The sequence below is a fragment of the Pinus tabuliformis genome, chromosome 5_2 (assembly GCF_031772625.1).
Source record: "Pinus tabuliformis cultivar Carrire ecotype Pingquan chromosome 5_2, CPIR1, whole genome shotgun sequence".
In the NCBI taxonomy this organism is placed as follows: Eukaryota; Viridiplantae; Streptophyta; class Pinopsida; order Pinales; family Pinaceae; genus Pinus; species Pinus tabuliformis.
Genome location: NC_142306.1, coordinates 60041839 through 60330196, shown reverse-complemented (window position 1 = coordinate 60330196; position 288358 = coordinate 60041839). Strand labels below are relative to the sequence as shown.

The window sequence follows — 288358 nt, the reverse complement described above, 5'->3', positions numbered from 1 at the left end:
AGCGAATCGCCAATTGTTGTGCTCTACAACAACCCCTCGTTTCATATCATCTTTATTAATAAAGATGATGTATGAAATGGGTCCCTTCAAAATTTAATTGGTATCAATACTTTTATTGTTCAAAAGAGGTCCGATAATTAAATGAATTCATTTCATAAAACCCTTTTTGAAAAAAAACCCTTTAAAGAAATAAGGCAAATCTTTGTCATTGCGATATCGCAATCCGCGATCGGCAACACTTCATACACATCTTAAAAAACGCACATAACATAAGCTCCGACGCGACGCGGTATCGGCGATCGGCTATCGGCGATACTCTGTATGTGGTCAAAGCATCTTAAGTCATTTACTCCGATCCGATGCAATTGCGCAATCGGCAGTTGACAACATTCCATGCACATTAATAAGGCGCCCAGGTCTTACCCCGATGCGATGCGATATCGGCGATCGGGGAATCGGCAATTCACTCTAAATGCACCTTGTTATATTCCTTCGCGCTAATCCGATGCAACGTCGCAATCGGCGTTCGGGAGGATCCTATGCTTATGATTATATAATACCTATTCTCCTAAAGCGATGCGATATCGCTATCGGCGATCGGAATTTCAAAAGGCATAGCTTGAAGATCTAAAGTATTATTGATATCCGATCGATAGAGCGCGGATTTTGAAAAAGCCGTTAAATGGAGGGATAAGGTGATGTATTCATATTTAAAGTTTTTCCCCTTCGATTAACGATCACCTGCGCTCAACCGCCAAAATATCCATTGCACGCTTAAGGGAGTCATTCAACCGGATAATGGTGTAATAAGCATTTAAGTAGTAGCATGCCTTAAACGGCCATTTAATATATCTGTAATATCTTCTCATTGATTGGATCCGCAGCCATTTTTGAGAGTTAATCTCTCAGCACGCTTCGATTGATATATCTCTCCCACCATAAATCCTCATTATTATATTTCTATGTTACGGTTTTTCTTACCTTTGTGCAGAATTCATCTTCTAACAGAAGCCTGAGCATGATGGGAAAGAAATCTAAGAAGACCGCGGGTTCCGCTGCTACATCAGTTGCAGGACAAGCTGCCACAGATAAAAAGAAGGGCTTAATATCAGATACTACATGCACGGGTCTTACCAGAGCTACATGGCAAATCACGTATAATTTGATTGAAGCCGAACAACCAGAAAAGGCAGTGACGGAAGCTACTGCGGATCCTACTCGCAATTCTGATTGCACTCTCAAAGATTTAGCCGATTCTTTCCTTCACAGGATAGTGGCCAGAGAACAGATTCTCCCCTACACAGACGTCGTGCGATGGGCAATTGAGGAAATTCCAATCCTCGACAGAACTTTTAGCACCAGAGATGGGAGGATTTTTGGATCGTTCAAGCCAGAGCATCTAAGGCAAATGTATCATTTGCCTGAGCCATAGAAAGTGTATAACAAGATGTTCCTAGAGAAATTTGCAAGTGATAATGAAGTGGAATCCGAACCCATCCGGGATTGGAGGCAGAATCCAGCCAAACACAAGCACGAGTCTTCCGGTAAGTACTCAGTCGATTCTTTGGCTTCCACCTATTGTTATGCGGGGATAATGATGTGTAGGCTATGGGGATTACATGACTCTGCTAATTTTACCATAGAGATGGTTTCTCTAATGGAAGCAGCAGTAAACAGCATAATTATGGATTGGGCTACTATTCTCTCTGATAAGCTAGCCGTAGCTGTTCGTGATTTTAGAAAAAATTCTGTTGTTACTGAAAGGAAAATTCCCCCGTTTTATTACAGTGCATATATTTTAGATACCTTATGTTTCAATTCTGAGTTTCCCGTCCTCGGTTGGAGGTGGACTACCCAAGACCCCTCACCCATTCATATATACCATCAGAAATTGTGGAAATCTTCTTACAAGCACCATTTGTATCAAATCTGCAATGGCTTTATGGTTCCCATTCATTATTCTATTTTTGATAAGCCCATTCCCAGAATCTCCTCTCTAGCTTCCTTTGATTTAGCGGCGGTAGCGAGTTGGTTTGGAGAAGAGAGATTTACCTATATTAGGGTTTTCGGCAGCCAAGCCAATCCACATGTTCTCCCTCTGTATATTCCAGATAAACTGCTAGCAAGAGAAATCTCCTATCAAATTATGGCAGAGAGTACTACACAGACTCTCAAGAAAGAAAAGAAGAGGGGCTGGCCCTCTTTTCCCTTGAGAATTGGTGTTTATACTCTGCATGATCTCAAACATGCAAAAAAGGAAACCACAAAGATTCAGTCCTTAACCCTGGCCACTATCCCAAATAGGCTATATGATCCAAACAAAAATGCCTATACTGCATTAGAACAGGCCAAATTAACAAAATTTGCCCATCAAGAAGATTGGTTTGACGACCTATTCGTTTCAATTGAAACAATAGGTCAAGCTAAAGAACTTGATCGATTGAAATATAATGATGAAGGGGTAACTGAGTTCAATAAACTTAAGGAGCAGAGGTTGCAAACTCTGCCTCTAGATTTACTGGAAACAACCCCAGCGACGTCTTCAAGCAAGCCTGGTCGGCAACAGTCAAGCCAGCCTCCTGTTATAATGGAAAATCAGAAGAAGCAACAGGAGGAAAATCAGAAGAAGCAACAGGCAGAAAGGAAGAGAAAAGAACAAGTGGAAAGGCAAAGGAAAGAACAAGCAGAAAAACAACAGAGAGCACAAATGGAACAAGAAGAGAAAAAGAAGAAAGAGGTAGAGGAACAGCAGAAGAGGGAACAAGAAGAAAAACAGAGGATAGAGCAAGAGGAACAGCAGAGGAAAGAACAGGAAAAAGAGCAGAGCGAGTCCCAAGCTGAAAAGGAGAAACAGACCACCACCGATGTCAATATGGACACTAACATAGACCCCAAATTATTACAGGAATGGCAGCAATTTCATTCCATCATCAGTGGATTGGAATGTTCAAAAGATGGGGACACTTCCAAGACAAATGATATGCAGGACATCACTTCTCCTCAGGTTCTAAGTGGAACCAGCGGCCCACCCATTTCCCAGGATGTTGAGGTAATTCCTAAAGACCCTTCCGATCAAATCGTTCTCCAAGTGGAAGATATTCCTCCCTTGGATGTTTTCTACAGCCCAAGGCATAGAGCAGTTGTGAAGCGATCAAGGAAAAGACGAAGGACTGATCAACATTCTATCTTTCCAGAGCAAACAGTCACGGGTAATGTAGTATGGAAGGAGGAATTGGACCCCTCCGATGACCTAACAAAGCTGTCACAGTATGCAGGTGCCTATTCTGCAGCGACTATCGACAAGGCATTGGAGGTAAGTCTTCTATTGAAGACTAAGGACCAAGAAATGTTTGCACTACAGGCAGAATTGACCGAGACAAAGTAGAAGGCAGCGCAAGCAGAGGAGCAGTTGCTGGTACAACAGCAAATGAATGATCAATTAACTCAGCAATTGCAGGAAGAAAGGCAAAGGATCGACCAAAGTGCGATCCAGAAACAAAAAGAATTATCGGAGGCATTGGCACAGTTGAGGACAGCAAATGAGCTGATGATGAAAACAAAGGACGAGCAAATAGCTCAATTATCATCACGGCTCGAAGTCATAAAGGGCACCCAAAAAGTGGAGGATTTCAGAGCAGAGGCATCGCAAATAAACAGTGCGTTAATATCACATATTAGACTCCTATGTAATCAACTCACTGAGGCAGAACCATTGTGCGAGCTAACTACATCAGTGTGTCAGCAGGTAGAGAAGGCCAGGAATGAGTTAGACCAAGCTGAAGAAAACATAATCGGATATCTTGATTGGCAAGATTTTGATGTGGGAAAAGCAGTGAATTTGCCTAGAATCCAAGAAACATACAAGGACATACTCTTTACAGAATGGCACACTCAAGTGATGAAAGCAGAAAGGGCGGCTTCAAGATGTAAATTAACTGCCAACAATATGATTGATCTAATCAACAACACCCTCTACCTGGAAAACATGATCTCCCAGTGTACACCTGGAAGAATAACAACAGCAAATGTGATTGAGCAAACAAGTTATCCTGACTTAGAGGAGAAGGGGAGATTAATCGCTGGGGTTAGCACTTTGACTTTCGATGCATATTGGATCTTTCTGATCAAGCCACACACACAAAGGTCTGCCCTCAAGTGTTTGACTGATGCACTCGGGTGTATAATTCCCGATATTCAAGATGCCACATACGCTGCTCAGCTCAGTTCGCGCCTCAACAAACCGCCTGAAGTAGAGCCGATGCTAGTGATAATTCAGCTCAGGTTTAAAGGCAAAGAGCCTACCTGATGAATCATTGCCGCCGATTGCCAGATCGCTCCAGGAAATAGGATCAATATTTATTGATACCAATTATGTAGGATTTCTGTTTATTAGATATTTAGATTAGCTTAGTATTTATAGACCCTTTCATTGTTTTGGAAAGGGTCGTAAAATTTTGTAATAGACTTAAAGACTAAAGTTTGCACTACTGTGCTTCAGCCTATATTCTTTTATGAAACTCGGCCAATCGTTCTTAATTTGAAAAGAAAGTTTCTTTATGCAATTGCGCACTACTGTCTTTTGTTGGGGATGTTTTCTGAGTCGAAGGAAGAACTGCGACATAGCGATTGATATATGGGAGTGTTAAGAAACTTATATGGTATTTTTATCTGTATCTGTATTCATTCCGTTTATATGAATTGTTGTGTAATTATTCTTGCTATTGTTGAATACATGTATGTGTTGTAACAGCAAATCTCTATCTCATTCCACTATTGGATGTTTTACGATATGCCTTTTCCTTTAATCATGCATGTAACAATGATATAAATGATAAAGTGTGGTAATTTCGCTGTTATCGCTTTGCGTATCTATTTATGCACAGCAGTCTTGAATTATTTAATATCTATGTTTTAGAGATGGAGTCATCTATATGCCTGTCTTAAAGCACAGATCATCAAACGCTACACTTTAGAGCTCAATAAGTTCCCGGGATAGATCATAGTTATTATATTCTTGCTGATAGTTTTAGTTATTCGCTCGTCACTAGCGTAGTTTATAATCACCCATCCATCCCATTTACCCACTTCTGGGAAACTGGTCCCATTATCCCCAGTCAGAGCCACTATTCCAAACGGAAAAGGAGTTGTACTAAGGTCTGGAACGGGTGGTTTCCCCAATGTTGTTGCAGCGATTTTCGAGGCTTCAACACATTCCTAACAATTTAAAGAACTGTCAAGTATTTGAGAATGATCAGCAAATTAACAATTTTTTAACTTTAGAAAATGAATTTGTAAATACCAACATAGATAGATTAGATTTTGATTGCTCTAATGAAGTAGAAATTAACAAACTAGAAGATGGTCATATAGATAGATTTCACCCTACAAAGTTTACTAAAGTAGATATTCGAAACCTAAGACAGATGGAAATTGATGAAAGCATTGATGAAGAAACTGAAGTCATAAACCTTAAAGACAATTTTCTACCCAAAGGATTAACTCCTTTGGAGGATTTATTCGATTCAAACGATATTCCCAAAAAGTCTAAAATGGAACCCTTGAAATCAGACATTGAGGAATGTAATGTAGGATCTGAGGAGAATCCCAAACTAATAATGTTGTCAAAATCATTACCTCCCAATGAAAAACTGAAATATATGGAACTGATGAAATAATTTCAGGATGTTTTTGTCTGGAGTTATGAGGACCTAAAATCCTATGATACTAGCATAATACAACATACTATTCCATTAAAAGGAGATCAAAAGCCCTTTAGACATAATCTTAGAAGAATCAACCCAGTTATATTGCCTTCTATTGAAAAGGAGATTAAGAGAATGTATGAAGCAGGAATCATAACACCTATTAGGTTCTCTGACTAGGTTTCCAATCAATACCCACTAGAAAGAAAATAGGTGAAATTAGGTTGTGTGTTGATCTTAGAAATCTGAATAAAGTTTCACTTAAGGATAACTATCCTCTTCCAAAAATGGATCACATCTTACAGAAGGTAGTGGGTTCCTCTAGAATATCACTACTAGATGGGTTCTCTAGTTATAACCAAATCTTGGTCCACCCAGATGATCAGGCAAAGACTTCATTCACAACTCCATGGGGCAATTTTATGTATGTGAAAATTCCATTTCGGTTAAGAAATGCAGGGGCCACCTTTCAAAGAGCAATGGACATAGCCTTTGGCAAAGAAATACATTACTTCCTGGTAATTTACCTTGATGATCTCATAGTATTCTCTAAAACAGATCAACAACACCTGGATCACCTTAGGTAGGTCTTTATTAAATGCAAGAAATATGGAATTTCTCTGAATCCTAAAAAATATTTATTTGGGTTGGAAGAAGGAAAATTATTAGGCCACATTATCTCCAAAGATGCAATCAGGATTAACCCAACAAGAATTGAAGCTATTTTGTAGATACCATATCCAAGAATATCAAATAACTTCAAGCATTTCTAGGAAAGATAAACCTTTTGAGGAGATTTAACTCTAATTTAACTGAGTTAATTATATTACTAAACAACATGTTAAAGAAAGATTCGACTGTTAAATGAACTCTAGAGGCTAAAAATTCATTTGAAGATATAAAGTTAGCCTTAACACATACACCAATCCTCATCAGTCCAAAGTTTGATAGGGAATTTATCATATTTTCTTTTGCTTCAGAACACACCATTGTTGCAGTCATTTTGCAGAAAAATGATCAAGGTTTTGAACAACTAATAGCCTTCTTCAGTAAAGATTTGGGAGATGCACCTTTAAAGTATAACGTAATGGAGAAACAAGCTTTTTCTCTGGTTAAAGCCATAAAAGACTCAAATTTTATATTTTGTACTCCCATATAGTAGCTTATGTTCCCAATGTTGTGGTTAAAGACATTTTAACTCAGAATGGACCTGATGGAAAAAGAGGAAAGTGGATAGCTACAATATTAGAGTACGATTTATAAATTAAACCTACCATATTGATCAAAGGCCAAGATTTGGCTAAGCTAATGGCTGAAACAAACTGCCAAGTCCTAGATATAAACTTCATTGCAGAACTGGATAACGAAGAGTAGATGACGACTCCACAGATCAACCAAGCCTTCACAGATTCACCATGGTATGCTGACATAATATATGTTCTACAAAACCTTCAAACTCCTCCAGATATATCCAGAACTAAAATTAGGTTTTTAAAAATTAAGTCTTTAAAGTTTTGGATAATAGATAATGCCTTATTTTGGAAAAATCATGAAGGCATATTATTGAATTGTTTATTAAAAGAGGAATCTGTTAAAATTTTGTAAGAGTTTCATGCAGGTGACTGTGGAGGACATCTGTATTGGAAGACAATAGCCGATAAAATCTTGAGGGCTAGTTTTTATTGGCCCACTCTATTTGCTGATGTGAAAAAAATTGTAACCTCCTGTCACAAGTGTCAATTTTTTTAAGGAAAAATAAAATTACTTCCATTACCCTTGAAACCTATATCAACTAAAACACCATTTCAACAGTGGGGTCTTGACTTCATTGGTGAAATTCATCCCTCTTCCTCTGCCCAACATAGATGGATCTTAATTGCCACAAATTATTTTACAAAATGGATAGAAACCATACCCTCAAGACAAGCCACCGAGACTGTCATAATAGGTTTTCTTGAGGCCAACATTCTATCTAGATTTGGTTTTCCCACTAAAATCATCACAGAAAATGCTACAGCCTTCAAATAAAAAAAAATGATTGATTTTTGCCACAAGTATCACATAACCCTTGGCCATTCCACAACCTACTATCCCCAAGGAAATGGACTTGCAGAATCATCCAATAAAAGCCTAATGAATATTATCAAAAAATTATTGGAAGGCAATAAGAAGACCTGGAATAAGAAACTAGTGAATGTCTTATGGGCAGATAGGCTGACCACAAAGAAATCTATTGGCACTAGTCCTCATTAGCTAGTATATGGAATGGAGGGTGTCTTCCCATCTTCTTTGGGAACTCCTGTAATGAAATTACTCCAAGAAGCATAGGTTGAGCCCAATGATATTCAGAGAAGGGTCAACTAGACTATTCATTTGCAACAAACCAGAGAACAAGACTACATTAGATCCCAGGTGGTGCAGGAGAAAGTTAAGAAAGTATTTGACAAAAGAACCAAGGCAGAACATTTCTATCTGGGAGATAAAGTCTTGAAATGTGACTCAAGAAGGGAAGACAAAGGGAAACATGGGAAGTTTGACTTCCTATGGAAAGGTCCATACATTATTTATGCTTTCAGAGACAATAATGCTTATTTCCTTAAAGAATTGGATGGTGGAGAAATAGAAGGAGGACCAGTCAATGGTTGAATGCTTAAGCACTATATAGATCCTAGTTACTAATTCCACTAATTACTTGTACATACTATATCCTTCATAAAGATCAGTGTGGATTGGATAGTAAACTTTGGAGTTGAAGCCCGAAGAGAAGGCCCTAAGATTTAAAGTTTTATTGTGAATAAATATCAAGAAAGTAGAAAAGTAAAAAGGAAAGTTGTAGAGTAAAACCACTAAAATTCAAAAGGCCATTGTTCTACTAGTTCTTGAAATTTCACCAGGAAATGCCATCCCCAAGTGGAGCCACTGTTATGTTCCTATACCAATAGGTGTCATAATTTTTGAATGGATGAGGTCAAATCTGTGATATGTACATACCTTTGCTTGCTGCAAATGTTTCCCATATTAAAAAAAAATAAAAAATGGAAAGAGGGTATGTCCTAAAAGAAAAATCAAATGGCAAAAAGAATGAAAAAAAGGCCAAAAATGATGAAAAATGAACCCCAAAGAAAAAGAAAAACAAAAATACCATGAAAGTGTGCAAGTCCAAATGCCACTGCTTTTTTAATTTTTCTACAATAATGATTGTGTGCAACTTGTTACTTATGCCACAATCCATGGTAACCAAACAGTTTAATCTTGGTTATTCCATGATTTGAATTTCATGTTTAGAGATAGAGAATAAAATCTGACCAAACTGTTTAATCTTGACATATAAGTAGATAGGTAGAGGAAATAAAAGGAGCTCAACAGTTTAATCTGAGCCTTTCAATATAATAAGGATAGACTTAGATATATTTCTATTGTAAAGAAAATAAAAGTTTGATAAGGGTTTGCCAAATTAAGTGCACCATAATAAAGAATAGAAAAATGGTAGAATATGTAGATGGGTAAGTAGGTGAATGGTTGCAAAATTATGGTGATTTATTAGATAAAATCAAGTCATTTACTCTCATCATCAAATTGCTTAAAGTGTGGATGACAATGGGACAGTTACAAAGTCATGTGATTAATTTCCCCCATTCATTTTATTTTTTCAGTAATTTCCGACAAGCAAAAATCAAAGTGCCTAAAACTTTAAGTTAAAGGGGCTCATATCATTTCTCTGACTTTTGGAGGGACCGGACCCTCGGCCCAATAACTTATAAGGTTTTAGTACTACTACCCCTTTACAAACATTCACTCCCTCCATAAACTTTCACCTCATCTAAAAATCCCTTTCCTAAGGTAAAATTACCATTTACTTAGGGAAAGTAATAAACCTTATGAAAAACCCCCTTTGTTTACATAAAAACCCACGAAAGAATTAAGCCCAAGTTATCATGTGTAATATGAATGTATAAATAAATATCAAAGACATTATACTTAGCGCAATTTTTTTCCATTTCCATTTCGTATTAACATTAGTTTTTATTATACTTAACTCCCGAAAAAACACCCCTTTCTCATATATTTAATAGAAATCCCATATGTTAAATACCCCACCCCAATGGTTTGAAATATAAACCATATTAAGTAAATAAATTAGATGGATTAATTAGTCGATTTGAGACTAATCAAGAGCCATGAACCTCTGCCATACAAAAAGGGATTAATTGATAAAACCGTTATTAATTAATAACCTTCCTCCAATTGCATCGCCCCCAATGTCATTAAGCTGACCTAACCCACAATTAAAATCCTGTCAGGCCCCTCCATTAACTCCCCGATCAAATCGCACTCCCGACCACCATATGATCTGACCCCTTGAGATCTAATAGTTGTTTCACATATCGGGCGGCCTCTGATGCCAACCTTTACCTACCTGATGTGAGCGGTTTTACTATTCACCCCACTGCTATGTGTTGCCCGATAAATAGCATTGGGCGGACCTCTCCCAATACCACCAAGTCCTTGAAAGTGGTGTGATATATCCTGCTTACCATCTCTGCTTACCACCTTTACTACCTGACAAAACGTCCCATCTGTCAATTGGCGCAAACTGTCATTTTCCATTATACAAGCCAAAATCATTGACTTTGCATAATAAAACAAAAAATACTCATTATTTTTGTTTTTTACGAAGAAAAGAAACTTTTGTTCTCCATGAAAGCACAAAGTACGTTTGAGTTGTCAACCTGCTACCAACCATCAACCTTCCACAGCTGCTGAACTCCAGGCCACTGTACATACTTGTGTGCTCCCTGCAAATAGTGCACCAGTACCATTAATCCATTCAGACAACCAAAACTAGGTATTTACGCTATTTTTGACTGAGAAACTCTGTTTTCGTGCCAAACCTGAGCTAAATTGCTTTAAAAGTTAAGTAATCCAGTAAGCTAAGCTGTCTGATAGTCCTAAAACACTCTGAAATAATCCAATTTTTCCATATTTCCCTAAAATTCTTTGCCCTCGTCCTTGAATCCACAAGAACCAAGGATGGAAGCCCTAGTTGCACTAAATTTTATGCCCATTACTACTCCCCATAGATATTTAGACCACCTTCCACTTTCTGACAAATATTTCCAAATAAAGGACACATCAGTCTCAAAATCGCACCTGAAACTCTTCTGCAAGTATAGATACCACTACCTAAACCGTGCTGACTCCATTGGACTTTGGGAATCAGGGTTGCCTAAATACCAGTTCCCCAGGGTGTATGTGTTCCCAAAAATTCTACATTACTGCCACGTGAACTATGACCCTATCCGAAGGGCAGTAAGAGCTCCTGACCAGTCCATTATGTTTACTATCACTGCTGAATCCATTAACCAGATGTTTCATTTGTAGTGAAGCCAAAACCGAACCCCTCTCTCCATTGGGGACATGCTGAATAGATATCCTACACTCACTTCAAACAAACTAGTCTAGTTACTCCAGATTTTCATAAGAGAAGAACAGTATATCCCAAAGGACCCTCCTCCTTATATATGGACTATTTTCTCCAACCTTGGTCGAGATATTATAGATATGATATCCAGTATACTAGGATGCACCACTAGTGAGTTCATCGATGAGATCATAATATCCATCCTGTCAATCTATTCTCTTGGCCAACCACCAACCATCATATTTGACTATGAAAAGTTTATTACTGATAGAATGCATGATCAGTTTATGAGGTTGGACAATGAGAGGGTGTTCAAATATTCCTTAGTTTTGTACCATTTATTCTTCTACTATCCAGCTGATAGGTTTCCAATTGCCCTCCAAAAACTCGATACTAAAGGAAACCCCAATCAGTGATCTTTTGAACTTCTCTAATTCATCAGTTTGATTCTCAATGCCCCTACACAAAATTTATAGAACTCTTTGTTTATCCTATGATAACCATGCTGCAAGGAAGCCCTCCACCCAGGATCAGTGCAAACATCAAGAGGGTCTTGCAATTGTCAAAAAAATACAAAGTAGAGGATTGGTACTTGTACCAAAACCATATAGAAATCACAATCTATGGATGTGAATTGCCACCTTAAAAAATGCCAAAGTATCTCCCCATGAGACTATTTGCTCTAGAGTACTACAGGCAAATAATCAATTCTGCTGAGGTGCATTTTGTTAAGACCAAGAAGAAGGCCCAACTAAGAGTAAAAGATCATATTGGTCCATTCATTTGTAATAGTAGAGAAGTGGGAAAGGAGGCAGATGAAATCCTCCAAAGGTTGAAATTAAAATAGAGTTTCATGTGGACCTATGATCCCCACATCTTTATTTGTAATAAGAGACAGAAAAGGAAGCTATCTCCTTACATCCACCATAGGATCCCAGAAATTGAACAGTATGCGAATCAAAATGAATGGGTGGAAAACACATTAGTATATCAAGATAGTACAGAGGTTGTTGTTGACAATGTATTGATGGATTTATATAGGAGGCTTGATAAATATTTATTTGTACAGGTGCCTGGAGAAACTTATCAAAGGCAGTCACAGGAACACAGTGGACAAACTTCGGAGTAAGCAGGGCCATCAGGCCAAGCAGTGCCATCAGGCCCACTAGGATCATCAGAGTAGGTAGAAGATTAAGAGCTACCTGAGATTTTATAGGAGCTCAATCAAACAGAACATAATATTAGCAATCCCCCCATTTTGTAGACTACTCTAAATGAGGAGAGAAATCCAAAAAGAGATAGAGAGGAGGGTATTCATTGCACCATACCTATTAATCAAACCTATGCTAAGACGCAAAGGTTAAATCCATTTTCTAAATAGGAATATTCCGAGGAACCAGCAGGCAACACAGTGGCAGAAATAACTGATAGTGTGCATACTACCCTTTCAAGAGGCACACCATCTACCTCACAGTTCTAGGTATTAGAAAGGAAACAGAGCACAGAGGTATCTTCCTTCACGGCTCCTTCTGGTCAAAGCCAGGATATCAAAGAAAAGTACAAAGAAATCAAAGCAAGGAATGAGAAACTAAAGGTTCAAACCTATGCTCATTATCTCAAAATGGCTCCAACCAATGAGACAAGGCCGATGTCAGCCTTTGATATAAAGGAAGGAAAAATGCAAATGAGCTTTCTTAAGCCGACTGTGCAACAACCAAGGTCAATGGCTGATTATTTAGAAACTAGTTTCGAAGTTTTGGCTTTGTGTAATCTAGGCTATATTTTGACTTGTATGATAATACAGAGATGGGGTTTTAGGTAGGTGCTTTCCCCGGGTAAATTCTTCTGTGTTATGTGTGATTGATTCATTCTTATCAGTTACATGTGTTCTTATTGATGTTTCTCATGGTTGATTAAGATTCGGCTAAATTGTTTGTAGAAGTAGATCAAGTGTTTTGCTTTAGTACATTGCATTACTAGGTTGATCTATAGGTGGGAAATTTCTACATGGTATTAGAGTTGACTAATTTGTAGAAAAAATCTACAAAATTCTACATGGTATCGGAGCACAGGTGATTAAGGAGAGAACAATATACTGAGAAGAGATTTCAAAGTTTTGAATTTTTGGTTGAGAGTTTACATAGTAGATCTGAAAAATTTTATACAAAATTTTCAAAAATAAATAGCAGATTTGGATTCACTATGGAAAAATACCCAAAAAAAAAAAAAAAAAAAAAATTGGTTGAATTGGAGTTCGGATGAGGGAGATATCACTGATTTAAAATCAGCTCTTTTTCTATAAAATTTCATGATGGCGCGAAATTGGAAATAGGTTGGTGTGCTAGCCAAGAACCTATATGCACTTGAGGTACAAGATGCATGCAAAGCCTTGAGGAGCAAGGAAAAGGTTGGATACTTGGTCATTAAGAGGGAGAGTAAACTACCTCTCAACATGCAGAGCCAGAAGAAATATCAGACAATTGTGGAGGAGCCACGATTGGTGCAACAACTTCAGGAGGTTGTGGAGCAGCTACAATAGGGGAAGCTGAGAGGAGATCAAGTAGAGACATCTACTCATGTAGAGACCTCCAGTAAGGGGAAACTTCGAACGAGGTGGGTAGAGGGATCACATGTAGCCATACCTCCAGGTAAGAGGTGGGGTGATGTAGAGTGGTTGTCCCAAGGAGGAGGGGCATAATCCTTGAGGTACCCAACCTCTTGGATGAGACCTTGCTATAGGAGCCCTGATGTGGAGTAGCAAGAACTGACTGATTCGGTAAAGATAGATGCAGATGGAGCGGCAGGGAGAGCTACAATGTAGGGAATCCCAAGACAGCGCAGACCATGCAGGCTGCAGCAATGCGAGAGGCACAAGTGTGTTGCACAATGCAGGGTAGCATAGAGAAGGGTGCAACGATGTGAGATGCATGGAGATGTTTTTGTAGCACAGAGATCAGAGAGGGAGCACTTGTGAGCAGTAGGTAGAGCTTCAACATCAAAATATGTTTCTAGCCCAATAGAGAGGTCAGTTGGCAGTTTTTTTTTCTGAGAGTTGTTGGAGCAACCACACTTGGTAGAAGTGTTGCATGCAGAACATTCCGAAGGTACAAGATTGGTTTTGAGAGGAAGCCTTTCTTATCGAGATGGAGTGTTGAAAATTGGCAACAATAAATTGCTAAAAATAGAAGTGCTAAAAATAGCACTGTTAAAATTAGCTGTTTTGGCACCAATGCTGGATTAGGCAACACAGAATGAAAAATGGAAGTGCTAAAATAGAAATTCTATTTTTAGCAGTTCAGTGTTGATTCCCATTTTAGTCAGTCCCTGGACTCGAAATAGGAAGTAAAATTCAAATTTGATATTAACAGTAGTTTGTAAATTAATTAATTAATTCAGTTTGAGTTAATTAGTTAAGGAATTATGAACTTGAAGTCTATGTGAGGACATGCAACAGTTTCTCCTTTGATTGCATGATTTAACCATCAGTTAAAGGATAAGGATGAGTTGTAATTAGTTGGCTCAGTTAACTGAATCAAGTCTAGTTAAATTAATTTAACAAGTTGTTAAATTGATAAGATTTAGTTTGTTAATGCTTGCATGCATGTAACAACTGGTATTTTCAGATAACTGAATATTATAGCTTAAATAACTCATGCATGTCAGTTCAGACAGAGACCCAGTTGAGATCAGAGAAGGGATAATGTACTATTAGTTGGATGAATATTTTTCTTATAAATGAAGCTCATCCATGATGAGGAATTATCTCCTTCAAGTTTGTGCAGTTAGATCAGAGGTTAGTGAGTGTGTGAAGAGGGCAATTCACACAGGTGGTAGCACTGGACCCCAAGGAAACTGCACAAGGAAATAGGAGGCTTGAAGGGCAGAGGAGAAGGTTTGTGAGAAGCCTTTGACTATCTATAAGCAGTAGAAGGATTGTACTAAGAGCTAGATAGCTTCCGAGCTAAGGCTTTGTGTAATCCGGACTATATTTCCACTTGTATTATAATACAGAGATGGGGTTTTAGGCAAGTGCTTTCCCCGGGTAAATTCTTCTGTGTTATGTGTGATTGATTCCTTATTATCAGTTATATGTGTTCTTATTGATGTTGCTCATGGTTGATTAAGCTTCTGCTAAATTGTTTGTAGAAGTAGATCAAGTGTTTTTCTTTAGTACATTGCATTACTGAGTTGATGTAAAAGTGGGAAATTTCTACATGGTATCAGAGTTCACTGATTTGTAGAAAAATTCTACAAAATTCTACACTATTGAAAAAATAGAGTTTCATAAATGAACATGTGAAATGATCTACTCTACATTTACCAACAATGCAATCATAGCTCATCAACTGAAAAACTGACTGAATAATGCATCAGCACAACTTCAATTGGAAACGGCCTCTTCCCAGGCCAAAGAGACTAGAATAAAGTCCTTGGAGGACTTGATCATAGAGCTGGGACATGATCCCATGGATGTAAAAGTAGAAGAGCAACTGATAAAGAAGAAAAATGATGACATAGATGCACTGAAGAAGCAGCTCAAGATCCCTCCTCTTCACCATCCTCAAACTGCTAAAGTTATAGAAAAAGGTTGGGTTGTGTTATATTTTTTCCACGACTAGCCCACATAGTTAACCGGGGGGTTAGAGGGGGGGTGGAACCCCCCACTATGTTGTGTCGATTGTGTAGTGGGGGGGGTCACAGGGGGTTTGAGGGGTACCCGTAACCCCACTTTATGCAATCTGGGGTAGCGCCCTAGAAAATTTTGGTTTTGGACCCTATGTTAGGTTGGGCAGACCCACCTATGGTTTTGTGCATGATTTTCACACATGTTTTTGGACGCGATGGTTTTCGGTCCATGGTATCAGATGCTTCGACATGTATAAATATGTATTGTAACATTGAAAGGAACATAATGAAAAATCAAGCTGGTAGTCTCAGTTTTGGGATCCAGAGGAAAATCTATGTGTATATGTGTTTTATGTGTTATGCTCTTACATTGTTTATTTTCTATGTTTTAGAATTCGTATGCAGGTAATTTCTGTACAGAGTTAAAACCTACATTTGGTATCAAAGATGTTTTGGCTTCAAGGGGATGCCTTTGATGCTGAGGAGTTTCACTCGGACCTGTGGTAGACCCTGTTCAGTGGGAGATCTGCGAGATGGATTCTGGTGGTGAAATAATATGGCGAGAAGTGGAAGGATAGAGATTGAGAAATTTAATGGTCAGAGTTTTGAGTTGTGGAAACTGAAGATGGAGGATATGTTGGTGGATAAAGATCAGTGGATCGCGGTAGATTTAGGTACTAAATCAATGGGAGTGTTTGATGAATAATGTAAGAAGTTGGATCAAAAGACAAAGAGCACAATACGATTGTGTGTCTCAGATTCAATATTGCTGAATGTATCCGTGAAAGCTATGATGAAGGCTTTGTGGGACAAGTTAGGGACTTTGTACCAATCTAAGCCTTTGGTGAATAAACTATTTCTGAGGAAAAAGTTGTATAACCTAAGGATGAAAGATGGAGACTCGATGACAGAGCATATGAACTCATTTAATACTGTGGTAAGTCAATTAGCATCTATTGATATTAAAATTTCAGATGAATATAAGTGCATCAGTTTGTTGTATTCTCTACCAGATTCGTGGGATAGTCTAGTTATTGCAATAGGTAGCAATGCAACTACCTTGCAGTTTGATGAAATAGTCTCATCCTTGCTAATGGAGGAGATGAGATTGAAAAATATGGAAAGCCAAAATGGTGATGCCTTGTCTGTATGAGGACGGTCCTAGAATAGAAAAAAAAATCATCGAGTGGGAGATCTAAATCTAGAGTGAGATTTAAGTCTCTTGGAAAATTTGTAAAGGTGGTGTGCTAGAAATGTGGAAAGGAAGGGCACTACAAAAGGGACTGTAAATCTAAAGCTCCTGATAAAGGAAAGGGATCTGATGATGCTCCTTTTGCAGAGGAAAAAACCACCTCAAATGAAGGTGCGGATGTGTACTTGACTTCTTCAAGTATACATGTAGATCATGAGGCATAATTTCTTGACTCAGGTCCATCCTTTCACTTCACTCCCATAGAGACCGGTTCTGCGAGTATGAGAAATATGATGGTGGTGATGTCTTCTTAGGGGATGATAGGAAGGCTAGAATGGTTGGTCATGGAAAAGTAAAGTTGAAGTTGCAAGGTGGAAGGTTTATAACACTTATGGGTGTTCTGCATAGTCCTACATTAGTCAGAAATCTGATTTTTGTAAGCAAGTTGGATGGTGCAGGTGTAAAAATAGTGTTCAAGAAGGATACCTGCAAGATAGTTTGAGGAGCACTGGTATTGATGCAGGGAGTTTGCATTAGAACTTTGTACAAGCTGCAAGGTAGCATAGTTTTTGATGGGTGCAACAGTTCTCTGGTTCCTAAAAGTGGAGCAAAAAATCTAGTGGTCTCTGGAGAGACGACCATGTTGTGGCAGCAAAGGCTTCGACATATTGGAGAGAAGGGCCTTTGAATACTTCATGGTAAAGGTATGCTAGAAGGTATGAGCATTAACTCTCTGGATTCTGATTTCTGTGAAAATTGTGTATATGGGAAGCAGAATCAGGTGAGTTTCCCCTCTGGTGGTAAGAGAGAGAAACAAATATTAGAGATTGTGCATAGTGATGTGTTTGGACCTGTGAAGGTTCCATCACTTGGTAAGTCTATGTATTATATATTATTTATATATGACTTCTCAAGGAATACATGGATATATTTCCTTAAGAAGAAATCAAAGGTATTTGACAAGTTTAAAGAATTAAGGCTCTGGTGGAAAACCAGACATAGAATAAGATAAAGGTGCTGAGGATAGATAACGGTGGAGAGCTTTGCAGTAAGGAATTTGAAGAATTCTGTAAGAAGTGTGGTATAGCATGACAAAATACTACTCCATATACACCTTAGAAAAATGGAGTTGTAGAAAGAATGAACAAGACGTTGATGGAAAGGGCAAGAAGCATGCTCAATGGTGTAGGGTTAGGACAAGAATTCTGGGCAGAGGCAGTGGAGACAGCATGTTACCTAGTCAATAGATTACCTTCATCAGTGTTGGAGGATAAGACTCCACAAGAGGTATGGACTAGTAAGAAACCCTCTCTTTCACATCTGAGGGTATTTGGATGTGATTCATATGTACATGTTCCAAAGGAGAAGCGAATCAAGTTGGATAGTAAATCTAAAAAGTGCATCTTTATTGGGTATAAGGATGGTTTAAAGGGTTATAAGCTTTGGAACCTAGTAATAAGGAAGGTTGTGTACATTTGAGATGTGGTGTTCAGAGAGGTGAAAGAAGTTATTAAACATGAAATCTAACCAAAGGAACCTGAGAAGATAGAGTTTAAGCTTAAGGAGGAAGAATCAGACTCTACAGCAGAGGAGGAATCAGAAGATGAAGAGCCACAAACTCCAGGTGTGAGAAGATCAGTTCGAGAAAGAAGGCAGCCAGAAAGGTATAGTGCATATGCTTTCTATTCAATTTTTTCTTTATCTATTACTGACGATGATCCTGGAACTGTGAAGGAAGAAGTAGATTCAGAGGATGGAAAACGCTGGAAAGAGGCCATGGTTGATGAAATGGCATCTTTACACAAAAATGAGGATTGGGATTTGGTGGCGTTGTTGGCTGGAAGGAAACCCATTGGTAGCAAATGGGTGTTCAAGAAGAAGACAAATGTAGAAGGAAAGGTGGAAAAATACAAAGCTCGGTTGGTAGAAAAAGGTTATTCCCAGGTGTTGGGAATTGATTTTGGTGATATTTTTCTCCTGTTGCCAAGGTAGCTTCTATTAGATTACTTTTATCTATTTCTATTGCTTTTGATTTTGAGCTAGAACAGATGGATGTGAAGACAACATTTTTTCATGGGGATCTACAAGAAGAAATCTACATGAAGCAACCTGAAGGTTTTGCGGTGAAGGGTGAGAAAGAACTGGTATGCAAGTTAAAGAAGTCTTTGTATGGGCTAAAATAGTCACCAAAGATGTGGTATCAAAAATTTGATACATTTATATGGGGACTTGGCCTCACTAGAAGTAAAGGAGATCACTATGTGTATTTTAAATTAATTGGTGACCGTGTTATTTATCTGGTCTTTTATGTGGATGATATGTTTCTAGTTGGAAATGACAAAGAAATTATCAAGGATTTGAAGACCCAATTGTCCTCCTAATCCGACATGAAAGATATTGGTGCTACAAACTATATTTTGGGCATTGAAATTAAAAGATATCGGTCAAAGAGGAAGCTCTAGTTAAACCAGAGGAAGTATGTCGAGACAATACTGCAGAGGTTTAATATGCAGGATAGTAAACTGGTGAAGGTTCCTATTCCTGTAGGTGTGAGATTGTCTCCTGAACAGTGTCCCAAGACACAAGAAGAGGAAGATGACATGTCCCGTGTTCCATATGCAAGTGTAGTCAGTAGCTTGATGTATGTAATGGTATGTATTAGGCCAGACATTGCACATGCAGTGGGAGCATTGAGCAGGTTTGTTGTGGGGAAAAATGCCTATGCAGGACGATCCTATCCACCTAAGGTGTGACAGTGCCTTAGCAACAAACAGACACAGCTATTCTAGTATTCTTCCTTTATGAATTAAGAATGAAGAGAGATGGATGGACTAACCGGTGTCTTCCGTTTTTCCCTCGATCCGGTTTCTCTTCTCTTTGAGAGTTCCCAGCTACTTGCCTTCTCGCTCACCCAGCTTCAACAGGTTCCTGCAAGATCACAAGAAGGGAACACTACACAAAGACATAGATTCATATTCATAACTAGTTCAGGATTAGAAATAAACCAAATACACTAATGCAATCATACATCAAAGACACATCAGCATATAGGAGAAACCAAGATAGCTTTATTGATGAATAACAAGGTTCAGGAGGAGATACAACCAAGAGAGTTCCAATCCAGCATCTCCTTCCCAGCAAATGAAATTCCTATCTTCACCTCCCTTCAAAGCATTAAGCACCCAATGATTCCAATCTCAAACCAACAGCAATTCTTTGCAATAACAAAATTCCAGCCTCCTGGATCTCATGGAGGAGAGATCCATATATAGATGTTTGGAGAGAGGATGAGTCAGCTTGAGATCTGACTAGTGTCCTCTCCCTCTGTCAGTTCTTGCTTCCACTTGGAGACTAAGAGCCTCTTACTCATCACTAGTCGAATTCATTGAGGCAAGTGTCATTGGAGAAGATTCTGGAAGCTTCCAGGGTCTTTCCACCTCGTTGAATGAACTTTCCATTTGTCACTTCCCGCTCAGCACACCCTGGTAGTGCTTCTACCTGCGTTGCAGTGCACCTAGCCAGTGTAATCTCTGCATTTCAGCGCAGACAGCTAGTGGAGCCTCTGAATTGATCCTGAATTGACTTGTTTTTGAGAAGTTTCTGGTGGAGAACTTCTGTGAATTGCTGTGGTTTGTTAGCCTTGTTCCTCTAGGGGTAGGAACAACATGTTTAGGGACTTTGGATCCCTTGGATTATGGACATTTCATGCTTATAGCTGTAAGGAACAAAAATGTCTATAACAGTTGCCCCCTAAAGTATGAGGCCGTTTACTGGGTGACATGCTTTATTAGGAGGATCCGAAGTTCTTTCAATGCTGGGAAGAGACCTATAATAAGATACAATACAATACATTATTTTTCATACTGCTTTCATGATCTAGCAGAGGCGGGCATTCCCATGCTCAGCTTTATAAATTCATTTTTCTGTACATAGAACAGACAATCGTCTGATGGTAGACTGATAATTTTGATGAAATTATCATCCGTTGTGTAGGATGATTATCTGCTGCAATGATGTACATGTCAATGTCTTTATCTTTCCTGAATATATATCGTAGCCCGGATGGATGAAACTAGATCTGGGGTCTTCAATCTCGTCCAATCTTCACTCTAAGTACAAGTCGATCCATGTGAGAATTGTTCTGAAGTTGAACATGGAAAGACATCGCTTGATTACCGGTCAATGAGGTAAACCGTTAACAAGCGTGAGAGGAATCACCGATAATGATAATGACCCTCAAGATACTGCAGTACAATTCACGTGGTGTGAATAAAAGACTTGGCGTCGAACACCATGCAAAATCTTTCGGTCGAAGGTCATTGATTTATACCTGTCGCCGGAAGTGAGAAACTTGCCATTGAGGTATGCAAGCTTCAAAGTACTGAAGGGGTTGTTCCTAGATCAACTTCTTGGATAATGAGCTAATGTCGACAAGAAGCGATCCGTCAAAGGAGGGCCTTAATGCATCCCACATCAGTGACATGAAACAGAGCAAATGATTTTGATGGAGGTGAAAACGATCTGATGACATATGATTCAGGGTGGCGGTCATGAAAGGATGAAGGATAATGTATGGCAGTGGATGGGACACGGTTGACTTCTCTGAATGACTTCTCTTGAACATATGGCGACACTTATGTGATGGATCGGTAGCATTACCCTAGATATGGATGGTATGGCGAGACCATGGTGATGTGACCGGTGAATGAAACAACCCAACCCGACTGTGGTACGGAGGAAAAGTGTCATGTTCAAGAGCGACTTGCTACCATCAAAGTTTTCTTGAGTTTCTCCCAATTTTTCCCCAGTCATTGCTGACCAGTACGTCTTTACTTTTGTAAAGCTTGAGGAGGATAACATATGCTTGTTCTATAACTTGCCCTTCGGGCAAGCCCATCGCTATGTTTTAACGAGCCTAGCGATAGTGAAACTCGTTCTCGTCTAAAGACAAGTTTGTCGCTATTTAATGCATTTAACGAGTCTAACGACAAGGATAACTCGGTCCTTTTCATTTTTAGAGAGTCTAAAAAGGTACATAAAGTTAACTCCAAAAGTCCTTTTTCATCATCTAATCCCATAAGTCCAAAAAAGTATAAAACAATACAGAAGGGATGAGTTTTCGATAGTTTTAACGAGCCGAATAAAACAAGCTCTCAATCTTTTTGTGCAATAATCCCTCAGGTCCAAAAAGATTAAAATCTAGAGGAGGGATAGCTCTTCCGGTCACTTTATCGAGCTAGAAGGCCAAAACTCGGCAATATTTTCATATTTTACGAGTCAGATGAAAAGAGCTTTGTTGTGGGGAAAAATGCCTATGCAGGACGATCCTATCCACCTAAGGTGTGACAGCGCCTTAGCAACAAACGAATACAGCTATTATGATTTCTTCCTTTATGAAATGTGAAAGAGGGGAGATTGGCAGACTTACCGTTGTCTTCCGGTTGTCCCTCGATCTAGATCCTCTTCCCTTTGTGTGTCTACATCTACTCGTCTCCTCGCTTGCTCAAGAGAACAGCTACTTGAATCCCACGAGGTCACAAGAGAACAACTACCTGTGACAAGAGAACAGCTACTTGCGACAAGATAAGAACACAATACAAAGGCACATATACATATTCATAAATGATTCAGGATTAGAAGTAAATCAAATATACTAATGCAATCATACAAAATACACCAGCATATAGGAAAGAATCAAGATAGCTTTATTGATAAGTAACAGGGTTTAGGAAGAGATACAATCCATAGGGCTCCAATCCAGCATCTCTTTCCCAGCAGAATGGAATTCCCTCTTCAGCCCCCTTCAAAGCATCAAGCACCCAATGTTTCCAGCCACAAACCAACAGCAATTCTTTGCAATCACAAAATTCCAGCCTCCCTGACCTCTTGTAGGAGAGATCTATATATAGGGATATTGGAGAGAGGATGAGTCAGCTTGAGACTGGTATGAAACTGACTAGTGTCCTCTCCCTCTCATAGTTCTTGAGTCCACTTGGAGGTTCTTGCTTCCACTTGGAGATTTGGAACCTCTTACTCATCACCAGTCGAATTCCCTGATCCAAGTGTCATTTTGGAAGCTTCCTGGGCATTGACACCTTGAGAAATGACTCTGCCACTTGTCCAAACTCGCTCAGCGCAGGTAGCCTTTGTTGTAGTTGACATTCAACGCAGGTAGACAGTGGAGCAGTTGACATTCAGCGCAGATGCTCAGTGGAGCAGTTGACATGATCCAGAATTGGCTTGTTTTTGAGTGTTTTCAGGTGGAGAACTTCAGTGAATTGCTGTGGTTAGTTGGCCTTGTTCCTCTAGGGGTAGGAACAACATGTTTAGGGACTTTGGATCCCTTAGATTATGGACATTTCATGCTCAATGCTGTCAGGCACAAAAATGTCTATAACAAGCTTAAAGAAGACTTTTCTTTTGAGGAACGAGTGATAAAACGGGTTAGCAGCTGATTCCAGGTACGGGTTGGAATTTTCCAATCACGGCAGTGTCACAAGGATGGCTAGTGAAATCACTCTTCGCCGTTGTTCCTCAAAATGGGTAAACAATCATATGGAGGTGAACGAACGGCCAATGGAAAAGTGGAGGTGACGGTGCAAACACGACTAAGGATTTAATGGCTGATAATGTTACATTCACGGTGGTTATTTACCGGAATAGTTCATTTTTTAACGAGCTTAAACGCGGGAAAAACACTGCTCAATATTATGTTTATTTTTTAACGAGCATGAACTATGTGCTAAAACTGCTCGGATCTTGCGTTTATTTTTTAACGAGCATGAACTGTGTGCTAAAACTGCTCGATTAATCCAGTCATATGATAAGAATGTCTCATTAAGATTCTATTTTTTATGGAGCTTCATCTTACAAAGCTTTGCTCCGGATCCTTTCTTTATGCAAGTTTGGAAACGACTAATCCTACGAGTTTAAAGGGTTAGACCTACAGGTTTAAAGGGAGGACCTAAAAATTTAAAAAAATAAATAGCCACCCCTTGCTTGCACTCCAAAAGGTTTTCATGCCCCCAGGTATAAAACAGAGTTTCAAGGTTACCTCTACTTCACTTCCGCCAAAACAATTGTTTTACCGAGAGAGGCCTACCTCTTTCAGGTTACCCAAAGATTGTCCTGTTAATCTTTCAAACAAAACACTTCTTCGGCGATGTCTACCGAGATAAACAAAGGTGAGCGACGATGCCCGCCAACTCACATAACTTTAACAAAAGAATCTTATTCTAGAACAACCCCTGTCTCAATCACGAACGGGGTACGGACTAGTCATATTCTCCCGCGGAAACCTACTCTATACCCAAAGTTTTCCTGCCGAAGCAGACCAGGACGCATGCCCCCTGGCTTCCAGTCATATCCCTCTGAATTACTCGCGCTCATCGGGAGGACAGACCGTGGGTTGAGACATTTCTTGCGTGAAGAGACCATTTAGGGATGGTATATGACTATTTGCGATGCGTGATCCGGGAAATGAAAGCTGGTCCACGAGCTTGACCACTCTTCCTTTGTGAGGAAAACACATTACTCTAAAGAGTGAGGAGACGATGGCTCCCATGCAATATATATAGTCTCATCCAAGGAGTAGGTTATAATCCAAGGGTCCTTGAATGACCATCACGTTCATTTGAACAGTCTTCCCTTTCAATGTGATAGGCACATTGGGGAGGATCCCTAAAGGTCGACTGGTTCCTTTATCAAAGCCTATCAGATTTCTCATTTCAGGCAAAAGCGTTGGCGAACCAAGCGCTTTCCAAGCAATAGAGGAAAGTATACTCACAGATGCCCCCTCATCAATGATGGTGCCAGCCATTACCATTATGTATATTTGAACGATAATTCTAAACGGTATGCTTGCTGGCAACCGGGGTCTGCCTAGTTGGTTCCAGTCGAAGGAAACAACTAGGTTGCTTGGTGGTGGGACCGAATATACGGCCGGGTATGACTCTGACGAAGTTCCTTACTGTGATAAAGGAATGGGCAAATTGCCCCCTTGTTCGTCAGAATCTGTGTTGATGAAGAGAATTTGGACAGTGTCGTCTTTATTATCTTTTGTGATGGTATCATTCGAAGATAGAACCTCTGAAGGCAAGACCGGGTCAACTGCCACCTCGACCTTTTGACTTTCGTCAGGTATGGATTCGGACGGTTCATCCTCAATGATAGGTGCTTTGACTGACCACCTGAGCGGGCCAGCCGGGTTCTCAACTGGTGAAGGACTTGGTAGGAGTTTTTGATATCCAGGAGGAAGTCGCGTTGGTAAAACCGGGCGATCTTCCAGAACTCTTTTAGCCTCGTCTATGAAGGGACAACGGTGGATGGCATGGTCGCCTTCACACAGTTTGCAGGGAAATCTAGCTTTCCCTCTCTGTCCTGTGGCTTCACTTTCACTAGTTGATGGTGTGCTGTCAACATGGCTATCAGAGGTTGACGCCACCGAATTGTGCAAACGGGGAGACCAGTCCCTTAGTATCCGAGGGATGTAGGGACAATCTCTGTGGAAGTGGTCTCCCTTGCATATGACACATGGCGATTTAGGCCTAGTCAGTGCTGTGTGTGGATTTTTGTCAGACGACACTTGTTTGCCCCCAGTCGCTTTTGGCTCCTTCTTCTTCTTCTCTTTCTTCTTCTTTTCCTTCTTCTCCTTAGGAACTTGGTTTTTTGTTTTACCAGTTCTGTCAAGCGAAGAGGAAGGGGGAGAGGAAGAATTAGATGAAGTGGAAGGCTAGTGGGTAACTCTGGTCTGGTCTAACTGTTGATTTGACTGTTCAGGAATAGTGGTTTTCTGAACGACATTGGTTGAGAAGAGCCAGATCGGCAAGCTAATTGTCAGTCCTGGAAGCGACAATGTGGCCATATGGGGCGCACCAACATCTCCCCAAGAGGAGAAGGGACTAGGATTTCCACCAAGGGGAATTCCTTGGTTGGTGTGCTCCATTTTCTCAACCTAAAGATCAACGTAGGAAGAAGGGGTGATTGTTCTGTTTAAAATAAATTTTAACGACGCTTTAGACACAACTTGCTTTTTCAATTTTAAAGAGTCGAGAAAAAGCTAAAGATGACTCTAGTCTCCTTCGATGTTTTAACGAGCCCGAAGTGACAAATGCTCGGATGGACTTTTTCCATTATAGAGTCTGAAAAAGGCCAAAAGGAACTGCTCTGGAGTTCTAGGTAGAGGGTGTGCCAAACTTTTCGCAAAACCGCAGAATACTTTTTAAGGTACGGGTGGTCAATCTTCCTGAATGTTGTGTTCAGTGCATTGCGATCAGTAGGGTGGCCGACACGGTTTCCTAAGGATAATGGTTTTATGCCTATAGGGGTCTCCCAATATATACTCGACGGTACGTGGGAGCACAATCCGTACTGGCACTATCTTCCCTCAGGAGGAATCACCCACCATCAGCGAGATCGACAGTCACCAGGCTTTACGACGCCGGAACACGTCTCTAGCCTAGACCTCTATGTTGTGCGTTAAGTTACAAAGCGTTGTTAAGTTAATTCAATTTATTTTAGGTTGATCTTTCTTAGAAGTTTGCCTTTCTGGATCACCACGAGATGTAGATACAACTCCTAAATGCAATCTAAAAGATGATAAGCAAATTTTATCTCTTTTTCAACAATGAAAATCCTAGCTACAAAGGGAAAAGAAAGACAACATCTTTTCTCAAAGAGCAATCAGCACACTCTAAATGCACTTTTCCTAAATCAAACATGCAAACTATCAAGATGCAAATGCACAATGCAGGTGTTTGTTTTCCGCTCTCTTAATATTGATGCCTAAAAAGAAAGCTTTTTGTACAACTTTGAATTTGCTTTTAAATGACAAATACAAACAAGTCTACTTTTTCGAAATCAGAAAGGGTAGAAGAGAATACAACACTTTACGACTTTCAAAATGAACACTTGTTTTGACACTTAAAAGAGACAAACTCAAACCAAAAGCAAAAGTAAATGTATAATCAACAGTAAATAGCCAATGAACTCTCTCCTAAGATCACAATCAACAGATCTGAATCAAGGGCTATAGGATGACTATTCCACTCTTGCAAAGGAAAACTGTAAATGATGCCACAAACACATAAAAACATTCACAGTCTTTTTGTACAAAAGGAGGCGGAATTTGAGTAGAGAAAAGGTGTTATCAGACAAGTACCTATGCCGGTTACAGGCTGTAGAAATCAGAGATCAAAACAAGGCAAAATAGAGCAAAGAACCCCAGCTGCACAAGGCCTAAGCTAGATCAAGGCACCCCCAACACAGAGGTTTTGACATTCAGCACAGGTAGCCTTCACGGGACCTGCGGTGAAATGTAGAACCTCTTCACAGAGTCTGCGTTGAAGCAGAAACGAGAGTTCTTATCTGGGTTCTAGGTCACAGTTTGCTGATTAATCTACAGTTTCAGGCCAAATAAAAGCAACAAGCAAGGTACAATCAAAGGGATGCTTTGAAGGAGGACTAAGATCCATCACAAAGGATCATCAAATCATTTGTGAGTCTATTGTTCAGATCATAGACAAATCCAGTGATTGGATCAAAGCAGCAGCTGTCTACTTTGCATCTGAGAATAGCAGATGCAGTTCGATTGTTGATGTTGAGTCTATGAAACAAACAATGATAGAGACACAAATAAAATGACTAAACAGATCTCCCCAGCAGAGTCGCCAATTTGTTGTGGGGAAAAATGCCTATGCAGGACGATCCTATCCACCTAAGGTGTGACAGTGCCTTAGCAACAAACAGACACAGCTATTCTAGTATTCTTCCTTTATGAATTAAGAATGAAGAGAGATGGATGGACTAACCGGTGTCTTCCGTTTGTCCCTCGATCCGGTTTCTATTCTCTTTGAGAGTTCCCAGCTACTTGCCTTCTCGCTCGCCCAGCTTCAACAGGTTCCTGCAAGATCACAAGAAGGGAACACTACACAAAGACATAGATTCATATTCATAACTAGTTCAGGATTAGAAATAAACCAAATACACTAATGCAATCATACATCAAAGACACATCAGCATATAGGAGAAACCAAGATAGCTTTATTGATGAATAACAAGGTTCAGGAGGAGATACAACCAAGAGAGTTCCAATCCAGCATCTCCTTCCCAGCAAATGAAATTCTTATCTTCACCTCCCTTCAAAGCATTAAGCACCCAATGATTCCAATCTCAAACCAACAACAATTCTTTGCAATAACAAAATTCCAGCCTCCTGGATCTCATGGAGGAGAGATCCATATATAGATGTTTGGAGAGAGGATGAGTCAGCTTGAGATCTGACTAGTGTCCTCTCCCTCTGTCAGTTCTTACTTCCACTTGGAGACTAAGAGCCTCTTACTCATCACTAGTCGAATTCATTGAGGCAAGTGTCATTGGAGAAGATTCTGGAATCTTCCAGGGTCTTTCCACCTCGTTGAATGAACTTGCCATTTGTCACTTCCCGCTCAGCGCACCCTGGTAGTGCTTCTACCTACATTGAAGTGCACCTAGCCAGTGTAATCTTTGCATTTCAGCGCAGACAACTAGTGGAGCCTCTGAATTGATCCTGAATTGACTTGCTTTTGAGCAGTTTCTGGTGGAGAACTTCTGTGAATTGCTGTGGTTTGTTAGCCTTGTTCCTCTAGGGGTAGGAACAACATGTTTAGGGACTTTGGATCCCTTGGATTATGGACATTTCATGCTTATAGCTGTAAGGAACAAAAATGTCTATAACAAGGTTCATGTCAAAACCAAGGAAGGAGCACTGGACAGCAGTGAAGTGGGTTTTCAGGTATTTGTGTGGCACTAGTGATTATGGTTTTTGCTACCAAGGAAGACCAAGATTGGACAAAATGTTAGATATTCGTGGCTTTGTTGATGCAAATTGGGTTGGAGATCTGGATCAGAGAAGATCTACAAGTGGGTATGTGTTTATCCTATTTGGAGGTGTAGTCAGTTGGATGAGTAAGAAACAATCTGTAGTGGCACTATCAACTACAGAGGCAGAATACATGGTAGCCACTCATGCATGCAAGGAAGTAGTTTGGTTGCAAATATTGTGTTAAAGTATGGGGTTAGTACAGGGAGCTATAAGGATAGACTATGATAGCCAAAGTGCAATTTTCTTAGCAAAGGACCCCGCATATCATTCAAAGACAAAGCACATTGATGTTCAGTATCACTTTGTGAGGGATATGAAACAAGACAAAAAGGTGTTGCTGGTAAAGGTGGAAACTTTGAAGAATACTGAAGATGCGTTGACAAAATCTGTGAGCTTTGAGAAGTTCTCTTGGTGTAGAGATACAATGGGCATTTCAGGGCTGGAAAAATGAGTAGGCTCTCTTGTGGCCCCTTGTGGAAAGAATGCAACAAGTGGGAGCATGTTGGGTTGTGTTATATTCTTTCCACGACTAGCCCACATAGTTAACCGGGGGGGGGGGGGGCAGAACCCCACCTTTCATTGCACCGATTTTGTGGGGGGGGGGGGGGTCACAGCGCATTTGAGGGGTACCCGTAACCCCACTTTATGAGTCACAAGGCATTTGAGGGGTACCCATAACCCGAAAATTTTGGTTTTGGACCCTATCTTAGGTTGGGCAGACCCACCTATGGTTTTATGTATGATTTTCGCACATGTTTTTTGGGCACGATGGTTTTTGGTCCATCGTCTTGGACGCGATGGTTTTCAATCCATGGCATTTGATGCCTCGACATGTATAAATATGTAGTGTAACATTGAAAGGAACATAATGATAAAACAAGTTGGTAGTCCTTGTTTTGGGATCCAGGGGAAAATCTCTGTGTATATGTGTTTTATCTATTATGCTCTCACATTGTTTATTTTCTGTGTTTTAGAATTTGTATGCAGGTAATTTATGTACAGGGTTAAAACGTACAAAAAGAAAAGGAGGAAGAACTTATGGACCTAGTGCTTAAGTTGAATGATCAATTAAAAGAAACTGAGAAATAATTAGCGAAAGTGATGCCGTCTAAGCAGAGTGAGCTGGCCACTACTCCTCAGACTGTAATACCTATAGTTTCCATAGTAGTACCCTCCACCTTGGCAGCTTCCTTGGCACCAATGATTCCAACAGTAACAACATTTCTAGTAGCAGGTACTACTTTAGCCACAGGTACATCAACCAGTACAGGAACAACAACAGAAAGAATAGATGAATTGGTTAAGGCTATGGAACAGATGAGTATCCAGGCCACAGAACTGAAGAAGCTCAGAGACCAAGTGACAAGTTTGGAAACAAGTTGTGAGCTTGAACATATTCAGAATAAAGAAGAAGCACGGAAAAACCAAAGAATGGTAGAAAGAATAAGAATCCATGAAAAATAATTGACATTAGAAAAACCATTAGGAGATATCAAGGATATACTATGGACCAATATCATTGATTCCATCAATGATATTTGGCCTTCGATTCATGTTGTTTTTTAGCAAACTGAATTAGTCAAAATAGCCATGGAAGCCATAAAAAAGTCAAAGGAAGAACTGGGAGACAAGCTTGAGGAAGCAAATCAGTTGATAGATTTTTTGAACAGTAGAAACAGGTACCAGCTGGATGAATTAGAAATTCAGGACAGAACAACAACTGTTATTGAGATAATGAAGGTTCTTACTAAAAGGAACCTGATGCTTAATTTGGAGAAAAGATGTCAAAGAATTCAAGCAGACATCAACAGTTTCATGTTAAAATATGGTATTTTGAGAGAAGTGACTTCCTAGTCCTCTGGTCATACATGACAAATTAATGACACGGGAAGATTACATTGAAAGACTACACAAACAGCCCAGTAGCCAAGCTAGTTCTTCAGGAAAAGCATTACCTACAGGAAAGGTGCTTTATGATGGCCTAGAGAATCTGTTCTACATAGAACATGAAATAAAGCACTTGTTCACCAGCAAACCCAATTTTTCCAAATATACAGAAGCCAATGAAGTCTGCATGAAAATGATCATAATAAAATTACCAAATAGTGAATGGTGGACCAATTTTACAGATTAACTATAGAAGTTACTGTAGTAAATCTAGAGGGTAAAGATAACTGCCAGGTGAAAACATGGTAATATAGGATTAATCAGCACATGTAAAGAGTATCAATAGGTTAAAGATAAGAGTAAATCCAACACATAACTACAAAGGCAACTGCAAGAGCCAAATCCGAATTCCAGCAACCAGCACATTCTCAATTATAGGGACAACAAACAAACAGATTTCCATCTGTCATTATCTTCATGTTGAAGATATTTTTTGTTTCCTAGATTAATTTTCATATAGTTATGAGATATTCGATATCAAATTTTGTATAAATACTTCACAAGTTGAAGTAATTAGGGTGGATTAAAATACATTTTTGTAGACATATTATTTTTGAGCCAAGGAGCTTTGTACTCAAGATTGGACTGGTTTTGCTGGAAATGAAATAAAGCTGAGGACATTTCACTAAATTCTTGTGCGTAGTTGAAACAAATAAGTATCATTTTCTCATGTTTAAAATATCATATTCTCTTTATGTCATAAAAATTCATATGTGTTTCTTATAAATCTTAAAAGGAAACAAGGAATGATATCATCAGAATTAGCTTAAGTTCTCTTTATTTTAATTGTTTGCTTTATTTATTTTTTCTTCTAAACTGCCTTGGTCTAGAGATTCTTAATTGCCTCCTTAATTCCATAGTTTATCCCCCTTTTGGCCCATAGTATAGGATTCTTCATTGCCCTTTGCTACTGGCCATCCTTCCCTTCCTCATCTTAATCTCTCTTAAGGATTCTTCATTTCCCTTAGCCCTGGTTAGGACTTTCATCCATTTAAACCTGCATATTTGCTTTTGCTATGTTAGCATGCCCTGTGGACTCTTACCTCAGTGATAAATCAAATCCAGTTAATCTTTTCTTGATTGACTCCATAACCCAATGGCTTAAATATTTTCTTTGCCCATCTGTTTTCTTAATTCCACCACCCAATCAAAACAAAACAACATTTAACACTAAGAACTAGCCTGAAATATTATTCAAACAAAGTTAAATCATAAAGAGAGAGTCCTCTCTATACTTAGGTTGGCTAGAACCTATGTCTAAAAGATTGGTTTATGGTTACCTCAGGCCATTCCTTCTTTAATAACTTCTAAGGAAAAAACCTGAGTGATAACAGTACAGACCCTAATTGCTCAATTACTTCTAGGCAATTTACCTATCTAAGAGTCCAACTCATAGGAAGATGGAGAAAGACTTAGGTGTCAAATTTAAATTCAAAATGGGAAAAAAATACTAATTCTGGATGATATTTGTTTCCAAGTTATTGTCGATACTGAGCAGAACGCATACACTTTGTCCTTGCATAGTTTCTTGTTGATTGAGGTTTTTTAATGCTAGGAAGAGCACCACTAGAGAAGGGAGATGTACAATGCAATTTTTGCAAAAAATATATTAGTGGGGGTATAAACTATCCAAAATACCATTTGGCTCAAATATATGAACAAATGTAAGAGAATGCCCAGGTGTGCCTATAGATGCCTATAGTTTATATGCTATTGAAGTTTCAAAAGAAAAAAACGGAAGAAAATAAAAAGATACAAAAAAAGGGGATAAAATTGGTGGTGCTTATGTTTTCCTTTTCTTCATCTGGTTCTTAAACAAGAAAATGCAAATGACATTTCTAATTCTCCTGCATTCCTTTATGTTCCCTAGCAGCAGACACTCCTAGTCCTTCTCCTAACGTTATTGGTTGTTATTATTTTAGATGTTTTTTGATAACTCATGGGTTTTGTACAAAAAGTGCAAGAGATGGACTATGTGAATCTCATTAAGAAGCATATATTTCACTCATGAAACTCATGAAATGGTGCATTGAGGGCCTACACCCATTGTATGCTAAGGCAGTTTGGGTAAAACAATGAGACTTTGTAATAATTAAAAATAAAATTTCCAATCCTCAAAGTAGTAGGCTTGTGTGGGTGACATGCTTGAGTGTTTAAAGCCATTGGGAATGTCATTTTTCATTTGATATTCATTCATGCAACTTCATTTGGTATAAAGTGTAATTGGTCATTCATGAGGTGGGTGCATTCTCATGGGAATTCACTGACAATGATGGATAAATATTAGAAGATGATTTTTGTTGCCTCACATGCAGGGCTTGAGCTTAGATACTTTGTTAATGAATAAGAGAAGGATGCATAGATTTTTGCCAATGGTGAGGATGATGTCCTCAATAGGGTTTTCTTCGATTTGGAAATGTAACATTTTAAACATAAGAGTTTAGGATTAGATTCTTTGTAATATTCTCTTTTCCTTTGTTATCTTTTCTAGGGATTTGGTTCTAGGGGAGGAAGAAAAGAACAGGGAGGAGAAACCCTATGGATATTAGTTTCTCAAGATCTACTATTGATCTTTTACATGAGTTTTTTTGTTAATACTCACACATCCTTTTCATAATTGTTTTTGTTCATTAAGGCAGTGCAACTCAAGACTCTGGTTTTATACATTTAGGGTTGTTATATAACTTCTACCTTTTCTATTAGATCAGCACACTCATTAATTTCTTACTTGTAAGGGAATTTATGAATAGAAGTAGAGTTGTTCTTGTGATATGAACATTTTTGTGTACAACTACAATTTTCCAATGCATGGGATTGTCTAATAAACCATAACATTCTCTTCATAAATAGAATAAATTGAAGCACCACAAAATTTATGGTTGGTTAGGATCCCTTTGACACCAGACATGAGGTAAGGCTTTCTTTTCCAATGTAGAGGAATGGAATAATATAAAGATTTCTTCATGGTTTAAATTCTAATAACATTCAAGTTGTTGATTTTGGGTTCAAGTTTTGCAATTACTTTTTTTTCCAATTTGTGTTATGCCAAATCATTTTATAGTCATTTAGGCATTTATAGTTTCATTTTTAATCCAACCACAATTGCACTTATTTGGAAGTATGCGAGTCCAATCCTTGAGTATGAAGAAACTTGTAATGTTTCTTATTTGCTTTAATTCTTTTTCTCTATGTTTTGCATTTACCTGAAAGACATTTTGATGAAAGTTTCATGGATTGAGATATAAAATATTCTTTTGTTTTTCATTTAGTCATTGTATAATGTGAATTTAGATGAAATTCAAATTTCATACAAATCCACTCCAAACCAAGGAGGCTTCAGTTTTTTCTTTTAGTGGCTATGTTTGGTCATTATTTGAGCCTAATTACTGTGCAATGTTTGTACAAATATGCATAACTTAACTCTTGGAGGTAGCAATTTTTACAGGTTTTTTCCCTCCAATAATAGCTAAAAATGCGCTACACTAAGATATGAATACCATCTCACATTAGAATTTAGACCAGTCATCATGAACACTAGTGACATGGTGTTGGGAGCGGGATCCCCCAAGGACAGTTTTGGGGCTAAAAGCCCATATTTTGGTCAAATTGTGTAATAAACTTGTAAAGAATCTACATTTTGTGGTCCCAGAGCGCGAAGGTATGAAAAGTCATAAAGGGTTGTCCACCCTTAGTTTTGTAAATTAAAGTCAACTGTAAAAGATCTACCCATGGTCCACGGATCATGAGATTGTATAAAAATAGTTAGGTTCTAAGTAGTTTTACAGACATTAGAGTCATATCATGTAAGAGAGTTGTATCTCTGAAGTAAGAAGTCTAAATTTTGAGTCGTAGCATAGGTAGAGGCTCTGCAACTGAGTGCGCAGATGCCTAGTGTGGAAGTCGACAGCTGAGTGTGCGGACCCCAACAGTTGTGTGCACAGGGTGGATAGAGTCTGTAATTTCTTAAAGATATCAATAAAGAGATGTATTATGCAATTTATTGGTCTTTATTTCGATTAATGCATCTTGTCAATTTATGTATGAATTTCCTTTATAATTCTTATATGATGCACGAATGAATGCAATTACATTGGAAAACTGAACACAATTAAGGATATCTGCTTATGTGGTGCTAACTATAATTGTTTAATAAGATGCATAAGACACTTAGACTAGTTTTGGAATCTATATGGTATGTTGCCATAGCAGCGCAAAAGTACCTGAGCCATAGGTTAGGGTTACATGAAGGTTAATCATACCTTTTTGCGTAGGTACTGAACAGGGAAAATTTTAAGAACCCCCCCTAAATTTATAAATATAATAAATGGGCGAATCTCCATGGTATATAGGAAAAATGGAAGGCGATTTTATCAATAATATAATATGTATATATAATTTTTTGGCGAATCTCTCACCAGGCATGGTGAATATTTTTCTCAATTATAAAATCTTGTAAGATCTTGGCGAGTCTTTCACTAAATAATAAAACTTTGTAAAGTCCTAGTGAATCTTAGCATAGGCTACATGTTGGTTTAATTCTCCCATTTAAATAGACTACATTCCAGGTGAATACCATGGGTCAATACCATGTGCCATTTTGGTGAATACCATGGGTCAATACCATGTGCCATTTTTATTTTTATTAATTCTAATATTAGGGTTAATAATGGTTTTATGCATGGTATTAATAACAATCTAGTCCATGGTATTTGTCCCATAGTATTTTGGCCATAGGTTTCACGTAAATATAACCCATTTTTTGAGTGTTCGTAAATATAAGGTGACTTATGGAGTAAATATAAAAACATGTTTTATTTGTTTACCATACCTCTCGTTTATTTATATTTTTATCAATTTACCATACCTCTTTTACAAATATGGTATTTGGCCCATAGGATTCACTTAAATAAAACCTCTTTCTTGAGCCTTCATAAATAGAACGAGGGTTATGGACTAAATATAAAAAGAGGTTTTATTTATTTACGATACGTCTAGTTTATTTATATTTATATTTATTTACCATACCTTTTGAGTAAGTATAAAAAGACGTTTTATTTATTTACCATACCTCCACTTTACTTATATTTTTATTTTTTTACACCCTTACATGTATATAAGGTGACTTATGGAGTAAATATAAAAAATGTTTTATTTATTTACCGTACCTCTCATTTATTTATATTTTTATTAATTTACGATACCTCTTTTATAAATATGGTATTTGGCCCATAGGATTCACTTAAATAAAACCTATTCTTGAAAATGGGCGAATGGATTCACTTAAATAAAACCTATTCTTGAAAATGGGTGAATGGAAGGTTGTAAGTCCTCATTTCAAGGGCTAAATTTACCTTTTTTTACCCTCTCCCTTAAAATAAGGTGGGCTATTTGAGGTGATTTGTAAAAATGTACTATGATACAAAATATTCGCCCACTAAAAATTTAAAACCCCTTAATTTCGCCAAAGGGCGAACATTCGCCCCTAAAATTATCCTTGGTACTGAAGGGTGGAATAAAGGGCTCATCTAGCAAAGCTTTAGAGCGAAGTGATGTGCGTGCAGGTAGGAATAAAAGGAATAAATTGAGATCGCGACCATATTAGGGTGCAGAAACTTGGTTCGAGCATCCCCCCATACTGGTTTGGGTGAGACTTTAGTCCATGCTCCACGGGTTGATGTCGAAAGGGCCATTAGTGTACGGATTTGTTTGGATATTTAATGTTTAACCTGGGTCAGGCCCCATCAAGCCAACAAATGGTTCTGTTGTCGGGATTGAAATCTACATAAGAGATGTGTGATGTCGTATCACTGGAATCCAACGAAGAAAGAGATCAGAGACTGGTTAGATAGGAAGATCCACGAATTTGTGGCATAGGAGAACATAAACCTACAACTGAAAAAAGAACAGTGGCTGGATAGGTACCTATATACAAAGATCCACGAAATCTTTTTCTGCTCCTTTCTGGTTGAGCTATACGAGTGGATTGCAAAGCTGGAAGATAGCCAAGGAAGGTGGAAACTTGAAGGTCCTATTGTGTGGACCCCGGAGTGTTTTGGAGAATTTAGTATCTACGAATAAACACTAATTCACTAGACAAGTATTTGTTCCTAGAACAATAGTTTAAAGTGTTTTAGACTATTCTGATAAGCAATAGATAACAAGAGAGGATAGAAGGCCTACCTGTAGTTTTGCTTTCCTCTCGTCTCCCTTGTATCAATTCTGTCACTCGTTCCCATAATTAATCCACTTGAGAAGTACCCCATAAACACAACAGAAGACAAAAACTGATCAAAGCATATGATCCATTGAAAATAAATGAAAGGAATCAGAAGAAATTCATACATATAAGCATTATCAAAGAACACAACATATGGAAAAAGGTTCAAATACTTTATTAGATAGAAGAAGGAATTACAACCATCAGTGTCTGATTCAAAGTCATCCCTTCAACTTGGATCCCATCCATATCACATCAAAAACAAGACAAGCTTGTGGCATCACATCATTTGCTCCAAATTCAAGTCTCATAGCAACATTATCTCCTTACAATTTAACATAATCTAACCCCTGATCACTTAGATGAATGGTAAATTTATAAGAAGATGAAGGAGGTTTTGTCATTAATGGTGACATTGAATGACCTTCTATACTTAGAATTAGTTCCATGGAGGAAGGGATGAGAGGATAGGATGATCCTTAACTCATTCCTCATCCATTTTCGAGCTCATAGGAGTTGATAAGACAGGGAAACTTCTAGATGACTCCAAAAGATAAGAATATTCCCCAAACCCTATGTGAACTTCGCTCATTATCTCCTAGTGCAGATGAAAGGAAGCCTAAGTGCTCTGCAGAGCGCCTTGGAAGTGGACTCAATTGCTCTACAGTGCACCTTCATAATGGCTTACCTGCGCTAGTCCCTCTAAAGGTAATTTCTGGATGTCTTCAAGTCATGAAACTATTTGGGAAGGAGGCATTCAAAGAATTGACTTGTTTAGGTTATGAAACAATTGAAATTAGTGTTTGATGAGCCCTAAAACATTGATCTGAATGTTTGGATTTGATGTGCCCAAATGGATCTGTAACAGTTGCCCCCTAAAGCATGAAATTGGAAAAATGCCAATGTCGAATGAAATGGTTTACGATGTGATGAGGAGGTATCAAAGTGGAAAGTGACATGCGTCAATTACAATACATATATCATGATATTTTATTTTACATGAATTACTGAGGGAAGGCATACCCATGCTCAGCTTATAAACTTTCATTACATGTACATAAAAAATCATCTACAGATATAGACACATGATCAAAATGACTATCAATGTAAAGCCATTGTACATATTATTTAGTACTCTTGATATCATAGCCTGGATGGATGAAACTATACTGGTTCTCTTCAATCTCGTTCATCCGTTCACTCGTACAAGTCTAACCATGTGAATATGTGATCTAAATTCGAACATGGTGTTATCACAAAATCAGTACTAAGGGCTGCAGCCAAGCAAGATTTCATGTAACTCTTTCAACCAGACTTTAGACCAAAGATTAGCCTCTTTGGTCAGAGAGGGCTCTCTCACAGACTTTTGATAAAAATCAATCACAACAACAGATGGCTAACTCTTCACACATTCATGAAAACAAAGCTGGTTGGACACATATCAAATTAGTCTTCATTGGGCTATGGAGTCTCACACCTTTAGTAAACAAAAGCACAGTCATTTCATGGAAGTCAAGGCTCTTTGCATTAAATGTTCAAACATACTTCACAAAAACCACAGCTTGCCAAACACACAGGAAGTCAGAGCATAAGATATGAATTCTGAGTGATTGTGCTATAACAAGGCTGTAAAAGAACATTAAGAAAATAAAACACTATCTCATTTGAACAATATAATCCATTGAGAATCTTGAGAAGAAACAACCACTGTTTTACTATTACTGTAATAAGTCTTTACATTGGCCCAAATAAACTCTGTTTTTGTATAAAATCTCCAACCTTTTTTACATCAGAGTCATTTCTATATATAGGAAAACCAAAAATACAACTACTTGAGACTCCTCAACAAGCATGAAGGGAGCTCGAAATCCTATCATTAATTGCCTTATCCATATCTAAACAAACTAATTAATTACAAAAGTATTGCGCTGTGAAAACATAGAGTCCCATTCCCATTGAAACTCTAAGTCTATCTCCTCGTGTGCATTGATGCTTTCTTGAAATTTGACACCTGTATCACTTCAGTAATAGCCAAGACATGCTGGAGGAACATTCACTGAATGAGCAGCTTCGGATACTTGATATGTGGATGACTCATCAACTGATAAGGATCTGTGCCCTATTTTCACGGTCTCTGCCTCCCATTAGTCTTCATGCATTAAAAGACTATGCTCCAAGCCATTTAATTCTTCTAATAACCACGCATAATTCAATATGCCTTATGATCTAGACACTTTGTGAACTGAACAGGTGTACCACTCAAAATTTCGGTAACCCTACCAGAACCCTAATAATTCGGCTATAAAGTAACTTTAGGAAGACTTTAACAAAAGACAAAAATTTCACTTTTTCCTTAAATACTCACACCTGTCACCTTTTGAATATCTGAATAGCTTTGTATAATCTCCATGCTGGCCTCGAGTCATCCCTTTTAAGATTTGCTGACCTCAGCATCAATTTCATTTTTTCACATAAACAGTCATCTACAGCAGTTTCGTAGCGCGCTACGAAACTGCTGTAGGTAATCAAAACAAAGCATATGAATCTTAAAGCACTGATGACTTAACTCCGTGATTTCTACAGCTATTTTGTACAGGTGTAAGGGCTCCAAAAAGTTTCGAAATGATGACAGCCAAAATTTATCAAAACTTGAAAAGCAAATTTCCCCTTGGATTAATCAGCTAGTTTGCCTAGCTTCCTCTTTAAACTGCTAACTTCTTCCTTTAAAGCCTTGTTTTCTGCTCTTAAGCTTGTGTTCATTTGTTTAATGATTTTTTCCTGCTTCAGAGCTGGCACCGTCCACAAATATGCATCAGACACTGAGTCAGTTTGGCTCATTAGACTTGTTCTGCCTTTTATTACAGCCTTTTTATAATTTGCATATCTTACTGCCCTTTCCTTAGAAACATTTTTAATCTGAGGTATTTCTTCTTGTGTTGTTCCTGCTTGTTGCTTGATAGCAATGACATTTCCACCTTGACTGATGATAACCCTATTACCCTTGTTTTTACTTTTGGCTGCTTGAACTGTTCTGGTCAAAACCTCAAGTACATATGTACTAGGCACTTCTAAAGGTGCCTTCTCTTTCTGCGCTTTCTCCACTTCTTTCATTTGTCTTCTTGTGACTGGTCTACGTGGCTTGAAAGCATATTCTTTACTAGGCTCTTCAAATTTCAATCTTTTTGAAGCTCTTGGTTTTTTAGTACTTTCTGGTGAAGATTGAGTGAGGTCAATATGCATTGGCTGCACTGGGTGATCTTGCTCAAACTCTATTGGTTCAATCTGTATTAGCTGATCTTGCTCAAGTTCAATGGCTTCAAGTAAGTCATTTAAACTGCCTTTTGAAATAGGGCTTTCTTCCACAGTAATTGACTTACCCTTCTCCTTGTTTAGCTGACCTCTAGTTTTCACCCTTGATATCTTTTCAACTTCACTTGGTTTAGCTTCATCCTTCTTTTTCTGGATCTTCTGCTTTGATGACTGAGGTGTCTCCTTAGATGATGACTTAGGATTTTCCTTTACTGATGTTTTAGGTGTCTCTTTTGCTGCCACAGACTTCTCTGATTTCCTTAATTTGGTTTTAGGCTTCTTTTGGTCTGTCACTTCTTTTCTGAGCTCAGCCAGAGTGGGTTCTTCACTCCTTTCTTCCCTTTCCCTCACAGGCAATGGAGTGAGGCCTGTTTTGCTTGGAAAGCCGGCCATAAACACAAATGAATCCCAATCTCTGCCAATCTTTTGTAAACCATCCAACACCAGCAACTTTACTAAACCATGATGAAACAAGGATGTTTCACAACCATCTTTCTTTAACTGGATTTTATCACACATTTTACTAATGCTTCTGAACAAATAGAAAGGTATATCTATTGAAGCCTTACCTGTGAAATGCAACAAAAGTTTGAAGTGGTAGGAGTAAACTTTATTGTACCTTCCCTCGCATGTTAGGTATTTCTAGATGCATGTGAGGAGCATAGCATAATGTTCTTTTATGTAACTCCTTGGCACCACTTTGGTGAGGTCCTCATTTTCATAAGGTTCCTTCAAAAATTCTTTACAGGGACTCCTGTCGAATTTAAAGTTTTTGAACCATTCTTGACCTCCCCTCGGAATTTCAGTGACAGTGGAAATAGCTTCAGGAGACACAGGAAACTCTAACATTGACACCTTTGAATTCAGTCCAGTAAAATTCAATGCGAAAGCCTTCGTTACCTATGCATGTCCTCCCTTCAACTTCTCGCAGAACCTCCAGCAACCAGCATTTCGAAAGGCTCTTGCGACACCTTCATCCCTGAGTGTAACATCAAGCCCCTCTGGCTCTGTCCTCAAGCACTTACCGGATCGATGTTCCCTCTTTTCCATCTTGCTTCGAATATTTTCACACAGGGAACTAATGGCAGCTACAGCGCGAAAACAATCTCGACTTTGGAGTGCAAGCTCGCTTGCAATGATCCCTTTAAATAAGAACTTGGGCTTCTCATACAGCAAACATGTTTACACATTATGAAAACACATTATGACATAACCATACCTCGTAAAATCCCTTAAGCTGACATTCATATGCATGACTCTGGACCTTATGGCGGAATGATGATTTATCATGACCTGGAGATGACATCAACTGACAAACATGAACGGACCTATGACTCACCCCTCCCGGATTTGACATTCCAAGAACAAGCGCTACAAAAACCCTGAAACCCCGATTTCGTAGCGCGGACAGTTCAAATTTAACAAGACGCGCTACGAAATGGCTGATAAACAGTACGCTGCGAAAAGACGGAAACATCATTGCGCAGCTAAATTGACCAAACAAACATGCACTGCGAAACTGCGCAAAGTACTAATGACATGACATGTCTTAACTGACAATGATGGAGGGTATCTAACGATTTTTTTCTTACACGAACTTACATCAATACCTTTTGAAATTCAAATTTCAAAGTGACGCACACATATAAACCTATTCACAAAACTAAAAACCTTTATATGAAACTTGTGGACAACATTACATACATGAACTATGGTTCTAAGTGATAACACATGGGAAGACACCATCTGATTACTAGCTGATGATGCGAGAGAAATCATCGATAATGATAATGATCCTCAAGGTACTACAGTACATTCTACATGGTGTGAATGGATGATTTGATGTCAAACACCATACAAAGTCTTTTGGTCGAAGGCCATTGATGTATGTCTATCGCTGAAAGTGAGAAAATTGCCATTGATGCATGCAAGCCTCAAGGTACTGAATGGGTGTTTCAAAGTCAACTTCTTGGATAATGAGTTGATGTCGACAAGAAGCAACTTATCACAGGAGGGCCTTGATGTATGTCAGAACAGGTAGTAACTCCTCTTCAAATCAATTTATTTATTCATTCAGGTTGATATTTATTATATACATGAGGGAGAGAGTGTTCACTTCATCTCCCGGCAGGGAAAATTTTAAGAACCCCCCCTAAATTTATATGTATAACAAATGGGCGAATATCCATGGTATATAGGAAAAATGGAAGGCGATTTTATCAATAATATAATATGTATATATAATTTTTTGGTGAATCTCTCCCCAGGTATGGCGAATATTTTACTCAATTATAAAATCTTGTAAGAACTTGGTGAGTCTTTCACTAAATAATAAAACTTTGTAAGGTCCTAGTGAATCTTAGCATTGTGAACTCTTAGAGAATTTTTTGAAAAAGTATAAAACCATATATGGCAAGAGCCACATGGTGGTAATATCACTGTTTTTTTCACATTTCCACGAAATGGAACTTGTTTATAAAATTATAAAAAAGCCAACCAAGTCCCTTATAATACGCAGGTAAGCTTATAACAGAGTCTGATACATCTGCTATGCTTGTCTTCATTCAAGTGTCATAGCTGCTATACTTAACACTGTGAATCACAACTCTCTCAGAACTCAACTCTATAGTGTAATTAAAACCTTTGGAAATTAAAACTGACAAATCTATAAAAAGGATTAGTGAAATATAAGCTTTTGTGAATGATCCCACTAATTATCACTGCTAAACAATCAATCCAGACTATGAAGTCTTCCATCTTGATCACAATCGTGCTCACGATCAAGGGAGTGCGACCACCTAGCCTGACATAATGGCCATCATAGCTTCCAATTATCAACAACCACCTTGCAAGGACATCCTAGCTCATGTCTCATGAATTTTATTCATCAACCTTAACTAATATAAGTCTTATAAAGATAATATTAGAATCCTCTCTGGATTCACTGTTAATACAAGGGTAAAGGAAATTTTCTAGCTCAAGGCACTAGCCAATGCCAACTTTGGTATTTGTGACCCCTTTGTGGGGATGCACCTACCCTGCACCGTTGGGTTTCTGCCTTGTAACATAGTTCAAGGATCACAAGACTTTCCAATCTTCCTACTCCATTAGACACACTTTATATGCTATACATAGTGAATGGAAAAGAAGCATTATAGAACACACAATTTCACAGAAGGAAGAAAAATCTTAGCTAGTTCAATATCAAAATCTTAACCACTGATTAATAAAGAATAACAAGTAGTGTAATGAATTGTTCCGAGTTATTTATTTACAAGCTGTAAAGAATGTAGTGGAATGGAAAATATTACTTAGGGAACCCTTCAATATTTTCTACTAATATGTCTGTGCATGTACATATGAAATTAAGAGCATTGTTGAATGCAAAGTTTCCTTTTCTCTTGTCTCCATTTTGACAAATCAGTGTGAAATCAGTGTCACTTTCAATCTCCTTTCCTGTGTGGATGTTTTGACAAATCAATGTGAAATCAAAGTCACTTTTAATTTCCTTTCCTGCGAGGGATCACATCAATAGTTGATTAGTAAAATATAATCTACTAAAAACTGATTGCAATCTACAGTGGAAACTGATTGCAATCTACAGTGGAAACAAGACCTCAATTATTATTCTGAATTTTAATATCTCGGGACAACATAAGAGATAAAAATGCATATGGCCTTAGTAGCTAGAAAACAATCACTCCATCATTACAAGACCACCTAGATTTCGACACTTAATCTAAATAATGGCACTAGTTGTAGTGCTTATTTGCATTAACACCATGGAAAAGCAACAACAATGTTTCAAAGTACACTTACTAGAAAAGTTGTAACGTTCTGAGAATATTTAATGATAGTATCTGAACCTCATAGCTATGGTGGGGAAACTAGGGAACCCAAATATTGGAAGATATCTCATACCAAATCTGAGAAAAAAATAAAAAAGGGAAAAATCAAAATCTATAAATCAAGCAATGAATTGTTTACAAATCAAATACAATTCCTTTAACTAACAGTGAAATTGTGGTGATATATTTAAATATTTAGTAAGAGGGTAACTTCAAACCATGGAATATTACCTTTGTCATTACTGTCATCCCCCCGTGATCGAGATTACAAATCAATACTTATGGAAAGATTGTAAGAAATTCTGTGAAATAGTAAAGCGTAACCTCTATTTTCAAGCAACAAAATCAAGACATTGTTACATCAAGAGCCATAATTGATACATAATCAATGAATCAAGTCCTTGTATGACACAAGCTTGTTTCACAACCTCTATTTTCTCAATAACAAAATCAAGACATTGTATGTGGTTATTGCCAAAAGGAAACGGCGTTCTAATTTGGAAGAGGATCTTATCAAAAGACATGGATTTATTCAAAGCTACAAAGCCTAATGTGTTACTGAAAAATAAGTTGGAATATGGGATCATGATACTTAAATTGAAAAAATATGTTTTCCTTTTAGAAACATTACAGTTATACAATTTTTTTTGAAAGCATTAGAATTTGAAATTTGGCCTTTCTATCAAGACAAATTTTCATTAACAGAATGTACTTTCCTACCTGAAACGTTGTAGATATCCAAGAAAAACTTGAAAAGCATAAGAGGACTTAGCATAATGTACTTTCTTTCCTTCCTTAACATTCTTAAAGAGTTGAGGTTCCCCAAGTCATCAAGTAACTTTCGAAGGAAATGATAGTTAGTAATAGTCCAATTCACAACTGAAGATGTGTCACAAATACGAGGGGGCATCTCCTCCAAATCAAAAAAGTGCTCCAGGTTAAAGTCTAGCATTATTGGAAGCTTAATGCTCGACTGGGTGTTATTGAACCCAGACATTTTTCCTTTCTTCAGTAAAAGCTTAAAGATAGCTTCTTTAAGTTCTACATGACTTTACTATGCTCTTGAAGTGGGAGGCTCTCCAAGTGAATAGTCAATATAACGCTGATAGATCATTCAATGTGGATCTCTTTAACCCATAATTGAATACTATGTCTCTCTTGAACCTGTTATCACAAAATCAGTACTAAGGGCTGCAACCAAGTAAGATTTTATGTAACTCTTTCAACCAGACTTTAGACTAGGAATTAGCCTTCCTAGTCAGAGAGGGCTCTCTCACAGAATTTTGATAGAAATCAATTACAACAACAGATGGCTAACTCTTCACACATTCATGAAAACAAAGCTGGTTGAACACATATCAAATTGGTCTTCATTGGGCTATGGAGTCTTACACATTTAATAAACAAAAGCACAGTCATTTCATGGAAGTCAAGGCTCTTTGCATTAGATGTTCAAACATATCTCACACAAACCACAGCTTGCCAAACATACAGGAAGTCAGAGCATTAGAAATGAATTCTGAGTGATTATGTTATAACAAGGCTGTAAAAGAACATATAAGAGAAAACACCACCATCATATTTGAACAAAATAATCCATTGAGAATCTTGAGAAGAAACAACCACTGTTTTACTATTACTGTAACAAGTCTTTACATTGGCCCAAATAACTCTGTTTTTGTATAAAATGTCCAACCTCTATTACATTCAGCTTTCAGCTCTATATAGAATGCTTCCTCTACCTGATTCGAGCTCCCTCCTCCCCCGTGAGGAGAGCTCAATAATTTCCCTATGATGACACCTACTAACTTTTTAAAACCAACTAATAAATACAGCAGGCTACTAATCTACAGCACTGGAATTCTAAAGCAAATAAAATCCTAATTCTACATCATGCTGGACATAGCATTTATTACAATTAAGATTCCTCCTTGCAGCTTTGACACCTAGCTTTGACACCTGGCTTTCTCTTCGTTCAGCTGAGATAGCATGAGATGGCATAAGATGGGCAATTAATGTCCCATGCTGGCTTTGAATACCAAAGGCTTTGATCTATTTTGTATTGACTGAAAATATCCCTAAACTTTCGGTTCTGGTCCCCCATCACCGAGTATGCAGCAGTGGATACTTTAATTCTTTAATAACCCAAGAGAATAGGGTAACACCATGCTCCTGACATGCTGGAGGCTTCCTTGGTAAACAAGTGTAACACAAGAATGGATACAGAGTTTACCATTAAAACCTTCAATTCTCCAGTAAGTGGACACTCCCCCGCGCAAACATTATGGCAATCATTTTTGAGACACTGAATGTGGTCTTCCCATCTGCAAACACTCGAGCCAATGTTCCAGCTCCTGTGGACAGCAAACCACCTTGTAGGCCCTTCGTGCTAACCTTGAGGACATGACTTTTGATAATAAGAAAAGGTTCACACCTTCAATAACTTCTGGTAGTATGCTGTGACAACACTCGACTCAGAAAACAATATGACCATTGCATACTTGAGCATAAAATATATCAAAACTTGCACCTTTACATGCTTCGTGACTAATTTATATGCCTCAACAATTGAGCTTGCAGGTTTTCGACTGTCTTTTGAAATACATAATAGACTCACAACCTGTGGATGGTGTAAAGACCTTGGAGGATCCCTGAGAAAAACTGTTGGCATGAAGCAACCAGCAATTCTGCATTCTCCTCGAAACTATACTCAATCCAAAGCAGCAGAAAACCTCTGTTTATCCTCTGTAGTCAAAGATACTCTAACCATATTCCTTTGGCTTAAATGGGCATTTTCATCCGAGCATTAGCTGAGAAATCTTCAAGATTTAGCCGATAAGTAAGACTATCAAGAGTACCACCTGCAGTTTGCATCACTTTGTTCGGTGATTGCTCATGTGTGTTTGTAAAGATGTTCCTTGTTGCGCTGACTACCTTTGTTCCAGGGGTCACAAGCAATCTTGGGTCAAGACCATCTGCAACAGGCTGGGAGAAATAGCCCACTAAAGGAGCCATATGTATCCTGCCTATAGTGGGAAACATTTTTCCAGTAGGACCAAGGAACTTGTCCCTCACAATCACATATGTTTCTAGCATTCTTTCATTGAGTAATAATATTCCCTTGGGCTCTGATATTAGAATATCTGCTTTCTCTGGCAAAATCAACCTCTTCAATTTTTCCCCTTGATCACTGGTATATGCTGACCCAAAGATAATATACACGCACCAATATGCAGATCAATCTGACACTATGCACTTAATAACCAGGAATTCCACTGTAAATGTTTGCATATCCTTTTTCTGACAATCACACTCGACCAGCACGAACCAAAGCTTGCAATCTGACAATTGCTTGCGCACAACGCAGAGTTCTTGCAGCCTGCTTTCGTTCACGAACATGGGCTTGTAAACTTACAATACATTTAAGGCGATCAAATTCTCGGCAGGCCAAATAGGCCCCGACAACTGCTTGTATATCGATCACTGCAGAAACTTCTGAGATTCTATCTGCAATTCCAGTTCTCTTCTTCCATCTTATCTGGAAAGAAATTTCCCTCACAGTATGGCCAACGAGCAGCTGTGGTGTTGCTCTTTCCCCAAAACTGGCTATAAATGTTTGTCAACTTCAGAACGATTCACCATGTTCCTGTACCTCTTTCGGAATTGGCTTTGAATCTAAATCGATGGCCATTTATGAGGTGTAGAAAGAACCCTATTGATTATGATGGGCTGGATGCTGAATCCGTCGATATCACCGTCATCCTCCATTTACAGTGCCATGTGTTCATTACCATGCTCTGATGCATGCCATGTGTGCACATTGCTGTCGTTCAATCATCAGTGCAGAAACTCGACTCTCCACCCTCTTGTTTTTATGTAGGTGGTATTAAATGTGCATAGAAAGCTAGAGGCAAAGATCGGAATCTTGACCTCAGTATCCCCAATGTTCGTATCTCACCAAGTCGGCGAAAGGCACCATAGATACCTCCAAAGATAGTGGAGTAAATGGTATACCAAATCTGTATGTCCATGAAATAAACAAGTACTATTGGAGCCCAGAGGGCAATCACCACGCCAATGTTGTTTTTTGCGTTTGGAGAAATTCATGCCATTGGAATGCACTAATATGCATTGTCACGATAGCCTTTGTAGGCCCAATCAATGGATGAATCTCATCGTAGTAGCTGAATGCCAGTTTGGTTACAAGAAGTAGGATCCAGAACATTGTGTACTTGAAGAGAGAAAACTGACTTTCGTGCATTGCCCAACCAACATAAAGTCAAGGCTGTGCCCACCACATCAGGATACTCACAATGCGCCATTTTGAGCTTTCAATAAATCGCTTTATCATGGGCAATAAAAACAATATTGCCCCAAGTACATTAGGAACCAGATTAGAACACGATTGCAGAAATGTATAATGAAGGGCTTTCCCACTTGTCACCAAACCGGTTCTTGAAAATTTTACCAAGACCAATTGGGTTATCCATGCGTGAGCATAACAGACTGGGAGGATGATTACCCATGCAGCAGCAACGACAACTTTCAAAACATATCTTAGAATTTCTGATGACTTCATGGCTTTCCTTGCTTTCCAGCTAAGAATTATATCTAGAATAGCTTGAACAAGCTTTAATATTGCGGTGGTGATAACAATACTCAAGATCTTTTCTAAAAACAACTTCATTAAAGATTCCAGTTGGCTGGCTCGATCCATTCCAGAAAAGAATTATCATTCCCTGTAAAGACAAAATATGGAAGGTCCACATTCGATCAAAGCTTCTAAGAATGTGCCAGAAGGAACGGATTTCAACAAAGTTCATCTTGCCCAGCCATCTGTTTCTATCAGTTAAAGGCTTTTCTTTAGAGTTACAACCATCTCCTGGTAGCATATAAAAACAAAATCTGCATCTGCACGCATTGGCCATCCTAGCCGAAAACAATCCACTGACCAGAAATATTCATTCAGATCATCATAATTCCTCCATTGAGAATGTTTTGCAGTGCCATCCTTGCTTCTCTTGGCTTCCATTGCAATGAGTTCATAGATGAGGGTCACAACTTTTCTGAGAAAGGACTCCTCATCACCTCCATATGCTGGCTTTACATTTTCCCCTGTTGTAGGACTCACCTTGCCAGCTAACATCCCATACAGCTCAAATGCCATATGATGGTAGATATAACAGAGGCACTCTGGCATAAACCGTAGGTTTGCAGCCTCCCCCCAAATAAGAAGGTATAATCCCATATAAAGAATTTTCCGCTGCTGCAGATCCTGTTGGATGTTGGGTAACCAAAGGCTGGATTTACGTCCTAAATACTTGTGCCATTTCCTGTGAGATTCCCACTTGATGCAGATTTCTGAAAGAAAGCAGAACTCTGTACAATAGGCATGCTAGGATATTGACCTCCACTAGATACCAGAACTTTGACCAATATAGTGGGATTATAGAGAAAACCTTGAAGATGAAAAATACAGCAGTATTATTTGTATATTGATGATAATAACCTGCACTGTGACATGTCGAGCCAGACATTCCCACAGAACCCATAGGAGACAAAAGTGATATGGGTGAGTTATGGTTTCGGACAAATCCCCAGTTTTGTAGCGCGCTACGAAACCACCTAAACCTGTAGCGCTGCGAAACTGCTAAACAGGATTGATGCGCTGCGGAAACACTTTGCCCTGAAACTAATCTAAGCAAATTTGGCAACAGAATTTTCAGTGATAACAGAACCCATAATTGAATACTATTAGGACTTTCAAATTTTTCATGAAACTCAAAAATGTTGGAAGAAAGTATTTTCTTCCAAAAAGAGTAAAACTAAAGCCTCTGCTTGAGGACAATTGATGTCACACCACTAACACTTCTCCATGGAATCTATATAGGTAAACCACAAATGCAGAATTCCATTAGAATATTGTGTTTATTGAATACACAAATGAAATCATTGCATTTCTTTAAAATATCTTTTGAAATCAAAATTACTAAAATTACATATCGATAACCTAGTGGGTGTAGGATAAAATTCACCCGTTCATTCACAAAAAGCATGAGGAAAAGCCTAATACTATATATAAAACCAAGAAAAATTCAAATTCATCACTTCTAGGGACCTCGTAACCACCCTGCCAATACACAAGTATGTTCCTGTTTGCAGTTAGAAAAATTACCCAAATTACAATCTGTTTACTTCAGCATATATTGGAAAGTTATAGAAGGATGACTAGTGCAATCAATCCATTCCTTTTAGCCCTGGATTTGTTTCAGTTTAAAACAAAAGTATACAAATATACTTGTCCAATGTCTATGCTTTAACAATTCACCTTAAGATGTTTTTACAATATAATTTCCTAAGTCTATTTAATATCTTCATTATCATAAAAACCAACCTATATCCATCTTAACTCCACATCTACCACTCTTAGGGGGATGAAATCTATTTATCCCTCTAAGCACTTGGTAGACCCAGAATTAAGATGGATCTAAGATGATAGAATTTCCCCTTTAAATAGTCTATGCTCACATGAATACCATGGTATTACCATGGGTCAATACCATGGGTTATCATAAACCTGGAGCTTAAAAATTACTATTAGTAATTTATAAAAATTAATAAAATTAATAGTTGAATTTTATTTTATTTTTTATTTTAACCAAGCTAATGTTTAACATACATTAAATTACAATTTTTACTCTTGATCCACCTAAATATATTGCATGTTTTGAGTGTTCGTAAATATAAGGTGACTTATGGAGTAAAAATAAAAAAATGTTTTATTTGTTTACCATACCTCTCGTTTATTTATATTTTTATTAATTTACCATACCTCTTTTACAAATATGGTATTTGGCCCATAGGATTCACTTAAATAAAACCTCTTTCTTGAGCCTTCATAAATAGAACGAGGGTTATGGACTAAATATAAAAAGAGGTTTTATTTATTTACCATACGTCTATTTTATTTATATTTATATTTATTTACCATACCTTTCGAGTAAGTATAAAAATACGTTTTATTTATTTACCATACCTCCACTTTACTTATATTTTTATTTGTTTACACCCTTGCATGTATATAAGGTGACTTATGGAGTAAATATAAAAAATTGTTTTATTTATTTACCATACCTCTCATTTATTTATATTTTTATTAATTTACCATACCTCTTTTATAAATATGGTATTTGGCCCATAGGATTCACTTAAATAAAACCTATTCTTGAAAATGGGCAAATGGATTCACTTAAATAAAACCTATTCTTGAAAATGGGAATGGAAGGTTGTAACTCCTAGTTTCAAGGGCTAAATTTACCTTTTTTACCCTCTCCCTTAAAATAAGGTGGGCTATTTAAGGTGATTTGTAAAAATGTGCTATGATACAAAATATCTGCCCACTAAAAATTTAAAACCCCTTAATTTCGCCAAAGGGCGAACATTCGCCCCTAAAATTTTCTATGTCTCCCGGTGTCTATTCATATTTCTTATTATTTATTTACATCAGTTACTTATTCACCCAATCTTGATGATTAGGTGTCAACATTCCTCCCCTTAATCTGAAGGGATGTTGGTAAGTCAAAGCATCGTTCTGAATCATTCAAGCTTTTCTCTTCCAAGCACTTTGGTGAAGATGTCTGCAATTTTTTCATTAATGGAATAATGACAGAGATGGATTGTTTTGGCCTCAACATGATGTCAAATCAAATGGTATTTAGTATTGATGTGCTTCGTTCGATCATGGAACTTTAGGTTCTTGGCCAACTTTATTGCCAAGGTATTGTCAATCATGAGTGGAGTCGATTGTTCTTGTTTTAGCTGCAAATCTTTAAAAATTTTCCTGAGCCACACAATTTCTTTTGTTGCCTCAGCTGTTGCCACATATTCTGCTTCTGTTGTGGAATTTGTTGGAACTGATTGTTTGCATGATCTTTAGGAGACAGCTTCTAATCCAAGACTCATAGCATAACCTGAAGTAGATACCCTAGCTTCTTTGTCTCCATCGAAGTCTAAATTAGAGTATCCAATCAAGCTGAAGTCGTCCACCTATGTATACTTGATTCTAAAGTCTTGAGTTCCCTTCAAGTACCTTAGAACTCTTTTTGTAGCAAACCAATTTCCCTCACAAGGATTTTACATAAACCTGGAGAGGATTCCAACAGCAAACGAAATGTCTAGTCTGGTAGTAGTTAGGTAGTTGAGACTTCCTACGAGCTGTCTATACTTTGTTGCATCCTCAAATTCTTTTCCTTAAATGGATGTGAGCTTTAAGTTTTGTTCCATTGGAGTAGTAATAGGATTGCATTCTGTCATGCCAAAATTGTTCAATAGATCTCCAATGTACTTCTTTTGGGAAAGGAATATGGACTTCAAATGTTGAGTTACTTCAATACCAAGATAGTAATGAACATAGCCCAAATCAGTCATTTCAAAACCTTTCTTCAATTCCTTCTTTATGGACGCAATGTAGCTTTCATTGTTCTCTGTCATCAAAAGATCATCTACATATACCATAAGATATAAAACTATTTTTCCAACTTTCTTGACAAATAAAGTTGCATCATCAAGATCATAATGTTTGAAATTGAGTTTCATAAGATGCTCAGTTAGTTTTTCATACCAGGCACGCGGTGGTTGTTTGAGGCAATACAAGGATTTCACAAGTTTTCATACTTTACGTTCATGTCCTTTCATAGGAAATCCTTCAGGCTGGGACATAAAAACATTCTCTTTTAGAAATCCGTTCACGAAAGAAGTTTTTACATCCATTTGATGGACTTTCCAACCATTCTGAGTTGCTAGGGAAAAGAGTGTCCGAATGGTAGCCCATTTTGCTGTGGGGGAAAAATTTTCCTCATAATCGACCCCTTCCTTCTGTGCAAAACCTTTTGCCACAAGCCTGTCTTTGTGCTTGTCAAGTGATCCATCTGCTTTATGCTTGTTCTTGTAGACCCACTTGCAGCCAATTGGTTTGGTTCCTAATGGAGGATCAACCACCTTCCAAGTGCCATCCTTTATCAGGGCATCATACTCCTTTTGCATCGCTTCTTTCCATTCATCATGAGAAGCATCTTCTTTGAAGGAAGTTGGTTTGAAATAGATAGACAAATTCAATTCACAATCATAAGAAACATCCATATCAACAGGTGAATCAGAGTCATCTACATCACCTCCATTTTTCTGGTTTGAATTTCTAGTTCCTGTCTTTCCAACCTCATCAGGATGAACACTTTCAAGTGTCTTTGTCAGCCACTTTGGGGACCTTTTGTAGATGGTCAAGGTTGCTCCATTTATTGAGTTGGGACTGAATCAAGATTGAGTCTCCAAATTATATCAATCACATCACTTAAAGCATCATACGTTGTTGGAGTTTTATGCGGGGGAGAGAGTTCTTCAGAAAAATATTCCACATGTTGATCTAGTATAGGAATCCCACCTTCAATATGTGGAATCTGACTATCAAATTCTTGAAATGATTTTGCATTTGTGAATCTATCCAAGAAATCAAGTTGCCGCTCAACAACATTGTCAGTTTTGGATGATTAAAGAAAGATTACATCTCTAGATACAACAAAATTTTTATTGACTTCATCATAGAGACGGTATGCTTTGGAGGTGTTTGAATACCCCAGGAAGATACACTTACGACTTCTTGCACCAAGTTTATTTCTATATACCTTTGGTATCAAGGCATAACAAGTGGAACGAAAGACCCTGAGATGCTTTACCAAAGGAACATGCCCATACCACATTTCATATGGAGTCTTGTTTCTAATAGCATTATATGGACATATATTCTTTATATATACAACGCATAGAACTGCATCAACCCAAAACATCAACTTTACATTTTTGAAAAACATCATGGAGCGCGCAATATTTAAGATTATTCTATTCATTCTTTTAGCTACACTGTTCTATTGGGGATTATAAGGCACAATTATTTGATGTTTGATCCCATGTTGGCAAAGATAGTTTTCAAATTCATTTGAAGTTTATTCTTTTCCATTATCATTGTGAATAGAGCCAATATGAGATTGTGCATCATTTTCAATCCATGTATGAAAGTTCTTGAATGTTTGAAAAGCATCAGATTTGTTGTTTAATTAATAAACCCAACACATTCTGGTGTAGTCATCAATCATCATATATTTATTTCCATTTGTAGAAGGAATAGGCATTGGACCACATAAATTTGAAGGAATGAGTTCAATTTTTCTATGTGCTCTTGAATGTGAATCATGAAAAGACTGTTTTCTATGCTTTCCTATCATGCAAGCATCACATTGCTTAAGTTTCCTAGGAATTGTAGGCAGACCAGCAACACCATTTTTCTTCAACAAGCGGAGGCTTTCATAGTTCAAATGCCAAATATAGCATTCCATAATAAACTTGATGGAAGTGTACCTTCTTCATAATGAGAATTATATGAGAAACGTCGTGCACGAGCAGAGGTACCTTGCAACTTGAGAAGCCTTTCTTCTTCTACTCCTCTCATGACAAGTGAGTGGTCAGATTCTTTTCTCACCTCAAGCTTGCCATCGAACATATCAATGGAGTGACCTTGCTGGCAGATGTGGACCAAGGACAACAAGTTTCTCTTTTGTTGTGGGAGATATAGAACATGATACAGAAGAAAGTTTGGAAGACCAGAAAATTTAAGCCTAATTGTGCCAAGCCTAATTTAAGCCTAATTGTCAGTAAATTCTTCAAAAAAATATTTCTATGAGTCATGTGGCAAGTTGCTCCTGAATCAAGCAACCAATCATTTTTCCAAGAAGCAAGTGAAGCATTAAATAAGTCTTCATTTACTCCAATATTACATTGTGCCACAACATAAAGAGTGGATTCAGGTGCTTTACCTTTGTCTGTGTCATTAGTTTTACCTTTATGTTGGTTTCTTTGCTGCTCAATTTTGTCCCAAGGTAACTTGCATGTAGAGGCATCATGTGATCCATTTCTTTTGCAACGTATGCAGTACAAATTTGACTTTTATCCTTGAGAGTGTCTACCCCCTACCTCTGAAATATCTTCCTCTTCCTCTTCGACCACCTCTTCCTCTGAAAGAATCTTGGGCAAGATTCTTTTCTTTATGAGAAAGGCACACAACCTCTTCAGAAGATTCAGGGGTTGTCTTCTTTCCAAAAGCTTTCTCTCTTTTAGCATTTTTTTTCATAAGAGAGTCAAAGGTAATATCTTTGAGATTTCCATTTGTTTGCAATGACTCAATATAATTGGAGTAAGTAGGATAAAGTGCCTTGAGAAAAGTGATAAGAGGAATATCCAAATCAACCTTAGTGGCTTTGATATCATGCATTATAGATTTTACTTCGGATACAAGAGCAAGTGGATCATTATTTTGTAATTTAGGAGTGAAGAGTTTAATCATGAGTTGAACAACTTCAAGTGTAGAATGTGAGTCATAGAGTTCTTTCAGCTTTTGTAAGGCTTTGAAAGAAGCTGAAAATGGCGTAATATGGCAACTCACCTCTTCACTTATAGATGTTGCAATTAATGCATAGTCTTTTTTGTTATTATTTTCCCAGATGGCGAACTCTTTGTCTGAGGTAGGTTGTTCTGGCTCTTTGTCTCCATCTCTAATACACACTCCTTTTCACAACTCATTGAAAATGAGGGTGTGTTTTATCATCCAAGACCATTCAGGATAGTTCTCCTTGCCAGTAAGAACTATTCCCACAATAGATATGATTGAATGCATACTGTAAAAAAAACTTCTGCTGGCAAAAAAAACTCTGTGTACTGTAAAAATACTTCTATTGGGAAAATGTGCTTAAAAAATAATGCATCCTTATTCTTTCTTCTTGATTTAATATACAAAGATCAAAATTTTATTCTATCCATATAAAATATCACCTTTCAGAATATCGCCATTCATATCATAATATATGACATACCATCACATACTATTGTATTTTCAACCTACCTTCATATGACAAAAAAGAACCGCTCACCACACCATTATCAATATCATGCAATATATATTGTATTCCAAAACAATACTCATCGCACACATGGTCTTAGTCTCATACACAGTCTTCAAAACAGGAGCACATGGTCTTGGTGGAGGGAGTATTGTATTAACAACAGTGTATATTAAAACAACAATCTTAAATATGAACAATGTGGTATTACTATTATGGAGGTATCAACGGATTACCAGTATGGAGGTATCAGCGGTATTTTAGTGTGGATAATTTATATGTTAAATCAACGCAATATTCAGTGGATCCCTGCAATGGAACCAACCCCAAAACGATGCTATACGATATCTAAACCAATATTCCTCCACTGTATTCCTCCACCGTCTTCAACACCAGGCTGCTCGGAATGAAGCAGTGAACAACCACAGTTCGAACGGCTTTAAGAACGAACAAAGGGATGGCAGATGAAATGGGATTTGAGGGAAGCAACCACGTTGACCGATGAAGTAGGAGTGGGTTGGATCTATGAGGAAACCCATTCAATGCAATGTAAAGGGTAAAATATAGTGTGCAGAGACTGGTGGTATTCAACCGTAGTGGACTGGTGTTATTCAACCACAATGGGTAACTCAAACAATGACTATCAAGCAGCATTCAAACAATGACTGTGTAAGAACGAAAATGCAGTGGGATGGAGACCGAAGGTAATATGATATGTGTGGAATATGGGCCAAAAATGCATATGACAGTGTAGGCTTGTGGGTGCAGGCCTCAGGAGCATGGAAAAGGTGTGAGTTCTGCAAAATAGGCAGGAAACTGACACCAAGAGTTACACAAAGGCTAATTTTGGAGTTGGCTCTGATAGCATGTCAGACTAGGTAGTAACTCCTCTTCAAATCAATTCATTTATTCACTCAGGTTGATATTTTTTATATACATGAGGGAGAGACTGTTTACTTCATCTCCCAGTGTCTATTCATATTTCTTATTATTTATTTACATCAGTTAATTATTCGTCAAATCTTGATGATTAGGTGTCAACAATGTATTCCACATCAATGACACAGAATGAGTGTAGTGTTTTCAGAGATGGAATTTGACTGATGACACAAATTTCAGGAATGGCGGTCATGAAAATGAAGGTTTATGGTATTACAAAATATGGATTTTGACTGAATGACTTCTCTTGAACATGTTGGCGACACTAAAGTGAATTGGTAGCAATTACCCAAAACAAAGCAATGGATGGTATGATAGACCAATGGTGCGATAACCATCAAACTAATAACCCAACTCAGATAATCACGGTGATGGAGTGAAAGTGTCATGTTCAAGAGAAACCTGCTACCATAAAATGTTTTTCCCCTTTTTCCACTTTCCCCAGTCATTGTTGACCAGTACCTCTTTATTTTTATCAAGCTTGAGGAGGATAACATATGCTTGTTGTATAGTTTCACCCTTCAGGCGAATCCATCGCTATTTGATGTTTTAATGAGTCTAGTAAAGGTCAAACTCGGTCTTGTTTAGATGGACAAGTTTGTCGCTATTTGACATTTTTAACAAGTTTAACGACAAAGATAACTCGGTCCTTTTCATGTTTAGAGATTTTCAAAAGTAAAAAAATAAAACTCCATAAGTTATTTTTCGTAAATTAATCTCTCAAGTCTAAAAAAGCGTAAAATAGTACAAGAGAGATATCTTTTCCAATCCGTTAATGAGCTGGAAAGGACAAGCGCTCGACAATCTTTTCATATTTAGAGAGTTTGAAAAGAGCTTAAAGAGGACTCCATTTTGAGGAATGAGTGGTGTCTAGGGTAGCAACTAGTTCTAGTGATGTTAGAACTTCTCAAAACACATTTATTTATGTGAAGAGGCTGGCTAATAAGACCATTCATTGCAATTGTTCCTCAAAAAAGGCATGAAACAACCAAGTGAAAGCATATCATCAACCAAAGAGATGGTGGTGATGGAATGAAACAACCAAGGCTCATCTGATATAATGTCAATCGTGAGGGTTAAAAATGGAAATGGGTTCATTTCTACACAAACTTGAACCATAGGGAACTATGCTTGGATTCAGTTTCATGTTTACACAAGCATGAAATGAAAAACTATGCTTGGATTCTGTTTCATTTTTATACAATCTTAAAAGAAAAAACTATGCTTGGATTTAGTTTCATTTTTACACAAGCTTAAAACAAAAAACTATGCTTTGAGTCAGTTTCATGTTTACACAATATTGAAACAAAAAACTACGCTTGGATTCAGTTTACATGCCCCCAGCATGATGAAAGGGAGAGTCTCCTATAACTAGATGGAAGTCGCTGTAGTGAAGCAGGACGGTTATCCAACACCTTTTTGGCTTCGTCCAGATAGGGACAAAGGTTAATGGGGTGATTCCCTTCACATAACCTACAAGGAAACTTAAATTTACCACTAGGTGCATGCCCCCCAAGCTTCATTACATTCACCTAAGTAGACTATTTGTGGTTATCAGGTGGATGGAATGAAGGTTCTTTTACAAGAACAAGTAAAATAATTGACTGGGATTTTAAGAGATCTAATAAAATACTTGACTTTTAACTTGGGACCTTGTTTCAAATTTTAATGAGCTTGACATAAGACAAGGAACTTTGCTCTGATTCCTTGTTTCAATTTTTAACGAGCTTGACACAAGACAAGGAACTATGCTCATACTCTTTGTTTCATTTTTTAACAAGCTTGACATAAGATAAGGAACTATGCTCATACCCTTTGTTTCATTTTTTAATGAGGTTGACACAAGACAAGGAACTATCCTCATGGACGTTTTCATCACAACTCATAAGAGGTCATGAAGGAGAGATCTGGTTCCAATGCCCCCAGTACATGATGTACAACATCATTGAATTGATCGTCAGTTGATGTAGGTATGGAACGGGTTGCCACATAATTGACCTATGGTGGGGATGATACAATTGGTACAAAAGGACCATTTAGGGAAGATGGTCGACTAGAAGCCATACTTGGACCGGGAAACGAAAGCTGGTCCACTGTGACAATTCTGCCTTCATGCAGGTAATAAATCACTCGAAAGAGTGTTGAAACAATAGCTCCCATGTCATAAACATAGTTGTGCCCTAGAAGTAAATTGTAATCTAAAGGGCTGGGGACTACCATCACATTCATATAAACAATTTTTCCTCCCAAAGTAATAGGTAACTAAGGGAGGATCCTTAATGGTTGACTGGTTCCTCTATTAAAATCCAACAGATTCTGGGTAACAGGCACAAGTGACGGCGAACTGAGCTCTTGCGAAGCAGTTGAGGAAATGATACTCATATATGCACCTTCATTTATAATAGTTCCCAATACAATCATATTAAAAACTTGTAATATGATCTGGAAAGGAACATAAGAAGGATGATGGAGTCCTACCAGTCGATTTCAATCAAAGGAAGTGACCAGACTACTTGGAAGGGGTACCATAGAAATAGGAGAATTAACCCCTTGCGTTACGAGAGCAGGAGGATTTTCCTCTTGTCTTGATGGAACGGGAGGAATGCCCTCAAGCCCATTAGAATCTGAAGAAACAAAAAGAACTTGAGTGGTATCATATTCACTCTCTTTGGGAAAGGTACAATTTATTGAAGGTGAAATTGGGTCAACTGTTACCTCGACTTGTTGATTTGGGTCGGGTATAGACTCATAGGATTCACTTTCAGAGAGAGTGGGTTTGACCGATGCTTGATTTTGGTCAGTCAGCTCATCAACTAGTGGACTTAGGGAGAGTTTCCTGTAACTAGATGGAAGTCATTGTAGTGAAGTAGGACGTTTATCCAACACTTTTTTGGCTTCATCTAGATAGGGACAAAGGTGAATGGGGTGATTCCCTTCACACAACCTACAAGGAAATTTAATTCTACCCTTGGTTCCATGAAATTTTCTACCACTAGTTGATGGTGTGTCACCATCATGATATCTGGAGGTTGATGACACATGATGATGTGAACGCGAAGAAAATTCTTCTAAGATCTGAGGAATATTAGGACAATTTTGAAGAAGATGGTCTCCTTCACAAAGTTTGAATGGACATTGAACTTTGTGAGTCTTGACGGACAGTTTCTCATCAAATGTTGCATCTAAGGCAATGGTTCCTTAGTTGCCCCTCTACTAGATTTGCTTCTTCTTCTTCCTCCCTTTCTTCTTCTTCTTAGACACTTGGTTACTAGTACCAATACTTTCACCATGCGAAGAGGAAGAAGGGGAGGAAGAAACGACCGAGGAAGAAGGAAAAGGGTCAAATTTAGGATCAACTAAAGGTTGATTTTGTCCAATTGGAGGTGTACTTGATTTTGGAGAAACCATGACATTTTGAACCAAGGAGGTCGAAAACAACCATATTGGCAAGCCAATGGTAAGTCCCGGTAGGGATAATGTAGCCATATAAGGAGCACCAATATTTTTAAAGGGAGGAAAAGGACTAAGATTCCCATCAAAAGGAATTCCTTGATCGGTGAACTCCAAATTTGTCACCATATTTTTCAACCTAATATCAACTAAGGAGCGAGCGTGGAAGATGTTATCCACAGTCAATTAATTTTATTTTAATAAAAGTACCATAACAAAACAAAAATGGGCTAATCTAGGCAAAAGGTTTACTAAGCAACTGTGAACCGCAGAATACCTCATGATGAACCAAGAAGTATGGGCAGGCAATCTCCCCAAATGTTGCATTCGGTGTATCATAATGTACAAGGCAGTCGACGTAGTTACCTAAGGACGGATAGCAACCTAGTGTTGTCCTCCCATATATACCCGAAGGTACATGGAGGACCAATCCGTATAAGCACTGTCTAATGAAAAACCGCACAGTGAGAGAATTCCCATATACTTTACATACTGTAACACCGCCCTACATACCCAAACGTAGGTGGACGAGCTATGATATACTCACGTATGTAGAATTAGGTATCACACTCGGGATGTATTGCAGACAAATTAACGACAGTTGTTTTTTTTTATGACGTCAGAACACATCTTAGGTGACAATGGTCCATTAGGTAAATTCATATAAATTTTAAGTTGATCTTCCTTAGAATTTTCCTTTCAAGGTTCACCACATGATGTATGTTTGCAATTCCTAAAATGAAACTAATATGATAAGAATTATTTCCATTCAATTTAACAATGACAACCCTTAACTAGTAGGAATAAAGCAATCAGATCTTTAATAAAGAGCAAAGAGCACAACTAATGCAATTTCCCCAGCTATTCCTTTCAAGAATTCACAAACTACAATATGAACAATGAAATTTTTCTTTACAAATCCCTTAATGTTATGATGAAAAAAAAAGAAATATGCACATATAGTCAATCAATCTTTAATAAGAATGAATACTTTGACGACAATTCTGTCTCGAAGGAAAAGAAGACTTTACGACTCTTTATTTCAAAAAAAGATTAATCAAGTATATCCTAACTTTGATTATACAATGATAATGAAAAATAAAACATTAAAGAAACCTTAATCAATCAAATAAAAGTAGGGCTGGCAAAGGAGATAAAAACTTGTTCTCTAAGACATGACGTTCATTGATCAATCAGATAGAAAACAAGTAGAGAAAAGTTGGCAAAAAAACTTTCCAAAGGTGGGAAATTGACCTAAGTTTGATTAGCATGGGTCAAAGAGGGCCTGACTACACTGCAGAGCACTCTCTCTCAGTCAAGGTTGCTCTACAGAGCACTGTCCCGTGAACAAGCCTACTTTGATTTCTTAGAGGCCACTCAAGAGTCATCTAACCTCAATTTTTGACCAAAATTGAATGCAAACAACTAAATTACAATCTATGAACACAAATATAGTCTACAAGGATGTTTTAGGAGGCGAAAAAGCTACTAGGAAAGGTGATAGTTTCCCTAGTATGGTCGCCAATTTATTTTTGAGAATTTAGTATCTAGGGATACACTAATTCACTATACAATTAGTCATTCCTAGAATACAAATTTAAAGTGTTTTAGACTTTTCCTATAAGAAATAGATAATAAGAGAGGATAGAAGGCCTACCTGTAGTTCTGCTTTCCTCTCGTATCCCTTGTATCAATTCCATCGCTCCTTCCCATACTTAATCCGCTTGGGAAGTTCCCTGTAAACACAACAGAAGACAAAAACCAATTAAAGCATATGATCCATTGAATATAAATTAAAGGAATCGGAAGCAATTCATACATATAAGGATTATCAAAGAACACAACATATGGAAAAAGGTTCAAACACTTTATTAGATAGAAGAAGGAATTACAACCATCAGTGTCTGATTCAAAGTCATTACTTTAGTTTGGATCCCATCCACATCACATAAAAAACAAGACAAGTTTGTGGCATCACATCATTTTCTCCAAAGTCAAGTCTCATAGCAGCATTATCTCCTTACAATTCAACATAATCTAGCCCCTGATCACTTAGATGACTGGTCAATTTATAGGAAGATGAAGGAGGTTTTGTCATTAATGGTGACATTGAATGGCCTTCCATACTTAGAATTAGTTCCTTGGAGGAAGGTATGAGAGTATAGGGTGATCCTTAACTCATTCCTCATCTATTTTCAAGCTCATAGGAGTTGATCAGAGAAGGAAACTTCTAGATGACTCCAAAAGATAAGAATATTCCCCAAACTCTATGTGAATTGTGCTCATTCTCACCCAACGCAAGTGAAAGGAAACCCAAGTGCTCTACAGAGCACCCTGGCAGTGGATTCAACTACTCTACATCACACCTTCATAAGGGCTTACCTGCGATGGTTCCTTTAGAGGCAATTTTGGATGTCTTCAAGTCATGAAACTGTTTAGGAAGGATGCATTCAAAGGGTTGACTTGTTTAGGGGATGAAACAACTAAAATTAGGATTTGATGAGCCCTAAAACATTGATCTTAATGTTGGTATTTGATATGCCCAAATGGATTTGTAACACGGAGCTAGTACGAAGGTTAGAAGCATCTAAGGATAAGATCACCTACGCTATCGATCATTGGCTCGATTGCATCATAGGAGGATTTGTAACTGAATTCACGGTCGATACCTCAATCAGCTATAGTGAGGCGGAGCAAATGTTTTTGAAAGGATGGTGAGGTAGGTACGTGAAATCTTGAATACTTGGATTAAAATGTTATTGTGCAACCTTGATGTTTGGGGCTACGCAAAGAGCAAAAACTTACAGGAAGGAAAAAAGGGTCTTGAATATAGTCCGTTGATTTCACCTTTGCGAGGTGTCGAAGAGGGAATAATGGAGGCTTCTCCATGAAGTTCTATTGAGTTAATATGACAAGGATTCCCACGACTGCTACCTTGACCCACACCACCTCCAACTTCACCTCCATTCCCTACGACTTCACCCGTACCACCTCCACCTCCACCACAGTTGAATATGGAAAACTCAGTAAAGCTTCCTTTGTTCAAAGCTTGGGAAATGAGGACCCAAACCAATTATGGTTCGTTGTAAAAGATATATGCAAATCTCAGGGTGTTACAAATGATAACATGAAGAAGGAAACCCTAGTTAGTGCTCTGCAGGATCACGCGCTAACCTGGTACATCAAGTACTCTAATGATAACCCAAATGTTGGAGTGGAAGACATCTAGAATGCGCCGAACAAAGAATTCAGTAGGCCTAAATATGAAGCACAGTCTATTGTGGGGTTCAAGGAAATCATGATGCAAACATGCGAGACACCTTGGGAATTATATCAGAGATTGGAATGTAAAATCTGTGAAGCTAATATGAACTTGACAGACAGGTAGCATCGTGATTGGTTTGTGGCTTCACTACTACCACACTTAAGGGTTACGTTATCACAACAGAAGATAACAACTCAGGTGAACGCCTTGGAGATTTCAATGAGACTGCATGAAACCCCGATGCAAGATCCAAATCTAGGGGTTCAATAGATCCATGCGCAGTTGAAAAATCTTTGCCTTAAGATGAAAAGTTTGAAGAAGGATAGAACAGTCCTACCAGAGGTGCATGAAGAGGTATGTTGTCTCAAATGCAAGCTTCAGGGGCATAAAAAAGACCATTGTATGGTCTTTACGAACTATATTGCAGGAGGAGGATGAATGCCTTTAAGCCCGAAAGCTGAAGCAAGACTGAGCGTGGGGCCTACATTACAGTGCGCTATCTGCTTGGTTGGAGGAAAACATGCCACAGATAACTGTCATTTGTTGTAGAAGCTTGTACAGACACCGCAACAACTATTATGAAACTTCTGTAGGTCAGTAGGACATGATTATCATAACTGTAGAAGATACGAATTGATGATGGATAGAACGCCTACCTATATGGTCCAGGCAGAAATGTGGCCCTTGACTAGGGTGCAGGGATGGCGCGGAAAGGATTTCAGGGGCACAGACGAGGCCAAGGTGGAGGACAACCTGGCAAAGGTCGGGGACAATTTATCTACTACAATTGCAGAGGACAAGGACACTATGCCCACGATTGCACTAACCTAACTCGTTCTTCATGCAAGTACTATGATTTGTTTAATCATGAAATGGAAGACTGCCCTACGCTGATAGCAAGGATATGTGACAAAGGGATGCTACCACCTCTTCCAACTCAGAACCTACAGATGATGAGGTATGAGCCATGCGAAGAAGATCCAAACATAAATATAGTGCTCTGAAATGGAATTGCAATAGGAATTGACAAGGGGAAACATCCAGAAGATAGTACATGGGTTCACAAACCTCCGGTGAAGGAGGCTGAGCTTGATTTGGAGTGTGCACATGAAACCTTCATGGAAGCGAAGAAGAACTTCAATGAGGTCTCCACCTCAGGGAGCAAGGATAAGCCTGATCAAGAGATGGACCCTTCTATGCTTACAACTTTCTTGGAGACCTTTATGAAGTTAATGCGTGATAGTAAGGTTGTGAAGAGGTTACAAGAGCTCATAAAAGAATGTGTTATAAACACTCTGGGTGAGTCGTGCGTAGTACAAAAGATTGGCAAGCATAAAACAAGAACGGGATGGGAGATGAGACTGACCACGCTAATGTTGAGGGACTGAGTCCCTTAGGGCTTTGGGTCAACACCCTAGCAGAGCGAGGGGTTATCCACAGTAAAAGACAAGCAATCCACATAGAAATGATACTTAAATAAGAAAACTATGCAAAGAGATGTGTACTTGGGGGTCCTTCATTCGAGTAGATCCAATTGGGGTCCAAACCCTCTTGGAGTTCCTCTCGATCCTTGAACCTACAAAATAGCCAATTCAAAGAAGGATAGCAATATATGGACAAAATATCATATAGAAATCAACTTCACAACATATTGAAAGATGGTTAATTATACATTGAAACAATTATTCATATGTAAACCATAACAATAACATCATATTCATAAAGAAGATTGATTTTGGGAACAAGACAAATCTTTCTCTATTGCAGATAACTAAAACAAAGCAAGGAAGGATATCACCTGAATCTTCCTCTTGCTAGCTCCAAGCGGAATTGTCCTCCATGCCCGTCCAATCCCAAGTATTCAAAATGCTCCTTCCATGACTTACACAAGGATATCCCAACTAGTGAAATGACATCAAAACTCAAGGAAACAAGGGTTTCTTGTAGTGGGGTAAGTGTTAGAAGCACAGGGATCTTTAGACTTGATGAGGCATAATCTCAGTAGAGTAATTCTCTCTCTCCTCTCCTCCTTAAGGCTTTCCCATTGAAGCCTTTTTATACTTCTCTCAAAGTAGTTTTTTAGTTGGGAATTTTTTGGGAATAGTTGGGGCCACAAGCACTAATAGGTAATCAACAGGTAAAACCTATGATCTTCACCTGAAAATAAAGAGATTTAATTTTTTTAAGTGTTTTAAGACATATACGTGGGTTGGGTATACACTAACCCACGTACACATGCGTTTAGCTCAGGGCAATGTCATGTACAGGGAATAAAACAATGTTTTCTAAGTATTTGGACCAAGTCTGGAAGGAGGGGTTGTCCTAGGCCATAAATGCAGCATCACAAATATCAAGGGTGATATTTGGAGCTATAACAGATGCCCTCTAATATATGAGGTCAGAAGGGGTACATGACGGCCGAAATGTATTAAGTACATGGAAAGGAAATCTGTCAAAAAAAGAGAAGAACTTCACCAGATTTCAGCCTGCCAAGCCAGAAAAGGAGATCAGGAAGAAACACTATCTGAGGTGGGCATACCCATGCTTAGAGAAAGTAAAGCATGTCCACATATCAAGTACAAGTGGATCCACTAAGTATACAAGTATAGAAGATTGGAAATACATAATGGATCATCTGATCACGATCAAACAAGTACATGTCCGAATATCACATATAAGAAGATCAATGAAGCTGAAAGACGAAGTTGATCACTGATGTCAAAAATCTATCCTAATAGTACCAAATGAACATGATTGAATAAGATGGAACTACATCACAAACTTGGGTGCCAGCATATAAATTGTCGCCATGAATGACTGCAACATATAATGTGGAATGGTGTCAACTAGCAGCAATAGGAGCAATTGTCAAGTGAACCAATGAATGCTGATGCAACCCGAGGTCTTCACTGACCGTCGTGGTACATTTCTACACAATGGGAATGAATGAGCTAAAGTCGACCATGCGAGAAATTTTTTGATTACTGGTCATTGATGTATACCATTAACAAACGCGAGACTACTCACCAATAATGATAATGAGAGTCAAGGTACCCCAGTACAATCGAACAAGTGTGAATAAATGATCTGAAGTCAAACACCTGGAAGAATCTATCGATCAGGAGACAATGATGGTTTCACACTATCGATAGCGAAGGATCTACCACTAATGACTGCAAAAACCAAGGTACTACCACATGGAGTCTAGATCTTTGCCCCAGAGCAATGAGTTGTAGTTGATGGAGAGAGATCTACTAGAAGGAAGGCATTAAGGAATCCTCCATTAATCTAGTACAAGTGGAACCCACAAGCCAATAATGGGGAAGGAATCATACGAAAAGATGTAGTAACCTAACCGAAGCACGTTTCCAGCATACACAAGATGTAGCTGGCGCATGACAGAAACCCTCTGAACCAACCAATAATGAAAGATGACACAGAGGTGAGGTATCCACCAATAGGGTCAAATGGAAACCAAGGTACTGCATGAATCCAAATGTGTGATAATGTAAGTTGACATTGAACACAAGGGAAACCACTCAGTCAAAGACCCATGATACTGATCGATGTTGAGCACAAGGTGACCTATCAATAATGAAAATAGGGCCAGGGTGCTGCTCTAGGCCTGTCCTTAGAGCAAGGTGTCGTCGTTGATAAGGACAAGACCCACCAACAAGAAGTCAATGGGGACCTTCTCAAATTGGCATGAGTAAAGGACCAATATAATTTATGTGATACAAAATAATGTACTGACAACCAGGGATGGACGACTGAAAAATGAGTCAAGAGACACCGCAAAGAGGCCAACTCAGGCTTACTTCCCTTGAACAAAAGCACGACTCAAATGATGACTTTGTGGCAACATATGACAACTTTGTATAAGCTCGTCATGCATGATGCATGAACGAACTCTCCATATGATTGGAAGAGATAACAAATTGGAGGAGGAATGACTCAATAACAAGGTTAAGGCATACCTAAGCCAAGCTAAATCCCACCCAAATGGAGGAGACACTTTGTTTGAGTGCTTTGTTCAAGGGCGACACAACTCTAGCTACCAACCATAAATGGAAATATCATCCCGTTCCCGCTCTTTTTGGAATATATAATTTTTTGGTCTTTTTCATTAAGCTTGAAAAGGAATAAAGGAATGCTATAATACAGTGGAAAGAATGAGTTTTGGTGAAGTAGATGATCTAGTTCCTGTGATTGGAACAATCCTATTCTCAATGTAGGGAGGCGTAAACTGGTCAAAGACACTCAAAGGTATGTTCCTTCCATGGGTCATAGTATGTCAAGTTGTAGAAGTTAAGGGATTACAAGTTTGATTTTGCAGATGACTTGGTCAAAATTTGGCTTAAACACGAGTCCAAGTGAAGTCGACTAAAGGCCAAAAGGTGCAAATAGTCAATATGCAATGCAATAGTACAACTCGACACGAAGGAGCCTTTAGGGTATAAGGCTAGAGCGAAGCAAAGTAAAGAGGAATGAGTCTTCAGTGCATAAGTCATGGCAAGACTAAAGATGACTCCCGAGCCTACTCAAATGAAGCAGCATGGGAAACAAATTTTAGTGAGGTGCTAACTATGATGCCCATGAAAAGGATGGCTCTACCATCGTGTTAAGGTTTAAAAAGTCAGTGAGTGAAGTTGGTTTACTAACGATGACACAATGGGATCGACCCTATGGCAAGTATATCCGTAGATGGAGGCTAGTTATGCAAAATGCAATGGAAGAATGGTTTCCATAACCCATACGCTAGTAAGTAAATGATAACTGCCATGACAGGGCAACAGTCATGGAATCGACTTGAAATCTTCGAAGAAGCGTCCAAAAAGTCCTGAAAAAACAACATATTCTCGATAATTCAAGCTCCCAAGTTAAAAGATACATGAGATGAAAAAAATCAAATTTTGAAAAATTTTGACATTTTCAAAGTCTATAAAATCACTTTTTGACTCACCATTGTTACCGTTTGAGTTGAGAGCACAAGGAGTGGAGAAAAAGAAGCAAGCTTGCCCCTTGCTGAATCCGACTGTTCAAATCTTCTCAAAATCATCAGGTAACCCCCAAACTTGGCTTGCATCAATTTGTGATTGTTTTTAAGAATTTTAATTAAGGTTTCACCATTGAATTTATGTCAAAAAAAAATTCACGGCATATATGCGAGTTGGCTATATGCAACCTATGTATACGCAGGCCCTAGACACGACTGAGTATAAAACAGACCCACGTATACGCTGTTTTGATTTCAAAACAAAAAACTAACAGTACAAACTTGGTTTTTTCTCAAGATGACAATCACCTGGATGGAAAGGGAGCATACCACTATTGATGATGAGGTTATGAATGATAAACAGGCCTTAGATGCACTGAGGGGATGTAGTTTATTAAAAATTTTCAAAATTCCAAATATGAAGGCAAATACCCGCTTGCTCGAAATGCTCATTCACTTCTGGAGTGTCGAGGATGATTCGTTCATGATCGATCAGATGCCATTGAGGATAGAGATTGAGGATATCTAATTTATCACAGGTATTTCTCAGAGGGGAGAGGTAGTACATTCTACAGGCCATTCACGAGGTAGCCCTTCTATAGAGGACTATGTGCATATATACTACCCGGGCCATCCAAAAAAAATTGGAAGCCAGATTCCAATCAGGAACATAGAGAGTTTGTCATTAAGGATCACCTTGTTCACTATAGCCAGAGTGAATGGATCAGCCTCCTTACACTAGGTTTAACGACATGCCATGAGCTTGGCTGTAGACTGTCTCGCCACAATATTTTATCAATGTACACCTCTCCTCACCAACTTGAAGAGCCAGCTATCATCTATAAAAAATGGCCAAACCAAAAAAATTGGGTATGGGACTATTCTGTGCTCCTTCTTTTTCGATAAGGTCCTAGCGCTACGCCTTAGAGTACCAGTTCCTATCAGCAGCCTGTGAGATCTACAGATGGACAGGTGGGTCGATCTGATGAAACATCTATGAGGTGGGGACGTACCACAGACAACTTTTGATGATGATTTCTTCTCCTGGTGGGTGAATCAAATCATCACAGTGGATGATTACGCCTACGCCAGCTAGGACTTCCAGGGAGATCCTAATCTGGCATTACCTTCAGGCATGGCATAGGGAGACATAGGTAACAAATAGTTGATTTATTTTATGATTTTTAAGATTTTTATGATTTTTCAAATATGAAAATGAACATAAAAATATTTTTGATGGGATTCAAATGACTAATTTAATGATCATATTCCAGATATTGGGCCAGTACGACCAAATGGATTCCCATGGCATGGGCGTCACAGCTGAGGTGTCGAAGAGGCAGCTGCCGATACAAAGTGGGTCCTATATGCAGTTTAGTGGAACTTGGTGAGATTGACTCACCGAGTACCGATGGTGGCCATAGAGGATCTCGCTAAGTACATGTAGTGTCGCATGGTTGGAATGCCATGGGACTTGGTTCGGACACTTAGGTGTGTGGCTAATGCTGTAGTCACATACTTGGCTGCTCATCCTGAGCCGAGTCATAGATAGTCTGGATATGATTATGGGAATTTTAGTCCTAATTTTTGTATATTATTTTGGACACACTTATGTACATTCGGGATGTTATATATCTATATATATATATATATATATATATATATATATATATATATATATATATATATATATATATATATATATATATACAGTTTGAATTTTTGATGTTTTTTATCTTTATGTTGATGAATAAATGATATGCCAATCTAAAGCTTGATTAGAAGTAGAATCTGCTAACCAATTATGATATCTTGGATTGTGCAAATAAGTAATATAAACAAATGATCTTTGCAACAACCTCACTCTTAAATATTGGTGATATAAACATGGATCCCTAACCCAATAAATGTTATTTAATTCATACACTATCAACTGTGAATCAAGATACACTACTAACGAGTCAATTCCATAAGAAATAGATTCGGATAGTAGATTAATAAAAACAGTATACTCAACCATATTATTTGATGCAAGACCAATGCATACTCCCCTTGACACCATCAACTGACTAGTTGGATAGTAGATCACCCAAGCTGTGGAAGCGAGATTCCGAGTGTGCCGACTAGCATCATCGACGAATCCAAAATAGACCAAATCATCCATCAACACCTACCACAATAGATGAAAAAGTGTTGGTATCAAAAACTCTCAATGAGAAATGTACAAAAATACAAAATATACAAAGAATCCATTTCCTAACTGCTACATAAGAAAAGAACTTCTTACGGTAGAGCTTGCTTCGGGGCTCTGCCAACTTGTTCCCTTCGAAATCGACTAATTCATAAGTCCCTTTTTCTAAAACTCTTTTAACTATAAAGGGACCATATCACATAGGCTTGAACTTTCCTGCCCTGAAGGCATCTTTATATTGGTCATAGACCAAGGCAAGGTCTCCTTCATAAAAGACTCGAGGACTCACAACTTTATCGTAATGAGTTTTAACCCTTTTCTTATGAGCCTCATTAATTATGGTGGCATCTCGACGTTGCTCATCAAGATGTTCCAAATGAAGGAGGTGCTCTTTGAGACTCGAAGTCTCAAGGAGGAGCTCGACAACTAGTTTAAGGGATGGAATTTCGCATTCAATGGGAAATATAGATTCCAATCCGTAAACTAACTGAAAGGGTGTAAAACCTATGGCAGTATTTACCAAGGTTCGGTATGCCCAAAGAGCCGAATACAACATGAGATTCCAATTGGACCGGTTTTTGTCGATTGTCCTTTGTAGGATCATCTTAAGGGTTTTCTTCACAGCCTCGACCTATCCATTGGCTTAAGGATAATACGGAGATGAATGCTCCTGCCGGAAACCCAATTTAAGAGCCAATTCAAACATTAGTTGGTTCTGGAAATAACTGCCATGGTCAGTGACAATCTATCTCGGGATACTGAGCCTTGAGATACTCTGATTGAAGAGGAGCAATGTCATTGTTTCACTATCATTTTTATAAGTGGGCATGGCCTCAGCCCACTTCATGAAGTAGTCTACGGCCACTATAATGTATTTGTGATTTGCTGTTGAAGGTGGATTACAAGTAATAAAATCAATACCCCACTTAGTAAAAGGACCGAAAGTGACAACAGGGAAAAGAGGAGCTAGATGCACGTGCATCTTCCGAATATAGACTTGACAATGATGGCAATGTTTGACTGCTTCAACAAAATATTTAAAGAGTGAAGGCCAAAAGTAGTCGACACGCAGGATGCACTGGGTTGTAGCAAGCTCTGAAAGATGACCACCACAAGCTCCACTGTGGAAATCATTGAGCATAAAATCTTCTTCCTCTAAGGTTAAACAATGCCTAAGGATCGAATCAACCCCTCGGCGATATAGCGTATCACCAATCATGGCATAGTTCTTAGCTAGGTGATGTAATTTTCGACATTCATCCTTAGAGAAAGTAGAGGGAAACTTCGAAGTCTGGAGATAGACAATGATATCTCCATACCAGGGGTCTTGTGAAGAGATGAGGAATAGATGTTCGTTGGGAAAACTTTCCTCATAAACAGTATCCTCTCCACAAGGCAGCTTGGAAATTAACTCCGCAAAAACCAATGATTTCTTAGACTTGGCGGTCAAGAACTCGAGATCGAATTCCTGTAAAATAAAAAACCATCGACTATATTTTCCCCCAATCACTTGCCTACTGAGGACAAATTGGAATGGATTGACTTCCACTAAGACAAAAGTTTTTCATAGCAAGATATAATGGCAGAGCCGTTGGACAACATGGACAGCTGCCAAGGCCAACTTCTCAACTGGAGAATAGAGAAGTTCAGGACCTATGAGGCCTCGACTCAAGTAATAAATCACATGCTTTATGAGAGCATCATCTTCCTAAATGAGAACCATACCTATGGTTCATTCTGCAGCTACGAGATATAAAAGGAAATCCCTACCATAATCCAGTGGAATCAAAAGTAGGCAGAGACTAATGCCTTCTTCAAGGCATCAAATGATCGTTGCGCAAATTCATCCCATACAAATGGAACTCCTTTCTGCAGAAAACACATAAACCCTTTAGTGATCTCAGCATAATTTGCTATAAGCCTTCTGTTGAGGGCCCCGAGGTCAGGTCAACAACAAGGGGGATACCCACCCGGTCCGGAACCTGGTTGGCGGCTCCTTGCTCGTTTGGAGTAGCGGGTCCGACTGGGGGTAATGGGACCAGTTTCCCAATGTGATGGGTGTGTGTGTGTGCGTAGAGTCTGATGGTATTAATCTAAGGAAGAGGGGAAGGATTCTTCTAATCTAGTTTTAATTCTAACTGCTAAATTAACTCTATGCTAATGTAATCTAATGAAGAAAAATACATCTAATCTACGCTAACCCGGGGTGTTTTTCTTTTGTTATGTGATCTAGAAAGATTTCTAACAGCAGCCGGTAATAAAGATCATTCAACTGATATCAGAATATAAATCAATAAAGATAAACCATTCTGCATAAGAAGTTAGGCAGAGTAGTTGTGAACAACATATCGCATAATCAGTTTTCTATATGTTAAACATAAATAAATGACCCCACCGTACAGAAGTGCCAAATTGTAATACAGACATTCATGCAATAACATACAAAGAACTCAGCCACATATCACTTTAGGAATACTAGCAGAATCTAGCCAAGAGATAAAAGTACCATTTATGACTAAGTTCACTAATAAACTTCAAGTAACAATGATTTATTTCTACTTGTTCTAACATCTGCTAAGAGTACAGAAGTGCAACATCAGTAACAAATATTAAAATGCAAACATAAATAAATCTCGATCCATCCATTCATCAAAAACCTCCTCTGAGGGTGCAGAAGTGCATGTTCTGAGGATAAGTTTTTTGACAGATTTCCGGACCCTTCTCCAAAAACCATGAGAAGGGTTAAATACTACTAACTAATCAATATTAATTACATGAAATTAGGGAATCGGCCTCAAATGACCGCCCTTTTACTAAAAGCAACTTTATTTCTAAACTTAAAATCTAATTCCTGACCGTTTCTGTATATTCTCTTTAGTGCTGTCAACAGTGTAATGCTTTCCTGGGAAGAGTCGGCTAGCCGCCTTCTTGTTTCACTCGGGAGATAAAAGTGGAAATAGCGGGAGCTGGAACTTCCTTCCGGCAGACCAGAAGATATTTTCGAAAACCTTTCTCTAGCTGGGTGTATTCGCCGTGTGTATACTTAGCGTGTCCCAGTTTCTTCTCGAACTGATTTTGCTGTTGCCGTTTTCGGTTTCCGGTCATGCGAATGACTGAGTGGGTTAAGAGTCGTGCTGCATGGGCAACTCCCTGTGTCAAGAATTTCTTCCGTTCTTTGTTCCAGGTTTCCCTGGAGCGTTCTCCTTCTCATGCGCTTCTTTCTCTGCTTCACTAAGTCTTAGCTTCAGGATCTTTTCTGAATACGCTGCTTTTGTGCGCCTTTGACTCTGAGTCCTGGATAGTCTAATTTCATCAGTGCCGGTTGGCTGATAGCCTGGAATCCGCGGTTCTGCTGCATGTGGCATCCATTTTGCGAAAGCATTCTCTCTTTACTGATTGGCGCTTTCCTCTTTCCTTCAGATGTTTCCTGCATATAAACTTATATCAGTTGCGTGTCTTGCAGTCTACGCAAAGGAGGAGTGAAATGAAAAGACTTGACGTGAAAGCATTAATCTCTAATGAATGCATAATTCTGACATCCATCATCACTTGACTCTTCGATAAATGTAACGCAATCATTCCTAGATACTTAAGCATGCGGTCATTAAATTCTTTCAAGGCACGCGCTTAATGCATGGGTCTATCGTGTGGTAAGTCTTTTCAGATCGCAGGTCGCAGATCGCAGATCACCGCCATCGCAGATCGCAAATCGCAAATCGCAAATATCGCAAGTTCTCGTTTAATGGTCACGTCGTATAGCGTAATGCTTGCGATTTGCGATATCGCATATCGGCGATCGCATTGCTCAAAGGTTTTTCTTTTAAGGGGCGCGTGTGAGGTATGCGATGCGATGAACTTCGCATCACAATTTCGCAGTATTTGTTTTTTTTGCGCTCGAGTTATGCTTCGGCCTTTCTTTGCGATGCAATTTGCGCTTTAGGGAGAGAAATACAAAAACTTTAGAAAAAGTATTTTTTCGGGATTTTTGTTCAGGGTCCCCTCTTCGCTTGACCTTATTGCTAATGTCAAATGAAGAAAGGGGGGTTGTTGGTAACCACAACAATGGCGATTCACTGTGAAGAACCAGTTATCTCTGCTTGTTCTATTGCATTTTCACTTCCAAAACAGAAAAGTTTTCTTATGCCTAAATTTTGTTATGGACAGATAGAGTATTACCTTTTATCCTGTTAATGATGCTTCGTCACAACTTCTTATTTGATTCTAATTGTTTGTTTCCCCTGGGTTATTTTTTGTATTCATACCTAGTCATTACTCAGTCTCCTCAAAGACAAAATAAGGTCTTCTCTGCGCACTAGCTTTGTAAAGTATGCTCATTTGTCGCAGGTAGAGCCTCTGCTGCCCGCAAGCGTCCATAGCCTCGACAGGGTTACCATGTTATCCAGCAATGATCCTTTTTCTTGCTTGAGGTTATTTACAACATTCCAGAGAAAAATCCTTTTGACACTTTTTCTTTCTTTTTTGATTTTTTATTCTCTAAAGAACAATGTCTTGGTTTGGTGGCCAAATTATGACACAGTCATTCACTTGATTTATACTTCTTGCTGAACAAGCTGGCTTGTGATGAGACCCCTTGTCTTTCGATTGCACAATCTTGAGTCGTTGCCCTGTTTTGGGAGACAGTAGTGGCAAAGTCAGCAAGTTATAATATCTGTGATCATGATAAGCCGGCTCGTGATGAGACCTCTTATTCTTTGAGATATAGTGTTTTCTTGGATTGTCTCTCTGGATGCTGCGATTTTCCTTAGCAGAGAGGAAGTCATTGTTTTTCCTTAAGAAAGCTCTGGATGACAATAATAGAGTTTTAAGAATAGCAGTTTTGCAGAGAATACCTATTTTTCTATCAATGATACCTTTCATAGCATTGGCATAAAACAATTTTTTGCCAAAAGTTACTCTCATCCCAGGTTTCTTTGTGAAGTTTGAAACTAACATCATATTTAGGTTAAAGTCAACTCTATTTGTCAATAATAAAAATCAGATTTTTCGAAAAGTTTTGCTATTTATACAAGTGAAATCAAAATTTGATACAGAAATGGTATGTTTCTTCATGAATACTATTTATGATCATTCACAACCAGCCCTATCTATAAAAAAAAATGAAAACTAACATGAAAATTTAAAACTATCCTACAAAAACAGAAGGATGACCTTCTATGGGAAATACATTTTGAGGATTTGTCCGTTTACAGGCAGAGAATCTCTCCTGCCTGTCAAGTCCTGCAACACAAAAGTCGACGGGCCTATGACTTCTACGATTTGAAAAGGACCAAGCCATAGCTTCTGGAATTTCGTATGTTTGCCCTTCTCTTCGTGAGCCTTATCCCACTTCAAAACTAGATCACCCATCTGGAAGTTTTTTCTGGTCTTTATGTTCGAGTCAAAAGAGGATTTTATCAGCGCTTGGTGGTGAGCATGGGTTTTCTTGGCCTGTTCTCATCGTTCTTCTAACTTGATTACCTCCATTTGCCTTAGTTGTAAGGGAGAAGTAGGTACTTCATCAATGTATTGTACTAAGGACAAAGAGGGGATGAGTAAGTGAGTAGGAAGAACTGCTTCTCTCCCGTAAACCAAATTAAAGGGAGAAGTCCCGATAGAGGATTTCTTGGTAATTCTGTCTGCCCATAAGGCGTTTACCAGCGCTTTGTGCCAATTCTTTTGGTTTTGGTCAACTGTCTTTTTGATAATCCTGATTAGGTTCTTGTTCGTTGATTCAACCAACCCATTACCTTGCGGGTAGTAGTTGGCAGAATACTTCAGTTTGAACCCTCTTTTGAGCGCGAACCCAGTCATGGTATTTCCAGAAAAATATGAAGCATTATCAAATATTAAGGCCGTCGGCAATCCAAACCTAGTAATGATAAACTGATCTATGAATTCAACAATGTTTTCAGAATTAGCTATCTTGAGCGGAACTGCCTCTACCCATTTAGTAAAATAGTCGGTTGCAGTGAGGATATACCTATGCTGTTTAGAGGAGTGAGGAACGATCTCACCTATTATGTCCAGGCCCCATTGGCTGAACGGCTGTTCGATGTTAACCGGCTGCAGTGGCATGGATGACTTCTTTTGTTTTCCTGTAGCAGTTTGGCAGACTTGGCATTTTCTCACGTGATTGTACGAGTCTTTGAACAGCGTGGGCCAGTAGTATCCTGCACGTAAGATCTTGTGTGCGGTGGCTTCTCCAGCATAGTGTCCACCTGCTGGTCCATCGTGGAGTTCCTGCAAAACCTTTTCGGCTTCAGTTTTCTCAAGACATCTAAGAAGCACAGAATCATAGTTTCTTTTAAATAAGACATCATTTACGAGCTGGTATTGTTTAGCTTTTAACCTCAGGGCTCTCTTTTTTATGTGATCCAGGTGAAATGGAGCATATCCGTTCTTTAGGAAATAAATGATGTCGGCATAAAATGATTCTGCGTCGTTTAGGCTTACCTCATGCGCGTGTACCTCTTCAGGTGACTCTTCGGGGATTTGCGATGCTCCAGCTAACATCTTGCAGAAGCCTTGGCCTCTTACGATGTGTGCCGGCTTGATTTCCAGGTCGTATTCTTGCAAGGCGGTTACCCGATTCGCTCTCTTTTCGCCCACGTCTTTCTGAATCAGGAGGTTTCTTACCGCCGGGAATGGTACTATGACCTTGGTATGGGCCTTTAGCAAGAAGGGTCTAAAATATTTGACTGCTTTAAAGACGGCATATGCCTGTTTTTCTACGTCCGAATATTTCAGCTCAGCACCTTGTAAGTTTGAGCTAAAGAATGCGATTGGGGCTTCTGCCTTTTCTTTGTTTGCCTGGGTCAAGATCGCAGCATAAGAATGCTCTAAGGCAAACGTGTATAAGACAAATGGTTCTGAAAAATTTGGGGTTGCTAGGGATGGAGCGTCGATGATGGCTTGTTTGATTAAGTTAAACGCTTCGTGCTCGTCTAGACCCCATTTAAAGTTTGAATTCTTTTTTATCATTTTTTGTAAAGGAGAAATAATACGTGACAAATCTGGGACAAATCTTTTCACAAAATTGATCTGTCCTAGGAAAGATTGCATGGTCTTTTTGTTATGGGGCATGGATATCTCGGAAATTTCTTTGATTCTGGCAGATTCGATGTGAATGCCCGATTTGGACACTATGAATCCTAGCAATTTTCCTTCACTCAACGCGAAAAAAGATTTCTTTGGGTTAAGCGAGATTCCATACCTTAAACATCTTTGAAAGATTTGCTTCAAATCTCTGAGATGGTCGCTTCGTTTTTTGGAGTACACAGTTATATCATCCAGGTAAATCACTACTGATTTATTGATTAACCCTTTGAACGCAATATCCATAGCTCTTTGAAAAGTAGCGCCGGCGTTGATCAGACCGAACGGCATCTTTCGATACGCGTAGGTACCCCACTTAGTTCGGAAGGTGGTTTTTAGCTGATCGTCTGGGTGCACCAGCACTTGATTATATCCTGAAAATCCATCCAGGAAAGACATCAATTCTGAGCCTGCTACAGACTGTAATATTTGCTCCATAGGTGGGAGGGGAAAATTGTCCTTCTGACAGGCTTTGTTGAGATTCCGGAAGTCAATGCAGATTCTAATATCTCCGTTTTTCTTCCTAACAGGTACCATATTGGATACCCATTTGGAATGTCTGACTGGGAAAATTATTCTGGCTCTCAACAACTTATTCAGCTCCGTTTTTATCTGATTTTCCAGGTTGGGGTGGATTTTTCTGAGCTTTTGTTGGACGGGTTTCTCGTTATCGATCATAGGGATAGTGTGCTGAATGATAGAAGTGTTATAAGTTTTCAACTCATCGTAGTTCCAGGCAAAGACGTTCTTGTACTGTCGTAGAAGACTGATGTATGCTGATTTTTCTTCAGGAGCTAGGCCTTGGCCTAGATTGACATTTTGGGGTTTTTCGTCGGTTCCTAAGTTCACTGATTCGTAGTTCAGAGTTGAACTGTAAAGTTTGGCATTAGCTGACCTTTTGAACCGACTTTTTAAGTCATACAAATCTTCTAATTTGACCACTGATTTGGGTATAGCGTTATCAGTGCCACTTTGTTGTATTTGGTGGTCGTGACAGTCCTCGTCGATTATCTGGTTTGAGTAGGATCCTTCGGACGTAAGGAAACTTACGATGTCTGGGTCGTCGTTGAATACTCTCTAGTTGGTGATGTTGTCAGGAATAGACGGTTTAAAAATTAATTCTATCGAAAACCTATCTGGACTAAAGTCTTCAGAGGGAATGAGTCTGGAGGCTACGTTTGCTAGCAGGTCTGCGCTTGCATTGTGAAGTCTTGGGATTGATGAAATATTAAATGCTGTAAAATGCGCAGTGAGATCTTGCACTAAAGATTGGTAGTGCTTTAAATGACTAGACAGGCAATGTATGGTGTTACGTACCTGTTTGACGACGATCTCGGAATCTCCAAAGACTTGAAGATATTTGACGTTGGAGCCGATTGCTTTGTATAGGCCTTGCACCAAGGCTTCGTATTCCGCTGTGTTGTTCGTGCAATCGAACTCCAGTCTGCATGTGAGCATGGTCTTATTTCCGTCTGGGCTAATCAAGACGCATCCTGCTCCCGCTCCCTCGTTGGACTTAGAGCCATCAAAATATAATTTCCAAAATAAAGAAGTATTTACAGGGTTATCTAAGAAACTAACACATTTTGAATCATCGGTCTGGGAAAAGTTTTCTACTTGGGACACGACTGAATTTTCTAAATATGGTGATATGTGAGCATTGAAATTTCCAAGGAAAGAGTCTACCGAATAGTTGCCTATGATGCTGCTGTTGTATGCTATGGCTTCGTTCTCTCCCTCCAGGTCCATCACTATGTACTTTTGGTGCAGTTCTCGTTCAACCTTTATTTGATTTGGCTTCCTGTTGAAGGGTAACCACATGTGCGACCAGTCAGTCGAAAAATATCCGTGGAGCTTCTCGGACCAATCCCTGCTAAGAATTAGACCATAAAATTCAGGGATGTCAACAACTAGAATATCGATGACCTGGCACACCTTGGGGTTGGACGATAGTCTTATGTTCACTTGATTTAGTTCGCCTATCACTTCGACTTGTGATCGATCAAGTTGAACTATGCGTACTGCGGATTTTTGCGGTTGAACATTAAGTTTGGCACATATTGACTTGGGTAGAATATTGGTTGAAGCACCAGAATCAACCAAGCAGTTATGCACGTTTCTGTTAAAGATCTCGTAAGTGAGGAGGAAAGGGGGAGTGTGAGATCTAGATCTCCCTCCAATCAAGGCGATGTCATTTGGATCGATTTTATTGATCGCGTTGATTGGGGGTCTCCCTATATTATGAGAAGCTATAGCTGTAGGTAGAGGCGCAGTAGGTACGGCGTGTAACTCTTTCATCATGATCTTCTGTTGGTGTTTCAATTTGCTCAGCTCATACAGGGTGATATTAGCCCTAGTCTTCTTCATGTCGTCGATGATGTTATACTCCATTTCATCCGACACTATTAGTGTCTTTGATGGAGGCGATTGCTCTGATTGGACTGGGCTAAATGAGGTCGCTTGAGGGGTTGTCTTCTTTGTTGCGACCTTTTCTTTTGCTGGAGGGCTTGCGCCCTTCTGTTTTGGGGTAGTCTGCGGAGGATCAAGTTGATTTCTTCTTCTTGTACTAACCGGAAGTGCTTCTTGATCTTCCTCTTGTGGGAGGATGAAATCCCACATTCCTTGCAGTTCCACCACTTCTTCATTGTCGGTATGTGTTTCAACGGTGTTCTCTTCTTCTTCTTCTTCAGATTCCACGTTAGAGACCACGCTGGGTGGCTTCGTCTCCATAGGAGGATTTCTCTTAAAACTCCTAAAAGGCTTTCTTGGGGACGATTCTGCTACTTGTTTCCTGATATCAATCATCTCATTTGACATGGCCTTTAATACCTTTTGTAATCCTTCCATGTCGAAAGGATCTTTTGTTTGCTTCTTCTTGGTTTCTTCTTTGAAAGAGATTTTCTTAGATTTACGCTCTTCGATTGTAGATCTCTTTTCTAGGGCTACTACTCGTCTTTCGACTGCTAATGCCTCAGCCAAATTTTCGACTAAGGTTGTCTTGCTTGCCCTATCTACGAAGATGGCCAAGTTTGAAGGTAAGGCGGTGATGTACCATTCGCATCTTACTTCCTCGCTGGGTTGGGAAGCAGCGGGGATTTTATTGAGGATCTTGTTGAACCGTAAGTTAAAATCTTTAATGGGTTCCCGAGCCTCAGCTTTAAGATTGGACAGATCATTGATCAGTGTCGCTGTCGATCTATCATCGCTGAATTTAGTGAGAAATTGATTTTGAAAAATATCCCAGCTGGTGATAGATCCGGAGGGTAGCGAGAAGTACCATGACCCGGCCGTCCCTTGCATCGTATAGGGGAAGAGTCGGACCACGGCGTCTTCGTTGGTAACTCCGTTGAGATTAACAGAAAGCATGAAATTATTGATATGTTCTTCAGCTAGCATTCCAGTTTCTGGATTGAACTTTGGTAACCACTTCTCGGGATGGGCAGGTATTGGACTCAGGGGTGGAGGCATCAGAACCGCCCCAGGGTTGTTCCATGGAGATTGTGCCATCGCTAAGTTACTGGTTAGTAAAAATGTAGAAGATGATCTTTGAGGTTGAGAAGATAGAGATGTTATGATCTTTGACGATTGTGGAGGAAGAGTTGCGGAAGATGGATGAGTGATTTGAGGTGGAGATGTGGGTGGTCGACCTCACGGAGAGGGAGTTGAAATGGATGAGGTGGATGAAAGAGTCTCTCTGTCAGACTCTTGAAATGTTTTCCTTGCTCTTTTCCTAGTGGGGAGAGGGATTTCAGTTGGCTGAATGCCAAACTTTTCACTCTTCAATCGGGTCAGGGGATGAGCAGGGTTGTATTGTGAAGTCAAGCTGCTTTTAGATTTATCAGATTTCTGGTTAAAAATAGAGAATCCCTGGAGTTTACGGATCAAGGTTTGAACTTCAGGGGGATCGACAATAAGTTGTTCTGATGTATCGGGATGTATAGCAGCGGTGGATGTCCGAGCGACTTCCAGTTCCGAGTTTAGTCGTATTGGGGAAGTCGGGGAAGTTGGTGAGGGTGATTTGCTCTTAGAATGGTATTTGGGTTTTGAATTATGTGCCATTCATAGCTGTGGCCCTCCTTCTAGCGCCAGAAATGTTGAGGGCCCCGAGGTCGGGTCAACAACAAGGGGGATACCCACCCGGTCTGGAACCTGGTTGGCGGCTCCTTGCCCATTTGGAGTAGCGGGTCCGACTGGGGGTAATGGGACCAGTTTCCCAATGTGATGGGTGTGTGTGTGTGTGTAGAGTCTGATGGTATTAATCTAAGGAAGAGGGGAAGGATTCTTCTAATCTAGTTTTAATTCTAACTGCTAAATTAACTCTATGCTAATGTAATCTAATGAAGAAAAATACATCTAATCTACGCTAACCCGGGGTGTTTTTCTTTTGTTATGCGATCTAGAAAGATTTCTAACAGCAGCCGGTAATAAAGATCATTCAACTGATATCAAAATATAAATCAATAAAGATAAACCATTCTGCATAAGAAGTTAGGCAGAGTAGTTGTGAACAGCATATCGCATAATCAGTTTTCTATATGTTAAACATAAATAAATGACCCCACCGTACAGAAGTGCCAAATGGTAATACAGACATTCATGCAATAACATACAAAGAACTCAGCCACATATCACTTTAGGAATACTAGCAGAATCTAGCCAAGAGATAAAAGTACCATTTATGACTAAGTTCACTAATAAACTTCAAGTAACAATGATTTATTTCTACTTGTTCTAACATCTGCTAAGAGTACAGAAGTGCAACATCAGTAACAGATATTAAAATGCAAACATAAATAAATCTCGATCCATCCATTCATCAAAAACCTCCTCTGAGGGTGCAGAAGTGCATGTTCTGAGGATAAGTTTTTTGACAGATTTCCGGACCCTTCTCCAAAAACCATGAGAAGGGTTAAATACTACTAACTAATCAATATTAATTACATGAAATTAGGGAATCGGCCTCAAATGACCGCCCTTTTACTAAAAGCAACTTTATTTCTAAACTTAAAATCTAATTCCTGACCGTTTCTGTATATTCTCTTTAGTGCTGTCAACAGTGTAATGCTTTCTTGGGAAGAGTCGGCTAGCCGCCTCCTTGTTTCACTCAGGAGATAAAAGTGGAAATAGCAGGAGCTGGCACTTCCTTCCGGCAGACCAGAAGATATTTTCGAAAACCTTTCTCTAGCTGGGTGTATTCGCCGTGTGTATACTTAGCGTGTCCCAGTTTCTTCTCGAACTGATTTTGCTGTTGCCGTTTTCGGTTTCTGGTCATGCGAATGACTGAGTGGGTTAAGAGTCGTGCTGCATGGGCAACTCCCTGTGTCGAGAATTTCTTCCGTTCTTTGTTCCAAGTTTCCCTGGAGCGTTCTCCTTCTCATGCGCTTCTTTCTCTGCTTCACTAAGTCTTAGCTTCAGGATCTTTTCTGAATACGCTGCTTTTGTGCGCCTTTGACTCTGAGTCCTGGATAGTCTAATTTCATCAGTGCCGGTTCGCTGATAGCCTGGAATCCGCGGTTCTGCTGCATGTGGCATCCATTTTTCGAAAGCATTCTCTCTTTGCTGATTGGCGCTTTCCTCTTTCCTTCAGATGTTTCCTGCATATAAACTTATATCAGTTGCGTGTCTTGCAGTCTACGCAAAGGAGGAGTGAAATGAAAAGACTTGACGTGAAAGCATTAATCTCTAATGAATGCATAATTCTGACATCCATCATCACTTGACTCTTCGATAAATGTAACGCAATCATTCCTAGATACTTAAGCATGCGGTCATTAAATTCTTTCAAGGCGCGCGCTTAATGCATGGGTCTATCGTGTGGTAAGTCTTTTCAGATCGCAGGTCGCAGATCGCAGATCGCCGCCATCGCAGATCGCAAATCGCAAATATCGCAAGTTCTCGTTTAATGGTCACGTCGTATAGCGTAATGCTTGCGATTTGCGATATCGCATATCGGCGATCGCATTGCTCGAAGGTTTTTCTTTTAAGGGGCGCGTGTGAGGTATGCGATGCGATGAACTTCGCATCACAATTTCGCAGTATTTGTTTTTTTTGCGCTCGAGTTATGCTTCGGCCTTCTTTGCGATGCGATTTCCGCTTTAGGGAGAGAAATACAAAAACTTTAGAAAAAGTATTTTTTCGGGATTTTTGTTCAGGGTCCCCTCTTCGCTTGACCTTATTGCTAATGTCAAATGAGGAAAGGGGGGTTGTTGGTGACCACAACACCTTCTTAAGAAATTATTCTTCCCTTGAATACTTTTAAGTTGTCTAATAGAGGACAGGGGAGGCAATTGAATTATTTCCTCCACCTTGAAGGGATCAACTCGAATCTCATTACCTACACATTCATTAATTATATAATCAATAAATGGCATGGGGTAATTATCTTTGGGACAAGCTTTATTTAGGTCGCTAAAATAAATGTGTACTTGGATTGTTCCTTGCTTTTTATCAACTAGAACTGGGTTAGAAACCCAATCCGTAAGAGGAACAAGGTATTTAAAACCTGCCTTGAGCAGCTTCTCTACTTCAGCTTTAATAGCTGCTGCTTTCTTAGGATTGACTGGCAAAAGTTTCTGACCAAGCGAATACATCTCGAAACTCCTTAAAAAGGTCAGTGTAAGTTTTACTTTCTTCAAGGGAACATTCAACACCGATGAAGAGATTCTCAATCATGTTAGGGTTCCTAGAGATGTTTATAGCTATAATGTTGGGTAGCAGAGGTCCCGCATAACGGTTTTGGGGTAGAAAGCCTAGAAATTAGGATTAAATTATTGTAAAACCTTCGAATTATGTGGAGTGTGAAGTGTAAAAGGTCAAGTCAAAGGGTTGTCCACCCAAGAAATAATGTAAAATAATATGAAGTAAGTCGGTCCGCGGACCATAAGAAGGTATAAATAGAGTGTATCTTTATGAAGGAAAGGCAGTTCTTTTAAGGTATGATTTTGGATCTGAAGTGTAATGGGTTTTCTCTGAAAGCATTTGTAAGTCCGAGTTGAGGGTTGTGGTAGAGGATAGAGGCACTGTAGTTGTGTGCACAGAGGACTGGAATAGTCCATAGCTGTGTGCACAGAACCCTGTAGCTGAGTGTGCAAGGAAAATCTAGATGTATTGGTGAAGAAAGTAAATGAAGATAAGTTGCTTTTGTAATTCTGTGTTAAGTTTAGATTATCACGAATCTGGATTGCTGTATGGTTATTGAATCTATGCACACACAATTACATTTTGAATACACATGAATCTGGGTTTAATCTAAGTACATGAACTGGCTATCTATGTTAAATGTTTGCTTAAAGACCCTGCTCAGTAGATTTCATTTACAATACTTCATCCAATAGATTATATATGTACATGGCACGCTAATAAAACATAAGAGTTATTCTGGATCTGCATGAATACAACGCAACGCAACGCTGTAGAACAATGTGCGAAGCTTCGATACCACATCTAGACATCCCAAGGGTGTGGAAACCTGGTTCCAGCACCCTCCCCTGCTACCTTGGGTGAGACCTCAGTCCATGCTCTGCAGGCTGTTGCCGAAAGGGCCAATAGTTGTGGGATTTGTTTGCCTAAATAATTCTTTCGAACCTGGGTCAGGCGCATATAAGCCAACAAATGGTTCTGTTTCTGGGACCAGGATTTTCCTAAGGGGTGTCTAATGCTGGAATGATATCAAAAAGGAATTGAGGAGCAAAGGGATCAGGGGCAGTAATAATCCAAAATAGATCGTGGCGCAAACCAGAGGTTGAAAATGATAAGTACAATCCAGCTGCTGGTGTTCAAAGGCGCAGGAAGTGAAGACACATAACAATTTTGGTTCTTGGTTACATCAGTATGGGACACACACAGGATTACAGATGATAACATAAAAAAGGCGACCTTGGTAAGCACACTGTAGGACCGGGTGCCAACTTGTTACATAAAGTACTCAAGCGATCATCCGACTGTAGGAACAGCAGATATCCGGACCAAATTAAAGAAATAATTTAGTCAGCCGAAGTCAGAAACATAGTTGATCATAGGATTCAAGGAGATTGCGATGATGCTTGGTGAAACGCCATGGTATCTGGATCAAAGGATGAAAAGTACCATCCATGAAGCAAACATGACCTTGTCAGATGCACAACATTGCGCTTGGTTTATGGCGTCATTGACACCACATTTGAGGGTAGCATTGTCACAACAAAAGATATTAACCCAGGCGGAAGCACTAGAAACAACGATGAGGTTACACGAAACTCCGTCACAGGACCCAGGGTTGGGAGTTTAGCAAATCCAAGCATAGATCCAAAATTTGTGTCTGGAAATGAAGAAGTTAAAACAAGATCAGACACCACGACCAAAAGGTTGGGAGGAAGTATGGTTTATAAAGTGTAGAAGTCAGGGGCATGATAAAGACCATTGCCCAGTCTTAGTAAATATGATAGCAATGAGGGGACCAACACCCTTGCGACCGGAGGCACAAGTTGGGCCTAGTACAATGACTCTGCTCTGGCGCATAATCTATTAGGTGGGAGGAAAGCATAACATAGATAATTTTCATCTACTGCCAAAATTCAACTAGACCCCCTAGCAGCTCTTTTGGAAATTTTGTAGATCGGTGGGCCACGAAGAAAGATATTTTCGTAGCTATCAAAAGTTGATGGAACAATCACCCGCCTACAGAATGCAGACTGAGGCGCGAGATCAAGATCCATCCACGGTGATTACACGCGATAGGTTCCAATGACGTGGTCGAGAACGAGGTGGAATGGGACCAGGAAGGGGTCACGGCCAGCTCATCTATTACAATTGTGGAGGACCAAGACATTACTATGAGATTACACCAGACCAACTAGAATATCATGCCCTTATTGTGAGCAATTCAATCATGAGTTAATAGATTTTCTTATACTGATAACAAAGATTCATGAAAAAAGGGCAGCGCCACCTATGACAATGCAAAACGTGCAGATGATGAGGTCTGTACCTCGTGATGAAGATCCCAAAGTGAACATGGTACTGAGGAGTGGCACAACCACATGAAAGGATAAAGGGGAGACCTATATGGAATCTATGGAGAGCTTCATGGATGTCTCTATCCTAGGTAGTAGGGATTGGCCCAAGCCACACGGGATCCCTCGATGTTGACTACTTTCTTAGAGACATGCATAAAATTGCTTCACGATAATAGGGTAGTTAAAGGTTTACAAGAATTGATTAATAGATGCACAAGATGGAGTGAACCTCGCGTAGTCTAAAAATTGGGAAGACACGCATCGCGCACTGGATGAGAGATGCGATTAATGACGCAAATTGGCAATTATGAGATGGATCAAGTCATTCTAGACCTGGGCTTAGATGAAAACATATTACCTAAACAGACTTGGGAGTGCATGGGTAAGCCTACACTACAATGGTCTCCTATCCAATTGCGGATAGCAAATCAGCAAAAGATCCTGCCCATGAGAAGGCTGCAAGGAATTACAGTAGATATTGATGGCACAAGTACCTAGATGAACTTCGAAGTTATTGAAATAGTGGACGAGAATAGCCCATACCTTGCATTGTTAGGGATAGACTGGGCCACTAACATGAATGTGGTTATTAATCTCAAACAGTGGATGATGATATTTGAAAAGAAGTCGCTCTGCATAGTCGTTCTGCTTGATCCAACCGAAAGACCGTGCTACATAGAACCTGTGTGCTATGCAGAAAGGGACGATGCATTGGATTGTATCTACAAAATTACTGGACATAGGCCAATTAGGGATAAGACAATGGAGGAAAGGAGAATATCACAGGGCTATGCATAATCGTGCACCGATGATTCAGATGAAGAAGACGAATGGTAGCGGAATAGGATGAATGGGGTAACCACATTACACTGCAATATGATGACAAAATCCCTGTATTGCATCAAAGCTCAGGACTACGAGCTGTTGATGTATGATGGGTTGACAGTAGTAGATGAATTCCTTATCAAGTTCGAAAGTGCGGTACCAGAGTACCAACAGTTTGATGCATTAAAATGGACTTTGCACGCGACACCTGTGCGATGGTGGGGTACACATGAAGGCACTTTCAAAGATTGGTGCAGCTGCAGGCGCATGATGCAGATAAGATTTGCGAAGCCAGAGTGTTACACTAAAAAATGTCACCATGACTATTTGCAGTTAGTATGGCTTCATCCATTGTCATACTATCCTCCTTGGCAAGTCTCATGCCTCTGCCTTCCATGTCAAACTCAAAGAAAGAGAGAAAAGTCATTTAAAGTCAAGTTATCTCTGGTACGCAGTTTCTCTCAGCCTTACCTGCGGGTACGCAACCCAAGTTCACAAAACCTGCGTACTTGTACGCTCTGTATGTAAAGGGATGGGTGCGTACTCCTGTAAAGGTCAAAAGGCGCAAGTTTCACTTCAAAAAAGTTACTTGTGGTCATTTCTAGAGGCTTCTAGAAGTATGTTTGACGTGTATGAAGCGCCTCCAGATGGTTCATGTATCCCTACTTAAGAGGAACTTATCCCATCAATAGGGGAGCTATCCCATCCAAAGAGGGGCTTATCCCATTGATGTTGGACCTGAATAACTTCCTCTAGAGCACTATAAATATAGGCATTGGGCCAAAGGGAGAGGAGGTTGAAAGCTGAACATTCCTAAGGGTAGATGCTGCTGGAATTAGGACTTCCTTGTAGAAGCTTGTGAGGAGAGATTACCATCTTTACTTGTTTCAATTGGGAGGTGGGTGAGCTGATCAGAGTAAGGGAGAACTCTTGTGGACCCTGGGAGGAGCTTGCACAACACCAAGGCTCAGGTTGTAATGGTTCCTTTTGTTACCTTTTAATACAAATTAGTCCATTCTTCTCAACAATTTGTTATTAATGAGTTGTTTCATGTACTCCTTGGTCTACATGTTAAATATGTTTTATTTCATGTGATATTTAGGTGCTATTTAATCGTTTGATTGTTGGTGAATGCAGGTTTCGAAGGGAAGGAGGAGCTCATCCGGATCAACGAAGCTGGACTACTACAACAGCGTTGGATTACAGGTAGGATCTAAACACTTGATTTCTCATATTGTAAAAGCATATTTAGAGAAGGATTGCTCTTATTTGTCTTGTTTGTCATTAGAGAGTCTTAGGCTTTCTAGGAAGGTCGGTTGTGTCCGCACTAACGACTCTTTCCGCGTGACAAAATGGCGACCATACTGGGGACTCCATTAATGTGTTTGAGTTCTTTTTGATTTGATATTTTGGTCTGAGAAAAATTGCTTGCTTTCTGATTTTTGGCTGTCTAGCTGTGTATTTGGGTGGGTTAGCTTAGAGTCAATTTAGTTTTTTATTTTTCTTAGTCTTGCCAGCAGTACGCAGTCTCTGGGTTTAACACAGTGCGTACTTGTACGCACTGCGTCTTTGTGCACAGTGCGTACCCGCGCCTGTGTAAACAGATGACCTGCGTACCCCTGTCAATTTTGAGAAAATTTCAATTTTTGTTTTTTGCTCTTTTAGATTTTGCTTTTACTTTGTTTTTACTGCCCAGATCCATCAGTTTACTGTCAAGGATCTTCACCTGAACTTGTCCCGTTAAGTGTCGAGGGTTTTGGTGGAATTCATAGGGATTTTGCCTTAGGGTTTGATTTTTAACTGGTCCAGTAGTGACTTTGGTGTTAGGGGTTGTCAAACTTTGGATCTCCCTGGTTTTGATCAGTCCTCTTAAGAGTCGGGCCTGTCGTAGAAGTCACCCCAGTGAGAGACCTACCTTTGTGTCTTCTCTTTGCAAATCTCGAAAAGTTTGTTTGTTAAAGCCTTGAATTCCATTCTTGAGAAAAAAGAACAAAAAGATTTCGATTTTGTTTTTTGGTTAGTTTATGATTCTGCATGAACTGATCCTTAGTTGCATTTTGGCTAAGTAAAACATCCAGAAATCATCCTTGTAGGCTTTTGTCCTCTTTATTTTTTCTTTTAGATAAATTGGCTTTTAGTTTGCTTTTGAGTGAATTTGATTTGATTGTATTTGATTTGTTAAATTCGATTTGATAAAATAGTTTTACATGCTTTATTAATCTAGAAAAAAATACAAAAATTCTTTTGGAAAAAGTTTGCTTTGGTAGCATTTGTAGGTTTTGGAAGAAAAAGGAAATTTCGTAGAGTAATTAGTGGTCATGAGTTGTGTGTTTTGAAAAGATAAAGAGAATTGTTTCTTTGATTGTCTTTACTAAGGAAGTTGTTTTCTATAAAATTTGCATTTTCCAACTCTCTTAGTTAGGAGATTCATTGAAAAAGAAAAGTAGTGTAAATCATCTTAGGTGCATCTTCGTAGTGGTTGCGAGTCGAGTCTACACACCATCAGTTTCATCTCCATCACCTTTTTGTCTTTAAGAAAAACCATAAAATTAACGCTTAAAGTAAAATCAACGTAGTAACTTTTATTTACTAGGGCTCTGAAACACCAATTTAGATCAGGCTAGTGTCTTGGAGTAGGAGAGTAATTAACTCTCCAAGACAAAAAAACCAAACAAGTAGCTTATCTTGTGATAGAATAAATCCAATTGTCTCATTTGTACTCTGGGAAAGCTCCTCTTAAAGGAGAAGCAGGAGCTCGTGTCCGAACCAGTGAGGGGATCAATCCTCCCTCGTTGGGAACGACGCCAGACACGCACGTATTACAAACGGTAAACCTCGGATTAACCATTGTCGAGGAGCCAGGGGTCACTTGTCGATAAACCTTGGATTATTGTCAAGGAATCGACAAGGGGATTGAGCTTGATACTCTGCCCTTGCGTGCTGTCGGAGTGTAGACTGTTCCCCGAGGTGCATTTGTTGCGGTTGGTAACCTTAGTGACCATTATCTTTAGGATTCTACCGAGGTGACGGTGGAGGGAAGATCCCACTGTACCTGGAGCAGACGTCGGCTAGACTCACTTGGATTTTCCGGGGGGTTCACTTTACTCGAGACGGTTAAAGTGGAGGAACTTGTGCCGGTCTATTCATTAAGCAAGTTGCCGGGGTAACTGTTCCACCCGCCACTTCTGTACTGAATCCAGCGATGTTGGGTTTCATCTCCAACTAGCGTTTTCGGTCTGGAAGGCTACTGTTTGTGTTTGGTTTGACGCCCTAGATTCTTTAGGCGTATGATTCAAATTTGTTTGGTTCTTTAGAGACTTTAGGTGGTTTGTTTTGAGATTTTACTTTGTTTGCGTGTGCAGTAGTTAAAAGTTTTTAACTGTGGCGGAATTACCGAGACAGTCCCGTAGACTTCGGGGCAAGTCACCTGAGATTGTTACCGGAACCGATTTGTTGAGGAAACTCCGTAGATCACGGGGTGGACCTCCTGAAGACGTCCCGGGTCATTACGAAGGTTTAAAGGTCCTTGTAACTCCTCCTAGCGGCAGTAGAGTAGGTTCACCAGAAGAAGGAGAGTCTTCGTTGGTAGTCCATCAAGATTACCAAAGTCTAGAGACAGGTTATAACCCTGAAGCAGTTGAAGTTTCTGAGCTTGCTGGTAGTTTTTCATCTACTAGTGATATAGGCGAAGAACCTGAAATATCTGAACCTGTTACTCCAACTTCTAGTGTACCAGATTCACCTAGGGTAGAAAGAGTCATCACCAAAAATCTTCCTACTGGTTTGATAGCTATTGAAGAACTTGCTCCAGAGGAAGAATTAGGCGTATCTACCCTTGAAGATCGACCTACTATTGATCTCAGGGAGCGCGAATCTATCTTTTACAGTCCTCCTAGAAGTACTACTTGGTACCTTTCGTTAACCAATTATTTAGACAACTCAGGGGTAGATTTTTCTCCACCTCGTACTCCTTTTCCACCTGGAGGTATTTATACTCCTGTAAATATGTCTGGTCAGTCGTCCGTGTTTACTCAATCTCCTGAATCTTTCTTGCACGGCGGTCCTTCTGTTCCCACTGGGTATCAATCACTTTCTGGTACCTTTGCGGGAGCATCTCCTCAACCCATTGATCATGGGTTATTAGATGGAAACAATGGTAACAAACCGTTGGGTGTAGGGGACATTTACATGATGTCAGGTTCAGTTCCCGTTTCTCAACCTCAAGGTGGTCAATTACCGCCTGGGGGGCAGCCTCAATTAACGCCTGGGGGGCAACCTCAAGGTACACAAATTGTGTCTGGGGGGCAACTTCAAGGTCAGTATGTACTTATGGTACAATACATGCCTCAAGGTCAACCCCAGCCTCAATATGTACCCCAGGGTCAACCTCAGTATCAATATTTACCTCAAGGGTATCAACCCCAAGGGTATCAACCTCAAGGTCAAGGTCAACCCCAGTATCAGTATTTACCCCAAGGTTATCAACCTCAAGGTCAATACTCGAGTCAAGGTTATCAACCACCTCAAGGTCAATCATATGTTCAAGGTGTGGGAACTATGCCTTTCAATTATCAATCCTATCCTCAATCCGGTTATGGATATCAGTATCCTCAACCTGTTACGGGTCAATACCCTAGAATGATAGTGTGGGATCCATCACAGGGTCAATCGGTGTTGCAGCCAAGTATACAGTTGGTACCTCAAACTGGACAACCCGTAGTTTCTGGTCCACCCCAGCAACCGCAACCTGTCCAGTCAAATGTTCAAACTTCTGTAACTTCGGTAGTTACTCAGCCGCCAATTGCACCTAGTACTCCATCTCAAACGGCTGCTGCAACTACCGCAACATCTACCGCACTTACTTCTGGAGTATCGATAGCTCCGGTTTCTACTGTCTCTGCAACCACTCCTCAGACATCTTTACCGTTGTCCGGATCCACGATTCAAACCACGGTCCAGATGCCTGTAGGGCAGCCTGGTTCAAGTACTGTTGTAACAACTCAACCTCAATTTACACACCAACAGTACCAGGGATAGTATCAACTCGGTCCTGTTGTCCAACAACCGGTTTACCAGTATCAACCGTATCCTGGGTACACTTATCAACAACCTCAACAACCCCAGTACGGTCCGGTTAATCCTGGTTTTCCAGGAGGATATAATATCCCTAATGCGATTCCTGTTCCAAGTTATCCTGGATATCCTCCTCCTGGGACTGGTCTTGTGACCCAGAGTTTTAGAGATCCTAACCAGCAGTTACCGTTTATCGCAACTTTGGATTTACCAGACTTGACGCGCCTAACGAACGATCCAATTCAATATCTTCCGTTCTGGCCGCCAATGCCAAATAAGTTGCCCAGTGATATACCCAAGTTCGAAGGTAAGTCAGAAGAGGATCCGTCCAATCACGTGATGACTTACCACCTCTGGTGTACTTCAAATTCTATCTCAGATGATTCGATCCGCTTACGTCTTTTCCAGCGTACGCTCATTGGTCTCGCGGCCAAGTGGTACATTGAGTTACCACGGGCCTCTTTTTACAATTTTAGCCAGTTAGCTACCTTGTTCCTAACTCATTTTCAGTTGCCGGTCAGGTACGATAACGGCACGGAGCTATTAACTTCATTAAAACAGTCGACCTCCACTTACATTTCCGATCATATTCATGAATGGATACATCGAAGACGTTTAGTGAAAGTTTCTATCCCGGACCAAATCTTAGCTGAATGGTTTGTAAAATCATTATTACCGAAGATTACTGAAGATGTAGCTAAGGCCGGAGTGGTTACTGAGGAGCAAGTCATTGCTCAAGCCCAGTACCTTGACTTAGTTTATACTCAGTCGGGTATGTTGCACGAGAAGATCCCAGATCTTCCTAAGTCGAATCAAATTGCTGCTGCTCCTTCGGGATCTCATGCTGCTGATGGCATGATCGGTACGGTGAATACTAAAAGTAAGAAGAAATCCTCAAAGAATTCTTCTCCAATAATAACCCTACCGGACTCCCCGACAGGAGAATCTTCTCTTGAAATTACTGCCGATATTCACGCTGTGGAGTCATCTACGGCTAAATCAAAAAACGGTGGTAAGAAGAAAGGCAAGAAGAAGGATAAAGCAGACAAGGCTCCAAAGGAGAAAAAAGAAAAGTCGGAATCTAATGACGAAAAGCGCAAACCTCGCTATCCTTGTTTAATTTGTGAAGAAGATCATTTCATAAGAGATTGCCCTCATCGGGCATAGGTTGTGAAAATCGTTAAAGGTTACCCAACTCCTGTTGTTTTGAAAGATCCATTTCCAAAGCAGGAGAGTAAGATGATAGGTTCTTCCTCGGGTGCCAGTGAAGAACCCATATTGATGATGTCTCATGTACATATTACGACTCGATCGCAAGATTATGGTAGTAAGAATCCTGTTGATGGTAAAGAAGCAGGATCTTCTCATTCTAATCCATCAACCTCAGCTCCCGGTTCCGATCCACTACAGATCGAAAAACCTAACCCAGACTTGATAATTAAACCGCCCGCCAAGGGTATACTTCGAAAGTCTTCTTTCAATCCACATGCGAGAGCAGCTCAGAATTATAACATTGTTGAGGATTTAGCTGTTTCACCCTCGGCAATGTCGGCTTTGGAAGTGCTGCAATCATGCCCAGCACAATGAAAATTACTCTTGTCGGCTATAGGAGCTGTTGATGTTCAGGACCCGAACCTGATAATCTTTGATCTAGAAAATAGTACACCGCGTCTCCCTCATCAAATGGCTTTCCAGATTCCAGTGATAGTCAAAAACAGGCCTATTCATCGGACTGTAATTGATGAAGGAGCTTCTACGTGTATTATGTCGATTCAGTGTTGGAGATCGCTTGGTTCTCCTTCACTGAACCAATCCCCGACGATTCTTAAGGCCTTTGATGGCCGTGGGTTCCATCCGTTTGGCATTCTACAGGATTTGCATTCTATAGGGGTTGAAGGAAAAACCGTTAGTCTGGATGTGGAAGTGGTTGATGCCCCTCTAGACTACAACCTTCTTTTGGGTCGCAGTTGGTCTTACGCTATGACAGCAGTCATCTCATCGGTCTTCAGAGTTATAAAGTTTCCACATAATGGTAAGATCGTGACGATAGACCAGCTGGCTTACTTTTCATCCGATCCAGCCTCTTCAAGGAGTATCCAGCATGTCGGTAAAACGACTATCCCCTACAGGGATGTTGGTGTAGGATTGGTTAAAGATTCCAGTTTACTGGGAACTTTTCCTTTCCCTTCGATCAATGCAGACCCTTCATTCGCATCCATTCATATGATTACTTCAGACACTATTATTTACGATGATCCTTGGATTGTCCCATCTAAATCTGAAATAGACTCCTTCGGTAATGCAATGCCTTTGAGTCCATATGAAATTGCTTATGAGGCCGTGCAGTCTTTTTCCGACTCCAGTTCAACCCAATTCGACCAAATGAATGTGGTCCGTGAGGAATCAATTTTCACATCAACCTCAGAACGGATAATGTTTCCTGAAGTCGTGTCATCTGACGAACAACTTCGCGAAATCCTAAGTGTAGACGATCTACCATGGGAAGATCTTCATCATAGATCTTCATTTTTACCTGAGGGTGATGACTTTGAAAATGATTTTTCATCAATTTTTACAGCTGAATATGTCAAGGACGCTCAGAATCCCATGAAACATCCTGATTCAGAGTTGAATTTGGGAAACATTTCCCAAACTATTGCCATCGACATTTCAGTCAAAATCGAAGTTATTGAAAACATTCATATAGGTGCCTCGTGTACAGATAACAAAATTCAAACGTACAAGGTCCTATTTCAAGAATTCCGCGACGTGTTTGCCTGGTCCTATGAGGAAATTCCAGGAATTGATCCCTCCATTGTTGTTCATGAAATCAAGACCTACCCGGACGCTAAACCCGTTCGGCAACGTCTGCGCCAGATACACCCTAGGAAAGCGGCTGCGATTAAAGCAGAAGTTGAGAAGCTGTTGAAAGCAGGTTTCATTTATCCGATCCCGTTAACGGATTGGGTATCGAATATTGTTCCGGTTAACAAGAAACAAGGAACAATAAGAATATGTATCGACTATAGGGATATAAATCGTGTTTGTCCGAAAGACAACTATCCTACACCCTATATCGATCAAATAATTGATGATTGTGCCGGCAGTGAAATATTTTCCTTTATGGACAGTTTTTCCGGTTACAACCAAATCAATATTCTACCTGCCGATCAACCAAAAACGGATTTCATTTGTCCTTGGGGGACGTTCGCTTATTGCAAATTACCTTTCAGACTTAAGAATGCCGGAGCCACTTTCCAACGGGCAATGTCTTACGCGTTTCACGACATCAAGCACATTGTGCAACCGTATCTCGATGATTTGCCTGCTCATTCTTTACATCGAGCTGATCACCTTGTCCACTTACGCGCTATTTTTATGAGGTGTTGGCATTATCGAATTCAGTTGAACCCACACAAATGTGTCTTCTGCATAGAAGTGGGACGATTGCTAGGATTTGTCGTTTCAAAAGCCGGTATCCGCGTCGATCCCTCGAAGGTCAAAGCCATCATCAAATTGCCTCCTCCTTCGAGTTTGCGCCAACTCCAAAGTTTGCAGGGGAAAGCAAACTTTTTACGTCGATTCATTCCTAACTACGCCGAGGTTACAAAAGGTTTCACCAGGTTGTTGAAACAAAACGCTCAATTTTCTTGGGATGAGATAGCTCAGAAATCTTTTGATGCACTTAAGCACGCGTTGACCCATGCACCGTTGCTGCATCCTCCCAACTACAACCAGGACTACTTTTTGTATCTCGCCGCCTCCCACTCCACCATTGGAATGGTCTTAGTTCAGGAAGACGAAGTCGGAACGGAACATGTGATATATTATCTTAGTAGGACGTTAAATCCCACTGAGCTAAAATATTCGCATGTGGAGAAATTGGCCCTGGCAGCTGTTGAGGTTGTCCAGCGTTTTCGTCATTACATTCTTCTCCGTAAAACTACAGTGATTTCGAATTGCAACCCTATGATCTATATTTTGACAAAACAACTGCTAGGGGGCAAGTACTCCAAATGGATTGTTATCCTGCAGGAGTTCGATTTGGAGTTTGAAAAGTCCAAGTCTAAGAAATCCTTAGTTTTTGCGGAATTGATGTGTGACTTCCCGCGTGCTGACACGGAAACTGTGGCAGAGGAACCCATTGCGGAGGAATCTCTGTTTCTTATCAGCACTTTAGATCCGTGGTATGGGGATATAATCGTCTATCTCCAAACCCAATCCTTTCGGCCCGAGGCTTCAAAGTCAGAACGCCGGAAAATTCGATTCCAGTCCCAACAATATAAAATTATTGGAGATACTCTTTATCGTCGTGGGGCGGACTTGGTTTTTCGTCGTTGCTTAACTCATGAAGAGGCAGAAAGGGTTTTGAATGACTGTCATTCTGGAGCATGTGGCGGTCATATGTCTGGGTATGCCATAGCTCAGAAGGTGTTGCGTGCTGGCTATTTCTGGCCGTCCATGTTTAAATATTGTATCTTTGCGGTCCGAAAATGCCACAACTGTCAAGTGTTTGATCGCAAGATGCGCGCACCACCTACTCCTCTCCACCCTATAATTGCCATTGGTCCTTTTGCTAAATGGGGTATCGATTTTATTACTTGTAACCCTCACTCGGCCGGGGGGCATGCGTATATCATCCTTGCGGTTGATTATTTTACTAAATGGGCCGAGGCGATGCCTACATTCGAAGCAAGCGGAAAAACAACAGCGATTTTCATATTCAATCATATTATTGCTAGGTTTGGTGTCCCACAAGCGATCATCACTGACCATGGGTGCCATTTTCGAAACATTATGATGACAGAACTTACAAGCCAGCTTGGTTTACGCCATGATAGTTCTAATCCTTATTATCCTCAAGAAAACGGTTTGGTTGAATCCATCAACAAAGTTCTCGTTATCATGATCCGACGAATCATTGGTATTCATCGGTCGAATTGGCACAACATGTTATTCTCAGCGCTTTGGGCGTATCGAACCTCAGTAAAAACATCAACAGGGTTCACTCATTTCCAACTAGTTTATGGTTTCGAAGCAGTGTTGCCCATTGAATGCGAAATCCCATCACTTCAAATGGCTATCGAATTACTCCCAGCTACTTCCGAAGAGGAGAAGCATCTGTTATACTTAGCTAAATTAGATGAGACTCGACGTGACGCTGCTTTGGCAATCGAGACTCACGCAAAAAGGATGAAAGCTCAGTATGACCGTAACGTGACCCCTCGTAATTTTTTAGAAGGAGACCTAGTATTATTATATGATCAAGCTAACGATAAATTAGGTGTTGGAAAATTTGTTCCCATGTGGCATGGACCCTACATTGTCAAGCGAAAGCTGGCAAAAGGGGCCTATGAGCTGGTAGATTTTGATGGGGACTCTTTGGGTAAGCCCAGAAATGGACTTTACCTAAAGAGGTATTATGCTTAAATGGTGGGTATGGAGATTTAGTTAGTTCTAGTTAGGTTAATTTTCTTTCTAACTGGTATGTTTGCTTAGTTTAGGCTGTGTGTTTAGTTTAAAAGAGTGTGTTTTTGTCGTTATTCTGGCTTATCTTGGTTTTACTCTTGATATTGCAGATGTCGACGCCTCTCCAAAAGTACATTGGATTTGCTGATGGTGCTTGTCGTAGTACACGGAATATCTCTTCCGCAGCTTGGGTTATCTATTCACCCTCTGACGAGTTAGTTTCTATGCATGGGGTGAGCCTCGGTCAAACAACAAACAACATTGCAGAATACAGTGCAGTGATTGAATTATTATCTGAATCTATTTCATTTGGGATTCGGAGTTTGATAGTGAGGTTAGATTCAGAACTCGTTGTATTGCAGCTTAATAGAGTCTATGCCATTAGAAATTCAGTGTTATTAAGATTGTTTTTGAGGGTGCGTCTCTTGGAACATGAATTTGATTACATTGAGTATCAGCATATTCCAAGGTCTTTAAATACATTAGCATATGCAATGGCGTCTCGAATGTTAAATAGACATTTGTAAAAATCATAAATGTAAATTTATAAACATTTCATCACAAATGTTTAACAAAATAAGCCGGTAATAATGATATATATAGATAGGAGTGTGTCAAAAATATACATCGTCTTCGATCATAGGTTGAAAAACACCTTATGATCGGCAAAAATGATAAGTACAAAAAACCAAAAATGTCATATGTGTCTACAAAAAGTGACTAGCCAATCACTGGTGGTGCTCTCTATACGAGACCACTGCCCGCGCTACCCTACACAGGAACCTCCTAAAAGGTCCTGGGACTGCGACCACGTAGCTCTGAAGTCGGATAGGAATGTCATCTATAGTGGTCTCTGGTATATCCGCCGTCAGACGCTCTAGATCCTGTTCCAGCTCGGCTAAGGTCTCTGCGGCCGCATCCTGTGGGGCTGGTGCTGGTACAGTTGGTACTCTCCTCTCAAAAGCCCGGAGGTTGGCCGAACGCCGTGGACCTACATCTGCATTTTCAAAATTTGTGCTGTCAGTTTTAAGGCGATATATAAAAACAAAAAAAAAAATACATACATAATTTAAAAACTTGTGAAAAATGAAATACCTCTGTCGTCCCATTGTTCTCCCTGTGGAAGAACCATGTCCGGATCATTGCGAAAATCCATTCCGGCGTACGAAAAATCCTGAATCGCAAAGACCTAGCCCTCTAGCCAGTGAAAATAACCATCAGGAAATCGAACAACTGCTGCTCCCTCATCAGGATGTCGGGCCATTACCGCAACCCATCTCGTCAACTTAGGCTCCCGAGGAGGCCCAACTGGAACTGTAAGATGCTGGGGGATCAGCATTGGAACTCTCTCTAGGGCAAAGCTCACAACTAAAGGCCCATATCCAAAAGTCTTCAGTTGTCCTCTCTTTGCCCTGGTTAGTTGGCCCTTCATATTGGCCAACACAGCATCGCACCAGTTGAAAATGGTGCCTTGGAAGCAATCTATAGCCATTCGCATTTGGGACCCGGTGGCATGGTGCAAAGCGGTCGCGCTGCAAAGTCTGGTAACAGTAAAGGCTATCACCATAAGTTCAGGTCGGGATATGTATTTGATTTCTATCCCCTTCTCCTGGTTTTGATTGTTGCACCACTCTAGCCGGAGACTAGTAAAGGATTGGCCACCCGGCCTAGTCCCGAATAGAGAGAGTTGCTCGCCCCTGTTAGGCAAGCCAGTGAGAAAATATATGTCGGAGGGCTCTATCTCGAGCTGGTGCTCTCTGATGTAGAAACACTGATCCTGAATGTTCCACCTTTCAACCAGCCACTCAAGGAATGGCACCTGGGCCCTCATGCCAGGTATGGCCCAGTACTTATAGAGTCTGCATGCCTTTAACGCATCAATAGAAGGTTGATGACCTATTGCGGCCAAATCAACGTCCTCGTGTTCTCTTTCACGCCAATCAAGCATGGTGTGCACCCTGCACATCATAAAACATCTGTTAGAATCCATAAAATTTTAAAATTTTGGTCCATTTTGGAGAAATGAGGGTTTTAAAATGCGTTTTGCGGGGTACGCACCCCAGCTTTTAGGGACAGAGCATCTGGACGCAGCTTCCCTTAAGGCCGCTTGCGTACTCCCGGTATTTTCCCCATTGAGAAAATATCGGGGTACGCAGGTCAGCAGTGCATGACCTGCGTACCCCGAAGGGCGCATCTTGAAACCCCAAGGCCTCCAAAAAATCAAATAAAAACCTAAAAATGAATTTTAAACAGATGGAAAGCAAGAGAAGGATGTTGTAGAATACCTGATGAGACGGCGTTCGATTCTGGCGGTCGGATTCTCCGCAATATCCACAGGAAGTTTCTTGTCAAAAGCCCTTTTCTCAACCTCAACAGTAAAATGGTAAAAATGACATGGTAAAAAGTATTTTTATAGGTTTTTTGGATGAATGAATGCTAAGTTTGTTTATTTTTCCCCATGAAAGGATATTTTTCAATGTATTTTTGCCCATCTTAAACAGGTATGAGTAATGTGTCGTTTTTGTGCAGGACAAAAGGACTTTAGAGTAAAATCATCATTTTTCACGAACCAAAACATCAGAGTCATCTTTTAAGCCCTTTTCTGACTCCTAAAACATGAAAAGATTACCGAGCGTTTCTTTTACACTCGTTAAAACGGAACTAAAAGACGGTCCCCTTATAGCTCTTTTCTGACCGTAAAAACAGGAAAAGATCGCCGGGTTTTTGTCGTTTCAAACTCGATACGGAAATAAAACGACGTGTCCTTGATCGCTTTTTACTTTTCAGGTCAGAGACACTAATCATGAAAGTACTCCTTGGTCACAAGATCAAGCGGTTCTCTCAGGTATTATTTTATACTTTTTCAGGCTTGGGAGACACAAATTTACGAAAAAGTTCACTGTGGAGTCTTCTTTAGTTTTTTTTCAGACTCTCTAAAAATGAAAAACGCCGAGTTTCTCCTATACTGGACTCGTTAAAATTTCACAGTAAAAGACCTGTTCGATTACAAACAGGAACGGACTACTCCTTCTTAGGGTCCGAATCTAAACTAAGTTGGACTCATCCGAAGGATGAGCTTATAATCAAGCATATGTTATCCTCCTCAAGCTTGTAAAAAATAAAGAGGTACTTGCCAGAAATGGTGGGGGAAAAGAGAGAAGAATGAACCAATTTTTCATCCTTTGTTACAGAAGAACCTTATCACCACTCTTGAACACGACACTTTTCATTCACCTGGGTTGGGAAATCCTTTGCCTTAAAAGTTGATCAAACCACTTTGAAAGTCTTCAACCGTTTCCGGGTATTAACTTTGGGTCAATCATCACCAAACCATCTGTCGTGTCGTTATGTATTCAAGAGGTCTCTGCAAATCAACCATTCATATGCAAAATACTTGTCATCCATTTGACCATCCCTGAGTCAGTCCTTACAGCAACATTTCTTCAACTTGAACAATGATTTCGTGTTGTGGGCTTGCCTGCAACGAGTCGCTTTCTATCGACATCAGCACATTATCTAGAAAGATGACTTAGAAATCATCAGTACCTTGAAATCTGCATGCATCAATGGCAGGTTTCTCGCCTTTGACAACAATTTACATCATTGACTTTCGATCAGAGGATTTCGTGACGTGTTCGACATCAACTCATTCATTCACATTTCATGGATTGTACTGGGTACTTTGAGAACCATTGACATCACTGGTGATCTCTCTCACGCTTGTTAACGGTTTACATCATTGACTGGTAATCAAGTGGTTTCTACCATGCTCGACATCAACTCATTTATTCGCATGGATAGAATCGTACCAATTCGGGAAGTAGAAATGAAGACCCTGGATCTAGTTTCCACCATCCAGGCTGCGAGGAGTTTTGTATTCATTATACAGTAGACTAATCATAAACAGATGGCTGCGTCCATACTGTGTCTACAAAAGTCTATGATTGTAATGTACTGCAAAATCATTCTTGTATCAGAGCAGTAGTTAGATTGTTAGTTAAAGTTTTCAATCTGAGTATGGGAATGCCTACCTCAGTGATGATATCATCTTATATATGTATTTTGTGTTGAATATTTGCAGGTTCTGACCGGGTCCTCCACGAGATACTCCTTGAAATGATAAAGTACTTCACCCTTCCTAGATCATAAAAACCCTAATCTACTACAGGCTTCGCACTTTAGGGGGCAATCCGTTACACTAAAAAATGTCACCATGACTATTTGTAGTTAGTATGGCTTCATCCATTGTCATACTATCCTCCTTGGCAAGTCTCATGCCTCTGCCTTCCATGTCAGACTCAAAGAAAGAGAGAAAAGTCATTTAAAGTCAAGTTATCTCTGGTACGCAGTTTCTCTCAGCCTTACCTGCGGGTACGCAACCCAAGTTCACAAAACCTGCGTACTTGTACGCTCTGTATGTAAAGGGATGGGTGCATACTCCTGTAAAGGTCAAAAGGTGCAAGTTTCACTTCAAAAAAGTTACTTGTGGTCATTTCTAGAGGCTTCTAGAAGTATGTTTGACGTGTATGAAGCGCCTCTAGATGGTTCATGTATCCCTACTTAAGAGGAACTTATCCCATCAATAGGGGAGCTATCCCATCCAAAGAGGGGCTTATCCCATTGATGTTGGACCTGAATAACTTCCTCTAGAGCACTATAAATACAGGCATTGGGCCAAAGGGAGAGGAGGTTGAAAGCTGAACATTCCTAAGGGTAGATGCTGCTGGAATTAGGACTTCCTTGTAGAAGCTTGTGAGGAGAGATTACCATCTTTACTTGTTTCAATTGGGAGGTGGGTGAGCTGATCAGAGTAAGGGAGAACTCTTGTGGACCCTTGGAGGAGCTTGCACAATACCAAGGCTTAGGTTGTAATGGTTCCTTTTGTTACCTTTTAATACAAATTAGTCCATTCTTCTCAACAATTTGTTATTAATGAGTTGTTTCATGTACTCCTTGGTCTACATGTTAAATATGTTTTATTTCATGTGATATTCAGGTGCTATTTAATCGTTTGATTGTTGGTGAATGCAGGTTTCGAAGGGAAGGAGGAGCTCATCCGGATCAACGAAGCTGGACTACTACAACAGCGTTGGATTATAGGTAGGATCTAAACACTTGATTTCTCATATTGTAAAAGCATATTTAGAGAAGGATTGCTCTTATTTGTCTTGTTTGTCATTAGAGAGTCTTAGGCTTTCTAGGAAGGTCGGTTGCATCCGCACTAACGACTCTTTCCGCGTGACACAGAGCTATGAATAACTGAGAAATATGATGGGTAGGATGATCTGCGCATGCACCTAACCAAGTGTACCAAAGCTTATGGTGAGGAGCCTCAACTAGAGTGGGTGCACTTATTTTATCATTCCTTGGATGTCATCCTAAGGAACTGGTATACTGAAACAGAGCTCCGACATGGCACATGTGAGTGGGATATCTTGCGCGAAGGGTTTTTGTCGAAATTTCTCTTTGAAGACCAATGGATGGATATCGTGGATGATGCATTACAACTAGTAAAGGCTGCCATTTTTAGAATTCCACTAGAACCAGAAGAGGTTGTGTAGCTAGACTGGTCATGACAGTTGAGCCAGGCCTTAGAATGCTACAATGTACAAGTAGAAGATGATGAGGATGACCCATGCAACATCAATATTCTAGAATCCGAAGGGAGTCATGAAGTGCATGGCCCCGAAATAGAAGATCCAGACATCACGGTGCCATTAAAAATGAATCGAGTGAATATTGGAACAGATGAAGAGCCAAAGTATGCCATGCTTGTGGATTACTGGGATGATGCTACAGTGGAAAAGGTCATCGAGTTGCTCCGAGAATACTAAGATTTATTCCCAACAAAGATTATGGAGCTGAAAGGGATTCTAGGAGACTTAGGAGTGATGAAGATAACATTGAAGCCAGATGCGAATCTAGTTAAGCAGTGACCCTACTGATTGAATCCAAAATACAAAGCCAAGGTCCACAAAGAGTTGGACAAGATGCTGGCGGCAGGAATTATTGAACCAGTCGAGGAATCCGATTGGGTAAGTCCTATGGTGGTGCAGGAAAAGAAGCAGAAGGGTGAGATTCACATCTGCATGGATCTCCAGAAGCTCAATGATGCCTGTGTTAACGACCCATTCCCAACACCCTTTATAGGCAAGGTATTGGAAAATGTGGGAGGGCAAGAAGCCTACTCCTTCACGGACGGATTCTTGGGGTATCACCAGATCAAGATCGTGTGAGAAGATAGGAGTAAAACAACATTCACTACTGAGTGGGGTTTCTTTCAATATATGGTGATGCCATTTGGGTTGAAGAACGTGTCGACGATATTTTCCCACATTGTGGTAGCTGCATTCAAGGAATTTATACATAAGTTTTTATAGGTCTATTTGGATGACGGGACTGTATTCAGATTGATTAAGAAACATATTGTGAGCCTAAGGTTAATGCTGGATACTTGCCGCTGACACCAGATTGTGCTAAATTTGAAGAAGTGTACTTTCCTCGTCCCATTCAGGAACCTGCTTTGCCATGTGGTTTGTAAGCAGGGTCTGATGGTGGATCCGGAAAATATTGCTAATATACTCAATCTTCAAGTGCCGCAAAGTTTCAAAAAACTACATGCTACATTGGGACACACAGGCTACTATCGGATGTTCATAAAAAGATACACCCAGATCACGGCTCCAATACAACAGTGGTTGAAGAAGGATGCTACTTATTGCTAGAATGAGGAGTGCAACAAAAGTCTAGAAACGCTTAAGGAATAAATGGCATCTGCTCCTATATTGGTCTTCCTAAAATGGGATGTAGAATTTCATGTGCATGTCGATGCATCATGTATCGCATTGGGGGCAGTACTTAATCAAATGGGTGCAGAGGGAATTGATCACCTGATTGCATTCGCAAGCTGCTGGTTGTCCAAAGCTGAGAAGAATTACTACACTATTGAGTGAGAGGGACTAGAAATGGTATACGTGCTCCAAAAGTACAGTCAGTATCTGCTCGGAGGACATTTTAAGATGTATATTGATCACTCTGCACTAAAATACCTAGTGAATAAGCCTGTGTTGGGGGGGTGCATCTCTCGATGGTTACTGTTATTTCAAGAATATGACTTGGAAGTCATCATCAATTTTGGATGTCTAAATGCAGGATGGATCACCTGTCCCGAATTGAGACGGATGAAGAACCAACGAATTTAGAGGAAGGACTCCCAGATGCCCAGTTGTATGTAATGTGCATTGTGGATGGCCACTTTGAGGATATTGTCCACTTTTTAACTACTGGAACTATGCCACAAGGGTATTTTGTTCAGCAAAAGAAGGAATTGGTGATACGCACCTCAGATTTTACCATGACTGCATGCCACCTCTACAAGATGGGCAATGACAAACTATTACACAGATATGTATCGGAGTTCGAGCACAGATAGATACTAGCCAAAGCAAATGGAGGGGTTGTTGGCTGACATTATTTGGGCCATGCCATAGCCCAAAAGATTTTTCACGCAAGATTGTGGTGGCTCACTCTGCATCAAGATTTGAAAGCATACTGTCGTGCATGTGATGTATGTCAACGGATGGGAAAACCATTGCAAAGGGATGAAATGCCACTCTAGCCATAGATGACGCTACAACCATTTGAGAAATAGGCAATTTACTTTGTCGGGCATATTGAACTACGAGGAAAGATGGGCATGCACTATATCATCACCGCGATGGAATATTTGACCCGATGGGCAGAGGCACAGCTGGTCAAAGATTGCACAGTTGCGACGGCCGTGAAGTTCTTGTTCATGAAAGTACTAACCAAGTTCGGATGTCCCAAAATTCTCATGAGTGATAGGGGAACACATTTTCTGAATGGAATGATCAGTGCACTCACAGAGGAATTCCAAATATACCACCAACAGAGTACGCCATACCACCCATAAAAAAATTTGACCATTGAGGCATTCAACAAAATTTTAAGGACCATGTTGACTAAGGTCTATAATGCATGATGAAATGACTGGGACTTGGGAATCCCTACTATGCTATGGGCATACTGAACCACGTGCGAGAATTTGACAGGATAGACACCTTTTCAGTTAGTTTATGGCGAGGCCATTATTCCTATGGAATATATTGTGTCGAGTCTGCGGATCGCAACAATCACAGGTATGGCAAACCGCGGGGCACTGGAGGAAAGGCTCCCGCAGCTAGAAGAACTGGAGGAGGAATGGTTTTTGGTTGGATTCCATCACCAAGTATAGAAACAGCGTGAGAAAGCGTGGCATGATCACCATATCAAGGTGCACACCTTCAAGGAGAATAATCTAGTATTGCTATATGACAGTAAGTTCGAAAAGTTCTCGAGTAAGCTCCACATGCATTGGTTGGGACCCTATGTCATCAAATATGTTACCGATGGGGGTGTGGTTTAGCTGGCTAAACTCGATGGAGACCCCTTCCCGGGGAGAGTGAATGGTAGTCGCCTAACATTCTACACAGGCGGGCCGACTGCCTGACTAACCGTTTTGTGGATAGTCTCACCGTTCCAACTAGTTTAAAGAGATCACGGGATGAAAAAGCAGTTTGGCGGACAGATGCATGAGTACCAGGATGCGCTGATAAGAAGAATGATGACCGCTGATGTCACTATTCATGAAACGCTGTCTGCATTATGGAAAAAGGGAGTGGGCAGTGGGCAATTAAGAGAAGTAGTATGAGCTAGATATGGAACAAGATGCTTTAGATTTTACATGAGGCTGTTAGGACAGGTAGGAACCAGTGAATTTGAAATTCGAATCCGTTATAAAACACCGAGGGGCATCCACCAGGTGACCTACACTTTTGAAAAATCTCTGCTAAGTATCAATATGGAGTTGTTGATTATCTTTGCACAAGGGGTAAGCTCGAGGGTAGTAATATGGCCGATGAAGAAGTGGGACTCTCTAAGGAACATGGTGTTGACAGCTGCGAGCGTCACGTAGACTACATCATAAACAGTAGGGGATGTACTGAAAAAAGGGAGACACGAAGCAGAATTGGTTCGGATGTGATTGCCTCGTCTGAGGGCACGTCAACACACTATAGCAGAAAAGGAAAAGGGTGGACAGATGGAGACCATGGGTACATATGCAGTTAATAAGTCATCTTTGATGTCCCATGAGGATTGGGATCTTGCAAACAATAGCAAGGGTCTTGCAAAATTGCAACACAAACTACAACAGACAATGTGAAGAGAAGATACGAAGGTCAGAAGGGGCTGTGGTGGTACCATGAGGTCTCGTATGTGGCTCTCCCACTCAAGCTAAAATCCTATGAGGGGGTGTTTTGTGTTAACCGAGTAGAGTAGAATGAGCATTATTGATCGCGAGAATTAGAAAGAACAAAGCAGGAGCCAGACGAAGCATTGCAGGGAACAACGAAGGAGCAGCAGGACAATGAGCGTTACTCAAAGGGGGGCAAGTCGTGAAGCCTGTTATCACAAAATCAAGCACTGAAGGCTGCCAATCAGCAAGATTTTGTGTAACTATTTCAAACCAGGCTTTGGACTAAGGCTTAGCCTCCTTAGTCTGAGAGGGCTCTCTCACAGATTATGAATATTGACTAATGACAAGAAAAGATGGCTAACTCTTATAAGACACATGAAAAATAAGCTGGCTGGACAACATTGAATTGATTCCCATTGGGCTTATGGAGTCTCTCATATCTCAGCAAACAAAAACACTATCTTTTCATAGAAATCAGGGCACTTTACATCTATATGTTCAAACATAACTTTGAAACCACAGTTTGCCAAGGCATACAGGAAGTCAGAGCATGATTCATGAGTTCTGAGTGATTATGCATTAACAAAACTGTAAAAGAACCTTAAAGAAAGAATACCATCACACATTTGAACAAGAAGATCCATTGTGAATCCTGAGAAGAAAACACAGTCATTTGCATTACTGAAATTTGTTTATACATAAACCAAAAACAGTCTTCTCCAAAACATCCAACCCTGATTACATAGATCTTCCAGCTATATATAGAAACATCATTCTAACTACTTGGAGCTTCCTCCTCCAGCATGAGGGGAGCTCGATGACTGTCACTAATGACACCTATTTGCTCTTAACAAACTCATAAATACAATAAGAAACTAACTGTAGTGTTTAAGAGTCCTAAACCAATTATAACTCTAACTCTGTCTTCTTCATCAATTGATTCCTCCTTGCAGCTTTGACACCTGGCTTTTTCTTCGTTGGGCTGAGATGACATGGAATGAGCAATTAATGTCCCATATTGGCGTTGAGCACCGAAAGCTTTGATCTGTTCTGTTTTGGCTGAGAGTAACCCTAAATTTTCGGTTCTGGTTCCCCATCACCGAATATGCAGCAGTTGGTACCTTAAACCTTTAATAACCCAAGAATATAGGGTATTACCATGTTACTGATATGCTTATTGACATGCTGGAAGCTTCTTTGATGGACAGGTGTGCCAACCGAAACTTTTCATATGCAGCTCCCTCCAAAACCCTAATCACCGAAAATAAAGTGGCTTTATGACCGAAGATTCCAAACTTGGGTTAAATTCTTTCATCTCTTGTTAAAGGTACACATGGCATATGTTGACTGGCTGTAGAAGCTTCCTTTAATCCCCTTTATGTCACTGAGGTGTTCCCTTCACAAAATTTTGATTCTGCCATCAAACTGTTATATGCGTTTCAAAAACACACCTACAGCAGTTTCGCAGTTTCGTAGCGCGCTGCGAAACTGCGAAACTGTTTTAAACAATTTCACTTTCTCCTGAGATCTTTAATGCTCTGCCACGTGATTTCAAAATTCTTTCTGACCATGGATATGCATAACAGGGTCTACATGCCTTCAAAATACTGAAACTAAACAAAATTTGACCAAAACTTAGAATCACACCTTTAACTGTTTCAAATATAACTGTATGAAGCTGGCTGGTACCTCACTGGCTGATTAATGGATGCATTGCCTGTTTCCCTTTTATCAGTTGCAATAGCATTTCCAGAATGACCAGCTGAATCAAGTGCTCCACAAAGAAATAGCCCATTCCTCCATGTAACACTTTCTTCAATGACATTCTGCCATCCATATCATTCTCTCCAGGTCTAATTACATCCAACTCAAATCCTAACTTCTTCCCTGCCCTTTTAAAATTCACTTCACACAGCTGGTGCTTTGGCCAAAGGTATGAGACACTGGTCGAAGAGGAGAAGTTAGCAATAAGCCAGGATGTTTAACACAACCACCATTTACTTTAGCAAACCATCTCTCTCCTTCAGATAGTTGAAAAATCTCTTCAGTAACAAAACCTTCCAGTGTATCAACAGTTACAATCTGGCTGGAGCTGGAAATCCGACTGCAAGAAAGTGACTCATGTTTAAAAAAAACCTTTACGATTTCACTGGAGCTGGAAGCCTGACTGCACGAAAGTGAACCATCTTCAACACTGATAAATGAGCCTATATCTAGCTCCATATTCAGGTTATTGTCATTTTTGAACCCACCCGAGCCAACAGAATCATGAGTTATCAAAATAAGAGGAAGACTGTCCACTGTTATGAAACTTGTTTTGATGATGTGTCATCCACTATTTTAAAAAACCAAAGAGAAAACGCATTCAAGCTGTCTGATGCATGCTTCAATTCTTTTATGATATGACAAAATGCCACGTCCTTAATACGCTGTCCACCGTTTTCATATGTGTAGGCAAAAGTTCTTGCAAGCTGCCTGACATATTTTGGACTGTAGTAGATGTGTTCACTTTATGACAAAAGTTTAAAGTTTCATTCGAATACATGTTTCCTCCACCTGTATTAACTTTGCTGAAGATTGATAATTTTTCAGGATCCCTTGAAGATATTCCCTTTTTAACATTTCCACTTGCAGTTCAAAACTAGTGACTGAGATTGGATTATTTAGCTTCAGCTGCTACGAAACTGTTGTTCTGCCTGAAAAATAGCTCTTGGGACAGAGCTCATAACTTCTCACAGAAACCGTATTTGGAAAAACTGAAGGAGGCTTTTGTGAACCAATCCATGCTGAACAAAAACCTCTTTTAGTTTTTTGAAACCTTACTCCAGCTGCCCAGAATCGATCCTTGAAGAAGATGTGTAAAACAGGAAATTAAAAACTGCACCTACAGCAGTTTCGTAGCGCGACGTTTAGTCACCCGTTTCTCCCAGCTCATAATCAATTTGAAGAAACTGAAAGAGGTTTTTCTAGTTCAGTATGTTAGGAATAAAAACCTCTTTTAGTTTTCGAAAATATTCTTTCAGCTGCTCTAAATACCTCCTGGAAGTTGACTACTTAAAACAGGGAAATATGCCTGTAGAAAACATCACCTACAGCAGTTTCGTAGCGCGCTACGAAACTGCTGTGTAATTTCAAAAACACAGTCTTCATCAAAAACATGTTCTTCAGATAAAAACGATTAATGGCTTCAATCAGAGAATTTCACCAGCAATGCAAGCCCATCCATCAACCATGATATAAGTGATGAAAAAGGTAGCTTTCATTGGCATTGAAACTCCAATAGATTTTGGTATCTTGGTAGAAATCCTTGAAGAAATGACTTGATAATTTTCACCTCCATTATTGGTTTTAGGAAGGGAGCAACCTTCTCAATTCCATCAAGGTTGGCCAATGACTTCATTTTCAAATACGCTGTTGAAACAGTTAATACATCCATCAAAACACCTTCATTGTTATTTGTCACAAACTCATCTGTCTCTGCCATGTGTCTTTTTGATCTCTTCCTAGCAGCAGTCTGGAAATAGCTGCACAATGTCAACTGTGCCTCGGGAGATAGTATATCATGAAGAAGAGAGTATATCTTTACAGCAGGAGCAAGAGCTGGAGCAGCAATTCCAGTAGCAGGTCCAAACACATCAACTAAACCTGACTCATTAGTTGAAACTAAAACTGTCTGGCCAAATAGTTTGAGACTTGATGGTGAAATGCTTGTACTGGATGATTTCATATTTGTTTCCTGCAAGTTAATGTTATCATGTGTTTGAAGTGGTCCCAGTCTTGCATTGTATGAAGCAAATGCTGCGTTCTTCCGAGTTTCACCATCTAGATTGGAACCTGCACACAATTTGTCAGGTGCAGATGAAACTGCTGATAGTGACCTGTTCTCCTCTTCATTTGTTGATGGGCATGACAGCTGTGAAAGAATGGCTATGGATTCGAGCAAATTCCCAATTTCGTAGCGCAGCCAGTGCAAAATATGAATTATGCGCTACGAAACCACCTAAACATGTTGCGCTGCGAAACTGCTAAAAGGATCTATGCACTGCGGAAACACTTTGTCCTTAAGCTAGTCTGAACAATTTTGGCAACAGAATTTTTAGTGATAACAAAGCCAAGGAAGAGCATCTAGCCGCACTGGCGAGTGACTCGGGACGAGTCATGATGATTGTGTTGGGGGACTGTTGGGTAGCGGAGGTCCCACGTAACGGTTTTGGGGTAGAAAGCTAGAAATTGGGATTAAATTATTTTAAAACCTTTGAAGTATGTGGAGCACGAAGTGTAAAAGGTTGATTCAAAGGGTAGTCTGCCCAAGAAATAATGTAAAATAATAGGAAGTAAGTCAGTCTATGGACCATAGGAAGGTATAAATAGAGCATGGTTGTATGAAGGAAAGTAATTGCTTTTGAGGTATGATTTTGGATCTGAAATGTAATGCGTTTTCTCTAAATGCGTCTGTAAGTCCGAGTCGAGGGTTAGGGTAGAGGATAGAGGCTCTGCAGCTGTGTGCGTAGAGGCCTGGAAGAGTCTGTAGCTATGTGCTCGGACCCCTGCAGTTGAGTGCTCAGGGCAGATCTAGATGTATTGGTGAAGAAAGTAAATAAAGATAAGTTGCTTTTGTGATTCTGTGTTAAGTTTGGATTACCGCGAATCTGGCTTGTTGTATGGTTATTGAATCTATGCACACATAATTACATTGTGAATACACGTGAATCTAGGTTTAATCTAAGTATGCAAAATGGTTATCTTTGTTAAATGTTTGCTTAAAGACCTTTCTCAGTAGATTTGATTTACAATACTTCATCCAACAGATTATATCTATACACGACGTGTTAATAAAACATAAGATTTATTTTGGATCTACGCAAATACAACGCAGCGCAAAGCTGTAAAACAGTGCGCAAAGCCTCGATACCACATCTAGACATCCCAAGGGTGTGTAAACCTGGTTCCAGCACCCTCCCCTGCTACCTCAGGTGAGACCTCAATCCACACTCCACGAGCTATTGCCGAAAGGGCCGGTAGCTATAGGATTTGTTTGGCTAAATAATTCTTTTGAATATGGGTCAGGACCATATAAGCCAACATATAGTTTTTGAAATCACCAACATATTACCTTCACCACGAATGTGTGCTAGAGCCAAAGGATTTCATTCCGTGCAAACATCACTAGTAAACAACTCGAAGAACCTAGATTCGACTTCCTGCAATGGAGGGAGAAAATATGAACGATATTGTAAGTCTTTCCAAGGTCGATCTACACCTGTCATTGCTTCTAATATTGCTTCTTCCGATGGTAGAACTGTATCTAAGCAGTCCATAGAGGAGGGAGAATCAAGGGTCCAAGCTAGGGCCACATCATCATCTAATTCCTCCTCAGTGAAAGGAGTAAAATGGTTGTCCGTAGAGTTGACGATAGACTGATATCTAAGCTCTTCTACATACATAGGAAATGCCATTCCATCGACTTGTGCTTCATATAATGTGGTCGTAGGCAAAGGTAAGGTCAAAGGGTCTGTAAAATAATGAGTTTGAAGGAACTCTTATCATGAAGACTCTTTGGATGATGAAATGACATTGATTCTAGCAATAGGAGTGGGAAGATCAAATGTACCCATCAATGAAGAATACATCCCAACTCCCAGATTCTCGATAGGTTTACGGGGGTTATCCACTAAGGGAACAGTACAATCTGAAGTTGCTCGAGGATCAAGTGGAGAATAATCTAATTGATCAACCTTAACAATTTTCCCCTCATGAAGAAAGAAAATGACACGAAACAGAGTCGAAACAACGACATCCATTTCGTAAATCCAGTTTCATCCTAAGAGGAGATTGTAATCTAGGTTAGCATCAATGATTTCTACTTCTATATTAATGACCTTTCCCCCAACACATATAGGAAAGGCTAGGATAATCCCATGCGACCTATGAGAATGCCCATCAAAAGTTGTCAGGAGGGTAGGTGAAGGAACAACTGAAGGGGATCCAATGGCCTTCCAACATGATATAGAAATTACACATGTGGAAGCTCCCTCATCTACAACTTTTTGAAAAATATTAGTTTTTCAATAAGTAGAGTTAATTTGAAAAGACATATGATGAGGAAGTTGCTTTTTGAAATTTAGCATGTCAAAAGTGAGGACTAAGGTAGTATTTGGATCAACTACCCTTATCGCAGAAATCAAAGCACTTCGTTGAGTTGAACACGACTGGAGGACCTCTAAAGTGGACATAGCACATGGACTCTGAGCTAGATCTTCTACAATAGAGTAGTTTTGGGCTGCCCTAGCATTATAGTTGATAGTCACGTATTTAGTGGAGCCTTTCGGTATCTGAGGTATAGGCTCGACAGAAGGTCACTCAATATGAAGTGGGTCGGTAGTTTCAGGAGCAGATTTGCCCTTGGATGTTTCAGCTTCACCATAATCACGTGACCAAGTGGCCACATTAGCGTGAGAACCCATCATGAAAACATTTGATGATTTATCCCCTTCCTGGTTGCCCCCTGCAGAGGTACCAGGATTTGAGTTTGCGCCAGCAAGCAACTACTGTCCTTGGGGGAAAGGGTTGGTTAACATAGCTTGAGAGCTAGAAGACCCTTGCTACACTAATAAGAATTGAGCATCTTGAATTTTAGGACAGAGATGAGTCAAATGGTCTCCATTGCATAACTTGCATGGAAACTTAGCTTTCTTTTTGGACTGCTTTCCACCCTCACCAGCACTATTTCCAGGTTTATTTGCGTCAGCCTTCCCATCTTGATTCTTCTTATCACCTTGTCCTTTCTTCTTCCCATTGGAATTTTTATTTTCTTTGGGGTTAGAAGATTGGACGACGTTAATAGAAGATGGTTAGGGAGGTGAAGGGTTAGACGATGTGACCTAATTGGTAGGAGCAGTTTGTAAAGGAAACTGTTGCAATTGGCTCAACAAGTTCATCGCATTAGTGTCAATCCATCCAACAATATCATCCGCATGGGGACCTGGCTTCGATTTGGCTATATCAACCTTATCCCTAGGAGCATCAGGCAAGATTTTCTGAAGATTCCTAGATTGAGAATAAATCAATTCTAACTGTTGGACCGGAAAAATAGCTTGCTCTTCAGAATAGACTCCAGATAGAGATACATCCTTGGAGATCTCAGGTTGTAATGATTTCAAGAACTATTCGAGACGATATTCAGGAGGAATTTCAGCTTTAATGAGCCTCTTTCCTCATCTCCATTCCTGAATATGATCATAGAAGTGAGTTGCCGTATCCTGATGAAAATTGGCCAGGATACGGCAACTGGAAATGGTTTAGAAAAATGTTAGCCAAATTAGCGAAAGATGTAAAGCTGCCCCTTGGAAACTCTATATACCACTTAGCTACATTGCCAATTAAGGTGCATTGAAAAAGTCTCAACCTAATCGAGTCATCGATGAGGGAGTTAGATGAGCACCATAAATGGAATGTGGTTACGTGGTAGCCTGGGTCTTCACTGCCCTTCCCCTCAAACTTTGGAATATCCGATGGGATTTTGGTTGGGACCGGAGGCCAGGCTGGATTGTATAAGATTGGATCATTTGTCAATTTTGTGAGATCTGTCAAATTCAACGTTGCAAGAAGAGGAAGTCTAGGAGAAGCATAGGGATTCCACCCAGATTGGGCGGAGTTCCCAAAGTTTTGAAAAGATTGGCCTGGATTTTGAAAGTCACCAAGCTATCCGAAGTAACTAGTAGAACCCGCTGAACCAAAAGGTGATCGTTGTGGTCCAGCAAAATTTGGATTTTGACCAACTCCAGCCGAAAAACCTCCATAACTAGTGAAGTTCCCTCCTAAATAATTATAAGGAGCCAATAACCCTTAATAAGGATTCTAAGTGGTAGCTAAGGGAGGAATACTTCAAAACGAACTAACTGTGGAGTATGGCCTATTCCCTTGTTGGCCAAAAATGGATTCCTAGTTCCTATGCCACTAACCATAGGGTTAGTCCAACCTTGAAAGGGATTACTGCCTTGACCTATAGAAGAGAAAGGCGTAGATCCTATCGTCGGGTTTGAATGTGTTGTGTGACCACTTCCAGAAGGAAAACCTTGAAACGAAGTTGATCCAGTCATCATGGATGTGGAGACATTAAATAGAGCTTACGGAATACCCTGATGATGGGTGCCAAATGAGAAAAATCCATAACTAGATGCATTGGATTGGGAATTTCCACTCGTAGATGGAATGGAGGTAGACCCAACTAAGGATGTGCTAGCAATAGACCCAAATAAGCATGTAGAGGGGATGGAAAGAGTTCCTCCCCCTTGTACTGATGTTGGCATCTACATGGTTGTAGCAATCGTGGTAGATTCCATGCTTCCAGCTGTGGTCATCGATGGTAAGTGCGTGAAATAACTTGGACTGGATGTTCTATGCATCAGAGTCCCAATGTTAATAATACGTTTGGATGATCATAAGGTAGAGGAGAATTCGGAGATGCTAACGACTCTAATAGTTTTTCTACCTCAATGTTATCTTTTGCATAGAAGAGAATTAGAGAAAGAACTGGGGTGTTCCTCTTTAGCTCTGCGGAAGTACCAGGCCTATCCTGAACACTAATGCCCCCGAGCGGAGGATCAATCTTTGATGCGTCGGCTGCCATGGGGTGAAAAGCACTAGCAATATTTCCCCTACGCCTTCTAGGAGAAGGCTCTAAACTTGGTGGTGAAAGACCATGAAGTCTATGAGACCATCTAAGCGATTGGTCAACCACTTTTAATTTTTATTAAGATCAAATTAAAGATTTGAGAAAAATGAAAGCTAGGCCAACTAGAAGCACAGAGCACACACTAAAAATGTCCCTAAAAGAAGTTAGCGAGTCAAACAACTTTAAATTATTTCAGCTCTGGGTGATGAGGACCGGACACCAAAATACAAGAAAGTGAAGTAGGGGCCTTCCAAAGATATTCTGGGATAATGAAAACCCAGGACTACTAGTGAAGGTATTAGAGGAAGTTACGTTGACCTCCAAACAATAGCATGTGCTAGTGCAAGCCCCCGAGCTTCGAAAGGGTACCCTCTAGAAGCACTACTGAGAGTGATACAATGTCATCCTCAGGTGCCACGAGATTCCCCTCCGCAGCCACCCATGTAGATCCCTAGGATAAGCAACTAAGGTTACCAATTCGTGTCAGAAAACAGGCAGAACAGTCTTGAGGTAAGATCCAACAATTAGGAGAGGGGGTATCTCTCTTCCTTATCTTCAAAAACCCTCATGCTTAACTCCTAGATCCAGAGCTTTCCTGGTATCCCTAACGCTATTGGATTTTCACTCTTTATTGACACTTCTATGTTTGACAGTTTAAAGTGGCCTTAACTATTTTTCTCTCCTCGCCTAATCCAAGGCCCTAAATATCCTAAAACTTGTTGTGTGTCTAAATTGAAGATATAAAAAGAAGTTTTAGTGTCTTTTATTTAGCACTTGTTTTTAAATTGGTTGTTCTTAAGTCAAAGGGATGAACGGAAGTGAAACTTGTGGTGTTTGTCGACACAAAAGAAATTACTAAAAACCAAACTATATGCAAATGCACTTGTTTCGTTCTTCGATGAAAAGAAATTTATACCAGGTTCTAAGGAACTTCTAATAAAACAAAAAATTTCTATTTTATTTTCTTTCAACAAGCTTCACACTCACAAAAACTAACAAAAACTATCGGATTCCCTAAAAAATGCACAAACTACCCTAATGCAATGAGTATATGGCGATGCAAAAAACTTAAGATTACTCTAAAGTAAAGAATGAAAACAAATTATTTATCGCTTCTAGTTAGCCGCCGTATATGTTCAGATAGAATATAAGTTCCTAATGCTAATTTTTGTCCTAACATTAAAAGAAATCTTAAGACAAACAAAATTCACTCTCGCTCGCAAAATGAAACCAAATCAAAACAAGGCAAAAGAAAGCAAAAACCAAGTTTTTAAAATGTTTTCTTTTTCACAAAAGCCAAGAAAAACACAACTTTTCAAATGTGCTCCAAATACTATTGAAATCTTTAAGACCGAAAAATAGGAAACAAAAACACTTTGCAATCAACTCAATATGGGTAAGAGCTCAACAAAATAGGTGTTTCAAGATGCCCTGAACAACCAAAAAGCAATAAAAAGAGCTTGGTTACAATGATCAAAAGACCATGAAAGACAACTTTCAAAATCGTCAATCAACAACTTTCAAAAAGCGAGAAAAGAAAATGGCCACAAGATGCAGTTTTGACACAAAGCAAGATCACAAAGATAAAGTTTTTCACAAATGTTGAAATAAATATTTCTACTCTGGAAGACCAGAACAGCCAAGATTCTCAGAAAGAAATCTCATGTGCTCAAACACAAATGATGACACTTGCAACAAAACAAAACAAGACCAAACTTTCCACAACGGGAGAGAATTTGAAATTGTAAACTTGCTGCAAAACCAAAGACTAACAACAAAAATTGTCTGCTCAGGAAATACTCAAACCAGCAAACAAATATTCTAAGACAGAAAGACTTGAAAAAAAATCTTGGAAAATTAGGGTATACGCGATTGTGTCAATACACAGTTATGTGTATACGCGATTCAACCCAAAGAAACCTGCGTATACACGGGTTCATATGGGGAAAGTTGAGTACATACACTACTGTAACCTGACAAAACTGTGTATATGATAGTTCACAAGAAAAAACAAAAGAGAGGTCTAAAGAAATTGCTTAGACTTAAAGTCTGAGTTTCTACAGGAACAGACAAATGAGTTACAATAAGAAAACCAATAGCTAAGCCCTGATTGGATTAAATTAACCCAAACTAGGAACAACAATATTGTTGTCCCCAGTGGAGTCACCAATTCTATTGAGGGACTAAGTCCCCTAGGGCTTTGGGTCAACACCCTAGTAGAGCGAGGGGTTATCTACAGTAAAAGACAAGCATTCCACACAGACATGATACTTAAATAAGCAAACTATGCAAAGAGATGTGTACTGGGGGTCCTTCGTTCGAGTAGATCCAGCCAAGGTCCAAACCCTCTTGGAGTTCTTCTCGATCCTTGAACTTGCAAAATAGCCAATTCAAAGAAGCATAACAACAAAGGGACAAAGTGTCATATAGAAATCAACTTCACAGCATATTGAAAGATGGCTAATTATACATTGAAACAATTATTCATATGTAAACCATAATAATAACATCATATGCATAAAGAAGATTGATTTCAGGAGCAAGACAAATGTTTCTTTATTGTAGATAAATAAAACAAGGCAAGGAAGGATATCACCTAAATCTTCCTCTTGCTGGCTCCAAGCAGAACTATCCTTTGGGTCTATCCAATCCCAAGTCTTCAAAAAGCTCCTTCCATGACTCACACAAGGATATCTCAACTAGTGAAATGACATCAAAACTCAAGGAAACAAGGGTTTCCTGTAGTGGGGGAAGTGCTGGAAGCACAAGGATATTCAGACTTGATCAGGGATAATCTCAGTAGAGTAATTCTCTCTCTCCTCTCCTCCTTAAGACCTTCCCATTGAAGCCTTTTTATACTTCTCCCAAAGTAGTTTTGTAATTGGGAATTCATTGGGAATAGTTGGGGCCACAGGCACTAATAGGTAATCAACAGGAAAAATCCGTGATCTCCGCCTGAAATTAAGGAGATTAAATTTTTTTAAGTGTTTTAAGACATATATGCAGGTTGGGTATACACTAACCCATGTACACATGTATTTAGCTCAGGGAAATTTCGCGTATAGGGAATAAAACACTATCTTTTAATTATTTGGACCAAGTCTGGAAGGATGGGTTGCCCAAGGCCATAAATGTAGCATCACAAATATAAAGGGTGAGATTTGGAGCTATAACAACCGATAAGAGAGTATGAAATGGATCAGGTTATTTTGGACCTAGGGTCAGATGAAAACGCCCTACCAAAGTAGACTTGGGAACGAATGGGGAGACCTGTGCTACAATGGTCTATGATTCAGCTAAGGATGGCAAATTAGAAGAAGATTACCCTCATGGGGCGATTGCAAGGGGTTACCATCGATATTGAAGGTGCGAGAGGACTGACTGACTTTGAAGTAATAGAAATTATGGATGATAGAAACCCCTATCCCATGCTCCTTGGAATTTATTGGGATACTAATATGAATGAGGTAATCAACCTAAAGAAGCGGAAGATGATATTTGAGAAGAAATCGCTCCGCATAATAGTACCCCTAGATCCTGCTGAAGGATCGTGTTATACTAAACCAGTCCACGATTATGAGAGTGATGATGATTTGGACTATATCTATAAGATAACATCACGAGACCAAGATTGGGTGAATCCCATCGTGGATGGATGAATTACATGGGATTGCGAGAGTTCCTGTACCTTAGACTCTGATGAAGAGTTAGAGCACTGGTAGAATCAGTTACATGAAGTAACTACACTGAGCTGTAACATGATGACCTGGTTGCTATGCGGTGTGTCATTGGAGGTAAGAAATATGACTACTTATGATTGCCTGAATGATGTATATATTGTTTTGGATTCATTTTATAGGGAAGTACCAAAAAAATAGTGCTTCCAGGCATTGGACTGGGCACTACGCTATGCCCGCAAGGTGGTGGGGTATGCATAAGGGAATCTTTTAGAATTGGCGTGAATGTAGGAGAATGATGAGGACACACTTTGGGAAGTTGAAGGTCAGAATGACAGACAAGTATGATGGGAAGGATGACCCGCACACGCACTTGGCCAAATGGGGTCAGACTTATGGAGAGAAGCCCCAACTTGAATGGGTGCACTTGTTCTGTCACGCCTTGGATGTCGTCTCGATGAACTGGTATGTAGAAACAGAGCTTCACCATGGTAAACGTGAGTGGGATATTCTGCGTGAAGGATTCATAATGACATTCAGTTTTGAAGATGGGTTTGACTGTATTGATGAAGTGCTACAAGAGGTGAAAGTAGCAATGTTTAGGATAACGCAAGATCCTTTAGACCTAATTTAGCCTGACTGGGCTACTCAGCTGAATCACGCGCTAAAATTCTATAATGTAACCATTGAAGAAGAGGATGAGGATTCGGAAAATATTAACATCTCAGAAACAAAGGGTAACCACAAGGTTGAAGGTCTGCAGGTTGAGAATGCTAATATAACTACGCCACAGAAAATGAAACAGGTAAGCATTGGTAGGGAGGCAGAGCCCAAATTCGTGAAGATTGGAGATTACTGCAATGAAACAATGGTGGATAAGGTCACTGAATTGCTCTGTAAATACCAGGATTTATTCCCTACCAAGTTTATGGATCTAAAATGGATAATCGGAGATCTAGGTGTTATGAAGATCACTTTGAAGCCTGACGCGAAGCTAGTTAAGAAAAGGCCTTACCATCTGAATCTGAAGTATAAGGAAAAGGTCTGCTTAGAGCTAGATAAGATGCTCACGACAAGCATCATTGAGCATGTGGAAGAATCTGACTAGGTAAGTCCTATGGTGGTATAGGAGAAGAAGTAGAAGGATGAAATAAGGATATGCATTGATCTCAGAAAATTGAATGACGCTTGTGTACATGATCCTTTCTTGGCTCTATTTAATGATGAAGTATTGGATAATGTAGGTGGCCATGAAGAATATTCCTTCACTGATGGGTTCTCGGGGTACAACCAGATCAAAATTGCACTGGAGGATAGGATAAAGACAACCTTCATGACTAAGTGGGGTTGTTTCCAATACACTGTAATGTCATTAGGATTGACGAATTCCCTTGCGATCTTCTCGTGCGTAGTCATTATTGCCTTCAAGGATTTTGTTCATAGGTTCCTGGAGGTATACTTTGAGGATTGGATTGTGTTTGGGCTAATAAAATTCCATGTAGCAAGCATGTGCCTAATGATGGATACTTGTTGAAGATACCAGATCACGCTTAATTTAAAGAAGTGCTTGTTTTGTGTTCCTTTTGGAACCTTGTTGGGTCACGTGGTTTGCAGATAGGGACTGATGGTAGATCCGTGAAGATTGCGGTGATACTGAACTTGGAAGTGCTAAGGAGTGTGAAACAATTGCATTCTACCCTAGGACATACGAGATATCATAGAAAGTTTATCAAAGGCTATGCCCAGATCACCGTACCTATGGAGAAATTGTTGAAGAAGGATGTCACATTCTATTGGAATGATGATTGTAAGAAGAGCTTGGATGTATTGAAATAAAAGATGGTCAGCGCACTGATTTTATTCTTCCCAGATTGGAAGAAGTTCCATGTATATATCAACGTGTCATGTATAGTGTTGGGAGTAGTACTGACACATACTGGTGGAGAGGACTTGGACCATCCTATAGTGTTCGCAACTAGAAGGTTGTCCAAGGCAGAAAAGAACTATTCTACCACTGGGCGTGAACGGTTATCTATGGTATACCCGTTCCATATATTTAGGCACTACTTGCTAGGAGGCCATTTTATGATGTATACAGATCACTCTGCAGTGAAGTACCTGGGCAATAAGCCTGTGTTGTGGGGGAGAATCTATAAATGGATGTTATTGTTCCAAGAATGTGATTTTGAGGTTATTGTGAAGCCTCAATGAATGAATGCAAGACCAAACCATTTGTCGTGCATCGAAATAGGGGAAGAGCCCACTAATTTGGAGGAGGGATTGCCTGACGTGCAGCTATTTGCAGTGTGCATCACGAATGGTCATTTTGAGGATATAATACACTTCCTAATGACAGGAACTACCTGGGAAGGATACATTGTCCAGCAAAAGAAGGAATTAGTTGTGTGCGCAGCATATTTCTCTATCATTGCTAGGAATTTATACAAAATAGGGTCTAATGAGATATTGCAAGGATATGTACCTGAGCTTGAAAGAAGCAGCATCCTCACGGATGCTCATGGGGGCACCGTGAGAGGACATTATGCAGGGAGAGCGACCACACAGAAGATTCTATGCATAGGGTTGTGGTGGCCAACCCTCCATCAGGACTCAAAGGTGTATTGCAAGGCATGTGATGTATGTCAAAGAACTAGTAGGCCATTGTGGAGGGATGAAATGCCTCTAAGTCCACATATGATGTTACAACCCTTTGAGAAATGGGCGATAGATTTTGTGGGACCCATTTAGCCCCAAGGAAAAATGGGAGCGAGGTACATTATCACCACGATGGAGTATTTAATACATTGGGCAGAGGCACAACCTATGAAGGATTACACAGGCATGACCACTGCAAAGTTCCTCCTTGAGAATTTACTGATGCGATTTGGCTATCCAAAGATCTTGATGAGTGATTGCGGTACGCACTTTTTGAACAAAATAATCAGCATGCTAACAGAGGAATTTCAGGTATATCACCAGAAGAGCACACCTTATCACTAGCAGGCTAACAAGACAATGGAAGAATTCATTAAAATGTTGGAGAACGTGTTGAACAAGGTTTGCAATTCTCAACGAAGTGATTAGGACATACACATACCTATGGTACTATGGGCTTATCAGACGACATGCAAAAAGTTGACTCGACAGACTCCCTTTAGGTTTGTCTATGGTGTTGAAGTAGTAATGCCTATGGGTTATATTGTGCCTAGTCTATGCGTAGCGTCAATCATAGGTATGAAGGATCGCGGAGCCCTGGAAGAAAGGCTCATGCAGCTAGATGAGCTTGAGGAAGAGAAATTCCTCTCTGGATTTCACCAACAAGTCCAAAAACACTGCAAAAATGCCTGGCATGATCAACACATTAAGTTGTGCACCTTTAAGGTAAATGACCTGGTTTTGTTATATCATAGTAAGTTTCATAAATTTCCAAGGAAGTTCAGGATGCACTGGTTAGGGCCCTATGTCATTAAGGGGATTATCAATGTAGGAGTGATATAGCTCCTAAAATTAAATGGAGATCCCTTCCTAGGAAAGGTGAATGGCAGTCGATTGAAGCCATACATCAGTGGTCCAACCATGTGACTAGATGAAGGTAGCACAGTCTTAGTGCTCCAGGTAGCTGAAAGGAGGTGCGAGGCTATAAACTACACTGCTCAGGTTGGGTGGCTGTGCGATTGGAGTATTTTGCGAAGCAAGGAAGTGTCATAGGGTTCATGATAGTGCGAACAGAGCTATGCTACCCAAGAAGAAATCGCACAGGTCGGCTAGAAAGTGGCCATTAAGGTCACTGTTTAAGATATAACTGTAGAAATGTAGCCAAATGGAGCAAGCAGCTGGCATTTAAGATGAAATTTATGGCTCAGATCCTTGAAAATATTCTGCCAATACAGAATTAATGAACTGAATTTGGGGGGAACGGTTGGATTTGAATTCAAAATTCCCTATAAATTACAAGTAACTATCCAGTGAAAAACACTTGGCATTTTGAGAATTGAGTTGTTGAGCTTTTAGGTGCATATGAATTATGAGCGCTATGACCATATGAATCAAGATTTTGGATCTTTATGGAGATGAACATTTGGATTTCCATTAATCACAAGTCACAATTCTCACCTATGGTGTATGCAAACCTGCAGGGCTACGCCGAATTTAAAGCAGACTTCCATCGAGTATCCATCAGGGCATGGAAGGACCCTACATAGAAATGGTATGATTTGTCTTATCTGGCAGTGGATGATGCCATTAACTTGATGCTTAATCAATGGCCGACAGAGTGGCACTCTACAACAGACTTGGTAGTGGGACGAAGCAAGTCCGTCGCGCAGAAGAACAAGGAGGAGGCTAAGGTTAAGATGACACAACTAACCAAAAAGGGGAAAAAGGAGGTCGCTGATAAGACCCACGTAGAATGTGAGGCTGCACAGCAAACAATGAAGTAGACAAGTGGGACAAAGTAGGGCTCTAACAAGGGCACAAGGTCACCTTCACCTCAGATAGAGGAGGAGATAGAACATCATGTCGTGAACCCTCAGGAGATGTCTGCCTGCATCAAGCACCCAAGGGAGCTAGAGAAAGGAGGGTCCATGAAGAAATAAAAGGTGACCAAGACATCACTGGACCCCATCACAATAATAGAGGACGACTTGTATGTTATCGGTGACATAGTGAGGGATGTCACTATGGAGGCCCTGCAACACTTTGAGTAGCAACAATAGATCTTCTTAGGGGCTATCCAGATAGGGTTGTAGGAGCTGCAGAACCATGTGTCATAGGTTGGCATGATGTCTACTAGCCTAGCCATTGGCACTTCAGAGGCTGTCGGTATGCTACGCACGAAGGCCTCCTGTGTGATAGTGCTACCTAATGGAGCACTGACCACAAAGAATGAGGCAGAAAGGCCCACTTTCGGTGCCTTAAAGGGAGTAGGGTTGAACGTGGCAGTGCTCCCACATGAAGTGCTCCACCTCTAGCAGGATGGAGTGATTTCAAAGCTAAGAGCCCATGAGCATCCGCCCTCCAGGTGATCCGTGAACAACACATCAACAAGTACACAGCCCTTCATAGAAATGTTTCCATCCACACTGAGATTGAGGTGACTAATTAGAGAAATACCATTATGTAGGTCATCAAGGAAGCATGCCGAATGGTCCTAGAGTTGGCCATTCCTAAGGAGGAGTTAGTCGAGGTACACATCCATAAGCTAGCCATAGGGGTGTGTGACACTCGTATTGAGATGGCATGGGTTCAGTTGAAGTTGAACCTACAAATTACGAAGTTACAACTGAGGACCTAGCCTTCAACTTTTCCATAAGTGAAGGAACAATGGGCAAACGCTGTCATAGAAGCAGTAGTAGTGGTGGATAGTGCATTAGTAGACTGCACGCAATTGTTTGAGCAGTCATGTGAGGTCTTGACCAACTTGCAGGAGGACCCTAATGTACAACGGCTAGAGATAGAAGCGCGTGAGCTACAATAGCGCTATGATGAGGTTAAGGGCATAACATAAACTGTCACGTTGACACAAAGACTAGCCAAGCTGTAGGAGGCCAAGCAACTGAAGGAACTGATGGATGCAGTGCTACATAAGGAACTAGTCTTGAAGGCAAGACTAAAGCCCTATTTGGATGAGACTTACACAGTGACAGGATCTATCGAAGGTATTCTTGCGACTCTAGAAGCGACATAACAAAAGCTTCAGGCATACAATGCAGGATTAGTGACCGAGCAAACAGTGGAAGACACGAAGCAGGTGGATGGACAGTGCACGACTGAGTTTGTGGTCATACGATTCGAGCTAAAAGGGATTTGCAAAAATATCTCCATGCCTACCAAGTGACTTGAGGGCGAGTCACGATGTTTGTGTTGGGGGCCTGTTGGGAGCAGGATCCCCTAAAGACAGTTTTGGGGCTAAAAGCCCATGTGTTTTTCAAATTTTGTAATAAACTTGTAAAGACTCCACATTTTATGGTCATGGAGTGTGAAGGTGTCATAAATCATAAAGGTTTGTCGACCCTTAGTTTTGTAATGTAAAGTCGGCTGTAAAATATCTACTCATGGTCCACAGACCATGGGTTTGTATAAAAAGAGTTAAGCTCTAAGTAGTTTTAGAGAAATCAGAGTCATATCATGTAAGAGAGTTGTAGCTTTGAAGTAAGAAATCTAAGTTTCAGGTTGTAGTGTAGCTAGAGGCTCTGCAGCTATGTGCACAAAGTGAATAGAGTTTGAAATCACTTAAAGATATCAATAAAGAGAAGCATTCTACAATTTCTAGGTCTTTGTTCTAATTAATGCATCTTGTCATTTTATGTATGAGTTTCCTTTTTAATACTTATATTATGCACGAATGAATGGAATTACATTGGAAAACTAAACACAATTAAGGATATCTACTTACGCAATGCTAACTATAATTGTTTAATCAGACGAGTAAGACACTTAGAATAGTTTGGGAATCTACATGGTACACTGCCATAGCAGCGCGAAAGTACCTAAGCCACAGGTTAGGGCTGCGGGAAGGTCAATCATACCTTTTTGCAGAGGTACTGAAGGGTATAATAAAGGGCTCATTTGGCAAGCTCTAGAGTGAAGTGACCTCGGCAAAGGGAGGAATAATAGGAATAGACCGACATCATGACCATCTCATGGTGCAGAAACTTGGTTCCAACATTGCCCCATACTTCTTCGGGTGAGACTTTAGTCCGCGCTTTGTAGGCTGATGCCGAAAAGGCTAGTAGCATATTGATTTGTTTGGCTAATTAACGTTGAACGTGGGTCAAGCCCCATCAAGCTAGCACATGGTAACTCTTTCTGAACATAATTGAATTCTTATACGTAATGTTTCAATCATGATCTTTGTAGAGTACTTGCATAATTATTATGTATCGTTGTTGTTTTTTAATGCATGTGTATTATGTTACCTATTACATAGTTTTCTTCAGATTTTTTAAAACCCAAGGTTATAATTTATAACTTATTTGGTGAAATGATTTGAGAGAATACAAACATATAACTCTCACATATTATTTGTGGTTTATCAAAAAGGGATAAGTCTTCAATATCCCAATTACGAATGCATTTTGTTTTCATCAATAAAGGAAAAAATTTCCATTAACAATACAAAATTAACAATATTACAGTCTGATATTGCTGCATGTCAAAGAGAGTCCAAGTCTAATATCTAGATTTTACTCTTGATTGACAAATGAAATTGACTTTCCTACCCAATATTACTGGTCCATTATTGATATTTACATAACTTTAAGAATTTTTTTAACCATACTCCGAATAACACATTTAAAAATTACATGGAACAAACATTTTGGCCTTGGATTATACAACAAAACAAGTTTTAGAGATCTTCCATTCCCAATTTGACTATACCTCTCAAGAATACTATTAGCATATAATTGAAAGAAAGATTCTTCTAGCTAGATAGAAATCATTAAGACAGAGAACAACTTAAGAGCAAGACATGTGGCCAATATAATGCCCCTAAATCATATCTCTAGAGTTTGTATTCATCTGATCAGTTAAAGAAGGACCACTGTCCACTAGATTCTATACATGATCTTGTCACTCCATCCCTTCAAATTTAAAATGCTTTATCCCAACCTTCTGCAACAAATATGGAAATATCAATGTTTGTTTAACAACATGCTTCTCCACTAAGGCCCACCTTTGTTTTATGAATTCCATGTCAACAACAAAAATATTGTTGATTGAATTTCCAAGCTCAGATTCTATGTTCTCGTTTAGGCTGCTAACATCTGTTAGATCTTCAACCATCCACTAGGAATCTGTAGATGTATTAAAGACATTTAGGCATCCTATAGAATCCTAAGGATCCTTCGTAGAGAAAAAAGAGGGTACCACTCTATCCCATCTAGAATCCTTCTCTCTTAAAGCTTTCTATTTCCTCTAATATAAATTGATCCTTTAGAGGGGTGGAGTATCTTGAAATCTTTCTCATGGCTTCTTTTCAACTCCCAAGTCCTCATGCTTGATTCTCTCTAAGCCTTCCTTTTTATCCCCTAATGCACTTTGGATACTTTTTATTTATTTCTCGTACTCCTTGTGGGATTCTCAGTTTCTTGATATTGGGCTCCATATAAGCTTCCTAGTCTTGTATATGTTCCCACTCTCTCTCTCAAAGTTGAATTGCTATTTTGGGAATAACATCCTTGCTCTCATAGTGCAGATCAACACCTACACTATTATTATAATAACTAGAAACTTAGTAAGATCTGTGATCAATTGAGGGAAAAAAAATCCAATGAACAAATTAAAATTATAAGGTCATTTAATGTCCATATTTCCATTGAGTATAAACTAAGCCTTCAATAAAAATAGTCAAAGATCCTAAAAGATCAAGGTACAAGGAAATTCACCTGTAAGTGCATTTTCCTTTAAATCTAACAACATGATATGGTTAGCCCAAGTTTCTGGCATGGTGGCCAAAAGGTGATTACAATGTTGGATGAAGATGACTATAGAAGTTGGAAAGGTTGTGTCTAGATTTCCATGGAGAACAAGCTGGATATATTTGGCTGAGGAACAAGGAGCAGAGAAAATTGTCATATATCCTAAAGAATCCTATGTCCATATTTCTATTGAGTATCAACTGGAGCTTTGATACAGATAGTCAAACATCCTAAAATATTAGTAAATATGTCATTAAAAAGAGCTCAGATAACTGTCATAGAAGTTTCTATTGAGATTAGGGACACCTTAATGCTTTCTAGGTGAATATATTTAAATTTTAGGTTGGTACCCATTGAATGAATCCACAAACACTATCTGAAAAATTAAATATTTGGGGTTAGAAATGAGTTCGGTCTAACTATATCCAACACAAAAAATTGATAGAAAATCTAGATGGCTTCAACAACTCAAACAAGTTGGAATAATTCCACTAAGACTGTTAGAAGTACAAACCTTCTCAAACTTTTATATATGAGAGTTTCATTCATTGAAAATGAGCAATAATATATAGTGTTTTTGAAATAAAACCCCATAGTGAACTAAAACTAAGGTCATGTATTCCTAAGAGTGCTTTAAGATACACAAATTTTGATGGAATTCTTTCATTGTCAAATATTTTTTATAAGAAAAATTTAGAGTGCACAATGCCTTGAGGTTAGTAAGAAATGGTGATATTCACTATCTGTCGTTATCATCATTATTAATGACAAACCTTGATTTTGCCACAACACCTATACTTTTAGCGATGCCACCATTGGTGATGCTAAGTTTTTTGGTGATGAAGGCTAAGGTCCTTAACCATTTCTCATATGAAATGGTGATGGAGGATAAGGTCCATCACCATTTCTCTTATGAAATGGTGGCAATCACGTCTATCATTAAAAATCATTATTGGTGACGAACCTTGAATGTCACGACAACACCTATACTTTTGGAAATACCACCTTTGATGACGTTCAGTTTTTGATGACAGAGACTCTTCTGACCGTCACCAATGAGCTTATGATAACATTTTTTTATCCTCACCAATGTCCTTTTTTCTTGTAATGTATATTGTATAAGACTTATTTTTCATTAAAAACAATTTAATTTTTCATGTGACATTCTTTTTGTTAAAATTTCTTCTATTTCTAATCCAAATTGCAATTGTAATTTAAACTAAAGCTTCCAATAGCTCTTAATTTTCCAATCGTGCATGAACATCATAAGAAACATTCACAATAGAGTATGAAGAACAATTGGGTACCTACTTCATATGCATTAAAGGATGCTTCTACTGCTTAACGTGAATTACAAGTGTAATCTTAGTTGGATCTCCAACATATCTTAAACCATATTTTCATTTTATTTTTTAGTACTATTAAATTTTATTATGTCCTACCTAATTTTCTGGTTAGCATTGTAACAAAAATATGCATTCTGCTATGGAATTAAACTAACATGTAATATTGATGTTTTTTCCAGAACGCCACAGGTAATGACCTCGAAGATGATGATACATACTATGTTGAGCTTACATAAAATATTAGAGACGATGATGATTAGGATGGTGATGGTGTTGGTGATGATGATGTGGATGATATTATCAAGATGGTCAGGATGATGATCATGGAAACTATCATGAGGATGATCTTGACTATGATTTTCATGGTGCTAGCTAGCCATGTGTGATTTTTAATATTTAGTTGGGATGTATTAATATCATAATCATGCATTTTAGTTTTAGTTGATTCAAATAATGATGATGATACTATCGGTACTTTCCTGTTACCTTATGAATATGATGAAAATTGTTTACATTTTTTTTTGGAGAATTATTGTGTATGATGAGATTCCCATTTTTTATGGATGTTATGAATTTACTTTAGAATAATTATATCTATAAAAAATTTTAATTTGGTAATAATATATTAAGTTGTAGTTGATTTAATTAAAAATCATGATGATATTATCATTATTATCTAGTTATTTTATGTATATATTAAAAATTATCAACATTATCTTGATGGAGAATTATTATGTATGAAGATATTACTATCTTTGGATGGATGTTGTGAATTTACCTTAGAATAATGATATTCATGAAAGGTTTTGATAAGATAATCACACATTTGAATCTTAGTTGATTTAATTAAAGATGATGAGGATATTATTAGTATCATCCTATTACTTTATATATGTGTTGAAAATTGTCAATGCTTTTTGATGGAGAATCATTATGTGTGATGATATTATTATTTTTGGATGTGATGTTGTGAATTTATCTTGGAATAATGATATCTGGGATAGCTATTGAATTAGTATATATATATATATATATATATATATATATATATATATATATATATATATATATATGATAAAGTTTCAATGATTTTTCTATGGAGAATTGCTATATATGATGACATTGCAATTTTTTTATGAATTTTGTCAATTACCCTTAAATTTATTTACAAACATTAAGTTATCAATTGGAATTGTGATATTTTCTTAATTGATATTTAGAAACTATACTGTATTTCACTATGTAATTGAAATTAGTTAAATGAACCCATAAAGGGGGTCATAAATGAAAATAAAAGTACACTCTAGGTAAGAAGTGAAAAGTGGATGTAATCATGGATGCAAAATTGACAGTAGAATTGGATGTTAAACTAGCCATCAAAACAAGATGAAAATAATGACATAAAAATGGGTTTAAAGTAAAATTAAAAAATAGTGGAACACTAGACCCAAACAAGGGAACAACATTGGACATACAAAAGGATACCAAATTGGGCACAAACAAGGATGCAAAAATGGACACCAAAAATAGGATGCAAAGAATGATGTAAAATTAGGATGCAAAATTGGGTGAAAAAAATGATGGAAGAAAGGACACAAAACAAGATGAAAAATGGGACTAAAATAGGGTGAAACCAAGGATGATGTATTGGATGCCAAAAATGATGCATAACTAGATGAAAATTCAAACTCAAACCTAGGTGAAAATGAGAAGGAAATGTGGACACAATACGTGATAGAAAAAAATATGCAAATTTGGATGCCAAAAAAAATGCAAAATTAGACACCAAAGAGGATGCAAAATTGGACATTAAAAAGGTGCAAAATTGGAGACAAAAGTACAAAAAAAGGTATAAAAATGGGCATAAAAATGGCTCAGGTTTGGATGCAAATTGAGACACAACATTGGATGCAAAATGAGGTGTAAAAAATGATACAAAACTTGGCGCAAAAACAAATGAAAAAGTAGACAAAAAAATGGATCAAAATTGAACGTAACATACACAAAATGAGATACAAAGGTGGATGCAACGCATGGCTCAATATAGGATGCAAATTTAGATGCAAATTTGGATACTCAAAAGGATGTAAAAATGGATGCAAGTAATGGTGTTAAAAATGATGCTAAATTGGATGCAACAAATGATGCAAAGTTAAATGAAAAATATGGTGCAAAATAGGATGCAAAAATAAGAGACAAATCAATTGCAAAATTGGATGCAAAAAATGATGCAAAAATAGATGAAAAAATTGATTCTAAATCAAATTCAGCATATGGTGCAAAATTGGATGAAAAATTTCATGCAAAAGAAGGGACAAATATCGGCACAAAAATATATTTAAAAATAGGTACAAAATTATAAGAAAAAAATGGCATAAGACTAGATGCAAAAAATGGCACAAATTGGATGAAAAAAAGGCACTAAATCGGATGCAAAAGATGGTGTAAAACTCTATGCAGATTACAACAAAAAACTAGAAGCAAAGAGTGGTACAAAATAGGAAGCAAAAACTGATGCAAAAAATGGCACAAAACTAGAAGCAAAGCCTGTTGTAAAACCAAATGCAAATGTTGGTGAAAAATCTGATGCAAAGTTTGGCATAAAAAAGATGCAAAATTTAGCACAAAAAAGGATGCCTTAAAAATTGTACAATAGAGCCAAATTTAGTGCCAGCCTACTCATCCCAATTGAAAAACAAATGCACTAAAATTAGGTGCTAAATCTGGAGAAAATTTCATGTTTTTTTGTAGTGAATGGGCCTATTTTTAGAGAGGCATGTGAAAGGGTTATTATATAGTATTTCTCGAAAGATAAATCCTTTTATTTTTGCATGATATACCATTATGTTAATTGGAGGCTCCACTCCCTTGTGACTACCCCATTTGTCATAAGGATCATGGTATATCATGAAAGTGCTCATATTTGGCACTTCCTTGTGGTTGTCCCCCTTGGCATAAGGATCACGGTATATCTTGTACGATTTAATATAACCAGGGATATAACTCACTGGAAATGATGACATGAGACATGGATAACATGGAAATATGAGTGTTTAACACAAGACATGGTGACCCCAAAAACATGATACACAGGACACCTTATACACACACACACACACCAAATTAGTGAATTATTACACATATGAAAATGAAAGATAGAAAATGGTTCAAATGTCTTTATAATTTAGAAACTAAAATATTTAAAAAAAAAATATGACGATGATACCAATTCAATCATACAAATGTTACATATAACCAAAATAGTATCAAGTTCAATCCATCTCTATAACAAACATACATAAAAAATAGGCTCTAAATGGCCTCTAAATTCCAAAGTAAATCATGCTACGGTGAGTAAATACATATCATCATAATAATTTCCTATATTGGGATCCTTATCATTAATATCACCCTTTAAGCATTAAAATAAAATAAAAAAATGTTAACATTTCAAAATTGATATTTTATTTTAGTGATGGGTACATTTTTACTAGGGTCATAACAGAGGAGTTCAACAATCGTTATGACCAACATTGAGGTATAAATATGGCTTGGTGCACTTGATTAAATGTTTCTTCCATACACTCATACATGATATAATTGAATGGAAATGTTGCAATCCCCAAAATCCTAAAATCTTGAAATTGTTAATTCCATTGAATTTTGAGTGGGATATAAAATTATACTATCTCCATATCAAATCCAATGACACTGGAACCACTCTCAAGCATCTTGAAACAATTAATGGTAATGTTAAAAATTTAAGTAAAAGGATGAAATGAAAGGTAAGGAGAATGCCACCATTACTTTAATAATTTAACATTATCATTAATTACATAGGATTAGTTGGGTTTGAACAAATCCACTTCCCAACACTTGGAATCCATCGTAACACAACTTGTCTACCCTAAGTTTCACTCCAAAACCTTTGAGAGCTCCAAACCTGTGATTTAAATGCATGAGAATGAGTCAACAAATTTATTTTAAGAAGTTATTGGACACTTTTTTGGTGGATTCATGTCCAAGTTTTAGGAGACAATAGGGCACATGTCCTATGACCATGAGACATGACAAACATGTGTTGAACACATGTCATGCTTGTGTCATGTCTGGCACGTGAAATACATGACACAAGGGGGGACGATGTGTTTGGTAGCTTAGTTGGGGAGCAATCAAGGATGATTGCTTTGACTAGTTTGTATTTGAGTTAGTAAATAAAGAAGACATTCTATCATTATAGTAAATTATACTATTTTCCAATTTCTCAACTTAGTTGGTTGTACTTTATTGGATGTGTTATTGCTGATATATTTGTACCTGTAAAATTAGGAAGAAAACTTTCATCTCTTACACCTGGATATCATATATACTATGGTTGTGAGCACTTTCCTACAATATACCCCAACAAGAAATGGATAATTGGTGTATTCTATAAAATAACAATAGAATGGAATTAATTTCAAGAAAGTGGTGGAAATATTGTTAAGGAAATCAAAATGACATAGGCTTGTCCAATTGCAAGAAGCATCTATATACATCCTAGGAATCCTTAATGCATGTACAACATATGAGCATCCCAAATGGAAGGTCATGTACAATAGAACATGATTCATATTTATTCCCCATCCCCTCTCTCACCCTTTTCTAATGTAGCTACATTTCAGGCTACTTCCCTTCCCTTCAAAGGCTTGGGAATTCATCAAAATAAGTTTTCTAGGAAATAGTCTAAATTCATTATCATGGGCCCCATTAATAGGTATATCAGAAGGCCTATTTTTCCATCCTCCAACCTATAATTTCCTCTTTTCGTGTAGTTATTAACATCTTTTTTACTAAAATGTGCTTAATATGGAAAGTAAATGATGTTTGCCATATTTTTTGGCCTAATGTCATTAATTTGCACAAAAAGAGTGCACTTGGGTGAATTTACTATGTAAATATACATTGGAGGCAACTGGAGAAGATGTAGGAGGCTTCTCCCACACCTTTTCTCACCTACAACTCAAAGACCTAATAAAAGCTAATGCACTCAAGGAATTGCGAGGATCTAAACGAACTAGATCCATTTTTTTAGATATTTTGGAGGGAAGAAATCCTCTTTCTAAGGAGGAATCCCACAAGTTATTTTTGTATAAATAAGCAAGCGGAAGGGCTCAATAGGATTCGAACTTTTGAAGCAAATAGGAGCTACTAAGTGCTAGGAGCTTAAGATTTCCATTTCCATTCCTTTACATGATGTACTTGAACTCTATTTTATGTCAATGAAAATTTTATTGCTATATTCCATCTGAGATTATTTTATAGGGGTGAGTCCCATTAGGTTAGGTCCCAGCCTAGAGCTTCTAGTCTCTCTTTGTTTATTTTATTGTTGCATTGTCTTTCATAGTAGCATCTGCTTCAGACATCCTTAGTAGAGTTTGCTCATAAAATTTGTTGGTGTAAGTCGGTATACCATCTCTCTTGTGGGAAGTGTGGTTGAGGAATAAGTATTTGCAAGCCAAAAACATATGGTTACTTTCCTTTGTAATTGTTAGATCTTAGATTAGTGTGTTTTATTACATCTTTGTTTTTTGCAAGGTATTGATTTAGTTTAGCATATTTTTTTCAAGAATGGAAAGAATAGTCCATTTGGAATGAAGATCTGGTGCATACTATGGGATATTCTTTATTTCTAACATAGTAGCTAGATTCTAATAAAATTCAACTCATCCTTTACTTACCATTTCAATTCTCTACAATTTTACTTGTTGACATGTTCTAGTTGATTAGAAGATTTGAGTCACTTTATGTGGTGTGCAGGTACTATTTTGGAACTATAGGGTTAACACCAACATTCATACTCCTTGTCCCACCATGATATGCCTCCATTCTACCCCAACAACACCCCCAAAGCTTTGTCATTGAAAGTGCATTTCTGGTCATTGAAGGACACGTTGTGCTTTTATTTTTGTGCAAAATGAGCCTATGAAGGGTACCAAGGTTGGAAAAATCCTCATACAACTTTCATATTATAGAATTTACCCTTTCCTACCTTTAGATTTCCTTTTCCACCCCCAGAATGCTCACAAATTCAATCCTGTAGAAAAATAGGGCAATCTTATAGCCACCTGTAGCAATCTTGTAGCATCATGTAACACTATGCAAACTCGGATAGAATTTCTCATAAATATTTATTTTTTCCTCTTATCCTTGAATAATATCCCCTGGGATCTGAACCCATGACTGAGAGACACCATAGACCACTTAGGACTTGCCTTTTCTCCACTGCAACAAATTTTGGCAATTAGGGTTAGTGGACAGATTTATGAGTTTGATGATACAACGATGATTTTCATAATTTTCTCATGAGATGTCTAATGAATTTTGTTGAACCTTAGAGTTTCCTTCTCCTTGAAATTTGTTCTCACCTTTTTCTCTTATTTTCTCATAAGACTATAGACCCAATCAATGATAAATACTAGGTTTTTTCTTAAGAAAGAATTAAAATGATCACCATATTATGTTTTCATGTTCTTTCTATTTTAATAGATTTTTGCAAATTAGCTACAGAACGCATCCTGTTCTACAACTAACTGAGTATTCCATAGCTACTCTCATGGTTTGGAAGTTTGCAGGTGACAAATGAAGAACTAACCCACATGGGCATTTCCAAAATCATCTTCACATGGATTCTATCCTACTCACTCGGTCCAGATCGACAGAAAAGTGTGCCTAAAGTCATGGTCAAAGATGTAGTCAAATACGTTATCTAGAAGCAGTAGGACTCTTGATTTTCTCTTTCGTAGCTAATCAAGATTCTAATACTTCTTTTGAAGATTTAATTCGAGTTAAGCCACTTGTAGCTGATCAGAAGTTAAACAGTCCTATTACAATTTGTATTAAGCCACTTGTAGCAAGTTTTTCTCATAAACAATCATGTTAGATTTAATTCAAATTATCTACTTGTAGCAAGTTCTTCTCATAAACATTCATGTTAGATTTAATTCGAATTAGCCACATGTAGCAAGTTTTTTTCTCGTAAATAGTTATGTTATTTTACTATAAATATCGGTTGCATGGAACCGAGAATTAGTTAGAAGCTAGAAGGAATTACAAGCATTTTGTTGATACTCTGCATTGAGACTTCATTGTGTTCATAATACAAACTTTGTTTTGTCAATGATGGTTTAAAATGCATCTTTAACTAGCTAGCATTCCAGCCACATCAGTTGCAAAGGGACCTTGCACTAAAGGAGGTTTTTCACTTGTTGTTTTCAGTTTAATTTCTATTACTTTGTTTTCAACAAGTTTGTTTTATGATTTAGAATGATGTTTCATTTCAGTTTTTAACCAATAGTGTAAGGATAAAATCACAACTATGCAGCCTTGTTCTTCTAAGATATTTTATGGAAAAGTGACTTTGTTTCCAAAACTGAATGAAGATTGAAGTAATAAGGATACACAATTGCTTATTTTTCTTACTGTTTTGTTATTCATTTTCTTACAACAAAACTGCCAATTAACTATGTTAATAGATGTTTTTAAAAACATTTTAAAAATGATGATGATCCTAACTTCAATGGTTAAATATCGAATTCAAACAGTGATTGAATTTACTCAATAGTTTGACATGCTTTTACCTTTTCTCTTTTTCTTTCAGGTCCTTACTTAGTTGCATCACTTGACATTCCAAAAAATCATTTGAAGGAGATTGATTTCATCATATTCCAAAATTGAGTGGTTGGATATTTAAATTAATGAAGTTACTGAGTTACCTTTTGCATCAATATAACTTGTGATTTTAAGAATTAGATCCATGGGTTAGGACTAATGATAAGATAAGATATATGCTCTTTTTATTATTAGGTTCTAACTAATCAATAGTTATTTGTCCATTTTTTAGGAGAATAGACTAACTTAGGGCACTTTCCTTTCTTTTAAAATTCATTAGATCCATTAAAATTTTCTCATAGGTTGTATATTCTTAGACATCAAGAACAGTGATCCGAATTGGATCCTAAACACTCTCTAAGTTTTCATAAGCTCTTTTAAATCATGCCAAAAGATTCAAGTCCTATAAAGATCAAGCTATCAGAAGGAATCCTCATTAAAGTTTCAGTTGTTATCAGCATGGAGCAACGAGGACCCTAGGTCAAGCATGCAAACCGTTGGCCCATGGTAATGCACACTGACGCAAACTGGCAAAACTGGAGGCTAATTCAAGAAGAAGGGGTAGTTTCTGAGCTTCAGGGCTTCGGGGAATTCCTTCACTGAGGGGGATGCCCTGCGATACACGATTAGCACTATCGCGTATCGCAGTGCATCCCCCTCAGTGAAGGAAAGCCTCGAAGCACCCAGACCCAAAATGACTATGAAATGTAGAAAAGTAATGCATTCAGTTCCATAGCACAAGATTCCACAAAATTGATACGAATATTGGAATTCCTTGAGGTGGTAAGCAATTTCAACCAAGTCCTTCCCAATGCCACACATTTAACGACACACATCCAGCAAATGAGAGAGAAAACTGCCACATCGAATGGGTAAATGTCATGTGACTTGCCCGCCCAATATGAGCGACGACCATAGGATCTGGGGGGCCCAAATCAACGACAGAGGTGCATCCCAATAAACGACCAGATTTGACAATGTTATAAGGAAAGATTACATGGTATTTGAAGTCCGATGTGGACGATGAGTTGGCCAAGAATCATGTTTCGCTGGCGATCTTGGAGAAAATGGAAACAACAACCATTCGAATATGATTTAAGGAACCTGATACACTCAGTTCATTACGAAACAGGTGGCCACCTCCCTACGAAGCATTACACAGTGATGATGACGTAGAGCAGAGGAATTCAAGCGGACAGAGGTAGGGAAAATAGAAAGTCGAGAAGTGGAAAAAAATATTCAAAGAATACACTGGCTTTAAAGACATGAACTGACAAAGGTAGAGAAATAGGAGAGTTAGTTAGATGCAGAAGCTAAGAGCAGAAAACGGAGAGAAGAAGCCGAGCTGACCTGAAGGTAGCATCTAGACAAATAGAGCTAGAGAGAGTTAGAGAGTCTGTGTACTCCAGAGAAGGCTTGAGAGGTTCAAGCGAGCTCCTCGGAATAGGCCTGTCATACTACTGCGACCAATCGAGGTCAAGTTTTCAGTAAGGAGAGTTTGTGTACTCCAGTCCTAATAATTTTCATCTATTTAGTGAGACTCGAATTCAGCCCACTATTGTATAAACTCTGCTTTGAAAGCATAATAGAGAGGCCACCACTGAAGACTGGACCGGGAGATGTAGCCCAAGAGCATTGGGTGAACTCCTTATTAAACTTATTCTATTTACATGTTTTCCTATTATGTTTTCTCTAACTGCCTTAGTGTCTATGTATTCTGCGACCTTATCAATCCATTGCATAAAGTAACATAGGCACATCCATGCACATGAGTCTGTAATACCTTTTAATTATTTGTCTTGGATAAATTCCAGATCAAGTGGTATCAGAAATTGGAATAGTCTATCCTAAGAGGAAAATGTCAAAAGAAAGTCCCTTGGAATGAGACTCCCAGTTCATGGATAGTTTTATGACCATGATATCCATGGTGGACGAAATGTATAAGGAGTTTAAGAAAGGTAGAGATGAAGATTCATAAAACTCCAAACAAGACAATGGAGTATAAGAATCTCTCCTCCATGACCACTCTAAAGGAAAGGGGAAAGAAGAAAAATTTCTCAGACCTCATAATAACCCTGAAAAAAAAAAAAAACATATTGATTAAATTGGATGTTAAATATTATTTTTCGATCTATGATGGAGAGTTGAATGCAGAGAAGCTGGATAATTGGATTAGACAGATTGATGTTTATTGCAGAGTGTAGAGCATCGATTTAGATCAGAGTAAGATTCAGTTGACCAGCCTATGCCTTGGAGGCACTGCCCTGCTATGGTTGGAAGGCAGGACACAAGCTGACATGAAGAAACATGGTAAAATTATTTCTATTTGGAGTGAATTTGTTTCTGAAATTAAAAAGAAATTCTATCCACTAGCTTATATGCAGCAAGCCATGATGAGCTGGAAAACTCTTCGCCAATTAGAAGGACAAAGTGTACAAGGTTACACCCAAGAATTTAGGAAAAGAGCTTTGATTCTAGGAATTTCTTTAGACTCACTTGAAACTCTGCTGAAGTATATAGGTGGTATACACAGCTACATGAGGCACACTATCGTCATGTTTAATCCCACTAGCATAGATGAGGTATCCGTTCAGGCTACACATCTAGAGGATAGACATAAGAATGGGAACCCAGAAGTGGGGGGATCATCCAAACCCACTGCAAGCAATAATAAGGAGAAAAGAAAATAAAAATGGAAAGGGAGGAAGAAAAACACTGTACAGAAGAGCAAGTCTTCATGCACTCATTGTAAGAAAGATGGGGATGATGATGAACATTGCTGGATTCTACATCCGAAGCTGAAACCCAAGAAAAATGAGGGCAAAAAGAAGAAGACTGTTGTAGCTATTCAAAAGGATTTGGGGTTGGACTTAGGGGATGAAACAACAATCGCAACCACATGTATAAAAGGTAAAAATTTTGAAGAATCTACTAGTAATTATGCACAATCTACTAATAATGAAGAAAATGAGAGGAAAATACATGAGCTTTTTCATATTCGAGTTATTTCCAATCATCAAAAGATTGATACTTTGTTTGATAGTGGCTCACAAGTAAATTTAATTTCTAAAGCAATTGTAAAGAAGTTAGGATTACTAACCACACCTCATAAGAAACCATACCCATTAGGTTGGTTATGTGATAAAGCAAAGCTACAAGTGACTAGAGAATGCAAACTTAAGTTTTCTTTTGGGTCAACATTTGTAGATAAGGTTGAGTTAGATATAGTTCCTTTGGATATATGTGGAATTGTTTTAGGAAGTCCTTACTTGTATGTTAAAAAAACTATTTTCTATAGAGATGAGAACAAGTATCTACTCGTTAAAGATGGAACCGAATATATTGTAAGAGCTCATAAGCTCAAAAATAATTATATTGTCATAAACCTAGGGCAGATGAAAAGGATTGTAAATTCATGCAAACAATTTTTACTGATGGTTGTAAAGGAAAAGAAACCTAATAAAACCAATGTATTTGAGGGTTGTGATGCTGAACAACAAGCTGATTTAGAAAAAGTTTTTTCAGAATATGATATATTATTTCAAGAACCTAAAGGTATGCCACCCAAAGAGGAAATAGTACATGATATTAATTTTCAGCAAGAAGCTCCATTGCCTAACATCAGAATGTACAGGTTGTCCACTTTAGAGAATGCAAAAATCAAGAAGTAGGTACAGGAGCTACCTGAGAAAGGGTTCATAAGACCTAGCACATTGCCATGTGGATCTCCAATTGTCTTGGTGAGAAAGAAATATGGCTCATGGAGAATGTGCATTGACTATTGAGCAGTGAATAAAATAACAATAAAAAATCGTTATCCTCTTCCTCGCATAGATGATCTATTAGATCAGTTGAAAGAAGCTGTTTATTTTTCCAAGTTGGACTTGCATAGTGGATATCATCAGGTCATAGTTGCAGATCAAGATGCATGGAAGACTGCTTTCAAAACAAAGCAGGGATTGTATGAGTGGCTGGTTATGCCTTTTGGCTTGACTAATGCTCCTGCTACTTTCATGAGAGTAATGAATGATGTACTCAGACCTTTTATTGATGATTTTGTCATTGTATATTTGGATGACATTCTTATATTCAGCACAACATGGGAAGAACATTTAAAGCATGTTAAGCAAACTCTAGATGTTTTGAAAAGAGAAAATATTTATGTTAAACTCTCAAAATGTGAATTTGGCAAAACGTATTTGAATTATTTGGGTCATATTGTAGGGGGTGGTGAATTGAAGATAGATCCCTCTAAGGTTCCAGTCATTATAAACTGGCCTAAACCCAAATCTGCTACAGAAGTTAGAAGCGTCCTAGGAGAAGCATAATATTGGAGAAAGTTTATTTCTATCTTTTCCTTAATTACAGCTCCCTTACATGCTTTAACAGGTTTAAACAAGGTGTTTCAGTGGGGAGGCAAATAGTAGAAATCCTTCGACACCTTGAAAGAAAAGATTAGTTTAGAACCAGTACTAGCACTTCCCAATCTTCAAAGATCATTTGAGATCGAAACGGATGCCAGTGACTATGCCATGGGAACAATGTTGATGCAGCACGGTAAACCCATATGTTATCATTTTGAGACATTTAATTCTGCAATAGTTAACTATCCCACATATGATAAAGAATTGTATGCACTAGTACAGAGTCTAAAAAAGTGGAAACATTACTTAATGGGAAAAGAGAAAGTTATGCATATTGATCATCAACCCCTTCAATATTTACACTCCCAAACTAAGTTGCAACAATCAAGATAGTATAGGTGGATGGGTTTTATACAACAATTTCATCTTGTCATCAGATATAAAAAGGGCATACACAATAAAGTTGCAGACATGTTGTCCAAAGCAATAGTAAATACATCTACTATACTTAAGCATAATTCAGTATTGCATGAAAGCTACATTGAACAATATGCTCAAGATATAGATTTCAAAGATGTATATGCAACTATAAGTGAAGGTAAACAAGTAGGTGAATTGGATTATCATGTGAAGGACTAGCTCTTGTATCATTTTGGGAACTTATACATTCCACAAACTGAAATAGTAAATATAATTCGAGAAGCACGCACTTCTCTAATATCAGGTCACTTTGGTGTAAGTAAAACAGTTACACAACTGCAAAGATTTTGTTATTGGCCAAAAATGAATGAGTCGGTTTCTAGATATGTAAGAGGGTGTACCATGTATGCTAAAAGTAGGCCCAATAATAGAAAACTAGGCTTGTACTCTCCACTACGAGTCCCTTCTCATCCTTGGGAAAGCGTTTCCATGGACTTTGTTGGAGGACTGCCTAAATCTAGGAAAGGTCATGACTATATATATGTTGTTGTGGATAGTTTCAGCAAAATGTGTATTTTAATACCTTGTAACAAACAGATTACAACTGAACAAACTGCAAAGTTGTTCTTTCATCATGTATGGGTTCATTTTTTATTACCCACTTCCATTATATCAGATTGAGATACCCGATTTGTTGGGAAATTTTGGTCGAGTTTGTGGGATTTGATGGACACTAGAATGAAAAAGAGTACAACTTTTCATCCTCAAATAGATGGCCAAACAGAAGTGGTCAATAGGATAGTGATCCACTGCTCAGAGGCTATTGCAACAAGCATCCCAAGATTTGGGATGAACATTTATGTAATGTGCATCATGCTTACAATCGAGCTAAAAATTCTTCTACATAGATATCTCATTTTTGAGACCTGTTTTGGTTTCACACCAAGGTCTCCCTTGGATTTTGTCTTTGGTAAAGACATAGCAGTTGATGGACACAGTGATGTGGACAGAGCAACCAAGTTCATTGAACAAATCCAAGAGATTCACCAAGCAGTACAGCAACAGTTGGAAAAGAGCCAAGCCAAATACAAGATAAGGCTTGATAAGCATCGGATGGAGCATAGTTTCCAAGTGGGTGATCAAGTCTGGCTATATATCAGCAAAGATAGAATGCAAGGTGAAGGTAAGAAGATGAAGCCAATAAGGTATGTACCTTTCAAAATACTTGAGAAAATTGGTGAGAATGCTTTTCGCCTTGATTTACCAGCTTACATGCACATCTACTCAGTCGTTAATGCAGACAGCTTGAGGCTATTTGAACCTTAATTAATTGAAGATCCCGAAGAGTAGAGCCAGTTGCCTTCTATTGATGATCTGTTGCCTGAATATCTTAATGCATTGCAGGAAGATACAGTTCTAGACAGTAAGGTGAGAACCGCGTGCAGAGGGGATGTTGAGTACCTTAGGATTGGACTCAAAGGTTCAAAACCAAGTAGTACAAAATGGAAAGAAATTGGGCAAGTGAGGAATCTGTACCCTCACTTGATTGATGCTTAAAGAAAACCAACTTTTGGTGGTCCAAAAGATTTTTCAGTGGGAAGGTCGTGATCCGAATTGGATCCTAAACACTCTCTAAGTTTTCATAAACTCTTTTAAATTATGCCAAAAGATTCAAGTCCTAGAAAGATCAAGCTATCAGAAGGAATCCTTGTGACAGTTGCAGTTGTGATCATCATGGAGCAACGTGGACCCTCGGTCGAGCACGCAAACCATTGGCCCATGGTAACGCACGCTGGCACAAACTAGTGAGACCAGAGGCTAATTCAAGAAACAGGGGTAGTTTCTTATACATGATTAATGCTAAGTGCTAATTTCATATCTCAAGGTGTCCCCCTCAGTGAAGGAAAGCCTTGAAGTGCCCAGACCCGATATGAATATAAAATGTGGAAAATTAATGCATTTAGTTCCGTAGCGTCGGATTCCACAAAACCGGCAGGAATATCGGAAGGCCTCGGGGTGGTAAGCAGTTTCAACCAAGCACCTCCCGATGCCACACATTGAGCAACACGTGTCCAGTAGATGAGAGAGAAAACGGCGTGCATCAGACAGGTAAAGGTCATGCAACTTGCCCACCTAATATGAGCGACGATCATAGGATCTGGGGGGCCCAGATTACCGGCAGAGGTGCGTCGCGATAAACGACCAGATTTGACAACGTTATAAGGTGAGATTATATGGGATTTGAAGTCTGACGTGGACAATGAGTTGGAAAAGAATCATGTTTCGTGGATGATCTTGGAGCAAATGGAAACAACAACCATTCGAATATGATTTAAGGAACCGGATACACTCAGTTCATTACGAAATAGGTGGCCACCTCCCTACAAAGTGTTACACAGTTATGATGATGAAGAGAAGAGGAATTCGAGTGGACAAAGGCAGGGAGAAAAGAAAGACAGGAAGCAAAAACGAATAGTCAAAGAACAGACTGGCTTTAAAGCCATGAACTAACAAAGGCAGAGAAAGAGGAGAGTTAGTTAGATGTAGAAGCTAAAAGCAGAAAACAGAGAGAAGAAGCTGAGGTGGCCTGAAGGCAACATTGAGCCAGATAGATCCAGAGAGATTCAGAGAGTCTGTGTGCTCTAGAGAAGGCTTGAGAGGTGCAAGCGAGCTTCTCGGCATAGGCCTGACATACTACTGGGACCAGTAGAGGTCGAGATTTCAGTAAGGAGAGTTTGTGTACTCTAGTCCTACTGATTTTCATCTATTTAGTGAGAGTCGAATTGAGTCCATTGTTGTATAAACTATGCTTTGAAATCATAATAGAGAGGCCACAACTGAAGGCTGGAGCAGGAGATGTAGCCCAGGAGCATTGGGTGAACTCCTTATTTAACTTTTTGTGTTTACATGTTTGCCTGTTATGTTTTCTCTAATTGCCTCAGTGTATATGTATTTTGCAACCTTATCGATCCATTGCCTAAGGTAACATAGGCACATCCATGCACATGAGTCTGTAATACATTTTAATTCTTTGTCCTGGATAAATTCTAGATCAAACAGAAACCCCAAAACAAACATAAAAATACAACAACGAAGTAAGAGAAAAGTTAACTAAGCACATATAGTGCATCACACTTCATCAGTCTACAAACCTCGGTTGATAATTTATGCAAGCAATTTAGGACACTAAATTGACTAAACAAACTCTATCACTAAATAAAATCTCTTTGAATACAATGATTTAAAGTTGATTTCATGCTCATTTACTTCTGCAAGGTAGACTAGGGCTGCTTTTTTTGGATTCATGCCTCTCAAGTTAAGGTTTCAATTCGAAGCACTATTATTTCCATTGCATCTATTAGGTTTCCTTTCCAATGACAATTTTACGTTATGAAATTAAATTAGTGTTTACATTCTCTACAAGTAGCATAGAATTTATATTTTTGCAAGTTTCCTTTGCTTTACATTTCTGCAAGTAGCCTAGACTTTACATTTTTGCAAGTAGTGTAGCACTTATATTTGAGCAAGTAGCCTTTTCTTTCTTGGTAGATATATTAGCACTTTCCTTTCATGTAATTTCTTTCCTTACAAATATCAATTTAGTTAGTAGAATGGTCTTTGAATACCTTGGTTTGGTCCATTACCTGAAAGTGACATGAGTAGAGAATAGTGTATTGTGCATACAAAATTGTCACCTCTTAAGTTGTATGAACTATGGGTTTATAATTAAAGCTAGTAGCTTTGGGAGATGCAACACTCTTGTTGCAATACTGGAGTTCATCACCTTTTTGTGTTGTTGCAGGGAGATGTCTAAGTAGGCGTTGTTTCTACTTAGATGTTATCTCTCTTTTTCATCTTTCTATTGATTTTCATAAGAATTGTTTCATTTGACAAAAAATAAAAATTAAAAAGTGAAAAACACAAAAATAAAAAATTATTTCATGCCTCATAGGAATAGGGATAATCAAGGTAAATTCCTACCAAAAACCCCCACCCCTTATAAAAGTCAACCATCACTCTTGTTTGGTGACTGTGAACATGTTGCTCTGACCATAGAAGAGTTGGAGAATCCCTTAAGTGAGAAACCAAAAATATTTGAATAACCCATAGGGGAGGAATAACCTATATCACCTACCCAAAATATGGCTAAAAACAGGAAGACCAAGATTTTCTCCTTTCCGAGAAACCAATGGGGAGGTCAAGATGAAGAATATCAACCCCAATGCTCTCCCACATTTCCATGGCCTAACCTATGAGGACCCTAACACATTCATGTTCAAATTTTTTATAGTTTGTAGGACCTATGGTTATACTATTGATGAAAAAAAGCTGAAGTTGTTCCCTTCTACCTCAAGGATGTAGCCTCGCGTTGGTTCATGAGCCTACCTAGATGCAACATCACTACCTTGGCACCAATGAAGTAAACCTTCAATGGGAAATACAAGGATTATTGTAGGTATAAGGAGAAAAAGAGGAGACGTTTAGGATGACCCTAGGGCCAAGTGAGTCCTTATAAGATTATGAGGAGAGATTCTAGCTCAACTATAGAGGGGTTGATTATTCCCTTGACCCTTAGTTACTCAAGCTTGTACTCCTCCGAGGGATTAGGGAGGATGTGATGGAGACCCTTAATATTTTTTATGGTGGAGATATTTACTAGCTGACCTATGGAGACATCATGATAGTAGTTAAAAATCATTCTATGGTTGCATGGAAGAGAGTAAGGTCCATTCAAGGCTTAGTAAACCCTTCTCCCTCCACCTCAACCATCAAACATGAGATAGGGATTATGCTAGAAGACTTTAAGAGTGATGTGATGCACACTTTTTCCTTACAAATGGATACTATGTAGATTAAGAGGAAGCAAGAGGAAGCAAAAATGGAAATAGCTATGTTTTTCCCTAGATGCACCAAGAGGCGCCCCATAAATGAGTGTCCACCAAACACCATAGAGGTATCCTATATTTGTGAAGATAACCATGGAATATAAAAATTTCCTTCTCTCCTAGGCTTGAAGGTTGTATACCAAGGGGCAGAGAATGTCTTGGAGCAACTTTGCTTCATCAATCAAAGAAGGCCACAAGGCCCTTGACCATACCAACGAGGCATGTAGGGTGTAAATTATCCTTCCTTCATTCCAAGCTAGAATTCACCCTTCTAGCCTTGGTATCCTCCATATCACTCATATTGGTCCATGCCTTCTTCTTGGTCCTATACTCCTCAATATCTTCCTCAGCCTGTCAATCCACCCTTTTAGCCATACCAACCTGAACCTCCTTAAGGGGGAAACTTGTTGTCATTGCTACAACACCCTCCAAAATTTTAGCCTACGTTTAAATTTTGGAGCCTACTTTGACCTTAAAGCTATCATTTCTAGTGGTAAGAGTCATCTTGTTGAGCCCTAAACTTGCATCTTTCCTATACACTTTCCTAGACTCTTTCCATTCACCTGGCTCTCCTAAGCTATCAACATCATTGCATATTAATCATAAAAGAGCATTTAAAGTGTTTTTTTCTAACTATGTTTTGCGTCTGCTGTTTGAAATAGATTTTTTCTCATTGAGCTACGAAATCCTGTCACTTTCCGCAGCTACTTCAACTTTCCGCAGTTGTTTTTGTTAAAGTCTACATTACAGGTGTCATCAGGCAAAGCGAGCCACATGGGCAAGTTGGAAATGACTTGGACATGGACCGAGTCCTATTGGCTCAGTCGGATTCATCAGGGGAAGCCGTGGTCAACGATGGTCAAGCGGTGGTCAAACAGAAGAGTCCTACGACAACAGGACTCCGTTTCCAAGCATGTGAAAGATTTTCGTGGCCGTTTCTAGATCTCTGGAGGCACGCTAACACCTATAGGCTACCCACGATGTGAATCCAACAAGCCATTTTCAATAGATTACATAATCTCAGCAGCCATGATGCTAAATCCATGGACGTTGTCATTTACGTGTCCTCTGTCAGCGTATTTTACAGGAAAACAGTTATGTAACCTTTTGTTATAAATAATGTGTTTCTATACGTATAGGAGTTAGTCTTTTGAATATAATTTTGCTGTTAAAAAGCCCACTGTGCCATGACACTAGTTTCATTGTTATGACTACGTTTTGAAATATATGAGAAGACTATGTTTCTACATGATTGCGTGAGCGTAATTCTTGATTGATAGCTGTTGCCTGAGGTTGTCCAGAGGGCCCCTGCACATGCCGAGGTTTTGTTTCTTATTGTTGTACAGTTTCATGATGTGTTTCTTTATGTTTATTGCAAATATGCCATAGTTATTCACTTATGTATATTTCATTTACTATGGTACTAACGCTTCATTCTTGTTCATAATTTTACATGCTTTTTACATTGTTGTTAACGCTGATCAGTGTGTATGTTCCAGATTACAGTAGGCCCGGGCATCTTCATACATTCCCTTTTGCAAAAACTAGTGACATGGAATCAGTCTTTCTGCTCACTTGCTTTTCTTAGCTTTTAATTCTAGTTTTGTTTTGTTTATTTCACTCTTGTTCATTGGCTTTATTAGTTAGTTTAGAAATCAACTTACTCATATCATTGATGATTACCTCCGAAAGCCATAGCTAGACTAACTGGCGAGGGGTCAAACTATGAATTGATGTGATTTGATTTTAGTTTTACTTTTCTGCAATTAGATATTAGATTGCTCAAGTTGTTGATGATTACCTCTGAAATCCATAGCTAGACTAACTAGCGAGGGGTTAGACTATGAATTGATGTGATTTGATTCTAGTTTTACTTTTCTACAATTAGATATCAAATTGCTCAAGTTGTTGATGCTTACCTCCGAAAGCCATAGCTGGACTAACTGGCGAGGGGTCAGACTATGAATTGATGTAATTTGATTTTAGTTTTACTTTATTTTCAATTTTTGGATTTCTTTGAGTGCAGTAGCTTAATTTATTTCTTTTGTATTTAGACGGCAGTAGGGATAATGGTTTCATGATCAATACTTCACTGTTTGTTTGATTAGAATAGTGGCACATTTTCATTTTCTTTTGGGAATTAATTTCATCAAACCTTCTGAAGTTTGAAGTTTTGGGAATCATTATAAAGGACATAATTTCCTTGAAAATTTATATCCATACTTGTCTTTTAGAGTAATCTTAAAACTCAGGGATAGAATTTCCATTTCACATTATGAGATAAATGAAGATAAAAACCCCCAAAACAAAATAAAAAAAATCAAAAACGACAAAAAGTAAGAAATAGGTTATCTTGCACATATAGTGCGCCACACTTCAACAATTTACAACTCCTTGATTGACAATTAATATAGCAATTTAGGACACTCCAAGTTGACTAAAAAATTTGGCGCCATTGCCGAGGAAGTGTAACTAGGTAGCCAATTTCATAAAAAAAAAAAATCAAAGAAGGGAAAAATTGATAACTTCTCAAAGTATGCTCTCCTCTTGCACCTAGTGTGATCTGGAGGATCAGAAAAGAGAGTTATTGGTTCAATAATTTCTTGAGTATGCTCTCTTCTTGCACCTAGTGTGATTCGGAAGATCAGAAAGAGAATTATTAGCTGGACTTGAAGATAAAAATTAAAAGAAATGACATGCATAGAGCAAAAGATTCTAGGGGAAGGTTTTTAGCTAGGGCCAAGAGTTCGATTTTTACAACTCCAGCTACTTCAAGGCATATCCAAGATTCACCCCCATCTACTCCCAGCCTTAAGATTCCTGGAATTCAAGGAGCAGCAGCTGAATTTGAGGGTTCTCCCACACTATCTACTAAATCTGAACTAAGAGAAGAATCTTTCTTTACTTATACATGGGAACATATTGTAATCAAAGAAGTAGAATCACCCGAAGAAGAAAAGGAAGAAACTCTCTCTCATCCACCCTTGATAGAAGAAATAGAAGACTCTGAGGAAACTACCATGACGGAGGAAGTAGTAAATGGATTTAGACATAGGGGTAGAGGAGGAGGAAATAATGGAGGCAACAATGGTGGAGGTGGAGGAAATAATGGAGGAAATATGGAAGGAGATAACTCATTTGGATTCCCTATAGTTGATGAGGAAACTCATACAACAATGAAAAAAATCTCACCATATGTCCTCCAAAACTTTTATGGGTTGTGAAGTGATGATCCTAAAACATTTCTATTTGAGTTTAAATTCGTGTGCCAAACTTATGACTATATGGAAGACTCTCAAAAACTCAAATTGTTTCCTTGAACATCAAAGGGAGTTGCTTTGAAATGGTTCATGGGATTAGTCACTCAATCTATTAGGACTTGGAATGATATGAAACAAACATTTCTGGATAGATACCTAGACTATTGCATGCCCACCAACCATAAGGATGAGGTATTCAAAATGGTGCAAAAAGAAGATGAAAACTTGGAGGATTTACTTGAAAGATTTCAATACAACTTAAAAAGAGAAAAAATGAGTAACTTAGATGAGGAGACCTTGAAAGCCCTTCTATTAAAATCCATTAGAGATGAATGGATAGATATTTTAAACATGATGGGGAAGGGATATATTTCTCAACTTCCACTTCGTGACATAACAGAACTATGTGTCCATCTCTCGAGAGGAAAATCTAAAATGGGAAAAGGGCCTAGAGATCCTTCTCTTATTAGAGTAAACTAATCTGCAACTAGATCAGTAAGTAGGGCAGAGATTGGCAATATGCTTGATGAGTTCAAAACTGATATTCTAGGGAGCCTTAGTGAACAACTAGACACCCTTAAAATACAAAACAAGCATAAAGCAGAAACTGAAGCCTTGGCCATCTTTTGTCCAAAATGTAGGAAGAAACATGCTTTAAGGGAATGCCCCTTGGATGAAAAAGTTGTAGAAACATGTATGATTTGCTCGGAAAGCCATGAGACCAAGGATTTTCCTTCAATTCCTGGGCTCAAAGTTGTCTTTCAAGAAGATCCAAATTTAGTAGAATCTCTCTGTTTTGTTTCAAGGAGACCTTGGCAGGGGCAACAAAATCAAGGGTTTAACAACCCTATGAACTTTCAACCCCCGCCAAATTGGAATTCTTGGCAACAACCTTGCTCCCAACCTCAAAATCCATATCAATCATGGGTACAAGGGATGCAAAATCCTTATGGGAGATTTGCTCAATTTTATCAATATCCTCCATATTTTCAAAATCAACAAGCTCCAAAACTTCCAAATCAAAACCCACAACTTTCATTGCCATTTCCACAACAACAACAACCTTCTCAACAAAATCCAAATTCTCAAATCTTGCTTCCTTTCCAACAAAAGACAAATCAACTACCAGCCCAGCCATTGCCAAATCCCAATAACAAAAATCCTCAAAATGCTTACATGGTAGAAGGACAACAATTTCTTACCTATATTATTGTTCCTCTTAATGATGTACAACTCAGGTTTGGTAGAGTTTTAGAAAAACCTTCTATAGATTCTCAGAAACAAAGTACTTCTGAGGAAGATTCTCTTAAAGTCAATAAAGGTTCTGAAGCATCTCTTCAAAATCCAAGCACTCAAAAAGAAAAAGAAAAAGAGTCAGCCCCCACAACTCCTATAGTTGAGCAACCTGCATCTTTATCCACACCTCCTTTCCCTGAAAGATTACAAATCGACAAAGGGGTGGAAAACAAATCTTGTTTCCTGACTATGAATTATCTAGATGAATTAAAGAATGTCTGTATCAAGATTCCCTTGCTACAAGCCATTAGAGAGATTCCTATTCTAGAAAAAACAATAAAGGAGTTGAGTCTCCAAAGACCAGGAAGGAAACCAAGAGATACAAGAAGAATCCACTTGGTAGGAAAAATTGCAGATATCATGATGGGAAAAATCACCATGCAGAAGTATGTAGATCCCGGTAGCGCAATCCTCAAGACACATATAAATGGGATAGAAATTCCAAACACATTAATTGACTTAGGGGTTGTTATCAACATTATGAGTAGACAGACTATGGAATAGCTTAAACTTCCTAATCTTCTTTTTACACCTACTTTACTGCAGCTTGCAGATAGATCAATAATCAAACTAGATGGTGTATTAGAAGATATTTCAGTCTCCTTATATTCTTGGGAATATCCAGTAGATTTCATGATTTTGACACCCAAGAGTAATTTAGGAAGGCACCCACTTATCTTAGGAAGAACTTGGATAGCCACAGCTAATGCTTTCATTAGTTGTAGATCTGGGGATATGTACATTTCTGATGGTAATTCGACAAAGAAATTTAATTTGTATCCTCCAGAAAAAGAAATTACAGAAGTAGGAGATAATGAATGGTTTGATGATGAGGACACTATACAACTTGTCTTTACCATTTCTGAAATCAGTGAAGATAGTCAAATTCTGAACACATTAGAAAACTTTGAAACATCTTCAGAATATGACCACACACAATTTCAGTTAGATTCTGATATTGAGTACTTATCATCAAGATGAATGTCTCTTTACTCTATGGAAGAGTTCATTAGTTCCACCATTGAGATTTTTCCAAGTAAAACATTGAATATCAATAAAATTTTGGAAATGTCACAACAGGAATAGATAACCAAAATCTTGCAAAAACATTGTACTGCGTTTGCATGGGAGTATATTGTTATAGACATTTTTGGGCACTACAACCCCAAGCATGAAATGTCCATAAACCAAAGGCTCCTAAGTCCCTAAAAGTGTTGTTCTAACCCCTAAAGGAACAAGGTCAACTGATTACAGCTTCTCCCAGAAGTTCTCCATGAAAAACTGCTCAGAATTGGTCAAAACAGGATCATTTCAGCTGCTCCATAGGCAAAGTGCGTTGCATCTCACCTAAACACACTGTGTGGGTGTGTTGCATTTCAAAAAGCCCTTCTATGGGGTGAAATGGGCGAGAAGTGACAAATGGCAGTGTCATTCCGTGAGGTGGAGAGGCATGGAAACTTCTTCTCCTGTGAAACTTGCCTCTCTGAATTCGACCAAGGATGAGTAAGATATCTTCAATCTCCAAGTGGAAGTAAGAACTATCAGAGGGAAGACACTAATCAAATCACAAGCTGACTCATCTCCCTTACAGATATCTATATATGGATCCCTCATCCCAGAGATCCAGGGGGCTGGAATTTTGCATATTGTAAGGAATTGTTGTTTGTTTCTTGAGACAACATCAGATTGTTGGGTGATCTAAGCTTTGTATGAGGTGAAGAGGGGCTTCCTTGCTGAGAGGATGATGCTGGGTGAGAACAGCTAGTTGTAACTCCGTTGGCTCTTTCTTGTTTATCAATAAAAGTTATTCAGGTTTTCCTCCATACTCTTGTGTCATTTATGTTTGCTGCATTTGTATGGTCAATTTACATATGATCCTAGATTGTTTATGATTATAGATCCATGTTCTTGTATAGTGCTATGCTACTATGATCTTACAGGTACTCTGTGAAGCTGGGCGTGCAAGGGAACAAGTAGCGAAAGACTATCAAGAGAGAGAGGAATCGAACCAGGAGATTAGCACAAGACAGAGGTTGGTCTTCTTTGTTCTTCTCTCATCTATACTTCATAAAGGAAAAATGAAAATAGCTTTACTTTGTTTGTTTCTAAGGTAGCTATCACACCTTAGTGGGATAAGCAGTTTTGTGTAGACACTTTTCCCTGTAACAAAATGGCGACTCCGCTAGGGACGAATTAGTTTGTTTGTTTATCTTCCTTGTTGTCTATTTTATAAACTTACAGACGGAGCCTAAAGTCGAGCCAGGTAGCTTTCGAACTGCATTTGCTATGCAAATGCAAAGTAGATAAATGTCGCTTCAGTCAATCTCTGGGATTTGTTTATAAATTAAACAGCTGATTTACAAACTCTCTGATTGCCCTTGTGATAGCTCTTAGATCCTCCTTAGATCTACCCTTGATTGTTGCATTACTGATTACCGTTTTCTCGACCAAAACCCATGAACTGAACTGCAAACTGTGACCCGGAACCCAAGCAAAGTCTCGTCTCTGGCCCAGCGCAGGTACTGTTCTGTGAATCTGAAATTCAGCGCACTTCCAGAGTGTAGTAGGTGCGCTTCATTTCAAATTCCCTGTGTTACAAGTGCGCTGATCAGACTAGGCATTGTTCAGTTTTGGTTTCTGTAGTTCATTCTTTCCAGTTCTATTCATGAATTTTGTTGCCTGTGATCAGTATATCTCTGTTTGAAACCCCTTTTCTTTGCTATTATTCCGCTTCCTTTGTACAAAAGAACTGTAAATGTTTTTTTGTGTTTGTTGAGTCATTTTCAGTTCTCCTTTGCAAAAGTAACATAATCGTACTGTCGTCCTTTGATTTGAAAGCGTCGCAAGTTTCGTTTTCAGGCATAGGAAAGAGTTTGATTGTTGTAGATAGTCGATTATCATGTTACTATTGTATTTCGTCTGAACTTGTAATTTTTCTAGTGTCGAAAACAAGTATTCATTTCCAAATCGTAAGGTGTTGTGATTGACTCCATTTTTTATTTTGAAAAGAAACTTGTTGATAACTGTCACTTGAAAAGTAATTCAGATTTGTGCATCAACTTTCTTTTTACCATTTACATACTAAGAAGGTCGAAAAAAAATACATGCATGTGCATTTTCATTTAGACTGTTTGATTGGTTTGATTTAGGAAAGTGCATTTAGAGTGTGCTCTTTGTTCTTTGTGAAAGAATATTGTCTCTCTTTCCTTAGTAGCTAGGATTTTCATTGCACAAAGAAGATAAAAGACTGTTTATCATCTTAGATTGCATTTTAGGAATTACACATCTACATCTCGCGGTGAACCTCAAAGGAAAACTTCATAAACAAGATCAACTATAAAATAAATTCAATGAATCTAACAACGCTTTGGAACCTAACGCACAACATTTAGAAGTCTAGGCTAGAGACATATTCCGGCGTCGTAAAGCCTGGTAACTGTTGTTCTCACTGATGGTTGGGTGATTCCTCCACTTTGAGATGATAAGTGCCAGTACGGACTTGTGCTCCCACGTACCGTCGAGTATGTTTTGGGAGAACACAATAGGCTTAATCCTTTATCCATAGGAAGCCGTGTCTGCCACCCTATCCATCGCAATGCACTGAACACAACATTCGGGAATATTGACTGTCGTACCGTAAAAATTATTCTGCAGTTTTGCGATTGGTTTGGTAATCCCTCTACCTAGATTTCCAGAGCAGTCCCTTTTGTTCCTTTTCAGACTCCTTAACAGAAAAGGTCCATCTGAGCACTTGTCACTTCAGGCTCATTAAAAATCGAAGGCGACTAGAGTCATCTTTTGTTTTTTCTCGACTCTTAAAAATTGAAAAAACAAGTTGTGTCAAAGCATCTAAAATTTATTTTAAACAGAATAATCATCACCCTTTCCTACGTTGATCTTAGGTTGAGACAATGGAACCCACCAACCAAGGAATTCCCCTTGGAGGAAATCCTAGTCCCTTCTACTCTTGGGGAGATGTTGGTGCACCCCATATGGCCACATTGTCGCTTCCAGGATTAACAATCGGCTTGCCCGTATGGCTCTTCTCAACCTCTGTCGTTCAAAACACCGCAATTCCTGAACAATCGAGTCAGCAACTAGACGAATCCAGAGTTACCCACCAACCTTCTACTTCCTCCAATTCTTCCTCTCCTCCTTCTTCTTCGCTTGATGGGGTTGGTAAAGCCAAAAATCAAGTACCTGAGAAGAAGAAGGAAAAGTAGAAGAAAGAGAAGAAGAAGAAGGAGTGAAAAGCGAAAGGGGGCAACCAAGCGTCGTCTAGAGAAAATCCACACACTGCACCGACCAGGCCTAAATCGCCATGTGTCATTTTCAAAGGAGACCACTATCATAAAGATTGTCCTTGCATCCCTCGGATCTTAAGGGACTGCTCTCCTAATTTGCACAACCCGGTGTCGTCAACCTCTGATGATCATGTTGAAAACACACCGTCGACTAGTGAAAGTGAAGCCCCAGGACAAAAAGGAAAATGCAGATTTCCTTGTAAACTGTGTGAAGGCGATCATGCCGTCCACCGTTGTCCCTTCTTAGACGAGGCTAAAAGAGTTTTGGACGATCGTCCGGTTTCACCGTTACGACTTCCTCTTAGATATAAAAAACCCTTGCCGAGTCCGTCACTAGTTGAAAATCCGTCTGACCCGCCTAGATGGTCAGCTAAAGCACCTATCATTGAAGACAAACCATCTGAACCCATACCAGACGAAAGTCAAAAGGTCGAGGCGGCAGTTGACCTGGTCTTGCCTTCAGAGGTTCCGTCTTCAGATGATACAATCACAGGAGAGAATGAGGATGACACCATCCAAATTCTTTTCGTAAGCATAGACTCCAATGAACATGGGGGCAATTTACCCATTCCTTTACCGCAGGAGGGAAGTTCATCAGAGTCGTACTCGGCCATCTATTCGGTCCCACCTCAAAGAAACCTAGTTGTCTCCTTCGACTGGAATCAACTAGGCAGACCCCGTTTACCGGCTAGTGTACCATTCCGAGTTATTGCTCAAGTATATAGAATGGTTATGGCCGGTACCATCATAGATGAAGGGGCCTCTGTGTGTATCCTTTCCTCGACTTCTTGGAAAGTGCTTGGTTCACCATCGCTTTTTCCTGAGATGAGAAATCTAACAGGCTTTAACAAAGGAACCAGTCGACCGTTAGGGATCCTCCCAATGTGCCCATAACATTGAGAGGGAAAGCCATTCACATGAACGTGATGGTAGTACAAGGAACCCTGGATTATAATCTACTCCTTGGACGAGACTATATTTATTGCATGGGAGCCATTGTCTCCTCACTCTTTAGAGTAATGTGTTTTCCGCACGAAGGAAGAGTGGTCAAGCTCGTGGACCAGCTTTCATTTCCTGGATCACGCATAGCAAATTGTCATATACCATCCCTAAATGGTCTTTTCACACAAGGAATGTCTCATCAATCCCCAGTCCGCCCACCCGATGAGCACGAGTGATTCGGGGAACATGACTGAAACCCAAGGGGCATGCACCCTGGTCTGCTTCGGCAGGAAAACTTCAGGTATAGGGTAGGTTTCCGCGAGAGATATATGACTGGTCTGTACTCCCGTCCGTGATTGGAAGAGGGAGTTATTCTGGAACAAGATTCTCTTGTCAAAGTTATGTGAGTGGAGTAGCCTCCTCCACTCACCTTTGTCTATTTCGGTGGACATCGCCGAATAAGTGTTTTGTTTGCGCTGCGAATAGAACAATCTTTGGGTAACCTGAAAGAGGTATACCTTTCCTGATAAAACAAATGTTTGGTCGGTTTGAACAAAAGGTGGACTTGAAACTTTATTTTATACCTGGCAGCATGCAAACCTTTTGGCATGCAAGCGAAGAGCGACTATTTATTTTTTAAATTTGTAGGTCCTCTAACCCTTTAAACTCGTAGGATTGGTCGTTTCCTAACTTGCATAAAGAAAGGATGTGGGGCAAAACTCTAAAAATTGTCGTTTTTAAATGGGACATTCTTATTATACGACTGGATTAATCGAGCAGTTTTAGCGCATAGTTCAAGCTCGTTAAAAAATAAACATAATCCATGAGCAAATGTTTCCCCCCGCATTTAAGCTCATTAAAAAATGAACTATTTCCCGGTAAATAACCATCGTGAATGTAGTACTTCAGCCTTTAAAAGCCTTGGTCATGTTCTCATCATCACCTCCACTCTGTATTGGCCGATCATTCACCTCCATTTGATTGTTTACCCCTTTTTACGAATAGCTACGAAGAGTGATCTCACTAGCCATCCTTGTAACACTGCCGTGATTGGAACATTCCAAACCTTACCTGGAATCAGCTACTACCCAATTTTATCACTCGTTCCTCAAAAGACGAGTCTCCTTTAAGCTCTTTTCAACTGACTCGTAAAATATGAAAAGATTGCCAAGCCATTGGCCTCTCTAGCTCGTTAAAGGGACTGGAAGTGCTATCCCTCCTCTAAATTTTAATCTTTTTGGACCTGAGGGATTATTACACAAAAAGATCGAGCGCTTGTTTTGTTCGGCTAGTTAAAAGGATCGAAAATTCATCCCTTTTGTATTGTTTTATACTTTTTCGGACTTAAGGGATTAGATGACGAAAAAGGAATTTTGGAGTTTCCTTTACGTTCCTTTTCAGACTCTCTAAAATTGAAAAGGACCGAGCTATCTTTGTCGTTAAACTCGTTAAAACTTAATAGCGACAAACTTGTCCATAGCAGACAAGAACGAGTTTCACTATCGCTAGGCTCGTTAAAACATAGCGATGGGTTTGCCCGAATGGAAAATTATAGAACAAGCATATGTTATCCTCCTCAAGCTTGACAAAAATAAAGAGGTATTGGTCAGCAATGACTGGGGAAAATTTGGAAGAAAACTTGAAGAAACTTTTTTGGTAGCAAGTCGCTCTTGAACATGACACTTTCACTCCACATCCAAGTTGGGTTGGGTTGTTTCATTCACCGGTCACATCGCCATGGTCCCATCACACCATCCACATTTGGGGTAATGCTACCAATCCATCATGTCAGTGTTGCCGATATGTTCAAGAGAAGTCATTCAGAGAATTCACCTGTGTCTCACCCGCTACAATACATTCATACTCCATTCTTTCATGACTGCCACCCTGAACCGTATATCATCAGATCATTTTCACGTCTATTAAAATCATTTGCTCCGTTCCGTGTCATTGATGTGGGATTCATTAAGGCCCTCCTGTGACGGATCACTTCTTGTTGACATCAGCTCATTATCCAAAAATTTGATCTAGGAACACTGCGTTCAGTACTTTGAAGCTTGCATGCCTCAGTGGCAAGTTTCTCACTTCCGGCGACAGGTTTACAACAATGGCCTTCGACTGAAAGATTTTGCGTGGTGTTCGACGCCAAGTCCTTTATTCACAGCATGTGAATTGTACTGCAGTACCTTGAGGGTCATTATCATTATCGATGATTCCTCTCGCACCTGTTAACAGCTTACATCATTGGCTGGTAACCAGGCGGTGTCTTTCCATGTTCAACTCCAGAACATCTCTCACATGGATAGACTTGTACTTCGAGTGAAGATCGAACGAGATTGAAGACCTCGGATCTAGTTTCATCCATCCAGGCTATGATATATATTCATGGAAATAAAGGCATCAAATGTACATCATTACTGCACAGATAATCATCCAATCAAAGCGATGATGACTCTACCAGAATCATCATTCTACACTCAGACGATTGTCTGTCCTATGTACATGAAAATGAATTTATAAAGCTGAGCATGGGAATGCCCGCCTCAGCTAGATCATGAAAATATTATGAAGATAATGTATTGTATTTTATCTTATTACAGGTCTCCTCCCAGCTTGAAAGAACTTCGGATCCTCATAATAAAGCATTACACCCAACATCAAAAGATTAACGACCTCATGCTTTAGGGGGCAACTGTTATAGACATTTTTGGGCACTACAACCCCAAGCATGAAATGTCCATAAACCAAGGGCTCCTAAGTCCCTAAAAGTGTTGTTCTAACCCCTAAAGGAACAAGGTCAACTGATTACAGCTTCTCCCAGTAGTTCTCCATGAAAAACTGCTCAGAATTGGTCAAAACAAGATCATTTCAACTGCTCCATAGGCAAAGTGTGTTGCATCTCACCTAAACACACGGTGTGGGTGTGTTGCATTTCAAAAATCCCTTCTATGGGGTGCGATGGGCGAGAAGTGACAAATGGCAGTGTATTCCGCGAGGTGGAGAGGCACGGAAACTTCCAGAAACTTCTCCTGTGACACTTGCCTCTCTGAATTCGACCAAGGATGAGTAAGAGATCATCAATCTCCAAGTGGAAGTAAGAACTATCAGAGGGAAGACACTAATCAAATCACAAGCTGACTCATCTCCCTTACAGATATTTATATATGGATCCCTCATCCCAGAGATCCAGGGGGCTGGAATTTTGCATATTGTAAGGAATTGTTGTTGGTTTCTTGAGACAACATCAGATTGCTGGGTGATCTCAGCTTTGTATGAGGTGAAGAGGAGCTTCCTTGCTGAGAGGATGATGCTGGGTCAGAACAACTAGTTGTAACTGCCTTGGCTCTTTCTTGTTTATCAATAAAAGCTATTCAAGTTTTCCTCCATACTCTTGTGTCATTTATGTTTGCTGCATTTGTATGGTCAATTTACATCTGATCCTAGATTTCTTATGATTATAGATCCATGTTCTTGTATACTGCTATGCTACTGTGATCTTACAGGTACTCTGTGAAGCTGGGCGTGCAAGGGAACAAGTAGCGAAAGACTATCAAGAGAGAGAGGAATCGAACCAGGAGATTAGCGCAAGACAGAGGTTGGTCTTCTTTGTTCTTCTCTCATCTATACTTCATAAAGGAAAAATGAAAGTAGCTTTACTTTGTTTGTTTCTAAGGTAGCTATCACACCTTAGTGGGATAAGCAGTTCTGTGTAGACACTTTTCCCTGTAACATATACTGATATGAAAGGCATTGACCCTAATACTTGCATTCATCACATCTACATCGAGGAAAACAGTAGACCAATCAGACAACCTCAGAGAAGGATGAATCCAAACCTTAGGGAGATAGTGAAATAAGAGCTCCAAAAACTACTCAATGTAAACTTCATTTATCCAATTTCAGATAGCCGATGGGTTTCTCCTTTGGTTATAGTACCTAAAAAGAATGGTAAATGGAGGGTATGTATTGATTACAGAGAATTGAATAAAGCAACTTTGAAGGATCACTTTCCTTTTCCCTTTATCGATTAAGTATTAGATACATTAGCAGGAAAAAAGTAATTTTCATTTCTGGATGGTTTTAGTGGCTATAATCAAATTCAGGTAGCACCTGAAGATCAAGATAAGACCACATTTACTTGTCCATGGGGAAATTTTTCTTATCGAGTGCTTTCTTTTGGATTGTGTAATGCACCTGCAACATTCCAAAGAGTAGTACTAGGAATTTTTCTGGTCTAATCCATGATTGTGTAGAGGTTTATATGGATGATTTTACAGTTTATGGTGATTCATTTGAAGAGGCATTAGAGAATTTGGAAAAAGCCCTTATAAGATGTAAAGAAACAAACCTTTCATTAAGTCATGAAAAATGATTTATGATGTTTACTGAAGGTATTGTTTTGGGACATCACGTTTCAGGGGATGGGATTAAAGTTGATAGATCAAAAGTTGAAGTCATCTCCAAGTTGCCTATTCCAAATTGTCAAAAGGATGTTATAATTTTTCTGGGATTTACTGGGTACTATAAAAGATTTATAGAGAACTTCACTAAAATAGCATCTCCACTCTTCAAATTGCTTACAAAAGACTGTGAATTCAAATGGGATCCTGATTGTCAATCAGCATTTGAAACTTTGAAAACAAAAATAACTGAAGCACCTATCTTGAGAGGACCAAATTGGAAGCTTCCTTTCCATATTTCTACGGATGCTTTAGATATAGCTCTAGGGGATGTGTTGGGTCAAAAAGATCTATTTCCTTATGCCATTTACTATACCAGTAAAAATTTAACTCCCATTGAGTTGAACTATATTGTGACTGAAAAAGAGTTCTTAGCTGTTGTTCATGCAATCAATAAGTTTAGACATTATATAGCAGGCTATGAAACTTTTATTCATACTGATCATTCTGCAATTAGATATCTAATCAACAAACCTGTTACTAATGGCAGAGTTACAATGTGGCTCTTACTTTTACAGGAATTCAATATTACTGTGTTGGATAGACCAGGGAAAAAAAGTACAGTAGCTAATTTCTTGTCTAAGATTCAGAATACTAAAGAAGATTCTCCTATAGAGGAAAAGTTTCCTGATGAATATTTATTTGTAGTAAATACTAAAATTCCTTGGTATGCAGATATAGCTAACTATTTGGTTACAGGGAAACTGCATCCACATTTATTTCCTGGTGAAAGAAGAAAGATTATTTAGGAGAGTTCAAAATATTCATGGATTTCTAACGAATTGTTTAAAACAGGGCCATATCTTGTGATCAGAAGATGTGTTAGGGAATATGAAATGCTTGATATCCTCAAAGCATGTCATGATGAACGATGCGGGGGACACTTTGCTGACAAAAGGACAACCTATTAAATCCTCTCTTTGGGATATTATTGGCCATCCCTTTACAAAGATGCAAAACAGTATTTCAAAAGGTGTGACAGCTACCAAAGAGTAGGGAAACCCACCCTTTCAAATGAAATGCTATTGCAGCCATAGGTACTCATCGAACCCTTTGAAAAATGGGCTTTAGATTTCATTGGACCTATTAACCCACCATCTAAACAAAAAAAGTATATATTGGTATGTATTGATTATGTCACTAAATGGGTAGAAGCCAAAGAATTATTTTCTGCTACTGAAAATTCAGTTGTTAGTTTTCTTTATGAGGATGTTTTTACTCGCTTTGGTGTTCCAAGAGAAATTGTGACAGATCAGGGAAGTCAATTCACATCCAACCTGGTGGAGAAGCTGATGGAAGAATACAAGATCAAGCATAGAAAATCTATTCCTTACCATCCGCAAGAAAATGGTCAAGTGGAGTCTACAAACAAAGTTATTGAAGGCATCATCACCAAAATTGTTCATTTACACAGAAGAGATTGGGCAGAAAAGCTTCTTGAAGCCTTGTGGGCCTACAGAACTACATGGAGAAATACAACAGAACATTCTCCCTATGAATTTGTTTACGGGAAAGAAGTCCTGCTCCCCATTGAGTTCCAAGTCAAAACTTTCAAGATGGCAATTCAGTTGGGGATGGATCTATCAAAAGCCCAAAAGCACAGAATGGAGCAGTTGAATGAGCTAGATGAGATCAGACAAGAGGCAATTCTAAGAACTAATCTAATTCAACATCAAAGAGCTAAGTGGCATGACAAATACATCAAAGAGAAAAAGTTTCAAGAAGGAGATTGAGCATTGCTATTTGATTCCATGTTTAAAGATTTTAAAGGAAAATTTCAGACTAATTGGCTTGAGCCATATGAGATTGACAAAATCTTTAGCAATGGAGTGGTAAGAATCAAAACTATTGATGAACATCAAACTCCTCTTATTGTGAATGGCCACGGATTAAAGATCTATCATAAGCCACTCTCAAAAGAGGAATTTGTAAAAATATTTCAAGATAGTTCTGCAATAAGGTTGGTGAAGAAGAATCCTTCTTCTCCACCAGCCTAGCCTTTGTTCCTTTTTGTTTTTACATGAAAAAAAAAATGTATAAGCCTGAAAACCAATCACTGATTGGCAGTCTTATACAGAAAATACAGGGTGAAAATCAGGAACTCCTGACGCCCTATATTTTCTAAAAAAAATTCTCTCTCTCATTTCACAGTTTTGTGACACTCCACTTCATTTCATTCCACTTCATTCCACTCCACTTCATTTCATTCCACTCCATTTCATCCATTTCATTTCATTCTGCCAATAAAAGTTTTTTTCATGACCATTTTCATTCAGTCAGTTATCATTTATCCATCTCCATTCAGTCATATGATTGCTGTGTCAGTTTCCGTAGTTGAACCCAGTTTCCGCAGCCAGAAGCAGTTTTCGTAGCCATCACTCTGTTTTTCAAAACTGAAAGTCAGATGTTAGTTACATAATCATGAAATCAAATGCAGGTATGACCAAGAACCTATTAAGAAGACATGAGGCACTTAAAATCATCAACAAGGAGCAGCTGATCAAAGATTAATGGACAAAAAGTGGCAAGAATTACAAGGTATGAGTAAAACGTTATTTCAAATAGCATTCAAAGCACATTTTTACATAGTTATAAAACCATAGCTCTATTATATGCAATGATTGGCGTTGATAGCTCCATAACCGTTCCACGACCTCTATATGATTCCTCCACAAGCCTAGCATTTATTTTCAAACGACCTCATGATCAAGCCTCCGGCTTTAACTCGTGTTCGGTTGTACTTTGATACTCCACCTGTAATTATGGGACGTGGTTAATTTGATCACGGCTTTTCTCCACCGCACAAATTCCGTAGCCATTTCTTAAGCGTGTTTACGTCTACTTCGCAGCCATTCAGTTTAAAATTCTGTTGGGTTCACTTTACTCCCCTACTATTTTATTGAAGCCACGGTTGCATTTCCACCTTGTTCATATAAGTCTCTGCTCCATTCCGTGAATTCACTCCTGCTACCTATTCTCTGTTTTTCATTTACAGTCACTGTTTTCTTCTCCATAAACCCTGTTCACCACCGTTAACCCAACCGTCTCACCTCTGCGAAAACCCTTATTCACGCAAATGAATTTTAAGACGAAAGGAAGGATGGGTCTATTGTTGAGGGCAGAACCGGAAGGGCCCAAGTTTATGGAAGGGTACCCGCAACTGAAAAACATACTGAAGAAGGCAAGGTGGCTACGGTTTATTCAAAAATTGAAGGGCTACAACAAGGATATTACAAAGACTTTTGCAAGGTATTTTAATGGCCTGGAAGTGGAAGTTGGAGACCTCAAGTTTATAGCCACCGAGGCATCTATAGCAGCCGCTACAAAACTTCCGCAGGAGGTTGAACGCTGGTTCAAGAACAAGAGTTTTGACGAGAAGGCTTGGATGGTTATCCTACGAAATCCAGGTATGGATGTAACTATTTTTAAACGAGGAATCCATGTCCATGATTTAGAAGAGAAGTGGGCCAGTCTATTGTTGATTATTCAAAAGTTCATTACCTGTGAGGGACATTTTGGATCAATGTATATGTACCACACCCAGTTGTTGATGAATTTCTTAGAAAACCAAACCCTTAATCTGCCTTACTTTTTACTGAATAGTTTGAAAAAGATGTCTGTAACCGTCCAAAAGAATCTAGGGGATGTATAACCACAGTTGTATCACCACGGCCTTGTGAAAATCTTGATAGAAAAACAATTGAAAGAAAAGAAGGACAAATGGGAGCAGTTTCTGATCAGAAATTTCTTTAAAGATCCACAAGAAACCCCTGAAAGCAGCACATCAAGGAGAAGCAGAAGAAAGAGAACAAGTGATAAAATTCAAAGTACTCCTACTAACATAGTTGAAGAAACTAGTAGAGAAGAAAGACTATCTAAAAGTAGGAAGGAAAAGACTGAGGGTAAGAAGCCAACAAAATCAAAAGGGAAAAGAGGCATTGAGGCTGTGCATCAAACCCCAGAACCTTCTGCAGAAGAAGACCATCAAGTATTGTCTGAAAGACTAGTTCACTTTCAGGAACAGTCAGCTGCAGCAAAGAAGAAAGGGAAAGAAAAACATAATGAGAAGAAAGAGGACACCAGCCCACAAAACTTAAGGAGAAGTTCTAGACTTAAAGGGAAATTAAGGGCAAGCAAACCAAAGGACCCCACTTTATTGACTTGGGAGGGGAAATGCCAGAGTAGCCTCCAGCAACCTCTCCTGACCGTAGCCCACACCATACTTCCATTTCACAGCCAGATTTTAACATGAGTCCTTCTCGGCCAGATTTGGAAACCAGTCCTTCTCAACAGGATTTTGGGGTCAACCCAAGGAAAGCTACACCCGAGATAGACCCGAATCAGCAAGAGATGTATGATTATATAGAATCCTTAGAAAAGACAGCCACAGGTCCAAGCACTTCATCCACATAGCCTCACACAGCATAGGAAGCTCTAGTCCAATTGTTGAAACAAGAAGTTTTTGAATTGGAGGTCTTAAATAGACACATTAAAAATGAAAATGAAACATTAAGGGAACAAAGCAGATTGGACAAGATCGTTCATGACAACACTATGTTACATCTTGGGCTATGGTAGAAAAAGAACAGGAAATTGAAGAAGAAGTGCAGAAGGTTGAGTAAAGCACTTATCAACCTCAAATTCAGATGCTTGATGAGGAAGCCTAGAATGTTAGCAATACCAAGGAAGAGGAGAACAGGGTTGGATGTGCTGGCGGAGGTCTCAGAGCATATGGATTGAAGAGATGATGGTCAAAATTTTGGTTGCATGGGAACATGCAACACCTTCACAGTGGGGGTATGTTGAGCCCTGAACTTACATATTTCCTATACACTTTCCTAGACTCTTTCCATTCACCTGGATCTCCTAAGCTATCAACATCATTGCATATTAATCATAAAAGAGCATTTAAAGTGGTCTTTTTTAACTATTTTTTGTGTCTACTATTTGAACTAGATTTTTGCTCATTGAGCTATATAATCATGTTGCTTTCCGCAACTACTTCAACTTTCCGCAGTTGTTTTTGTTAAAGTCTACATTGCAAGTGTTATTAGGCAAAGTGAGCCACATGGGAAAGTTGGAAATGACTTGGACATGGACCGAGTCCTATTGGCTCAGTCGGATTCATCGAGGGAAGCCGTGGTCAATGGTGGTCAAGCGGTGGTCAAGCGGTGGTCAAACAGAAGAGTCCTATGACAACAGGACTCTATCTCCAAGCACGTGAAAGATTTTCATGGTCGTTTCTAGATCTTTGGAGGCACGCTGACACTTGTAGGCTACCCACGATGTGAATCCAACAAGCCATTTTCAATAGATTACATAATCGCGGTAGCTATGATGTTAAATCCATGGACGCTATCGTTTACGTGTCCTTTGTCAGCGCAGTTTACAGGAAAACAGTTATGTAACCTTTTGTTATAAATAATGTGTTTCTATACACATAGGTGTTAGTATTTTGAATATAATTTTGCTGTTAAAAAGCCCACTGTGTCGTGACACTAGTTTCATTGTTGTGACTGTGTTTTGAAATATATGAGAAGACTATGTTTCTACATGATTACGTGAGCGTAATTCTTGATTGATAGCTATTGCCCGAGGTTGTGCAAAGGGCCCCTGCACACACCAAGGTTTTGTTTCTTATTGTTATACAGTTTCATGCTCTGTTTCTTTATGTTTATTGCAAATATGCCATAGTTATTCACTTATGTATATTTCATTTACTATGGTACTAACGCTTCATTCTTGTTCATAATTTTACATGCTTTGTACATTGTTGTTAACGTTGATCAGTGTGTATGTTCCAGATTACAGTAGGTCCAGGCATCTTCATACATTCCCTTTTGCAAAAACTAGTGACATGGAATCAGTCTTTCTGTTGACTTGCTTTTCTTAGCTTTTAATTCCAGTTCTATTTTGTTTATTTCAGTCTTGTTCATTGGCTTTATTAGTTAGTTTAGAAATCAACTTACTAATATCATTTATGATTACCTCCGAAAGCCATAGCTAGACTAACTGGTGAGGGGTCAACCTATGAATTGATGTCATTTGATTTTAGTTTTACTTTTTTGTAATTAGATATCAGATTGCTCAAGTTGTTGATGATTACCTCCAAAAGCAATAGCTAGACTAACTGGCGAGGGGTCAGACTATGAATTGATGTGATTTGATTTTAGTTTTACTTTTCTGCAATTAGATATCAGATTTCTCAAGTTGTTGATGATTACCTCCAAAAGCCATAGCTGGACTAACTGGCGAGGGGTCAGACTATGAATTGATGTAATTTGATTTTAGTTTTACTTTATTTGCATTTTTTGGATTTCTTTGAGTGCAGTAGCTCAATTCATTTCTTTTGTATTTAGGTAGTAGCAAGGATAATGGTTTCAATATCAATACTTCACTGTTTGTTTGATTAGAATAGTGGCACATTTTCATTTTCTTTTAGGAATTAATTTCATCAGACCTTCTAAAGTTTGAAGTTTTGGAAATCATTATAAAGGACATAATTTCCTTGAAAATTTATATCCATACTTGTCTTTTAGAGTAATCTTAAAACTCAGGGATAGAAATTCCACATTAGGAGATAAATGAAGATAAAACCCCCAAAACAAAATTAAAAAATAAAAATAAAAAACGACAAAAGTAAGAAATAGGTTATCTTGCACATATAGTGTGCCACACTTCAATAGTTTACGACTCCTGGATTGACAATTAACATAGCAATTTAGGACACTATAAATTGACTAAACACATCTCATGAAAATACTCTAAGTTTTCTAGTCCCTTTGCATATAAAACCAAAGTGTCTTCTTTGGCATGGGAAATGTCGTACATTGTGAAAGAAGAATTTGGGTGTATTTCAAGAGGAAACTTTGGCACCAACAGGTCCTATATATATATATATATATATATATATATATATATATATATATATATATATATATATATATATATATATATAGATATAGAGAGAGAGAGAGAGAGAGAGAGAGAGAGAGAGAGAGAGAGAGAATAATTCTGAAATTTATATGCACTGTCTTACTAGTGTCATCATTGTCTTCAAAAAGTGTATCTTAAGTGTCACACTTGGAGGAGATTATTGTTTTGTTATCACATTAAGGGGATCCTGTTGTTTCTGAGTGTTGAGTTTTTATGTTGTGTTGTCGATGGTTTTAAGTGTGTGATAATTTTTAATTCCTACCTTAGTTTTATCTATTCCTAACTAATCCCACACACAGTTAAATTTTGGAAGATTCCATGCGTGACCAACTTGAGCTAACTTTTCCCCTCTACACAGATGCAAGCCTCAACACTACATCCCTGCCTCTTGGAACTGCACAATGTGTAGTTGCTTCCTCCAAGTACTACACAGTGCACAGTCAAAGTGCTCAATGTTGGATTCCTTCTCTCTATAACTACACAAATTTTTCTCCCATCTAGTCACTTTCTGCACATTGGAGAATCCCAGTCTCCAGTCTATCTCCTTGGATTCTTGAACTGCACAATCCATTTGCCCACTCTCCATCTAGAACTATGCATTGTGTAGTTACAATGGGAAGTCTACCTCATTGTGACCTTCAAATGTGCAATCCTCCTTCACAAGCCTCCATTACTATGAATTCGACAGTTGCAAGCCTCAGTCCCTCACTCTTTCCCTCTGGAAATTCACATTATGCAATCCATGAGCCATGCCAAAGCCTTTCTCCCGATCCAGTACTCCATTTTAGGCTAGTCAATGATTCTAATGAAGAAAGTTAGACTAGGATATTTATGGACTAATGTTGTCTTTTCATGAGTGGATTTCACTAGGAGGTACTACATCTTGACATGACAGGATGATGTTGAAAAGAAGAAGGATAATGTGTTAGAAGATACTTTGGAAGTTGTAAAGATAAGATGATGATTTAATAAGAAGAAGAAGGGACACTAGATTATGATAGAAGCTGGAAGATCAATATCTTAGTGAAAATTGCCTCTCTCAAAGACTTTTGGAGGAGGAGGAGGCAGAGCATGAAACATATTTCATGGAGATACAAAGATAGAAACAAGATAAGAATCTTGACATTGACACATCATCAACAATTCCATGTTAAGTCATTTCTTATCAAAGTGTCATCTCAAGAGTCATATGAGTCACCATGCTCCACACCATTTGTGGATGTAATTATGTAATTTAAATAAATGAAAAATATAAAGTAAAGTGGAAGTCCAAGAGTCACCAATAAAATGTGAAAAGTAAAGTAGAACTCGAAGAGTCTCATGAGAATTTGTAAAGTCATATGGAAGCTCAAGAGTCATGAGGGGAGTCCAAGATTCACAATAGAGATCGAAAGTCACCTCATTTTTTATATATACACCCTCATATCTAAAGCAAAGGAATTTTCACCTTGGCTTCTCCTACCAAGAATTAGAGAGGAAGATAGTTCTTTTGGAGAGTAGGTGTGGCTCTAACACTCCACTATTAGAGCTAGTGGTGTTCATTGTATCGATGTATCATCGAACTTTTTCTTAATACTTGAAGCTCATTGAGTCAACACACTTTCATGTGTATATTGTAAATTTTGTAAGACTATTATTTGAATGTTTACAGTATATGCTTTTGCTATTTCGTACCAAATGAATTGAACTATTTTGGTGGCTTTGGTGGTTATCTTATTAAATATGTGTTTTACTTGTTTTAACCTTCGTTACTTCTATGTGAATTATTTCTCTATTTGATCAATGATTATCTCATATATATGCTCATGTGTATTTAGTATATCAATATTATCACTCTTCTCTTAAAGGCTCACATTCATTTCACTCCAGTGAAAGAACCTTGATACGTTCTACAACTGAACATTTCCCAATCCATACTCACTTGTTCATTCAAAATCATATGTACATTATTCTATCATGTTAACTATTGCAGCCAAGAAAAATACTTAAGAAAATGGTAATTGGGCCTTATTTTTGAAATGTATCCTATACCAAATGGTGTGAGGTCTAATTGGGACTTCACATTGGGGAGACCCCCTTTCATGTTGGAAGGTTCCAACACCTTTAACATTCTAGCACTAGGAGGGAAACCACCCTTTTATGGTTTACAACTCACCACATCTTAACAAACAAGCTTTTGTGCAAGGAAAAAATGCTCCAATGTCCACTCCAACTCATACTCTTGAGAGAGAGGAAACTTCTCATCCTAGTTTGGGACAGGATTTTGAAGTTACTTAGAATCAACTCTAGAGAATCCGACCTATTACTCGTCAATTTGGAAGAGATCTTTGTTTACTCCCTATTGTTGCTATTCTACCTCATAAACCTATAAAAGGAGAAACAAATCCCATTGGTGTATTGGTTTCTTTGGTGGAATATTTGGTTATCACAACCCTCAAAGAGTTAGCTGATCGTATGGAAATAACATATCAGCGATGGGAACTTTTTCCTATCAAGGATAATTTGTACAGTGAAGGGGAATATTTTCATTTTTATGATGAGGAACATCCTTATTATAATGAATACTTTAATGATGAAGGATAAGGATCTTCAATATTAGAAGAAGAGGAGGATAGAGGAGAAGGAGACATAGTTGATGTAGACTTGGATTGGATGGCCTAAGGTCCACTCATGCTTCTGGATAATCTTCATAAAATTCTAAAACACCTGGAAACGTTATTGTCAAAGTTTGATCCTGATAAGAAGAGTAAGGTTGAAGACCATACTAATTATTTCTAAATGCATTTACAAATGTTTGAGGTATGTTTTTATGACATTTCTTCTATATTTTTTACGTATACTTTAGAAGGTAGAGCATCGGTATGGTATCACAAACTCATGGCCAATTAAATCCATAATTGGAGGGAGTTTAAGAATTTGTTTTGGAAAAACTGGTTGATGATAAAATTCCCACCATGTTATTAAAAAAACTTGGGAATCTCAAAATGGGGAAAATTTTCAACCAAACATTTACTCGTTTATTAAATCAATTCCCTAGAGATGTTCAACTGCACGATGAAATTACAAAATATTATTGTATAGATTCCTCTCCAACTAAAATTTATGTGTTCATAAAAAGAGTTGCAAAGGAGACTTTGGCTTTAAAAATTTCAAAAGATCTTGTTGTAGAAAATAATATATGTTTTATTGGAGTCATTGAAGACCTTGAAGATCCTAAAGACTCCAAGGAAATAAATAAGAAAACTCAAGCTTCTTTTGCCAAAGGTAAAGAGAAATATTATTTTTATATGGGAATCTTGACCAAGTCTTTGAAGTTGCTTATGAATGAAGTATATGAATTAAATGGGAGGTGAAGGGTTATATAAGAAAATGACATCCTCATTAGTTCAGAGGGAAAAGACATGATGTCTGAAGCAATGACCAAGTTCACAAACCTTGTTTCCAAGCTAACGTTGTCTATACACTAGAAACCTACTTTATAAAGATTCTCAGCAAGTCTAAGGGTGCGTTAGTGACCTAAGTAACTCTACTTGTTCCCTCTAGAACAACGTTAGTAAATCCTAATGAGATTCTAAGGGTTAAAGGAGCAGATTGACTAAGAAATATCCCTATATTCTCTCCTAAATCAACTCAAAAAAGAAAGGAAATATCCAAGTTCGACCTATTTGGAGGATTACTAATCCTAATGGAGTATGAAAATGGGAAAGAGCTCAAAATAATGGAAACATCATTGCTTTTACCTAAAGAAACTCATGGAGAAACTTGGCAACCCTAACCTCACATGCTACATAAGCAGAGCTAGGGCTATTATGAAAGGGGTCAAATCATTTGAAAGGATAACTTGATTGTTGAGAAAAGTCTCAGACTTAAGAAAAAGAAGTTGGTAATAAGAGAGAGAGAGAGAGAGAGAGAGAGGAGATGGAGGGATAAGTGAAGGTTGATGCAACCAATGGTTGTAATCACTCTTTAGATCTTAATATATAAGTTCAATTGTACTGTCCACTGCATGATGTTGGTACTATAATTCATTTATATGTTTATTCAATGTCTTTTAGCATGAGTGGCTTAGTCATGTACAACTAGATGTCTTTTGTATATTCATGCATTGATTATCAAGGTTTTATGGTGTGATTACGCTTGTCTTTTCTATGTGCATGACTTGATATAGAGTCGACTCAAGGGACTTCCGCCTAGCTGCATTACACTCTCTACCAACTCCACATGAAGGCTCGAGGTAATGAATCTGTCTCACTTTCATAGTCAGTTGTTGGATATGGACACACATGTATCTTTGTGACAGTTGCAGATATTCTTGAGGGTTCCTTCATCTTCCATACACTATGTATTAATCCCTATAGCAGAGTTGGTGACTCCACTGGGGACTACACTTTTGTTCCCAGTTTTCCCAAAAAGTTCCTAGATCTATCCTTCTTACACACCTTCTTGTACTTCTTCATTCCTTTTCTGACCACTCAGGACCATACAACACTCTTCTTTCATTGCTCAGCCTTGGATTTGATCCCCACAACCATTTTTTGAAGTGCTTTTCCTCACTAAGGCAGGTTACCAGTGTAAACAAAGCTATATAAAGCATTGTGGCTTCACAACCATACCATTAGTGCCACCAATAACTCTCTATGGCCTCTAGCACAAAGATTTAGTCACCCATTTTTTGATAAACAACAGTGTCTGTGACCTTAAAGGCTTAGGAAACTTGCTTCTGGATAGATAAGGAATCTGTAGCTATGTTTGTTTAATTGATCTATGTTCTGAACCATTTTTTTTTTAAGAAAATAACTTTCCTTAAAGGATTTATTTTCATGAAAGAAAAAATAAAAAATAAAAAAATATTGTTTTCTTCTTAGTTTGTTAAAATTGTGTTATTTGGTTTCAGTAGTTGTTAGTGAGCATTGAAAAGTTATGTTGGTTATGCTAGTGTTGTACTGAATAGGATGAATGGAATAAATATTGATGTATGAATGACTCTCCCTTTGTATAAGTAGTTTATTCATCGAAATTGAAAATTTAAAGGGATTTTTTTTGCATGATTTGAGTCAGAGTTCCATAAAATCTCATACGTCAACACCCCTACTGAAGACTCTAATGAAGTACACTTAAAATATACCTAATAAAAACAATAAACAACTCTTTCTAGAGTAAACGCACATTAGTTTAGGATAGGATGTTGAGTTAGGCAGTTTGAGTAAACTGCCCAAGATCACACACCAAAACTTGTGTCATTAAAGAGAGAAATCCTTCTACACTCATACTAGCGGGACCACTCTAGTAAAAGTGGAGCTAAATATGAGACAACATCAAACTGTAAGTGAAGGTATCCTACCTTTTCTTACATCTCCTTTAGGTATTTTTTGTATCAGGGATCTCTTCAGGGATATTAGAGTTGAGGGTCAGGGACTCAGGTATCTTGCCCACACAGCATACTGTCTACGACTATGTCCCCCCCGGTAGTGTCTGTGATCTGAGGTATTCTTAGTGGACATACTTTTAGGGACTAACACAAGGTGATTGGGGTAGGCTGCCCTAGTACCTAACATAGACAGAGGTACTATGTCTTCAATTTTTGGGAGGGTTCTCATCTTCACGAGAGTACTTGGCCCCTCAATCTGAGGTTCGGGCGAAGTTCTAAAGTAACCATAACTATACATTTGGCCAACTCTCTTTGTTATTCACTATGATACTGGGTTTCATCTCCACTGATCGGTCCTTATCAGACAGGGCCATTTCCCTATGCTTGTTGATTGATTTAATTAGTGTATTTTTTTATTTTTTAGGTGCCAGAGTGTTATCATTGAGACTTTAATAAACATCAATATAAAACTTACTGATAAAACTTATCAGCCAGTGTGGCTACATCTAGCCCTCGCCATCAATCTAGACGATTGTTAGGAATTCCCCCACTCACTGTGGAGGATTTGTCGAGCTCCAGTGAACCAGATTCCCCGTCTTCGGGAAATCAGTATCCAAGATCTCACACAGAATCAGTTTGGACATCCAACGATTCAAGATTACCAAAGGATTTACTTACTAAGGGATTTATTCCTCCGTACAATCCTCCAATCACGAATCCATTGGGACCACTCTTGGTTCCCGTTGAATTTGTACCTCCTTTGTCTTCGGTAGGAACACTTCCGCCCATCCCGTCGACGATTAACAGGTCATGGGACATTTTGGACACTTTTGGTCCCCCACCACTTCCCTAATCAACAGTCAATACGACACCTTTGATGGTGAACCCTAATATCCCATTTGTCCTAGGTTCAACTCCTGTCATGACACCCTCCACGAGTGGAACCAAGTCTATTCCAGGTTCCATCCCTTTAGTGTCAAAACCTGTACCTTCAACAAGTGCTACATATAGCACTCCTTATAACACTCAATATAACACAGTTAGTGCGGGTCCCTTCAACCAACAATATGGTTGGCATCCATTGTATAGTTCTAACCCTCAGATGCAAGTATATGGGGGCACTCCCAATGTCCATATACCAGTCGGGAGTGTAACAGTTCCCCCTCCATTTTCAGGCATGCATGTTCAGTCACTAATTTAGATGAGCACTCCTTATGTTAGTCAAGGACTTATGGTTAGTTCTTTGGCGAGAGGGAATCCTCAAGGAGGTCCTAATCAATCCATGGGGGCACCCTACTCACAACCTCAATTGAGTCAAGGGGGCAATGCTTATCCTAGGAGCACTTCTATCCCCCACCCTAACAATCCCTATGGAAATCCACATTACAATACCATACCCCAAGGCACCTACTATACCACACAACTTGTGTATAATATTGGGAACAACACGATGGGAAGAATGCAAGGATCCTCAAGTCATATGTCATCAACTTGGTCTGATTTGGGGGCATAAAAAACTTTTCCTTTCATGGCAACACTTGATATACAAACTTACAAATGACCCCATCTATCATAACTTACTCTGGCAGCCAATCCCACATAAAATACCGACAGACATCCCTAAGTTCGAAGGGAAGCAAGGGGAGGATTCGAGTACACACATCACCACCTATCATCTATGGTGTGTTTCTAACTCCATGGTTGATGATAATATCCAATTATGTCTTTTTCCCCACACCTTTACTGGAAACGCAACCAAGTGGTACATTGAGTTACCATGCGCGTCAGCCAATACCTTTGGCGCTTTAGCAATGGAATTATTAAAGCACTTCCAGCTACCCATCCTCTATGAAACTAGGATGGAACTCCTCACTTCATTATGTCAATATACCACCACCCACATCTCTGATCATATACATAAATGGAGACGTAGGCAGAGGTTAGTGAAAGCTCCCCTCCCAGACTATCTCTTAGCAGATTGGTTCTGCAAGTCTCTACTCCCCCAAATCACTAAGGATGTCACATTAGGTGGTGCGGTCACTGAAGACCAATCCATTCATCGTGCCTAGCACTTGGATCTGATATATTCCAAGTCTGGCACACTATACAATGTAATTACCAATCCCCCTTGCAACTCCAATGCTCCCACTACTCAGCAACCCAAAGTGCATGCCGATGGGATTATCAATGCAACCTTCGGGGCTACTCTAAAACAACTTAGTGGTCACATTTCCAAGATGTCAGTGGACCCCTCTACCAAATTGACTTCTCTTCCTACCACCATGATCAACTATGTGCAATCTACACAAAAACCCTATGGTAAGAACAAGAAGAATTAGAAAAAGACCACTCCTTCTGAAGAGTAGTCAACAAAGCAATCTAACCCCAAGTAGAAGAAAGATATGCCCTTTGATGATGGAAAGGATAAACCTACCAGATTCCAGTGAAAAATCTGTGCCAAAGACCACATGACCTATCACTACCTACATCTTCAGGAGTGCACATATTTCATTGCTAAAAAGAATACTAGAAGGACCCCTACTATCCTGAATAATTCTTTCCCCACTCAGTAGTAGCAACATCTTATTGCAAACCAGCCCCAACCCTTGCAATGGGGAAATGGTTGTTTGTAACATCCTTTAGCTGGTGAAGGACCTTCTACTGTTTACACCTTTGAAACAGTAGACCTACAAACCAAAGCCAAACCTTATTAGCTCCAGTTGCTCATGCAGAGGAACCCTCCTCAAGTCAAAACCCACCACCACTTAACGATATTTAGATCGAAAGGCCAGTTTCTAACCTTGTGATTCGCCCCCTGAAAGGTGAAATTCGACGTACAATGCACGCTACATCTGCACGTGCCACCCAAAACTATAGTGTTGTCAAAGATTTGGCACAAGCGTCATCGGCTATGTCGGTGCTCGAAGTATTGCAAACATGTCCAACATAAAGGAAAGCTTTGCTTTCGGCCATTGGTTGTATCGACCCACACGATCCCATGCTTGCAATTTTCGACATGGAAAAATGTAAACCTCCCCTTTCTCACCAGCTTTCATTTCAGGTGCAAATCGTTTTGAATGGTAAAGGTATACATAGAACTGTCATTGACAATGGTGCTTCTACTTGCGTAATGTCAGCTTCATCTTGGCTCACTTTGGGTACTCCAACCCTATCCCAACCTTTGAATTACTTTAAAGCTTTCGATGACCACACTTTCATCCCAAAAGGTTACCTAGCTAACTACCCCATCACCTTGTATGGGAAAACGGTAACGGTGGACATCAAAGTCGTAGATAGAAAGCTTGGCTATAATATCTTGTGGGGTCACAGCTGGACTTACGCCATGACTGCCATAGTGTCTGCTGTCTTTCACATCATCTTATTTCCATTGGATGGAAAGGTAGTCACAGTGGACCAATTGTCCTTTTGCACCCCTGATTATTCCCCGTTACCAAGCAGCTTTGTACCCTTAGTGGGTGGTGTACCTGACTCTTACGTCAGTATCGGTACCAGTCTATTGAAGGGTTGTTCCTTGATGGGTTGTTTCCCTCTTCTTCCACCCATGGTTCCATAAACGGTCTCTATGGTTTCGTTCATTCCTCAAAAACTGATCTATCCTTGGATCTGCCTGGCCCCTTTAGGCATTAACGCTTACGGAGAACAAATGTTGCTGCCACTAGCTCAATTGGCCTACCAGGCCATTCAATCTGCATCAAAATCTCTGGTCACTTTGGTAAGGCCAATGATACCAATACCCTCCCATAACTGCTCCTTCTTCGGATCCCCTCAATAAAGTGCTAACTACGGACCAAGCTATTAGAGAGATCATGAGTTTAAAATAGCAGCCTTGGGAGGACTCGCACCATCATGTTTCAATGGCTATTTTGGACATGATAGCTCTTTAAATCTTGTCATTTAACGCACCTGAAATCATTCCCTTGCCTTATATGACTATCCAAAATTTGGACTCTGACGGGAACATGGGAGATCTTTCTAAGACCTTGCTAGAAAAATCTAGGCTCAGTAAACTAATCAGATAGGGCATAGATTCGCTCTTTTTGTGGTCCTTTTCAGACTCTTAAAATATGAGAAGATCGATGAGTTTACCTGTATGGACTCACTAAACTAATCATATGGGGAAAGTGGAAAATAAAACCATGTTAAATATTTGAAAGAGTTTTTTGGTAGTAGTCGTTCCCTTGAACATGGAACTCCCTCAAATAAACCTTCCTTGTGAGGGCCTCTCAATATGAATTTTACCATCCTATGATTTTAGCCTATATACCTCGATGTTCTTGCATCTTTGTATCCTAAAAATATTTGGTGTTCATCAGTCTAGTGCTGCATGGTTTAAACTGTTGTCGTGCCTTCTATTGTTCAAGGGAAAACCTTTTTTCTTATTTTTCCTCCATCAACTCATCAAGCATATCCTATCATCATGCCCTCTGTCACTTTGACCCAATGTTCAAATGATTCCTCAAAAAATAATCATTCTTGTCCCATTTCGTGTCGATTGATGTAGGACACATTATTGCCTACCTTTCGACAGGTCTCTTCCTATCGACTTCAACACTCTATCTATGAAGAAGACCAAAAAACACTTCAATGCCTTAGTACTTGCATACATCAGTGGTTGGCCACCTTGTGTTTGATTAGGGGTTCTCATTATTGGATCCTGGTTAAATGTTTCTATGAGTGTTCGACGACAAAAACATTTTTCACACTCACTAGATTGTTCCGCATTGTGCTTATTGGCGGCCAACATCATCATATCTCTTTTATGAGAAAATCACTCTGACATAGCTACTGAGCATGGGAATTCCCGACTCAGGACATGATTTTAGTTTTTCTATATATATGTGTTGTATCAGGTTTCCTATATCGCCCGAAGCTCTGATTCTCTCTCTCTTTTTGTCAAAGAAGAACAAAATAGTTAAGATAAAGTATTTTTGCCATCATCATAGAATCTAATCTCACACTTTAGGGGGCATATGTTATATAGTAAAATGGCCTCCTCATTAGTTCAGAGGGAAATGACATTATGACTGAAGCAATGACCATGTTCACAAGCCTTGTTTCCAGGCTAACGATGTCTATACACTAGCAACCATGTTAGACATATTTGGGGGATTACTAATCCTAATGGAGCATGCAAATGGGAAAGAGCTCAAAATAATGGCAACATCATTGCTTTTACCTAAAGAAACTCATTGGGAAACTTGGCAACCTAACCTCACATGCTACATAAGCAAAGATATGGCGATTGTGAAAGGGGTTAGATCATTTGAAAGGATAGCTTACTTGATTGTGTAGCAGAGTCTCATACTTAAGCATAAGAAGTTGGTAAGAATGGAAGGAGAGAGAGGAGTTGGAGGGGTAAGGGAAGGCTAATGCAATTGATGGTTGTAATCATTCTTTTGACATTAATATAGAACTGCAGTTGTATTGTCCACTCCATGATGTTGGTACTATAATTCATTTGTATGTTTATTCAATGTCTATTAGCATGAATGGCTTAGTTATGTACAACTATGTCTTTTTATATGCATGCATTGATTATCAAAGTTTTATGTTGTGATTATGCTTGTTGTTTCTATGTGTAGGACTTGATATGGAGCTGGCTTAGGGGACTTCCCCCTAGCTACATAATGCTCTCTAGAAACTCCACATGAAGGCTTGATGTAATGAATCCATCTTACTTTTATAGTTATTTGTTGTATATGGACATGCAGTGTCTTTGTGACAGTTGCAGATAATCTTACAGTCTGCCAAGGTTCCCGGGAAGACCCTTGAGGGTTCCTTCATCTTCCATACACCGTGCATTAATTCCTATATCATCAAGTGAGGAAACCACTATCAACAAGTTCTCTAATCCTCCCTTGTTCAAGAGAATAACAACTCTCAACCAAAAAATATTCTCAAATCTCTAACTCAGTATTTAATGTTGAAGGTTGGGGAATGGAAACTATTGTACTTTCCATCAAGAGAAGTAGTCATATAAATATTTGCACAATGGAACCATAAAATTATTTCTATGATGACTAACTTCATAGATAACTCACTAGAAGATGAGCAACCTGAGGAGAGTGAATAAGAAAATGAACCTGACGTGGTCGAGGAAAGTTGGGGTCTTGGACACTAAGTTAATGAATTTCATGTCATATATAATGCTAACAAGCAAAGTGATGATGAATCATTAGTGAGTGAAGCTCTTCCTCAGCAAAAAACTTTTCATTATAATTTGAGGAGAAAATGACCTTTTTGAGCAAGAACTTAAGAAGAAATTGTTGAGAATAATTATTCCACCTTCTAATTCAGCTCAAAAATCACAAAACAAGTACATAAGTGATTCCTCTTCTAAGAACACTTCTACCAACAAAAAGAAAAATTCCATCACTCCTGAAGCTTCAAAAAAAGTTACACCACTCGATAAGTCAACACAATTGGTTAAGAATGATGTTATTGATTACAAAATTGTTTAAGGCATGAAAAGAGCTCATGCCAAGATTTCAATCTTTGAGCTTGCAAATTGAACAAGACAACAACAAATGATTATCCAAGAACTCTCATCACATAGTTTGATAGGTAAGGAAGTTTTCAATTCTAAAGTTGTGTCTGGTAACTCTTGTGACATCATAGAGTTTGTAGTGAATGTTGTCAATTTAAATTCTAACACTCTCTTCCCCCAATTTCTTTTAACATTTTAAATATTTAATTATTATGTCCATAATTTCTTGGTTGATTCTAGTGAATCCACAAATGTCATGTCATAGTCTATTGCCAAGAAAATTAGTGCTAAATGGGATAAGACTATTGCTCAAACCATAGTTGGACAAATCATTAGTCCAGGAAATTTGTGAACTTAACAATGTCCATCAATAATTTGTCATCAAACCATAGGGTTCACTAGTAGATAAAAATTGCTATTATGGACATTTCTGAAGAGTATGGTTTAGATTTGAGTATAGATTGGTCTAGTAAGATGCAAGGGCATTTTTCAACTGATTGGATACATTTATGGCTTCCGTATAAGGAAATAAACCATTAGATTCAAGAAGAAAGTGAGCCCTATATGAAATATATCGTGACACCACTTAAGGAACAAAATGAGCTAGTTGGCATTGTAGACGTTATTTTCAGAAATTATTTCTGGAAGTAGATCATGAATGTTGTCTAGAACAACCTTCACCCATCCCACTAGATACACAATTGTAAGTCCTACCTCGAAATACAATTCATGTAAATTACTTGTAAAATAGATGTAACTAGTAGTAGCGTAGGACATAACTCTAGTATTGCTAACATTTTGACATTGTATTTTGATGTTTCGAAGACACATGAGGGTTCAAGAGCTAGTGTATTTTAATACACTCATAATAGAACAAACATATTATCTCTTGTCTCTTGGAATTTGAGTGCACTAACAATATCGTTGAATATGAAGCACTCATTATGGGTTTAAAGAAAGTTATCAACCTTAATGTTGAAGTACTTAAAGCAGTAGGTGACTCTTAAATTATTGCATGACAGTACGAAATAGAATACATTGTGTGTCACCCAATATAAAGAATTATTAGCCAGAAGTATGGCATCTAATTTCACATTTCCAAGCTTTCAAAAATATTTTTTTGCTCAAATTCATAATGCTATTGTCGATACATTAGTGAAAGCTGCTTCTAGGTGATCACCTTTTAAAGGATGATTTTTCAATTGAAATTATTTATAGACCATCCATGCTTGATAATTTTACTAACTTTCATGTTTTTAATGATGACCAACAGATAGTGGACCTTATGGTGAATGTTGATGTGTTCAAGTATGAAACCATTTATGAAAACGAGCACAAGAAATCATTGCAGGGATAAACTCCAGCAAATAGAGGAAACCCCATGGCCAAGGGTGGGTTATCTTTGGAACAAATTTATGACCTGCAAAATTACTTCAAGGGGCTAGTTAATGCAAAGAATCATATCTCTACTCTTTCACATGAACAAGTGAATCTTGGTACAAAATAGGATTCAAAGTATGTAAATTTTGGTATGTGTTGCACAAGTCAAGAGAAAAAATCTTTCATCGGACTCTTTAAATAGTATTAAGATGTGTTCAGATGGATGTCTGATGACTTGAAAACATATGCCATGAAAATAATATATCATGTGATTCCCATCAAAGAAGAGGTTAAGCCATTTGAGCAAAAACTAAGAAAAGTTCATCCTACGCTCAAACCCCTCACTCAAAAAGAATTGAGAAAGTTGTTGGATGCTTAGATTATATTTAAAGTTCATCATTCGACATGGGTCTCTAATCTAGTTTTGCTAACGAAGAAGTCTAGGGAAATACGTCTGTGACTTGATTTTCACAATCTAAACCAGAATTCAGACAAGGATAACTACCGCATGCCATCGATGGAACGAATTCTACAAACTGTATGGGGTCATAGATGTTCTCATTACTAGATGGTTTTTCTGGCTATAACCAAGTTCTAGTGGTGTAACCTAATAGACATAATACCACTTTCAGGACCCTGTGGGGTACTTTCGCATTCAAATCAATCCCTTTCGACCTTATTAATGTGAGAGCTACATTTCAATGATCTATGGACATCACATTCCACAATTTTATTAGGAAAAATTTTTGGTCTACTTAGACGATGTCATTGTATTTTCAAATAAAATATATGATCACCTGTGTGATCTGAGGCATATTTTTTAGCGATGTTACAAATACATGATATATTTAAATCTTAAGAAAAGAATTTTTAGAGTGTTAGAGGGAAATTTCTTGGGCCATATTATCGTAATGAGTGGGATTAAAGTGAACCTAGAATGGGCCAAATCTATCACTTAGATTCCCTTTCTGGTGAGTAAGAAGGCCATGCAATCATTCTTAGAGAAAATCAATTTCCTCCATATGTTCCTCTCTGATTATGAACAAATAGTAAAACCATTGCAAGAGATGATTATGAAGGATGAAACTTATAATTGAGATAAAAGGTAAAAGGATTCCTTCACCTGCATCAAGTAAGTAATTGCTAAAGATCTAACATTGTATAGGCCAAATTTTGGCAAGGACTTCCTGTTATAGACTTCTCTTATGATACTTCTCTTAATAATGTTCTCACTCAAAAGTATGATCAAGGTAATAAAAAGCCCATATCATTCATGAGTTTTTGATTATAACGAAATTAGTGGAATTACCTTGCCATTGATAAACATGTGTATGCAGTGTATAAGGCAATAAAACATTTCAGGCCATACCTTTTGAAAAATCATGTCATCATCATTGTATCTCACCAAGTGGTGAGATCGATATGTGTCCAACAAGAGTTGGGTGAAAGAAGGGTGAACTTGATGAAAAGCTTGTAAGAGTATGATATTCCATTTAAGCGAGTTCACATTATAAATGGTCATGGTCTTTGTCAGATAACAACAGAAGCAGTTAACACACCAGAAGAAGAGTCTTCTAGGCGGGAGTAGGAAATTGAAATGTATAACATTGAAAATTCTACCCCCACTGATGAATCCACCTCTTTGTGTGTAGATGTGCGACATTATCTTGAGCAAGGTACTTTTCCCTCACACTTATCAACACAAAAATATAGGGCTATTTGATTTAAACCTCTATCATTTCAGTTGGTACATAGAGTGATTTTTTGGAAGCACCATAATGGGGTCTTGCTCAGATGTTTGGAAGCACTTGATTCATACAGGGTACTATGATATCTCCATGATAAACTAGTCAAGTGAAATTACATGGGTGAAACTATTGTAGAAAAGATCATGCGGGTCGATACTATTGGCCCAGAATTTTCAAGCACGATCATGCTTATGCTTGTAGTCTAGTTTGTCAGAAATGTGTTCGACGTGGTAGAAAGTTAGCGACCCCATTACATCCCATTGCTGTAGAATATCCTTTACAATAATGGGGATTGGATGTCATTTGTTGAAAATGGAAACAAGAAAATCCTTATTTAATTTTTCCTTGAAATAAATTAGGCAAAAACTGTAATTCTACATCACAAGACAATGAGAATGAGTTAACTAAGTTGATTTCACTTAGTTGGCTCATTTAATTTGACTTTAGGGCCTAACCTGAGTCAAGTAGAGTGGTTCCTAAATTTTAGCAGCCTAGGTTGAGTTTGGTTTTAGTTGCAATAGTTTAATTCAATCAAACTATGTTAATGTTAGTTAAACTAGTTCCAACTCTTGGACGAATTAGTAGGAGATTTAGTAGTGGGATTCAACTTCATGTGTTCAACCAGTTAACTGATAAATTAGCAAAAATTAACTCATGCCTACATGAAATTCGAGTTACCCAGTTGAGATTAGAGTTCAAGGATGGTGTACTATCAGTTGTATAATTTTCCGAGTTATATAGGTGGTGCATTTAGTCAGAGAAGGGCCTATAGATATTGCGCAATTCAGGATGGGGATTTACCTAATTAATATCAGGATAATTACTTGAGATAACACAATGAAATATGAGCTTGGCAGGTAAATGAATTGGATAATTATTGGCCAAAGTCAGCTTGTGAGGTAGTGAGATAGATTTTACTAGTGCAAAGGTTCCTGAGGCTTGAGAAACCTTTGTAAATATTCTTTAGTTTTTTTATCTAATGTCATATACAGATAGGAAGGATTCTTGAGAAGCAAGCTTTCCCCTTAGATAAATCTCTGAGAATGTGTGATTGAATATTGTCTCATGTTTTGTGATTTCTCGAACAATTAATTGTTTCGTTTGATGAGTAGAGTAGATTCAAGTCTTTTGTTTTAGCATATTACATAAGCAATTTGAATCTACAAGGAATTTCTACATTGTATCAAAGCAGGAGTCACAATAGAAGACAATAATTAGAGTTTCTCTTTACAGGTAATGTAACACCCTCATCGCACATCTACCCAAGTGTTATAGACATTTTTGGGCACTGCAACCTTAATCATAAATGTCCATAAACCAAGGGCTCTTAAGTCCCTAAAAGTGTTGTTCCAACCTCTAAAATAACAAGGTCAACTCATTACATCTTCTCCCAGAAGTTCTCCATGAAAAACTGCTCAAAACTAGTCAAAACTAGACCATCTCACCTACTCCATGGTCAAAGTGCGTTGCATCCCACCTAAATACACACGGGAGGTGCGATGCATCTTGAAAATCCCTTCTATGGGGTGCGATGGGTGAGAGTGGACAAATGGCAGGGTCAATCTGCAAGGTGGAGGATCATGGAATCTTCCAGAAACTTCTCCTATGACACTTGCCTCTCTGCATTCACCCAGGAATGAGTAAGAGATCATGAATCTCCAAGTGGGTTCAAGAACTATCAGAGAGAGGACACTAATCAAATCTCAAAAGCTGACTCATCCCCCTTGCAAACATCTATATATGGATCCCTCATCCCAGAGATCCAGAGGCTGGAATTTTGTAGCTTGTAAGCAAGTGCTGATGGTTTCTTGGTGCAACATCATAGTGTTGGGTGATCTAAGCTTTTCATGAGGTGAAGAAGGGCTTTCTTGCTGGGAGGATGATGTTGGGTCAGAACAATTGGTTGTAATCCTCTTTGCTATTCTTGATTATCAATAAAGCTATTCAAGTTTTCCTCCACATTCTTGTATGATTGATGATATATGCATTTGTGTGGTCAATATATATCTGGTCCTATATTGTTTATGATAATAGATCTATGTTCTTGGATAGTGTTATGCTGCTTTGATTCTACAAGTGCTCTTTGAAGCTGGGTAGACGAGGAAGCGAGTGGCAAAGATCTATCAAAAGGGAGAGGAATCAAGCAAGGAACCAAGCACAAGACAGAGGTTGGTCTCCTTTATTCCCCTCTTACCTATTTCTCATAAAGGAAAACAAAAGTGGTTTTAGTTAGTTTGTTTCTAAGGTAGCTACCAGCCTTAGTGGGACTAGCAGCTCTGCATAGACACTAGATTTCCCGATAACACCAAGTAACCGACCAACTAGAGTAAATATGCAACGAGAGGCCACTATAATGGGATTCAGTCTCCTAGGTGACCTTAAGGAAGTAGAATCGACATAACCACTCCATATAAGCAACATATCTCCAAGGAGCCATCCCAATGACTTATGTAACCAGCCCTTGAGAGAAATTGAAGTTTTAGACCATTAAACCCCTAGATTCTCCCTTTGATATAGACATGCGTGCATCTAGGAGGCTCCTAATGATCCGATAGCATGGGTATTCATGTGTCTATGGACTTTTCTCCTCAAACTTGTGCCTGTGAATCTAGGATTTGTGCCACTTTTTCAGGCCTAGAACCCAGATCACTACCCAAAACTCATTGACACTTTCAGAACTAAAAGATAACAATATAATAAGGATAAAAATGCAATTACTTGAATAAGGAAATGACTGGACCTATACTAGCCATGACATGAATTTCATCAAACATGTCATAAATATGTAATCTATAGGTTTAAATAACTGATCTGAGCATGGAGGTCTCACACTTATGTGAGAATCACTAAGAAGCATTATTGTCTTATATCATTAGCTACGTTATCATCTATTAGGTCATAGATACATTGTTCATTCATTTACAAATAAAAACATGAGGAGAGCCATACACCATCACTGTCATAATACACTCTTATAATTAACATAATAACAACAAAACTAACAAACATAAAACAACCATAAAATCCACATATAAACAAATATATTTACACATAAGATTTCAAGGAAAGAACCTCTTATTAATGAATTCAAAAGCTAACCCGGGATGGGACTACTACATTCCACTCATCCATAGATTGGTTGAGCCAAATCTCTCTTTAGCCAATCACCCCTATGCCATATTCCAAGCATGAATGTGGGACTCAAACCAAAAGAACCAACCAGGGCATCCTGAGGCTAAACAACCTTACCCTCATTAACAAAAAGGAGGCTTTACTGCAATCCACCCCAGATCACTAGGCCAACATAATAAACATGTAATAATATGATTTACCATGATCTCCACTAAACCACTAGGAAAAAACAAGCATGAATGCCACCATATTTAACCACCTACGCTGTGAGGAATTTTCATGGCTCCTAGCATCTCAGGCTTTATAAGAATCCACTCTCTGATATAGGGATCACTAGGCCCTAAACCAAGACTCCACCCTCTAGGCTTTATCATATATCATGTCATTCACTGGAAAAGATTCTTAGACCTAATCAAGGGAAAACACCTTTACCATATATATCGCCATTAATCACTTGAGGATTCCTAGGCCCACTGAGCCACACAATACCTTCCTTTACGCAACCCATAATCTAGTTCAGGGGTCACTAGTTCAGTGGCTTTACCACAATCCATAGTCCAGTTTAGGGATCACTATTCCAAGTGTTATTTCTTTTTGAGATCCACCTCATTCAGCTTTGAATCCTTCCAGAAATCCAACTCAGCCAAAACATGAAAACCCCATCACACCGTGGTTATCTGGAAATGAAAAGGTTAGGCTGAAAACACTATCACCCATGGCAAAACCTATGCCATAACAGTAAAGAACCACATTAAACACCATGCATGCAATGTCTAGCAAGGAAAGCACACATGTAAATTGATACCTACAAAGAATCATATTGTAGTTGCTTGATCCTGATTTTCCTTCATTTCTCCTTCCTTCCTCTTGCCTTCTTTCCTTTCTTGATCCAATGCCAAAGTGATCCAAGAAAAATCTAAGTGTCCAATAGTGAGAGAAAAATATAATAATGAGAGAGCTCCAAAACTAAATTGACAAAAAGGTACCCACTGATCCTCAGAAGCCTTTTTATCCATTAAGCCTCTATTTTCTTCATTTTTCATTATTTTCCTACATTTTCCTCTTCACATGCAACTTGTGACCTTTCAACTTCCTTTTCTCCTAATTTCAATTATTTTTCATAAATAAATGTGTGAAAATGCCATTTTTCTGTTCCAAGTCCTTAGCCATTGCCCTTGATGATTTCCTTAGCCATAATAAACCAATGAAGAACCACACTAGGATGTTTTGCCCAACATTTGGCTTGGAATAAGTGTCCCATCAATCGTGCTTATTATTTTACCTTTATTAACATTGATTACATAAAATTTTCACCAAGGTTGTTACTGAACCCTCCCTCTTGGTGGATATCATCCTTAGTGTTCAACCACACTTATACCTCAGCAAAACTGCTGAAAAGAAAATATACTGCCCATGGAGCTTTATAACATAGCTCGATGCAGTATTTACAATGATCACTCTTTTGAAAAGAAAAAAAATATTACAACATAACAACATAATAACATGACACCCACACCACTTACTGAAGCTTTATGACATATATCATGGTGGTATTTACATCCATATACATATGTACATATACCAAACATCACCAAAACATGTACCAAAAGCATATACCAAAGAAATATAACAAGACATCTACTCAACTAGCGAATACGGAAGGATACACCATCCGCATATGATTCGTCATCGCCCATGTAGTTTCAGCGGGCCAAAAGTGCTTCCACTACACTTTAACCTGCTCGATTGCATGGTTCTAAAGCATGAGCATATTTCTCTACAATATACATTGAGGCTTCGACTAGAATTCTCCATCTGGCTTCACATGCAATACAGACCATTCAATCACATGATCAACATATTTAACCTATTTCTTAAGCAAAGACACATGGAAAAGATCATGGAATTTCACGGTCAGAGGCAGTGTAAGTCGGTAATATACTGACCCAATCCTCTTAATAATCCTGAAAGTTCCACAAAGCTACGGTGCCAGATTGCCACGTGATCCAATCCACAAGGAGCTCTTCTTTAGTTTGATGCGAAATTATACTTGTTCCCCAACCTTGAACTCCTTGAACAACTGATTCTAATCTACATGGCTCTTTTACCTATGCTGTGATTCTTTCAAATTCTTCTTGATTACCTATATTTCTTGCTCCATGTTTGCCAACATGTCTAGTCCAACCAACACCCTATTAATTGGATCACTCCAATTGATGGTAGTATTGACACTCCACCCATACATCACCTCAAATGGACTCATCTTCAAAGATTCCTGGTACCCATTTTTGTAAATGAACTCTACTAATGGAAGATACTCTTCCCACTTTCGCTTCTAGTGCACTGCATACATCCTCAACATATCCTCCAAGATCTTGTTGACCCTTTCTATCTATCCATATTTTTGTTGGTGGTTGGTTGTAGTGAAGGCCAACTTTGTGCCCAAACATGAAAACAACTCCTTCCAAAACTTGGAAGTGAACTTTTCATCCTTGTCTGACAATTTCTTCATCAGAACTCCATGAAATTTCACCACGTCTCTAATGAATACCTTTTCTACTCACTAGTTGAATACGTAGTCTTAACTCGAGTGAAGTGCACAATCTTTCTCAACTTGCCCACAAAAAGCATGATGGAATCATTTTGTCTATATGTCTTGGTAAAACCTATGATGAAATCCATGAACATGACCTCCCATTTCTGATCTGGAATCGTAATCGGTTCTAGAAATCCACCTGGGTGCTTACACTCTTCCTTCACCTTCTGACAAGACAAACACCTAGCCACAAACTCTACTACATCCTTATTCATATTTGGCTAATAATAAAACTTCTTCACTACAAGCAATGTATTATAATAACTCGGGTGACCTGAATATGGTCTCACTTGAAACTCTCTCAATATCACCTTCTTGAGCTCATTGCTACTTGGCACATATATCATGTCTCTAAATGTGATCAATCCATCTATCATGAAACAATAGTCCACATCCTGTGCACCTATACCTGCACCTGTACCACTTCCTGTAGATATACCTTCACCAGTGCATGTACATGTACTTGTACTATGTTGCAATTTGTGCCTAAGTTCCATATACTTGACATCCTTCTAACCTACCTGCAATAAGCTATCCCCTATGTTTGTGTAATATGTCAATGCATGCATATGTTTATCATACTTTCAATTCTTTGTTATTTATGAATTATGGATCATTATGCTTTGACGGGTCTTTGTTTTTGTAATTGCGCAGGTACTCTCCAAGCATGTTAAGTACAGGGAGGAGCAATGAGATCAGTCAAAGGAGGGAGGGATCAAGCGAGGAATCAATCAAAAGTTATAGGTTGGCTCCTTATAATATTTCTCTTATCTGTTGTTTATAGGAAAAATAGTGAATTGTTTTAACTGTTGTTTCTAGATTAGCTACCAAATCTAGAGGGTTAGCATTTCTTAGAAATACTAATTTTCCCGAAAACAAATTGGTGACTCCACTAGGGAGCATTTTTTCCCTTCTTGGTAGCTTAGTAGCGTCTTAGAACATTCCACTACACTTTATTTGTTGTTTTTCATTGAAGTCAAGTCTAATCCACTGAAAATTGGATTGAATTTGAGCCAAAAACATCTTCAAAATCACTCACCGTGATCATCGCACCCCCCTTAACTGAGACCTACTATGCATTGTAGTTCCCGCGTGGAAACTGTGTTATGCATCGCACTGTCTATCACTACAGCCTACGCTGATTAATTGAAGACTAGTTTTCCCATCTAGTAACTAAGGTTTTTGACCAGTTTTCATCTTTGTTTAATTACTTGCTGAACATGAATGATGCCACATCACTGAAACCAACTTTCATCTCTTTATTTCAGCCCTGTTTAGACTAGGATTGGTGAATGTTTTTTTGTATTTGTTTTGTCATTTACAATCAATTGTCAAAAGGTAGTGTTGATTGATTGTTGTTTCGATAGAAACTGTCGTAAAGTCTTCAGTTTCTTCGAAAAAGTGAAGTGTCATAAAAATCCTCCTTCATAGCTGATCGACTAATCTATTTTGTGCAATTGATTTGATTTCATTCAAAGTGTCAAAAGTTTCATTTCTTCAAACTTGAAAGTGTCATTCAATCTTCCTTTCTCTCTTAGAAGGAAAATTGTCGTAAATCGCCATTTTGTGTGGAACATTCTGAATCGTTTGTGCATTTAGTTTTTCTTATTGTATCATTCACATTAACGGAAGCTGAAAACAAATACATGCATTTTCATTTTAGAGTTTTGGTTTGTGTGCTCAAAAGAATGGTTTAGGGAATTTCATTAGTTTTTTCTCTTTGTTGTTTGCTCAAAAGTACTTCTATCCTCTATCCCTTGTAGTTAGGATTTTTATTGTTGAAAATAAATGAAAAGAGTGCTTATCATTCTAGATGCATCTTTAGGAATTTCATAGCACATTTCACGGTGAACCCTCAAAGGAAAATATTTAAGCAAGATAAACTTAAAATGAACCTTAATTAATCTAACAACACTTTGGAACTTAATACAACACATCTAGAGGTCTAGGCTAGAGACGTGTTCCGACATCTTTAAACCTAGTGGCTGTCGTTTTCAATGAGGGTTGGGTGATTCCTCCTCTTTGATCCGATAAGTGCTAGTACAGACTTGTGCTCCTTGTACCGTCACGTATATAGTGGGAAACCCCAACAGGTTGAAATTATTTATCCCTAGGAAGCTGAGTCTGCTGCCTTACCGATCGCAATGCACTGAACACAACATTCAGGAATATTGACTGCCATACATAAAGTCCTTGATAATTTCTCTTTCATTTATCACCAAGGTGTATATTGTAGTTTTGCGATTTTTTTGGTAAACCCTCTTGTTTAGAGTCTTCAGAGTAGTCACTTTCATTTCTTTTCGACTCTTTAAAAGTAAAAAGATCATCTAAGCAATTGTCCTTTTGGGCTCATTAAAAATCGAAGGCGACTAGAGTCATCTTTCGATTTTTCTTGACTCTTTAAAACTAAAAAAGCGAAGTTGTGTCCAAGTGTCGTTAAAATTAATTGATCATGAATAACATCATTTTTCCTTAGTTGAGTTCTAAGTTGATAAAGTAATCTGCAATCATGGAAGAAAGTCAATCCAAACCCCGCCATTCACAGAGAATAGCGAGTCAATCGTCTTTGCCTCCCAAAGTGACACCAATTCAGACAAATCGGTCTCGTTGAACTGAGTCTACTACATCGAGAACTCCTAGTTCTTCATCTGGGTTGTTTGAGACATTTGTTTCAACAACTTCAGAGACTCCATTTGGTACATCCATTTTAAAAGAGGAAGTTTCACAATTACCTGAGGACATTAGTACTGATCCTAGTGTAACAGTAACCGAGGTTGTCCAACAAAAAATTGATCCTCAATTTGAAATTTTTCAATCAGGAAGTGCTTCTAAACTTGAAACAGATCCATCAGGAGTTGGTCTTGAAGCTATCCCAGTTCAAACTGAAGTTACATCTAAACCAGAAGTTGCTCACAAACCTCCCTTCAAAACTTTTGTTCAATTACATAAACATCTAGACTTTGAATTTCAATATTTAGAAGTTTTTACCCCTCTGACATCAGTCACTGTAGAAACTACACCTTCTTCAGCATCAGAAATCTTTTTATAGACCTAACGGTCAACATCTCCCACCTGATTTGATTGCCATACAGGAGATAGTAGAGGATTTTACACCTAGCACCCTATTTCATTTTGGAACCGGGATTAATCTTTATCCAGCTACTCTTGATTACTTTGCTTCATTTAATCCTGCTTCATCACAAGTTCCCATCAAATATTTAGGACAACATTTGGGCCAATTAACTATGTCTGAACAACTGTCAACATCTAAGACTGTATCATTTGATGCAGCGATAGCAAAATCTTCTATTGTCGCTCCTTCGATGTTTTCTACCACACCTGAGTCACACCTATACAGTGAATCATTTGTTCTGGTTGGTTACCAATCATTTTCTAGAACCAACTTAGGGGTTTCTTCTGCACCATGGTCAACACCCATTTACTTGTCCAGAATTCTACCTGGTTTTTCTCACATGGGAACTCAACCATTTGGTCTTGCACATTAGTATTAATTTGGGAAATCCAGTTATCAAAGACCGATGTATCCATTAAACACTGGATTTCCACCATATGGAGAGCAATATGTTTACTCACTATTTCCTCCCATTTTTGGGGGACAACCATATGGTAATTTCCCACATTATTCAATTCATTGGAGTTAGAGTTTTTCAATGGCAACCAGTACTCCTAGATGAACCAAGGCTTGTTGTTATGAAACCAACTCACAAAAAGATAGAAATGATAGATGAACACCTTAGAATTTAGCCTCTTCGAGGTGGAAACCTCCTTACATTACACAAATGAACAATTCTTGGATGATACAAATGACAATACCTCCTTTCTATATATAGGACTCTAAGGGGTCATAATATAATCACAGCCAAGATAACAATAATAATGTAAGGGCATAATAATAACAATAGTGGGCTTCTATGGGGCACAATAATAATAATACGGGGACTACATGGGTACAACAATATAATAAGGGGGTTGTACTAATAACAATAAGGGGTTACACTAGTAGTATAGGGGCCTACCATGCCCCTCTCCTTCAAAAAGTGTTGTCCTCAATGCTTGAGTAGTTCTTGATGCTTCTGTATAAAATTATTGTCCTCCCATGAGGAATCTTCAGCAGGTAAGTTCTTCCACTTGATGAGATATTCTGAAATTGATAGATTTCATAGCTCTCGGGTTCTTGCTTCTGTGACTGCTCTAGGTTCCAATATGATTTTTCCTTCCTCTTCATGTTCTAGCAATATTGTTTGAATTGGGATATTCTGCAACTTTTGAATGAGTAGCCACACTTCTTTTTCCTTCTTCCATTCACTCCTTGCTTCATTTATCCAATCTGGTTGGATAATAGAAATAACACAAAACAATGCTTCCACATCCTCATCCTTTCTTGAGAGTTCATCTGCAACAAAATTTTTCTTCCCTTTTCTATATATGATGTCAAAGTCATAACCTAACATATTTATGACCCATTTTTTTTGTTCTTCTAAAGATAATAGTTGTTCTAAAAAGTATTTAAGACTATCATGATCCATTTTTACCTTGAAGTGTCTTCCCATTCGGTAAGGTCACCATTTCTTAAGTGCATGTAGTATTGCCAACATTTCCTTCTCATAAATAGCTTGCTTGAGATGTAGTAGTAAAAATACCCAGTCACCTACATCAAAACATTTTTCACTATGATGTTGATCTACTTATTATTTCATTCAATTTTGCACCAAAGTGGCATTATACTTTAAAAGTTGGAGAACTTGGTGTTGATGTTCGATGTGATCTTTCACTGGTTGAACCTTTTTCTTCTTGATATGTCCTTCTATCTTGAGAGTTTGAGGAGTGTTAATTTCTTCTAATGCTTTAAAAGATATGGTTAGATTCATTTCATGATGCTAGATGTGATCTTTCACTTCTTGAACATTTTTTTTCTTGATATGTCCTTCTATCTGGATAGTTTGAGGAGTGGTAATTCTAACCAATGCATTACAAGATATGGTTGGATTCATTTCTTCTTTCTTGATGTGAAATTTCAGTTCTTGAACCTTTTTCTTCTTGATATGTTCTTCTATCAAGACAAAAAAACCACACTTGTTGGTTCGAAACGCGTCGACAAAGGTCTTTCCTCATGTGATTTTTGCCGAAGTTCTGCTTACAACTATTATGGATCACAGAAGCCTCAATTCAATAAATGTTCTTCTATCTTGAGAGTTTGAGGAGTGGTAATTCTTGCCAATGCTTTACAAGATATGGTCGGATTCATTTCTTCTTTATCTGGGGTTGGGTCTTGGCGTTTATCCTCTCCTTTTAATGTTTCTTGATCCTTTTCTTCCTCCTCTTCATACTCTATGTAAAATAATTTCTTCTCAACACACTTATGACCTTTAGTGCATTTTCTATCACAATTGTAACAAAGCCCTTTTTCTCTTTTTTCTTCCAAGTGTTGTGGTGTTGCTCTAAAGAAGGAGTTTCTCTTTGTATTATCATAATGTGCTATAATTTCCTCCGTGAAAATTAACCACGTAACAAGTTGTTTACGAGAACAAAGCCCTTTATACCATAAAAATTGATATTTTTCTAAATATGAAGATGCAATACATACCTTTTGTAATAGTGCTACACCATGTAGATCAAAATATTTCTCCATCTGTAGTATCCAATTTACCGGATCCTTGCCATCAAACTTCCTCATCTCGCTTTTTCTTGATTTTAGGAGCTCGATCTTGAAATGACTGTAACTCTATACTTTTGTATCTTTAAGTTCTGAAATTACGATCTACAGTATCCCACTATGTCCTCTTTCCAATGCCACCAGTCTGATTGAATTTAGATTCTCCAAGAAAGAGTTATGCACAATCTCCCAAGATGACCTATTATATACCTTTTCAGAAGAGCGAGCTTGTATGAAGTGCTACATGTCACTCTTTTGATGTTAGGATCTGAAAAAATATATAAAGGAAACTAAAGTCTGTTCTCTTTCGATAACATCTTACGAAATTTCAATCTGATGCTCAAAACAAAAGTTATGACTATTTTCCCGAGGTCACCTGTTTGGAATGTAATTTGGGAGTCTGCAAAAAGGCAAACTTCCTCATATCATATCTCTGCAAATTTAGCCCAAAAGGCTCTGAAATTCTAGTCCTAAGTTCAAAACAATTTCAACCAAAATGGGTTTTTGTTTTATCTTATGAAACATCGCAAAAAAAACATTATAGCGAAAATTCCACGATGATCTATTTGGAGCCACGAAACCCTGGAATCCAAAGCTCTGATACCAAATGTTATGAAACCAACTCACAAAAAGATAGAGAAGATAGATGAACACCTTAGAGTTCAGCCTCTTCGAGGGGGAAACCTCCTTTATATTACACAAATGAACAATTCTTGGATGATACAAATGACAATACCTCCTTTCTATATATAGGATTCTAAGGGGTCATAATATAATGAGAGCCGTCATAACAATAATAATGTAAGGGCACAATAATAATAATAGTGGGCTTCTATGGGGCACAATAATAACAATATGGGGACTACATGGGTACAACAATATAATAAGGGGGTTGTACTAATAACAATAAGGGGTTACACTATTAGTATAGGGGCCTAACACTTGTGTATCCAACACAACCAATGCAAATTGTGTCTAATATTCCTACTACACCTATTGTTACTACTGTGTCGTAGTCACAAGCTCAATCTGTTGTATCTCAATCGGTACAAACTGACCCTTCTTCCTTACAACCTCAAGTTTCAAGGCAAGAGTTTCAAGTTTCTCAAGTTTTTATACAACAACCACTTGTTTCTAGAGCTCAACAACAACCTCAGGTTAGTGTACCTTTATCAGAAATGACCCATGCATACACTGTTATAGTTGATCAACGGCTTGGTCAATCTTTCATTACTGGGCAGCAACAGTCGGTTCAACAACTGTGGCTGTCACAATTTCAACAACTTCAGTTCTAGTAGTCCCAACCCAAGTTTAGACTTGGTTCACAAGCTCAAACTAGTTTCGGTCAATATCAAGTTTACCAAGGATATGGGCAACAAGGTGTTACACTAAAATTTGTCACCATGACTATTTGCAGTCAGTATGGTTCCATCAACTGTCATACTGTCCTCGTTGGCAAGTCTTATACCTCTGCTCCTCATGTCAAACTCCAAGAAAGAGAGAAAGTCCTTAAAAAAGTCAATTAATTCTGGTTACGCAGTTTCTCTTAACCTTACCTGCATGTACGCACCTCAAGTTCACAATACCTGCGTACTTGTACGCTCTGTCTGTAAAGGGGTGGGTGCGTACTCCTGTAAAGGTCACAAGGCGTGAGTTTTACTTCAAAAAAGTTACTTGTGGTCGAATCTAGAGCATTCTAGAAGATGGTTTGACGTGTATTGAGCGCCTCCAGATGGTTCATGCATCCCTATGAAAGAGGAACTTATCCCATCAAGAGGGGAGCTATCCCATTGAAAGAGGGGATTATCCCATTGATGGTGGACCTGATTAACTTCCTCCAAAGCATTATAAATACAGGCATTGGGCCAGAGGGAGGGGAGGTTGAAAGCTGAACATTCCTAAGGGTAGATGCTGCTGAAATTAGGACTCCCTTATAGAGCTTGAGAGGAGAGATTCCCATCCTTTCTTAGCTTCATTTGGAAGTGGGTGAGCTGATCAAAGTAAAGGAGAACTCTTGCTGGACCTTGGGAGGGACCTGCACAACACCAAGGCACTGGTTGTAATGGTTTCTTTTGTTTCCAATTAATACAATTAAGTTCATTTTTCTCAACAAGTTGTTATATATAATTTGTTTCATATACTCCTTGGTCTTTATGATGAATATGTTCTATTATATGAGTTATTCAGGTGCTATGTAATCGTTTGCTTGTTAGTGAATGCAGGTTTCAAAGAGAAGGAGGAGCTCATCTGGATCAGAGAGGCTGGACTGCTACAAACAGCGTTGGACTAAAGGTATGCTTTAAACACCTCGTTGCTTGTATTTTAAATGCATATTTAGGGAAAGATAGTGCTTGATTGTCTTGTTTGTCACTAGAAAGCCTTAGCTTCTAGCGAGGTTGGTTTTGTCCGCAAAATTGACTCTTTCCGCATGACAAAATGGCGACTCCACTGGGGAATCCATGGATTTGATTGATTTCTCTTTTGATTGATACTTTGATTTGAGAAAAGTCGATTTCTTTCTGGTTTTTGACTGATTGACTGTGAATTTGGGTGGAATAGCTTAGGGTTAAGTTAGTTTTTATTTTTCTTGGTTTTGTTAGCAGTATGCACCCTCTGCATTAAGCACAGTGCGTACCTGTACACACTGCAGCTTTGTACACAGAGCGTGGCCGCACCTGTGCAAACAGGCTGCCTGCGTACCCTGTCAAAAGTTGAGAAAATTCCAACTTTTTATTTTTTTCCTCTTAGATTTTGTTTATAATTTGTTTTTTGCTGCCCAGATCCACTGGTTACCTGTCAGAAGTCTTCATCTAAGCTTGTTTCATTAGTATCAAGGGTTTTAGTGAAATTCATAGAATTTCTAGCCCTAGGTTTGATTTTTGTATTGATCCTGTAGTGACTTTGGCTTTAGAAGTTGTAAAACCTTGGATATCCCTGGTCTTTTCAGTCTTCTTAGGAGTCGGACCTTTCATAAAATCCACCTTTGCGAGAAACCTACCTCTGTGTTGTCTCTTTGTGGAATTTCGAGAAAGGTTGTTGGTTAAGCTGTGAATTTCATTCTTAAGAAAAGGAACAAAAGGTTTTGATTTTTGTTTTTGACTGGTTTGTGATTCTGCATGAACTAGTCCTTAGTTGAATTGTAACTGAGTAAAACATCCTAGAATTATATTTTGTAGGCTTTTACCTCATTAGATTTGCTTTTAGGTGAATTTCTCTTAGATTTGCTTTTAGGAAAAATTGATTTGATTGTCATAGATTTTTTAAAATTGATTTTTGTTAAGTAGTTTTATATGCTTTGTCAATATAGGAAAAAATACAAAAATCTCTTTTGAAGAAAAAGTTTGTTTTAGTAGCATTTGAAGTCTTTGAAAAGAGAAAGGAATTTTCGTGAAATAATTAGTGGTCATGTGTTGTATGCTTTGGAAAAGATAAAGAGATTGTTTCTTTGATTTTCATTGCCAAGAAATTTGTCTTTATATCAATTTTGCATTCTCCAACTCTCTTAGCTAGGGAATTCATTGAAAAAGGAAAGATAGTTTAAATCATCCTAGGTGCATCTTTTTAGTGGATTTGAGTCGAGTCTACACACCATCAGTTTCATCTCCACTACCTTTTGTCCTAAAGAAAAGCCATAAAAATTAACGCTTAAAGTAAAATTAACTTAGTAACTTTTTATTTACTAGGGCTCTGAAACATCAATATAGATTAGGCTAGTGTCTTGGAGTAGGAGAGTAATTAACTCTCCAAGACAGCAAAACCAAACAAGTAGCTCATCTTGTGGTAGGATAAATCCAACTGTTACATTTATGCTCTGGGAAAGCTCCTCTTAAAGGAGAAGCACGAGATCGTGTCCGAACCAGTGAGGGGATCAATCCTCCTTCATTGGGAACGATGCCAGATACGCACGTACTACAAACGGTAAACCTCGGATTGACCATTGTCGAGGAGCCTGGGGTCACTTGTCAGTAAACCTTGGATTATTGTCAAGGAGCCGGCAAGGGGATTGAGCTTGTTACTCTGCCCTTGCGTGCTATCGGATCGTAGACTGTTCCCCCAGGTATATTTGTTGTTGTTGGTGACCTTAGTGACCATTATCTTTAGGGTTATACCCAAGGTGACGGTGGAGGGAAGATCCCACTGTACCTGGAGCAGACGTCGGCTAGACTCACTTGGATTTTCCAAGGGGTTCACTTCACTCGAGACGGTTAAAGTGGAGGAACTTGTGCCGGTCTATTCATTAAGCAAGTTGTTGGGGTAACTTTTCCACCCGCCACTTCTGTACTGAATTCGGCGATGTTGGATTTCATCACCAACTAGTGTTTTCAGTCCGGAAGGCTACTGTTTGTGTATGGTTTGACGCCCTATATTCTTTAGGCGTGTGATTTGAATTTGTTTGGTTCTTTAGAGACTTTAGGCGGTTTGCTTTGATATTTTACATTGTTTGCGTGTGCAGTAGTTAAAAGTTTTTAACTGTGGCTGAATTACCGAGACAGTCCCGTAGACTTCGGGGCCAGTCTACTGAGATTGTAACCGTGGCCGATTTGTTGAGGAAGTCTCGTAGACTTCGGGGCCAACCTCCTGAAGACGTCCCGGGTCATTACGAAGGCTTGAAAGTCCTTGTAACTCCTAGTGGCAGTAAAGTAGGTTCACCTGAAGAAGGAGAGTCTTCGTTGGTAGTTCATCCTGATTACCAAAGTCTAGAAACAGGTTATAATCCCGAAGCTATTGCAGTTTCATCTACTAGTGATATAAGCGAAGAACCTGAGATATTTGAACCTGTTACTCCAACTTCTAGTGCTCCTAATTCACCTAGGGTAGAAAGAGTCATCACCGAAAATCTTCCTTCTGGTTTGATAGCTATTGATGAACTTGCTCCAGAAGAAGAAATAGGCGTCCCTATCCCTGAAAATCAACCTACTATTGATCTAAGGGAGCATGAATCCATTTTTTACAGTCCACCTAGAAGTACTACTTGGTATCTTTCTTTAACTAATTATTTGGACAACTCAGGGTTAAGTTTTTCTCCACCTCGTACTCCTTATCCACCTGGAGGTATTTATACTCCTGTAAATATGTCAGGTCAGTCATCCATGTTTACTCAATCTCCTGAATCTCTTTTGTACGGCGGTCCTACTGTTCCCTATGGGTATCAGTCACTTTCTGGTACTTTTGCGGGAGCATCTCCTCAACCTATTGAACATGGGTTATTAATTGGAAACAATGGTAATAAATCGTTGGGCGTAGGAGACATTTACATGATGTCAGGTTCAATTCCCAGATCTCAACCTCAAGGTGGCCAGTTACCGCCTGGGGGGCAACCTCAATTAACGCCTGGGGGGCAACCTCAAGGTACACAAATTGCGTCTGGGGGCCAACCTCAAGGACAGTATGTACCCGTGGTGCAATACATTCCTCAAGGTCAACCCCAGCCTCAATATGTACCCCAAGGTCAACCTCAGTATCAATTTATACCTCACGGTCAACCCCAGTATCAGTACCTACCTCAAGGGTATCAACCCCAAGGTCAGTACTCGAGTCAAGGTTACCAGCCACCCCAAGGTCAATCTTATGTTCAAGGTACGGGAAATGTACCTTTCAGTTATCAATCCTACCCTCAATCCGGTTATGGATCTCAATATCAACCTGTTATGGGTCAATACCCCGGAAAGAACATAGTGTGGGATCCATCGCAAGTTCAACAGGTATTGCAGCCAAGTGTACAGTTGTCATCTCAAACTGGACAACCCTTAGTTTTTGGTTCACCCCAGCAACCAGTCCGGTCTAATGTTCAAACTTATGTACCTTCGGTAGTTTCTCAGTCTGGGCCCATTGCACCTAGTACTCCATCTCAAACGACTGCTGCAACTACCGCAACATCTGTTCAATCTACCCCACTTACTTCTGGAGTATCGACAGCTCCGGTTTCTACTGTCTCTGTAACTACTCCTCAAACATCTTTACCATCGTCTGGATCCACGATTCAAACTACGGTTCAGATGCCTGTAGGACAACCTGGTTTAAGTACGGTTGTCACAAGTCAACCACAATTCACTTATCCACCGTACTAGGGACAGTACCAATACGGGCCTGCTCTCCAGCAGCCAGTTTACCAGTATCAACCGTATCCTGGGTACACTTATCAACAATCACAACAACCCCAGTACGGTCTGGTTAATCCTGGTTTTCCGGGAGGATACAATATCCCGAATGCGATTCCTATTCCTAGTTATCCTGGATATCCTCCTCCTGGGACTGGTCTCGTGACCCAGAGTTTTAGGGATCCTAATCGGCAATTACCGTTTATCGCAACTTTGGATTTACCAGACTTGTCGCGCCTAACGAACGATCCAATAAATTATCTTCCGTTTTGGCCGCCAATGCCAAATAAGTTGCCCAGTGACATTCCCAAGTTCGAAGGTAAGTCTGGAGAGGACCCGTCGAATCATGTGATGACTTACCACCTCTGGTGTGCCTCTAATTCCATCTCGGATGATTCGATCCACTTACGTCTTTTCCAGCGTACTCTCATTGGTCTCGCGGCCAAGTGGTACATTGAGTTACCACGGGCCTCTTTTTATAATTTTAGCCAGTTAGCTACCTCGTTCTTAACTCATTTTCAGTTGCCGGTCAGATATGATAATGGCACGGAGTTACTAACTTCATTAAAACAATCGACGTCCATGTATATTTCTAATCATATTCATGAATGGAGACGTCGAAGGCGGTTAGTGAAAGTTTTTATCCCAGACCAAATCTTAGCTGAATGGTTTGTTAAATCATTGTTACTGAATATTACTGAATACGTAGCTAAGGCCAGAGTAGTTACTGAGGAGCAAGTGATTGCTCAAGCGCAGTACCTTGACTTAGTTTATACTCAGTCAGGTACGTTACACGAAAAGATCCCAGATCTTCCTAAGTCAAATCAAATCACTGCTGCTCCTTCAGGGTCTCATGCTGCTGATGGCATGATTGGTACGGTGAATACTAAAAGCAAGAAGAAATCCTCAAAGAATTCTTCTCCTATTATAACCTTACCAGACTCCCCGACAGGAGAATCTTCTGCTGAAGTTTCCACCGATATTCACGTTGTAGAGTCATCTACGGCTAAATCAAAATCCGGTAGGAAGAAGAAAGGCAAGAAGAAGAATAAAGCAGACAAAGCTCCAAAGGAGAAAACTGAAAAGTCGGAAACCAATGACGAAAAACGCAAACCTCGATATCCTTGTCTTATTTGTGAAGAGGATCATTTTACAAGAGATTGCCCTCATCGGGCAGAGGTTGTGAAAATCGTCAAAGGTTCCCCAGCTCCTGCTGTTTTGAAAGATCCATTTCCAAAGCAGGAGAGTAAGATGATAGGTTCTTCCTCGAGTGCCAGTGAAGAACCCATATTGATGATGTCTCATGTAAGGATTGCGACCCGATCACAAGATTATGGTAGTAAAAGTCCTGTTGATGGCAAAGAAGCAGAATCTTCTCATTCTAATCCATCAACCTCAGCTCCCAGTTCCGATCCACTACAGATCGAGAAACCTAACCCGGACTTAGTAATCAAACCGCCCGCCAAGGGTGTACTTCGAAGGTTTGCTTTCAATCCACATGCGAGAGTGGCCCAGAATTACAACATTGTTGAGGATTTAGTTGTTTCACCCTCAGCAATGTCGGCTTTGGAAGTGTTGCAATCATGCCCAGCATAACGCAAATTACTTTTGTCAGCTATAGGAGTTGTTGATGTTCAGGACCCGAACCTAATAATCTTTGATCTAGAAAATAGTACACTGCGTTTACCTCATCAAATGGCTTTCCAGATCCCAGTGATAGTAAAAAACAGGCCTATTCATCGGACTATGATTGATGAGGGAGCTTCCACGTGTATTATGTCGATACAGTGTTGGAGATCGCTTGGTTCTCCTTCACTAGATCAATCCCCAACAATTCTTAAGGCCTTTGATGGCCGTGGGTTTCAGCCTTTTGGCATTCTACAGGATTTTCCTATAGGGGTTGAAGGAAAAACCGTTAGTATAGTTGTGGAGGTGGTTGATGTCCCTCTAGACTACAACCTTCTCTTGGGTCGAAGTTGGTCTTACGCTATGACAACGGTCGTTTCATCGGTCTTCCGACTAATAAAATTTCCACATAATGGCAAGATCGTAACAATAGACCAGATGGATTACTTTTTATCCGACCCAGCCTCTTCAGAGAGTATCCAGCATGTCGGTAAAACGACTATCCCTTATAAGGATGTTGGAGTAGGATTAGTTAAAGATGTCGGTTTACTGGGAACTTTTCCTTTTCCTCCAATCAACGCATTGTATTCATTTGCATCTATTCATATGATTACATCAAATACCATTGTTTATGACAATCCTTGGATCGTTCCTTCTGAATCTGAGATAGACTCATTTGGTGATGCTATGCCTTTGAGTCCATATGAAATTTCCTATGAAGCCGTGCAGTCTTTTACCGACCCGCGTTCAACCAAAATCGACCAAATGAATGTGGTCCGTGAAGAATCACTTTTCACGTCAACCTCGGAGTTAATAGCATTTCCCGAAGTTGTGTCATCTGACGAGCAACTTCGTGAAGTCCTGTGTGTAGACGATTTACCATGGGAAGATCTCCATCACAGATCTTCGTTTTTACCTGAGGATGATCGTTTTGAAAATGATTTCTCATCAATATTTACAGATGAATATATCAAAGAAGCTCAAAATCCAATGAAACATCCTGATTCAGAGCTGAATTTGGGAAACATCTCTCGAACTATTCCCATTGACATTTCAGTCAAGCCCGAATTTTTGAGCACATTCATATAGGTGCCTCGTGTTCAGATGACGAAATTCAGACATACAAGGCCCTATTTCAAGAATTCCGCGACGTGTTTACCTGGTCCTATGAGGAAATGCCAGGAATTGATCCTGCGATTGTTGTTCATGAAATCAAGACTTACCCGGACGCTAAACCCGTCCGACAACGTTTGCGTCAGATTCACCCACAAAAAGCGGCTGCAATTAAAGCAGAAGTCGAGAAGTTGTTGAAAGCAGGGTTCATTTATCCGATCCCGTTAACGGATTGGGTTTCGAATATTGTTCCGGTTAACAAAAAACAGGGAACAATAAGAATATGCATCGACTATAGGGACATTAATCGAGCTTGTCCAAAGGACAACTACCCAACACCCTATATTGATCAAATAATTGACGATTGTGCCGGCAGTGAAATATTTTCCTTTATGGCCGGTTTTTCCGGTTACAACCAAATCAATATTCTACCTGCCGACCAACCAAAAACGGCTTTCATTTTTCCATGGGGGACATTTGCTTATTGCAAATTACCTTTTGGGCTTAAGAATGCCGAAGCAACTTTTCAAAGGGCGATGTCTTATGCGTTTCATGACATCAAACACATTGTGCAACCGTATCTCGATGATTTGCCTGCTCATTCATTACATCGAGCTGATCACCTTGTCCATTTACGAGCAATCTTCATGAGGTGTAAGCATTATCGAATTCGTTTGAACCCACACAAATGTGTCTTTTGTATAGAAGTGGGACGATTGCTGGGATTTGTAGTTTCAAAAGCCGGCATTCGCGTTGATCCCTCGAAGGTAGAAGCTATCATTAAATTGCCTCCTCCTTCGAGTCTTCGCCAACTCCAAAGTTTGCAGGGGAAAGCAAAATTTTTACGACGATTCATTCCTAACTACGCCGAGGTTACAAAGGGTTTTACTCGGTTGTTGAAACAAAATGCTCAATTATTTTGGGATGAGATAGCTCAGAAATCTTTTGATGCACTCAAGCACGCGTTGACCCATGCACCATTGCTGCATCCTCCCAACTACAACCAGGATTACTTTTTGTACCTCGCCGCCGCCCATTCCACCATCGGGATGGTCTTAGTTCAGGAAGACGAATTCGGAACGGAACATGTGATATATTACCTTAGTTGGACGTTAAACCCAACTGAGCTCAAATATTCACATGTGGAGAAATTGGCATTGGCAGCCATTCAAGCTGTCCAACGTTTTCGTCACTGCATTCTACTCCGTAAAACTATAGTCATTTCGGATTGCAACCCTATGATCTACATTTTGACTAAACAATTGCTAGGGGGCAAGTACTCCAAATGGATTGTTATCCTGCAGGAGTTCGACTTGGAGTTTGAGAAATCTAAGTCTAAGAAATCTTTAGTTTTTGCCGAGTTAATGTGTGACTTCCCGCGTGCTGATACGGAAACTGTGGTAGAGGAACCCATTGCAGACGAATCTTTGTTTCTCATCAGCACTTTAGATCCGTGTTATGGAGATATCATCGTCTATCTCCAAACCCAATCCTTTTGGCCCGAAGTTTCAAAGTCGGAACGTCGGAAGATTCGATTCCAGTCCCAACAGTACAAAATTATTGGAGATACTTTTTATCGCCGTGGGGCAGACTTGGTTTTTCGACGTTGTTTAACTCACGAGGAAGCTGAAAGGGTTCTGAATGACTGGCACTCTGGAGCGTGTGGCGGTCATATGTCTGGGTATGCCATAGCCCAAAAGATATTGCACGCTGGCTACTTCTGGCCATCCTTGTTTAAGGATTGTATTACTGCGGTCCGGAAATGCCACAACTGTCAAGTGTTTGATAGCAAGATGCGCGCTCCACCTGCTCCTCTCCACCCTATAATTGCCGTTGGTCCTTTTGCCAAATGGGGTATCGATTTTATTACATGTAACCCTCACTCGGCCCGGGGGGCATGCATATATCATCCTTGCGGTAGATTATTTTACTAAGTGGGCCGAGGCGATGCCTACATTCGAGGCAGACGGCAAGACAGCTGCAATTTTCGTATTCAATCACATTATTGCTAGGTTTGGTGTCCCACAAGTGATAATCACTGACCATGGGCGCCATTTTTGAAACGTTATGATGACAGAACTTACAGGCCAGCTTGGTTTGCATCACGATAGCTCAACTCCTTATTATCCACAAGCGAATGGTCTGGTTGAGTCCATCAACAAAGTTTTAGTTACCATGATCCGACGAATCATTGGTATTCATTGGTCGAATTGGCACAACATGTTATTTTCCGCGCTTTGGGCGTACCGAACCTCGGTGAAAACATCAACAGGGTTCACTCCTTTCCAACTAGTTTATGGTTTGGAAGTTGTGATGCCCATTGAATGCGAAATCCTGTCACTGCAAATGGCCATCAAATTACTTCCAGCTACTTCTGAAGAGGAGAAGCGTTTATTATACTTAGCTCAATTACATGAGACTCGATGTGATGCTGCATTGGTGATCGAGACTCACGCAAAACGTATGAAAGCTCAGTATGATCGAAATGTGACCCCTCAAAATTTTTTGGAAGGAGACCTAGTGCTATTATATGATCAAGCTAACGATAAATTAGGTGTTGGAAAATTCGTTCCTATGTGGCATGGGCCCTACGTTGTCAAGCAAAAGCTAGCAAAAGGGCCCTATGAGCTGGTAGACTTTGATGGGGACTCTTTGGGTAAACCCAGAAATGGACTTTACCTAAAGAGGTATTATGCTTAAATGATGGATATGGAGAATTTTTAGTTAGATTAGATTTTTTCTTTCTAGCTGGTGTGTTTGTTAGTTTAGACAGTGTGCTTAGCTTAGAAAGTGTGTTTTTCATCGTTATTCTGCTTATCTTGGTTTTACGCTTGATGTTTGCAGATGTCGATGCCTCTCCAAACATACATTGGATTTGTTGATGGTGCTTGTCGTAGTACACAGAATATCTCTTCCGCAGCTTGGGTTATCTATTCGCCCTCTGACGAGTTAGTTTCTATGCATGGGGTGAGCCTCGGTCAAACAACAAACAACATTGCCGAGTACAGTGCAGTGATTGAGTTATTGTCTGAATCTATTTCATTTGGGATTCGGAGTTTGATAGTGAGGTTAGATTCTGAACTCGTTGTATTACAGCTTAATAGAGTGTATGCCATTAGAAATCCAGTGTTATTAAGGTTATTTTTGAGAGTGCGTCTCTTGGAATGTGAATTTGATTACATTGAATATCAGCATATTCCAAGGTCTTTAAATACATTAGCAGATGCAATTGCTTCTCGAATGTTAAATAGACATTTGCAATAATCATACATGTAAATTTAAAAACATTTCATCACACATGTTTAACAAGATAAGCCGGTAATAATGATATATATAGATAGGAGTGTGTCAAAAAATACATCATCTTCGATCATAGGTTGAAAAACACCTTATGATCGGCAAAAATGATAAGTACAAAAAACCAAAATGTCACATGTGTCTACAAAAATGACCATCCAATCACTGGTGATGCTCTCTATACGACACCACTTCACGAGCCACCCTACACAAGAACCTCCTAAAAGGTCCTGGGACTGCGACTACATAGCGCTGAAGCCTGATAGGAATATCATCTATAGTAGTCTCTAGTATATCTGCCGTTAGACGCTCTAGATCTTGTTCCAACTCAGCTAAGGTCTCTGTGGCCTCGTCCCGTGGGGCCGATGCCGCTGCAACTGGTAGTCTCCTCTCGAAAGGCCGGAGATTGGCTGGACGACGTGGACCTACATCTGCATTTTGAAAATTATTACTGTCAGTTTTGAGACGATATAAATAACAAAAACAAAATAGATAATTTAAAAACTTGTGAAAAATGAATTACCTGTGTCATCCCATTGTTCTCCCGGTGGAAGAACCATGTCCGGATCTCCACGAAAATCAACTCCGGCATAAGGAAAATCCTGTATAGAAAAGACCTGGTCCTCCAACTAGCGAAAGTACTCCAGAGTAAATCGGACAACCTCTGTGCCCTCATGAGGATGACGGGCCATAACCGCAACCCATTGCATCAATTTAAGCTCTCGGGGAGGCCCAACCTCAACAGTGAGCTGTTGTGGGATCAGCATCAGAACCCTCTCTAAAGCAAAACTCACAACTAAAGGCCCATAACCAAAAGTCTTTAGCTGTCCGTTTTTGGTTCTAGTCAGTTGGCCCTTTAAATTGGCCAACACAGCATCACACCAGTTGAAAATGGTGCCTCGATAGCAATCAATCGCCATCCGCATCTGGGATCCAATGGCAATGTGTAAAGCGGCAACCCCGCAAAGTCTGGTAACTATAAAAGCAATCACCATAAGTTCAGGTCGGGATATAGTTTTGATCTCTATCCCCTTCTCCTGAGACTGAGTGTTACACCACTCTAGTCGGAGACTAGTGATGGACTGGCCACCCGGCCTAGTCCCGAACAGAGTCAAGTGTTCGCCTCTCTTGGGCAAACCAGTGAGGAAGTAAATATATGAGGGCTCTATCTCGAGCTGATGCCCTCCAATGTAAAAGCACTGGTCCTGAACGTTCCATCTCTCTACCAGCCACTCTAGAAAGCGCACATGGGCCCTCATGCTAGGTATGGCCCAGTATTTGTAAAGGCCACATGCCTTCAAAGCATCAATGGACGGTTGATGATTAATGGCGGCCAAATCAACATCTTCGTGCTCTCTCTCATGCCAATCAAGCATGGTGGGCAATCTACACACCAGAAAACATCCATTAGAATCCATGAAATTAAAAATTGTTGGTCCAATTTGGAGAATTTGGGGTTTGTAAACCCTTTGCGCGGAGTACGCACCCCGCCTTTAGGAACAGAGTGTGGGTACGCGGATTCCTTTAAGGCAAGGTGCGTACGCCCGCCATTTTCCCAACTGAGAAAATGTCGGGGTACGCGGGTCACCAGTGGAGCACCTGCGTACCCCGAAAGGCGAATCTTGAAACCCCAAAGCCTCCAAAAAATGACATCTAGGGCCTAAAAACAAATTCTAAATGGATGAAAATGAAGAGGAGGATGTTGTAGAATACCTGAAAGAGACAGCGTTCGATTTCGACGGTCGGATTCTCCGCAATGTCCACGGGAAGTTTCTTGCCAAAAGCCCTTTTTCTCTTCTCAATAGTAAAATGGTAAAAATGAATTGGTAAAAGCCCTTTTTATAGGTTTTTTGGGTAAATAAATGGTAAATTTGTTTATTTTTCACCATGAAAAGGTATTTTTCAAAGTATTTTTATCTATCTTTAAACAGGTATGAGTAATGTGTTGGTTTTTGTGCAGGATAAAAGGACTTTCAGGGAAAATTGTCATTTTTTATAAACAAAAACATCAGAGTCATCTTTAAGCCCTTTTCTAACTCCTAAAACATGAAAAGATTGCCGAGCGTTTCTTTTACACTCGTTAAAATGGAATTAAAAGACGGTCCTCTTATAGCCCTTTTCTGACCGTAAAAACAGGAAAACATTGTCGAATTTTTGTCGTTTCAAATTCGATACTGGAAATAAAACGACGTGTCCTTGATCGCTTTTTACTTTTCAGGTCAAAGACACTAATCATGAAAGTACTCCTTGGTCATAAAGATCAAGCGGTTCTCTCAAGTATTATTTTATACTTTTTCGGGCTTGGGAGACACAAATTTACGAAAAAGGTCAACCCTGGAGTCTTCTTAAGTTTTTTCAGACTCTCTAAAATTGAAAAACGCCGAGTTTCTCCTATACTGGACTCGTTAAAATTTCATAGTAAAGGATCTGTTCGATTACAAACAGGAACGGACCACTCCTTCTTAGTGTTCGAATCTGAACTAAGTTGGACTCATCTGAAGGATGAGCTTATAATCAAGCATATGTTATCCTCCTCAAGCTTGTAAAAAATAAAGAGGTACTTGCCAGAAATGGTGGGGGAAAAGAGAGAAAAATGAGCCTATTTGTTATCCTATGTCTTAGAAAAAACCTTATCACCACTCTTGAACACGACACTTTTTCATTCACCTGGGTTGGGAAATCCTTTGCCTAATAGTTCATCAAACCACATTGAAAATCTTCAGCCGGTTCCGGGTATTAACTTTGGGTCAATTGTCACCAAGCCATCTGTCGTGTCGTTATGTGTTCAAGAGGTCACTGCAAAATACCTATCATCCATTCTGACCATCCCTGAGTCAGTCCTTACAGCTACATTTCTTCAACTTGATCTATGATTTCGTGTTGTGGGCTTGCCTACAACAGGTCGCTTTCTATCGGCATCAGCACATTATCTAGAAAGATGACCTAGAAATCGTCAGTATCTTGAAATCTGCATGCATCAATGGCAGGTTTCTCGCCTTTGACGACAGTTTACATCATTGACTTTCGATCGAAGGATTCCGTGACATGTTCGACATCAACACATTCATTCACATCTCATGGATTGTACTGGGTACTTTGAGAACCATTGACATCACTGGTGGTCTCTCTCACACTTGTTAACAGTTTACATCATCGACTGGTAATCAAGTGGTTTCTACCATGTTCGACATCAACTCATTTATTCGCATGGTTAGAATCGTACTATTTCGGGAAGTAGAAATGAAGACCCTGGATCTAGTTTCCACCATCCAGGCTACGAGGAGTTTTGTATTCATTATATAGTAGACTAATCATAAACAGATGGCTGCGTCCATACTATGTCTACATGAGTCTATGATTATGGTGTACTGTGAAATCATTCCTATATCAGAGCAGTAGTTAGTTTGTTAGTTAAAGTTTTCAATCTGAGTATGGGAATGCCTACCTCAGCGATGATATGATCTTATATATGTATTTTGTGTTGAATATTTGCAGGTTCCAACTGGGCTCTCCACAAGATAATCCTTGAAATGATAAAGTGCTTCACCTTTCCTAGATGATATGAAACCCTAATCTACTACAGGCTTCGCACTTTAGGGGGCAATCTGTTACACTAAAATTTGTCACCATGACTATTTGCAGTCAATATGGCTCCATCAACTGTCATACTGTCCTCCTTGGCAGGTCTTATACCTCTGCTCCTCATGTCAAACTCCAAGAAAGAGAGAAAGTCCTTAAAAAAGTCAATTAACTCTGGTTACGCAGTTTCTCTTAACCTTACCTGCGTGTACGAACCTCAATTTCACAATACCTGTGTACTTGTACGCTCTGTCTGTAAAGGGGTGGGTGCGTACTCCTGTAAAGGTCAAAAGGCGCGAGTTTTACTTCAAAAAAGTTACTTGTGGTCGAATCTAGAGCATTCTAGAAGATGGTTTGACGTGTATTGAGCGCCTCCAGATGGTTCATGCATCCCTATGAAAGAGGAACTTATCCCATCAAGAGGGGAGCTATCCCATTGAAAGAGGGGCTTATCCCATTGATGGTGGACCTGATTAACTTCCTCCAAAGCATTATAAATACAGGCATTGGGCCAGAGGGAGGGGAGGTTGAAAGTTGAACATTCCTAAGGGTAGATGCTGCTGAAATTAGGACTCCCTTATAGAGCTTGAGAGGAGAGATTCCCATCCTTTCTTAGCTTCATTTGGAAGTGGGTGAGCTGATCAAAGTAAAGGAGAACTCTTGTTGGACCCTAGGAGGGACCTGCACAACACCAAGGCACTGGTTGTAATGGTTTCTTTTGTTTCCAATTAATACAATTAAGTTCATTTTTCTCAACAAGTTGTTATATATAATCTGTTTCATATACTCCTTGGTCTTTATGATGAATATGTTCTATTATATGAGTTATTCAGGTGCTATGTAATCGTTTGCTTGTTAGTGAATGCAGGTTTCAAAGAGAAGGAGGATCTCATCTGGATCGGAGAGGCTGGACTGCTACAAACAGCGTTGGACTAAAGGTATGCTTTAAACACCTGGTTGCTTGTATTTTAAATGCATATTTAGGGAAAGATAGTGCTTGATTGTCCTGTTTGTCACTAGAAAGCCTTAGCTTCTAGGGAGGTCGGTTTTGTCCGCAAAATTGACTCTTTCCGCATGACACAAGGCTTTGTAGGTTATGGACAACCACAATTCCAAACTAGTTATCAAAAACCACCTTATACTGGTTTTGTCCAACAACCTTACCAAGGTTACCAAATGCAGATGCCCTATGTTGGTATGCAAAGACCTATTGCACAAGCAATTCCATCCTATCTTGGGTATGCTCCACCTGACTTGAATCGGCAGTTGCCATTTGTAGCAACTTTAGAATTACTAGATTTAAATTGGCTCACTAATGATCCAATTGCATATGCACCTTGGTGGCTAGTGATTCCACATAAATTTCCATCTGACATTCCAAAGTTTAATGGAAATCCAAGAGAAGACCCATCGAATCATGTTATGACTTTTCATTTATGGTGTTCATCCAACACTTTGAATGATGATTCGATCAGACTTCGTCTTTTCCAAAGAACGCTTACTAGTCCAACTACTAAATGGTATATTGAATTACCTAGAGCTTCTTTTGATAACTTCACCATTCTAGCCACTACCTTTTTGACCCACTTCCAGTTACCTATCAGGTACGAGATTGGAACAGAACTCTTGACCAACTTTAAACAGACTACCTCCACTCATATATCAAATCATATTCATGAGTGGCGGCGTTGTCATCAAATGGTTAAGAGATATGTTCCTCATCAGCTTTTAGCTCAGTGGCTCATAAATTCCTTGCTTCCATCAATCAATGAGGATGTGGAAAAAGGAGGAGTTGTCACAGAAGATCAAGTTGTTGCTCATGCCTGATATTTGGATTTGATTTGCACACAATCAAGCATGCTCTATGGTAAAATTCTTGATGCACGTAGACCAGCTTTCAATGTTCTACCACCTCCAAAATTGAGTAGGGACTCTCATGCCGGTGATGACGTATTCAGTTCCTCGAGCACATAAATAGAAAGAGGACCATCCAGTCAAACTCTTGCTATTTCCAGTCAAAATGAAAATCAATCAAAAAACACTCTTGCCTCGAAGATTAATGTTGTGTCATCTAACAAAGGAAAAAATCCAAAGGAACCAGGAGGTAAGAAAAAGGGAAAGAATAAGAAGAAGAAACAGGAGAATTCCACTCTTGAAAAATCATATGAATCCCCTACTGCGGCCAAGAAACCTCGTTATCCATGTTTGATATGTAATGATGAGCATCTTAAAAGAGATTGTCCACATCAATCTGAGGTCTCTAAACTTCTAAAGGCTTCGAATACCTCAGCAATGTTGACAGATCTGTTTCCAACCCCAGAAACACATTTGGTTGCCACTGATAATGCTTCCACATCCCATGTACTCATGTTGTATATCGCAAATATGAAAAATGATGTTTTGGTGTCAACAAGGAATAAATACTATGGAAATTCATCGTCGTCGAATAACCAGGCTACTGATCAACCTAGTACTTCGACCTCGACTTCACCAGAATTTTTTCCACCAATTATACTTGAATTAACAATAAAGGCACCAAAGTGAGTTGTACATAAATCAACATTCAATCCTTGTGCTCATGTAGCTCAAAACTATAATATAGTGGAATATTTGGCTCAATCATCTTCCGCTATGTCGACACTTGAGGTATTGCAAAACCGTCCCTCCCAAGAAGAAGCTTTATTGTTGGCAATAGTTGTAATCAATCCTATGGATTCTAATCTTGTGATTTTTAACCATACAGGATACGCACCATAGTTACCAGTGCAACTAGCCTTCCTAATGCAAGTAAAATATCTCAATAAAAATGTTCACCGAACTATTATTGATGAGGGGGTATCTGCTTGCATTATTTCTTTGAGCTGCTGGAAAACTCTTGGTTCACCACCCTTGTCACGATCACCAACTACATTAAAAGACTTCGATGGAAGAACATACACTTTGTATGGGATTTTGAGTAACCTGCAAGTTGATCTAGGGGGCAAGATAGTAAATGTTGACATAGATGTCGTTGATAGACTCCTTGATTACAACATTTTACTAGGAAGGCCTTGGGTATATGCTATGGTTGTTGTTGTTTCCACATACTTTCAAACAATTGAATTTCCCTTCAAAGGTGGAATAACAATCATTAATCAGCTAACCTTCTTTGCCAATAGTTCACAGACCATAGGAAGCATCCCATTGATACATGGAAATTCACAATCACTTCAAAATGTTGGAGTAGGTCTCCTAAAAGATCCTTCCTTGATGGGTACTTTTACCCTCCCGTCACCATCTGGTTTCGTAGAAGTGGCAAGAGTGGAGATCTGCAACATGATTTCTTCTACATCATCTGAGTTGAAGAAGAATTGCAACTATTTTGAAAGTTATGATTATGGTGAGGCAATGCTACCAAGCACCATTGAATCATTACAACAATCAATTTATTAGGCTTGTGTGGCAAACCCTAATCCGCACTCAACGATTGCATGCGTATATAGGTCTTTAGAGTATGGCACCTCTTCGGATCCTTTTTTGGGTATACATTTTATGAAATAAGGAATCGTACAATCAGTGATGATAGGAGAGACATCGTGGGAAGATTATCATCATCATTCCCACCTTCGAGATGACAATTAAGATTATTCAAATGAACTCAATCACCATCAATCGTTGATTTCTTGTCAAATTCTATAAATACTGTAGATTCTGAGTGTAATCTATCTAACATAGAAGAAATAATTTCTGTAAAAATTCTGACCAAGCTTAATATTGTAGAAAATATGCATGTCTGCAAATATTGTTCTCCATTAGAACTAGATAATTACTATGCTCTTTTTCACGAATTTCGAGATGTATTTGCATGGTCTTATGAGGAAATGTCAGGCATTGACTCAAGCAGTGTTGAACATGAGATTAAAATGTACCCTGATGTCAAACCAGTCAACAATGGCTTCAACCTATTCATCCTGAGAAACTTGCTGCCATTAAATCAGAGGTTGAAAAAAATTTGTGTGTTGGCTTCATTTTCCCTGTACCTCTCACTGATTGGGTACCTAATATTGTTCCAGTGATGAAAAACGAGGGAAACTTTGAGTGTGCATCGATTATACGGATGTAAACCAAGAATGTCCATAGGAAAAATATCCTACACCTTTTATCGACCAAATTATGACGAATGTGGCAAATGCAAAATCTTTTCATTCATGGATGGATTTTCTAGCTACAATCAAATCAATATCCGCCCACAGGACTAATAAAAAACTACATTTATATGTCTGTGGGGCACATTCACATCTCGAAAACTACCCTTTGGTTTGAAGAATGCAAGGGCTACATTTCAGAGGGTGATGAATTATGCCTTCCATGACATCAAACATATTGTTCAACCATATCTTAATGATCTGCCTGCTCATTCGCAAAAACAGACTGATCACCCGCAACATTTGAGAGAAATATTTTTATACTATCAACACTACAAAATAAGACTCAATATGCACAAGTGTGTGTTTTTTGTTGGCTCTGGTCAATTTCTCGGATTCGTAGTTTTGAAAGACAGAATTTGATCGATCTCATAAATGTTCGGGAAATTCTTGACATGCCTCCACCTTTAAATTTGTTATAGATTCAGAGACTTCAAGGGAAGGCAAACTTTCTGAGGAGGTTCATTCCAAATTATGTTGAATTAGATAAAGGTTATACACTTCTATTGAAGAAACGGGTATCCTTCCATTGGGACCAAGTTGTGCAACCTTCTTTTGATGCTCTCAAAGATTCCATGATTAAATTATCATTAATGTATGCCCCAAACTATCAAAAAGACTTTTACTTGTATCTTGCCATACAACCATTGGTATGGTTTTAGTGTAAGAGGAAAGTGGAATTGAACACCCTATATATTATTTGAGTCGCGATCTTAATGATACAGAAAGTAAATATTCGTATGTTGAAAAGTTAACCTTAGCAGCTGTTCAAGCTGTGCAGAGATTTCGACATTACATCCTCCTTTGGAAAAATATCGTTATATCAGATTTCGACCCTATGACATACATATTGTCACGTCAATTGCTAGGGGGAAAATATTCTAAATGGATAGTTATCTTACACGATTTTGACTTGGAGTTCATCAAATCCAAATCAAAGAAATATCTCGTCTTTGCTAAGCTACTTTGCGATCTTCCCTCGACCTCCAATGATTTAACATTAGAAGCATCAATCTTGGATTAGTCTTTGTTTCTGATAACGACAAGTGATCCATGGTATGGAGATATATTGGTCTATCTCTAGACCCAAGCTTTTAGGACTAATACCTCTCGCTCTGAATAGTGACATACTCAATACCAAGCCAAAGATTATCTGATCATTGGTGATACACTTTATCATCATGGTGTCAATACAATCTTACATAGGTGGCTTACTCATGAGAAGGCCGAAAAATCTTTGAATGAATGCCATTCAGGTGCTTGTCGGGGGCATTTATCTGGTTAAGCAACTGGACAAAAAATCCTACGAGTTGGTTATTTCTAGCCATCTATATTTAAATATTGCATACTTGATGTTAGAAGGTGCCATGCTTGTCATATTTTTTATTGTAAAGCCGTATTACCACCTACACCACTGCATCTAGTCGTTGTTGTTGGCCCATTTACAAAATGGGGCATTGATTTTATGACATGTAACCCCACCTCGGCTGGGGGGCATGGCTATATTATAGTTGTTGTTGAATATTTTACCAAATGGGTTGAGACGATGCCTACATTGAACAACAGTGGTGAAACAACTGCTCGTTTTTTTTTAACCATGTAGTTTCCAAGTTCGGTGTGCCACAAGTTATAGTTACAGATCATGGGTCACATTTTTGCAATCACATGATGATCGAGTTAACTACCAAATTAGGACTGTCTCATGATAGTTCTACTCCATATTATCCGCAACCTAACGGACAAGTTGAGGAAATCAACAAAATCCTTAAGCGCATGTTGCAAAGTATTATCGAAGTCCATAAATGATATTAGCATTTATCATGTACTTAGTTCTGTGGGCATATCGAACCTCGGTGAGAAATGTGACCGGATTTACGCCTTTTTAGTTGGTGTATGGTTTGGAAGCAGTCTTACCAATCCAATGTGAAATCTCATCCCTCAAGCTCGCAACTGACCTGCTACCCGATACTTCTGAAGAAGAAGAACGTTTCTTGGAATTAATCCATCTGGATGAAACCCGTCATGATGTCTCATTGGCTAACGAAGCACATCATCAAGGCACAATATGAAAAGAATGTTAAGCCTCGTGTCTTCTTAGAAGGTAACCTGGTCTTGCTTTACGATTAGGATTTTGACAAACTAGGAGTAGGGAAGTTTGAACCATTATGGATGGACCCTTATATTGTTAAATGTGTGTTGACAAAAGGAGCCTACGAGTTAGTCGATTATGATGGGATTCCATTGTCGTAGCCCCGAAATGGTTTGTATCTTAAACATTACTATGCTTAATTAAGTGTAGTAAAACTCACTGTACATATGCTTTGATTTCATTTTTGCGTGTTAGTTTCATTTTAGAGTTTTTATTTGGTTAGGTAATCCACCTCACATTGGTTTCATATGTCAAAATTTTCGAATCCATTTGTTGGGTATGCCGACAGAGCTAGTCATAGTATGTAGAACTTATCTTCTGCAGCATGGGCCATTTTCACTTCAAGCGGAATGTTAGTGAGTTTCAGAGGGATATGTATTGGTCGATTGACAAACAATATCACTGAGTATAGTGTGTCGATTGAACTCCTCTCTGATGCCATTTCACATGGCATACGCCAAATCATTCCTAGGGTAGATTCACAACTTGTCATTCTACAGCTTATTGGCATCTATTTCATCTGAAACCTAGCTATTCATCGCATGTTCCTTAGAGTTCAAATTTTGGAAATACATTTTGAATTCATTCAGTATCAACATATTTCTAGAAATTTAAACACATTAACCGACTCTCTAGCAAACTATGTGTTGAATAGACATTTCCAACATATGTAAAGAAAGCATTTTTCAAATCACATCATCATTTGAACAGGATTTCATCACTTAACCACAATCAAACTCCGAAAGTCAAATAGATAGTTGTATATAATTTTTTACAAATAATTTTTTTCCAAGACAAAATCGGTCATCTGACCCAAAAAACTCAAAAATGAATGCAGAAAATATCCTAGACTAGTGGTGCTAATGATAACAGGTCACCGCTTGTGCTATCATACGCAGGAGCCTCGTCCAAAGACTCGGCACACTAGTGGTATGGAACTGCAGTCTCATGGGTAACTCATCAATCCGAACATTTGGAATACCAAGGGTTTAGCCCTCTACATGATCTTGCAACTGAGCCAAGGTCTCTACTATGTCCAAATCTCTAAGAACTGTCCTCCCAATAGCTCTCTCCACTAGCGCATCTGCTTCCCATGGGCGTACCATAGGTCAAACGGGTCCAATATCTGCATACATATACGACTTCATTTAGTCTTTGTAATAATAAAAACACACAAAAAAAAATGAAAACTTAAAAAGAAAAGTGTGGTCAAATCAATTTACCAATGGCACTCCACTCCACCCCAACTGGCAATACCAGATCTGGATCACCACGGAAGTCCATCCCAGCATATGGATATTCTGTGAAGCCCATATCTTGATGGTCAAACCACTCGAAGAAAGTGGAGGAAAATGAGATTAGTGACTGGCTAGCATGCTTAGCCATAAGGTCTACCCATCGCTACATCCGTGGGTCTCTAGGTTAGGTACTCCCAGAGAAATGTGTTGTGTTTACATAAGTGAGATTCTTTTCAAGGCGAAGGAAATCAAAATAGACCCATAACCAAATTTTTTTGTCTTTCCAGCCTTCACCTTGGTCAGTTGTTCTCTCATAGATGGAAGAATTGCCTCACACCAGTTGAATACCTTTAGTTCCAGACATTCCAAGTCACACTGCATATAAGATCTATTTGAAAAATGTAAAGCTGCACTGCTAGCCAATCTAGCAAGGGTAAATAGAATAGTTCTCAAAGGTTGATCACTAAAATCTCGGATATCAATCTTTCCATCTCTGTTGGGTTGAGATCCTTCTCGACAGAACTGGCGAATATAATCTCTCATTGATTCACCTCCCCTGGTGAGTCCTGATAGTGAAATAGGGGCACCCCACCTCGATAAACCCATCAGAAAGTAAACATCCTCGACGGTAAAGGGGATTTCTTTACCCCTAATATGAAAAACTTGGTCGGTAGGGTCCAAAGAACGAACAAGATACTATAGCAATTCCATTTGTCGCTGCATGCTGGATAAGCGAAAGAACTTTAGCAACGCACAGTTCTTTAAGGCATCAATTGTGCCCTGGTCATTTAAATCAATCATGTCTTGTTCTTCATGTTCTCGTTCTCACTATGTAATGACCATTTTGATCCAATGAATATCTGAAACACAATAATTAGATAAATAAGGATCCAACTTGGGCAAAAATTAGTTAAAAAATTGGGGAAAAACTGTTTAATTTTATTTTTCTGCACCCATCGCACTTGGCCTTTGGAGACAGTGTTATGCATTGTGGGCTGCCTATTAGGAGCCTTAAATGCATCGCACTTTTCGATAGTGATAAGGTGCGATGATCTAGAAAACGCAAGATGAGACCCTATAGGCCTAGAAAACTAAGAAATTTTGCTCAAAAATGAAAAAAAATGGAATAGAATGGAAGAGCACTATGATAGCTCCTACCTAGTCCTGACGGCACGAAAAATGATCCAAAAAATCCTTCATAATTAGCAGGTGAAGTTTGGGGTCAAAAACTGCTCTAGATCTCCAAATCCAATGTTAGAAATGAAATGGTTAAAATGAATTACCAAAACTTGGTTTTATATTTACTTTTACATGTAAATCAAGTAGATGTTGGTTTTAGTCATTTTTCATCCATGAACATGTATTTTTAATCGTCTTTGGTGGAGTTTTGAGCAGAAAGAATGACTAAAAACAAATTCCGATGTACTAAATGAGAATTGAGAATTTTTTACCACAAAGCAAAATTTTTGCTTTCTTTTCGAGCTTTGATATAAAATGAAAAGAAACCATAAGAGTCCTCTTTAAACTCTTTTCAAACTCTCTAAATAATAAAAGATAGTCGAGCACTTATTTTTTCCATCTCATTAAAGTATTGGAAATGACATCTCTCTTGTATTATTTTATCCCTTTTCAAACCTGAGGGATTATTTTACGAAAAAGAACTTATAGAAATTTATTTTCGACCATTTTAAAACTCTCTAAACATGAAAAGAACTGAGTTATATTTGTCGTTAAACTCGTTAAAATATCATAATAGTGACAAACTTGTCCATCTAGACAAGACTGAGTTTCATTGTCGCTAGACTCGTTAAAACATCAAATAGCGATGGGTTTTCCCAAAGGGAGAATTATAGAACAAGCATATTTTATCCTTCTCAAGCTTGATAAAAAATAAAGAGGTACTGGTCAACAATGACTGGGGAAATGGGAAAAGTCTTGAAAACTTATGGTAGCTAGTCGCTCTTGAACATGACACTTTCACTTCATCTCCGTGACTAAGCTAGGCTGGGTCATTCCATTTAATGGTTATCATACCATTGGTCTATTACACCATCCATCACTTTTGTTTTGGGTCAACACTACCAATTCATCTTAGTGTCATCGATATGTTCAAGAGAAGTCATCTAGTTAAAACTTCATTCGTTGCAATACTACAAACCTTCATTTTCATGACCACCATTCCTGAACCTTGTGTCGTCAGTAAATTTTCATCTCCAAAAATCATTTACTTCGTTTCGTGTCGTAGATGTGGGATATGTCAAGGCCCTCCTATGACAAGTCACTTCTTGTCGACATTAGCTCATTATCCAAGAAATTGACATAGAAACACCCTTTTAGTGCTTTGAAGCTTGCATACATCAATGGCAAGTTTCTCGCTTCCAGTGAGAGGTTGACATTAATGGCCTTCGACTGAAATATTTTGTATGGTGTTCGACATCAAATAGTTTTTCACACCATGCGAAAATGCACTGTAGTACCTTGAGAATAATCACTATTATTGGTGATCCCTCTCGCGCCTATTAAAAGCTTACATCATTGGTTGGTAATCAAGTGATGTCTCTCCATGTTTGACCTCGGAACATCTATTCACATGGTTAGACTTGTACATTGGGTGAAGATTGAATGAGATTGAAGACTCCAGATCTAGTTTCATCCATCCAGGCTGTGATATATTCAGGAGTACCAAATCACATGTACAAAGGCTTTACACAGATGGTCATCTTAATCATGGATCACAAATCTATATCTGTAGACGACTATCTAATCTATATAAATGTAATGAAAGTTTATAAGATGAGCATGGGAATGCCTCCCTCAGCTAGTTCATGAGAAAAAAACAGATTATCATGATGTATGGTATTGTAATTGATGCAGGTTGCCTTCCGGTTTGAAACTTCTGATCCTCATGATAAAGCATTTCACCCGACATAGATATTTATGACCTCATGCTTTAGGGGGCAACTGTTGCAAATTTATTTGGGTACATCAACCCCAAATCACATGTCAATGTTATTAGGGTTCATCAACCCCTAATATAGTTGTTCCATGCCCTAAAGAACTTAGTCATCCAAATGCCTCACTCCCAAACAAGTTCCATCAAAAAATTCATCTAAAAAGTGTCTCTAAACAGATCATTGCAGGAAGCCCTTCATTAGGCTGCAATGAATTGTAGGTGCCACACTGACTAAGTGCTATGAATCGCACTTAAGCCCTCTTTAGCCTATGATGAGTGAGCTTGGGAAAAGTTCTGAGAGATTTCAGAAGCTTCTCCAGTGCCACCTACCCCTTTGAGTTCACCCAAGGATGACTAAAGGAATGAGGAAACATCAACCTCCTATCTCCCTCTTTCATGGAATCAATTCTTAAAAATAGAAAGGCATTCATCATCATCATTGACCCAACCTCCTTCACTCATCTATAAATGGATCACTCATCCAATGGATCTAGAGGTTGAATAATATGTAATTATGGTCTGTCGATTGAATTCGTTGATTCAGCAATTGAAGTTGATCCACCAGCGTAGGCAGATCAAGCAACCAGGGTGTAAACTACAGGGGCGCCAGTAGTATGAGTAAAAGTAGCTTCAGGACCGGGTGAAGTTTACCCAGTTGAAGAAGCAGCTTATCTAGAAACATTTGATCGAACAAAAGCAATCAGTAGTAGGGGCAGCTCAGAACTCCTGAGTTGTAAGGAGGTGTTGATGGTTTTATTATTGAGGCAAAGTATTGTGGCAATGTTGTAATTTCTTGTTGTTTATGAGGTGAAGAATGTTTGAAGCTGGAAGGATGGTGTTGGATCGAACTTATGGGTTGTAATCCTTCTTTCTATTAATAAAGATTTTCAAGATTTTGCCCCTATGTTTCTGTAATCTATCAATGCATTCATATGTTTATCATACTTCTGATTCTATGTTATTTATTAATTATGGATCATTATGATTTGATGGGTCTTTATTTCTGTAATTGCACAGGTACTCTCCAAGCATGTTAAGTACAGGGAGGAGCAACGAGATCAGCCAAAGGAGGGAGGGATCAAGCGAGGAATCAAGCGAAAGTTATCGGTTGGCTCCTTATAATCTTTCTCTTATCTGTTGTTCATAGGAAAAATAGTGAATTGTTTTAACAATTGTTTCTAGATTAGCTACCAAATCTAGAGGGTTAGCATTTCTTAGAAATACTAATTTTCTCGAAAACACTACCAACTCAAGATCTTGTGTTGGGTAGTGCTTCTCATGCTCATTCAGTTTTCATGACTCATAGCATACCACATGTCCATCCTAAATAAGGACTCCACCAAGTCCTCTCTTGCAAGAATTTGTACATAATACAAACTCTTTGTTTAGATCTGTGATCTTTAACATTGGAGCATGTGTCAACAATTGCTTAAGCTACTCCAAACTAGCATCACACTCCTCTTTCCATTTAAACTTCTTACCTTTCAACTACAATGATGTCATATGATACGCAATCTGTGAAAAATTCCTAATCAACGAGCTATAATAACCTTCCAATCTCATGAAGAATCTCACCTCATCTATGTTTCTAGGAGATACCCACTCCATGATAGCTCTTAACTTTTCTGGATCCACTATTATACCCCCCTTGGAGACAACATGTCCAAAGTAATGTACCTCAGTTTAAAAGGAACTATACTTGTTGAGCTTAGAATACAACTGATGTTGTCTCAACCACCTCAATATGTCTGCTAAATTCTCTACATGGTCTTCCTCATTTTTAGAATATACCAATATGCCATCAATGAACACAATAACAAACTTATCCGAATATGGATGCAACACACTATTCAGCATATAAAGGTAGTTGGATCATTAGTCAAATGAAATAGAACTACAACAAACTCATAATTCCCATACCTGGTCAAAAAAGTTGTCTTATAAATGTCCTCTTTAATGCGTACTTGATGATATCCAGATCTCAGATCAATATTTAAGAAAATTGTGGCTCCCTTCAGCTGATAAAACAAGTCATCAATCTTGGGTAACAAATACATGTTCTTGATGGTCACTTTGTTCACTTACCTATAGTCGATGCATAATTTGAGAGTACCATCCTTTTTCTTTACAAGCAATAGTGATGTACCCCAAGATGATACACTTGGCCTAATGTATCCTTTGCAAACCATCTCTTTCATCTGCAACTTTAACTCTACCAACTCAAGGGTGCTCATCCTGTAAGGTGCTTTTGATGTTGGAGCTTCCCCTCACACCAACTCAATAGAAAATTCTACTTCCTTGTAAGGTGGCAACTCTGAAATATATACACGAAACACATCCTGAAACTGTTGTAGAACTGGGTACCTACTCAAGACATCCTCATCCTCAACTTCCTTGTCACTAGAAATGTGCACTGCAAATAACATACACCCTTTCCTATGACTATGATTCGCCTGTAGAGTTTTCACCATCCTAACTGATGTGGATTTCTTCTTTCCCTGTAAGACTCTTGGTTCCCCATTTTCATCCAAGCACTCAATGGCTTTATCATAACGATCCACCTTGGTATTGTGAAGGTATAGCTAGTCCATATCAAATATCATATTATATGATACCAATGGCAATACACTGAAGTGCGCTACTGTAGACATGTCATTCAACTCAAATGCACAATCTCTTACCTGATGATCAACTCTTTTCTTTATACTTGTATCCAACTGCACTAACCAAGATTCTGCATGCACTTCTTTATTCAAACCACTCTTATCCACCAAGTCAGGACTAACATAAGTATAATTAGATCTAGGTTCAATCAAAATAGAAACAAATTGATCACAAATCTTACCATTCATCTCAATGATAGATGCCTGATGGTCTTCCTTCCTATTATGCAGTGTTTCATAGATACGAGAAATGCTCTAACCAACATCCCCTATAGTCTGTGCCTCCTGTGAACTATATATCTAAGGCCTACGACCCTGATTATGTGGAAAATATCCCTTAATATGTTCCTTACCGCATGTACAACACTCCAACCATCTAGTACCATCACCTGTAAGCTACTGTTGTGATCCATGTCCCTGTCTAGCTACATTGAACTTCTTTTATGGTGCCACATTTTCTTTATCTTCTGCATTTTGAGCAATTGTTATTTTTGGCTTCCATTTACCCTTACCTTTATCCTTATCCTTCTATTTCTATCCTTTCCGAGATTCATTCTTATGCTTTGACTATTCATAGGAATGTTTCAATTTTCCAATAACATCCTCAAGTGACCGAGGCTCATCATACTGAATTTGGTATCTACATGTTAATGGAAAACCACTGAAAAATCAATAAACTTTAGCCTTCTCAACTTTAAGATATGGTACATACCTAAATAACTCCAAGATCTTAGTTATGTACTCTTCGTCTATCATTGGTCCCATCTATAAATCATAAAATTATTTGGCCTTACCCTCGTAGTACCTTTCTAACAAGTACTTCTTCATGGAAAGCCCCTTGAACTCATTCCAACTCAATTCCTCCATATTGATGTCTCTAACTCACTTCACATCTTCCCACCAAATATATTCTTTACCTTTTAGGTTGAAGATAGAAGTTATGGCCTACATGTTTTTTGTGTTCTCATGCAAATTGAAGAACTTGTTCATCCCAAGTATCCGAGCCCCTACATATTCTTGTTTCTTCTAGTCTCCAAAAAAAGTAGGTGTATTTTCTTTCTTAACCTCATCTAAAAAGTATCCCTTATCACTCCTCTTGTAAGGGTGATAATGATCATGATCATGATGTTGGTCAGAACTAGAACTAGAATAATACTTGTATCAATCACCTCTCTTATCTAGATTATCCAACAACCTATTGTCTCTTTTTGTGTCATCTCTATCCAACCCGTGACCATCATGAGACCTACTTCAATATGCCCCATTAATTTTTTCCTCCTACCCATGGCTGATCCGAAGTGACCCCTGTCGCTACAATTATGACAACTCTGAAGGATTATTTCATTAACCTCTGCTTGTTTCTCTTGTTCTTGCATGATTTTTCCATTTTCCTCCTTACAACTCTTTATTTATTCCTTCAAGCTTATCAATGTGCCTCCTAAGACAAAAGAGTACCCAACACCACTTTGCTCATCTAATTCATAGGGAGAATCTATGTAGTCTACCATCTTGCTAGTCATTTTGATCTCTTTGCTACAAGGAATACTATGTCAGCTAAACCGAATCACAATAAACAACATACCTTAGAAAATTTCGAGGAGGATATCTCATTTGAAAGATCAAGCAATCAGTGTAGTACATGTATAACGTAATCATGACAACATATATACATATAATACATAAGCATCTAACTGTGTAACCATCATTCTAGCTAGAGTCTAGTCATAAATTCATGAACATATCAACTGCTGTTATAGACATTTTTGTGCCTTACAGCATGAAGCATGAAATGTCCATAATCTAAGGGATCCAAAGTCCCTAAACATGTTGTTCCTACCTCTAGAGGAACAAGGTCAGCAAACCACAGCACTAAATAACAGTTCTCCACCTGAAAACACTCAAAAACAAGGCAATTCTGGATCATGTCAACTGCTCCACTGAGCATCTACGCTGAATGTCAAGTGCTCCACTGTCTACCTGCGCTGAATGTCAACTGCAAAGAAGGCTACCTGCGCTGGGCGAGTTTGGACATGTGGCACAGTCATTCCTCAAGGTGTCAATGCCCAGTAAGCTTCCAAAATGACACTTGGATCAAGAAATTCGACTGGTGATGAGTAAGAGGTTCTAGATCTCCAAGTGGAAGCAAGAACCTCCAAGTGGACTCAAGAACTGAAGAATAACTGAAGTGAGAGAGGACACTAGTCAGCTCTCAAGCTGACTCATCCTTTCTCCAAAAATCCTATATATAGATCTCTCTCATGAGGTCTAGGGAGGCTGGAATGTGGTGAATGTAAAGAATTGCTGTTGGTTTGAGTTTAGAACTATTGGGTGATTTGCTTTGAAGGAGGTGAAGAGGAGATTTCTTTCCGCTGGGAAGGTGATGCTGGATTGGGCCTCTTATGGTTGTATCACTTCCTGAACTTTACTTCTTCCATTAATAAAGCATTTGAGGTTCTTCTATATGCATGTGTCTCAATGGTGTATTGTTATACTTGTGTATTTGATTTATTCTAATCCTTGAATCAATTATGAATGTATGCTTCTTGTAGTTTCCCTCTCTTGCCATTTTGCAGGATCTTGGTGTAGCTAGGCCAGTGAAAGAGCAAGGAGCTGGGAGCAAGCAGCAAGGAGAGAAGATTGGATCAACCATTAGCGAAAGACATCGGTTAGTGGATCTCTTTCTCCCCTATTTTACTTTCATAAAGAAGAAATCTTAGATAGCTTTGCTTCGATTGTTGCTGAGGTACTATCACCCTTAGAGTGGGATAGGGTCATTCCGTATTGGATACTTTTCCCAACAACAAATTGGCGACCATACTGGGGATCGTATCTTGTTGGTTGTTTGTGTTTTTGCTATTCATTTCCTAAACACAGGGAGTACCGAATCGAACTGCATTTGGATCTTTCAAATGCAAAGTAGAGGGCAGCTACTCTAGCTCAGTTTCTGGGCATGTTTATGATTTGAAGAGCTGATCCGCAAGGACTCTGAACAGCTCTTAGTGATAGCTTTTCATCCTCCTTTTCACCCTCTAGTGTGTACTTGATTGATAGCTTTTGATTTGGCCAAAAACTGTGGATTTTTGAGCAATCTGTAACCCGGAAACCAAGAGAAACAAGAGTTTCTCTGTTCATTGCAGGCACTGTGAAGGCAGTCTGCATTTCATCGCAGGTCCCAAAGGGGCTACCTGCGCTGAATGTCAAACTGACAGTGTTCTACCTGCGCTGAACTAGTTTTGCCTTGTGCAACTGGGGTTCTCTGCTTTCTGTTGCTCTGTTTTCATCCTTGTTTTTGCAGCCTGTTATCAGTCAATGTACCTATCTGAAACCATCTTTCTTTGCCACTATTCCGCCTCAGTTGTATAAAGAAACTGTATTTGTTCTTTGTGTATTTCTTACATCATTTGCAGTTTCCCATAACGAAAGTGAACTAGTCTTGTTGTGACCTCTTAGATCTAGACCTGGGATAAGTGTCGTTTTGATCTTAAGAGTTAGTTTGTTTGCTGTTCATAGCTGATTAAGCATTTACTTTCGTCATATGGTTTGAATTTATGTATTTCTAGTGTTGAAACAAGTAAATCTTAAGGTGTCTTTTGATTTTGGACAAAAAGCTTGTTTGCTTTCACTTGAAATTGAATTCAAAGTTATACAACAGCTTTCTTTTTGTATTACATCAACATTAAGAAAGAGAAAAGAAATACCTGCATTGTGCATGTGCATTTTGACAGTTTGCATGTTGATTTAGGAAAAAGTGCATTAGTGTGTGCTCTATGATCTGTTTGAAAAGGTGATGTCTTTCTTTTCCCTCAGTAGTTAAGATTTTCATAAGTTGAAAAGATTGAAAAAGCTTGCTTATCATCTTTAGACTGCATTTAGGAGTTGTACCATACATCTCGTGGTGATCCATAAAGGCAAACTGCTAAACAAGATCAACCTTAAAATAAATTGAATTTACATAACAACGCATTGAAACATAACGCAAACACATAGAGGTCTAAGCTAGAGACGTGTTCCGGCGTCGTTAAACGTGATATCTTAGCGTTGAGTGGTTGGGTGATTCCTCCACGGTGAAGCGATAAGTATCAATACGGACTTGTGCTCCCACGTACCGTCGCGTATATATTGGAAGACCCCTATAGGAACAAAGCCTTTATCCATAGGAAGCCGTGTCGGCCGCCCTACTGATCACAATGCAGTGAACACAGCATTCACGAAGATTGACCACCCGTACCATAAAACGTATTCTGTGGTTTTGCGAAAAGTTTGGCACACCCTCTGCCTAGATCTCCAGAGCAGTTTCTTTTGGCCTTTTTCAAACTCTATAACTGAAAAATTCCATCCGAGCATTTGTCACTTCGGGCTCGTTAAAACATCGAAGGAGACTAGAGTCATCTTTAGCTTTTTCTCGACTCTTAAAAAGTGAAAAAGCAAGTTGTGTCTAAAGCGTTGTTATAAAATTTATTTTAAACGGAACATAATCACCTCCTATTCCTGCGTTGATCTTTAGGTTGAGAACATGGAACGCCCCAACCAAGGAATTCCCCATGATGGAAATCCTAGTCCTTTCTCCTCTTGGGGAGAAGTTGGTGCGCCCCACATGGCCACATTGTCGCTTCCAGGACTGACAATTGGCCTGCCAATTTGGCTATTCTCAACCAATGTAGTTCAGAACACCATGGTTCCCGAACAGTCGAGTCAACAGTTAGATCAGTCTAGAGCTGCCCACCAGCCTTCTACTTCCTATAACTCTTCCTCCAATCCTTCATCTTCGCAAGGTAGAGCCAGCAAAAGCCAAGCTCCCATGGAGAAGAAGGAGAAGAAGAAGAGAGAGAAGAAGAAGAAGGAGCCTAAGGCGACTGGGGGCAAGCAAAAGACATCTGACAAAAATCCACACACAGCACAGACCGGGCCTAAATCGCCATGTGTCATATGTAGAGGAGACCACTTCCATAGAGATTGTCCCTGTATTCCTCGGATACTAAGGGACTGGTCCCCTCGTTTGCACAGTTCGGGAGCATCAACCTCTGATAGCCATGTTGAATTCTTACCGTCAACCAGCGAAAGTGAAGGTTCAAGACAAAGAGGGGGAGCAAGATCATCCTGCAGACTGTGTGAAGGCGATCACGCCATCCACCGTTGTCCCTTCTTAGATGAAGTGAAGAGAGTTTTGGAAGATCGTCCGGTTTCACCGTTGAGACTTCCTCCTAGATACAAAAAACTCGTGCCAAGTCCTTCGTTGGTTGAGAATACAGTTGGCCCGCTCAAGTGGTCAGCTGAAGCGTCAGTCATTGAAAATGAACCTACTAAATCCAGACCGGACGAAAGTCCAAAAGGTAGAAACGGCAGTTGACCCGGTTCTTCCTTCAGAAGTTTCATCCTCAAATGACACCGTCAATGAAGATTCATCTTCAAATGACACCCTCACTGAAGAGAATAAGGATGACACCATCTAGATTCTTTTCATCAACACAGACTCTGACGAGCGTCAGGGCAATGCGCCCATTCCTTTTTCGCAGGAAGGAACATCGTCAGGGTCGTATCCGGCTGTGTATTCGGTCCCACCACCAAGCAACCTGGTTGTGTCCTTTGATTGGAACCAACTAGGCAGACCCCGGTTGCCAGCTAGTATACCATTCAGAATCATAGTCCAAATTTATAGAATGGTAATGGCTGGCACTATCATTGATGAAGGGGCATCTGTGAGTATCCTTTCCTCTGTTGCTTGGAAAGCACTGGGTTCCCCGGCGCTTTTGCCTGAGATAAGAAATATCTCGGGTTTCGATAAAGGAACCAGTCGACCATTAGGGATCCTCCCCAATGTGCCTATTACATTGAAAGGGAAGGCCGTTCAAATGAACGTGATGGTCGTCCAAGGACCCTTGGATTATAACCTACTCCTTGGACGAGACTATATATATTGCATGGGAGCTGTAGTCTCCTCACTCTTTAGAGTAATGTGTTTTCCACACAAAGGAAGAATGGTCAAGCTCGTAGACCAACTTTCATTTCCGGGATCACGCATCGCAAATAGTCACATACCAACCCTGAATGGTCTATTCAATCAAGAAATGTCTCCACCCCCAGTCCTTCTTCCCGATGAGTGCGAGTGATTCAGAAAGATGGGACTGGAACCCAGGGGGCATGCATCCTGGTCTGCGTTGGGCAGAAATAACTTTGGGTATAAGGTAGGTTTCCGCGGAAGAATATGACTAGTCCGTACCCCGTCCGTGGATGGAAGAGGGGTTGTTCTAGAATAGGATTCTTTTTTCAAAGTTACATGTTTGGCGCCAGAGTCATTCATCCTTGTCTATTTCGATAGACATTGCCGAGGAAGTGTTTTGTTTGAAAAAGTAACGAGACAATCTTTGGGTAACCTTAAAGAGGTAAGCCTCTCTCGATTAAAACAAATGTTTTGGCGGAGGGTAAGTAGAGGTAACCTTGAAACTCTGTTTTATACCTGGGGGCATGCAACCTTTTGGAGTGCAAGCAAGGGGCGACTATTTATTTTTTAAATTTTTAGGTCCTCCCTTTAAACCTGTAGGTCTAACCCTTTAAACTCGTAGGATTAGCCGTTTCCGAACTTGCATAAAGAAAGGATGAGAGGGAGCATAGCTTTGGTAAGGCGCAAGCTCTATAAAAAATGGGATCTTTCAGGAGACATTCTTATCTTATGACTGGTATAATCGAGCAGTTTTAGCATAAAGTTCATGCTCATTAAAAAATAAACGCAAGATCCGAGCAGTTTTAACGCGGTCTTCATGCTCGTTAAAAAATAAATAAAAGCAGTGAGCAATGTTTCCTCCAGAGTTTAAGCTCATTTTTAAATAAAAAATGAACCTATCCCGGTAAATAACCACTGTGATCGTAAATTTATCAGCCATAAAAATCCTTGGTCGTGTTTTGCACCTACCACCTCCACCGTCATTTGGCCGATCGTTCACCTCCATATGATTGTTTACCCATTTTGAGGAATAGCTGCGAAGAGTGATTTCACCTAGCCATCCTTGTGACACTGCCGTGATTGGAAAATTCCAACCTGTACCTGGAATCTGCTGCTATCCCTGTTTATCACTCGTTCCTCAAAAGATGAGTCTTCTTTGAGCTCTTTTCAACTGACTCGTAAAATATGAAAAGATTGCCGAGTTTTGGCCTTCCAGCTCGTTAAAAGGACCGGAAGAGCTATCCCTCCTCTAGATTTTAATCTTTTTGGACCTGATGGATTATTGCACAAAAAGGTCGAGCGCTTGTTTTATTCGGCTCGTTAAAGTTATCGAAAACTCATCCCTTCTGTATTGTTTTATACTTTTTCGGACTTAAGGGATTAGATGACAAAAAAGGAATTTTGGAGTTAACTTTCCGTACCTTTTCAGACTCTCTAAAAATGAAAAGGACCGAGTTTTCCTTGTCGTTAGACTCGTTAAAATGATTAAATAGCGACAAACTTGTCTTTAGACGAGAACGAGTTTCCCTATCGCTAGGATCGTTAAAACATAGCGATGGGCTTGCCCGAAGGGCAAGTTATAGAACAAGCATATGTTATCCTCCTCAAGCTTGACAAAAATAAAGAGGTACTGGTCAGAAATGACTGGGGAAAAATTGGGAGAACCTCAAAGCTGTAATGGTAGCAAGTCGCTCTTGAACATGACACTTTTCCTCCGTATCACATCGGGTTGGGTTGTTTCATTCACCGGTCTCATCACCATGGTCTCGCCAAACCATCCACATTTGGGGTAATGCTACCGATCCATTGCATCAGTGTCGTTATATGTTCAAGAGATGTTGTTCAGAAAGAGTCAACCGTGTCCCATCCACTGCCATACATTATCCTTCATCCATCCATGATCGCCACCCTGAATCATATGTCACAGATTGTTTTCACCTCCATTAAAATCATTAGCTCCGTTCCATGTCACTGATGTGGGATTCATTAAGGCCCTCCTTTGACGGATCGCTTCTTGTCGACTTCAACTCATTATCCAAGAAGTTGATCTAGGAACACCCCCCCAGTACTTTGAAGCTTGCATGCCTCAATGGCAAGTTTCTCACTTCCGGCGACAGGTATACATCAATGACCTTCGACCAGAAGATTTTGCGTGGTGTTCGACGCCAAGTCCTATATTCACACCATGTGAATTGTACTGCAGTACCTTGAGGGTCATTATCATTATCGGTGATTCCTCTCGCACTTGTTAACGGTTTACATCATTGACCGGTAATCAAGCGATGTCTTTCCATGTTCGACTTCACCGCAATTCTCACATGGATCGACTTGTACTTAGAGTGAAGATCGAACGAGTTTGAAGACCCCGGATCTAGTTTCATCCATCCGGGCTGCGATATATATTCAGGAAATATAAAGACATTTGACATGTACATCATTGCAGCAGATGATCATCCTACTCAAAGGATGATAATTTCAGCAGAGAATTATCAGTCTACCATCAGACGATTGTCTGTTCTATGTACCAAAATGAATTTATAAAGCTGAGCATGGGAATGCCCGCCTCAGCTAGATCATGAAAGCAGAATGAAAAATAATGTATTGTATTGTATCTTATTACAGGTCACCTCTCAGCGATTGAATGAACTTCTGATCCTCCTGATAAAGCATTTCACCCGATAAACGACCTCATACTTTAGGGGGCAGCTGTTATAGACATTTTTGTGCCTTACAGCATGAAGCATGAAATGTCCATAATCTAAGGGATCCAAAGTCCCTAAACATGTTGTTCCTACCTCTAGAGGAACAAGGTCAGCAAACCACAGCACTAAATAACAGTTCTCCACCTGAAAACACTCAAAAACAAGGCAATTCTGGATCATGTCAACTGCTCCACTGAGCATCTGCGCTGAATGTCAAGTGCTCCACTGTCTACCTGCACTGAATGTCAACTGCAAAGAAGGCTACCTGTGCTGGGCGAGTTTGGACATGTGGCACAGTCATTCCTCAAGGTGTCAATGCCCAGGAAGCTTCCAAAATGACACTTGGATCAAGGAATTCGACTGGTGATGAGTAAGAGGGTCTAGATCTCCAAGTGGAAGCAAGAACCTCCAAGTGGACTCAAGAACTGAAGAATAACTGAAGTGAGAGAGGACACTAGTCAGCTCTCAAGCTGACTCATCCTTTCTCCAAAAATCCTATATATAGATCTCTCTCATGAGGTCTAGGGAGGCTGGAATCTGGTGAATGTAAAGAATTGTTGTTGGTTTGAGTTTAGAACTATTGGGTGATTTGCTTTGAAGGAGGTGAAGAGGGGATTTCTTTCCGCTGGGAAGGTGATGCTGGATTGGGCCTCTTATGGTTGTATCACGTCCTGAACTTTACTTCTTCCATTAATAAAGCATTTGAGGTTCTTCTATATGCATGTGTCTCAATGGTGTATTGTTATACTTGTGTATTTGATTTATTCTAATCCTTGAATCAATTATGAATGTATGCTTCTTGTAGTTTCCCTCTCTTGCCATTTTGCAGGATCTTGGTGTAGCTGGGCCAGTGAAAGAGCAAGGAGCTGGGAGCAAGCAGCAAGGAGAGAAGATTGGATCAACCATTAGCGAAAGACATCGGTTAGTGGATCTCTTTCTCCCCTATTTTACTTTCATAAAGAAGAAATCTTAGATAGCTTTGCTTCGATTGTTGCTGAGGTACTATCACCCTTAGAGTGGGATAGGGTCATTCCGTATTGGATACTTTTCCCAACAACAACTGCCCATACAATGACCTCATTCATGACAAAAAAAACCATACCAATGTACACTGACAATGCGCAAGAATAAACACCATGTAACCAATAATACACTCATGATGACACACTTCACAACAACAACATCCTCTTTCACATGGAGACATCACTACAACCATGCCCGACACCATGCATATGCAATAATCATACATAATACAAGGATGATTAACACACGTGAAACCGACATGAATGCATAACCAACACACACTTCAAATCCATTCCAAGTGGTGAACCATGCTCTAATACCACTCAGTAACACCCTCATCCCACATATACCCAAGTAATTATCCAACTGGGGTGAATATGCTATAAAAGGCCACTATAATGCGATTCAACCTCCTAGGTGACCTTAAGTAAGTGGAATCAATGGAAAAATACCACACGGACCTTCCACATCAGCAACAAAACTCTCAAGAAATATCCTAACTATTGAGCTAACCAACCTTTGATGCCAACTGAAGTTTTAGACCATTAAAGCCCCATATTCTCCCTTGATATGGACATGCATGTGTCAAGGAGTCTCCAGACACTCCCACAACATGGGTATGCATACATCTGGGGCCTTTTCTCCTCATACCTATGCTTGAAACTCTAGGATTTGTGTCACGTTTTTAGGCCTAGAGCCCAGGTCACTGACCAAAACTCAATGACACTTTCAAAACTGAAAATTAAACAAAAAACAAGGATACAAATGCAATTACTTGAACAAGTACTTCACTGGACCCCTGTTGAGGAGGTAAATCACCTCTGTGGACAGAGGCGATCCCTACTAGCCCAGACCGGGTCTAGCAACAATCATACAACGCTACAACGCAAATTCCTAATTGTAAATTAATAGACCAGTGATGAAGGCCTACCTGGATTCCAACGCTAGTGCTTGTAGAAGAGGTGGTGCTCCCGTTCCTTTGCTCTGGTAGATCACAATCCCCACGATCTCCGCGAATGGACACCTGCACATACAATAAACGACGCAAACACAAACATAAAATCCAACATATACAACTATTTATCAGTCAGAAAGGATATAACTCATCATCATCACAAATAAAAATAAGAGTGGAACCATAACCAATAGTCGTTCATTAACAATTCATCAAAGAAGAATACAACCAAAGTTCTGACGCTAGATTCTCCTTTGGCTGGGTAGTCAGCAGCACATGTCTTGCAAAGCTTGTCAGGAATAGGCACAAGCCTCTCTCTCTTTGGTTATTGGAAAAGAATCTCCTTGCTTGGATTTGGCCTTGTGGGAATTAAGAAGGCTCTTGCAGCATGAAGCTCTTGGAAACTTGACAATTCTCAATCTCTAGAACTATCTAACTCTCCAAAAATAGCTTGCAAAGGAAATGGGCAAGCTTTTATGGAGGAAGGGGAGTTGGGATCCCTATAATCATGGGATTGGCCATATCATCAAGGAAGCTTCCATGAGAGGTGGAAAACCACTTCCTCTCTATGGAAATCCGTAGCCAAACCACCCAACTCAAGATAGGTAGCAGTCCAGGAATTTGTTAGGACGAAACTTCCACCATTTATTTGTTAAAAAACACCACTGATTATGGTTGGTGCGAGTGCGACTCTGTGACAGAGCGCCAACTGGCGCACCCTCTTTGGAGGATTTCCCCCATTGGCGCGAGGGCTGCACTATGGAACCGCGCAAATGGAAAAGGGCTATTTTTAGGTGTTTTTAGCATGAGATGTCTTCAAGGCAAATGAAGCTCAAGTTCAAGGGAATGCAATGCAAGTGTTTGCAGGTCATGTCACTTCTCATAGGTCCCGGAATGAGTCCTCCAAGATGTGGGAGAGGGGTAACAGGGACGGTGACAAATTGCTGTGTAACAACCCCTACTAGCCATGACAGGCATTTCATCAAACATTACTCAAATATGTAATCTATAGGTTTAAACAATATATCTGAGCATATGGGTATCATACTTATCTCAGAATTGCTAAGAAGCATTGTTTCCTTATATCATTAGCTGCATTATCATTTATTAGGTCATAGATACATTTTTCATTCATTTACAAATCAAACATGAGGAGAGCCATACATCATCATTATCATAATACATGCTTATAACCAGTATAATAAAAACATAAATATCAAGGATACATCAACAATAAAATGCACATATAAACTAGTATATTTATACATAGATGTTGAGGAAAGAACCTCTTATTAATGAATGCAAAATCCAACCTAGGATGGGACTACCATGTTCCGCCCAACCATAAATTCGCTGAGCCAAACCTCTCTTCAGTCAATCAACCTCATTCCATATTCGAAGCATGAATGTTAGAATCAAACCAAAACAACCAACCAGGCCATCCCGAGACTAAACAACCTCACCCTCATCAATAGAAACCAGGCTTTTCTGCAATCCACATTGAATCACTAGACCAACACAATACACATCCAATAATAGGCTTTATGATGATCTCGAGTAGACCACTAGACCAAAACAAGCATGGATGCCACCATATTTCTCCACCTACAATGTGAGGAATTTTCTTGTCTCCTAGTCTCTTAAAATTTACTGTAATCAACAGTTTGATCTAGGGATCACTTGTGTTAGAAAATTATATATTACGGAGCAATGGAACACATAGAACATTGTAGAAATATAAACATAGAAAACACATAAAACAAGAGAGACACAGATATACATGGTTCACCCAGTTTGGGCTATGTCCACAGAGAAACAACCAGTCCTTCCTTTTATATTATCCAGCAAACTAAAGAGATACAACCCACGGCAGATCCGCTGTAACACCCTCTTTGCTCTCAATCTCCTCTCTCTTCCTCACTTAGAATACAGATATGCATAGACACAATACAATTCCCTCATATATAGTGAGGGGTTGCCTTCTAGGGCAAAAAACCATAAATTAAACATAACTTCTACTGTCAGATCATCAGCCTAATGAACAGTGTAGATTGACTAGAAATTACTAGACTTCTACAAGGCAATTTTACATCTATTTTTAGCTTCGGGGGTGCTACCCCCCCATCCTCGCCGAGGGACCACTGGCCCCCAGACCCCCCAGCCGAGGGGAATTAGCCCCCCTGTACCCCCCTGCGTGGAGGGGTGTATAGTCTTCCTGGGGTATACATCCGGCTAAAACCTTTGAATACAGAAGATAATCAGGCTCCACACCCAACAATCTCCCACTTGGAGACTAATTATAGAAACTCCACTTCTGCTTCATTTGCTAAACAATAACTCCACTTTGGACCTCGTTGTTTCTCATCTTCTTCATCATACTTGAAGACCAATTGAAACTGAGCAGATTCTCAGTTTCTCCCTGGTTACAACTTTTGCTAACAAATATGTAGGATTCTGGCTAGTGTGTATCTTTTCCAACTTCAACAGTCCATCTTCCAATGCTGACCGTATGAAATAGTACTTGATATATATATATGTTTAATCTTGGAACGAAATTCAGAGTTCTTTGCAAGTTGTATGGCACTCTGTCTGTCACTGTATAACTTGCCCAACTCCTGCTTCTTGCCCAATTCATCCAGAAACCTTTATAACCAAATCATTTCTTTACTAGCCTCTGTAGCAGCAACATACTCTGCTTCTTTTGTTGAAAGTGCAACAACACTTTGTATTTTTGAAACCCAATTGACAGTTGTTCCACCTATAGTAAACACATACCCTATTGTGTTCCTCCTGTTATCTTTATCACCTGCCATATCTGCATCAACATATCCCTGTGGAGCAATGTTTGAACCACCAAAGCATAATGCTTGATTTGTGGTACCTCTCAAATACCTAAGAATCCACTTCACTGCTATCCAATGTTCTTTTCCTGGATTGTTCATGTACCTGCTTACAACTCCCACTACATGTGCAATATCAGGCCTTGTGCAGGCCATTTCATACATTAAGCTTCCAACTGCTAATGCATATGGAACTTTAGACATATGAGCCATTTCTTCCTGAGTCTTGGGACACGCCTCCTTACTTAATTTGAAATGGCTAGCCAAAGGTGTACTAACTGGTTTTTCATTCTGCATATTAAACCTTTTCAACAACTTTTCTATGTACTCACTTTGAGACAATGTTAATTTTCGATTCTTCTTGTCTCTAGTTATTCTCATACCAAGAATTTGTTTTGCAGCACCTAAATCCTTCATTGCAAATGAGTTTGCCAATTTCCTTTTGAGCACATTTATTTCCTGCATGTTAGAACCTGCAGCAAGCATGTCATCTACATGCAATAACAATATAATATAGCTTCCGTCATTTTTCTTTTTGAGATAAACACAATGATTAGAGTGACATCTAGTATAACCTTGTTCAGACATAAACCTTTCAAATTTTAGATGCCACTGCCTTGGAGCCTGTTTTAAGCCATACAAGCTCTTCTTCAACTTGCACACTAGTTTCTCCTTCCCTTTTACTCCATATCCTTGTGGCTGCTGCATATATATCTCTTCCTCCAAATCCCCATGGAGAAATGATGTATTTATATCTAACTACTCAAGATGCAAAGCTTCAGCTGCTACTAGACTTAAAATAGTTCTGATTGAAGTCATTTTAACTATAGGAGAAAATATTTCATCAAAATCAATACCTTTCTTCTATACAAACCCCTTCACCACAAGTCTAGCTTTGTACCTCTGTTTTCCTCCATCTTCTTCCTTCAGCCTGTAAACCCATTTATTCTGCAATGTTGTTTTACCTGCAGGAAACCTGACTAAGTCCCAAGTCTGGTTATGTGCTAAGGAGTCCATCTCTTCTTTCATGGCTTGCTCCCACTTCTTCCTGGTTTCTACTTGCACTGCTTCTTCATAACATTCTGGTTCACCAGAATCAGTCAATAATACATAATACAATGAAGGAGAGTATCGTTCAGGGGGTCTACTTATCCTAGTAGATCTTCTAACACCACTTGCAGGTGTTTGAAGTGCTTGTGGTTGTTGTTCTGGCTATTGATCATTATGATTTTCAGGCACCATCACTTTTCCTGTGATATCATCAAGCACTGTGTATTCTCTATTTTCCGTTTCTTGTTTCTTTTCCTGCAACTGATTCTTATACCAGAGCTTTTCATTGAATATTACATCTCTGCTCCTAATGATTTTGTAATTTTCATAACCATATAAGTGATAACCAAAATCATTAACACCATATCCAATAAAGGTACATTTCTTTGATTTTTCCTCAAGCTTTGTTCTATTTTCTTTGTTAATGTGGACAAAGGTTTCACAACCAAAAGTCTTTAAAAATGAGTAGTTTACCTTTTTACCTATCCATGCCTCCTTTGGAATACCACCATCCAAGGAACTTGAAGGCCCTCTATTTATTAGATAAACAACAGTGTCTACAGCATCTGCCCAAAATTGTAAAGGAAATCCTGCATGCAATCTCATGCACCTTGCATGCTCCATGATTGTCCTGTTCATCCTTTCTGACACACCATTTTCTTGTCTTGTTCCTGGAACTGTCTTCTCTCTGTGAATTCCATTCTTTGAATAGTACCTATCAAACTCTTTGCTGCAATATTCACCTCCATTATCTGATCTGAGACACTTCAACCTTTTCCCTGTCTCATCTTCAACCAAAGCTTTTCATTTCTTGAAAGTATCAAATACATCATATTTATTTTGAATACAATAAATCCAGGTTTTTCTGGTTGCATCATCAATAAAAGTAACATAATAACGAGAGCCACCAAGAGATGATACCTGAGCAGGTCCCCATACATCTATATGCACAAACTCTAATTTTTCGCTCTTCTTTTGTTTCCCAACTCTAAGGAATCTGACTCTCTTCTATTTTCCATAAACACAATTCTCACATAATTTTAAATCGACATGCTTCAAGCCTGGTAACAAATTTCTTGAGTGAAGAATCTGCATCCCCTTCTCACTCATGTGCCCAAGCCTATGATGCCACAATACCGTATCTTCTCCTCTAGAGGTTAAAGCATTAACAAAATTAGAAATACCATTGCATAAATACAACGTACCAACCTTTTCTCCTTTCACTATTACTAGGGATCCTTTAGTGACCTTCCAGGTGTTATCTATGAAAGTGGTTATACAACCTTCACCTCCCAACTGCCCTGTTGAAATCAAATTTTTCTTCAGATCTGGAACATGCATTACCTTCTTCAATAGCCACTAATTTCCAATTTTCTGTTTTATGAAAACTGTACCCATTCCAACGATTTTACAGGGTTTATCATCACCCAATCGAACTTATCCAAAATCTCCTTGAACATAATCATGAAAATGTTTCTTATCAGGTGTGGCATGGAATGAGGTCCCTGAATCTATCACCCAAGCATCAATAATATTTTCTAATGAAAGAATCAAAGCATCTTGCAACACATCACCTATTACATTCGCTTCATGATTAGTTTCTTACTGCACATCTCTTTCTTTTCCCTTCCGAGACATGTAGTCTTTCATCAAGTGTCCTTTCTTCCTACATTTCTAGCACACTATCCCTAATCTGGACTTGGATCTTCCTTTTCTTAACTTACTATGATATCCTGGGCTCTTTCCTCTTTCCATTTTTCTTCCCCTAGTCTCTGCAGTCAAATCATTACCTGATGTCTCACCGGAGCTTTTCCGTTGCATTTCCTCACTAAGGATTGCACCAACAACATCATCAAACTTTAAAGTACTAGATCCAGAGATAGAGTTACTAATGGCCATAACTAAACCATTCCAACTTTCTGGCAATGAGCACAGAAATAACAAAGCCCTAACTTCATCATCAAAATTTACCCCTACAGAACTTAATTGACTTGTAATTGTATTAAAATCATTTAAATGATTTGCAACAGATCCACCTTCTAACATCTTTATATTAAATAAATGCTTCATAAGAAATTCCTTATTTGAGGTCGAGGGTTTTTTATACAGTTTGTCCAATGCTGACATTAAACCTTGTGTTGTCATTTCCTTTGAAATATTAAACACTACCGACGTCACTAGGCACAGCCATATTGTTCCAAGTGCCTTTCTGTCCAGAATATCCCATTTTGTGTCGTCATACTCGTCGGCTTCTTTGTATTTCCGCTCAATGGTAGGTACAAATCTCTCTGATACAGATAATCTTCCATCTGCATCTTCCACAGCTGGTAGTTTTGGCTGTTGAATTGTTCGACCCTAAACCTACCATCTTCCGCCATTGCTCCCACTCGAACCCGGAACCCTTCTCTCCTGTGAGTTTATCAGCCAAATAGACCTTCGACTCTGATACCAGTTGTTAGAAAATTATATATTACGAAGCAATGGAACACATAAAATATTGCAGAAATATAAACACAGAAAACACATAGAACAAGAGAGACACAAATATATGTGGTTCACCCAGTTTGTGCTACATCCACGGAGAAACAACCAGTCCTTCCTTTTATATTATCTAGCAAACTAAAGAGATACAACCTACAGCAGATCCGCTCTAACACCCTCTTTTCTCTCAATCTCCTCTCTCTTCCTCACTCAGAATACAGATATGCATAGACGCAATACAATTCCCTCATATATAGTGAGGGGTTTCCTTCTAAGGCAAAAAACCCTAAATTAAACATAACTTCTACCGTCAAACCATCTGCCTAATGAACGATGCAGATTGACTAAAAATTAGTAGACTTTTACAAGGTAATTTTACATCTATTTTTAGCTTCAATGGTGCTGCCCCTGAACCCCCGTCGGGGGATTGCTAGCCCCCGAACCCCCCAGCCGGGGGGGATTATCCCCCCTGGACCCCCGTGAGGGGGACAATTCCCCCCCGCACCCCCCCCCTGTGTGGAGGGGTGTACAGCCTTCCCGGGGTATACATCTTGCTGAAACCTTTGAATACAGCAGATAATCAGGCTCCACACCCAACAACCCAACAACTTGGCCCTAAACTGAGACTCCACCCTATAGGATTTACTACATATCCCACCATTCATCACAAAGGATTCCTAGGCCTAATTATGGTAAACCACCTCTAGGATTTAGTGTATATCTCGCCATTAACTAATCGAAGATTCCTATGGCTGACGAGGCACACAATACCTGGATTTACCACAACCCACAATTGAGTTCAGGGGTTACTAGTCTAGTGGATTTACCACAATCCACGGTCTACTCCAGGGATCACTAGGCCATGTGTTCTTTATTTTAGGGATTTGCCTCACTCAGCTTCGAATCCATCTATAAATCTAGCTCAACCGAAACATCAGAACCCCATCACACCATGGCTATCCTGAAATGACATGGCTAGTCTAAAAACATTGTCACACCTAGAAAAACCCATGGCATAATAGAAAAAAATGATATGCATCACCATGTATACTGATTCTAGCCAGGAAAACACATGTGCAAACCAATACCTGCAAATAATCTTGTTGTAGTTGCTTGATTATGCTCTTCCTTGCTCGCCCCTTCCTTCCTCTTGCCTTGTTTTCTTTTCTTGATTCAATGCCAAAGTGCTCTAAGAAAACTCTAAGTGTTGAAGAGTGAGTAAGAGAGAGAATAATGAGAGAGCTCCACAACTGAATTGACAAAAAGGTACCCGCTGATCCTTAGAAGCCTTTTTTTCCATTATTTTCTTTCAATTTCCTCCTCACATGCAACCTGTGACATTTCACCTTCCGTTTCTCCTAATTTCCATTATTTTCATAAATAAATGTGCCAAAAATGCCATTTTTCCTTTCCAAAGCCTTAGTCATTTCCTTTGCTAATCTCCTTAGCCATAATAAACCAATGAACACCCACGCTAGGATGCCTTGCCTAACATTCATCTTGGAATAAATGTCCCATCAACTGTGGTTATTATTTTTCCTTTATTAACTTTTATTACAATGATATTCCTAAGCCTCAAAAACTTATTCTCAAGATCTGGAATAATGGAATAGATGCATGGAAAAGGCTAGGAGGATCATACTAGAAGGAGTTTGAGATCATATTTTCTCAAATCTCCATGGGAAGGATTCCCCATATACAATGTGGTAATCCTTGATAGACTTGTTTCAGAACAACAATGACCACAGGAAGTTGGCACTAAAGGACAAGTTTTGTGTTGTAGAGGCTACAATCACCCTCCAAAATTTTTCCTTAGATTTGTTTTGGAGCTTGCCCACTGACCATCCTCAGTAGCATGTATTACACTATCAAGCACATCCACTTCATTTGTTTCATAGAGCCTTGTCAGCCTGTGCATGAAAGTTTGTTCAACCCCTTCACAGGATGCTTTCCAGACTTAGTGTCAGTTACTAGTTGAGAAACTCCCTCTAGGAATTGTGTAGTTCTTCTTGACAGTCTCCCTCTCAAAATTTGCATAATTCATCCTAGGACAACTGCTCAGCCCAGAAATTGCACAATCCTAGGAGAGAATCACTTGTTCCTCCCAGAAATTTTGCAATCCCTCTGGGATAGCGAGCCTAGCAGCTAGTAGTAATTACACAAATCTAGCCAAGAAGCTTTCTCGGCTCAGAAATTGCTTAATGTAGTTAGAAATACTTCCTTGAGAAAATTACGAGATCTGAGTGACGTCAGCCTACTAGGCTGAGAAATTGTACAATCCTGGAAGACAGTCACATTTTCCTCCTAGAAATTGTGCAATCCCTCTGGGAAAACCATCTCTACTCAGCCAAAAACTGCGCAAATTTTCATCTCAGGCTTCTAGACTGATGCATATGCCTTCAAGTTGATCGGTTTCCTTTGGCACCAAGAAAAACTGATTTTCATGCATGGACTACTTCTCCCAAGGCAACATGCAAAGGAAACCCTTGATTTAGGGATCTATTTTTAGCAGCTGGAGGTTACATGCAAGGATCATTTTCGAAACCTCCTACCAAGTGTCACTTTTCCTAGATTTGTGGGATGCACGTCATAACCTTGATCTTATCAAAAATCATTAACCAAATGTTGTAGAGATCATTCCTCACATTGACCTTGCAGCTGTAACATCCCACATTACATCTAGTAGTTGTCGGCACATTCTGCTTAGCTGTTTCAAGGTAAGTCGTCTTTTCTTGTCTTGTACGGTGTTTCTGTTGCTTTTTGTGTTTTGCTTTGTGTGAGTGTTGTCTGCTTGATTTCAGTGAGTGCTTACTATCATTTTAATACATGCTAACTTGGAGAAGCACCATTTTCGTTTTCGTTCACATCTCACTGCTATCGTAAGCATGACACTGTTTCTGCACTAGTGATCATTGTTGCAGCGACTTGCTTCACACACATGCATGCTTTCCCATTTTCTAAATCCTTCCTTTCTTATATGAATGTATGATAATTCACTCTTGTTTTCATGCATCATCATGCATTCAGACTTCTCATGTTTTCAGTCAACTGTCGGTTGGTCTGTGTTGCCTTGTCTCGGACTGTGCCTTGTGTGGCTACCACTGTGCATTTCTGGAAGCAAAGCCTCTACCCTCCTGTTACCGGGAAAAGTGTCTATTTAGAACTGCTCTATCCCACTAAGGTGTGACAGCTGCCTTAGAAACAAACAGAGAAAACTACTTTTGTATTTCCTTTATGAATTAAAGATAGAGGGGGATAGAAAGAACCGACCTGTGTCTTGCGCTAATCCTTTGATCCAATCCCTCTCTTCTTTGACAGCTTCCATCTACTTGCTCCCTTACTTGCCCAGCTTCACCAAGTACCTGTAAGATCACAGAAGAAGAAAACTATACAAAGACATGGATCTATATTCATAAACAGCTTAGGATCAGATTTAAGCTAACCATACAAATGTAACAAGCATCAATGATGCAAAAGCATGGAGGAAAAACTCAAATAGTTTTTATTGATATACAAGAAGATCCAGGAGGAGTTACAACTGATTATTCCTGACCCAGCATCAACCTCCCAGCAAAGAAGCCCCTCTTCACCTCCAACAAAGCATAAATTACCCAATACTCTGATATCTATCTCAAAACCAACAGCAATTCCTTACAATGTGCAAAATTCCAGCGTCTGGATCTCTGGGATGAGGGATCCATATATATATGTATGCAAGGAGGATGAGTCAGCTTATGATTTGATTAGTGTCCTCTCTCTGTTAGTTCTTTCTTCCACTTGGAGACTGAAAGCCTCTTACTCATCCTTGGTCGAATTCAGTGAGGCAAGCGTCATAGGAGAAGATTCTGGAAGCTTCCATTGTCTTTCCACCTCGTGGAATGGCACTGCCATTTGTCATTTCCCGCTCAAAGCACCCTCATAGTGCATTTAGATGCGTTGCAACGCACCTAGCTAGTGTGTTTAGGTGCTATGCAATGCAGCTAGCCAGTGGGGCAGCTGAAATGATCCTGTTTTGACTTATTCTGAGCAGTTTCTGGTGGAGAACTTCTGGGAGAAGCTATAATTTGTTGACCTTGTTCCTTTAGGGGTTAGAACAACACTTTTAGGGACTTAGGAGCCCTTGGTTTATGGACATTTCATGCTTGGAGCTGCAAGGCACAAAAATTTCTATAACAGTTGCCCCCTAAAGTATGATGCTGTTAATCGGGTGAAATGCTTTATTATGAGGATCCGAAGTTCTTTCAATGTTGGGAGGAGACCTGTAATAAGATACAATACAATACATTATCTTCATACTATTTTCATGATCTGGCTGAGGCGGGCATTCCCATGCTCAGCTTTATAAATTCATTTTCATGTACATAGGACAGACAATCGTCTGATTGTAGACTGATGATTCTGATAGAGCCATCATCCTTTTGGTAGGATGATTATCTCTGCTGCAATGCTGTACATTTAATGTCTTTATTTTTCTAAATATATATCGCAGCCTGGATGGATGAAACTAGATCTGGGGTCTTCAATCTCGTCCGATCTTCACTCGAAGTACAAGTCGATCCATGTGAGAAATGTTTTGAAGTCGAACATGGAAAGACATTGCTTTATTACCAGTCAATGATGTAAACTGTTAACAAGCGCGAGAGGAATCACCGATAATGATAATTACCCTCAAGGTAATACAGTACAATTCACGTGGTGTGAATAAAGGACTTGGCATCGAACACCACGCAAAATATTTCGGTCGAAGGCCATTGATGTAAACCTGTCGCCGGAAGTGAGAAACTTGCCATTAAGGCATGCAAGCTTCAAAGTACTTTATGGGGTGTTCCTAGACCAACTTCTTGGATAATGAGATGATGTCGACAAGAAGTGATCCATCAAAGGAGGGCCTTAATGAATCCCACATCAATGACATGGAACAGAGCAAATGATTTTGATGGAGGTGAAAACAATCTGATGATATACGGTTCAGGGTGGCGGTCATGAAAGAATGGAGTATAATGTATGGTAGTGGGTGGGACATAGGTGACTTCTCTGGATGACTTCTCTTGAACATGTCGGCGACACTGATGTGATGGATTGGTAGCATTAACTCCAAATGTAGATGGTATGGCGTGACCATGGCGATGTGACCGGTGAATGAAACAACCCAACCCGACTCGGACACGGAGTGGAAGTGTCATGTTCAAGAGCAAATTGCTACCAACAAAGATTCTTTGAGTTTTCTTCCCAATTTTTCCCCAGTCATTGCTGACCAGTACCTCTTTATTTTTGTCAAGCTTGAGGAGGATAACATATGCTTGTTCTATAATTTGCCCTTCGGGCAAACCCATCGCTATGTTTTAACGAGCCTAGCGATAGTGAAACTCGTTCTCGTCTAAAGACAAGTTTGTCGCTATTAATCTTTTTAACGAGTTTAACGACAAAGATAATTCGGTCCTTTTCATTTTTAGAGAGTCTGAAAAGGTACGTAAAGGTAACTCCAAAATTCCTTTTTCGTCATCTAATCCCTTAAGTCCGAAAAAGTATAAAACAATACAGAAGGGATGAATTTTCGATAGTTTTAACGAGCCGAACAAATCAAGCGCTCGATCTTTTTGTGCAATAATCCCTCAGGTCCAAAAAGATTAAAATCTAGAGGAGGGATAGCACTTCCTGTCCCTTTAAAGAGCTGGAAGGCCAAGGACTCGGCAATCTTTTCATATTTTACGAGTCAGTTGAAAAGAGCTTAAAGAAGACTCGTCTTTTGAGGAACGAGTGATAAAATGGGTAGCAGATGATTCCAGGTAAGGTTTGGAATTTTCCAATCACGGCAGTGTCACAAGGATGGCTAGTGAAATCACTCTTCGCAGCTGTTCCTCAAAATGGGTAAACAATCAAATGGAGGTGAATGATCGGCCAATGTAAAAGTGGAGGTGACGGTGCAAAAACGACCAAGGCTTTAATGGCTGAAGTACTACATTCACAGTGGTTATTTACCGGGGAATAGTTCATTTTTTAACGAGCTTAAACGCGGGTGGAAAAATTTTCTCGGTGCGGGTTTATTTGTTAATGAGCTTGAACCTTGCAGTAACACTGCTCGATTAATCCAGTCATATGATAAGAATGTCTCATATAAAACGAAAACTTTTAGAGTTTTGCCCCACATCCTTTCTTTATGCAAGTTAGGAGACGACCAATCCTACGAGTTTAAAGTGTTAGAGGTCCTAAAAATTTAAAAAATAAATAGTCGCTCTTTGCTTGCACTCCAAAAGGTTTGCATGCCCCCAGGTATAAAACAGAGTTTCAAGGTTACCCCTTCTTTAGTCCGTTAAAACATTTGTTTTACCGAGAGAGGCCTACCTCTTGCAGGTTACCCAAAGATTGTTCTGTTCACAACGTAAACAAAACACTTCTTTGGCAATATCTACCGAAATAAACAAAGGTGAACGGATGATATAGTGAGACCATCCCTGACATAACTTTGACAAGAGAATCCTGTACTAGAATAACCCCCTCTTCCACTCACGGACAGGGGTACAGACTAGGCATATTCTCCCGCGGAAACCTACTCTATACCCGAAGTTTTCCTGCCGAGGCAGACCAGGATGCATGCCCCCTGGGTTTCAGTCATATCCCTTCGAATTACTCGCGCTCATCGGGAGGACAGACTGGAGATTGAGACATTTCTTACGTGAAAAGACCATTTAGGGATGGTATATGACTATTTGCTATGCGTGATCCGGTAAATGAAAGTTGGTCCACGAGCTTGACCACTCTTCCTTCGTGCGGAAAACACATCACTCTAAAGAGTGATGAGACAATGGCTCCCATGGAATAAATATAGTCTCGTCCAAGGAGTAGATTGTAATCTAGGGGTCCTTGAACTACCATTACGTTCAGGCGAACGGTTTTCCCTCTCAATGTTATGGGCACATCGGGAAGGATCCCTAAAGGTCTACTGGTTCCTTTATCAAAGCCCGTCAGATTTCTCATCTCAGGCAAAAACGATGGCGAACCAAGCGCTTTCCAAGCAGTCGAAGAAAGGATACTCACAGAAGCCCCCTCATCTATGATGGTACCAGCCATAATCATTCTATATATTTGAACGATAATTCGTAATGGTATGCTTGCTGGTAAACGGGGTCTGCCTAGTTGATTCCAGTCGAAGGAGACAACTAGGTTGCTTGGAGGTGGGACCGAATAGACGGCCGGGTACGACTCTGACGAACTTCCTTCCTGCGGTAAAGGAACGGGTAAATTGCCCCCATGTTCGTTGGAGTCTGTGCTTATGAAAAGAATTTGGACGGTGTCATCCTTGTTCTCCTCAGTGACTGTATCATCTGAAGATGAAACCTCTGAAGGCAAGACCGGGTCAACTACCGCCTCGACCTTTTGACTTTCGTCGGGTATGGATCCAGATGGTTTATCTTCAATGATAGGCACTTCAGCTGACCACTTGAGCGGGCCAGCCGGATTTTCAACTAGTGACGGACTCGGCAAGAGTTTTTTATATCCAGGAGGAAGTCATAACGGTGAAATCGGACGATCATCCAAAACTCTTTTGGCTTCGTCTAAGAAGGGACAACAGTGGACGGTGTGATTGCCTTCACACAGCTGACAAGGAAATCTATATTTTCCTTTTTGTCCTGGGACTTCACTTTCACTAGTCAACGGTGTGCTTTCAACATGATCATCAGAGGTTGACGACACCGGGTTGTGCAATCTAGGAGACCAGTCCCTTAATATCCGAGGGATGCAAGGACAATCTCTGTGAAAGTGGTCTCCTTTGCAAATGACACATGGCGATTTAGGCCTGGTCGGTGCAGTGTGTGGATTTTTGTTAGACGACACTCGTTTTCCCCCATTTGCCTTTGGCTCCTTCTTCTTCTTCTCTTTCTTCTTATTTTCCTTCTTCTCCTTAGGAACTTGACTTTTGGCTTTACCAGCCCCATCAAGCGAAGAGGAAGGAGGAGAAGAAGAATTAGAGGAAGTAGAAGGCTAGTGGGCAACTCTGGACTCGTCTAATTGCTAATTCAATTGTTCAGGAATAGTGGTGTTTTGAACGACAGAGGTTGAGAAGAGCCATACAGGCGAACCAATTGTCAGTCCTGGAAGCGACAATGTGGCCATATGGGGCGCACCAACATCTCCCCAAGAGGATAAGGGACTAGGATTTCCTCCAAGGGGAATTCCTTGGTTGGTAGACTCCATTTCCTCAACCCAAGATCAACGTAGGAAAGGGGTAATGAATATTCCATTTAAAATAAATTTTAGACGCTTTGACACAACCTGTTTTTTCAGTTTTTAAGAGTCAAGAAAAAAAAAAAGATGACTCTAGTCTCCTTCGATTTTTAATGAGCCTGAAGTGACAAGTGCTCAGATGGACCTTTTCCGTTAAGGAGTTTGAAAAGGAACGAAAGGGACTGCTTTGGAGATCTAGGTAGAGGGAGTACCAAACCAATCACAAAACTGCAGAATACTTTTTACAGTACGGTAGTCAATCTTCCCGAATGTTGTGTTCAGTGCATTGCGATCGATAGGGCAGCAAACACGGCTTCCTATGGATAAAGGATTTAAGCCTATAGGGGTCTACCAAAATATACTCAATGGTACGTGGGAGCACAAGTCCGTACTGGAACTTATCGTCTCAAAGTGTAGGAATCACCCAACCATCAGTGAGGACAACAGTTACCAGGCTTTACAACGCCGGAATACGTCTCTAGCCTAGACCTCTAAATGTTGTGCGTTAAGTTCCAAAGCGTTGTTAGATTCATTGAATTTATTTTAAGTTGATCTTGCTTATGAAGTTTGCCTTTTGGGTTCACCATGAGATGTAGATGTAATTCCTAAAATGCAATCTAAAGATGATAAACAAAATTTTATCTCTTTTCTGCAATGAAAATCCTAGCTACTAGGGGAAAAGAAATACACAATCTTTTCACAAAGAGCAAAGAGCACACTCTAAATGCACTTTCCTAAATCAAGCCAAACAGACTGTCAATATGCAAATGCACATGTGCATGTATTTGTTTTCAACTTTCTTAGTATTGATGCTAAAAAGAAAGTTGATGTACAAATCTGAATTTGCTTTCAAGCAACAAACACAAACAAGCTTCTTTTCGAAATCAAAAGGTAAAGGCGATTATGACACTTTAAGATTTTGAAATGAATACTCGTTTTTGACACTAGAAAAACACAAATTCAGACCAAAGGCAATAGTACAAGTATAATCGACCATCAACAGCAATCAAACTTTCTCCTATGATCGAAATCGACACTTGCGACAGATCTAAATCAAAGGACGACAGTACGACTATTCTACTATTGCAATGGAAAATTGTAAACGACTCAACAAACACACAAAAACATCTACAGTTATTTTGTACAAAGGAGGCGGAATAACAGCAAGGAAAAGGGGTTTTTAAACAGACATATACTGATCACAGGCTGCAAAATTCAGAGACAAAACTGGAAAGAATGAAACACAAGAACCTCAGCTGCACAGGGCTAGTCTGATCAGCGCACCTGTAACACAGAGAAACTGGATTGCAGCGCAGGTTGCCCTTTCGGGAAGTGCACTGAAATGCAGGAACTCTTAACAGTACCTGCGCTGGGCCAGAAATGAGAATCTATCCAGGTTCTGGGTCACGGTTTGCAGTTTAGTCTTTGGTTTTTGGCCGAGTAAAAGCAATCAGTAATGTACAATCAGGGGGTAGATCTAAGGAGGGTCTAAGAGCTATCACAAAGGGCAATCAGATCATTTGTGAATCAGCTGTTCAAATCATAAACAAATCCAGTGAATGGATTGAAGTAGCAAATGTCTACTTTGCATTTGTTATGGCAAATGCAGTTTGAATGCTACTTATAAGTTTATGAAACAAACAACAAAGAGATACACAAACAAACTAATTAGACAATCTCCCCAGTGGAGTCGCCATTTTGTTACTGGGAAAAGTGTCTATCTAGAACTGCTCTATCCCACTAAGGTGTGACAGCTGTCTTAGAAACAAACAGAGAAAACTACTTTTGTATTTCCTTTATGAATTAAAGATAGAGGGGGATAGAAAGAACTGACCTGTGTCTTGCGCTAATCCTTTGATCCAATCCCTCTCTTCTTTGACAGATTACAGCTACTTGCTCCCTTACTTGCCCAGCTTCACCAAGTACCTGTAATATCACAGAAGAAGAAAACTATACAAAGACTTGGATCTATATTCATAAACAGCTTAGGATCAGATTTAAGCTAACCATACAAATGTAACAAGCATCAATGATACAAAAGCATGGAGGAAAAACTCAAATAGTTTTTATTGATATACAAGAAGATCCAGGAGGAGTTACAACCGATGATTCTTGACCCAGCATCAACCTCCCAGCAAAGAAGCCCCTCTTCACCTCCAACAAAGCATAAATCACCCAATACTATGATATCTATCTCAAAACCAATAGCAATTCCTTACAATGTGCAAAATTCCAGCCTCTGGACCTCTGGGATGAGGGATCCATATATAGATGTATGCAAGGAGGATGAGTCAGCTTATGATTTGATTAGTGTCTTCTCTCTGTCAGTTCTTGCTTCCACTTGGAGACTGAAAGCCTCTTACTCATCCTTGGTCGAATTCAGTGAGGCAAGTGTCATAGGAGAAGATTCTGGAAGCTTCCATTGTCTTTCCACCTCGCGGAATGGCACTGCCATTTGTCATTTCCCGCTCAACGCACCCTCATAGTGCATTTAGGTGCGTTGAAATGCACCTAGCTAGTGTGTTTAGGTGCTATGCAACGCCGCTAGCCAGTGGAGCAGCTGAAATGATCCTGTTTTGACTTATTTTGAGCAGTTTCTGGTGGAGAACTTATGGGAGAAGCTGTAATTTGTTGACCTTGTTCCTTTAGGGGTTAGAACAACACTTTTAGGGACTTAGGAGCCCTTGGTTTATGGACATTTCATGCTTGGAGCTGCAAGGCACAAAAATTTCTATAACACCTCCCTCCAGAAATTGTGTAAATATGGCCTAGCACTGACCTCCAGGCTTGCATTGTGCAATTTGTGGAGGTAATGCCCTACTAGCCCTAGAAACTTCACAATGCAGCTTGTTCGTTGCATGTCACTACTGACCAAAATTGTGCATTGCATAGTTTTAACACTCATCAGGCTAGGATGGACTGTGCATTGTGTAGTTCTAGCAGTCATTCAGCCTCCTGACAGCCTGGACTATTCCTTGCACAGTTTTGGCAGTCAGTCTCGCGACCTCCCAACGGAAATTGTGCAACCTTCATGATCAGTCACACAAGTATGTTGCAAGTCAGTTCTCAAGTTTGTTTTGGTTTTCAATTAATAGATTTCCTACCATGAGTGTTGCTATATCTCTAGGTGTCGTAGGTCTTCATCTGCCTCTCAGTAGCATAGGTACAATAGTTTCCAGGAGATAAAACTCGAAGACACCATTTAAAGCGCAACTGGGGATGCACTCAATCAAGTGTCTATGAACTTGCCTATCTATGAAGACATCAAGTTGTTCATGGACCAGGATATCAAGATGAATGGCAACAACATCACAGCGAGAAACACCATCAGCAATAGCAGAAGGAAACACACCTGCACGTGACGAATGCAAGAGGAAGGTTGTTGACAACATAGAAGCATTGCCAAGTTGCAAGTTTAAGGAAGATCCACTCATGATGAAAGCATGTTGGATATTGAGGCTATGAGGTGATGACACGACACGAAGATCATATGAAGGTAGAGAAATGAACAAAGAAGGATTTTCATGTGTTAGAATAGTAAGTCAAGGGATAACAGGAGTTGCATAAATGAGAGAATGAGTTGCAGCAGGAATAGGTACAGCAGGGGGTGAAACATGCACAGACAGATGAAACTACGCTCGTACAAGTCATAGATCCATCCCAAGCTCCCAGCAACATAATGTTAGTTCCCCTCAGGAATTGTGCAATGTTTGGTGCTAGTGACCCAATAGATGACGGGGAGCTCTCCTCAGGAATTGGGTAGTTTTTGCCACCAGTGATCTAGCAAATGACTGCTAGTTCTTGTTAGGAATTACACAATTTTTCTGCCAAGCTCTGTCTACCTGCACATTCCTAAAATTGCACAAATATTGCCTTCCTAGCCTTTCCACAGCCCAAAATATTCCTTTAATAAACTACAAAGTTTTTTCCTGCAGTTGTGCCAGACCCTGTGGATAGTCACTATCAATCTAGATTTCCCATATTCATCACCAAATGACTCCTGTGTAGCTTTCATCAGCAGTGCCTAGATCCTCCATCCTAGCTCACAACCTTGTCTCCTCTCCTAATCACCTGCATCTGAAATGATTATGAATCATGGTAGACTAGGAGGTTTTTGGATTTGATGGCGTCTTGTCATGAGTGGTTGTAGGTAAAGGTACACAAACAAACATGGTGTGACAGCGGATGGGATGAATGAAGGGAGCACATGCACAAGGACAATTTCACCAATGGATGAATAAAATGATGCATGAAAAGAGATGTGCTCGTGAACGGATGATCATGCAAAGATGTGTTCATGGAAGAACGGAGGAGAAAACATTCAAAATGTGTTTACAGATGGACGAACGAATGAATATGCACTTTTAGCGAATGGATGAACCTATCAAGCCTTCCAACATACAAGAAAGGAGAAACATGTGAATGCAACATCAAGCAAACCTAATGACCATCGAAGACTCTACGTATGTTGCCATGCGGAGGTGAAGTTGTGACACACCATGAGGATAACCATGACCAGCAATACTGCAGCTCGACATGCACACCAATGGCAACATGGATGTACCATCACTATCTTATCATGTCACGTCATCCTTATCTCTACTTTGGGCCATACTTTCAACCAATGTAATGTAATGTGGAAGTCTAAGAGACCCACTTATTGTATGAAGAGTCACAAAAGTCAAATAGTCATGAGGGTTAGTCAAATAGCCAAAAGGGTTAGTTTCACCCTTGGCTATAAATACCCGTCATTTGTACATGCAAAGTACTTTCCACCTCAGCTCCTCCCAGATGGCCTTGAGAGTCTATAATATTTTCTTTCTGGAGTAAGTAGTGGCTCCAACACCCTGCATGGAGGGTTAGTGATGTATGGTGTAACGATGTGTCTTGGAACTTTCACTTAATCCAGAAGCCTGCTCATAGGCCAGCACATTTTCACACATGTATTGTAACCATTGTAGGACTAATATTTAACACCTGTAATGCATGTTGCTTTAACCTGTGTTTAACACTTGAACTAATTCACTTGTTGTAATACATATATGTTAATGAAAATGTGTTGTATATGTTGTTAACACTGTCTCGCCCATGTAGACTAATCTTCTAGACATTAGACAAAACTTTCACATAAAACTTATTATAAAAACCATTGTATCGCATGGACTATTCCACTGAGTGTTATACGTTTTACCTTCCCTTACATGTTGTGACTGCCACATCCATGTGGACTGCTCCACTAGAAGCTATGTACGCCTTGTTGTGTTGTGTGTTCCTAGGAGAGTTGTGACTACTCCCAACCATATTGGGATTCACTCCCATCCTCTCCCTCTATGTTGAAAGAACCTTTGACACAAGAGAAACTTACAATCACTAGACACGTGAACCTCACTTCTCGCAAGAAAAACTAGATCACTCTCTTGTGATGAGAAGCAAGATTTGAGGCAAATCTTTAAGATAATGGCAACTAGGCGATCATATCGGATGAGGCTCCCACACCAAATGATGTGAGGTCTTATTGGGACTTCATACCGGGTCGATCCCATGAACATTGGTGGATCCAGCACCATCAACATTTCTAGTGTTAGAAGGAGGGCCAAGTGACAAGCTGGACCATCATCATGTGTTTTGAGTCTTGTCACATCTATCATGGATTTTGTTATAGTTCTCCCTCCGAAATGTCTGTCTAATGGACATATCTTTCACATCGATAGGGACTTCTGGGATCACTTGTCACAAATTACGTATGATGGTGAAGAGAAGTGGTCTGGCCTAAGCACTTAGGGGACTTCCATAAGCTCATGGAGGGCGTGGAAGATTTTAATGAAACAAAGGTCTGTTCACTGCTCTCACACACACTTCGCGACCACCCATTGCAATGGTGTGGCCCGCTACCTCATAACTTTGTGCACTCATTCAAACAATTCAACAATATAATCGAATCTATTTTTCATCATTTTGATCCTAAAGTAATTGATAAACAATTGTTAAAACAATGGAAGGCCATGCACAAATCACCTATGGAGTTTTGAGAGTGCTTACGTCTATTCATGTTTCAAGCCCTAAGAAGTCAGATTAAATTTTAGTATCTCATGGACAGATTTCAATGTTTCCTTATCCAATCTATCAATCCCAAGGAGAATTTAAAGCTTAAAACCAACTCATCATACTTCAGTGATGGAGCTATGCAATCACAGATGGACATGGTCATTGTCACAAGTGACTGTCCATTGTCCCCTCATCAAACAACTCCACCACCACACAGTGATGTGGGATAACATGCACACACATTTGTTGACCATCACGTCCTCCCAACATCGCTCATTTTGATTTTCATGCAGACTTGGTTGTGAGTCCCATACCTCATTAGATGTTTTAACCATTGTATTCGAATTCTAATCATCCTCCAGATTGCATTGTCTTGTGTTCTTCCATTCTAGACTATACACTTGTTTTGAATGAGGATCAATCTATCGACGAAGTTGGTGTTGTACAACCAAAATGTGCTAAAAATCATGAAGAGTATGACTGGGATCTTAAACATCAACCGGTAGTAGAGGGCCATCCCACTGTCCCTGTACTCCTCGTTCCTTGATCCTGGAGGTCCCCTACATTGATTCCTACATGCTTTCCCATCATGAAGAGCCCACCTTTACATCCTTCTTCATGAGCAGAGCATTTCCCTTTAGCATCATTTCCCAAGCATCTTCATTTAATCCCATTTTTCAAGATTGACGCTAGTGCTTAGTTCCTCACCTGCGCTGATTTGCAGAGTGTAAAACCAGGCCTAGCATTGAATGACACTAGAGAGAGATTCATCACTCGCGCCGACCCTGTTTTGGCAAGTTTTTAAAAATGGAGTCGAAGATTCTAGGTCTAGAAGCTTCGTGAATGGAAATCCAGTAAATGGTTGGGCCAGATAGAGCTAAGAGAGTCTATTTTGGATCCTTTCCCATATTAATATGGAACAAACCAATGCAATAAGAAATATTGCATCATAAGAGGTGTTATCACTCAGATTTTCCTTGAAGTTGTCAAAAGAAGGAAAGGGGTTCGAGGTAACCAGAAACCAACGTTTAAGTACAGAATCTAGCCAATCTGTACTCAGATAGGGCTCTCTCTTTATGATTTAGCTTTGTTTATGAGATATTATGAAAGCTTCGGGGTTTTGCTTTTTCTTGGTGGTGGAATTCAAGAGTAGATGGATAGAACATGGTATTTCGGGCCATTGGGCTATGGAGTCAACTGAGGATGGCTTAACTAGATCAGGTTGATTCAACAAAGGAGGGCTTCACAGGGTATGATAGCTAAACAAAGTACAAATGACAGCTTAAAAGGGTGAAATGGTCTTGAAAAGGGGGAAGGGCAACTAAGAATCCTTCAACAAAGTTAAACATGAGGGAAAGTGGGTGATCATTAATAAAAAGAAATTAAGAATTCCTTATTAAATGACCACAATGATAAACTAATAATCATGGAGCAATTAAGAATTCCCTACCTATCATAGCTGAGAAGAAAACATTGAGAACAGAAACGATTTTAAAGACAGAATGTAGTAAAGATCTTTCTGAAATATACTTTTTTGTTTATCATTCAGATATGAAACACAGGTAAAATATTTAAAGCAGAAAACAGTAAAAACATAAGATATAGAATACTTATTTGTCTCTCATTTGACACATGAATCCTGTAAAAGTCCTTTGCTTTAGTACTTTTTCCAGCCAGCCATACAATAGTTATTCAACAACACTTCTATTCCAAAATAGAGAGTGTACAGAAATGTCTAGGAATCCGCCCCCAGTACTTCAAATGAGGAAGTACTTATACAAAATTTAAAACAAAATATCTCCTAATTGAGAGAGATATATTCTAGGAAAACTAAATATATTTTACATAAAAGTAGAGACAGATGGTCTCGAAGATAGAAACTGAAAGTGAATTGCTAACTTGTTGTCTGTTTTTTTGTTGAATGAGATGGAGGCAAGATCTATGATTGAGCATCTTGATGTCTTGCTCGTAATTCTATGCTGGCTGATTGTTTTCATCTTTTCACTGATACTCTTTAACCTGTGACTGATACCCTTTATCTGCTTTACCTTCATTCACATCATTTTACCAAAATTCACTATGGTAAATACTTCAATTTATTTTTTTACCAAGGTAAATCATAAAATGTCTATCTTATCAGTCCACCAATCATCCCTTGGTATCCTGGTCCTCGTTAGTTTTCTGAAGATTTCATGAGGCTCTATGTATTTTATAAAGTTTGGCTGTACTGGAAACAAGTGTTTCAATTCATGTTCAACATAAAAAAGGTTCTCCAAGCTGTCATAGAGAACTCTTCCTGTGGGTAATGCTTTAGGTACAGATGAATTGTCAGATGAAATGGCTTGGTTATTTGCATATTGGTCCAATTTTTCGACATAATCCTCATGCCTCATTAACTTATCATTGATTAATAAAGGACTTGGAAGTTCTTTACTATGTAAGATGCCAAAATTTTCCATAAATTCATCGATATCTTCTTGCATATTCTAACATTTTTTTTCCAGGTTCTGCATTAGAGTTCTTTTTGTCAATACTTTTTTTTATTTCAATGATGGTTCCAATTCTATCCTCAATATTCAGCTATTCTAATTGGTGTCTGTTTCTGCTGTCTAGAAAGTTTATTAACCTGATAGCTTCTTCAGGCTTCCCTCCTAGCTCTTCCTTGGTTTTTTCAATTTCTTGAAGAGCAACTTTCACTAGGTCAATCTGTTCAAAAATGATTTGAATTGATGACCAAACATCATTGATTGATTGAGTGACGTTAGTCCATAATATTTTTTTGATATCTGTTAAAGGCTTTTCAAATATGAGATACTTTTCCATTGTTTTTACTTGTTGAGCCAAGCCTTTGTTTTTCCTCACTTCTTCAGCAAAATTAATCTTTGACACATCATACTTATGTTCTAAAGTGACAAATTTCTCCTTTACCTTTTGCAATTTAGAAACTTGAAGTTTCATTTCCTTCATGGATTTGATTAACTCTTCTGTGCTTTGGCTGGAAGTTCCTACTTGTGCTGTACTTGTGCCTGTACCTGTACCTGTTGCTTCAATAGTCTCAGCTATTTCCAAAGGGACATTTGGTGCAAGAGTTGTTGCAAGCGTAGAAGCGACTGCTATAGTAACTACTGGTACTACATTTTGAGGATGAGAGGTCGACGCACTCTGCCTGCTTTGTAGTGTTTTCTCTAATTCCTGCTCTGTCTCCCTTAATTGTTCATTTAGCTTGAGGACTAATTCCATAAGCTCTTCTTCATTCTTCTTTTCAATTACTTTAGCAATTTGTGGATGCATAAGGGGTGTCAATTTCAACTGCTTTCTCAGGGCAGCTATATCTTCATTTTTCTTCTTTATTAGGGCCTCTGCAGCTTTAACATCCTTTGGGTTATGACCCAATCCAACAATCAAATCCTCCAATGATTTGATTCTATTGTCTTTTGCTTGTGACGAGGCTCTTTCTAACTGCAATTAAGTAGTGATATTGTTCAGTGAATTCTCCAATCTGTTTGCCATCATGGCCTTGCTTGTCAATGTTGAATAAACCATTTCCCCTATCTGCTTATGCAATTCTATTTGATCTATGGGTGAATATCTTTGGCCAAGACCTCAAAATCAGTTTTGAGGTAGACTGCAAGTGATTTGGGCTATTGTACTTTAGGCTTTAAAAAGCTCATCTGCATTTTTCCTTCCTTGATGTCATAAGCTGACATCGACCTAGTTTGATTAGTAGGAGCCATCTTCAAGTATTGAGCATAAGCTTTGGTCTTTAGCTGTTCATTATTGACCTTTATCTCCTTGATTTTTTCTCTGATGTCTAAGGTATTATCAGGTGAAGACCTGAAAGATGACACTTCAATACTTTGTTTTCTTTCAAGCTCCTATATTTTTGAACTAGAAGGTGTCCCACCTACTGGGAATGTGTGTAGACTATCTCCACCTTCTTTCCTCAAGCTCCCTGTTGTTTCTTCAAAAAATTCTTCTTTTGAGTGTGGATTTAGCCTATGCCTCTCAGCACCAGGTTGGTTTGAAGGGCCACTGGTAGGGGTAGCTACTTCCCTGACTCTTTTTAAGCTCTTTTCCTCATTTAGAGGAGTCTGCAAAACTAGGGGATCTCCCATATTAACTTGAGTTGGATGGGTCTGTGGTTGAGCCTGTTATTTAGTTATTTCAGGCTGCTTTGACATATCTGATTACCTTGATGCTGGAGTATTGATTCCTTGTTCTTTTCCCTATGATGATTCTGCAAGGGGTGCACTAGTTTCTTGTGAGTGCCTTTGAGAAGTATATGCTGTAGAGGCACTAGTTCCTAGTGTTCACTTCTCAGAAGTCCCAAATGGTACCTATTCAAAAGAGTCCAAGTCAAGTCTCTTTTCTAAGTCCTTCATCACATTATCTACATTCAACTGATCACTATCAATCTCAACTAGAGTTCCTTCCCTCCATTCATCCATATTAGCATATGGCTCTATTTCAGGGATTCTGTGATGAAAATATGGTGATAACATATTTTTCATTCTCCTGTCACAAATGAAACTATGTGGGTCATATCTCAAAACAAAACTTTTATTTAATTTCATGTGTTCTAGGATTTCTTCTGCTGCTTTGCCCGCTTCTCTGTTGTTGCAGACAAATGGGCCTACGTGATCCTTAATTCTCAACTGTGCTTTCTTCTTGGCCTTGGTAAAGTGAATCTGATCTGAGTTTATCATTTGTCTATAATACTCTAATGCAAACAACCTCATAGGAACATATTTTGGTAGTTTGAATGGAGGAAGTTCATAGCTATATATTCTGATCTCAGTGTGATTTTGGTACAAGTACCAGTCACCTATTTTGTATTGTTTGGATAACTGAAGGATCCTTTTGATTTCATCACTAATCCTAGGAGGAGGATTTTCTGTTAGCATGGTGGTCACTAGGTGGACAAACTGGTCAACGAATTCATTATATGAATAGGGAAAAGCAAAAGAATGGTGGAAGATAGAAGTCCAAAAAATGGTTGATCTTGGATTACCCTCTGTATCAAGTTTATTTATAGACAATGGGAACTTTTCTGACTGATAGTAAAGGATAAGGTGATATATGAATGTGGATTACTTGAATACCTTTTGATATTCCAGCCTCATGAATTGGTCATGGATTTTCTTAGCAATGAATGCATCATAGTTGTACTTGACAGAAGGAGGCTGACTAGGGGTAAATATGGACATTAAAACTATGATCAATACATCTACATACTCACTAGTGTTGAATCCCATGACTACAGCTATCACATCAACTCTAGTTTTGCATGTCTCTGTGAAGAAAACTGACAAATAAGGCGAGGGATTTTTGGGTTGATGTTGCTTATCTATGAAAGTCTGGCAAAGGCGATTGAGTTTAGACTGGGAGAATTTAGATGATTTCTCTAGCAAATCTCCAAGGGAAATGGGGGTGAGGTCTTGACTGGGATGAAACCGGAGCATCTTATTGATTGAGTCTGTAGTAACTGTAAAAACAATAGTTTCATTTGGGGACATTACTGCTCTAAGGTTGGGATCATAATTCGCATGACACTGATGGATAATATCAGGGAAAATGCGCACAAAGGGGAGAAAGTACATTGGGAGATTTGATTCCCAAAGTCCTATGGTATCATAGCCATTCATGTAATTGTCTCAGCATTGAAAAAATACTTTCAGGTGGTCTTTATTGGTATCCAAGTCTTTTATCTAAAAAAATTTATCTGCTAAGGGCAGATAATCCAAATCACAGTGAGGGGTAGTAATAGGTGTTACATTTAGGGCCACCAGGGTTTCCATTCTAGTTCTTGTGGATTCAGATAGGAAACTGAAGTTTTTAAGTGGAATTGGTGAAAACAGAGGGTCTAGGGAATCTTCAATTCTAATTTTAGCAACAGAATTATGATGAAATTTGGGTTTTCCAATTAATTACATAGGAATGAAAGTATTCACAGGGTTTTTGGATGGAAACTGGTAAATACCTATTTTTAGTGACAGGCAATGGAATGCAGGTTCGCTGGGTGTGAATAGTGGACTCAGAGCGACCTCGAACTGCAAGTTTAAGGGTGGTTGACGGTTGGATGTACGAGCTGGTTGACCTCGACTTTTAGGTTGCATGCATGTATTCGCAGAATAGGATGAAAACTGATTAACTTTGTTTTTTATGTAAAGTCAAAACTTTGGCAGGTTCGGGATTTGGACAGGTGGCGTCAGCGGGAAAATGATTTGTCATTTTGTTGGTAGTGGTAGGTGGTAAACGGTTTTCATCGCATTTCTAGTGGAGGGGAGGTGGTATTTGGGAATGACCGCGCAATTCCATACAGTGTTTGACACGTAGCGATGGCACTGTTTGCAAAACCGCTCACCATCACGCACTAAAGTTCGGTCGTGGAGGGCTGTACGATATGCACAGCAACCGTCAGATTTGAGGGATTCGATCGGACGGCTATCAAGGAAGTGAGGTGGCGGAAGGTTAATGAAGGGCAGGCCCAACATAATTAAAGGTTTTTAATTACATCGGGGGCGATGTGATTGGTTACTGAGTTATTAATTAATCCTGGTGATTAATTAATCATCATTTAACATGGTGGAGTTGGGGTTCTTAATTAGTTACAGTTTAACTAATTAATCCCAATTATTGGTGTTATTATGGTTATTTTACAACCAAGGGTGGGATATATAATAATTTGGGGTTTTTTAATAATAATACGGGGAAGGGGTATTTCGTTTTCGGGAGTTAAATAATAATACAAGTTAAAAGTTAATATGACTTATGGAATGTGAAATGCGCTAAGTTAAATTTTTCTGAAAATGTATTCATCATACAACATTTATAAGTTAGGCTAATTGAATATGAGGGTTTTTGTATATAGAATGCTTTAATTTCCCTAAGTAAAATGGGATTTTACTTAGGAAAACATTTATTATTTAAATGAATAACTTATGAAGGGGTGTGCTTATTGATGAAGGGGTTTAATTACTTAGGCATTATAAATTATTGGGTCGAGGGTCTGGTCCCTCCAAAAGTCAGAGAAATGCTCTGATCCCCTCTAATTTGATAGGTACCTTGGCACTTAGGGGAAATTAGTGAAAAATTAGGGGAAATGAGTAGGGAAGTTAATTATTTTTGACTTTCCTTACCTGATGTGCTTTCCATCTGATACATGCCTTTGCCATTGTGATGAAAGTAGAATATTCACACATTTAGACTTATTATTCACCACAAATTATTCTACAACCATCATTTACTTACCGTACCTACTTTAACCTAGCATTTTCACTTCTTTATTAGGGTGCACTTAGACTGGCAAACCCTTATCAAACTTTCTTTTCTTTTACATGGTGATGCCTATCTAAGTCTACACTTATTACATCCAAGGGCTCAGATTAAACTGTTGAGCTCCTTTTTTTCACTCTACCTATGTACTTATGTGCCAAAATTAAACTGTTTGGTCAGATCTTTATTCTTTACTTCTACAACATGAAATTGAAAATATGAACTAGCGAAGTTTAAACTATTTGACTATTCATGAATTGTGGCATAAGTGACAAACTGCACACAATTTTTATCATACAAAAGTAAAAAAGTAGTGGCATTCAGACTTGCACACTTTCCTGGTATTTCTTTTTGTTGGGGTTTATTTTCTTTCATTTTTTGACCTCTTTTTATTCTTTCCGCTCTTTGATTTTTCTTTTAGGGTATACCCTCTTTACATTTTTTAAATTTTTTGATTTTTTGCAAATATGGAAAACTTTTGCAACAAGAAAAAGTATGAACATATTATAAAGCTAAACCAATTCAATCATGATATATGACTCCTATTGGTATAGGGGCATAACAATGGCTCCACTTGGGGATATCTTTCCCTGGTGGAAAGTCAAGAACAATAGATCAGTGGCCTCTTAATGACTATGACTGTGCTCTACAATATTCTTTAGCTTGCTACTTTATTGTATGTATGACAGTGATACTTCTGAAGCATAGGGCCTTCTCTTCGGGCTTCAACTCCAAAATCTTACTGTCCAATCAACACTATGACATTACAAAGGATATAATATGTACTTATGAGGAACATGGTAACATTATTAAGTAGGATCAAAGTAATTCTTTAACATCTAACCATTGATTGGTCCTTATTTTGCTTCTGTACCATCTAATTCTTTGAGAAAATATGCATTATTTCCTTTGAAAGCATAGATGATGTATGGTCCTTTCCATAGGAAGTCAAACTTTCCATGTTTCCCCTTATCCTCTCTTCTGGAATCCCATATTAACACTCTATCTCCAAGGTAGAAATCTTCTGCCTTGGTTCTTCTATCAAATATCTTTTTAAGCTTCTCCTGCAACACTTGGGATCTTTGGTACACCTCCTCCCTGGTCTGCTACAAATTGATAGTCTGGTTTATCCTTCTTTGAATGCCATTAGGTTCCACTTGAGATTCTTAGAGTATTTTCATAACAAGAACTCCTAATGATGAAGGAAATATAGCCTCCATGCCATATACTAACTCATAAGGACTGGTCCCAATGGATTTTTCGGTTGTAAGCCTATCTTCCCACAAAGCATTTATCAGTTTTTGTTTTCCAAGTTTTCTTGTTTTCTTCCAACAGTTTTTTTATGATATTAATTAGACTCTTGTTGGAAGATTCGACCAACCCATTCCCTTGAGGGTAGTAGGCTGTGGAATGGCCCAATGTAATGTGATAATTGTTACAAAAACTAATCATTTTCTTCAACTTGAAATCTGCAACATTATCAGTAATGATTTTAGTGGGACAACCAAACCTGGACAATATATTGGTCTCTAGGAAACCTATGATCACTGTGTCATTGGCTTGTCTGGAAGGAATGGCCTCTATCCATTTAGTAAAATATTCAGTGGCAGTGAGTATCCATTTGTGTTGGCCTGAAAAGGGTGCATAGATTTCTCTAATGAAGTCAAGACCCCATTGTTGAAAAGGTTTCTCGGTGAAAGTGGGTTTTAGGGGTAAAGGTAATAATTTTCTCTTGCTTTCAAAAATTTAACATTTATGGCAAGAAGTTACAAATATTTTCACATCTTCAAATAAGGTTGGCCAATAGAATCCAGCCCTTAGGATCTTATCTGCAGTTGACTTCCAATAGAGATGTCCACCACGGTCTCCTACATGAAATTCTTGGAGAGCCTTGTCAGCTTCATATTTTAATAAACAATTCAATAATATTCCTTCATGATTTTTCCAAAAAAGAGTATTATCTATGATACAAAAGTTTGAAGCTTTCATTTTTAAAAACCTATTCTTGCTTCTGGATAACCCTAGAGGAGCCTACATGTTTTGTAAAACATAAATTACATCCGCATACCGAGGTGAGTCTGAAAATGACTGGCTGATTTGTGGAGTCACCATCTCCTGCTTGTTATCTAGTTCATTTATGTCTAGGGCTTGACAATTAGTTTCTACCATGAGTTTAGCCAATCCCTGACCTTTTATTAGTTTTGTAGGTTTTATCTCTATATCATAATCTAAGATGGTAGCAATCCATTTACCTCTTTTGCCATCAATTCCATCCTGAGTTAGAATATCTTTGACAACTACATTAGGAACATAAGCTATCACATGAGAGTATAATATGTAGACTCTAAAGTCTTTAATGGCTTTTACCAGTGCAAAAGCTTGTTTCTCCATTATTTTGTATTTTAATGATGCATCTCTGAGTGCTTTACTAAAAAAGGCTATAGGTTTTTCACATCTTTGATCATCCTTTTGTAATAAAACTACAGCTATGGTGTGTTCTAATGCAAAAGAAAAAATGATGAAGTCTCTATCAAATTATGGGTTGGTGAGGACTGGTGTTCTGGTTAAGGCCATTATGATTTCTTCAAATGATTGCTTGGCCTCTATGGTCCATTTGATACTTGAATCCTTTTTTAGCATGTTGTTTAGTAATCTGATGAGTTCAGCTAAGTTAGAAATGAATCTTCTTAAAAAAATTATCTTCCCTAGGAAAGCTTGAAGTTATTTAATACTTCTTGGATGAGGTATCTGTAGAATAGCTTCGATTCTGGAAGAGTCAATTCGAATGCCATCTTTGGAATGATGTGACCTAAAAGCTTACCCTCCTCGAGACCAAACAAGGACTTCTTTGGATTCAAAGAAATACTATATTTTCTGCATTTTAAAAAGACTTACCTGAGATGGTCCAAGTGTTGTTGATCTGATTTAGAAAAACAGTTAGATCATCCAGATATATAACAAGAAAATCATGAATTTCTTTGGCAAAGGCAATGTCCATTTCCCTTTGGAAGTTTTCTCCTATGTTTTTCAGTCCTAATGGCATTTTTTTCTACATAAAAGTGCTCCATGGTGTTGTAAAGAAGTTTTCTCTTGGTCATCAAGATGAACCAAGATTTGGTTATATCCTGAAAACCCATCTAAAAGTGAAATTCTATAAGAACCCACTAACCTTTGCAAAATATGATCCATTTTGGGTAAAGGATAGTTATCTTTAGGAGGGACCTTATTTACTTTTCTCAGATCAACACATAACCTTATTTCCCCAGTTTTGTTCCTAGTAGGTACCTAGTTAGACACCCACTCTGAAAATCTAATAGCGGCAATAATCCCTACTTCATACATGCGTTTAATTTCTTTTTCAATTAATGGTAATAATACAAGGTTGATTCTTCTGAGTTCTCTTTTAAAGGGCTTTTGATTTTCTTTCAGAGGTATAGTGTGCTGAATAATAGAGGTGTCATATGACTTAAAATCTTCGTAACTCCAGGAAAATACATCCTAGAATTCCCTCATAAGTTCAACATACTTTAACTTCTGATCAGGAGGTAAAGATTTTGACAGTTTTATCATTTTTGGATTGTCCTGCGTACCTAAGTTATATTCTTCAATATCTTCTTTTAATGGTTCCATTTTAGGTTTCTTGGGAATGTCATTGGAATAAAAAAAATCTTCTAGAGGAGTCAATCCTTTGGGTAAATGATTGTCCTTTAGGTTGATAACCTCTGTTTCTTCTTCAATTATTTCATCTAGGTCCATTTGTTTTAGATCTTGAACTTCTTTTTGTGTGAATTTTGTGGGATGAAGCATATTTATTGAAATTTCCTTGAAAATGTTAGTCTCTACCTCATCTATTTTATCATAATTAATAATTGTATCAACATCTATGTTACTGTTAGGAAACTCTTCATCTAAAGTTAAAAAGTTATTGATCTGCTCATCATTATCAAAAACCTGCTAGTTCTTCAGATTATTAGGGATGGTTGATATGTTCCTAATCTCAGCAGTGTACTGATGATTAGGTTAAAAAGGTAATTTGTAGGTGCTGGCAAACATGGCTAGGTTGTGGGCTTGCATGTTGTATTTTCTGGGAATAGTTGCAAGCTGAGTTTCCAAAAAAATATTGAGAATTTCTATGACTGTTCCTCTATAATATCCTAGCCTAGGATCCCTAGTTGAGTAAGTTCCTTTAATCTATTTGATTATTAATTATAAATCTCCTATGACAGACACCCTGATTGCTCCTAATCTCTTGACAAGTTTAAGACCCAATAAGAGAGCCTCATATTCTGCTATGTTATTGGTGCACTTAAAATTTAATTTGTAGGCATGGCCTTCAGAATGATGATTTTCTAAATTATACACCCAAACTCCTACTCCTACCCCTAGTTTATTGACTAAGCCATCAAATTCTAAATGCCAAAGGATTTCATGCTCATAATTGGTGTCTAGGGTAGTAGGAATTTGTTTAATAGTACGATCTGGTTTTTCGTTCTCATCTGATTTTTCTTTGTTATCTGATATTTCATGAATATGAACACTTGATTTTTCTTTTTTAATTTATTTTAGTTCTTCTGCTAAAACTTCTAAAGAATCAGAAGGATTGGTTTCTACATTGTAAGGAATGAATGTGTCCATATCAGAGTGTACTAAGTATATGGGGAATTTTGGGGTCTTTCCTGACTACTTACTACATATTTCATCAATGTTTCTATGTATAGTTTCTTTGGTGGTCCAAAAACCGATATAGTAGCATATGCCACATCCAATTGAAGATATCCCTGAAGCTTAGCACCCCAGGATCTAGATAATAACATCCCATATTTAGGTGGTATATCTGCTACCACTATATCCATTAAAATTGTTTTTGCAGGGTATTGAACCAATGAGACACACAAGTCTTTTATCAATCCTAAACATCTCACCTGGCTAGAAAAATATTTTTATGGTCTAGTGATGTCTAGGTCTAGCTTTTCCATTACAGACTTGGGCATGAGATTATGAGATGCCCCAGAATCAAACATGGCATTGTGAAGAATCTTATCATGTATGTTTAAGCTCACATAGAAGGGAGGAATTCCTCCTTCCAATGGTTTTCTATTCACTTCTGGGCCAAAGATTAATTCAGGTTGGTCATCAAAAAGATTAACTGAGTCTTCAGTTCCAGTGATTTTCAGTGATCTATTGATTTGATTTCGGTAGGCATCATGTTTAGCTAATTCAGATAATGGGACAACAATTTTAGCTTACCTACTTTAGTTTCCAGATTAAAGGGTTTTTCTACTTGGGCTTTTGGATTTCGAACAACAGTATTCTCTCTATTTTCTGTGTTTTCCATGTTTTTCTCCTTTTCAGGAGTGGAATCATGATTTGTTGGTTCTCTTAAATCAAATCTGGAGGTTCTTCCATAGTTCCCTTGGAAGGAAGAAAAGTGGAGGGTAGTTTATTATTTGTTTGATTATTAGAGACATCTTCAATTATTAGAATTGAAGGATTAGTGTTTTATCTAGAAAGAATATGTACAGGTGTGGTGATTGTCTTACCTTTTATGGACTATTTTGGAACCTTTTTGTTGTTTGTTTCAAGGACATCAATTCTCCTACTTCTTAGGTTGTATTGTTTATGCACCTCAAAGATGGTTGTGTCATATCCTTTCCTAAAGTCGAATGATTCCCCTGATTGAGTTTGAAACTATTTAAGTATGTGGGCCTCTTGATCCTCTTGGGTCAAGAAAACTTCTCCTTCATTACCAAGCCCCATCAAATTAATTTTAGTATCCTCTTCTGGTTCTTCAGAGTTGGAAGCTTCTGCATAATTCTCTTGAAAAGGGTGTCTAATGTTTTTGTCAGGACCATTCTTCCCAGTGTTTGGGTTTCAATTTTTCTTGAAATTAGGATTTCTCCCCGTGTTAGTTGGCTGACCATCCCAAGGAGCTTTCCTTTCAATTGTCTCCACTCTGTCTCCTAATCTATCCATCCCTTTAATTATGGCATTTAGCTTTTGTTCAAAGGGTGAGGTTTTTTCCTTTAATGTTATCCTCCTTTCACTCCTAGCCTTAGATCTTTTAGATATCAGGTTGGCTTCAACACTGATTGTTATGCTTTGCATATCTTCCAAAGTAGGAGGGGCTCATTCTCTCAGCTGGAAATCCATATCAGAATCAAATCCATCTGTGAATTTGATTAAGGCTAAACCTGGTGGGGGTCTAAGATTTTGAGGGATGGCATTATACACACTATTGAATCTAGTGTAATAATCCTACACAGTTTCTTGTGTTCCCCTCCTTAGGTTTTCGTATTCAGATAGAATCTGAAGAGGGTATTTCCTTTTCTCCCATCGGTTCAAGAATTGTCTATAGAGAGTTGCTAGGATGTCTATACTATTTACTGCTAAACCTTTGAACTAGGTTCTAACTTCCCCAGATAAACTCTGAACGAATATTCTCATTTGCACATCATCAGTATCTATTTCATAAATTTCAAAATAATTAGTCATGTTCTTGGTGTGTTGTTGGGCTGTATAGGTACTAGTGCCATCAAAAGTAGTGATCTTACTTTGGTCATCTTGGGGCATGGCACCTAAGTTTGATGGTAGTACCAGGGGGCATATATGTTTGCCATTGTTGTAGGTAATGGTGAAACAATAGCTAGGGTTGGAATAACAGTGGATGTTTGAGTTATGGATGGAGAGCTAGAGGTCATGGTTTGATGTGGAGTGGTTTGAGGTTGAGATGTATGAGGAAATGATGATGAACTTGTAGAAACAGTAGTGATTATGGATGGATTAGGGGTTCCTTCAGTGGTAAGATTAGATTGCGGTGAGTTATGCAAATATCTATCAATTGACAAATTAGCTGCTTGAAGCTCTAATTCTTGGATGAACTCTGGGTCTTGGACTAGGTCAATTAATTCAGAATCGGATGAAGTCCTAAACAAATAGGTTTCAAAGTATTTGTCAAAGGGTTGGTCTTTGAGGTAAATCCACCTAACAGGACAGGATGAGGATCTGAAGATGGGTCGAGGACTAACAGAACTTTCTTATCTCCTAAGAATTCTAGGGATCAGATCGGGGTTCTCAAACACTTGTGGTGGATTGGGATCAGGTTTAGCTCTACTGTAACGAGTCCTTTCTGAAGCCAAGTTTTTGGGTTTTGTTTTTGATTTTCTTAACTGATATCAAAACAAATTTTATGATTTCTTTAAGATGTTTTAGATTTAGGATTTAATATTTCTTAAAGATTTGTTTTGACTAAGGAATTGTCTTCCCCAGTGGAGTTGCCACTATGTTATCACTCAGATTTTCCTTGAAGTTGTCAGAAGAAGGAAAGGGGTCTGAGGTAATCACAAACCAACTTTTAAGTACAAAATCTAGCCAATCTGTACTCAAAGAGGGCTCTCTCTTTATGATTTAGCTTTGTTTATGAAATATTAGGGTAGTTATGAAAGCTTGGGGGTTTTGATTTTACTTGGTGGAGGAATCCAAGAGAAGATGGATAGAACAGGGTATTTTAGGCCATTGGGCTATGGATTCAACTAAGGATGGCTTAACTAGATTAGGTTGATTCAACAAAGGAGGGCTTCACAAGGCATGATAGCTAAACAAGATACAAATGATAGCTTAAAAGCGTGAAATGGTCTTGAAAAGGGGGAAGGGAAACAAAGAATCCTTCAACAAAGTTGAAGATGAGGGAAAGTGGGTGATCATTAATAAAAAGAAATTAAGAATTTCTTATTAAATGACCACAATGATCAACTAAGAAGCAGGGAGCAATTAATAATTCCTTATCTATGATAGCTTAGAAGAAAACATTGAGAATATAAACGATTTTAAGGACAGAATGCAATAAAGCTCTTTTTGAAATATACTTTTCTGTTTATCATTCAGATATGAAACACACGTGAAATATTTAAACCAGAAAATAGTAAAAACATAAGATATAGAATACTTACTTTTCTCTTGTTTGACACATGAATCCTGTAAAAGTCCTTTGCTTTATTACTTTGTCCAGCCAGCCATACAATAGTTGTTCAACAACACTTCTATTCCAAAATAGAAAATATACAGAAATGTCTAAGAATTCACCCCCAGTACTTTGAATGAGGAAGTACTTATAAGAAATTTACAAAAAAAATCTCCTAACTAAGAGAGATATATTCTAGCAAAACTAAATATATTTTACATAAAAGTAAAGACAGATGGTCTCGAAGATAGAAACTGAAAGTGAATTGCTGGCTTGCTGTCCCTGTTTTTGTTGAATGAGCTGGAGGCAGGCCCTATGATTGAGCATCTTGTTGTCTTGCTCGTAATTCTATGTTGGCTGATTGTTTTCATCTTTTCACTGATACTCTTTAACCTGTGACTGATACTCTTTATTTGCTTTACCTTCATTCACCTTATTTTACCAAAATTGACTATGGTAAATACTTCAATTTAATTTTTTACCAAGGTAAATCATAAAATGTCTGTCATATCAATCCACCAATCATCCCTTGGTATCCTGGTCCTTGTTAGTTTTCTGAAAATTTCATGAGCCTCTGTGTATTTTACAAAATTTGGATGTACTAGAAACAAGTGTTTCAATTCATGCTCAACATAAAAAGGGTTCTCCAAACTGTCATAGAGAACTCTTCCTGTGGGTAATGCTTTAGGTGCAGATGAACTAGCATGGTTATTTGCATACTGATCCAATTTGTCGACATAATCCTCATGCCTCATTAACTTATCATTGATTAATAAAGGACTTGGAATTTCTTTACTCTGTAAGATGCCAAACTTTTCCATAAATTCATCTATATCTTCTTGCATATTCTAACATTTTCTTTCCAAGTTCTGCATTAGAGTTATTTTTGTCAATACTTTTTTGATTTCAAGGATGGTTCTAGTTCTATCCTCAATATTCAGTTGTTCTAATTGGTGCATGTTTCTGCTGCTTAGAATGTTTATTAACCTGATAGCTTCTTCAGGCTTCCCTCCTAGCTCTTCCTTGGTTTTTTCAATTTCTTGAAGAGCAACTTTCACTAGGTCAATCTATTAAAAAATGATTTGAATTGATAACCAAACATCATTGATTGATTGAGTGATGTTGGTCCATAATATTTTCTTGATATCTGTTAAAGGCATTTGAAATGTGAGATCCTTTTCTAGTGTTTTTACTTATTGAGCCAAGCCTTTGTTTTTCCTCACTTCTTCAGCAAAATTAATCTTTGACACATCATACTTATGTTCTAAAGTGACAAATTTCTTCTTTACCTTTTTCAATTCAGAAACTTGAAGTTTCATTTCCTCCATGGATTTGATTAACTCTTCTGTGCTTTGACTAGAAGTTCCTATTGTGTTGTACCTGCGCCTGTACTCATACGTGTTGCTTCAATAGTCTCAGCTATTGCCAAAGGGACTTTTGGTGCAAGAGCTATTGCAAGCGTAGAAGGGACTGCTGTAGAAACTACTGGTACTACATTTTTAGGCTGAGAGGTTGACTCACTCTTCCTGCATTGTAGTGTTTTTTCTAATTCCTGCTTTGTCTCCCTTAATTGTTTATTTAGCTTGAGGACTAAGTCCATAAGCTCTTCTTCATTCTTCTTTTCAATTGCTTCAGCAGTTTGTGGATGCATAAGAGGTGGCAATTTCAACTACTTTCTCAGGGCAGCTATATCTTCATTTTTCTTCTTTATTAGGGCCTCTGCAGCTTTAACATCCTTTGGGTTATGACCCAATCCAATAATCAAATCCTCCAATGATTTGATTCTATTGTATTTTGCCTGTGAGGAGGCTCTTTCTAACTGCAATTGAGAAGTGGTATTGTTCAATGAATTCTCCAATCTATATGCCATCATGGCCTTGCTTGTCAATGTTGAATAAATCATTTCCCCTGTCTGCTTATGTAATTCTATTTGATCTATGGGGTGAATATCTTTGGCCAAGACCTCAAAATCAGTTTTGAGGTAGTCTGCAAGTGATTTGGGCTATTGTACTTTAGGCTTTAAAAAGCTCATCTGCATTTTTCCTTCCTTGATGTCATAAGCTGACATCAACCTAGTTTGATTGGTAATATCCATCTTCAAGTATTGAGTGTAAGCTTTGGCATTTAGATATTCATTCTTGGCATTTATCTCCTTGAATTTTTTTTTGATGTCTAAGGTCTTATCAAATGAAGACCTGAAAGATGACACTTTAGTACTTTGTTGTCTTTCAAGCTCTTGTCTTTGTGAACTAAAGGTGTCCCACCCACTGGGAATGTGTGTAGACTGTCTCCACCTTCTTTCCTCAAGCCCCCTGTTGTTTCTTCAAAAAATTCTTCTTCTGAGTGTGGATTTAGCTTGTGCCTCTTAGCACCAGGCTGGTCTGAAGGAACACTGGCAGGGGTAGCTACTTCCTTGTCTCTTTTTAAGTTCTTTTCCTCATTCAAGGGAATCTACAAAACTAGGGGGTCTCCCATATTAACTTGAGCTAGATGGGTCTATGGTTGAGCCTGTTCTTTAGAGATTTCAGGCTGCTTTGACATGTCTGATTGCCCTGATGCTAGAGTACTAGTTCCCTATTCTTTTCCCTGTGATGATTCTGCAAGGGGTGCACTAGTTTCCTGTGAGTGCCTTTGAGAAGTATCTGTTGTAGAGGCACTATTTCCTGGTGTTGGCTTCTGAGAAGTCCCAACTGGTACCTGTTGGGTGTGGAGCCTGATTATCTTCTATATTAAAAGGTATCGCCACATAGGACCCCAGTTCGAAATGGGGGCGGCAACGCCGCCCGTAAAATGTTCGCTGCAGGGGGGGTCCAGGGGAGGGCGGCTGCGACCTTTGGGAGCCCCCCCCTGGCAGGGGGTTTCGGGGGCAGCGCCCCCGAAGCTAAAAACAACTGTAAAATTGCCTTGTAAAAGTATAGTAATTTCTAGTCAATCTGGGCCGTTCATTAGGCGGATGATCTGACGGTAGAACTTACGTTTAGTTTAGGGTTTTTTGCCCTAGAAGGCAACCCCTCTCTTTGTATGAGGGTATTGTATTTGAGGCTGTGTGATAGATGTGTATTCTGTGAGCGAGAAACAGAGAGGTGAGATTGTGAGAGAAAACAGAGGATATTACAGCGGATTTGTTGTAGGTTGTGTCTCTTCATTTTGCTGGATAATATAAAGGCAGGACTGGCTGTTCGAGGTGGACGTAGCCCAAACTGGGTGAACCACGTATATCTGTGTCTCTCTTGTTTTGTGCGTTTTCTGTGTTTATATTTCTACAATATTTTATGTTTTCCATTGCTCCGTAGTATATAATTTTCTAACAGTACCTGTACAAAAGAGTCCATGTCAAGTCTCTTTTCTAAGTCCTTCATCACATTATCTACATTGACCTGATCACTATCCATCTCAACTAGAGTTCCTTCCCTCCATTCATCCATATTATCATATTGATCTATTTCAGGGATTCTGTGATGAAAATATGGTGATAACTTATTTTTCATTCTCATATCACAAATGCAACTATGTGGGTCATATCTCCAGCTAAAATTTTTATTTAATTTCATGTGTTCTAGGATTTCTTCTCCCGCTTTGCCTACTTCTCTATTGTTGTAGACAAATGGGCCTAGGTGATCCTTAATTCTCAAATGTGCTTTCTTCTTGGCCCTGGTAAAGTGAATCTAATCTAAGTTTATCATTTGTCTATAATACTCTAATGCAAACAACCTTATAGGAACATATTTTGGTAGTTTGAATGGAGGAAGTTCACAACCATATATTCTGATCTCTGTGTGATTCTGGTACAAGCACCAATCACCTCTTTTGTATTGTTTGGATAGCTGAAGGATCCTTTTGATTTCATAACTAATCCTAGGAGGAGGATTTCCTGTCAGCATGGTGGTCATTGGGTGGACAAACTAGTCAATAAATTCATTATATGAATAGGGACGAGAAAAAGAATGGTGGAAGATAGAAGTCTAAAAAATGACTGATCTTGGATTACCCTTTATATCAAATTTATTTACAAAGAATGGGAACTTGTCTGACTGATAGTAAAGGATAAGGTGATATATAAATGTGGAATACTTGAATACTTTTTCATTTTCCAGCCTCATGAACTGGTCATGGATTTTCTCAGCAATGAATGCATCATAGCTATACTTGACAGTAGGAGGCTAACTAGGGGTAAAGATGGACATTAAAACTAGGGTCAATTCATCCACATACTCACTAGCGTTGAATCCCATGACTGCAACTATCATATCAACTCTAGTTTTTCCTGTCTCTGTGAAGAAAACTGACAAATAAGGAGGGGGATTTTTGGGTTGATGTTGCTTATCTATGAAAGTCTAGCAAAGGTGATTGAGTTCAGACTGGGAGAATTTAGATGATTTCTCTAGCAAATCTCCAAGGGAAATGGGGGTGAGGCCTTGACTGGGCTGAAACTAGAGCATCTCATTGATTGAGTCTGCAGTAATTATAAAAAGAACAATTTTATTTGGAGACATTACTGCTCTAAGGTTGGGATCATAATTGGCATGACACTGATGGATAATGTCAGGGAAAATGCGCACAGAGGGGAGAAAGTACGTTGGGAGATTTGATTCCCAAAGTCCTATGGTATCATAGCCATTCATGTGATTGTCTCGGCATTGAAAAAATACTTTTAGGTGGTCTTTATCAGTATCCAAGTCTTTTATCTGAAAAAAATTATTTGCTAAGGGTAGATAATCCAAATCACAGTGAGGGGTAGTAAAAGGTGCTACATTTAGGGCCACGAGGGTTTCCATTCTGGTTCTTGTGGATTCAGATAGGAAACTGGGGTTTTTAAGTGGAATTGGTGAAAACAAAGGGTTTGGGGAATCTTCAATTCTAATTTCAGCAATTGAATTATGATGAAATTTGGGTTTTCCAATTAATTACAGAGGAAAGCAAGTATTCACAGGGTTTCTAGATGGAAACTAGTAAATGCCTATTTTTAATGATAGGCAATGGAATGCAGGTTCACTAGGTGTGAATGGCAGACTTAGAGCAACCTTGAACTGCAAGTTTAAGGGTGGTTGACGGTTGGATGTACGAGCTGGTTGACCTCGAATTTCAGGTTGCATGCATGTATTCACAGAATAGGATGAAAACTGGTTAACTTTGTTTGTTATGTAAAGTCAAAACTTTGGTGGGTTTGGGATTTGGACAGGTGGCAATAGCGGGAGAATGATTAGACATTTTGTTGATAGCAGGAGATGGTAAACGGTTTTCATCACACCGCTAGTGGAGGGGAGGCGGTATTTGGGCACAACAACATGATTCCATGCAGTGTTTGACACGTAGCGATGGCACTGTTTGCAAAACCGCTAGTCGTCGCGCGCTAAATTTCAGTCGCGGAGGGTTATACGATATGCGTGGCAACTGTCGGATCTGAGGGATCCGATCAGACGGCTATCATGGAAGTGAGGTGGTGAAAGGTTAATGGAGGGTGCGCCCAACGTAATTAAAGGTTTTTAATTACATCGGGGGCGATGTGATTGGTCACTGAGTTATTAATTAATCTTGGTGATTAATTGATCGTCATTTAACATGGTGGGGTTGGGGTTCTTAATTAGTTACGGTTTAACAAATTAATCCCAATTATTGGGGTTATTATGGTTATTTTACAACCAAGGGCGGGATATATAAGAACTTGGGGTTTTTTAATAATAATACGGGGAATGGGTATTTCGTTTTCAGGAGTTAAATAATAATACAAGTTAAAAGTTAATATGACTTATGGAATGTGAAATGCGCTAAGTTAGATTTTTCGGAAAATGTATTCATCATACAACATTTATAAGTTAGGCTAATTAAATATGAGGGTTTTTGTATATAGAATGTTTTAATTTCCCTAAGTAAAATGGGATTTTACTTAGGAAAAGATTTATTAGGGAAATGAATAACTTATGGAGGGGTGTGCTTATTGATGAAGGGGTTTAAGTACTTAGGTATTATAAATTATTGGGCCGAGGGTCTGGTCCCTCCAAAAGTTAGATAAATTCTCTGAGCCACTCTAATTTGATAAGTACCTTGGCACTTAGTTGAAATTAGTGAAAATTTAGGGGAAATGAGTAGGGAAGTTAATTATTTTTGACTTTGTTTGCCTGATGGGCTTTCCATGTGATACATGCCTTTTCCATTGTGATGAAAGTATAAGTTTCACACATTTAGACTTATTATTCACCACATACTATTCTGCAACTATCATCTACTTACCCTACCTACTTTAACCTAACATTTTCACTTTTTTATTAGGGTGCACTTAAACTGGCAAACCCTTATCAAACTTTTTTTTCTTTTACATGGTGATGCCTATCTAAGTCTACACTTATTACATCCAAGGGCTCAGATTAAATTGTTGAGCTCCTTTTTTCGCTCTACCTATCTACTTATCAGCCAAGATTAAACTGTTTGGTCAGATCTTTATTCTCTACTTCTAGAACATGAAATTGAAAATATGAACTAGCCAAGTTTAAACTATTTGACTACTCATGAGTTGTGGCATAAGTGACAAACTGCACACAATTTCATTATACAAAAGTAAAAAAGTAGTGGCATTTAGACTTGCACAATTTCCTGGTATTTCTTTTCATTGGGGTTCATTTTCTTTCATTTTTTGACCTCTTTTTATTCTTTTCACCCTTTGATTTGTCTTTTAGGGTGTACCCTCTTTACATTTTTTAAATTTTTTGATTTTTTACAAATATGGAAAACCTTTGCAACAAGAAAGGTATGAACATATTACAAAGCTAAACCAATTCAATCATAATATATTACACCTATTGGTATAGTGGTATAACAAGAGGAACCATCTCCCCCCCATAAAAGTTATATAAACTCCTCCTTCTCCAAGCTGAACTAGTGTTTTTGGGAGCTTGAATAACCAGCAAGATACTTATAGCTTTAGTTCTATAGTTCATGTTTGTGAAGGGAGAATAGTGTGTTTGGCTTGGTTTGGTTTGAAAATAAAGGGAAAGAGACTTAAACTTCCATTGTTGAGGCTATCCATGAGATGTTAGTAGGCGCATGGGAACCCAGATACATCGAAGGAGACTAGCAACATCAAGGCCTAGGTTGTATTTCCTTTTGAAACTTATATGAATGCAACTAATGATTGATTTCCTACATTAAGTGTTATGTTACATTTGATGGCTTAAGGTTCCTTGAATTTTTAAGTAGTCTAAATGCAATTGTATGCTTTCACGTTTGATTTCGTTGTTTGTTTTTTTGTTTCAGGTATTCGAAGGAAAGAAACGAAAGGAAGCTGGAGCAAAGAAGCGAGATCATCATAAAATGGAGTAGCATTCTAAAAGGTATGACCTCGTATTTGATTCTAGCTTAAGGAGATTTTCATTAGGATGTTTTTTTGTGGCTAGACATTGTTGGGTTGAGTTATATTCGTTCAACGACTAGCCCACGTAGTTAACTAGGGGGGTAGAAAGGGGGCAGAGCCTGCCCTTTTTTGCACTGATTGCATAGCAAGGGGAGTCACAGGGGGTTTGTGGGGTGCAAGTAACCCCACTCTATGGGGTTTGGGGCAGTGTCCTGGAAAATTTTGGTTTTGGAGACTATGTTAGGTTGGGCAGACCTACCTATGGTTTTGCGCATGATTTTCGCACATAGTTTTGGACGCGATGGTTTTTGATCCATGGTTTTGGACATGATAGTTTTCGGTACTTGGTATTGGATGCTTTGGAATGTATAAATATGTATTGTAAAATTGAAAGGAAGATAATGAAAAATCAATCTGGTAGTCTCGATTTTGGGATCCAAGTGAAAATACTTGTGTATATGTGTTTGATGTGTTCTGTTCTCGCATTGTTTATATTTTGTGTTTTAGAATTCGTATGTAGGTAATTTATGTATGGGGTTAAAACCAACATTTCGTATCGGAAGGCAAAGATCACAATACGATTGTGTGTCTCAGATTCAGTATTGCTAAATGTATCAGGGGAAGCTACGACTAAGGCTTTGTACCACGAGTTAGGGACTTGGTAACAATCTAAGTCTCTGGTGACTAAATTGTTCATGTGGAAAAATCTGTATAACCTGAGGATGAAAGATGGAGACTTAGTGACAAAGCATCTGAACGCATTTAATACTATGGTAATTCAGTTATTATCTATTGATATTAAAATTTCAGATGAAGATAAGTGCATTAGCTTTTTGTGTTCTCTACCAGATTCGTGGGATAGTCTAGTTATTGTATAGGTAGCAACACAATTGCCTTGAAGTTTGATAAAATAGTCTCATCCTTACTGATGGAGGAGATGAGATGGAAAAATATGGAGATCCAGAATGGTGATGGCTTGTTTGTACAAGGACAGTCCTAGAATAGAAACAAAAATTAGTCATCAAGTGGGAGATCAAAATCTAGAGGGAGATCTAAATCTCCAAGAAAACCTGTAAAGGTGGTTTGCTGGAAATACAGAAAGGAAGGGCACTACAAAAGGGTTGGTAAATCTAAAGCTCCTAATAAAGGAAATGGATCTGATGATGTTCCTTCTGCAGAGGCAAAAACCACCTCAAATGAAGGTGGAGATGTTTACTTGGCTTCTTCAAGTACACATGTAGATCATGAGGCATGGTTGATTGACTCAAGTGCATCCTTTCAATTCACTCCCCATAAAGAGTGGTTCTGCGAGTATGAGAAATATGATGGTGGTGATGTCCTCTTGGTGGATGACAAGAAGGCTAGAATCATTGGTCGTGGAAAAGTAAAGTTGAAGTTGCAAGGTGGAAGGGTTAGAACACTTCCGGGTGTTCTGCATATTCCTGCATTAGCTAGAAATCTAATTTCTATAAGCAAGATGGATGATGCAGGTGTAAAAACAGTGTTCAAGAAGGATACCTGCAAGATGGTTCATGGAGCACTGGTATTAGTGCAGGGAGTTCGGATTGGAACTCTATACAAACTGCAAGGTAGCACTGTTGTTGATGGTTGCAACAGTTCTATGGTTCCTGAAACTAGAGGTGAAAATCTATTGGTCTCTAGAGAAAAGACCATGTTGTGGCATCAAAGGCTTGGACATATTGGAGAGAATGGCCTTTGAATAGTTTGTGGTAAAGGTATGGTAGAAGGTATGAGTAATAACTCTCTAGATTTTGATTTTTGTGAAAATTATGTATCTGGAAAGCAAAATCGGGTGAGTTTCCCCTTTGGTGGTAAGAAGGCGAAATATATATTAGAGCTTGTGCACAGTGATGTGTTTGGACCTGTGAAGGTTCCATCATTGGGTAAGTCTATGTACTATGTATCATTTATAGATGACTTATCAAGGAATACATGGATATATTTACTTAAGAAGAAATATGAAGTCTTTGACACGTTTAAAGAATTTAAGACTCTGGTGGAAAGCCAAACAAAGAAGAAGATAAAGGTGCTAACGACAAATAATGATGGAGAGTTTTGTGGTAAGGAATTTGAAGAATTTTGTAAGAAGTGTGGTATAGCACGGTAGAAGACTATTCCATATAAACCTCAGCAAATGGAGTTGCAAAAGTAATGAACAAGACGTTGATGGAAAGGGAAAGAAGAATGCTTAGTGGTGTCAGGTTAGGACAGGAATTCTGGACAGAGGCGGTAGAGACAACATGTTACCTGGTCAATAGATCACCTTCATCAACGTTGGAGGATCAGACTCCACAAGAGGTATGGACCAGTAAGAAACCCTCTCTTTCACATCTGAGGATATTTGGATGTGATGCATATGTACATGTTCCAAAGGAGAAATGGACCAAGTTGGATAGTAAATCTGAAAAGTGCATCTTTATTGGGTATAAGGATAGTTTAAAGGGTTATAAGATTTGGAACCCAATAACAAGGAAGGTTGTGTACATACAAGATGTGGTGTTCAAAAAGTTGAAAGATGTTATTAAACATGAAAACCAACCAAAGGAACCTGAGAAGATAGAGTTTGATCTAAAGGAGGAAGAATCAGACTCTACAACATAGGAGGAATCAGAAGATGAAGAGCCACAAACTTCAGGTGTGAGAATATCAGTTTGAGAAAGAAGGCATCCAGAAAGGTATAGTCCATCTTCTTTCTGTTCAAATTTTTCTTTATCTATTACTGATGATGATCCTAGAACTGTGAAGGAAGTAGTAAATTCAAAGGATGGAAAACTCATAAAAGAGGCCATGGTTGATGAAATGGAATTTTTGCACAAAAATTAGGCTTGGGATCTGGTGGAGTTGTCAGCTGGAAGCAAACCCATTGGAAGAAAATGGGTGTTCAAGAAGAAGACAAATGCAAAAGGAAAGGTGGAGAAATACAAAGCTTAGTTGGTAGCAGAAGGTTATTCCTAGGTGTCAGGAATTGATTTTGGTGATATTTTTTCTCCTATTGCCAAGGTAACATCTATTAGATTACTTTTATTTGTTGCTGATACTTTTGATTTTGAGGTAGAATAGTTGGATGTTTTTTTGAGAATATTTAGTGTTTCTAGAAATGCCTAACCCTCTAAATATAGTAGTTGATCTAGAAAAAATAGTCAAAGCAATCTTAATTTTTCCTATAAATAACAGATAAAATAAGGGACATAGAACATACTTGTAACTTCCGCTTGTTCCTTATCTCCCTTGAACTATTTTGCTTCTCCTTCCCATACTTAAATCTCTTGAGAAGTACCTACACAACTTACAAAAACAAAAAACTGTAAAAGCATAATGATCTATTGTTCATAAATATCACAAAATTGAAAGTATGATATACACATGAATGCATTCAACATAAACAAAAACATAAGGGAAAAATATTGAAAACTTTATTGATAAGAGGAAATATTATAACCAATTCGAGTACGATCCAACGTCATCCCTCCAATTAAATCCTTCTTCACCTCATGAAAAGAAAGACATTCCAACAATATCACAGTATTTGCACTCAATCTTAGTCTCATACCACCAACATCTCCTTGCAACTCAATGTTTTTCAACCTCTAGATCTCTTGGATGAATGATATATTTATAGATGAGTGAAGGAGGTTGGGTCATCAATGATGATAGTGACTGCCTTTCTATTTTTAGAAATTGGTTCCATGAGAGAGGGAGATAGGAGGTTGATGTTTCCTAACTCATTTTGTCATCCAAGGGCGAACGCAGAGGGAAGGTGGCACTTGAGAAACTTCTAGAGGTTTCCAGTGGATAAGAAATCTTCAAACCCTCATGTAAAATTTCCCAAGTTCACTCATCATAGGCTAAAGAGAGACTAAGTGCAATGCGTAGCACCCAGTCAGTGTAGATCCTGCAATGCATTGCAGCCTGATAGAAGGCTTCCTGCAATGATCTCCTTAGGAGTAATTTTTGGATGTTGTCTGTGATGGAACTTCTTTGGGAGTAAGGTATTCTGATGATTGACCTCTTTAGGGCATGCAACAACTATATTAGGGGTTGATGAACTCTAATAAGATCGACCAGTAAGTTGGGGTTGGTATGCCCAAATGAATCTATAACAGTTTCCCCCTAAATCATGAAGTCGTAAATAGCTATGTCGAGTGAAATTCTTTATCATAAGGATAGGAAGTTTTGAAACAGAAGGCGACCTACATCAATTACAATACAACACATCATGATAATTTGATTTTTCTCATGAACTAGCTAAGGGAGGCATTCCCATGCTCAGTGTATAAACTTTCATTACATGTACATAGATCAGATAGTCATCTACAGATATAGACTTATGATTCTACAGATATAGATTTTTGATCCATGATCAGGATGACCATCTATGTAAAGCCTTTGTACATTTGATTTGGTACTCCTAAATATATCACAGCACGGATGGATGAAACTAGATCTGAGGTCTTCAATCTCGTTCAATATTCACTCAATGTACAAGTCTAACCATGTGAATAGATGTTCTGAAGTTGAATATGGAGAGACATTGTTGGATTACCAGCCAATCATGTAAGTTGTTAATAGACACGAGAGGGATCACCGATAATAATGATGACCCTCAAGGTACTACAGTACATTTCACGTGGTGTGAATAAATGATTTGATGTCGAACATCATGCAAAATCTTTCGGTTGAAGGCCATTGATGTCAACCTGTCGCCGAAAGTGAGAAACCTGTCATTGATGTATGCAAGCTTCAAAGTACTGAAAGGGTGTTTCTAAGTCAACTTCTTGGATGATGAGCTGATTTCGATAAGAAGAAACTCATTGTAGGAGGGCCTTGATGTATCCCAAATCTACGACACGAAACAAAGTAAATTGTTTTGGAGATGAGAATCGATTGACGACACAAGGTTCAGGAATGGCGATCATGAAAATGAAGGTTTATGATATTGCAATGGATGAATTTTTAATTGGATGACTTCTTTTGAACATATCGGCGGCACTGAGATGAATTGGTAGCGTTGACCCAAAACAAAAGTGATGGATGGTGTGACAGACCAATGGTGTGATAACCATCAAACTGAATGACCCATCCCAACTAGTCATGGAAATGAAGTGGAAGTGTCATGTTCAAGAGCGACTCGCTACCATAAAATTTTCTCGATTTTTCCCATTTTCCCTAGTCATTGCTGACTAGTACCTCTTTATTTTTATCAAGCTTGAGGAGGATAACATATGCTTGTTCTATAATTAACCCTTCAAGCAAACCCATAGCTATTTGATATTTTAACGAGTCTAGCGACAGTGAAACTCAGCCTTGTCTAGATGGACAAGTTTGTTGCTATTTGATATTTTAACTAGTTTAACAAAAAATATAACTCGGTCCTTTTCATGTTTAGAGAGTTTTAAAAGAAATGAAAAGAAAACTCTATATGTTCCTTTTCGTAAAATAATCCCTCAACTCCGAAAAAGTATAAAATAATACAAGAGAGATTGCATTTCCAATCCTTTAATGAGCTAGAATGGACAAGCGCTAAACAATATTTTCTTATTTAGAGAGTCTGAAAAGAGTTTAAATAGGACTCCATGGTTTTTTTTCATTTTTATCAAAGCTTGAAAAAGAAACAAAAAGTTGTCTTTTGTTAGGACTCTCGACACCACATATCTCCACAATGGTATGATATTGTCCACTTTGGGCCTAAGCCCTCATGGATTTGCTTTTGGACTTACCCCAAAAGGCCTCATACCAATGGAGATATTTGTCCATCCTTATATACCCATGATCCTCCCCACTTCTAGTCAATGTGGGACTTTGGTCGTATACCAACAATCCTCCCCTCGAACAAAGGACCATCGAGCCTCCCCTCAAATGATTATCCATCCGTCCACTCTCTACCAACTAGGATTCTCCGCTCCAATGCGTTGGAAGCACACACCTTACATGGAGCACCACCTGCCTCGAGAGCTTGCTCTATCCCAGGTCAACTCCTCTTCACTGTGTTGGGACCAGGACACGTCCATGAAGAATCTGGAGCACACCGCCTGTCTAACTGAGCTCATCCACGGATCCCATCGTGATATTACCAGGGCCCACCACCTTCGTTTGGTATTCCGAGGATTCATCCACTTGGCTAACTTCGGGGCATGGCTCTGATACCACTTGTAAGGACTCTGTTTTCTCTCACAGTCTCACCTCTATGTTTCTCGCTCACCGAATACACATCTATCTCACAGCCTCAAATACAATGCCCTCATATAAATAGAGGGGTTGCCTTCTAGGGCAAAAAACCCTAAACTAAACATAAGTTCTACCGTCAGATCATCCGCCTAATGAATGGCCCAGATTGACTAGAAATTACTATACTTTTACAAGGCAATTTTACAGTTGTTTTTAGCTCCGGGGGCGCTGCCCCCAAAACCCCATGGCAGCGATTATTTTACAGGCGGCATTGCCGCCCCATTTTGAACTGGGGTCCAATATGCCGGTACTATAGAAGATAATCAGGCTCCACACCCAACAATCTCCCACTTGGAGACTGATTGTAGCAACTCCACCGCTGCTCCATTTGCTGGACAATGACTCCTCTTTGGACCTAGTTGTTTCTCATCTTCATCGTCATCCTTGAAGACCAACTGAAACTGAGCATATTCTCAGTTTCTCCCTGGTTACAACTTTTTTTAGCATATCTGCAGGGTTCTGGCTAGTGTGTATCTTTTCCAGCTTCAACTCTCCATCTTCCAACACTGATCGTATGAAATGGTACTTAAGCTGTATGTGTTTTGTCCTGGAATGAAATGCTGAGTTCTTTGAAAGATGAATGGCACTTTGACTATCACTGTATAACGTGCCCATATCATGCTCCTTACCCAATTCACCCATAAACCTTTGTAACCAAATCATTTCTTTACTAGCCTCTGTAGCAGCAACATACTCTGCTTCTGTTGTTGAGAGTGCAACAACACTTTGGATTTTTGAAACCCAACTGACAGCTGTTCCTCCGACAGTAAATACATATCATGTAGTGCTCCTCCTATTATCTCTGTCACCTACCATATCTGCATCAACATATCCTTGTAGGGATATGTTTGAACCACCAAAGCATAATGCCTGATTTATGGTACCTCTCAAATATCTGAGAATCCATTTCACTGCCATCCAATGTTCCTTTCCTGGATTGTTCATGTACCTGCTTACAACTCCCATTGCATGTGCAATATCAAGCCTTGTGCAGACCATTGCATACATTAAACTTCCAACTGTTGATGCATATGGAACTTTAGACATATAATCCATGTCTTCTTGGGTCTTTGGGCACATTTCTTTGCTAAGTTTGAAATGGCTAGCAAAAGGTGTACTAACTGGTTTTGCATTTTGCATGTTAAATCTTTTCAACACCTTTTGTATGTACTCATTCTGAGACAATGTTAATTTTCTATTTTTCCTGTCTCTAGTTATTCTCATACCAAGGATTTGTTTTGCAGCACCCAAATCCTTCATTGCAAATGAATTTGCCAATTTTGAGGGGAGGCTCGATGGTCCTTTGTTCGAGGGGAGGCTTGTTGGTATACGACCAAAGTCCCACATTGACTAGAAGTGGGGAGGATCATGGGTATATAAGGATGGACAAATATCTCCATTGGTATGAGGCCTTTTGGGGTAAGTCCAAAAGCAAATCCATGAGGGCTTAGGCCCAAAGTGGACAATATCTTTTTGGTCAAAGATGCTCAATTCGCCATTTAGTATATCGGATTCTACTTCCAATCATTCATCCTTCTCAAAACTCCACCAAACATGATTAAAAATACATGTTCATGGAAAAGAATGAATAAAAAACAACATTTACTTGATTTACATGTGAAAATGAATATACAAAACAAGTTTGGTAATTCATTTTAACCATTTCATTTGGAGCTCTAGAGCAGATTTTACCTCAAACTTTATCAGCTGATTGCGAAGGATTCTATGGATCATTTCTCGTGCCATCTGGACTAGGTAGGATCTATCCTAGTGCTCTTTCATTCCATTACATTCAATTTCAATTTTGAGCAAAAATTTTGGTTTTTTTAGGCCCCCAGGGTTTCAAATTTAATTTTCTGGATCATCACACACTTCTTCTGTTGAAAGTTGTGAGCATTTCATGCATGGAAAATTTTAGGGGCTAATGTTCGCCCAGTGGGCTAATTTTCCATGATTTTTCCACAAAAAAGATTCGCCAATTTCCAATTTTATAAAAGACGATTCGCCCAAATTTTAGAATATAAAATTATTTTACCTTAAAAATCGCCAACATTATATAGAGACTATATATAAAATAATTATAAATTTGATTAATTTTACAAATATATCAATAAACATTTATAATTTGCATATTAGGGATTAGTGAGATTCGCCAATGTTTTAAACTTCAAGAAAATTTTCCATCCTTAAAATTTTCCTTGATTTCATGCACCTAAAAGGCAGCATGCAATTCATAGCACTGTCTCTAAAGAGAAGGTGCGATGGGCGCAAAAGCTAAAATTAAACAACTATTTTCTCCCAAATTTTAAACTGTTTTTTGCAAGATTTGGATCCTAATTTGTCTAATGGTTGTGTTTCAGACATTCATTAGATCAGAATGAACGTTACATGGAGAGAACGAGAACATGAAGAACAAGACATGATTGCCTTAAATAATTAGGGCACAGTTGATGCCTTAAGGAACTATGGGTTGCTGAAGTACTTTTGCTTATCCAGCATGCAACAACAAATTGAACCGCTATAATATCTTGTTCATGCTTGGGATCCCAATGACCAAGTTTTCCACATTAGGGGCAAAGTGATCCCCTTTACCATCGAGGATGTTTACTTTCTGACGGGTTTATCAAGGTGGGGTGCCCCTATTTCATTATCAGGATTCACCAAAGGAGGTGAATCAGTGAGAGATTATATTTATCAGTTTTGTTAAGAATGATCTCAATCCAGCTATTAAAGCCTAGATTGACCTCAAGCTGAAGGGAGACAATCCTAGGATAACCACAAACCAAGCTTAACCTGGTAGCTAGCCCTACCAGGTCGGGAGATGGCTCTCTCCTTGTGAATTTTAGTTAAGATGACTGAATTGGATATGGATTTTAGGCTAGGTATAGTAGCTCTATGGTTTTTAGCTGATTTTGATGGTTTTGTTGTTGGATCAAATGTAGCAGGCAGCTTTGAGTCCATGAAATCAAGTCAAAATTGCAGGGTGTTATATGGGGTGAGGTAGGTAGGTGTTTTAGCACTTGGAATTAAGTGATATGGTAGGTCTAAGACCGGTGAGGAGCTGAGGAGGGCATGCAAAGATTATGATTCCTCTTCAAGCAGCTGAAAACATCAAAAACTAAATGTATTCCCAAGGTAGAGCACTGTTACCAATGTATTCTACCTATCTATCTTGATTTCATTTAGTTAAGAAGAATGTAATAGATTTTGGCACATATATACATGATAAAAACTAATGACAGAAGGAGAAACAATGCAAAAACACATTACCACAAGAATCCCACAAAAATAGCTGCAAATCTTGGTTTATTTCCTTGCCAAACTGTTGTAGAGATGTACAATGTAGCTCAAAGCATCCACAAGAGTCCAACCATTACAAATGACTAAGAAAGTACATAATATAGGCATAAAACTACCTATTCTAGCCATCAGGGGTCGAATCCATGAGAAGAGGGATGGTTTCAACCATATCTAAACTAAGAACAGGAATATAGGCAGCAGAACAACTTACCTCTAAAACCAAGGAAACTGATTCATTTACCCCCAAACCACCTCAAAATGATGTATCTACCCTCTAGATTCATTTTACAATTACATTACATAGAATAGCATCATTTACATTCATAAATTCATCCATAATGAGGGTAAAAGTTAATTTGTGAAATAACTAGGCGAAAACTGGATTTTTGAGCAAAATTGGTAAAATTCATCTTATGCGCAGCGCCACTGTTCCTATGCATAATGCCACTTTAGACCCAGTTTTGGAGGCCTTCCCTTTGACCAAATTAAGCCCAAGATGGCTTGTTTGAAAGGTCTTCCTGTATAGTTTCTCAAACATCTTGAATTTTTGCATTTGGAGGTCATTTGCCCCTTCAAAAGTGGAATCTTCCAAGACTGCTTCCTGTGTGTCCAAAAAGTGGCAGAGAGAGGGAAAATTTTAAGAACCCCCCTTAAATTTATAAATATAATAAATGGGCGAATCTCCATGGTATATAGGAAAAATGGAAGGCGATTTTATCAATAATATAATATGTATATATAATTTTTTGGCGAATCTCTCACCAGGCATGGCGAATATTTTACTCAATTATAAAATCTTGTAAGATCTTGGCGAGTCTTTCACTAAATAATAAAACTTTGTAAAGTCCTAGTGAATCTTAGCATTGTGAACTCTTAGAGAAGAGTAAAAATGGATCTATGCTGGTTTAATTCCCCCATTTAAATAGGCCACATTCTAGGTGAATACCATGGGTCGATACCATGTGCCATTTTGGTGAATACCATGGGTCAATACCATGTGCCATTTTTATTTTTATTAATTCTAATATTAGGGTTAATAATGGTTTTTTGCATGGTATTAATAGCAATCTAGTCCATGGTATTTGTCCCATAGTATTTTTCCCATAGGTTTCACCTAAATATAACCCATTTCTTGAGTGTTCGTAAATATAAGGTGACTTATGGAGTAAATATAAAAAAATGTTTTATTTGTTTACCATACCTCTAGTTTATTTATATTTTTATTAATTTACCATACCTATGTTACAAATATGGTATTTGGCCCATAGGATTCACTTAAATAAAACCTCTTTCTTGAGCCTTCATAAATAGAATGAGGGTTATGGACTAAATATAAAAAGAGGTTTTATTTATTTACCATACGTCTAGTTTATTTATATTTTTATTTATTTACCATACCTTTTAAGTATAAAAAGACGTT

At 38.9% G+C, this 288358-nt stretch overlaps 1 pseudogene; it reads right to left on the bottom strand.

Annotated features, from left to right (window-relative positions):
- Positions 1-48189: 48189 nt before the first annotated feature.
- Positions 48190-218018, bottom strand: LOC149157541 (callose synthase 3-like; annotated as a pseudogene).
- Positions 218019-288358: the final 70340 nt, after the last annotated feature.